Genomic DNA, 244,887 nt, shown 5'->3' on the forward strand with positions numbered 1-244,887 from the left:
TCTCAAATATTCCAATTTTAACTCTTACTGTCCATTTCCTTCTGCATGTGGAATTTTTTGCTTCTTTGTAAATACACCCGGTCTGCACCAGCTGGCAAAAAGCTTCCGAACAAATTTTGTGATTTAGATTTAAACTACATGAGCCTGCAAATAAATGTGGATGCACTTAACAGCAAATTTGCTTCCCTGCAGTATTTAAAGAGTCCTTTGAACTTCATCTTATTCCCTTTAAATTGCTGGCTCTGATGTCTTTGCTTTCTCCAAGACAGACCCTCATATGTAGAAAACAGCCAAGCCTCAGCAGCCCTCTTGAGCAGCTGTACATCCTGTTCCTTGTCTCAGGAGCCTGGGGAGCAGCTGGTAGAAGGGCTTACAAAAAGAAGATGCTGCTTGCTCTAAAAATATTGCTCATTTTAATTTCCTGAGGCTTCTAGCATCTCATCGAAATATTAGAGAATCCAAATAAATAGAGACCTAATGGAGTGCTCAGTTCAGCCAAGTAAAACATAACCCTGTTACACTGATCTCAGGAAGTCTTTTCTGGTTGGTAATACACAACTGAGCATCACCAAAACTTCTACTCTGTCTTTCCTCTGCTTCCCCTCTTTCTCCACTTCCCAACACTAGTTAGCATCTTGCCCAAAGCCCCCACTAGTGTTAGTGCCTCTTTTTGTCAGGTTGTTTGGAAATGAGAGCAGATTCCTTCCTAAGCAGACTAATGGCACACACAGCACAGAGCTTTTGGCACTGGGTTTTCACTTGGCACAACAATGCCCAGTCCCACATCCCAGCTTTGCTTTAGAAGGTATTAAGGAGCTGCTGGGAACACACTAACATTTAGAACTGTGGTTGGCTAGCAAATCAAACCAAATGGAGTCATTTATTCAATACTGCAGATATGCTGACCAAAAATAGGCTTAGTGGTCACTTGCATTGTCTTCCTCAAATGCCTTTTGTTACCACTCTGTGGTAATTGCTCACTAACGTGAGTAATAAACCACATCCATTGTTCTTCTTTGTATTTGGGAATAAAAATTTGTATCTTGTAAGGCATTATATGTAGATGATTAAAACTGCAGCCTGCAGGGAGAATTTCAGTCAGGACGAGTAACTAATTAACTCTCCAGTACTCAGAATCTTCAGGAATTTGCAGGATGTTTTTCCATGCTCAAATACACATTTCACATGTGGAAACCCTAGACAGATTGCTGGTTTGCTGATATGAAATATAGTTTCTCAAGTATAATTTTATCTGTATTTGGAAGCAATTTTACACCTCTAAAATGGCACCTCAGGAAGACAGTGAATGGGGAAGAGGACAGGGCTCTCCCATCACCAGCAAGCAGTCTACTCTGGAACAATCTGGACATGGGACACTGATAATCCCTGGTGCTGCATGACTGTGCTAGCCAGCTGTTACCACAAGACTGACCTCCTCTCCTTTTTTCTTCCATTATTTCCTATCAGCCATTCCTGTCATATTCTGACACATTTTTTCCCATCTTCTTTCAGACTCCTCAGAGGTACCACCTAATTACTGTTCTAGGAACACAAAAGGTGGTGGAGCTGTGGTAGATTAACAAAGAATGAAAGCTAATAAGGCAAAAACCTCTCCCTATTTCCTCTCTTGCCCAACAAATTTATGCCTCCTAAGTGTAAGACAGATGTGGCTCAAATGGGATATAGGCCAGTAGAAACTGCAAGACTTAAATAGGTTGTCATTTTTTTCTGTCTCCTCAGTTAACTCTAATTTAAGCAAACTTGTGTGTAGGCATTGTCTCTGGAAATAGCATCAGTTCTGGTGAGTTCCACTAGTGGAAAATAAGAAATGGAGTATATGGAAATTTGATGGTAGAAATGAGAAAGTAGAAGACAAGAATTAATGTTTTTAATAATCTCCCTTTTCCCAAGAACTTGTCAGTAAAGGAGATGTTTGAGAAAAAGCTTCATGCCTTGTTTGTTTTAACAAAGGTGTATTGTACAGTTCATGCCGCATTTACAGAGGAGAGAAACTGTGAAAATGGTCTTGCTCTTCAAACCTAAGTACTCTTTAGCACCTTTACTTATTAAAATTATCCAAGGGTAAGAGTCTATCAGAGTTAGGCTCCAGTGGCTCACAGATTCTGGGACCAACACCAATTTATTTGCAAGGGAAAAAAATAAGGATTAGTATCATTGAGGTAAACAGCTGTTTTGACTGAAAAGGAATATCACAACCAAATGCATTGTACAAACTTTCTAAAATTTAGCTAGGCTGTATAAAGGCAGGAATTTTGAGAAGGAGGTCTAGAAAACCTACTGCCTCAAAATATTTAATCTTAAAAGTACTTAGAGATCAGAAGTTAGTTAGATACCTAAGAACAGATACCATTCATGTTCAGAAGCAACCTAATCTGGGAGTACAGGTGCTGTTACCCAGCTCTTCATGCCTCTTTATCTATGATCCTTCACAGACCTTCTCACAAAAATATGCATCAAAGGATGTCCAATACACCACATGTTCAGTTTCTAAGGAGAGGGCTGACCTGCTGGGCCCTGACAGGAACTTGGGGAGAACTTGGAGCAAGAAAGGAGAAGCGCTGATTCTGCCCCCTTGTTCAAAGCACTCAAATGAAAAAGTGACATCTTTTTCTGCATACCAGAAAGGGTGCAATGAACAGTGCACTTTAGTAGGATGAGAGAGAACTGGCACTAGAGCCCATATCTGCCCACTTTAAGGGCCGAGCATGTCTATTATTATAGTCTCCAGAACAAGGCTGGAATTTTCTCACTCTTTTTCTGACTGTGGGACTCTTGCACTGTCAGATACTCGACACAAAATAAAGGCAAGACAGAGCTACTCAGGAATGTGAATGCTCTGAGCAGAGATACTTTGACTGCATGAGGTTCTAGGGAAAGTATGTGTGAGTGCATGTGAGTGTGTGTATGTGCGTGCCTGCGTGTGCGATATGGCTCCGGGATACAAGGAGCCAGACCACACACTGGAAGAGAGAGAAAAAGCAGCCTCAACAGTCTGAACAGAGCTGCTGTGTAGGTTTGTGGGAAGCCTGGAGAGGTGACTCTTGGATTAAGGTTCTGGCAGAAAGAGTCTTGAAGGGGTAAGTGAAGAAGCTGTCATAGCTTGTTTAATTTTTTTCCTGCGGTCAAAGTGGGATTTGGACATTCCTGTAAATCAAGTTGCATGGAAGATGTGTGATTGAATCCATTACGAATTTTTCTTCCCAGCTGGCAGATCTAGAGAGATCCTGATCTAACAGCTGCTTAGATAAAAACCTGCTGCTAGTAGCAGTAGCAAGTTCTCTTCTCATGGGGAATGGGAAGATATTTTTAAGAATGTTCATATTTTTATGTTTCAGTGCTACGTCTACTATCTCACTACTGCTGCCCCCTTTTCATCATATTTGAATACACTATTATTTCACAGAAGCAGACTTTAAATTTAGTCTACCATTTCAATCTTTTTGTCTTGAAATAATTCAGAAAACTCAGAGTTCTCCCATGAAGAAGATAGGCTGGCTTCCCATGTTAGCTGTACTCCTGCAAAGCTTTATCAGTTGATTCTAAGTGTGAAATGAATCCTGCAACTCAGATCATTTAGGTTGAGTTTATATAAGAAATGAGATCTGAATCTCAGCTGACAAGTACAGATCTTAGTGGTGGATATTATCTGTCTTTTCTCACAAATCAGTGCTTGGCACATCATCCACAGACAATAGAGAGGAAGAGCGAATGACAGGGAGATGCACAACTGACAGTTCAAAATAGTCAGAGAGGGGCGGGCTAAGGCTTGCTTTTGTTACAGGGAGAAAAGATGCTGGGGAAGTCAGTCAGCTTACTTTTGAAAGGAATTAGGAGGCTTCTTTCCACCCTCCAAGGAAACCCTCTGACTTTTGGAAGGAAAACCTACCTACAGATCCCAAGATGGCTCAAGCTTAAGAGAAGTGAATGAGCTGCAGGCTGGCTGCTCTGCTGAAAGCAAGTAGTGCTGGCTTCTGCAGAGACAAGGGAAGTAAGTAAATAAGTACCTTCCCTCTGATCTCAACAATCCAGTAGTGCTGACATCTTTTAAGAAGTAAATTTAATTTGTATATAAATTATGCATACATAAATCCTGCTAGAAGTGAGGCAGTGCTCATGATTCACATTTCCTACCGCATGAGCATCCAGGTGAAATTTCTCCCCACTCACTTTCAGCAGTGGCCTGGCTCTGGCTTGGGTTTGGGCTCAGGCTGAAGCTCAAATTCTACCACAGCTCTTGGGGCTCATCCCATTAGTTTCCAGCAATGTGAACTGTTCTGCAATGCAAAGCTGTAAAAAACCAACATGGAATTTAGCTGAATAAATAGTTTAGGAATGAATACTACAAAGTAACCTTTTACTTGGTCTTTAATAAAAAAAAAAAAAGCAAAAACCCAAACCAAACCAGGGGATAGATGTTTTGCTGGCAGTTTGTGTGTTTATTTTCCAGTTGCCATAGAAAATAATTGACCTATTTTCTTCCAAGAATAAATATCTTTATTCAAGCTCCCTAAAAAAACAGGCAGCCAAGACTTGCACTGAGGCCCCACCCATGCTGTCTGCTGCTACAGTCCACAGAGGACAGATTAAGCTTTACCATTTTTAACGAGGCTTTTGAACTGTTGGATGAAAATGTGTTTCTTACAGTACATTTATCCTGCTGACTCCTACTGTTTCAGACCAGAGATTTGGGTCTAATGAGAAGCCTGTGTGTAAAAGACAAGACATTCAGCAGTGTCATTGCCCTGGGCTCACTCTTGTTCTCTCTCCATTTGTTTAAATCTTCCAAACAGATAACTAAGCCACCTTTCAGAATGTTTCTCCTGGCCATTCCTTTTTCTTTACCTTGCTCTGGATATGTAAGGGTTTCAGCAAAAGGCCACTGAATTTATGGAAAGAGTTGATGGCTCAGGAGTTGAGAATTTCAGTGTTAAGTAGATTATCCTTTGTTTCTGGATCCTTTTCTTACTTTTGCTTGTGGATGTAAAATGGAGTCACTTCGGAAGTCCTCATGCAGCTCCCTGAGAGTCAGGCCATTTGCTCTGTTACCTTCTCTGTAACCCCATAAAACTCAGATACTTCTCCAGTTGCTTTTTCTCCTCATACTAGTACCTGAATATTCATCTTTTTTGCATATTGTTCAAGTTTGCATACTTCTGTTCACTTTAAATAATTCTAAAATTATTTCTGACAGATAATAGGCAGTGTTTCTATTTCTATATTGTAGATTTGTTTTTTCATTGCTGCTAAGCACTGCACTGTATCTCTGAGAATCTTATCTATGCCTTTGCCTGCAAAATTTCTGTTCAATGTTTGGTGGTGTACATGGCAAGTGAGGTAGCCTTGACATGACTGAGAGTGTCTGGAGCAGTCCTACTTTATTTGCTGAAAATGTAGAAGTGTGTAGTAAAGGCAGCGCAATGATACACAAAAGAACAGAATTCTGGTTTGATTTTATGGACTTGAATAAGTAGCTTTAGAACAGCAAGTTGTTGGGCTGCTTCTTCTGTTCTTTTTGTGCAGAAGAGTTAGTATCTTAAGACCCATCTACTGGGCAGTCAGAAACATGACCCAGGAGGACTAGCCAGAAAATCCCCCATAATCACAGGTGGATCCATATTATCCATTGGGCCATATTTGAACATATTTGTCTGAATGTGAGGCATGACTTGGCAATGGGATTAGGCACATACTGAGGGGGAGAGTCAGAGAATATCCTGCACCTGAGTGCCAGTTCAGGCCCCCATCCCCAGGGGCTCTTTGCTCTGCCTGGCAGGTATTGCTCTTCCATCCCTCAGCTGCTCTCCGACACTGCAGGAGTCCTCTGTCCTCCAAACTTCCACATGAAATGTACCACCAGGACAGTTGTATCTGCTTCTCAAGCCTATTCATCACATCTGCAGAGGGATATCATTGTAATCCATGATCCTGTTTCCCAGCTACCCTTGTACCCTACCATACCTGAACATCAGGTATGTTTTAAAATGCAGTTGTTTAAAACAATCCATATTATTTGTAAACTCCCTTTGAAAATATGCAAATAACTAAAAAAATGCTTCCTTAGTACACATCACAATATTTCATTTCAGATAATAAATTAAAATTGAGAATAGCTGGAGTTTCTGAGATAAATAAGACTGATGACAGCTGGGAAAAGGAAAGATAAATTATTATTATTTACTTGGTGTTGACTGTATCATTAAGTTAAAGAAGGGATGGCTTTGATCTTGTGTCTTTCCACTAGGATTTCATGTATGTAAGCTAAGTGATCCCAAAGATGCTCATAAGTATCACCATTCCAGCATGACAAATTGTTTCATGTTCTCCATGGTATGATAGCCAAATAAATAGAGGCAGTGTTTATTTTGCCACTCAGCAGATCTTTCAAATATTATCACTGTGACATATTTTCTTTGTTTTATTTTATTTCAAGTCAAATTCTATTTAAGACTTTAGGTCATTGCTTCATGCCCTTGGGCCGGGTACAGGTCTTTATTCAAGCCACTGTAAATAAACGGTAGTGATTTCCATGATTGCAGATCATGACAACACTGGCAGGAACATTTTCTTTAAATGCCATGTCACTTTCACCTACTGCCTTCAGGCCAGAGCATGATATGCAGTAAGTGTCAGGAGAAATGTCACATCTGGGAGGAAGAGCTTGTGTGAATGTTATACTGGAATGTGGAAAAATGGTGTCACATACCCTGTAATCTAATACTGTTCTCCCTTAAAAGGGATGTTTTCTCTATGGAGATATGTGTTTACCAAAAGGACTTCTGCTTGAAGTTCAACAGAAACTAAACTTATCTACTTATCCCAAGTTTTCTTGGGAAGCTCTTGCTACAGGGGTTGAATTCCAGGTCCTTGTATATTTTGCTGACATGATAAGAGTCTTTAGCAAATAAACTCAAAAAATAGAAAGGAGAGGAATGAAATTAATTTGTGTTATGGAATGAGAATAACCTTCTCCTAGGACATGAGAACAGCATCCTACCCCTCAGACTCCAAGTCTTATGAGTGCCTATTCTTACATTTGGAAGGATCCAAATATAATAGTAGGGAGGGTATCTAATGATGCTTCACTGATGCATACTCAGCTCAGGAATATTAAGGACTAAGGATGTATTATGTGCAGTGTCTCTTTTCTTTTGTTTTTAATCTCTCACCTGCTAGGTCTATTTGATATCCATAGTTCTTATAATAGAAAAGGCAATGGATAACTATTCCTATTCCTATTCCTATTCCTATTCCTATTCATTTTTCTTTGCTACTCTGCTTGCAGAAGTCTGTCACAGCATTTCTCCATTGCTTTCTGTGCTGTGTTCTGTTCTTCTCGTGGAAGACATTGCCTGACTTCAAGAATCCCTCTTGTCTATGTCTTTATATTTTCTGGTTTTACTATATGTTTTTTGAGATGATGTCATTAGAATGAGTTCGCTGTCCACTGTGGATTCATGCTGTACTCTTTTCCAAATAATTCACAGAATTTTAGCAGCTTAATAATTCATTAGTAAGGATACCTTTCAAAATCTCTCTCCTGAGCGACAAACTATTTCTGAATCTAACAGGTAGGTAGGATTGTTTCTCCCACAGGCATTACTTTACATTTGTGCATTCAGTTTCATTCATTGTTCAATTACTGCCAAAACATCATGGAAGTCAAAAAATCTTCACAGTCAGCTTTCATTTTGGCTACCTTGAACAATACAGTAACATCAGCAAATTTTGTAACTTCACTGTTAACTTCCTTTCCAGTTCAGTGATTACATTCTCTACCACTCTTTTAACCTGTTTAGGTAGTGTTTTCAATAATCTTGAATTCTTATTTCTGACAACTGTAAGGAATTCCTTTCAGCTGTCATTGGAGTGGTTATAAACAAAAAATTACATGTAACAGTTAAAAGTTTAGTTATTCCGAGCCTGAGATCCTTTACAACTCTGCTCTGAACTACATCTGGGTATAGTGATTTGTTACTATTAACTTTGTTGATAATTCCACTTCTACCAACAATTCAGTTTGTGACACAGCCTCAGATTCATCCTCTAGGAAGGAGGAGTCTAATAGAGAATTATACCCAGAGTCTCCAAAGAAAGCACAACTACAAACTTTTTTTACTGTTTCTGCTCTGTCCTTGTGTTCTCTGAATACTCCCTTTTATGCTTGGTTATCAATTGCCCTGCTAAATTTTAGTCTGGCTTTTTATTCTTCATCCATTTGAAAAATAACTTACATGACATTTCATGTCTTCTGCAAGTTGTTTCTCAAACTCTTTTCCAACCTGCCTTCATATGCATTTATATTTAACCTGCCGGGTTTTATATTATTTTCCATTTTCCTTTTCTCAGTGTAACCTCAGATATTTGAAAGCCTGTCTTCTTACTTTAAATACCTTCCATTAAACTGATATTAAATCATGTCAATTGATTGCTTTGGGCTCAGGGTGGAATGTGATATACCTGAAGTTTTTGTGGTAGAAGTCCTGCCATCCTTCTGAGCCTTTGAAATACTGCTTATAAATAGATTTCATGTTAACTGCAAACATTTACATTGTAGTTGCCCCTTTTAGGTAATTTTTTTCAAAGTTCTCATTTTTGTATTGCTCTTGCTATTTTTTTTTTTTGTTTAATGTTTTTTTTTCTTTTTTAAAATCAGGTACTACTGAAATTAATAGATTTTGAAGACTTGCTGCTCCCCAGAACTTTCATTGCCTTTATGACCTTGCTTCTGCCTTCTAATTTGTCTGTTACCTGGCTCTAAGGGATTGTCTTTATGTGCCCCTTTCAAAGATGATGAGAAATTTTGCCCATGTCCTGTTTTCAGCTAGGAGGTCATTCACCCTGTAATGCATTGCCTCATCCAAATGGGATCCTCTGCATTGCAACTGCCCTTTCTTCCAGTGAGATATTCCCTTCCTGGAACCATTTAACTGGATCAACGCTCAACTTGCCCTTTTATTTCTAGGCAGGGGGATAATTGTGTGGTGTCACCTCAGACTGTGGAATGAAACTGTCACTGGTGCAGTGGTGCCATCACACAAGATTTGCCAAATAGGTCACAGAACTGTTAGTGTGTTGGTGTGTTAGTGTGTTAGTGTGTGCCATCCTGTCAGCACCACTGCCTCTGCCCTCAGACTCAGCATCTTCTTCATGCACCCTCTTCATTTGACCTCAGAAGCAACTCTCCCAAACTCACATTTTTGATGGGTTGGTACAGAGCAAGGCATACTGACCTCACTGAATACTTTATTAGTGAAGAAGTAAATTATTGAAATGCATACAGATAGAAGGAGAGAAAATGGAAACTATGCTATAAATAGAGCAAACTTTCTGCTTGAGAGTTAAGCAGCCATTCATACTAATCTTCTACATTATTTAACTCACTGCTTTAACTCACTAGTTTCTTCCAAAATGAAAAATGGACACTTGTTTCTATGGCAATCCTCTGAATTTACTCTGAGCTGAAGATCTAAATAGCCTCTGATATTTTAAAGGGGTTTTTATCTGTTTAACCAAAACCTATAAACTCAAGTTTACCTTTGTTTTTTTAAAAGATCTCCTTGAGGTTAGCTCTGGGTCTACACACTGATGACAGCTATAGCACAGCAGAAAAATGAATAAGAGAATTAAATTGGTTTCATCAGGATGTTGCAGCCACAGCAACCTTGACATAAACCAGCTGCAAGCTTCTCATGCTATAACAGTCCTGAGATGGATCAGTTCTAATAATACTTCTGGCTTGTGGGCCATTTTAACTGTATCTAAAAGTCCTCCAGGTTTATTGAGTTCAAGAGATATTGTTATTATTCAATTTTATTTGTAGGAGTCACATGAAACTTAAGCAATAAGCTCCCCACATGCCATGTACTTTAAAGGGTCCTAAGTGACCTGTTAAGAAGTTTGTTGTAAATCCTTCTATCATAGAGCTTTGCAGACAGAACCAAGTGAACCACAAAGCTCAGAAAAAAATCTTGTGTCTATGTACAAAAGACCCGAGAAAGAGAAATCTCATTCTTAGCTGCTTTCTTCAGCTATGATTGAGGGGTGGGCCTGGAAGTGCCAGACTCACCAGCAGCTGCTTCATTAGTGTACCTTACAAATGGTGTAAGGTAACCCCATCTTCCCAGAGTTCACTGAAGTTCACTATTAAGTCGGTAAATGTCAGGATTTTCAAATTCCCCCACCCTAAGTCCCAAGTCTAGGTGCTTGCTTGTTGTTTATTTTTTGTCTCAAGTGATGAAAACTATGCATGTTTTAGCAAGTTTCCTTGGCACATAGTGGACTTCTACGGCTGTCACTCTGTTTAATGTTACTCAAAAGTGGACTGAAAATTTTGGGACTGCATCTGCATTATGACAGGTTTGCACTGGGTCTCACTGTGAACACAAATCCAAGCAATAACCAGGTGAAGTTTAATACTACCAAACTCCTGTTTAATACTTCCAGAATGCTTTGTCTCTCCCCTCAATCAGCTTCTTATTTCCTTAGCAAGGAGGTAAACCAGAAATAGCCTTGAGAAGGAAATCCCATTACATTTTGCTTCGTCTTGAACTAAGCACTTCTGAGACAAATTTGGATCATGATCTTTGAATACAATTTTATCAGTCACTTGAAATGTAAAGAATTAAAATATTATAGATGAATCTTGCTGATTCAACAATATTCCCCACAGACCTTTTCAAAACAGGGAGCACTTCAATATAATTCTGAAACAGCTTGGTGCAAACCAACATAATCTGAGAACCTCTGCATGCATGCTCTTGGTGGTGATCTTAGCACTAAGGACTGCAGCATTAAAGTCATAATATCTGTCTGGTACCATAATTCAAAATGGTTACACAAAAAAAAAGAAAAAGCATTACTTTATGAAATAAAGGATCTGGGGGTAAATCAATACATATGGTCTGTGTCACATGGTAAAGAGTTGCAGTGGTGGGATAGAAGAGAAACACAGCTGATAAAAGCATCTGTAATGTGGCAAACCAAGTAAGACCTCAGAGGTAAACCTGCACAATGGAATTCTAAATATTTGAAGAGAGGTGCTTCTGGTGAAGATCCCTCTTAGCTCCGTTGCAAGTGTCTCTAACTACAGGGTATTTGAGCATATGTCAGGTTAATCACAGCATGTGAGTTAAATGTCAGCAAATTTCTATTAGGTCTGTCATTTCCTACCTTACAGCCCCTATTTGCCTTCAACCAAGAGATATGCATCCACAGAAGTTGCTTCTATATTTGCAGAATGGACCAAGGCAGTGTGTAAACATCCTGATTTCTTGTTGTTTGGCTTAAAGTAGTCACTTTAACCATCCTTTCCAAAAATGTCATTAACACTTGGAGTTGTTTGCATTTGAATGGATGATCTCATTACAAGCATATGCCTTTGGTGTTCCTCCTTCTCAGCATCCTGTGATTTTCCCTTCAAGAAAAGGAAATTTGAAATGCAAACTGCACTTTAAAGAAGTGGTGAGACCCTTCACAAAGTAGAACTTCACAGCTGGAGAAAGGAACTTCAACAAAACCGGGGTTTCTGTCCAGCATGACTGGATGATGATCTCATTGCTGTCAATGAACCAGAACAAAGACCTGACTGGAGCGGTTCAGGAATTTGAGAAGAAAATGTAATGACAGTGGAAAATCCTGACCTGTCAAAACCAACATGTTCTTTGGAAATAGTTTGGTTTCAAAAAACTCCTTCCAAATCACTGTTGTATTTCCTTTCAAAACTTGCCTAGTTTTCTGAAAATTCATGGAGACAGGGCGGTTTAGGAGTTTGTATTTCAAAGGTCTAGAACTCTTGCCAGCTCTAGCAAAGCTTAAAATAAGTTGAGTTGGAAGGAGTTGAAGACCCAAAGTTTACAGTTTGTGAACAGAAGGGTGGTTTGCAGGAGAGAGCACTTGACAATATTCTGAAGAAACTCTTCTAATTGATGGCTGTCTTCAGAGCCCTGCATCTGGGCTACAGCAGCTGATGACAGCTTCTGCAGAGAGCAGGGTCCATTGCTCAGCCCTCCTGACAGAAGAAGACCAGGCAGAAATGATCCAGTGTCACAGGCTCCATCCTGGTAACAAAATGACTGCTCCTATCATTTTCACTTCTGCAAAACCCATATGGGAAAAGGGAAGGACCCAACAGCACCTGGCTCTGCCTGGTGTCGGGAAAGAAGATACCACTGCCCTTACAAACTTGGGAGGGACTGCCTCAGAGAGCAGTTCTTCATAAATCTTGATCCACAGTTACAGACCTGATTTGGGATTTGAGAGATCAAATTAAATTTTTGACAGGGCTTGGGCTAATCTCAGGCTGGTGGTGGCCCCCACATAGATTTACTCTGTGCTTATAGAACATGCAAGGCACAGGTGTGTCTGCTCTTCAGCCTAGCTGATGGTTAGATGTCCCCAAATTTCAAGTCCCCTGCCCGTAGAGCTGGCAGATTCCCTTCTTGCTGACCTCCCAGGCTGTAACACAGAGCCCAGGAGCTCTGGGAGCCTCAACCCCCGTGGGGTGTCACAGCTCCCACTGGGTGTCACAAGACCTCCCCCCTCCTCAGCAGAGGACTGAGTGCTACATGTAGACACTGGAGTTTTTTGCCTCCCTGAGCTGGGTCTGGGAGCTGGGAAGCCAGGATACAGAGGGGGCTCTTGAGTGTCCTGGGATCTCTGGCACACAGTAGAGAGCTGTGCCAGGCCGCAGGCCAACAGCAGCAAACCTGCTGGAGAGCTCCTAGGAGATAAGTCAGCTCTGTTGCTTTTTAAAAGCAAAAGACAAAAACAAAAGCAAAACAAGAAGACAGAAAAGATCTGGCGAGGGAGTGACAGCACCTGTAGTTTCCATTCCAGATCTGAGGGGAAATAGTCCATGTTCAGGAGTACAAAAGCCTGAGTTTTAGACAATTCCAGCTGCAACCACAAGGCCCCAGTCCTTGCAACTGCTTAGGCATCAGCAGACTCACAGAGGCAGAGGTAATTACATCACTGCTTCAGCTCCTCATCAGAGAATGTTTCTAATGCATATTCAGAATTTAGAAGACAACACATGTATGACTTACTCTAAGTCAGAAATTCTCTCTCCTATTTTCATCAGAACACTGACCTTTCTGCCTCTCTTGCTGAGACTGATCGATCAGAATAGTGTCATTGATATCTACAGTTGCCTGTCTATTGCATGAATACTTCAGATAGCTAAATATATATCACATGGATACTTCTTATAGCTAAATACATACCACATTAATTTGACCCTAAAGAAAAAAGAAAACATTTCACCAGCACTTTCTGTCCTTGCTCTGTGATAGCCATAGCTGCAAGACCAAAGAAATGTTGAATCTTAGATGCATTTATCTGCCAGTCTCAATACTTTCTACTTATACTGGTATTAAGTCCAGAGATGCCAAGAGAGTATCACCATGTATTTCTTCTGAGCTTTGCGTATGTGCCAGTCATGACAATTACTTGTGGCAGAATCTTATGGAAAAAGACTTTGAGAGGCCACTTATATGCCTGGACTTGAAAGTGAGAGCTTTAAAGTATCCTGACGAGTTGGATCCAGGTTCCTTCCTTTGACAGCAGCACCTCTTTCTGCCTCTGCTCTTCCCACTGGCAGTCCTGCAATGACCTGCCAGGCCTTGCTGGCAGGAGCTCAGCACAGCTCAGCTCCAGGCTGGGATGCTGCTGCTGGTGAGGTTCTCTTTGCTGTCCCTGCGAGCAGTGCATGGTAACCTTCACTGACAATGACACTCTGTCTGGGGAAACATAAATAGCTGGAGAAGCATTCAGGGGAGTAATGTGTACAATGAACTGTCCAAAGCCTGGAAGTCATCCTGGGCTTTGCTTTCTCTGTCAGACTGAAAGCTGTTGGTGAAACAGAGGGCTGGAAAACCAGAGCTTTGAGCTGTTGTGTGCCATAATCAATCTTTTTTAGAAAAATATTCACTGAAGAAAGAACTTCCTTCTGGAGAACAAGTTGTTTACAGGATGAATTCCATGCTGAGGTTAATATTTATAGCCACTATGAATCTTTTAAAGGAGAACAGCTTCTAAATGCAGTAAGGTATGAGGCTTTAATAACACAATAGCTGCAGAGCTTGGTCAAAAGATATGGTAGGCTTTTTTGTAACCAGTATGTTGCACAGGATGAAATATAAAATGAGCTCTGCCCATGCTGATGCCAGCAGCCACAGTTGCAGATTGTAAAAAGAGCAGAAAAAGCAGAAAAAGAGTATCTTTTTCCTACAGTAATCTCCCAATCGATTTCTAGTTTTCTTATCATTATCTGTTCATTACTTTGGGGTAAAGAGTTTCATATATTCAGGAGAATAAGCAACTTGACATAAAAAGTCACAATTATGGTAGGCATTATATGCAACTGATTTATTTTCTTAATATAGTATCAAGCCCATTTTAGCTGTATTTGTAGAGACACAGTGACACCCAGTGGTTGCTAATAAATATAATGGACTGATCTATAATTTATTTGGGGCACTGGATCTGATCATTATCTAAACTAGCTCATATACATTCAGAAAAGTGTATGCTGTTATTGAAAAAAAAAGGTGATTCAGTACCTGGTTTTGTTTTGTGTATTATATTGAATCTCCAAAAAGAAAACAAAAGAGAAATATACAAAGCTGATCATACAAGTAGTGTTTTCTGATAAAATATAACTGTGTTGGCTCAAACACAGTTCAAAGAATTAGATATTTTCATTTGTCACAAAACTTTTGCTAATCAAGTCTGTGGAGGAAATATTCTGTGTTGTCTTTAAGGCAGGAGACAGGATGGTTTACATTCAATTTATCCTTCCATCTTTATTTTAGCATTTTGGGTAGCAAATGTGCTCTTACCGTGGACAATATGTGAAGACCACTTTATATTTTAAAGAAAAAAAATCTGGTTTTCCTCTGTGCCCAAAGTGCAGATTACAATTTTATTGTGATTTTCTTTTTTTTTTTTTTCAGGAGCCAAATGAGAATTAAAAATGGAAACAGTACAAGGTTTAATGAAAAATTGCATTGACTTGACATAAATAAGAAGCTTCCTGCTTGAAATTAAGCTAATAGTGAGGAGTGATTGCTGATTTCTAATCTAGCAGCAATAGTCATTTATTTTTCACATTATGTAGAGCAGATGCTCAGTAATTCAATTCCCTTCACTTGAAATATTTATTGCATCTTTGCTGACGATTCACAGAGGTTATTCTGATGTTCTTGTGGTCAGCAGAAGGAGTTTAACAGTTTAAGGGTGGTTCTGTGCCAGGCACAGATGAGCATTAGTACACTGTGAAAGATGAGGCTGTGCATGTTTGAGAGGCGGGGGAGGCAAAGGAGCAGCAAAGCCCCGGCTCCACAGAGGATCCCAGAGAAACTCCCACTGACATCAGTGGAGCAGAACTGGCCCTGAGTGCTGGCCCAGGGGATTCCTGCTGTTGACAATGTGCCTCAGGTCTGGCGCAGATGTCTACTCCTGAATTGGCTATTGCCACCCTGACTGTTGGGAGATATTGCTATACTCACTCCTCTTCCAGGCTGTGGCTTTCATGAAATAGTGGTTTAGTCCTATAGCCTGAGGAAGAAATCTAGTCCCTCTTACTTCTTTTCATGTTGTACTGGAAAAGTTTTGCTTCCACCAGGCACCTGATCTCACTCTCATCTTCTAATATATAATTCAGAATAGGAGTTGTTTAGGCCTTTTTTAGGATTAAGTGTGAGCTGACATACCCTCTTACCTTCAGTGCACAAGCTTCTAGAATTTCCCAGTAAGGCACTATTGCTACTGGCTGCAGGGAGCCAGGTGTGCTCCCATTCCTACCTTCAAACTGTCAGCTGGGAGTGGTCTGGGGCAATTTTGAATAGAGAACCTAAGGGAAGGTGAGTAAAGCTCCTGAGACCTCTGTGTGACAGGAGTAGCTATGTAGCTAAGTTTCTGTGTCTCCAGATCACTGCAATTGCTCTCTGGATACTGGGATATTCACAGATTTGAAGAGGAGTAACACTTGGCTGTTTTTCCTATTATATTCTTATAATTTGGAGGGAAAAAAAAAAGAATTTTAATACTAACAAACCTATTACTGCTGTTATGTTTTTGCATTGTGGCAGGTGGTACCAGTTGACACAGATCTCAAGCTAATTTTTGAGGTCCCAGTCTTGAAAGAATTTGAGTGGTTGCAACTCCCACAAAAGTAATCTGACCATTCCAATATCACCATTAAAATCTAGTTAAATACATTTTGTTAAAAATCTCTTTGTTTCAAAGAGAAGGATGTGAGGGAAGATTCACAGGAAAAAAGGAGAGGGAGGAGAAAGGAGTAAAGTTAATGAAGAAAAGAAAAACAAATGCAGAGGAATAAATTTCAATGCCAGATGTGAAGGTTAGAAATAGTCCCCACTTTATTTCCTTCTTATTGAATCCCAGCATGTTTTCACACAGGAGAACTAACACAGTAAGGACTCTAATACACTTCTTGCGTGCTAGCTGGTTATTAGAGCCTCACAACAAGGAAGGTGATCAGAGAATACTTGTCACATGCCCAAACTACCCTAATTCAAGGAACCTGCCACCTCAGTGCATCATATGAGGCAGGTCAAGCCTAGGGTGAAGCAAGCTTTCCGTGTGGGAATTTTAATTAGCAATGAGCACAATAAAATACATAAGCTGCTGAAAGTTAACAAGTGCTACTGTTTGAGATTTTTGTTCAAATCCATGCTGTGCACTTCCCTTTCCTCACTGCTAATGGATTAGCAGTATACTGGATAGTAATCAACAAATATTACAGTCATCCTTCTAATCTCATTAACAAACTTGTAAGAAGCATTAAGGACACATTTATACCACTTGTGGGAAACAGTCCAAATACAACGAACCAAAAGCTGCTTATCTATAAGCAAAACCAGCATTATATGACTGAAGGGGCCAAGTTAATCAGAGCTATCAAGAGGCTAATTCAGGTCCAGAGGGCTGAGCAGGCAAGTGAAATGCTCGTTCATAAATCATTGAAAGCACACTCTATTGTACCACACTATACTGCATTGTAGCAACAAAAAATGTTCTTCTGTAGGGTGCAGTTTCCTGCTTTCTATATGTCTGTGTTTTGACATTTTAAGTATCTCATCAGCATCTTTTTATCTTTAAGTTGTGAATATGTTATAACTCAGCTTGTTAATCATCAGACCTTTAGGAAGGAAGGGGATAGGCTGTAAAAACAAACCTAAAATTGTTCGTGTTTGCAGGGAGCATTACTCTGCTCACTACAAGCATATACAAAATAGAAAAGAATGTAGTTCCAAGATACTGTGGAAGAAAACTGGGGAAAGCAACTGAGAAAATTTGAAAAATCAGCTGTATATGTTCCCAGCTCCTCTGCTTTATAGGATGGAGGAGAGGACACTGATGGTTAATTTTTCACTTCAAAATACTTTAGAGAAGTATTGAAATGTGCTGGTTTATATAATATAAGCTTATTCACTGATTCCACCATGGAAAAACTGGGATCTGGTCTAATTATGCCTTTCCTCTGATGGGATTGAGACTATCCACAGGCTACCATTCACTACCCTTTAGAACTGTATTCCAAAGGCTCACTTACCAATTTTTGAAAATGTTTAAAACACTGTTCCTCAGCTTGCATTTCCCCCCTCCCCCCTGCCCCCAGCAGTCCTAAGGAAGACTTTCCTACTACTTGCTGTAAGTAAAGGATTCCCTCCAAAGACTAGAGTTAATGGCACTCACTTCTGATCTCACAAGACATGGAACATACTCCAGTTCTCCATACAGCACAATATTCCACATTTCCAGTGCCTGATATTCTACTGCTATGCACTATAATATTTGTGTGCATCAGCACAAAGCAAGGGCAAAAGGCTCCATTCCAATGTGATCCCTCTAGAAAAATGACACTCTGGGATAAAAGACAGCAAAACATGTCAGAAAGAAGAGAATAGTCCTTTAATTACAATCATTAAGTCATGTGTGGTTTTGTCAATTTTTCCATAGAACACAGAAAGTGTTCAGACTGGGACAATATGGCTGAATAGCACAAGAAGCTAAAAACAAGTGAAGCCAACAGTTCTATTTGATAACACTGCCAAATCAAAATTGTATAAATTTGTCTTCAGCTACCTGAACAGCATAATTTGTTTAGTTTTGCAACTTCATGGGCATGTTTTTCAGTTCTCTCCTTTTCTCTACCAAAAAACTTTACATACCCATTTTTAGCTCTAGGAAGGAGATTGCCTCAGGACTTGCGCAGTCCTTTCACTTTCGGCATAGCATGAGACATAAGCCCTCATCTGGCTCTTATTTTCTTTCTCAGCCTCACCAAAATTTGACTGCTCCATAGCTCACATTTCCAGCTTGGTCCTATTATCTCTGAAATGCCGACTGGCAGCAAAACTGCACAGGCACCTGGAGCAAAAAGTAAATATTTCTTGTTCATTCTAATTTCTCATCACCATGTCAGAGCTCCTGGTTTGCTCCCTAAGATTCTCCCTAGGGTCTCAAAAAAAAAAAAAAAAAGAAAAAGGATCATCCATCTCCCTTCAAGCTCCAGGACTGAATTTTCACCATCTGTTCAGGATTTTGCTCTTACAAGGCTCCCTGCCTGGATTGCACACTTTCTTCTTCTGGTTCACCAACAGGCATTAACACTATTCTGTCAGCAGCTTTCTAGAGATGAGTTTTTGCAACTGCCTTTAAGTGGAAAATGAAGCCCTCTCATTTGATTGATTCAAACATCTGTCTACCTCCTTGTACATTAATTATGAGGCCTAATAGAGCTTTTTGGGTTTGTATCACTTGTCTCAGCTGTCATACATCTCAAGACTAAAACACTCAGTATGCTGCAACTCAATATCCACCAGAAAACAGAGTGTGGGCTTTTCTACTTTTATTTTCTTACAGAAAAAAAGCTGTGGAGCACAAGGGATTTGACTCAACCTGCAGGATCAGGTGACAGTCATAAAGAGTAAACAAAAGAAGACACATAATAAAAGTAATCTTTCTAAATTTTCGTTGTTTCTGCTGTAAACAACATTAACTGCAGTCTTTGGTGAGAAGTACACTCTCCTGAGGAAGTAGGAGGGAAAGAAACCAAATTCTGCTGTGGGAAGAGAGAGGGATAACCAAGAGCTTGGTTACTCTTCATATTTTGACCAATCTGAAAGAGAGTTTTGAAGCACAAAGTTGCTCTGCTAAGCAACTCAGAAATTGAAAATATTGGAATTCTTAAATTTTGATGAGAATATCTTTATCATATTATGCTGAGATCTCTGTTCTATGTCAAAAAAAAAAAAAAGCATTTACTACAAAAACCCATGTGTCTGTTTTCACAGATGCACCCTAGCAATTTTAAAGCAATTTTTCTATTTTATTCAGCTTTATTCCATTTTTGGTCATGTATCTGATACAGGATTTTTCTGCTTGAGGAAAAAAAAATATACTATGTCAGATTTCCTCAATACAGATAACTTACACATTCTTACTGAATTCAGCTCTTTGCTGAATTGGAATTATGCCTTTGAAAGAACTGAACTACAGGAAAATTGCTCCATTTCTTTTCATTGGCAGGGCAAAAGTAGCTGAATGAAACAGCTCTGAAGCACTGCCCAGCACAAAACAGAGCCCACAGGCACAAGTGCACATAAAGAAATAACAGAGAGTTAATGGGTTCATGATGTAGCAGCACCCACGGTTTAACAGTGCCTGGGCAAGTGAAACAGCAGCTCTCACAGGGGCTCCTGCCCCTTCATTCCTGGCACACTGGAAGCAAAGAGCGCTGTCCTTGGTCGGCCACCACTTTTTACAGAGGTGGCCAAGTGACTCATCTGTTTTCTTCGTCTGTGTTTGGAGCTGCCTTGCACGCATGGTGCTCTCCTGGGACATTTGTGGGCTCTGGGGGCCTGGAGACTTCATTCTGACTTGTCTACACCAGGACCTAAAATGTTTTCAGTCTTCCTGTAAAGTCAAAGTGCAACATGAACTTGAGAGCACACCTGCAACTTTGTTATTATATCCAGATGTCAACTCTTATCACATATTAAATGTGATATGGCTTACTGTGAAAGAAAGCAATACATGGTGACTTCTTTCTGCAAACCCAAATAGTGATATATTAAAGATGGTAAAGTCACTTAAAATAAGCTATCTGCTGTTTTGCTGTAGAGTAAGAATTCATTTGTGGCAAAAAACTACAGAATAGCTTCTGTTTATGTCTACTCTACTACTTCTTTTGTAGAACTGATGTCCTCTAATCACTCTGTTGTTATTTTGGAGGTCTAAGTTTTAATTGGCATATTCTGTTTTTGCAACAAATTTTCATGTAGTGAATTACAGAGAAGTAACTATACTAGAATTGTCCTGCTGGTAGAAAAAATTTCCTTTTTCTAGGTTCGGCAACTATACTATCTCACTGGAAAAAACCCACTGGTAAAACACCTACCTATTATCCATCAGGTTGCAGACTTTGTTACCTTTTTCTTAAGAGCTTTCCCTAATCTAGATAGTTAATGTCAGAGCTAACAAAAATGAGCTCATAAAAAAACCACACAGATAAAGTGAACACTCCTTGAAATCAATTAAAGACTGAGGGGTGTTACAGGCTGCTGGATCTGAGGGTAATGCAAGGTCACCTCTCCCTTAATTTCTTTTGACTTGTTTCTTCCAGAAGAGGATATGATACTAGTCTCACTCCAGTCTCACTTGCCAACAAGGAGATCCAGATAATCCTCAAGCTGCTGAGTCAATATGTCGTTATAGAGAAAAGTATTTCTCAAATATGAGAGATTGTATGTCCACTGGGAAAGCTCCTTTTCAGGCTTCTCTCTCAAGCAAAACAAAACGAAACTATTTCTCATAAGTCACATTTTATTAACCTCTAGCTGTTCTTGGTGCTCTCTCTCAACTTCTCTGTACCTTTCTTAATAATCCTACTGAGGCTGAACACAGACTTGTTTTTCAGGACTCACCAGCACATGTTTTCTGCAATAGCACAGTTTTTCTAGTGTTTCACAGAATAGCCTCAATTTTTATCTGTTGCACAGATAAACCTCCATTTATATTAATGAAAATGATGACTCATTCCCAGCTACAGCTTTTTATATCTGTCTGAATAGGGATAATGTCTGAATAATGAATTCCCTATTGCTGTTTTTGAATCACTTCTTAAGTACATCCAATTTAATTCGTGGTTTTGTATTCTAACAGGGTTTGTAAGCCTTTGAAACTCAGTATCATCAGAAATTTTGTAAGTGTATCCTCCATTCTGTTGTTTAAGCCATCTGTTAACATATTGGTTAGAACAACAAAGGACTTAGAACCATAGAATAATGTTTTTTCCTTCTGTTACAGAATTATGTATTGATTGTCAAAACACACAACACACATATTCCATTTGTAAACCTACTATTATTATTTTTACCTAGAATTTCCACAGCATCTCTGGAGATACAGCAGTTGCCTAGTGGGATTTCTTCAATGTTACTTAGTTCATCAGGGATTTATCTCACAATGTAGGTTATGGTACCTTCAGTAGCTACAATAAGCACAGCCCTCTCTTATTTCTGATACCTTCAACCATTAAGGGGATGGGGAAAAAATAACAGGTCATGTTCTTAGCTGAAGTGTTTTGTATGTTTCTAATGCCTTGGTCACAGCAAATTGCTAAATAGAATTAGATGTTTACTCTCTTAGACACTACAGCTGTCTGTATTTTGATGCCATCAATTATATGGCAAGTTTTGTTTGCATAAAAAGAAAAACACAGCCTACTGATCAGGTACTTTATCATGTAATCAATATGAAAGTAATTCATAGAAGATCAAATTGGATCTTCCTGTGGAACAAATCCAGGAGAAGCATTTTTTTACCAAGTCATCAAAGGCAGACATATGAACTACCATATCCATTTCAGTTACTAGATTGTGTGGCCCTAGCAAACACTCAAACTTTTCAACCTTGGTATCCAGTGACTGACCTCACAGAGAGGCAGCAGGAGGTCAGAGAGAAGAACTGTGTCACATTTACAACCTGAATGGCAGTTCATGCAGATTGGGCAGGTCTGGGGTCAGTCTGTCAGATCAGCTTGACTGTGGTATGCATAGCTAACTTGAAAGGAGCTCTCTGATACTTTGTGGCATTTAGGATACAGAACATATCACAACTTCAGTGCAAATGTAAAAGAAATCACTTTTCCAAATAAGTTGTAGGATTTTCAAGTTGTGTTAGCATACAAACTTCAGAGGTTATTAAAACATTCACATTCTCAGCACAATATACTTTATTGTGGTGTAAAATAACAGTAAGCAGCAAAGTGTTGTAGTGCTTGTGAAAAACTGTCTCCACAGTACCTGAGTGCACATTCTCTGCAAATTTCCTCCTTGTACAATTACTTTATATCTTGTTTGCTTACAGAGTAAGCTGTGCAATGCCTTTCTGTTGCCAGAAAAACTAGAGAATGGTTTCTTGATGTAAAGCAAGTTCCTGTTCATAAGTATTTGAAATTTTATGATACAGCTATCAAAAACTTGTTTTTCTGTCCAGAATTAATGGTCCAGTTGGCAAATATTTCTGCTACCAGCAGAAATTAGTGTATCTACAATGCATTTAATTAATTCATTTTTTAATGGTTTCATTAAAAGATGGTAACTTTAATTCATAAACGAGATGTTTATTGTGGGACTTTGATATCAAGACTAAACCCAACAGTCATATTGTTCCAAGAAGCCAGGCCTCACTAATTTGAGCAGCCCTGACTCAAGCAACTGGATACAGTGAGGCAGGTCCAAAGAGAAACTCTAACAACCCTAGATGCAAATTCAAAAGTCATTTCAAACTGGATGATTTATATTATAACAATTAACCTAACCTGATATTACTCTGAGAGATTAGGAATAAAAGTCCACAGCAGTCTGCCCACTTGCCTTATCATGGCAGTTGGCTCCAAATTTCCCACAGAAATCAGAAGATGACTCTTAACATCAGTGGTTCTGACTTCCTTTTCACACAGTAATTATTACAATATGTTTTGGAATTCACATAATGCATGATTCTTAAATGTCTAAAATTTAAATCAAAGAGGAGCCTCTTCTAATGGCTGACAGGTTGTATCTGTGTTGATGCAAAAAGGCATTTTTATGCAGCACAGCTTACTACAATCTGTTGAAATGCTTCCTTTCCCTTTCCACCATACAGTAAGCCAGAGGGAAAGCAAAGCCCCACTGGTGGTAGGAACGAAGCCAGCATTTGGCAATAGTTAAAATACACGGAAGGATGGCTGCGTGCAGAGAGCTGTAAGACACCCTGAACTTCAACAGACCCAACAGAACACTTTATGATTGCTCACATATTTATATGTGGTGTGGGCTTTAATAACTAAAGGCAGTTTATTCAGCTGGTTTCAAGCACTTCTGTCTCTCACACACACACACCCCCCCAGGAAAAAATCCCAGAATGGAACTCCGGACAAGGGCTGATCTGGAAAAAGCGGTGCTGGAGTGCCCTCCGCTGGCACAGCTCAGGCAGGGGATAGAGGGTTACTCCTCTGTAGTCTGAAGGGAGGGAGGCTGAAAGGAGGAGAGCAAAATCTGAATTTTTGAGCAAACGCTGAGAAAAATCCAGAGGGTTTGGATCAGGTGGATTTCTTGATCCTTCACCACTCATGTATGACAGAGCATCTGGAAGAGCAACTCTTAAAAACCTACTCACTGTTATTTTACATAGGCATAGGCAGAACATCTATCCTTTGTGTCCTTCAGTGTCTCTTTGATGTGAAATTCCATCTGGATCTCAGCTGGTCAGAAGATTCCTAGAAAAGGAAATAATTAAAGCAAGTTTTCTTGTCCTATCAAAATTATTTTTAAAAGTAGATAATGAATGATAATTAATGTCTTTATACATAGTCTATTGAAAGCAGAGAAATCAAATTACTTAAGTGCTTGCGCTCATACAAAGATCACAGTAAGAATCAGAGAATGAGAAAAGACAGAAAATATTTCCAAATAGTGAACAATATCTTGTCTTTTCTAGGTACCAGCAGTGTCACAAAATTGTCTCCTGCTTCACATCAACCTACGTGTATTTCACTTATACTTAGAAAATGATACAGCACATGCATAGCACAGGGTCCAGTGCATGAAACCATGAAACAAGGAGAGACAGAACTAGTCACCCAGCCTGTCATGCAGCCTCATTTGTCACTGCTCCTTTTCAGCACACTAATAAAACATGCATTTGTGACTCATCTTATTGCATAATATTCTGTCATTAACTACCATTGTCCAAGTTTCCTCCTCAAAGCTGATTCAGAGTGATATTTCATCTCTTTCTCCTTTGTCTCCTCCAACCCTCTTACAGTGCCCTGAGGACTACTCCTTTTGTTTATCAAGAGGTACACTACTTCTGAGCCCCTAATCACTAAGTTTTGTTCTAGTTTTGTATACTGTTGGTCTTGTTAGGAGGCAAGTACTAAACAGCTTAAAATTCTATTTCAATAAATAAGAATTGCAATGAGACAAGTGAAAGATTTGCCTTAAGTGCAAGCAATTCCTTGACATGGTATTCTTTGTTGCCATCCCTATATGTAGTTGAATAAAAAGAAAAAAATAAAACCCATCAAACAAAAAATAAGAACCACAAACTAAGAAAGGAGTTTAAGCTCCAGAGAGGGATCTGGACAGGCTGGATCAGTGGGCCAAGGCCAATGGGTTCTGCACTTGGGTCCCAAAAATTCCTTGCAGTATTGTATGCTTGAGGAAGAATGTTTGGAAAGATGCCTGGGGGAAAAGGATCTGGGGGTGCAGCTTGACAGTGATGTGCCCAGACAGGCAAGAAAGCCAAGGGCATGCTGGCCTGTGTCAGCAACAGTGTGGCCAGCAGGAGTGGGGATTGGTCCACTGTCCTGGGCACTGGTGAGACCACACCTCAAGTGCTGTGTCCAGCTCCGTGTCCCTCACTACAAGAAGGACACTGAGGTGCTGGAGCGTGTCCAGAGAAGGGCAACAGAGCAGGGGAAGGGTTTGGAGCACAAGTCCTGTGAGGAGAGGCTGAGGGAGCTGGGGGTGTTTAGCCTGGATTAGAGCAGGCTCAGGAGTGACCTTATCACTCCTACAGCTCCTGAAAGGAGGGTGCAGCCAGGTGGGGCAGCCTCTTCTACCAGGTAACCAGGGACAGGATGAGAGCAAATGGCCTCAAGCACCAGAGAAGGTTTAGATTGGCTAAAGGAAGAATTTCCTCCCTGAAAGAGTGGTCAGGCATTGGGACAGACTGTCCAGGGAAGCAGTGGAGTCACCATTCCTGGAAGCATTCAAAAAAGAGTAGTTGTGGCACGTGGGGACATGGTTAAGTGGTTGACTTAGTGGTGTTAAGGTAATGGTTAGACTTGATCTGATGTGTCTTTTCCAGCTTAAATGGTTCCATAATTCTATGATTTCATTATTTGAAATTTGTCCAATAATAGACCTGTCTGGCATCCTCTGGAGGGCAGATTCCAGAAGCATCCAAGACATCCCAACAACAACAGGAAACAGCACACTCATAGCACTGTAGTTAAATATAATAATAGACTCATGGAATGTCTCAAATTGAAGGGATCCATAAGGATGAACAGGTCCAATTCCACCTCCTTGCAGAAAACTATATGAGTAAAAGTATTATCCAAAAGCTCCTTGAATTCTGACAGGCTGGCTGTAACTGAAAAAAGAGAAAGAAGCCTATTGCAAAGATCTTGTACCACATAAGAAAAAGCTAAGAAAATGAGGTGTTCTTAACAGATGTATTGACTGCTCACCTTTTAAAAGGGAAAATCTGACAATACAAGTATCTGTAGGGGCATTTTGTACTCTTAAGACAATTTTTGATTTAAAAATAGGCTATGTGCAAATATAGGTGATTTTTCCTCTACTGCAAGGAAACTGATAATTGTTGTAAAATGTCTACAGAGAACCTGAACCCGAATCGTATTTGATATACATGCAAATTTGAGTGATCCTTGGATATGGCAAAGTAGGAACTTGGAGTCATGTTCTTTCCTTAAAAAAAAATTGGGTTTTACTTGTTAAAAAATTTTTGTGATGGACCTTGCAGATTTCCTTTAATGGGGTATACATGAAAAAGAAAGTTCCTTCTGTACATCAAACTACTGTTCTAATGCTATTTCTGGACCTGCAACTTTTCCAATTTATAATACATTTATGTTTATATCTCATGACACTTAATGAGATCTATGTATGAAATGGAATGAAATGTCTGTAGCATGAATGCCACATTTAAACCTGTTTCCTCGAGATGTCAGGCAAAAAGTGTGTCCTGTCGGAATAAATGTTGGTATTTAGTAGGGAACAAAGGGATGGATTTACCCTGTCATTGAACACAGGAAAAGTGAGATCCCACTTTCTGATTCTTCAAAGCAGAGACCACAAATGGAAGGAAGGAAGGAAGGAAGGAAGGAAGGAAGGAAGGAAGGGAGGAAGGGAGGAAGGGAGGAAGGGAGGAAGGAAGGGAGGAAGGGAGGTTGGTTCGGCCCCCGGGAGGAGCTTGGCGGCGGAGTGGAAGTGACCTCACTCCCGGGAAGCGCCGGGATCCACTCAGCGCTGGGGCACCGGCGGCCAGTGCGGCCGCGCCTTGCGAGCAGCCAATGGCAGCGGCGGCGCCGTTTGTTGTCGCCCCGTGAGGCGGCTGCGCTCTGGGCTCGGTGCCGCCGCCGCCGCCGCAGGAGGGACGCGGGAGGCCCCAGGCCCCGGTAGCCGCTCGCCTCTCGCCGGCCCCGCAGCCCCCGCGGAGGGCGGGGAGATGCAGCCCCCGGGCGCTCAGCAGCCGCCGCTCTACGCGCCCAGCAGCGGGGACTTCACCTTCGTCTCCTCGGCGGACGCCGAAGGTGAGCGCGGGGCCGCGGGCAGGGCCGCGCTCGCTGTCCCGAGGCAGGGGCTGGGCCGGGCCCCGGGGGAACGGGCCGCTCCCGGGCCGCGGAGACAGCAGGGCCCTTCCCTGCCCTCCGTGCCGCCGGCCCCGCGGTTGGTGTCGTGGCTGGGGGCGGAGCGGGGTGGCCGAGCTGGCCGCTGCCCTGGGGCCGCTGCCGTCCGCGTCACGGGAGCAGCAGCAGCAGCGTGGCAAAGGCGGCCGTGCCCTCCGCTTGCAGCTGCTCTGGAGCCGGGGCCGAGTGTGTCTCGGCTGGGTGACATAGCCGTGAGCGCTGTCACTGCCCGCTCCTCTGGCTCCCGAGCTGCCGGAGGCCCGCTCTGTTGTCCTACCGAAGCTTGTGTCGTTGCTCACGTTTGCTGTAATGTGCCGAAGTGTCTGCGCCGTGTCTCACTGCGGCACAGTCATGGAGCAGAAAAGGAGGCCGTGTGTGTCATTTCGGGAGTGAAGCATGGCCTGTGCCAAACTGCTGCACAAACAGCAGTGCTGTGCCAGCGTGCCGTGAGGATGTGCCTTCAGACTTCAAAAATGAAGATACAGGATCAACATCGTGCAAACTGACTTTGTTGGAGAATATTTTTTGGTCTCTACCCATTTAAATAACAAGGATTCTATTTCCGTGTGTGTATTTAGTTACTCTTAAAATTACGACTAAGGAATCATATAAATCCTCACTCATGTGTCCCACCCTGGAAAGGAATTGCTGAAATGGAGAAATTACTGTAGAATACCTGTTCTTTAGTGAACTTCACAGTCCTTCTGAAAAGAAACACAAGCCAACAGTACTGTTGTAGCTGTGGGTTTTTTTGTTGCTGAGGTGGTTTTTTTTTGCTGGTTAGTTTTCCTTTGTTATGGTTTTTCCTTCTTCTTCACCTTGGCCTGAAAAAGGATCCATGTGTCTCAGAGCAGAAGCTCTCTGCTTCTTCTCTGGAAGTATTTGTTGGGCAATGCTGAACCCAATCCAGTAAAACCACCTTTCTGGTAGGTTGTGTTGAATCACACTTGGCTCTGTGTTTTTTATGAACACAAGCAAGATGTGATCTCCTGTGTGTTCAAGTGTGGTCCTGTCCTCAAAGTGCTGGATAGGCCTACCCTAGCAAAGAAAAAACAAGCAAAATTAAGCATCTTGATATTTTAAAATTGAAATACTATGCATTGCACTCTAATTTTTGCATGTTTTCCAAATCCCAATCCATATGAAAAAAATAAAAATTAGCTGTACTGTTTCCCCACCTTATTTCTGTGGGAGCTGTATGGAAGAAAGCTGGAGAGATGTTCACAATTAGGTCACCAGACAGAGCAGAAAGAACCCTCTGTTTGGAGTTTGCCTCTTGTACTGCTTTTTCAAAATTGAGTGTCAAGACTGTTTTGAAAGCTGGTTTTCTACAATGCTTTGTTGAAATGAGGCATCTGAGAGACTTTGGGTTTGTTTCTGTTGTGTTCAGCCTGAGACAGTAGCAATGAAGACACCCAGACTCTCACTAGGAACCATCAATGTCATCAGTTCTTGGTGGATTTGCCAGTTGCCCTGCAGTTAAACATCTCACTCAAAACAACCTGCAGAAGAGGAGGTGACCAACCCTTTTCCCTTAGGTTTCTGCAGCTTTTGTCTTGCAAAACAGACTTAAGGTCATGTTAATAGATTTTATAATTCAAAAATGTGGTTGCAGGTATCCATGGACTGCTAAAAGGAATCTTGGTAAATACAACTTGTGTAGAAGTTTCCATGCCTCAGGATGGATTGTTAGTGGTCCCTGAGAAAGGAGAAATACATGGCTGGTGGGACTGTTGTGTTTACTTCTTTTGACTGCTGCATTTATGCACAGAGTAGCACTCTTTGCAAAAAGGTGTTATCTTGTAGCAGAAAGAAATAATAACATCATATATATATGTTTTTATATATATATATATATATATATATATATAATGTTATTAAGACAATATATATTATATATTGTCTTAATAACATTAGGGTTCCCCAATCAAGAGAAAACTTCTGAGGTTTCAGCTTGATTAAGGCATTAAGATTTTTCTTTTTTCCACCCTCTGTAAACAGCAGAGGAAGGCTTTGCTTGAGTCTGGTGAGAATGATGTGTGCGTGCTGGGACTGGGAAGAGCAAAGAGAAATTCCTGCTTTAAGTTACAGTGATCTTCACCAGGGTCCTGTGCAGATGGTGTTCCAAGAACAAAGGAGTGGATCAGCAACTCTCATGATTATGAAATAGTTGAAAAGCTTTTGTGGAGAAGCTGGGATCTGAGTGGCCCAGCAAGCTGGTCTGGGAAGGACAATTCTGGTGAATTAACTGCGATACTGAATGATCAATGTTGGCTGAAGACATTGAGATTCTGTTGCTGTACAAGTTGTTTCTATGACACTGTAATATTTCCAAAGTGGATGTTGCAAATGTAATCTACAAACGTGGTCAGACGTGCCTCTGTGAGTGTTTCAGAAGTACTTGCTGTAGTTAGGTGTTCTGGGAAATTTGTGCTGAGGAACTTTAATGTGTGAAAAGCACACGATGATGATAAGACAAAAGATATTTTCTTTACCTCTCGATATATTTATAGTAAGCTTGTGCAAAATATTTACACATTTCTGTTTGGATTTTTCTTTCTTAGCAGATAATGGAAATCCATTATTTCCTAAAGAAATAATTACTTCCTTCTTGTGTATCTTTTTCTTTCATCAAGTTGCTTAATTTGTTTTCCTATACTATTTTTTTATTTTCTGTCCATATATAACTGAATAAAATGAGCAAAAAAATTAATATTTATTGGCAATTTTGCCAAAACCAACCAGAACATAGATAAATTGCTCTTTGTTTTGCTTAGTACTGTGGTAGAGAAAGATCATAGTATATCAAAGAGAAGTTGTATAACTGTATAACTTCTAATTGTCTAGAGCCTAAGGATCTATGATAGCATTCCTTCTCTAACATTTTCAGCTGCCTTGAAGGCAGATTACAAATTAAAACATTTTCAAATGTTTTCCTTTTATGAAAAATTTGGTATACTAGCAGAGAGTGGTTTTGGCTGAAACAATGCCACTATTAAAAAATGGATGCCAAAAGAGGTAGAGTATGATCAGAAAAAAATTATAAATAATCCACAATGTATAGCATAGTGAGACTCTCACTAGTGTCCTCCTTTTGTGCCTTTAAACACTTAATGATGAAGCACAAATGGAAGCCTTTCTGTTATACCACAACACTGTGTCATAATACAAGAGTCCCATCTAAAAGCTAAAATCTGGTATTTGAGACCTAACCCAGCATTGTTACTATTGCAATAAAACCACCAGTACACTTTCAAATTATGTATCTGTGAAAGTATAACTGTATTTTGTAACTTTGACTGGTTTATGGTCATGACCAACACAAGTAGCTTCATATGTTTGTTGTTTATCATCCAGTACTTTTAAAATCAAATGGCTTTTGGCAAGACATAAAAAGGTCTATATTTTTCTCCCTTTTTCTTTAGATCTTAGTGGTTCCATAACAACTCCAGATGTTAAGCTGAATCTTGGAGGAGAATTCATCAAAGAATCTACTGCAACTACATTCCTAAGACAGAGAGGTTATGGCTGGCTTCTGGAAGTGGAAGATGATGACCCAGAAGATAACAAGCCACTCTTGTATGTTGTAATTATTTCTGGGTATCTATCTTTATTAGCTGTGTAGGGAAAAGAAACAACTTGTAGTCTCTGATTGTCCCACAGCCTTGTGCTGTGACTAGAATTCTGTTTGACAAATAACTTGACCAATGAGTGTTTTCTGGTGCAAGAATGAAAACATTGTTTCTATTATGGATTTTAATCTCCATAAGTATACAGCCTATATGGCTTTGCTGTTTTTAACTGTTGATCTTTTAATGATTTTTTAAAAAGAGACTGTATTCTTTGTATCTTTTGCATTCCTGTTTCTGGATATTGTGAAAGAATCAAAGACTAAGAGAACCCCGTGGGAAGACTCCTGCTAAGTAAATCTCAGTTCTGTCAGGTGTTCTGAAGCAAAAGCATTATGCATCATGGTTGTTACAGTAGGGATGTTAGAAGCAAGGTAGCACAAACTTTATGATCTTTATGCTGCCTTTTACTATAAAGCTAGATTAAAAGGGTGCTGGTGCTGAAGGACAATAACGTCCTTAGAACTGGAAGTCTCCCATCCATTGTTCTGTTCCTAGAAACCTGGCTGGCTGAAGAAAGTTTGTATCTTAAGGTTATTACACTGAGAGTCAGGCAGCCTGGTCCTTGTTCTGCAGCCAAACAACTTCATTCTCATTGTCTCAGTGTTTTCCTGTGAATTAAACATAATGATGCTTTAAAAAATTGGAGTGAGACAGAGAGTACTCTGTAGAGCTCAGATGAGAGTGTTGGGAGACAACAGATATCTGGAGAGCTTAATAATGGCAGTGCTACTTGAGAACTGGCTTAAATTAAAGTGTGCAGAAGTAGGTCCTTGTGTGAATGTCTGTTTTGTGAACCTCTAACTTTTAATTAAGAAGCAAACTTGTGTAGTGAGGTTACAATATAGGAATTCTGACTTTAGTGTAATTTTGTTGTTTTGATTATTCCCAGAAATGTGTCATAATGAATTCTTACAATCTGAATCCTGTTAAGGATTGAAACAACAGCAGGCTGCTAAGGGAAGTTCACCAACGGAGGGCTACACTGCAAATGTTTTGTTAAATAAAGTGAAATTATTTTTTTCTACTTTCTCATTGGGCAGCCTTACTCCAGACACTTATTTCCTGATACAGTTACCATCACTTTCTGGTGAGGTGGCTGTCAGCTTCATGCAAAAGACAATTTATTCACATGAGAAGCTGTCAGAAACTGTCAGAAGATGTAGACAATGAGAAATAATATTTTCCATGTAGCAAATATTTGTATTACAGTCTACAGAGTAAAGTATAGGTCTGCTACATCCTTTTTAGATAAATGGTAGCAAATAGATGCTTCTAGTCTGTTCTTTAATTCAGGGATGGTTAAAGAGCAATTTTTGTTACTTAGTCACCAGTTAGTAATACCACTTATAAAGTAGCTTTAGTAATAATAATCCAAAAATTGCCTTGAGGGATTGAATTAGCACTATTTATTTTTTTTTAAACAGAATTTGTGATGAATCACATCTTTGCATTTTTTTCTCACATCAGCTTTTCTGAAGAAAAAACCAAAAAAACAAAGCCTTGGACAAAACCTTCATAAATGGACTTAGTGAAGAAAAATGCAGAATTATATCCTATGTTCTTAAATGTAGAGCAGTTTATCTGTTGGAAGTGTCCTGCAGCTCTTCAGAGTTCCTCAGTCATGACTGAGGTTCTGCACCTAAAGAGGTGGAATTGCCCATTACGTGGCAAGTGTGATTCCTTCCCCCTGAGGCTAGAACAGTCAGGGCAGTGTCCCAGCTGAGAGTCCTGGGCAGAGGAGTCTTCTGGCCAATTTGTATCTGCTTGCAGAGAGTTTGTAACAGGAAGCAGAGAAGGCTATGAGAGAAGGGCAAGATCTGTTGATACATGTTGCAGCTAGTTCAAGTGACTTTTATTTATTTTACCCATAGTGGACACAAGCCAGAAATTGAACAATAGGCATAAACTGGTCTGTTCAAAACTACTGTTCCTGAAGGAACTAAACTCCATTTTCTTTTAAAAAATTAGTTTTACATGATGTATTTGGAATGGTTTAAGATTAGTGAATGTAATGTGTTCTTTCTTGCAGAATTTGAAATAAAATATTTTCATAGTAAGTGTGCTCATGGCAAACTGCTTGGCATAGGAACACACATTCTCTATGTGTGCATGTCTTTGACTTGTAATTCCAATGACACAAATGTGTCACATGTCCTAAAAATGTTAATGCAGACTCTCAGGGTATCACAGAATCAGAATGGTTTGGGTTGGAAGCGACCTTAAAGATCATCCAGTTCCACCCCCCTGTCTTGGGCAGGGACACCTTTCACCAGTTCCAGTAACTCAGAGCCCCAGCCAGCCTGGTTGGGGTATGCTATGTATGTTTGCTGTTGTCAGTCATGTAATTTGTTTTTGAGTAATTAAATAAATGTGTCCCACCAGTTACTGAATGCAGCATGATGTTATGGTGTTGCTTTACTGTGGATAAACTGTTCCTTTGCTAGTCATGGCTTCAGAAAGCCTTGTGGCTGACAGGAGACTTGCTCTATAAATCTACTGTTTGCCCCTGTACTTATTTTTTTAGTTTTATTTCATTACTGAGCTCTGTATAGTAATGCTCACTTGCTTTACAATTTCAGGGAAGAACTTGACATTGATCTGAAGGATATTTACTACAAAATTCGATGTGTGTTGATGCCTATGCCATCTCTTGGGTTCAATAGGCAGGTAGTGAGAGACAATCCAGACTTTTGGGGTCCTCTGGCAGTTGTCCTCTTCTTCTCAATGATTTCATTATATGGACAATTTAAGGTAGGTATAAATCTTCTGCCTAAAAAAAATCTGAACTAAATTTGGGGATGTGATTGCTAAGCAATTTGCATTCTTACGTAGGTAGAAAGTCTTTTTTTCACGTACTAATGTGGGGCATTTCAAGTGCTGTTTCTCAAGTTAATGTGTAGAAAGACAGCAGTTAGGAATGTATTAAATAGCCCACGGGTAAGTTAATCATGATGAAATGTCAGGTTTGTTTTTATACAGTAAAACAAAGGAACAATGCGGTTTCTAGAGGAACCAGATTGATACTAATGGGTTTATAGTCATATTAGTGAATCTTTCCATTTTAATTGTGACCTTTTGTTAACTTGCTTTTTATTACTAAAAAATGTTAGCAAAAAGCACTTCTTTGGATGGCATGAGTTCTAATTTCCTGACAAATAAAGCTGCTTATTTAATTCATGCTGTATGGCTGCTGTTATCTGGTGTATTTAATCTTCATTAGTGATGTTTGCTATTTTGCCCTCCCTGCTCAGTTACAATCAAATAACTTTCCTCTGGTCAATAGACTTTTCCATAATTCCTTTTGAACTCCAGGGTGAATAGCTACTCAGAGGCATTGTGCATATGTAATTGTCATAAACAGTTAGCTTTTTTCTTTATGTTCTGATTAAAATAAAGAAGTGTTATCATTTATAGTAACAATTTGTATATAAGCCTAGGTGCTCCTGCATTGGAAATCTTTATCACTAAATGTGTGGTTACAGTTGTTATAAATGTGACCAAGTATGGCAATAAGCTGTATGCAAACCAGCAGGATGTGCTTATGCAAGGATTCTTGTGAATGGTGGGATAAAATCATTCCCTTTGGGACCTCTGGCTTCCATATGGCATACCAAATGCTGACTAAGGATTCACTCTCAGTATCTTTATGAGGCTTGAAGTGAGTAGACTAAACCACTTTATTGTTCATGACTTCTGAGTGGACCACTCACCTGTCTCCTTGGCAAAGCAAGGACCATTCCTTGACCCTGGGACAGATGAACCACCTCCTGTACAGCAGCACTGCGTCTCATGTTTCTTAGGAGCAGAGGGTGTACCATATGGATGCAGGAGTGCTGAATATGTAAAAGGAGGGCAAGCTAGCAGCCAGCAACAGGATGACTGACAGCAGCTGGACCAGATGAGCCCAAAGGTGGGCTCTAAACTGGAGAGAGATGAGCACTTCTGCTCTAAGACTTTAAACTGGTCCTCTTCTTAGTCAGTGGAGGAAAATAGGAAGCAAAAAAAGGCTGTGTGCTATTTTCACAAATAGAATAAAGCTACTTATATTGTTTTTAGTGCTGCTGTGATTTTTATCTGGTTTTTCCTATTTCATTCTTCTGGAAATATGGAACTTCCAATTAAGCGAAGTATTGAACTGAGTACTGACTTAATTCTTTAAGTTCAGTCATTGTATGTTTGGAAATACAGAGACTGGACTTAGACTGTTGTTTCCTTCTAAAAAGTTGTTTCAGAAAGGAGAGCTTTCCTTCTGGTCCTCCCAGTGGCTCAACACCAAAACCAGCTAAGTTAATTTGAAGGATTTTTTTTAAGCCAGAGAATGATTTTAGGATTTCTTCTGTAGTTTAAGAGCAGTACTATGAAAGAAGCAAGAAAAAATAATGACAGACTTGGTCTCAGGAATCTGAGGCTCTTTATTAAGTTCTCATCATCATCATCATCAAGTTCCACTGAGAAGTAAAGTCCTATGTCTTCTGAGCATTCTCAGTTTGAGTAAAGGATAAAGTGGCATCTTTATAAGTGAAAGGAGAATTCCAACTGCTTCTATTGGTTGGGCTGACTTTTAAAAACTGTTTGAGCCCATATTTTGTAATAGGTGGGATATGAAGACATTTAGGGTAGTTTTAACTCAACTTCCTACTCCTGTTACAATACTCACAGACCACATTGCACATGCATTCTGTGTATACCAAATTTACCATTAATGTGATTCTATAAATGTAACTTCTGAACTTCATTTGTTAATTACACTGTGATACTAAACACTGTTCTTGCCACAATTCAGAATTCAGTTTTGCATAATAAAATCCTTGATTGCAGTGAAAGCAATTATGGAAATGGATTTTCCTTTTTCACCATGACAATTACTCATATAAATGAATTGTTCTTTATCTTTCAAGGTTGTTTCTTGGATCATAACTATTTGGATATTTGGATCCTTGACAATTTTTTTACTGGCCAGAGTTCTTGGAGGAGAAGTAAGTACCTGTATGTGAAAAGGATGTAGAGGGATGTAATGTAGTCTCTTGACAGTGTTTTTCAGCAGTAGCTGGCTTTTCATAGTGCTTGGGTTTGGATCTTGTAGCCAGCTAAGAATGGATGCAGTTGTTAAGTGTAAAGTCAGCGTTTCAGGTTTTCAGTCTCCCAAATGAAGTCTAAAATACAGACATCACCAACTCATCTCTTGGTGCAATGGATGGTGTGCTTGCTTCCAGATTAACAGTATAGAAATTTGTGCTGTGAACCCAGGAATTCTAGCAGCTTCCTGTGATCCAGAACTGAAGTCCATTCTTGAGGGAGAAATGCTTTCAAGTTTTTGGTCACTGGACTAAATGGAAACTTTTTTTTTTAAATGGGGTGCTAACAGCAGTCAGATGTCATTGTGTGTAAAGCACCTGCCAGTGTTTGTTTTCATCCCTGGCCTGATGCAGTTCAAAGGCATCAAAGTATGAAAGCCAGGGCATGTTTCTCAACTGCAAAGCCAGCTGGAGTTGTGGCCTGCATCCCTTCCTCCAGCTGCTTGCACCAGCAGGGTTGGAATAGCTGCTTGAACTGTTTACAAATTGACTTATTAAGCAATTCAGGTGTAAGCAACAAAAAATTACTTAGAGCAAGGTCCACCAACAGCTGCAGTGGAATTAACAGTCAGGAGACTAAAACTTCTTAAAATGGATCTGCAGCATAAAATGCATTGAACTGTGTAGTTGGGAAGAACTAAATATTCAGTGATGCTTTATTTTTATACTTTTACTATGGATATTGCATTAATGATGCACCAGTATTGCAGAGGTCCTATGTTATTTACTTTAATTTTTTAAAATTTTTCTTTAAATCGTAATTGTTAGAGTCTTCTTTTGTGAATGCTGTTGTGAAGTAAAAAGTTTTTTATAAATGTGATTGCATGGTATTTTTCTGCATTTTAAAACAATCCAGAGGCCCTTAAATCAATCTGGTTTAGGGCTCAAAATGGGAAATTATCAGATGTATAAACTGGAGAAAACATATAGGTTTGCAGATCTTATCATAAAGGATCATCATCCACAAGAAAATGCTTGCAAGATGCCACCACTTTTCCTGTTAAATCCAAGAAGCCTAGCTGGACAGGATCATTTCAGACCATAGTAGGGGAAAATCAGACATTTCCTTCTGAAGCTAAAAGTAGTTATGGAAGTACTTGGAACAACTCTGTTCTAGATAGTCACAGTAAATTGAAGCTGGAAATCAGAATTCTGTGCCTTACAGGGATCAAGTTTTAACTCTTCCGCTGACACAAAAAACATTAATGTGCTTTATGTATTTATTTATGTATAATGGATATGAGTATGTTAATGCAGAAAATTATGTATTTGCTGCTTTTGACAACCAGGAGTACAGCTGGTCCTTGAGAGATCTGTTGCAGTTCTATGCTCCTGGGTATCATATGTAAATGCTTCCTTTGAAAGTGATAGTTTACAGGTTTTTGGGAAAAAAAAAGATAACGTATTTCTAATTCTAGAGTTCAGCATACAAAACCAATTTTTATACTAGCAAGCCTCCTTTAGCTGAAATTTCATGACTATAACACATTATAATCATTATTGATAGTGTTATAACAAGAAAAAATTTTTTTGGTGACAGAGATTGAGTACTGCAAAGCTTATTTTTTATGTGCTTGAAAATTTCAGGTTGCTTATGGCCAAGTGTTGGGTGTAATAGGATATTCCCTGCTTCCCCTCATTGTCATAGCACCTGTACTTTTGGTGGTTGGATCATTTGAAGTTGTTTCTACACTAATAAAAGTAAGTTCTTATAATCTATTGAGAATTTAGTTATTTTTAAGTCACTTTCTTAACACTTCAAGTACTCTACTCAGGAAAGCATAATGATGTGTCAAAATTTTCAGAACTACAAAGTGAGCTCTGTGATCCTTTTGGTGGAAAGTGAATGGGGTTTTAAATGTTCCATTTGAGTGCTTGGGAATATACAGTGCTGTTGCTATAACAACACCTGTTGTTACTAGTGTAGCTTGTATTTAAGTATTTTGCTGTGCTCTAATGGTTGCATTACAAAAAAGATGGGATTCTCATGTTGAGAAGAGAATGCATAATTAAACCTCAGAATGAAGAATGTGAAAATAAGCTCTCCCTTCCCCCATGATCCAGATTATTTTTAGTCACTGCAGCATGAATATGATGTTAGTCATTGTTCTGAGACCTCCCCATAGTGGTAGCAGTACAAAGCTCTCCATACCCTTTGCAGAACAGGTAAGGATTGTTCTGATTTGGAGAGGGGGAATGTAAGGCACAAAGAGTAGCCTGCCTGATACCACCTGCTGCTGGACACCTTTTGTGGAACCAGAAACATTCCCTAAAAGATCCCAGAGCAACATAATGCTCTTGAACACTTTCAGTACCTCTTGAAACCCTTTAAGGTAGCCTGTGAAGTTACTGCTGAGCCTGGGAAGGTTAACTGATAAAATTCTGTTACGAGCTAAGCTCTACACTTTCTGGAGGTTTGTTTTGTTGATTTCATTGTTTCTGTCCCTATAGCTTGCTGGCAGACAGTAGAATTGAAGCACACCTAGAGTTATGAGAAGTAACAAAATTGCTGTATTGAGATTTGATAATCTGGGATAATTGAGAAGTGATAGAATGTAAATCATTAACTTGACAGTTAACTAATAAATAACTTCAAAATAAATATACCTTCCTAACAGCCTCATGTTATCTTCAGGTTGAATCTCTGCAAGGTTCTTATCTTTGCACCACTAGTATGAAAATGCATTACAAGCCCCATGGCCAGAATTTCTTGGGCTATGACAAGCACTACTTCTGTAGCTGGCTCTTTGTTGTACTGAGGGAAGTGATTTTTACTGTGGTATTTGGAGAGACTTTCTTGTGGTGTCAGCTAAGACTGTTCATCTTCTTTTTCAGTTGTTTGGAGTCTTCTGGGCTGCCTACAGTGCTGCATCATTACTAGTTGGAGAAGAATTCAAGACCAAGAAACCCCTTCTAATTTATCCAATCTTTTTATTATACATTTATTTTCTGTCCTTGTATACTGGGGTGTGATCTAGTGTAAGATGTGGCCAGAAACCATATTTCAGTCACTTGCAGACTGATAACGTGTGGGATTAAGAAGGCTGGAGATAATACAAGTGACTGTTTTGTATGCAGTTGTCGAGATGTTTTAAGATGGAAGAGCATATTTGTGTATATTATTTAATGAAGCAATTGTAGCTATATAGATTTGTATTAAAGTTCTAGGTTTGTTTAAGACTCTTCAGATTTTAATGAACAAAATAAAAGAACCTTGTGTTTTATAACAAAGCGTAGCAAAACTGCAACTCAATACCTGTGCCAAAAGCACTGGCATCAGATTACTATATTCAAGAATTAAAAATGAGAAGTTAACTGTTAACAATCTCAAAGTGCAATTTTTCCTTTAAGCTTAAACACAGCTGGCTTTTTTTGGCACAGCAAATTCTGTAGATAATATATATTTATGAAACAGTCCTGATTGTTCACAGAATAGTCTGTATAATCAAGACAAAAAGATACTACTTTTAATTTAGTGCCTCAATTACTGTGATTTGGCTGTTGAGTTTTTATAAATTCCAATTTGTTTTCAAAACATGTATATACTGTGTATTTTGTATCTATGGCTTGTGTGTACCATAAATACTCCTTGGTTAAGGATGTATATTGGGTTTTTAAAAATTGAAGATACAAGTATTTGAAGTTTTCATTTACTATCTCTGACCAAAGGAGCAAGATACTTACCGTGCGACATAATTAATTAAAGTGCATATTTAGAGAATCAAATTATTTTACTTAAAAGTATAAATTTACAGAGAAATGGGTGACCACCTTTCTCAACTCTAGTGCTGGCCTAATGTTGGAGAGAAAAAAGATGATCTATCAAATTTGTGTGATCTTTAAACAATGTTATTTTATGATGACAAAATAAAAATATTGCTTCCCTAACTATGTTTTACAACATCTTGCTCTGTTTTGCTTTTAATAGCATGGTATTTAACATGCATCTTTTTTTTTTTTTTTTGCCAATACTGTTAATCCCCTGTAAAGAGAAATAAGAGATTTGTAAGGCCAGATTCTCCCTCCACTAAACAAAGCAGAGTTACAGCCTTAGTAACAGTTAGAGTCTTGCTAATTTTGACTCTCCAAGGATTATGTAATAATGTGATGACATGTTAAATATTTCCTGTGTACTGTGTTGATTGCTTATGTAATGGTCCTTATGGTAATATTTCTTCACAAGGGAAGTCCACTGAAGTTCACTTTGTATGGTACTAACATAGGCATTTGCAATCTTCAGGATTTAGAATCAACAAATAGCTCTGAAGGTTTGGGTTTTTTTTCTGGCAACAGAAAAAAAGCATTTCCCATTCTCCCCCCTCCATCCTTTTTTTTAATGCTACAAATAAAAATCAGCCATGACAAGGTCATAGCAAGGGCTGTCTTGGATCCCTGATGGACATATTTCCATATCAGAACTGTAATTTTTAAGCTTTTTAGACTGTGTAACTAGCCAGGTTGGTAATTTATTTTTACCAGTCATTACTGATGCAAAATATGTAATTAAATTCCAGCTCTCCCACAAACCTTTAGCTTACTCAGTCTGCTTTCCTGGCTGATTCTTGTGTTGGTTTCAAACAGAACCACTTGAAGTTACTGCTGGACAGAAATTGTAGTGTAATACTTGGGCTTGTAATATATAAAAAGAGAAAAATTGGTAGAGTGATTGACTATTCACCTGATTTTTTATTTCTAAATAAGTTGTGGTTGAATTAATGCAAACTTGTACTAAATCAATTTATACCAGCAGCAGCTAAATTCTTACCTACAAGTGTTTTGAGACATTCTTTAAGAGACATACCACATTCTTAAAACAAAAAAAAGGAAGTTCCAGTGTATTTTAAAAAAAAGCATATTAGCTTTGGAATCTTGCATGATAATCTGGTTTTACCTCCTTTTTCATGACTTACATTTCTTTTTTTAACAGGAATATCCAACTGTTATTGTAAGAGTGCACCCAGCCCCTGTGAATGCATTTAACTTCTGTCCCCACAAAGGTGAAGGGCAAGAACACATTTAGGTCTCTAGGTTGTCAGACAGCTTTAAGCTTAGTTCCTCTTTGCATAGTGGTTCATGAGGTGTGCTGTGCAGCTGAACTGACTATGAATATTGAAAGGATGCAAGAATGTTCTATTGAATCTCCAAAAATTTCCTTTTCCAGTAATGCTCTGTGAAATTTATGGTTGGAATTTTAACTGTTCCCTTCCACAGGCTTGGCACATTTGTAATATGCAATGTAGATAATGCGCTTAACATAGTACATATTTTGTACCCAATTGCAGATTTGCACCTTTTAAACTTAGTATTTTTAGGGTCACTTTTTGCATATATTGTGCAAGAAACATACAAACAGCTCTCAAATTATTCTGATAGTTTGTAATAACTTTGCATTCAACAAACTCATATTTTTAGATGAGGTATGTGTGTAAATACAAGATGTATTTGATAAAAATTTTGAATTAAACTTGTTTACAGAATCTATGAAGCTCATTTATATTTACTGACTTAATACTGAATAATTCATATTGATGAATTAGGACACATCCATGTTCCTGTGCATGCCACCAATATATTGATGCTATATACCAATAGCTTTGAGGCTATAAATAAGTTTTTGTGATAATCAACATACTACTTCAGTCTGTCAAAACTGGAAATTTAGAGTACATCCGTTTAGCAAAAAATTGCCTTTCTAAGATGCAGCACCTCATTTTGTGGTGGTGGCATGGATATCACACCTTGGTGAGACATGCATTTTGAATGATGTCTGGAGAGCAGCTAGACATGTACATCTTGTTTCCTCTTCTACCCATCAGACATAGTCTGCTGTTTATCAGAAAAATTATATTTACTTTGAAAAGTTGATGGAATCAATTGTTGAGACAACATACAGATTGAGATCTGCTGTAATTTTATCATTACCCTTATTGGTGTTTAATGTTTTGCTCTCATACAGCTGCTCATTTTGTTCTCAGGACAATTTTGCTTAGCCTTGGTGGCACACATACCCATGTGCGTTTGGTTTGGTTTCCTTATTTGTTTTTCACACACTGTATTTCTTTAAAAAAATTCCTGCTAGAGCAGCCTGTACTAATTGGTGTGCTTTTAATAAAAACATTCTGTAGAAAACTTTGTATTTGAAAATTAGCTTTAAGACCATCGGTAGCCTAAAAGCTTTGTGTAACATGTCACTTAGATCAGATAAAGCCTGTGGCAGATAAAGTAACGTTGTACAGGTGGGCTGAGCTACACAAACGGAATTGGTGTTTAGTGGGTGAAAAGGGAAAACCTGCACAAAATACAAAATACTTTATTAAATTCAAGTCATTTTTGAAGCACTGCTCCAGAGCAGAATGCTCTCGTGGGTGCAATGGCTCCTGCTCCGGGCCCGGGGCCAGGGCCAGCCTTTCCAAGGGCAGCGTGCCTTCCGGCGGGCAGGGGCATTGTGGCTTTGTGCCTTTGTCCCTCCGTACCGGCGCTGAGGCCACGGACACCGGGGCTCTCTGGCACGCTCGGGATCAAAAACACAACCGGTGTGGGAGCCGGGCTATGAAACACAAACCCCCGCTCCGCTTTGCCTGAGGCGGGGGCGGCGAACGCGCTCGCCCATACACAACCCAAGTTTTGTCCGAAGCAGTAATGACACGGCAGCGGCGAGGGCGGGGATGGTCGCCTCGGGCCGGGATGGCCGCCGCGGGCCGGGATCACCGCCCCGAGGCGAGATGGCCGGCGAGAGCCGGGATGGCCGGCGGGGGGGGGGATGGCCGGCGAGAGCCGGGATGGCCGGCGACGGGGGGATGATCGCCTCAGGCCGGGATCGCCCCGGGCCGGGATTGCCTCGGGGCGGGAGCACCGCGGGAGCGGAGCCAGCGCGGGGTGGGCGGAGGTGGTGCGCATGCGCAGCCCCGCCCCTGCCCCGCCCCTCGCGCAGCGGCCCCTCGCCCCCGCCCCCCGGCGGGCCGCGGCCGCTCGGTTCCGCATCCGGCGCGGCTGTGTCACTTCCCGCTCACGCGGGCGCTCTCCCTTTCCCCCTCTCCCCGGACCCGGATGGTGACTGGCGGCGGCGGCTCCAGGGACTGTCAGTGAGCGGCTCTCCGCGGGCCTCTTGTCCTGAGGGCGGCGGCGGCGGCGGCCGCGAAGATGGCTGCGGCGGCCTCCTGCTCCTCGGCGGCGGCGGCGGCGGGGCCCGGTCCCGGTCCGGGCTCCTGCGAGTGGCTGCTGCTGCGGGACGGCTGCCTCCGCTGCGACGCCGACGGGCTCTGCAGCCTGTGCTACCACCCGGCGCTCAACGCCATCCTGGCCGTGACCGCGCGCGGCGCCATCAAAGTCATCGACGGCACCTCGGGGGCCACGCTGCAGGCGTCGGCGCTCGGCGGTGAGCGGGGAGCGGGAGCGGGGCCGCACGGCCGCCGAACAGGTGTCGGGGCAGCCTCGGGAACCAGCGGCCGGGCTCGGCTCGGGCCCTGCGTGCCGGAGGATCCCCCCGGCCTATTGTCACCCCTTTTTCTTTTTGTGGCCTCAAGGGCCTCCCTGCCCAGGGAGGTGGTGGAGCCGCCGTCCCTGGAGATGTTTAAGGAGAGCCTGGACGCGGCACTCAGTGCCGTGGCCTCGTTGATGTGATGATGTTTGGTCACAGGCTGGACCCGGTGAATCTCAGTGGTTTTTTTCCAACCAGAGCCTTTGGTTCTGTGTTCCTGCTCTTTGGGGCAGAGATGCTCATGTAAACAGTGCCGAGGCCTTTTATTTCTGTAAGACATATTGGCATGGTTACTGAAAGATTAAATAGGGATGGAAGGCTGCGATGTATAGGGTTGTATTTTTTAATTTTGCTTTTGCAGTTGGTGTTGTGGATCATTGTAACGTTGAACCTTCCAAAGATTAGAAGCAGCATGTTAGGCAGGACAGGCATAGTTCTAATTCTTATTGATACGTGGTACTGAAATAATTTATTTATTGAGCCTTATTCTGCTTTTTAAAGAAGGCTTACTTCTTAAAAGTGCCATTTGTCCTATTTAGGCTCAGAATCCTTCTTGAAGTTATTTGGTGATACGTTTTTGTATGTGTTTGAATAGTTCTTCAGGCTGTTGACTGTCTCTGGTGGTAGTAACCATATCCCTGCTATTATGTTCAGGAGGCATGACTGTGTACCGGCTTTGTAGAGGCTTAGCATCTCCGTAACTATGAAGCAACTTTATTTGTTGACCATTAGTGTTTCTGCACTGTTAATAAACTAGCTCTGTAGAAAAAGACCTAAATGCCATTACCAGCTTTTGTTCCTTGTTTATTAATGGCTTTTAAACTGTGGCACTTGTCAGAATATTGGCGGTGGGTGGTGGGTAGGGCTGTTTGTCTCCTTGTGAGTCCAGCCCTTGGAATAGAAAGATAGGCTTCTCACCAGTTGTGTGCCTCCGTGTTCAGGGCACTGAAGTGTAAGGTGCCTCCTTACAGCTGTGTGCTGCTAATAAGATGTTGCTTTGCTGCGTGGTGGTGGTGAAAGGTTGTTTGCTGCCAGAACGTGGTACAGTAATGCCAAGAACCACATGGGAATGCCATAGCCTAGGCAATATGTACACTTTCACCTTGAAAACCAGTAACTGTATTGCAAATGTCAGACTGAAGAGAACAGGACAAAAATTGCTGATTTCCTTTCGTAGCTCAAAGTTGGTACATTGTATGTAAAGGTTAAGCATTTGGGGCACTTGAAAAAAAAAAGTTTTGTGGAATTATTAAGAAGGTGCCAGCTGCTTTTGTTGTCAGTTGCTTGCATGGAGAATGAGGCTCTTGTGTGGTGTTTCCTGCATTGTTCAGATTTAGATCACTCTGCTTCTATAATTCCTTTCTACCATGCTGTCTCCTAAACTGCTTTTTTTATTAATAACTTTGCTTCTTTTCTTCAAGCTATTGCAGGAATTTTAAAATTGCTTTTAAGTTGTGGATGAAGAGGGCATAAATAGAGGACTTAATTTGTAATTGGCTGTCTGTGTAGGAGATGTTTAATTCTCGGATACAGAAAAGGAAGTGATCTGTAAATCAAAGTGATTCTACAATTTGCTGTGATAGAATCCTTGCAAAGGATTTGACTCAGTATTCAAAATGCTAATGGAAATTCTCCCCAGAATAGTAACTATTTGAAAATAACATATTGCTTTGCTTCTGTTACGTACGTTCAATCATGTATACTTCCTTTAGTGTCAGTCTTCTCTGTGACAGCATGGCTGTAAAAGATGGGTTCTACTCCTCCTCACATCAAACAACAGAATTGCTTGCAATCTACCCAAATTTTATCTATGCAATAGAGCTGATGATTTTATTACTGGGAAAAAAATTGATAACCTTTAGTTTGAAGAACTTTTAGATGAATTTTCTTATGGATTCAGACCGGCATGCTGGTCAGAAATCTGGTGCATCTCAGCAGTTGGTGTCTGTGGCGGCTATTAGCAATCCTGTTCACTCTTTTTCTCTCGCTCTTGCGTCTTTGGGAAGTGGAGGAGAAGGGAATTTAGCTGCTCTCTGATGTCTGCCTGCACTGTACAGTGTGAGCTCCTTTAATGTAGGATAGTAGTAGCTGGACACTCAGACCTGTAGACCAACTCTGTCCATGCTCCCTCCCCTGCCATAAATGACAGGTCAGAGGATATTGTTGCTTCAGGGACTTCTGGTACTATAACTAAAAATAGAGTCTCTAGGAATTAAAACTGCTTCTCCTGGGAGACTGCTTGTCCTCCTTGGTAATTGAGGCTGCAGGTCTTCTGCCTTGCCAAAAGATTTATGTTGGACAGAAATGCTGTTGCTTGTTACTCAAAGAAGAACAAAATGTAACAGGCCTCTTTCTAGAAAGCAGAGCAAGGAGAAGATTCTCCTGTCAAGGCAGGATAGGGGAGGAAAGGAAACACCACCAAGCCTCAGTGTGTTTTGTATTTGCAGTCACAGTTCACTGCGGAAATATATATTAAGCTTTGAGCTCATTCTCTGTGAAAAGATTGAACCTGTGGAATGCTGAATGTGGTAGAGCAGTGGACGCTGCCTTGGAACAGAAATGCAGATTGCTCTTTGGTGTGTAAAAGAGCAAGGCAAAAGATTCACAGCCAGAAGGCAGTCCAGTTCTAGATGGAGTCCAGACATTAGGATGTGGTCTGTGTGCTTCGGTTGCTCATGTGAACTTCATTGATCTAATGTATGTGGTGATCCAGGGACTGTTCTTCTGAGCCCAGTCTGTAGGAATTCAGTTTGGATTGTTAGACCATGCTGAATCTTCAGCAGCTCTGTCTCTTGAAAGTGTGTTATCATCTTTAATCTGTTTCCAGCATGAGCCCTGTAGGCCTGTTCAAAGGACCAGGTGATCATTTGCAACAGCCCAGAGCGTGGCAGTGCATAAAAGTAGGGGGAAAATCAGGCACCACTAACGTTAAGCTCTGTCTTACCTGGTCATAAGGTTGTCCTTTTTTTCTGTCAAGACTGTTGCATGCACACTGCATTTCAGAGAACCAGACTGGAAGTGCAAGGACAATTCTTGTGATTTCTGGATGTTCTGCGTTTCTGTTTATTCGCTTGTAGTGGTTAGTCAGGACTAGTTTTGAATCTGTCATGCAAGTCTATCAAGTGCTTTATTTTCCCTCTTAGACATTTAAATATTTCTGTGGTTTCAGTTTCAAGTTGAACACTGGTAGCCAAAAAAGCATAAATGAAGAAACTTCAAATACAGTGCTAGAGATGAGCCTTTTCCTTGGCCTCAGAAGAAGCAAACCAAAACAGCGAGACAAAAACCCCTGAAGAATCGAAACAAACTTGCAGATTAGTCTTGAGTGACTCTCTTAGTATTCATAGAGTTCAATTTATCAGTCCCTTCTATTTGCAAATAAACAAAGAAAACTGCCTGAACTGGAAGAGTGCTATAACTCCCAGAGAAGCTTTAGTTTCTTATTCTTTAAAATAAGAAACTAAAAGTACCATCAGATGGACAGTGACCATCCTGAATGTTCCAGTAGGTATTTCTAGATTAATTTGATGTAGCAGTACCTTGTTTGCTAAAATGCACAGTGTTTTGTAGCTAAGGCCTTCTAAATTACTCTAGAGACCCTAACAGGAATCAAAACACAGACTTCTGAATCTGTGCAGGGAAGGATCTGTTCATGGTACACATACACCAGTTTCTGTAGGGGAAACAGAGCTTCTGCCTTATCATCAGAGGCCCTCAAGGGCTGTTCCTGCATCAGAAGAATTTGGAAGTAAATAGATCTCAGCCCAGGAGGCTTACCTGTGCCAGCAAGTTCAACTCCATTGCCTGTCAGCGTTCCCTTTTAGGAAGTCTTGTTTTCTTCAGCTGTCTAAATTATGGTGCCTTGGAAATCTCTTAAGGGGTATCCAGATCTGTTTCTTTCTTTTCCATGTGATGCAGAAGGCAAAACAAGAGGAAAATACTCTCTTTTGCTACTTGGAAGTCATAGAGGGAATTTACACTTACAATAATATTTAGGGAGAAACTATTGGGATACTCTGTTATCCAATTCTACACTTGATCTATTTGAAGACAACGTCAACAGTTTCAGCTGTTTGAAGCTCACTGGTAGTACTGCTCAAGTTCTCCTTCGTTCCTCAAAATTTGGGCTAGTTTCTTTCATCTTTTTGTTTCTTGTATTCTTTTGTTCCATTATGAAACAAAGATAATGATAATAACAATAATGAAGCCCCTTGGTCTTAACAGAGAATTTCTCATCATATAGGGAATGTTGTCAAATCTAGTGATGTGCTACAGCCCACCTTGCATTTGAACATACTTGAGTGACTGCTGATCTGGGTGAAATGCTTTTTAAAGAGATAATTTCATTTATTTATGTGATCTTAAGATCATTCATGAGGTGCCTTAAGCATTTGAGAAAACAGGATAGGAGAACTGTTAGATTTGAGTTCAGTGTTTTATACTGGCAGAGGCTCTAGACTACTGTGAGTTTCATTTGTCTGCAAGCTTAATCAGTGTGTCAGATATCCCTTACCTAGATATTCTTACTTACCTAGCATCTTGCCAAATTGTCAAAATGCTGTTAATTGGTATTTCCAGGCTCTGTTGAAGCACATCTGGATTATCTTCTGCAGAAGCCAGAAGAGAGTAAAATTAGAGATCTTTTCTTTTCACATAGCTTTAAAGGGATGCTTGCATGTCCATGTTTCATGCAGGGATTCAGAAGTTCTAACAGGCAGCAGTGCAGGCATATGTTATGTTGCCAGGCATGATCACACAACATTTTTTCATTTTATTGACAGATCATTCATATCTGGACTGATGGATTCATGGCTGTCACTGCAACAGCAATGCAGTATTATTAGAGGTTGCAAAATGCTTTCATGTCAGATAATCAGAAAATTCCTAGATCTCTGCATATGGACTCTGAAAAAGGATTTCTGCAGGAAGACAAATCCTGAAATGCTTCTTAGTGATTTGAGGAGGAAACACTGTGCTGAGATTTGTGTCAGGGATTTGAACTTTGCCTGCCCTAATTGTCACGCAGGTGGTTAAGGCATTTCTCATTGATATGAAGGTTTCTCAGGGAAAAAACTGACTTTCACTTCAGTGCTGATTATTGTCCAGCTTTGGTCAAGACAGCTTTTAATATGCCCATATGATATGCTTCAGCTCAGCTCCCAGTGATGTTGTGTACTGTGTTGTGTAAGATGTAGAAGAAACTTGGCAAAAATATATCCTGACAGATAACTGATAGTTCAAATCCAGAGCATTATGGAAAAAAGCAGGTGTATCTCTGTTGAACTTTATGTAATGAAAACATGGAGAAGGCTTTTACTCATTGCCCAGCCTAGTCATCTTTCAAGGCCTGATCTTTCACTATTCTGAGCATGCTGGTGATCCGTGGTTTGGATCTAACACACTCTCTTGTCCTGTAGTTGGTCCTTCCTGGCAGCCCACCACAGTGCTAGCTGGCCCAGTAGAACCACTTTCTGAGGCTTTAGTTACATTGTTTATAACTATGTTTTTATGGTTGCTGTTGCACTGATATCCATAACTTAAGTGAAATAGAACATCTTAAATTTTATAAGATAGAGTGTAAGAAAAATCTGTCCTAGATGAAGATTCACCTTAGTTATTTTTAATAATGATTAGGTCTGATTTTTTGGTTCCAGGTTTTCTTTCCAAGTTACTTTCAAATCCCAAAACAAAGCTGTCCATCCTTGCTTTTACTAGCATTCTTTAATTTTCCCTGAACACTATGATGTATTTCAGAAATGCTTCTTAGGCTGCCTTGAAGATAGAGATGAGGCTTGCAATCATGTGGAGCCATGAGCACATTTGAGTGTATCAGACTGTCCCAGGTCATGTTGTGAGGTAGCTGTTTGCATGTTGTCTGTTCCAGTGGGATCGGTAACTTTTCACAATTTTTAAAAAATTTGTAAATAAAAGATTTACACATGGGATAGTTCATTTTCCTGATGGTTCTTAAGTGATGCCACAGTATTGCTTTCTGCTGTTAGAAAGCTGTCCTTTAAATAGTTAATGCTTTCTTAATTACACTGGCTGCTTGCAGTCACCAGATGAGTGCTTCTCACTGAGTAGAAGTTTCAAGAAAGAACAGCAATTGGCCTGAGTTGTTTTACTTGTGAAATACAGATGAATACTAACACTTGCAAGTGCTTTGCTGCCTTGTCTTTGGGAAGAGTATCAGGCTTTGTTAAGGACCCAGTGTACACTGCTAGTGAAAAGATAGACAGGAGCACTGCAGAACATTTATTTTGAAGATTCCTGTGCCTGTTGGGGAAAGAGCACTCCACAGATAAGGATGATAGTCAATAAACATTGTGCATAACAAAAATTTAGAAGTGTTAAACTATGAAAATAATAACTTGTCATATCAGTATAAACACTATTATAAACACATAAAATTTTCTTGAGCTATTTGCTAGGGCCATTCAGGGAGTATTGATAACTTTTTAATATATAGCTTAAGAGGGAATTTGCTTAAGTTGTCTTGAAAATTGGTAGTGTTAATGAAAACATATCCAATGACAAGTGCTGGTTAATGAAGGCTTGCATAGCATACAGTCTGTCAGCAGTTCTTCAGTCCCCTCTACGGTCTGGGGAGGGAAAGCAGTTTGATCCACTGTACTTCCCTTCATTTGGCTGAGCATGAAGCACTCAGGATCCCATTGTTGCATTTGACAACTGTAGGAGAACAGTTTGGCAAACTTGTTTGCTGGGCAATGGGATACAGAGATTCATGAAAAAGCCCATCTTGAAAGGAAGAGCTGGGAGGGTGAAAGGTGGCACTGAGAACTATGATGGAGTGCCTGAATGACAGTGGGGAAAGGGTTAGGGAAGTAGGAAGCTGTGAAGCTGGCACTGAAGACTGGAAATACAGTGTTTAATTGGAGGATAAGTAGGCAGTGTGGTTAATGTGGGGAAATAGTGGGGTAGGTTTAGCTGACCTGTCTTCTGCAGGATCCTAGATTTAAGTTGTGATGTAAATGATGATGTGTAACACCGTTTGTTAAATTTTTTTTGGTAGAGGATTTCTCCTGATCAGTTTTCTATAACTTTTGTGAGTTAGAAGTCACAAGACCAGCATTTTTCAACAAATAACCTCAGGTTCACTCCCCATGCCATAATGGGAAAGGAAAAGTCCTTATTCTGAGCCTGTGGAGGACCTGGCTTGCCAATGCCTACAGAAGGCACCTGGCAAGGCCAGACTCAGGGACTTTTCTGAATGTCCCTCTTCAGTGACAGAACTCAAGTTTAATTTATGGGTCACCACATTCAAATATTATGTTGCAAATAAATGTTTTAAATGTACAAGGCTTTTTAATTTTGCTGGCTTCTCTGAATAGCTTGAAAAAGCATCGTAAAGGATAGTTTCACTTTTAAATATAACTTATATGTGTATGAATCTAGTCTGTTCTACTTCAGCTTCCCTGTGTAGAAGTAGTTACTAGGAGAATGTGAGAATGCATTTAATAAACTTGAAATACTCATAAGAATTTAGTGGCACTGTGGCCTGGTGTACTGGGGTCTGAACTAATTCATAATGCCAGAAGGAGATCTTGTGCTAGGAGTATGAAATGCCAACTAAATGCTCAGTTGTTACTGTATAAGCAAATGCTAGAGAAGTTGTCAAGAACTCATCTGATTGTATATATGTATACAGCCTTTATCAATGGCTGTATGTGTGCTGTATTTCCATCTCAAAAAGAGTGTGACATAGAAAATTCAGATGTGGAATGGTTTATATACGTGAGACAAATGGTTTATATGTGTGAAACAGTGTTCAGTCTGAAAAAGATGATGGGGATTATTTGGAATGGGGAGTTGAGAGAGTGAGAGCATGAAAAATGAAAATTGGGAGTTGATTATTCAAGTACAGGAGATGAGGGCATCAAAAGAAGTAACTATAAGAAATAGTAAAATATGGAGCTCCTGGCTACAGGGCATTGTGGATGCTGATTGTTTGTGGAATTACAACAGTGTTGGACAAAGTGGTAGAGGAAAAGCCTGTGTAAGGTCATTGTAATAATCAAAATCCCTTTTGGGTCAGAAGGTCCCTAAGCACAAGCAGGCTCAGGCTGAGTGTGTTGCAGGAAAGAACCATTGTGTAGATTACGTTCTTAAATTTGTCACTAACTGCTTGGTTTGGACTGCTGTCTTGGGCAAAATATGGGGTTATGAGCATTTTCCTCTGATCCACTATGCCTGCTTCTCTGGTCAGTACAGTTTTTTGAAAGTAATGTCCAAAAGAGAAAGGTAGTAACTCAGCAGTCTTAAATAGCTTTTGAGCTACTGCTGCAGTAATGGAAGACTGCTGTTAAATTTTCTGCTGAAGAAACCTCTTTTTCTGCAAACTGAACAGTTATCTTAGTCTTTCCCCACGTGTTGTATTCTCCAGCCCTCTAACTTCTTAGTACCCCCTGCATGGGACTGTCACATGTGTGCTGATACCTCAGATGGAGGAGCAAAGATGGAACTGATATTCTGGATGTGGGCTTATTGCTGCTTAGAGGAGACTGATCTTTTCCTGTGCTCCTCTCTATGGTAACAGTTTGTTGCTGAGAGGATGCACTGCTGCCTCTTGTTCAGCCTGTCCATCAGGATCCCAAAGTTCTTTCTGTTGGGTTGCCATCCAGACAATTGGTCCCCAGCTTCTCTCGATGTATGGGGTTATATCCCATTCTGGGTGTAAGACCTTGCATTTGTCTTCACTCAACATCAGGAGATTTGTGTCAAACTTTTCCTCTGTCTGGCATCCTTGTAAAAGGCAGCCCTCCCATTTAATGCATCAGTTGCCCTCAGTCATCTCCCAGTGGTGTCATCCCCAGTCTAAATAAAGGTGCAGCATGTCCCACCATCCAAGCCATTGTTGAAGGCAGTGAACCATGTATCAGGCTTTGTTGAGTGCCACTCATAACTGGGTAGGTGTTGTATCCTTAACTACTGACTTTGCACATGACAGTGTAGCCAGGTTTTCACTTGCCTTGTAACCCACCCGTCTGCTTTTGAGAACTTGCTGCTTCTCCCAGCGTGATGTCTTGGAATCTTCTTACAGTATTGGAGCTTGGAAGGGTGAGAAGCTAAATCAGTTCCTGCCAAACAGTCTTGGGAGTTCAAAAAGTGCCATATGTGGAGATGTTTTCTCCTGTCACAGAGGCTGCAGGATACATCATGGGTGAACTCAGATGCCACTTTAGGGACCAAAAGAGGAATTGATAGTAAAATTTCATCTGGCAAAGGTTATTTGTTGTGAAATGCTGCGATGGGCCTAGCACTTGAAGAACGGGAACTTCCTGTTACTGAGCTGTGAAGTGTTCCTTGCCCATGTCTGGTTGTGGGTGGAAGCTGTGTAATCTGTCTGTCTGCACCCTTTGAAAGAAAACTTTCCGGAAATTTTTTCATCGTTTATGACTTTAAGAAAAATTTTGAAGAAGAATGTGCCCTCAGTGAGGTGTTTGCAGAAGACCTGCAGAGGATTACATTCTCACAGTTTACTGGGGCTTACAGGAAGGATTCTAGAATACCTTGTGAAATCATTCCTCATTTTTTCTTGGGATAACGGCGTAAGGCTGTGAGAGTAGTTTTGTTCTGTACATGCAAGTGATGCCAGTGGTATCAGATACATGGAGATGTGAAACCACACAAAGAGCATGGGCACAAGGAGCTCAGGAACATCCTCCTGCTGATTCACTCTCATTTTGAGTCTGTACAGTGGGAGAGGACTCTATGCCTGCAAAGCGGGTGAGATATGAGCTGTCTTGATCTCAGTGGGCTTTTGTTTATGTTCTGAAACCTTTTAAGTGTTAGTGTTAGCTTCTCTTAGTAGTTGCTTGAGCAGGCACATCTAGTTAATATTCATGTGGCAGTCTCCAGTGCTTTGGCCCAGATAACACATCTTCCTGTTAATAAGGATTATTAAAACCAGCTATCATACAATGAAACTGAGACTGAAGCAACTCTGTTGTGCGTGTTGCTAAAGGAAAAGATAAACTTTAGATCACACGTCTTGTTTGTTATTAATTAAATCCAGTTTTGCAAATAAGTGAGTTTGAAGGCACTTTGTGATGTGAATCTGGGTATTCGTCTCCTTCAGCATTCTTGCTGTTTAGAGAACATTTTAAATTTTCTTTCCTGCTCCAGCTCTAGTGTGTTTTTTCTTTATTAAATCATTTTGGACAGCTCTTCCAGCTGATGTGGCAGATGAAGGTATGTGCATATAGTGAAATCTAAAAGAAAATGTTGTTTGTATATACCTAGAACCTGAACTTGTGTTCCTCTAATAGCTTCCTTTCTATCCTTTCCTAAAGTTTGAGAATATTTCTGTTTTGGGGAAAGGAGAGGTTCATGGAGTGCCTTTGTGATGACAGCAGACATCTTTGGTGAGGTGATGTTCAGTGCAAACAAGGGGCTGGGCCTGAACCTGGCAGAGAAAACTACAGTGCCAAAGTATCCACAGGGGATGTACATGAGGAAGAGAAGAGGAGGAATGAGGGAGGATCTATAACTGATAAATTCAATAATTATGAGCAGTCATGGCCTGATTTGGCCAGCCATTAGACATCTTCTCATTATGGTGTTCCCAGCTGTTCATAACCACCATGTCTTTGTTTCATTTGGGAGCCACTGATGTGAAATAATTTGGAGGCAACTTTTATTTTTAGACGAGACTTAGAGGTTTGCTCTTTATGCTCTTTTGTTTGACCCCTTTGCAGCTCATCCAAAGTTGTGATTTTCTGTAGTATTAGTTCAAAATAGATTCCTGCAAATATGGCAAGTTAAGACAGCAAGTTGAACTTTAGGACAGGATTTTCCTTTTTTTTAAATTTTATTTCTATTGTCCTCAAATTGCAAATGTTCTGGTATGCTTGCCTTGGCAGATGTGTTGCTTAGCTAGTATGTAATTGGGTGTTATACTTGCTAACTTTTTGTCGATTTTATGATTACATGAAGTGGTAGCAGTAAGAAAGGCACTTGCTTTTTAACAAATAAGGGCAAGTGATACTTAAGGTTTTTTTAATCCCAGGTACCTGAAAAATGCGTGAGAAGTAGCTGAGTGAGGTTCTAGCAGGAAGTGTTTTTATCTCAGATGGAAAGAATAGTTTTGCTGTTCGCTAACCTGGCCTTTTCTTGAGTTTTGGATTCATTTTAAGTAGCTTGATGCTTGAATCTTATGGTACAAGATCAATGGAATAGATAGGGCTTTTGATCTCCTGAAACTTCATTTATTATTTTTTCCATGCTTGCAAGTATTTTGAAATGGGTACTGAGATATTGTTTGGATATTTTAACTTAAATGACAGATGCCATTAGTGACCAGATTGGCAATTATTAATGGCAGATGCAATTAAATGCCAGAAACTGGTATTGCTGTGCATAATGTATCTCTTCTACTGGGCTGATGGGATTTCTGTTTCTCCAAAAATGTTACTTCTTTATTTAAAGACCTAGTGACATTCATAGATCAAAGCTATGAACTCTGAACCTTTAGATACTTGATTGGACTTGGGTCTTAGCCTTATGGAATCAGTGCTATGATGCATGTGTTTACCACTCTCACTTTATAGCTGCAGGTAAGTGTTAGTTTCCTTCAATTTAGAAATTATTTTTAAGCTTTTTTTGCTCTGTATTGGGAGCTTCTTGTCAAGAGAATTGCTCACTTTGACATGTTTTAATACTATTCCTGGCTAGCAGTTTTCTAGCCAGAAATAGTATTAAAATAGTATTAATTTTCAGAATTAACTTTTTCCAATATTACAGAAGACAAAGGTGCTACTGCCAGCATTAATCTCTATCTCTTCATGATGGTGGCCAAGCATATGCGTGTGACAGCCACTTCTCTTAAGCTCTGTAGCTTTGAGGCTGAATCTGTCTTTAGCAGAGAGATGGAGACAAACTTTTTCATTGTTCTACTTCTTGAAATGCAAGGCTAATTCTCTAATTGGTTTGGTTCATCTTAATGCCCATAGGCAAGGGGGCATGCCAGATGCTGCTTAGACTGTTATGAGTTCTCCAGACCAGTTGGTTTTCTGTAATACTCCCATGGGTCAGATTGCGATCACAGGAAATTGCTGGTCTCTGTTCTCTGTTGTTTGAAACAAAGAAGGTGGAGGTGAAATGTTCGTGTTCTCAGGTTCTTAATTTCTGCAATCTGATGTTTGGTTTTATTTTAAGTTTAGGTTGCTAGTTCTAATGTTGTGATAGATGTCATATCACAGTGTAATATGCTATTGGATTTGCACTTCTGGCATGCTAGCAGCCTGCCAGGTTTCCTTGTAGGAACTGACAAAAGGTTTAATGACTTCTTTGTGAGTTGTTTTGTTTTTAATCCTAGGCAGATAGGCTGGAGATATTGGGAGAAGCTATGATTCACTTGTGCCAAGACTGAAAAGCAAAATCATTAGAAACTTAGAATGACTGCTTTTCTCCTAACACCCAAAATAAATTACAGCTAAAGCAATGGAGGCTTAAATGAGAGTAACAGTTGGGTTTTGATGATCTAGCTTAAATGATCTAGTGATTTTACATGAAACTTTTTAGCTGTGGTTTCTGAAGGTGCAGATCACTATTTATTGGCAGTAAACTGAGACTGGACAGGCAGGACATAATGTTAGAGGGGCACCAGTATGTTTTTCAATGGGTATTGGCAGAGTCCTTAAGCTCATTGTAAAATATTGATCCTGAGTTAAAAAGAACACTTCTGACAATGCTTTAGGATGATTTAACTTTTCTAGGCATAACTTGTAGGTTACTACTTCTGTAGCAGTGACTTCTACATTTGTTGGTTTCCTGGTTCTTAATCTGTTATTACAATAATATAGTCAGCCAAATGTAGACCATGTTACACTATGTGACTAGTTTTAGAATTATCTTGAAATGTGTTTTGTGAACTTTTAAAATTAAACTCCTATTTGCAAAAAAGCTTCTCAGCAACTCAGAGGCTATTTAGTGTAAACTAGTCAGTTACAGAATGTGTTTCTCTGAGTTTTGGAAAAATATTAAATATTGATTGAACAATGTCCTTGAAGTTCCATCGACTTAGGCTAAGGGAGCCTGTTTTGGTTTTATGTACTTCAATAAAATAAATACAATAAAATAAATAAAATAAAAACAGCAACTGTAAATAACTTTCTACAGATAATTTGGCCAATCTTTCTGTCAATACAACAAACCAGAATATTAGCCAGCACACAACAAAAGATCACAGCTGGAAGGCAATATATTTTTTGTTCTGTAGTTATAACTTATTTCGTTTTGTAGTGGAGCAGAAATACTATGTTATCTGCCTCATTAGTTATCTTCATTGGCTTCTAAAGAGTTGGACCATTTACTCAGAGGGTATTAGCTGTTTGCTGCTTTAGACATGAGATTTCATTAACATCACTACAGAATTGATAAAGTAAGAATGGTCTAGCCTAGAAAGCCACAATGTGTGGGGCTCCTACAGACTGCAGAACTCCTAGGCACAGGGCATGAGCACACTCCTGTGCTTGACAGGAAATAAGGAAAGTGCAAAAGAAAGTGTTCATGGTGTTGGCATGGCTCATCCAGAAAGGATGAACTGCTTTTCCCATTTTCTCTGGGAGGGGGAAGGAGGAGAGAAGTGATGTGTTAAAGAAAGTGTCCTGTAGTGATCCATCCCTTGGATCACTCTGGATAGTCTGCAAACATCATCAGAATCTACTGAGGTTTTGTAGTTTAGTGCGTCAGATACTGTTCAGTTTATTGCATGATAGTTTCCAGTACATTTTTGAAACTTTTAAAAATATTAAAACTTGTATTTGAATTTTTGACAAAGCTGATTTTCCTGTAGAACGTTTTACTTCCTTGCCTGCAGCTGTGTTGGTTGTAGAAAGTTTTGTGTGAGGAACTCCAGTGTATTGGCAAAAACACAGTGTGAAATTAGTTGATTTACCATTCAGAGAACTCTTTTTTGCTGAGCAAGGACCAAAGACTTCACAGCTATCAAGTGATTCCGAACTCTTCAGGTGTTTCTGACTGCTGTATCAATGGTTACAATTGCAGTATGCTTACTGCAGGCAAAGGCCTATCTCCTTTGTTTTGTGAGTGTGAGTCATTGTTTCCAAAATCTTGGTGAGAAGGGCAGCTGACAACTGTTCTTTACCTGCATTTTCAGAGAGAGGATACCACAAATGTCATGTGGTCAGATTCATGTGCCCTGGATTTCCAGAAGTTTTAATTTCCATTTAACTCTTATTAAGTGTGAAGATGACAGAGTCATGTAGCTGTCCTTATCTGGATGTTTTACTGTATGCTAGTAAGCAAAATGGTGATTTTTTTAATTATTTATAATAAAAACAGTATCCAGTGTCTGAGGAAAGAGGAGAACATGGACAGGACATGATTAATGCAAAATTTCATGAAACTCCTATTTCTGTGTGACAGGAAGACATCTCTGTTGACGATGCAGCATTTTCAGCTGCCATTGGAGAATATGTCCATGTATTTATAACATAGACACAGTCTGCTTCTGGAGTGGCAGCTTACTCTGTCTGTGATAGAAGGCAGTTTGCCTTCTATGCAGGTAGCATTTCACATGGATTACATTCAGTTCTGCAGTCTATCCAGCTTTAGGCACGTAATAGTGATGAGTAATATTAAACATTTTAGGGGTTAATATCCATTGCCACAGCCTTTCCTTATTTATCTGGTGGCAGTCTTCCTCTGCCTTCACCAAACTTCTCAGACCTGTTACTAACATCACATGTGCAACACTGAGCAGAAATGAGCTGTTGTAGTGTTTCAAGGAACACGCACCACATTGGTACATGTTACATGCTGTACTTAGTTTTGAGAAGTGTTGTTTTGCTTGATGAAGTGTTGTTAGTAAGGCTTAATGGTAATTTAACAATTTTGTCTCAGTGTTCATTCTGGTTTGTGCATTTTTGTTCTTATTATTGATTGTCAGCTAGTATCAAGTTAAAACACCAGGCATCTGCATTAAGATTGAAAACTCTAGCTGAGGCCTCCTGGTAGGAGGAGGATTTAAATTAATGGCTTCCACTGTAGGAATAAAATGGTTATTGATGGGATGTATAGATTTTGGTAGTTTGTTTTTTAATGTAGGAAATATAAAAGCTTAGTGAAAATTGTGGTTGCTAAAATGTTTTGATCATCTCAAGAAGTAAAGATTTTGCCAAAGTTTTACTTTTCTTTCCTAAACAGAAATTAGAGGTCTTTTCTATAAAAGCATTTTTCTAATTAGATCTTGCATTTTATCTTTCCTTTCTAGCTAAACCAGGTGGACGGGTGAAATGTCAGTATATTTCTGCTGTGGATAAAGTGATCTTTGTGGATGATTATGCAGTAGGATGTAGGAAAGATCTCAATGGCATCTTGCTGTTAGACACAGCTCTGCAAACGCCTGTTTCAAAACAAGATGACGTGGTTCAGCTTGAATTGCCAGTTACAGAGGTAAGATGGGGGGGGAGTGAAAAGAGGTATGTAAATAACTCTGTCAGAAATACTGAAACCAGACATTTGACTCTGAGTTTCTCGGGTGATATTTACACCATGTAATGGAAAAGTTTCTTAGTTATTAGCTGTCATAGGGCCACAGCCTTTCACAGTTTCCTGTATCTCAAACAAATAAGAGCATGCCCCAAGACCACATTATTTCAGAAGAAAGAACTTTTTTTAGTGACCAGAGATAAGGACTCATTTCCCCACCTTTGTCGTTGCTTGTGTATGGAATCTATATGCACTTCTAGGAGTCAGTCTGGCCTGTTAGGTATTCCTAATTTGTTGTTATAGTCTTTCAGAAAAAGAAAGATGAAATCAGGTAACACAGTGTTCTGTCATGTGAAGAATTAGAGCTGGAATCTTAAGTTTTCTAGCAAGGTCAGCTGGCCTAAAAAAGTACTTTTTTCTGTGCAAACCTGGCTTCCCTTTTATGTTTGGATCAGGTGTAGCACAGTACTTCGTGGTTTGGGCATTTAGACATACTAATGTAGACATTTCTGCTTAGAGTATAGTACTTAGGATTTTGTTGCATTCGTTTATCCTCAGCATTGATGTACATTATTTATGTGTTATGAATCAAGAATTTATGTTATATCTGAGGTTTTTAACTATGTGACTTGAGTAGGAGTACAGCAATAAAATGTTTCATAGAGGTCTCTGCAGAGAGCTTTCCAGGTTCCTGATGCCTGCTGCCCACTGGCATTGCTTTTGTACCCTTTGTGGGTTACTAAAGAATCTTGGTATGTGTGGCTGAGTGTGAAGAAAGTGTCAGAGGTCAGGATTTCCTTTCATAAGATCTGCTGTGACAGTTTTGCAGTCTCACATGGTTCAATACAGTCTATAAGTTTGTGTTAGTTTTTGCACAGAGATTCTTTGGTTCTAAAGAGTTTATAGACCCTTTTTTACAGCACTTCTCTGTTAAGATCCTTCCTGTAGAAAAAGAAATGTGGAGTTCAGTAGGAGTAGCTTTGGGAGTTTGATCACTAGATCAGTGAGGAAGGAGGCATAACAGTATCAGTCTCAAGTTCTTTTAATTTTAAAGAGGTGGTAACCCAGACCTTGGAAAAACTTAGTAAATACTAAGCAAATATCATACAAACACATCTGTCCACCTCTTTCATCATAGAAAGGTCAAGAACTTTCATCCAAGGAGGGGTATTTAGTGGGGGTTTTTTTTGTCTCTATAACTTTTCTGCACATTTTTGCTCTTAATTTAAGTAGTTTGATCTGCTGGTAGTGCTGTGCGCCTTTATGCATTTCTAATTGTCAGCATTAGCAAGTTATGAAGCAATCTCTGTGCTGTTTTGAATTGGCCGTAGAACACTGAAATTGAGGAGCTTCCACAGTCTGTTATTCTTCTGATAGAACCTTGGCTCAGGGGCTGGTTTGCCTTATTTCAGTCTTTCTTCCCCTGAACTTCCCAAGGACATAACTAAGGGCCTTTTGGTTTGTGCTGTTTCTAGGAGTTTGTGGTTGTTTAAAGGACTGGCTGACCATTGTCCTTGGGAAATATTTCCCTGTATTTGTAACTTGAAAGAATTCCTGTAATATTTTTCAGATGTTAACTCACCTAACAGCAGATTTAGAATACTCTGTGCCTTGCACAATAAGCATTCCTTTAAACTTTACCTGTCAACATGAAGTTAGCAGACAGAGGGATAAGCTGGAAACAGATGAGACTTGGAAGAAAATGTCTGTAAATGGACGATTATAGCATTCTTTTCTAGCTGCATTATTTCTGACTTTCAAGAACTAACTTCTAAACTGGCCTGGGTTTTTCTTTGCTTCATTTTTCAGCTTTGCTGTATTAGCATTGTAAGTAACTTAGCTCGAATTGTATTGCAGTGTGGTTGTTCTCATTATTATCTACCTTTTTGAAGGTACAAAGCTACTCAGAAAATGGCAAGACTTTTGTTCTTGCTGTCACTTTTTGTCATTAAAGCTAAATGGATCCTTTTGAAGAGAAAGCATTGGGCAATAGATGTTTCTTTGATAGATCTTGTTTTAACTTTTATGACTGGCTTTTTTTAACATTTGGTAATACTGCCCTTGAGAGAATTTGTAGTAATTACTGTTACCATTGCTGAAGTTTATCTGTGGGTTGGCCTGTGATGTAAAATTTGGAATGGGAATACTCAGGTCTGGAATGGGAATTATGCTGATATAATATATGATAAAGTGGGATCCAGCAAAAGACATTTCCAAGAGTAATGAAACAGGCATAATTCCTGTTGTAGTTACTCAGTGTGGATGCTAACTTTGCTTGCACATCTGCATTTTAGGCTCAGCAGCTGTTATCTGCTTGCATAGAAAAAGTAGATGTTTCTAGCACAGAGGGATATGATTTGTTCATCACACAACTGAAGGATGGCTTAAAAAATACCTCACATGAAACAGCAGCAAATCATAAAGTTGCAAAGGTAAGAATTTATACTGTCTACCATGGATTCCCAAGTCTAATTTGTGTGTCTACCATTGAAACATGCAAAATCTGTGACTCAGTGTGGTGGATTCTGTTTGAAGACAATGGAATATATTGTCTGTTCCTTAGTTTTATGTGTGAAGCTTCTCTTGGTAAGAGAACAAACAAGATTAGTTTCTTGCTGATAAAGTCAACTAATAAACCCAACTGAGCTTAAAATATGAGGTTACTTTCCTTGTGTTATGTTCGTGTTTCTTTTGTGTGTCTGTTGTATTTCTTGATACCACACGTGTTGGGTTTCGGTTTTGACACTCTTCTGATCTGTTTGTTGTTAAGATTTTCAAATTCTAAAACATAGACACTTCTTTTCTTATTTAGTGGGCAACGGTTACGTTCCACCTTCCTCATCATGTTTTGAAGTCTGTCGCCAGTGCCATTGTAAATGAACTCAAGAAGATAAATCAAAATATTGCTGCCTTACCTGTAGCATCCTCTGTGATGGATAGGTTATCTTACCTCTTACCCAGCGCACGACCAGAGCTCGGTGTGGGACCTGGCCGATCTGTGGACAGGTATATTAATGCAAAATAAGTGATGAATTTGACCCCTTAGTTGTATCAGGATAAGCTCTTAGATTACTTTTAACTTACTTAAAGAGTTAGTCCTATTCTGTACTTCGCTGCTCTTACACATGCAGCTAATCAACTGTTTCGTGTGTGCTGTGCCATACATATTACTGAATTTAGGAAAGCCTTTATGGACACCACAAGACTGTCTGGGTTTCAACTTTAATGCAAATCAAATTTACTCTGCTCTTAATCCCAACATACACTTTTAGAAAGGTAAGAATTGAAGCCTTAAATACATACTCCATTGTATCCTGAAGTCAACTGCTTTTCCTTCATACAAGAAAGAGTCATTATTATGTTTTATGGTTTAGAAGTTTAGGAAGTTACCTTTGCAGACCATATATATGCTACTTCTGAGCTCTCTAGTCAACTGCAACATGTGTAGAATAAGAGAACATTTTATCTCAGATTGCTGCTTCATCTATTTCTATCTAAGTGGTAGTTTATTTTAACCTTCATAAGCTGAGACTAGTTAGAATAGTGGTAAATCTTCTAAGTTTATAAATTATTCTTTCTTGAAAGTGTCTGTACAAATACTATTTTGCATTTGTATTATAATTTCTTACATCTCAAATAATTTAATGAATTTGATTTCATCTCTTAGCTTTCCTTCTCCAGGCCTTCAGGTCTACCTATACCTCACTACATTGTATTTTGATTAGACCTGTCCCAAGATCTGTCTCTTGAGCTGGTATAATGTCAAGTTAAGATAGCTCTTATGTGAGCGTTGCTAGAATAGATTACTTCTTTGGCAGGAAATGTTTAATATTTCTGTTCTCTTACAAGACAGCAAAAATCCCCTGAAACTGAGAAGCAGAAACAGGAAATAAGGCACATTTCCCTCTAACAGCCCCAGTTCTTGGGAGAACAAAACTCTGTCTAGGGAAAAGGAAAACTGATACTCATTTCTCATGTGCTGTTGCAAATGAGAGACATGCATTGAGTGAAGGTGGAAAAGAGAGGAGCTTCTTTGCTCTCTTACCTAAGTTGCAGAGGGGTTCATATTTTGGGACTTAGTAGTTTAAAATTTGTGAGTATTACAGTATGTAGTGAGTGATGACTGGGAAGGAGGGTTGTGTCATCTATTTAGTTAAGCCTAAAATATCACTTTAGAGAATTTTTAAATATGTAAATTTATAAGTGTTTAACTAAGAACCCCAAATTTTTACAGTAGTTGTCATGTTTAAGAAAATCCAGCTCTCTTGCACTTCTGTTGGGCTAGCTTCTCCACCTGCCTTCAATGCAGAATAGCTTTGGGTATCTGATGCTTTTCTCTGCAGGTAGATCACATAGGCTACCTGGAAGCTTATTTTCTTAATCCTGCTCTTAAGGTCCATAAGTTGTTGTGTGGCTTTTAGTTTTTTGCTGGGGATGTACTTTAAGCACCCAGGTGAGGGAGGTTTGTAATTTTCCTGTAATAGTTAATTATAATTTTATGTGTAAGTTATAGGTAACTATTTATGCTATTTTTAATGGTTAATAAAGGACTCAAAGTCTTATAAATAGTTTGGGTTTTTAATTTTAAGTGGCAATTTTGGGTCATGTAGAGTTTTTCACCTTTCTAGGTCTTTGATGTATAGTGAAGCTAACAGACGGGAGACATTCACTTCATGGCCTCATGTGGGTTATCGGTGGGCACAGCCAGATCCTATGGCTCAAGCTGGGTTCTATCACCAGGTAAGAGATTTAGTTGTTCCTAGTATTTGTTCCTCAGGTGGGAGGGCAGGGGAAAAATGGTGGTGATGTTTTCTAGTAGGGCTTTTTTTCTTTTTTTATATAACAAGTAAAACAAAAAAGCAATAAGCTTGACACTGGAGTTCTCTAAACATACTTTCCTGGTAGGACTTTGTTGTATCAAACAGAGGTCCTAGATCACATTAAATTGTTAGGCTCAGTGAATAAATACAACCTCAATGTTTTATTCCACTACTTTTGCTTATTTCCATTTTTCATTCCTTGAAATTATTCCTGATTTAAAAAATATTTATGATATGGATTTAGATAATAATTGCTGGGCAGTGCCTAGCATTTGACAGCAATATTGTCTGTTTCATTCTGTCAGCTGTAAAGCGTGATAGGTGGATGAAGTTTTTGGATGATTTCCTTAACTTGCACAGAAGGAAAAAGGCAGGGAATTCATATGTTGGAATTGCATCTGCATATTCCCAAGCATATCTTGAAATGAGATCATGAAAATGCTAAATTTTAAGAGAATGGAAATTTTGATTGTTTTTCCTCAGTTACTTCAGCTAGTAACAACTGTTCTTTGCAGAGGAGTGGTAGAGAATACTTTATGTCCTAAGAGATTGGTAGGAATATCTTTTAACCCGTGTTTATCCAAGCATGTTTTCTGCTGCAGTTCTAAATTTTTTGAACCTTGTGAACTTTTGCCAAAGAAAAAAAAGCAATTTCTGTTCTTTGTCTGTGGTTTGCATCCAATGACTTGCATGAATGTTAGTTCTTGATCTCTTCTACAGTAATGTGTATTCTCTTTTTAATGTGAAATGCTGCCACTTTGTAGTATATAATTTGTGGCCTTTTATATGTTTGGTGTGATGCTTTAGTATGTCACTAGAGGGAAAGAAGTTGATCACCTAGTTAAAAGTGTTTTGTAGTACATAGCTATATAAATTTCAAGTGCTTCTTCCTATTTTCATAGCCTGCTTCATCAGGAGATGACAGAGCCATGTGCTTTACCTGCAGTGTGTGCTTGGTGTGCTGGGAGCCTACAGATGAACCTTGGTAAGTTTAATGATGTGTGAAGTACACCTAATTTTGTGCTGAAGAGGTTAGAAATCTTCAAAGGAAAAAATCAAGTTTCTCAAAATGATTCCATGGAACAAGTCACAAAAAGATTTGATGTACAATATCAAATTTCTGTGTAATACTAAAAGAAAAAAAATGTAGTTGGTTTTATATCTTAATTCTGATTTGCTGTTTCATTTCAAATTGCTCCTTGAGAGTTGTCAGCCAGTACTTGTTTGTGGGGATCTAAACTGAGTCTTCTATTTGATTGAGACTAGAATACATCTCTTTTCAGGTTCAAAAACTGCTCTGACTGTTTAGTGCATATTTGCCTTTTATCTGAAATTGCAGTATCCATTGCTAGTTTCCTCAATCATCTAAAATTGTGGATGGTGACTGAAAGGGAGGACCTTACACTAATTAAAGAGTTCTTAATGTAATTTTATTCTTGATTAGTCGGTAATTTGTAATGTTTCCTTGAACACATCAGATTCCAGACTTGGTGGAAACTTTTCCTTGTAATATTATCTTCATAGTTTTTGTCTACTCCTTTCACTTACAATTTTCAAGACATTTTGTAGCCGTGTAATTGCTCCTGTCATGTCTCTGCCTTAGTTGTATATCAAGATGCATTTTTTTCCATGCTTCTTGGTTAATGTGACATTCAGGACTGTTCCCAGTTTTGATTTTTTCAGTTGTGGATATAGAACTAAAAACAGGACATTGCTTCTAAAGTTACTCATAACATTAGAGTTTTAATGTAATTTAATCTGGGTTTTTCTTTGTGGGGACATGATTGGCCACTGCCTATAGAACAATTTTTTTTAATGGACTAATTATATTTAGAGCATTGTGTAGATTGATCCATTTGACTATGAATGCACATTGAGTGATCAAAGTCTTTAATACAGTCTGCTATTGAGAATCAGCAGGGAAAGCTGTGTTAGTAGCTTCAGAATTCTCTTGTATGGTTGGCTGCAATAGAGTTCAAACCGTTCAGTTTCAGCTTCACTTCTAGGGCTTAACTTGCTTATACTGTGTGTAGTTTTCACAGTAAAAACTGTTTTCTGTGTTTGTTTTTAATTTGGAAAGGTCTGAACATGAGAGACATTCCCCAAACTGCCCATTTGTCAAGGGTGAGCACACTCAGAATGTACCTCTTTCAGTCACACTGGCAACAAGTCCAGCACAATTTCCCTGCACAGATGGCACTGACAGAATAACCTGCTTTGGATCTGGAAGTTGCCCTCATTTTCTAGCTGCTGCAACAAAACGAGGAAAGATCTGCATATGGGATGTTTCCAAACTTATGAAGGTATGCAGTATAAATAATTATTTTTCATCAGCTATTTACTGATCAGGCATATCCTGATTCAAAATCAAATACCTCTTCTGTTTTTTCTTGTTATTTCTCAGGTCCACTTAAAATTTGAAATCAATGCATATGATCCCGCTATTGTGCAGCAACTTATGTTATCAGGAGAACAGAGCTCAGGGGTTGACTCAAGGAGACCAACACTAGCATGGTTAGAAGATTCCTCTAGCTGCTCAGACATACCAAAATTAGAAGGAGACAGGTATGCCAATCTACCAAATGAGAAATATTAAATGCTTCTGTGTGAGTGGTAAATGTCATTTAGCAAAGTCATGCTTTGTGAAACATAAGGTTGGTAATTTTGTTTTCATGGAAATAATATTTTAGTCACTCTGTATTTTTGTACATAATTCAACACTTGAAACAGACTAATCTAAATTTCTATTTTTTAAGCCAGTTTCCTGCTGTTCCAGTTTTATACTCCACTAGCAAAGAGATTTCAGATCTCATTGCTGCTCTATGCTCATGTTTCAAAGGCAGTGTAAAAAGAGAAAGGAATATAAGCTTTGCATCAGCCTTTCATTTTAGTTATGGATTATACATTTCAGATCTTGAAAGTAAAGGCTCCTCTTGGACTTCTGGAACATGCTTTTTTTCTGATTGCTTCTCCACAATTTGTGGTTATGTCATTCTGAAAATAAACTGTTTAGCTGTGCTAGGAATTTGTGCTTCCTTGCATTCTTTTAGTACACATATACAGACTCTAAACAATTAGATAGTCCTGTTGCAAGGGTTTGGATAAGCTACAGGGTATGTCACTGCTTAGAAAGTGTGATGTGAGAAAAAAGTAGTATTTCATTTGTGCTTCATGCAGCCTAACCCAGTTACTGGGTGCTCTTGTCTGGTCTTGCCAAAGCGCAATAGAGTGAATAACTGTTGGAAAATGTAGACCAAAAGTTGACTGGGGAGTGTTGCTAGTTTTCTGAAGGTTGCTTCTTAAACTTCAGCATTAAGAAGAAGGTAACAATACTGTTATATGCACAGGGATGTAAATCTTGGTTTTAAGCTTAGTGTGATGTCTACAGTAGTGCAGAGCAAATAGAAAGGTTGCTCTTCTGCTGACATGAGCAGCATCAGCAGCCGCCTGGACTCTTACTGTAGCTTTAGGGCTGGCAACTCCTTAATAGTTAAAGAATTAAACCAATTTTAAGAGCTGGATAAAGGACAGTGCAATCATACTGCCTAGAACTAAGCATCTTCCATTTCATTTAACCTACGTGGAATTGATTCTCACTTCTCTGCTTAAGGGGAAGCTGGATCAGATTTAAAATATTGAATTGTGTCTGCCATGTTGTGAAGTGAATGTTTTCAGGTTTGACCCCACAAAGATGTATTTCTTGGATATGAGGAATAAGCATCTGGTTTGTTGAAGTTTGAGGATCTGACTTGGTACTGTGAGTAGTTTTACCTGAAGCTGCAAAGGGATTACTGTCCTTCCTATGTGTAATGAGCCTGTAATAGGAAATAATTTCTTTTATTGGAAAAGTCAGGTGCATTAACTATTTATGTATTCTTAGAACTACTCAGGGTCCTATTTCTCTTGAAAAGGTGTCTTGAACAGAATCTGGTTTTATGACAAAAAGATTTCTCTGGCAGTATTTTTAAAACCGACAACACTGTTCATCCCTTGTTTCAGTATTCGCTACAAAATCGCTTGTAGAACTGAAGAGCAATCTGTCAGCTCCACTTTCCAGAGATGATTTTGAGGAATTTGAAGATGTTGATATTCATTTTCAGATGTCCTGATTGTATGGTTTTATTTTTCTTGGAAAGATTCCTGAGAACTGGTTTTCATTTTAATTCAATTTAGACCTGAATTGTAGGAAATACATTAGTAGAATGAGGCAAAAAGAAATCTGGTCTACTGATTCAGTAATGGAGGATAAAGTCTTTGTTGTTGGTGTCTGTGATGAACTCATCAATGGATGAACAATGCTGGCTGAAAAGAATGGCCAGCTATAGTACACGTTGTGGTTTTTATGAATTTTTACTAATTTAATTAAAAATAAGCCTGCAGTTAGCATGTACATGGTGTCATTAGTGCATTGTTTTTTTTCCAGTGATGATCTACTGGAGGATTCAGACAGTGAAGAGCATTCCAGATCAGAATCTGTTACAGGTAGGTTATATCTGACCTGTTATATATGGAATAGTTTAGAGGTGAAAGGGGAAATTCTTCTTCCAGACTTTTTAAAAAACCCTGTCAAAACTGATATCATATTCACTGGATTAGAAAAAAGGAAAAGAATTTACCTTGGAAAAGAATTTTTCAATGGATTTACCATTGAAAGAAATGCCAGTATTTCAGTTTGTGTGATGGAGAGATGGCATGCAGGAGAAAAAAAACCCTGCACTTTGTTAGTTAATAAATGTCTTACTTGACAACAAGCATTGCTTATCTTGCTGTCAATAAAGCACACAAACCAAGATAAAAGAACTTTCTTAGAACAGGAACAAATTACAGCTGTATGAAACGCTTTAAATTCAGGGGATTGCCAAAAGAGTTTCCTGTGTCTTGATTATTTCCCTAAGGGTTTGCACTTTGATAAAGTATTTCTTCCTGAGTAAAGATTTTATATGGAAGCAGAACAGTGCTATGCATGGTATTCTTGTGTTGTTTTCTTAGAGGTTCAGTCAGAAATTTTGAGGGAGGGAGGACTACATGTTTGTTTTCTATAATGTGGTTTACATCTTTGAGTAAGGATCACCAAGTGGGGAAAAAAAGAGCATGAGATGTAGAAAAAGATGCTTTTTTCCCAACAAACTGTAATATATGCAGTATGATTCCCGTTTTGTTTTTTGAGCATGTGAATTATGTTAAACGTTTTTGTTTTAAAGGGCATACATCACAAAAAGAAACGATGGAAGTCAGCCTTGATATAACAGCTCTCAGTGTTCTTCAACAACCTGAAAAACTTCAGTGGGAAATTGTTGCAAATGTTCTGGAGGACACAGTTAAAGATCTGGAAGAACTTGGGGCAAATCCCTGTTTGGCTAACTGTAAGAGTGAAAAGATGAAGGAAAAACATCTAGAACAACACAACATTCCTTTTCCTTGTTTATTAGCTGGAGGTCTATTAACATACAAATCACCTGCTACCTCTCCCGTTAGCAGTAACTCTCAGAGATCACTGGATGGCTTAAGCAGGACTCGAGGTGAGAGTGTCTCCGAACAGGGATCAACTGACAATGAATCCTGCACGAATTCAGAACTGAATTCCCCTCTGGTAAGGAGGACTTTGCCTGTATTGCTGCTGTACAGCATCAAGGAGTCTGATGAAAAAGCAGGAAAACTCTTTTCCCAGATGAACAATATTATGAGTAAAAGTATCCACGATGATGGTTTCACAGTTCCACAGATCATTGAAATGGAGCTGGACAGTCAGGAACAGTTGCTGTTACAGGACCCCCCTGTGACTTACATTCAGCAGTTTGCAGATGCTGCAGCCAACCTGACATCTCCGGACTCGGACAAGTGGAGCTCTATGGTTCCCAAGCCTGGGACTTTGGTTCAGTGCCTGCGTCTGCCCAAGTTTGCAGAGGAGGAGAACCTGTGTGTGGATTCAATCACACCTTGTGCAGATGGAGTTCATCTGTTAGTAGGACTGCGGACTTGTCCCGTTGAGTCTCTGAGTGCAATAAATCAAGTAGAGGCCTTGAATAATTTAAATAAATTAAACTCGGCACTATGTAATAGAAGGAAGGGGGAACTAGAATCAAGTCTTGCCGTAGTGAATGGCACGAGTATTGATGTAATCCAGCAGGAGACACCAGCAGATGTACCAACTCCTTTAATAATTCAGCCTGAACAGAGAAGTGTTAGTGGTGGATACCTAGTGCTTTATAAAATGAATTATGCCACTAGAATAGTTACTCTAGAGGAGGAACCAGTAAAAATCCAGCATATCAAAGACCCCCAAGACACAATTACCTCAATGATTTTACTCCCACCAGATATATTGGATAATCGAGAAGACGACTGTGAGGAGCCTGTAGAGGAAATACAATTATCTTCTAAAAATGGCAGTGGGAGAGAGAGAAGATCTGAGATCTCTACTCTTGGGCACCTGGTAATAACTACTCAGGGAGGATATGTAAAAATACTAGATCTTTCAAACTTTGAAATTCTGGCCAAAGTGGAGCCACCTAAAAAAGAGGGCACTGAAGAACCAGATATGTTTGTCTCTGTGATATACTGTTCGGGCACAGACAGATTATGTGCGTGCACCAAAGGTAAGATTTTTCTTCCAATTTTTAAAAAAATTATTTATTTTACTGAATTTGGATTATGTTATATGAAATGTAAATTTCAAATTTCACTGAATGTACATAGTTTAATGGTCTAGGAAGCATGGACTCTAGTTAATTCCTCACCTTAAATGTCAGTTTTAATCTCTAGAATGGCAGTAGTTCTTGCATGTGTCTGAATTCTTGAAGATGCATAGGTTTTCTTAAGTCCAAAACAAATAAAAGTCGTTCTTGTATGTACTTACTTCTATGATGGAGAAATCCTACTTTGGAAAAATGTCTTTGCCTGTAATTGATGATATTCAAGAGAGCAGAGAAGATAATGCTTTTATACCTTATCCCAGTGTATTTTCATTCAGGTAGTGTACTTTGGTTCTGCTTCAGCTTTTTGCAGGTTGGATTCTACTTTCTTGAGTGTTAGAGCCAGACTATCCATGCAGGATTCTTTTTTTCCAAATGAACACAAGGCATTTTGGGGAAGTGGGCAGGTAGGAGGGGAGTGTAACTCAAGCCCAGGTAACAACTACCTTGTAAAAGTTCCTAAACCACCACACAGCTCCCTGTTTCCTTGTGCCATATTGGAGCACTGGAAACAGCTCTGGCTGTTATCCAGCTGAGTTCCTCCATGTCCCAGTGTTCTGGTTAGTTCATCCCCAGTTGATTGCAGCTGTGGAGGAAATGCTTAGGCTCTCAGAGGGGTTAAGCTGATAGGATGGTTCATAGATTTCAAATAAATTCCCACCAATATCACATTGAGCTTCCTCTTTACTAGAAGAATTGAAATTGATACCTTTTTTACTTTCATGACAGTGTTACACTAATTATAAAGTCCTCCTATGAGCAGTTGTTAAATCAGATTTACTTGTTATTTCCAACAGATAAAGTCAAGTGTATTGTAAACATCTCAGTTTTCTTAAAGGCTCCTTCAGTCACCTACAAAGATTTCTAGAAGTGGGCATTTCAGATTTGCTTTTTAAATACCAATGAAAAAACGTTGCAAGTTAGTAACTAGTATTTATGTTTGCAGATTCCCAAGGGTAACATTCATATTTACTAAATTGTTCTCTTTTGGTGACGGCTTTTGAAGAAATAGCTATTAAACTGTTTCAGCTGTATTTAATAATGCACGCTTTTTCCTAATTAAAATGGAGCTCTAAATGAAAGGTTAATTGCCTTTGAAAACTGTTCTGTTATATCCATGTGTCCTGGTTTAAGGCAAATTTGGGAGAAAACCTCCAGAGGGGTTCTTCTAGAAAGCAAATTCAAGTGGTCCCTCCCCCAACTGGCTCAGGAAAATATTTCCTTGGAGAAAAGTGGAAAAAACTGTTTGTTTAACAGGCAAAGCATTCACCAGCACAAAAAATGAACAATATTAAACAAGAAAACTTCTTGCTGATCTGAAGAGATGACAAACTCAGAAAATCCCCTTGGTGGGCTGTAGCTCAGCTCACTCAGTCTCTGATCAGTCCCTCCAGCGCTGGAAATGCTGCGGCCCAGGCTCAGGCTGGTGGGCCACAGGTGTGAGTTCCAGGTGCTCTCCTGGGTTTTCAGTCCAGAGCAGGTTTGAACAGTTCTAAGAAAAAGAAAAATCACAGTCCAGGGAACTTCTCTGGCCTCAGCTGGCTAAAAACTAAAGGCAAAGGAGAGCTCTCTCTTGCTGTCCATGCTGCAGACCACACAGCCAGGAGCAGGAATGTGGAGGAGAAAGTGCAGTTTCTGATAACAAACTCTGTGCTTCTTCTCTCCCCCCCTGGGCTCTCAGAACCAGTCTTAAAGGTGCAGAACTTATTTTTGGGCTAAACAGACAGAGATACAAGTATCATAAAGTCATTCCAGGACACCATGTCATAATGTTTTCACTTTATACTTAGCTGATCAAACTGCAATCTCATTGAAAAGACCTCCAAGCAGAATATTTTTTTCTACAGAATTTTATTACTATCATTTTCTTTCCTTTCATCAAAGGTATTTAGCCTTTCTTGTGTTTTAAGAGTCATGATAAAAGTTAGAGCTTATTGTGCATGGTACTTTTTCATCCAATTCTTGTGTGTATGGAAATCATACTCTAGTAGCTTTTGCTATTATCTAAACCTCTTTGGGGTGTGGAGTATTAAGATATACAGGTCTCTTGAGCTGGAACTCCTACTGTGTGTAGGAGTATTTTGTCTCTGTCTAGATAATTACCATTTCTGTTACTGACTGGAGAATACTTCCATCTTCCTTGTAATGGACAAGTACATCATTCTGCTTTTGCAGTAAATCTCTCTCAGTATTATAATACCCATCTAGTAATTCATCAATAGCTTTTTTGGATTTCTTTTGTTCATGCTGCCCTTAAGATGACTGAGATTTTGGGGTATTTTGTCTTATGTAGCCCAGTATGCTATAGGCATCAAATCAGTCTGCAAGGGTCCTCTTTTTGTTTACTTTAAAAAAAAATCCACTGATTATTCTTATCTTTCCTTTACATCCACTGTTCCTTGTAGAGGGATAGAATATAAGAAAATAAAGATAGTGTAGAGAGTAATCTTACCCCTAAGTTGGAGTTACAGCTGGGCCAATTAGCAAAGATTAGGAGCAAGCCTGACTTTACAGGCCACAACTGTAACCAATGAGAAGAAGAGTGCTCTTCTTCTCATAGTGCTCTTCTTCTCATATGAAAGAGTGGGTTGGCTGTAGAGCAGGGAATTGGAGTCAGTTGGCTGCTTTGTGAAGGAGAAAGAGTCAGTACTCTGAGAGCTGCCCACAAGAAACACCAAGAAGGTATGGAACCTTTGTGATAAGGAGACAACAGTATGGAACCCCTGTGATAAGATGACAACAATACCTCCATTTGGAACTTCCATTTTCTGCTCAACCGTGGACTTCAGCGTTCATTATTTTCATTGCTTAAAGGTCTTAAGAGGCTTTCAATTTCTATTCCTTTTTTAGTGAATCAGTCATTGTTATGTTTCTCTCACTTTGGAGAAATTAAGTCCAAAGCCATTATAAATACTTAGGGGTCAATGTCCTTAAGAGGTCTGAATTTCAGGATATGATGCTAGGTATGTCTGAAGCCTCAGAGTCAAAATGTTTATTCCAGAGTACGTCGCTTAGTAAAGAATGACTGAAATGAAAGTTTTAAATATAAGGTATAAAAGGTATAAAATTCAGGAACACTAGAAGAAAAAGCAAATCAAAAACCTAAACTATTAATCTAACTTTTTAAATCCTCTATCTTATTGTATGTTTGAATAGCTTAGTATATGAAATAAGCTTTGCATAATTTTCCTTGTCTTGAATAATAATCGTCCTTTAAACTTTCGCTTTAAATGGGTGGAATTTCCTGCTTAGCTAGGTGGCCGAAGATGGAGGATTTTGCTGTTAGGTTTTTTTTCTTGAGTGCTCTCTTCTTAGGCTTCTTTGCAGATCACTTAGAGGTGTTTGCTCCTCTAGGTTTACTGCCACAAGTGTGATGATGCCTGCAGTCTGATGGCATTAGAGAGATACACTGAAAGTAGAATAACTGTATTCACTGATGTGTGCAACATTATTCTACAGAGGAGCTTCTAGTGCAAAGACATAAATGAAAATTTTAAGTGAAAGTTTTGGAGCATACATGCATTGGAAGTGCTTGGATGATGTTGCAAAATACTCAGGCATGAGCAGTGTGTTCTTTCCTGTTTACTTGTTTGGGACGTCAGAGTAGGCAAAGAGGTACTTTAATGTCGGAAAGTTCTGAGTGCAGAATAGCATTTTCTTCTGTTTCTCCTGCTTGTGGATGTATTATTTTCATTGGTAGATTATATAAATTTTTTTCATAGCTGCCTCTAAAATATGACTGACAAAGGACCCACTGTGTGAATGGGTGCTTCAGATCTGGAGTGGTTTTATGGAAAGACGTTTTAGACCTGCATTTGACGTCATCCATCTTTGTGAGTCACACTTGAGAATGTTACCTCTTGGTGTCAGCTTCAGGTACTTACCTGTTTCTGCAAGGATTACCTGAGCTTGACCCCTGGGGGAAAGTGTGCAAGTATATTCTTGGTTCCAGTTCCATTAAGCAAACATAGTGAACTTTAATCTCTTTGAATTTTGCTTTCTCTTCCCCTTGGCCAAGGTAGACTATATTTAATATCAGACTATATTTAATATCCCTCTTAACAGTGTTTTGTCTGCTCTCATATGAGGATTCAGATGTTTTCTCTTGTGTCATTAATAAGAGGCTAAACTCTGCTTTTATGACGTTCAAAATACTAAGTAAGAAAATAAGTAATTTCTTTATTCTAAAACAAGGCAGCAGGTACTGGTTTTAAATAGAGATACTGCTGTAGGGTAGTATTTGGATATTCAAAGTTTATTATCTAATGTTTAAGAGGGCTAGATACAGTTTCTTACTGCTGGATGGTGCTCAGGTGAAATTTTGCATCTGTTACATTATAACATTTTAAAGATGCTACAATATAACAAGAGTTTTTAGTCCCTCTCTTTGGAAAAAGTATTTTTGGGGCTGGATTTTGGTGTGTCCAGAGTTGTCTATGCTGGTATTTCTTACCTGTAGAAAGAGGTAAGCCTGGCAGAACTGGATGGCACTTGGATACATTTGAGAATTGATTCCCCCAAGTCTCATGCCTTTCTTTTATAGCAGCTTTCTTGCTCTTGAGTTGTAAATATGTAGTAATCACACTTTGTAGTTTTTTTTCTAATTTAATTTGGATATCTTGTGTCTCCCTTTGCCTGCCCTGTGTACTGTGTATTAGAAGTTCAGGAATCAATTCAGTATTTTCAGTTTTTTACCTTTTTTTGGTAATGGAGTCTAATAAGATTTGAGAGAGGCCAAGTTTTTTTCCACTTCAGAATTAGTATTGGAAGTGATGCTGAGAGCTCATCTTCAAGTCAAGGTCAATTATACTTACCCATTCAGAAAGAGAATATTGATCACAATTCTCAAACATCTTCAAGACAGAGATTTAACAGTCTGCTCATGAAATTTCTCCTGCTCATGCTGTCCTTGATGATGATTTTTTTCACTAGTGTTTAGCCTCTATCATCATTGTCACTGGAGTCGTATCTGTTGTACCATTCATTATGAATATGGCAAAGAGATTTCTTCAAAAAAGGAGGGAAAGACAGAGTTTATTTAGGTGCTGTCCTTCTCCAACCATTTTTTTCTCAAGCTGGTTATCTCCAATCCTTTCAAACTTACAGAAGAAGAAAAAAACAAAGCAGCCTTTGCTTTCACGATCAAGTCAGTCCACAAGTTGCTTGATGAGATATGCAAAAAACCCAGACCAGTAATCCTACAGGTGAATTCCTCAAGCAGCTCTGGAGTTTGGAGTCTGGAGTACGTACCATATGTGTGTATGCATAGTGGAATGTTTGCACTTTTGAGCAGGAAATTGAATGAGGATTATTATCTGATTCACAAGAACCTCTCTTACAGAACTTTTTTTCATCCTGCAATGGAGCTTTTAATTACTTCTTTCTAGGCATGGTGACTTTTGCATATCCCTATTCAAATGCATTTTATTTTTTCAAAGTCAAGGCAGAATTTTATAGCTAAGATCTCCTAGACTAGTTTAAAATGAAGTGTCTCCAAGTGAGGTTTTGGGATAGCTTTCTTGATGATATTTTTCAAGTGTTCTGAACTTGCACATTTAACCAGTTACAAGAGAAGGGGGGGGGAGTATAAATTAATTAGTGCATAGTTGCCTGTGGTATGACTTTGTTTTCTAATTCCTTTTAATCAATTGTATATTGTTCAACTCTGTGTTGTGATTTGCTGATGGCAATGGTGTCACTCTTCTCAAACTCCTTCTAGAGTGCAGGAACATCTCACCTAATTGGCTTTGACTGCAGTGGCCTTAGTCTCTGACATGCTCTCTAGCTTGTTCCAGTGCTGCTTTCCTGGAGCCAGGAACTGTTTTGCCTGAAGGAAGCCTGTGATTTATTTGAATAAATCCATGATTTTTGTGTTCTGTTTGTATTGCTACCCGGTTCTTGAATCCATGCAAATTGCAGGTTTTAAATACAGTTCAGAATTAAATTAACAATGTTTTGATTGTGTTACCTAGATTTTGAAGGAAGTATAATGATGCTAGTTTCCAATTTGTCTCTTTTGTGATAACTGAGTAAGTCAGTGTCAGCTTTCATTTCTTCTTGGTAGTACAACAGAAATATTTATTGCCTCTGTCAAAGTGATGCAAGCAGGGGAGCCTTCAGATAAACTGCTACTTAAGATGTTTGCTCCCTGGCTAGAATTAGAAAGCACTGGACAAGTCACTCTTTGAGCCTAGTGCTGCAAACAATAGTAGTAACACAAAAAAAAAAGGAAAAAAAGAAAAGGACATTGACTTCTGTGCACATTTTTTCACTGGCACTTGACTGTTGGAACTACAGTATCATTGAAGCAAATAATGAAGCATGCATCATCAGAAAATCATCTTTGGATGTTCTGTGAGAGGAAATGCCTCCTTTGTGATACAGAGGCACAGCCAGCTACAGCATTTTGGAAGAGTGTGCATAAACAGAGGCTAATACTGTACAGCTTAAGTTCATGGTAAACTTCTTTACAGAACCTTTTAAAAATGAATAAGAGGAAGTGAGGTATCTTAGCACAGACTTTTTCTTGGAAAAGTGTTGGAATCTTTCAGGAATGCAGGGATTATGACTTTTCTTGTATGGAAAAAATGATAAGGACATTTTTACTGCTGAGCAGTAAACAAAGTGATATACAAACTAAGGTTTGACCTACTACCAAATGAAGCTGTCAATGTCTGTGTTTTCTAATGTGCCTCAAATTCTCTTTGAAGTTTGAAGAAAATTGCTTATTTATGAGCTGTTTAATTTCAAGGAAACTCACAAGTGTTATTTGCTAGAACTATTTTTTCCCCCTCCACTCCTGAGGTCTGCTTGGGATGTACTTACTGTTCTGCACCAAGGATCTGTGATTTGAGACTGAGAGAGGGGAGGTACAGGCTTCTTAGTGGATCTCAGTTAGAAAAGACCCACCAAGAAATGGCTTAATGGAATAGCTGTTTTGAGAAAATTGAATGAAAAGATAAATAAATATAATGAGAAAATCTCCCATCTCTTCAGATCCAGAAATGCTACTTTTGTACATTACCTAGACCTGGGGTACGTTTTCCCACAGCACAATGCACTGATCCTGTCCATAGAGTTGTTCTGACCATTTTGGTCATTTGAGTGATTTGTTTTTCTATCTTCATAAAAGACTGAGTTATAAAGCCATTTGTTGTCAGGCCTTTCTTAGTGAGATCTCAAAAAACCCCAAAACTGTGTGAGTTCCCTCTGTGCCTCACACTCTCCCTGTGCCTCTCTATCAATGTTTCACTCCCCTCACAGTACAGGACCTATACCTGCTTTTATCTTAGGGTTTTATTATGTTTTTATTCTCAGGTGTTTTTGTTTCAAATTACCTGGATATTTTGTATAACAGGGTTTGTCATAATGTTAGATGCTGAAAGTCAGATAATTTTTCAGAAAAAATCACATTAAGGCCTGTGCTTGGATTTGCCTCTTGATTTGAATCCTACTAATTTGACTTCTTGTAACTTCTGGAACTGCTAACAGCTCTTCTCACCCTCCCTCCCCCAGCATTATGTAAAGTTAAACATTCTTTCTCAGTGACTTAGAGCACAAGTTGAAGGAGGAGCAAGGAGCAGCTGAGGGAGCTGGCGTTGATTAGTCTGGAAAAAAGGAGGCTCAGGGATGACCTTGTGGTTCTGGACAAATACTCAAGAGAACATTGTAGTGAGGTGTGGGTTGGCCTCTTCTCCAAAATAACAAGTGACAGGATGAGAGGAAATGGCCTCAAGCTGCTCAAGGGGAGGTTTGATATTAGGAAAAGTGTTTTCATAGAAAGGGTTGCTAAACTTTGGAACAGGCTGCTCAGGGCAGTGGTGGAGTCTCTCTCCCTGGAGGTATTTAAAAGATGTGAAGATGGGGCTTTTAGAGACATGGTTTAGTGGTGGACTTGGCAGTTAATGGTTGGACCTGAGGATCTTAGCACTCTTTGGTTCTATGACTTCTCTGTAAATGACAGAATTGATCTATGTCCATCTGTAGTCGTGAATAGTGGGCAACCTCCTTGAATGATTTCAAACTTCCATCATTACGTTGTGTCCAGTGAAAATTTTGGACTTTGCTCTTTTGTTTGTTGACTTGATCAGTGTTTTAATTCTAGGTTTGATGAAATAATGTGGAGAGCTCCTTAGTTAGGAGAATTCAGAGAAATTAGTTTAATTTTCAGATGTTGAATTTTAAAAGGAAGTTCAGGCACTCTGTACAGATGAGGTAGTGTAGGCCTTCACTTGACATGGTAGAATATTTTCTGTTATAAGCATAATTTGGGTTGTGGAAAATGTCACAGTGTTAGGATTTTCGGTTTCTATTGAGGTATCCTTTGTTAATTGCCCTTTAAAACCCATCCTCCCATGTTGTTTTTACTTTTGATGCCATTTGCAACTGCAGTATTTCTGTAATTCTGGTTTGTATTTGCCCTGAAAAAAATTAGTAGTTCTAAAGCAAAATAAGTATTCCTCTACAATTTCACTGATTTCAGGTCCTGCATAAACACTGTCATAATTACATAGCAGTTTTAAGTGCAAACCTGTCTTGTGAGTTGAATTTAGCTGTATACCTGTCCAAACTTTCTTTCTTTTGTTGTCTGTGACGATTTTAGGTGGAGAACTTCATTTCCTTCAGATTGGAGGGACCTGTGATGACATCGATGAAGCTGATATACTTGTAGATGGATCCCTCGCCAAAAGTGTAGACCAGTCATCAGAAGGCACCAAGCCCTTATCCAACCCTTCTAGTCCAGGCATTACAGGTAAATTGCACATGTGTACCTGGATCAAAATACTTGTGTCATTTTTGAAAGCTGCATCTGAACATGACATGCAATTATTTAATAGCGTACTGCTAGATAATTTTTTTGCTGGCCAAATTTAGAGTTCTGTAGTTGCTGTATGTCACTATAGCAGTTCCTGATTTCAAAAAAAAAAAACAAAACACTGACTTTTTCCAGTCTCTAAGTGTGATTCTGTGTGGCAGACTGTATTTGTGTGACCCTGATTTTATTCCTCAAGAGTCAGTTGAAAGAAGGAAGAGGTGCTTTTTGTTTTAAGTTTATTTGTAAGCAGCATTGCAGCATTTGCTTTGGGGTCTGAATTTCACCTGTTCCTCCTCTTTTTCACCAAAGAGGCCATTCCTAAAGTTTGAAGATTGCTAGAAAATAAAGTGTTGTACAAATGTGAGAGGGGGGGAAGGTCTATGGCTTTCTTCTGCACCTGTCTTTTGCTAATGGCAAATAAAGCAAAAAAGAATACAGATGTCAAAGATGTTCTACAATGGATGCATTCCCTGTATAGTAGATAATCAGCAGGGATAAGTGAATTCCAAGCAAATGGTAACTCACTATCCTGATGACTCAAATAGATGATTATTACTATTTAAATGTATAAAATAATTTTTCCCTTTTTTTTTATCTTGTTCCCATCCAGTCTTCAGAATAGCCTTGATTTTGACTTATTGGAATAAGGAATTGATTTATTTATGTATAGACTTCAAAATACCTGTATCTTTAGGTTATCCACAAGCTGCAGGTCCTCCTTTAAGTAGTCATATAATTTAGACATTGTAGTATTGCTTGATTTTGTTCTGTAATGGTTTCTAAAGAGTTGTTAGGTATGCAGGAATGATCAGATAAACTGAGAACTATTTTGCTGTGGCGTCAAATGGAGTCGCTAAAAGCTCTGAGAGAAGCTTAATAGTTATAAGAAGCCAGTGCTGAAATGAGGACTCTGGGTGGGAGTTGTTGAAACCAAATGGCTGCAGAACTCTTGAGGATACTAAAGTCGATAATGCAATATATGGGAATGATTGATAGGGCTGTGTAAACCTCTTCAGTTCTCAGGTTGTCAGTACTTGTATGGATCATGATCAGCATTTGATTTATAATATCAGCGTTGCTTCTCTTTTGGTGTTATATACTAAAAAAATAGAAAAAGTGTTTTCTTCCACTTCTGTCTTAGCATGTTTTTCAGACAGAGACACAGCTCAAGAGAAAGGCTTCTGTTTGGGGAGATGAAGTCCTGCAACAAGCAGAAGCTTCTACTCATACATTGTTCCTTTATTTTGTGGTCTTTGTGCATTTATTTTTCTCTGTTGTTTATATTCTAGAATGTGTTTCTTGCATTTTATTTTCCAGCCTGAATTTGCAACTTAGATGCATATTAAATTTTAATGTTTTAAGAGAAAATAAGTTAATCTTATAGCAATCTTGGATTAGTGTTTCCTTTTAAGGAACAAAGGGTTTTTTTGTGGTCAAGTGATCTAAAATAATGCCTTTTTTCAAAGTGAGTTAAAAAAGAATATTAGTTTTCCTGACTAGTTTAAAGCCTTTTTGCAAGTTTGGTGTTAGAACTTGTTATAACACTTTGTTAGAATATAATAAAAGTCTTGTAATTTTTAAAAGAAGCCAAGTATACGTGACAGGAATGGAAAGTTAAGTCCTTTATTTTTCAGTTTTGGGCATTGATTTGCATCTATGCTGTGAATACTCTGAATTTGGATTTGTTTCTGTTGGAGGAGGAAGGAGAATGAAGCAGAAAAATCCAGTCTGCTCAAAGATAGGCTTGTTGCACAGTTTGAGCAATGATCTCACTTCTCATTGCAGTGTCATCCAGCTAATGAGGTTCACATTTGGCAGTTAAGAAAGTGAAGGTCTTTGCTGTATTATTGAAATTCAATATCTAAAGCATTTCTAATTTCTTTGGCATTTTCCTGCCCCTGAAATTGAAAAGTAGAAATTATTATAGTTGCAATGAGAGTGAATTTATTACCTGTCCAAGTGTCTCACCTCCAAGTCAACCTGGATTGTTTTTCAAGATACTCTCTAGGTTCAGGCTTTGCAGTGAGGATGGTGTTTGTGTATTATTATCTCCTCACCCTGAGTGGTGACAGCTGTAGTCAGGTGGCAAACTTTGTCCTTTTGAAAACCATGATTTCTTTACAAGTAAAAGATTTTCCTTCAAAACCCTTTTTTTAGGAGAAAATGCTCAAAATACTAGAAAATATACATTGTGCATGTCTTACTTTCCCCCAAGTTTGGTTGGTGGGAGTTTGTTGGTTGGTTGGGTTTTGTTTGGGGTTTTCTGGTTTTGGTTTGGGGTTTTTGTGTTGGTTGAGAGTTTTGTGTGCTGAGGAAATTGGATTATCTGATTATCAATTTTTGGTTTCTATTGTAGTTCCTTTAGGTGTTTGACTTCCTGGGATATTTTTGTTTTCAGTACTTCAATTAATACCCCTATTTCCTTGGTACATGGCCTAAATATTAAGACAAGATGACAAAATAATTATCAAGGCCCAGTGTCTTTTAAGTGCTTAACATAAATCATGTTTGTTTTTCACTTACCCCTCTTTTAAGGTGAATTGAGAGTACCTATTAAAACTACAATGCTCTAGGAGTCCACCATAAAACAAGTCAATATTGATAATCAGAGGCCAAAATAATGTTTTAAACAGTGATAAAAATGCACAGTAATTCTTTACATCTGTTTTAATGAAATAATTTGTTTTTTTATCTGAATCAGTAGGGATATTAAAAAAATGTTTAATCAGCTTTGCATCTTCAAAGTATAGCTGGCTAATTACTTATTCCTAATGCCTCTGGCTGAATTCCAGTGGGCATGCCCAGAGCTCTCAGTATTTAGAAAATTTATTCTAAGTGAACTGCCTTCAAAGGATACAGGCTTCACGGCTGGGATGTTTGATTGCTTGTGTTGGGATTTTTTGTAGTTGTTTTTTGTTGTTGTTTGTTTAGGGTGGTAGTTTGGGTGGGGGGGTGGGGAGTTTATTATTATTCTTTTTTAACTGAAAAGCCTTCATATGACTTGTAGTTCATTTTGCCTGTAGCAGTTCTGGTGTATTTCAAATTATTTTTAATAGGATGTTCTGAAAAAATATCTATGTAGTAATGAATGTATGTGCTGTAATTATTCAGGAGTTGATCTTTTGGTGGACCAGCCATTCTCCCTTGAGACACTGACATCCCTGGTGGAACTGACCCGTTTTGAGACCTTGACCCCACGGTTTTCAGCCACTGTCCCTCCCTGTTGGGTGGAAGTCCAGCAGGAGCAGCAGCAAAGGCGGCACCCTCAGCATCTGCACCAGCAGCACCACGGGGATGCAGCTCAGCACACTCGCACTTGGAAGCTGCAGACAGACAGGTACAGAGGGGAACAGTGCATGAGGAGTTGTGTGCATTGCTTAACCAGCTGGTGTAGCTGTACCTGCATTTGTAACCACAAATTCCACGCAATTTAATTGCTTTTAACTAGTGTGCGAGTTCAAGAACGTGTTTTTGCAAAGATAATCCCCATTTGACAGTTTGCATTATAGGTATTGGTGAGATTGCCAGAGGCATTTTAGTGGACCTTGAAACAAATTGAAAAGTCAGGTTTTGAATTGGTGGAGTTTTATTTGCCAAATGTGGTCATTACATTACATAAGTAGACAAGCACATTTGCCAGAATTAGAGATATTCTTGACAATTTCTGTAAAAGTCTGATTCACTTTCTTATGTGTACACACATTTTTAGTACATTATTTAATCAGAAAATGCAAAGTGTGGATGCCAATGTGACTAATTAGTTGTCTTAAATTGCATTGTAATTTACTTTAAAACATGAATGTAGAATCTATTTTTATGTCTATTCAAGTTAAATCTTTATATATGAAACATTTAAGCCACTCCAGAGGCCTAGTAGTGCTAAAGTTTAGGCATTACTTTAATTGAAATCAACTGCACCAACATGGTATGTGTAGCAGGACTTATTTTTTCACACGTGACATGAGAACGTTGAATTTCTCTGGGCTCCCTAAATATGACTAGAGTAGTGTTGCAGTCTCCTTGAAGGATTGCTTAAAACCTACCTGAAGTAGCTTTGCATATTTTTTTTGTGAAAAATGCTTGGAGAAACACAATATCAATAGAAATTGTTTTATTAAAGGCAAGCATAAGATACTACAGGATTTTTAGGTCAGACTGTTACACATCTGTTCCACTTATGTGTAACATTTGCATTGTCATGGAGACTTGAAATAGCCATAGAGTGAAAATAATGAAATGGCCAAAGGGTGCTAGGGAAGCTAGAGGTCATGTGTGGGGCAAAAAAGCATGTCATATAAACAGCTGAAAGGTAGCGTGTGATCATGAAGCATTCCAGGTGGGAAAACATGTAATAGATGGAGGTGTTGCTAGGGCTGACACAGAACAGGAGTTGGACTTGCTTTAAATAAATACTCATAAGCTACAGTTGAAAACTTGCAATGCATTATAGGCTTTAAAACCTTTATTTATCTTGTGGTTTTGCATTGTGTAAGTCAAATATTCTGTATGTAGCAAGTGGAAGGGAGATCGTTCCTTCCAAAATAACTTCCAGTTAAAACTATTGATTATCCAAATGTGTTCAGCAACAGTTGAAAAGTAAAAAGTTATCCATATGAAGTTACAAGGAAGCAAGCAGTGAAGGTAATAGCTGTTAATTGGAAAGGGATAAGTGGAAAATTAGCTTATGAATATTGTTTCATTAGAGGAAAAGAATTATGCTTGCTGCTAAATAAAACAGGGCTGTAAAGAGGAAAAGTTAGAAGTTTTGGTTTAGTACTCGAAATCTTTGACAGTTACTATATGACTCATGATGAAAATGATTAAATTACAGTCCCTTTGTTCTTTGGGTAGAGTCTTAAGATTGAAAGCCATGTTAGCTCTTAAGTAAAAGTTACCTGGGAAGAATAACTGATGGATTTCTGGATTATTTTTTTGGTCTTTAATATAAGGTTCCTTTTATCTCCTTTTTGAGTGCCTCATACTGATACCCATCACGATGTGGGGTTACAGTGTTAGATGGATGAGTAATGCAATTTGATATGGTAATTCTTTTGTTTCTCAAATAGATAGAAAGAGATAATCCTATAACTGTATTTTAGAAAATGGCATTATATTACAATCCTAATTTGTTATTTCAGAAAGACTGTGCACAAAGAAAAAAGAAAAGGAGAGTCTGATTTACCTTGAGAATTATCTGAATATCAGTGTTATCCCCTCATGTGTAATGTAACTGAAATATTAAATGAGGTTAAATTTTTTAAAATAGATGTACATGAATTCCTAATATGAATGGATAAAACAGTGACATCTGAGTTGCCTGGCTTTATCTCAAATTTATGTAGGATGTATTCATCTTACAGAGACTTATTTAAAAATATGTGAAAGAAGGAAGAGCTAGATAGTGATGTGCAGTTGTGGTGGAAGATCAGACAGTGAGATATTCTAGAAAAGGAATGAAAAATGTGTTGGAAAATATCTTGCAGTTGAGAAGGATGTATATTGGTGCTTAGAACACAGTATGGATTGTATGTTTTTCTTTAGAAAGATGCTATAGATTTAGAAGGGTTTCAAAGGTAGAAGAGTTCCTAAAAGACTTTGCATTGGGTTATCTATTTAGGATAGATATGCTAATATATGAGAAAATAACAAGGAAGTAAATTAATTTGTTTGCTACTTTGAAACTTTGCACATCAATAAAGGATATACTTAAAGCAACCTATGAGATATTAAAAGAAAACTTTAAAGGGGAGTTTTTTAACTAATGACAGAATTAGATTGTGACATTTATTGTCAGAGGTATAAGAAGATCTCTTAACTGCTGGATTAATGTGAGACCTTCAGGGAGATTATTTATTCCATATGTGCCTATTGAGCATCTGCTGCTCAATTCTGTCAAAAATATATTTCTGGGGTAGACAAATAACAGTTGTAATTCACTATGGCTGTGTGCATTGTATGCAACACATAGACTACAAAAGACTGCTGCAGACAAAGTGGTTTATTATTCATTTCTGGGCTTGTACCAGATCCTTAGCTAAAACTGGATGAGCAGAATATTACTTTGTGTTTCAGAAGTCTGGCTCCTTTGAATGTCTTTTGTAGTCCACGCTTTGCATGACATGAAAAAGCACCCCCAAATCTCTCTCTGTTTGGCAAAATTGGATTATGTGTTCTCCAAGCTAGAGGAGAGGCATGAGTGATTCTAAATATTTAGTGTTACAGTTGCTAACTGAGGTTTTAGGGTTTTTTCCCCCCAGAGCAGTGGGATAAATTTTCTTTATATTTTATTTACCTGTGTTCTTTGTACAGTTAGCTGAAAATTCTTCACTGTTCCTTCTTCAATTATAACCACAAATTCTCTTGCTTCTGTCCAACTTTCCTCCCAAAATGTCTGCTTTTCTATGCTGTTAGCTCTGGAAAGCTGCCATGCCATTTCATTACTCATACCTGAAATCTCTTTTAAGTTGTCTAACACGTGCCTGAAGGAGATCTGGCTGTCAGGGATATTACCATAAAGAAATAAATACATTTGCACCATTCCTTAATCTATTTTAAATGGTTTTCTGCACAATACTTTATGTGTAGCATGCTAGTGAAGTTAAGATACCTATTGGGAATTGGATGTTAGAAAGATGTCTCAAAAATATTTCTAGCAGCGTACTCAGTTTCTTAGTGTACTCAGTTATACAGCCAAATAAGTATATTAAAGTTAGATTAAAAAAAAATTTACTGTTAAATTAAGAAGATCGAGAAGTTCAGTTAGTTTTTAAAATTTACACAAACAGGACAATTGACACATAATTAGTTTTATTTTCATTGCTCTTCAGTTTGAACTATTTTTTGCAAACCCTAAAAGTGTATCAAACTATGGAATGGATCATCAAGGGGTACTTGGCTCAAGTTTACACTTTCAGTGTAAACCAAACTTGTCTTCAAAACAAAAATGTGACTTTATAAAAGAAAGTTGCACCCTTTTGCACAGCACAAGCTTCTGAGTGTGCACCTGGTAAGAAGCACGTTTCATCCTGTATGAATTATGATATGGGCTTTAAAAATACTTGGAAAATAGTGTTTGGAGTCTCCTGTATGTTGATTTTTTTACCACTGGAAAGTGACATTAAGCAATAAGCAATGGATAAGGGCAACTTGAAAGAGATTACAAGATAACTTCCTCTGATTATGCTTTCATACACTTCACTAATTGATAGATCTTATTTTAGTGCTTTTTTTGGTTTTTTATTCTTGTACTTTTCTTTCATGGAAGCAAATAACTGTTATTTACAATAATATGGAAACTGTACTGAGATAAAGATAATGGGGAATCTTTCCACTTCTGCTTTCATGTGAACATTGCTTCTCCCTGTCATATCAATTGTCATTTTAACATCATCTTCACAAAATTAATGTGGTTATCTTGAAAGCTTTTAAGTTTGAAAGGCTTCCTCAGAAACTCATATGGATGTTAACTAACACAAAATAAGTTTTACTTCTTGTTAAAGAGAGTGTGCATAGATGCAGAATGGACTCTGGGATGGGAATTTTCTCTGTACACTGTATCATTGTCTTCTTTTTTCCTGACAGCAACAGCTGGGATGAGCATGTCTTTGAACTAGTTCTGCCAAAAGCCTGTATGGTTGGACATGTGGACTTCAAATTTGTTTTGAATTCAAACATCACAAACATTCCCCAGATTCAAGTGACTTTACTGAAAAATAAAGCTCCAGGCTTAGGGAAAGTCAATGGTAAGAAAAAAACTAGGATATCTTTCAGAACATTATTTCTTTTCTCAAACTCAGTATTCTCTGTGATGTGTATCAGAAAAATTGCTTGTAATTGTCTAAGTATTTCACTTTTACTGATTTATTCTATTTCCTGGTATCATGGGCTCTTTTCAGTTATCATGCTTAAATGTAAATTGAGGTGACAAACTGGGTAAACAGGTTCAAAATCTTGGCATTTATGCAAATAAAAGTTACATAGCTCAAAAAGACTGAACTCAGTTATAATTCTGTACTGCATAAATCCTACAACCATTAAAAATAAGTTGTCAATTGTAAATCATCCTAGAGACTGACTAAGCAAGTGGTGCTCTTTTAAGGTCTCGATGTAGTAAAAAAAAATACTAAATTATTCCAAGTCACAGAAGGAGATTATTTGCCAGTGAGAAAATAGCAAGGCTTTTCTTGATGGAAGTAAAAAATCCCATGGCTTCCGTGGGAATTCTCTCATCATTTGGCTCATTGACTAAGCTGTGTGAAAGCTGCAGTAGGATTTCATGATTTCACCTTTTATTCTTGCAGCTTTGACAGAGTAGACCAAAGTTAGGAATGCTCTTGCCTTGGGAAGACTCGTAACTGGACTGTGCATCTTACTAGCTCTCAGGGAACCTGTGAGGGGGTAGCATAAATTGAAAAGTCAATTCTTTGATGTGGAAGTGCCTCCACTGGGATTTCCCTGTGGTGAGAGCATTTGTTTCATGTCCTGCTGCCTTGTCTGCTGGGCGTGGAAGGTATTACATGCTGCACCTCCTTTTATGGAGACATTAATTGCGTATCTTTTTCTGGCCCCCTCTTTTTCAAAAGCTTTAGGAGCTGGCTATTTCAGAGAAATCTTGCTGTCAGATATTATTAAATTGCTTGCTGGATATAAATTGTGTTGAGAAGAAGAGCAAGCATGATCATAAAAGCCCTTTTTCCCTCCTTTTCCTATTTTTTTTCAATTGCCAAGACCATCCCACTTAAAGGCAAGAGTAACAGTAAATTTCAAAAAGGACTATAGGCATTTCAAAGATCATTAACAGGCTTTCATAAAACCTCACTGTGTAGCATCCTCCAGTGTTTAGTAATAAAAAATGTGTGCTGGAGATGCTCCCTTAAATACTATAATCTGCTTGTAACCCAAGAACCAAATATTCTAGCTCAGTAATATTGTTTGAGAGGCTCCTATTCTTTTAGGGTTTGAGGTGCTTTAGATTTAACAGAAGTGCTAGCTGTGACTGCAGGACAGCAGCCAACAGGTGCTCTTTCAGTTTCTTCATTTTTGTTAATCCTTGCTGTAAAACCTGAATTTTAGCATTGCATAAAAATTTGTTCTATCAAAGAAAAAACTAGAACAGATTGTCAATGTTTGTCTCCTTAGTGGAACCTTTGTTTTCAGCATGATTTCAGTCCATTTGTAGAGCTGGATGTCAGAATTAATCTGAAAATCTTCACCTGTGGAACAAAACAGTAGAAGAAAAGCTAAACTCTTTTCCTTAATGCTTCAATTTTAAACACTTCTGAACAAACAGTTCCATGAGTTGGTAATTCCTTGGAGACATTTGATTTAGCTGTGAAATAAATTGCCAGAGCTCTCTGTGAATGCTTTTCAGCAGAGCATACTGATCAGAAGACATGACAGAGCTCTTCCAGAAAATGACATTTCACTTCCTTGCATGTAATATACTGGAATTTGCTTTATTATGTTACAAGGAGGAAAAGGCATCAAATCAGGGGGTCAGGAAGTCTGGAAAGGTCTGGGGAGTGTGAGAGCACCTGCAAGGCAGCTTTGGCAAAGTCTTTTTTTCTTTTTAATTCACAGGATTGGACATCCACAGCTAACCAACATCTTCTCCAAGTGTAACTGCATTGCAGTTGTTTCCTTCCCTTTTTCAATTTCTTGAGTTTTGGAAAAGGACTTAAGTGACATTTGTCTTTTTTCTTTGCACTATTGAATAAAATAATAGGGCACTGATGATTTCATTATAAGGGAAGACAAAGTTAGGTAATTTAAATCTGTGATAGATCTTAACCAAGGGAGAAGTAATATTCAACATTGTTTGGCTCTTACAAATGAATAAAAACCTCAGACTGAAATTCGATTAACTCCCCCTCCAACTTCTGTCCTTCCAGATGGGGAGAGAAAGGAACTAAAATTTTAAGATAATGAGACATAGGGAAGATGTGCAGGGCAAAATGTATTCAGTCATTTTTTTGTAGGACAGGAGCCCTGGAAATAGTTAAATATGTAGTGTGTAGTAATGGGAAGGCCAGAGGCATAATTCTTCTGGTTGGGAATTAATGGTTTTGGTCTGGCAGTTAATTCACTGTATATGCTTCTTGTTAATTTGCTTGCATGTCCTCTTGATTTATAATTCATGTGATCCATTTAATTGGAAAAAAGGCTGTGTTTAAGTATGACCAAAATAATGTTTGATGTTCAGCAGGAGCAATCCAGTTATTTTATGTTTAAATTATCAAACCTTCAGTACTGGAATCTAATTGCTGAGGAGTAATTATTTCCCTAATAATCATAATTGATTATTAGGGAAAAGAATTTTGGCAGTGTTAAAACAAAGCAGGTTCTTTACAGGCCATTCAGAAATACTATTTTTTAACTATTTGCTGCAACTTCAATCCGTATGAAAAACGTGTGTTTGTGTACTTGTGGATTTGTATTAAAAATATTGCTGTGGGCAGAAAGTTGATAATTCTGCTATGAAAACTACCACTTCTGTTTTTCCTGAGCCTTGAGCAGTGTTTGAAATCATGCTAATATTTTTATTTCCAGAAGCAGCAGTAGATAGACAGATCGCATTTCCTTTATCTCCAGCTCATAATATAGAAGTGGAGAGAAATGGAAAACCAGGACTGGCAGAATTCAGTGAAGAAATGCAGTATATGGATGTAGAGGAACCACAATGTAAGTTTTACTGATCTTGTTATACTTCGCTTAAAATAGGACCTTGCTTTTTTCTTGTTTAAATGATACATTTGAATTCCTCTGCAAAAATTTCTCAAACATTAAGATAGACTAATTTCTCAGCTGTCATCAAAAGTTATTTTTCTCTCTTATCTGTTTGCTGTATTGGTTGAAAGCTTAACACAAATGCACCAGAAATGTCCTAAACTACTGGAGAGATTTGGTGCTTATAAGCAGATTAATGTTTATTTGAGTTTAGAAATCAAGTAGATTGATATGGCACCTTTCTAATTTAAATTGCTAGCCTGTTTCACCAGTATTTCACTTTGTTTCTTTGGCCAGTTTTAGTATAATTTTTCTTTGCATACCTGGCTTTTGTAGACATTGCTGCAGTAAACCAATAAGGAACAGAACATAAAGAATTCATAACTAGGCCACATCACACTGTGCCTGTTTCTATAACTTTGTTGTTTACTAGCACTCTTCCACAAAATATCTTAGGCTGTGAAAGCATTGAGTGGGTCTGGGTGAGGAGAGGTGCAGACTAAAATTTATCAGTTGGAGTGACTCAGTTCTAGAGCGATGGTTCTTTTTCTTGGTCCTTTCAACAGTCTTACTTTACACCTGCTTTTCTCTTGTGGAATCAGCCTTGTCTAGAACATGGCTGTCAAGGTCCTTTCCAACCCAAACCATTCTATGATCCTATGACTCCAAGGAAGGATCAAGGGGTGATAAAAGTGCTGAAAGGATATGTTTGATGCTGAGAAAGGAGCAGCAGATGAGTGAAGATGATTTCAGTAATTTGTATATCCTATAGAAGAAACAAAGCCATCCTTGTTTTAAATTTATTATTTGTTTTGTTTTTAAACAGTGTTGTCCTGCTTCAGTAATGACCCAGTAAGGATTGTGGCTCTGTATATACTGGTTCTTTATTTCATCAGTTGTATATTTTTGTGGCTTTTATAAGCCAGTCAAGATAGGTATTAATCCATATAATGCAACTGAAAATGGTTTTAAAACTGTCATTTACCTTAACTGATTTCACTGGAAAATGTCTAAAAGTGAACTTCAAGTCTTTTTTTTTGTGTAAAGTTATATGTATTTAGTGATCAGAGTTTGACATGGTGCATTTTTAATCCATGCAAATGATCAGATTTTATGACTTAATTATGGCTAATTCAGATCCACATTGCTTATGTTTTCTAAGGTCTTAGATTATGTCCATTTCTGGAGGAACACAAGGAAGATATACTTTGTGGTCCAGTATGGCTGGCTACTGGACTTGATCTATCAGGACATGCTGGAATGTTGACACTAACAAGTCCAAAGCTTGTTAAAGGTAAAGCAGTTTATTATGCTGTTTGCATGAAGCCTGTGTGGCTGAAGTGCATCTCATACTTCTGTAGTCAGACATAGGTTTGTTATCTATTTTTGCATTGACAAATTCTGCTGTGTAACACCATAGTGAGTTGCTGTTTCAAATGGATGGTAAACTACTGTAATTAATATGGTTTATCTGTTCTGTTTACAACTTGCAATCTGTTTAAACTGTGCAAATTGTCCCTCGTCCTTTTTTTTTCTCTACTTTTAGGCATGGCTGGTGGCAAGTACCGTTCATTTTTAATTCATGTCAAAGCAGTGAATGACAGAGGAACAGAAGAAATCTGCAATGGTGGCATTAGACCAGTGGTTAGAATACCTCCTCTAAAACCTCAGACAAACAAGGGCCATTCACTTGCTTCATTATTGGCAAAAGTTGCAGCAGGCAAGGTAATGAATATCCAAGGAAGATACGTTTGGTAGTTGTAGACTTGGTATGATTCATGTCATCTGAAAATGAAGCAACTGTTAGCAGAATTAAGATCCATTAAAAACTACTTTCTAAAGAGGTGACACTGTGTTGACACCTTCAAGAATTAGAATTCAACATTTCTAAGTTGTTTCTTTGTGCAGATTGAGTTGCAAAGGTCTGTTCTGCCACTTTCACATTCTGAACACTTGTTTTTGAAACTTCTGTTCCCTTGAGTATTTTCAGTCGTTGATAGGTCTTATCCTTCTGTGAAGATGTGTGTGTGCATGTGTATTGTTCTATATTAAAGCAGTTAGTGAATAAAACCAGTTTATTTTGGTATAATGCTCAAACTGAGAGATTTTAGCAAACTGCTTGCATTTCACTGAACAAGGTATAAAAATGGATCAGAACCAATGTGATTTATGAGTGTTATTTTTACCAAAAATATTAGGAAAAGCCATCTAGCAAAATTGAAGCCACTACTTCTTCAAGAAAATCAGATAATCTGCGAGGCTGTGACTTACTTCAAGAAGTCTCTGTGACAATTCGAAGATTTAAAAAAACTTCAATTTCAAAGGAAAGGTTAGTTGGTGTTTTTTAATTCTGAAAAAATATTAGCTTTAATTATGCTTCTCATCAAAAGCTTAGTTCTTGAATTAGCTCAGGTCAAGATGCTGTTTAAAGTTATTTCATAAGCTTATTTTTGTATGGAAAATGCTGTAAATTGCAAGTAAGAGGGCACTATGCTGTGAAAGTTGTGGTAGAATAACACTATGCATGAAATTTTATGTTGAGTGAGGTTTTTTTGCTTGACTTCAAAAGGGAAATGTAAATAAGTTTTCTTGGTAAAACTAATTTTTTTCAAAGGAAGCATCTTCCCTTTCTGTTTCCACATTGCCTGGTTTTGTACAGCAGAAAGTATATTATTTGTCAAAAAGTTTAGAATCAAATTTAGCTAACAAAGAGGTGGTTGAAGTCTTTGGTTTGGTACTGCAGACCTAGATACAGGTAATACAGTATTTAAAGTGTATTGCCAGCTGCCACCCTGCAGTTGTGGCATTCACTGTAATGGGCTTAAAGAAGTTGATGAGGCTGCAAAGAGGTATGTGCAAACAGATGATAAGAGTTTTGTAGATGGTGAAATTTTGTTTAGGTTTAGAAATTGCTAGACAAGTTAATGGGGGAAAAACTTCATAGAAGTTTGCTGGATCTGTTGTAATGTAGGAAGTTCTGTGAGCAGAAAATAGGATGATTGGGAATGTGTGCACAGAAAGTATTGCATATGCTTGTGTACTGCTTTTACTTTCATGGAAGATTGTCTTTTTTTGCTACTCCTAAGATAGGATACAAAGCTGGAGAGTGGCCATATTGGTTAATTTTTGGTTTTCTTTCCTTCCCCTTCCCCAGAGTTCAGCGGTGTGCCATGTTACAGTTTTCAGAGTTCCATGAGAAGCTGCTCACCACTCTTTGCAAGAAGACAGAGGATGGTCTGACCACAGAACATGCTCAGAGTCTTGTACTCGACACGCTTTGTTGGTTGGCCGGAGTGTATTCAAATGGCCCTGGCAGGTAAGGGAGGAATTCTGTTCAAATTATCATGGCTGTTTCTCAGTATCAGTTTGGTTTAAAAAAAATAGGTTTATGTTATTTTCTAAAGTATGCAACTTGTTTTCACAGCTCAAAGGAAGGAAATGACAGTTTGCTTTCTAAAACACGTAAATGTGTCTCTGATATTATACGTGTTTGCTTCTTTGAAGCTGGGCGGAGCATAGCTCACAAATGTGCACGATTTCTTGCACTATGCATCAGGTGAGTGCTAATTATTTGCATCTATTTGTTTTTGTTTATTTCTGTTTTACACGTATTTTGGGGATTTGCATGCATTCTGAACGGAACATTTTGTTTGTTGCTGTTTGACGTTAAATTCATAAAGCAGCAAGACCTGGTAGATGCTCTTTTCAGGAAATATGTGTTTAGGGTGTGAGTGCAAAGAACACCAGTCTTTCAGCTTCATCTCCTGCAGGAGATTTCATCCCTCATTCTTACTTCCTTAAATGTTGAAGTGTTGTATTTTTTTTGTAGCAATGGCAGGTGTGACCCAAGTCAGCAAGGGTTTGGATCAGTTCTTCTGAAAGCTTTACTCGACAATATGCCTCTTCTGCCTGCTGCTGCCACAGGGGGTACGTATGCAGTGTTCTTGTCGTAAACATACGCCGTGCATTTGTTGTTTGTCGAGTTGTATTGGGCTCTCTTGTGAAATCAGAATGAGGTAATTGTTGAGTTAGTACTAAATGCTCCTTGGAGTGGTCTGGTGATGAAGTAGACATTTCAGGTGGTGGAATTTTAAGCAAATAAGCTTGTTTAAACCAGAGTGTGAAGGCTGACATTTTGGAAGAACTTAAGTAAGTTTTCTAAAAATTCTGAAAGGTGTTTAGCAACAACAGATTCTGTTGACATAAGTGACAGTCAGGGTGGTCTGTTATTTGTTAAAATTAGGAGATAACCAGGAAACTTGGCTGTCCAAATGAAGTTCTAATAGCAATCCACTTTTCATTCTTCTGCACTACAAGGAAATTTTAACTAAATTAAATTTCTTTCTTGCCTATACTGCAGTGTAAAGGTCTCTTAACACCTTGTTGAAGCATCGTGAGTGCCAGATGGACTGGGAAGGTGACTTCACCCTTGTATTGTGGGTGACAAGGCCTGCCTTTTCACACTAGGATATTGTTGAATTGTTTCTAGCTTGGCATCACCAATGAGCCTTAAAGAAAAATGAGTTTGTATTCCAAAAAGCTTGTTGTACTACCACCCAGGTCAAAACACAACACCTTGCTACAGAGGGTGTGGAATGCACAGGGAGGGAAGGAGAAGGAGGAAACTGAGATTTGTGTTTCTATATAGAACCTCAGTGTTATGCTCCCAGAAATAATTTCTATGGAAGCAGTGCCTCTAGCAAATACTGATTAAGGAGATGGCAACCAGAACCAGAGGATGAAAGGAGGAAAAGAGTTGGCTCTGGAGTATGGCTTGGCTCTGATGAGGTTGGAACCCCTAGCCAAGCACCTTAATATATCAAGAGTATTTTGATTCTTGTCAGCAGGAGGAGTGAAGGAAGTGTGCAAAGCTGTCTCTTGGGAACCATTTTTTCCTTCAATTATGTGTTAGTTGATAAGAGAATTGGAAGTACTTGTAGAAACTTATGATTGCAGAATGATTCTTAATTGAAGCCTCTCAAGAAAGGGGAAGGGGTAGAATATGTCCTAGTCTGTATTCATACCATTAGATCATTATCACTTCTGTTGATTATCTTTTAAAGTATGCTTTCTCAGTGAAAAATTTATATCCTCTTTCACGTGAAATGATTTTATTTTAATGCAGGATCTGTGTACTGGTATTTTGTGTTGCTGAACTATGTAAAAGATGAAGATTTGGCAGGATGCAGCACAGCCTGTGCATCATTGCTGACTGCGGTGTCCCGTCAGCTGCAGGATCGCCTAACACCAATGGAGGCATTGCTTCAAACAAGGTACTAACAAATGTGGTTGTTGTAAACTTTATCAAAACAAGCCTGAGAACCATCCAACGCCATCCTTTGGTGTTGTGGAAAAGGTTGTGTGTTATCCTTTGCTGTATTTGAGCAAGAATTAATTTGCTAAGGTTTAGGAAAACAGTTTTAACTTGTGTGAAAATAAAGTTGAATTTAATTGCTGTGTCACATTTTAAATTAGCAAATATGTATGTGGTGTTTGAAGTCTGTGCAATCCTTAAGTTAGTATTTATGACTTATTGTAAGGACTAACACAGCATGTCAAATTTTGACTCTTGGAAGGAATTAAGTATACTGAATAGTTTCAGTTTGGCACAGTGCTTCACAAAGCTATAGTCTTTCAGTAGGTTGACAGTACATTTAACATATTTCTTCCAAAGGCCACATTCTAGGTGTAGAGACCTGGATTAATTTACTGGGAATGCAGGTTCTTCTTTTAAATTACATATCAGTGTAATTTAGGACTTTGATGTTGTTTCCATACTGAACTGATTGGCCATTTAACTTTGGATTTACATGATACGAAAAGGAAATTTCTGATGGTTCAGTTGTGTAGCAGTTTCCAAAGCTGCATTTTGGTGAAGGAAAAATGCTGCTGTTTGATATCTCTTTTAGTTGTGGTTTGGGTGTAAGAGTTTTCTTCCAAGTCAAACAAGATCAAGGTAGAAAAAGTTTGATGGAGGTTAGTTCAGAATTTTCAGGTAAAATTGCAAATGTAATAGAAAATGTAGTAAGGGAAGGTGTAGAGGAGGAAGAATATGTTTTAATTTTTGCATTTGTTTGTAAAGAACTATAATTCCAAAATACTTCATAAAAATTTAGTCTTGGGTGTTACACTTGGATCCTTATCCTGCTGTCTACTGCATTCCTCTACTTAGTTGTTAATTTATTTCACCATCTGTAGTCCTTACAGTTGATTAGACTTATCCCAGCAATATAAATGGTATCTAGAAAAATTTAGAATTTTGGAAAAATAAGTGAGTTGAACCAAATGAAGGAGAAAAAAGTGAAAATTACACTTGACATGAGAATGGCACCTTTCTGTAGGAATCAAGTTGTTCCTTCATATAAATTGCTTCCAAATACTTTCTTTAAACAGTGTATCTTAAATAGAAGGTTTTCCTCCTTTTCAGTTGCCCACTTTTGAATTTGGTACATGACATTTCAGATCACCTTCTGGTGAGCACATGCTGTCTGCATGGCAAGGGAAGATTTCTGAAGTGAGCCTGTTCTTGGTGTCCTTATAGCTTAGATTTTCTGGATGTTTCTAGATGATGTTTTACTGAGTTCCTTCTTGAAACTTAATTTGCTTTCTCTTTTAACTCCATAACCCCATAGGTAGTTTTAAGAGTAGCAGCAAATCCCTTTTTTGGTTACAACAGCTCTCTAGCAAGGACTGAGTATTTCTTGATTTAGTTTATTAATTCAGGCAAAATTTGTGGGTCTTTCTTTCACATGTCCATGGATTGAGACAATACTGTCATTTTTGGGTTTCTGTGTTTGTTTTTTTTTTAAAGAGAAATTAGTAGGCAGCCATAGCTTTCCCCTTTTTCCCTTTCCTCAAATTGTGTTGTATCTTTTTTGTGTACTTTTGTGTTGCAGAATTTAACGTATTGTGGTTTTCCCCTTGGTCCCAGGTGCAATAGGCTAACATCTGGTAATCTGCTAAAAGCAGATGTCTAATTAACAGATCTACAAATTCATAGGAGAATAATACTCATTTTACTATCATGTTGCTGCAATAAATCAAGTAAAGCTTGAAAGGATAAGGCCAGTAGGGTGTGTTACATGATTTGCAGTTCATAAAACAAAAAAGGGATTTTAGATAGGATTTTTGACTTTGTTACAAAAAAACAGGTTGATTTTGTCTCTAGCAAATCTAAAACAATTTCTCCAGCCTATTCTTGAAAGAATGAGATTCATGTAGTCACGGAATTACATTATTCTAAGTATTGTAAGGTGTTACATGGTTTAATTGTTGTTACCATTCGCACTTGAACTGTCTCTGGCTCTTGTCTAATCTGAAAACTCTCCTGCTGCTCCATTTAGTGCTTGTAGGGGGATAGAATGTAAGAAAATAAAGATAGTGTAGAAAGTAGTCTTTCCCCTAAGGAGTTGCATTTGGGCCAATTATCAAAGATTAGGAGCAGGCCTGACTTTAACAGGCCACAATTTTAATTTCTCCAATGAGAACAAGAGTGCTATAAAAGAGTGGGTTGGCTGGTTGAGACAGGAACTGATGTCAGTTGGCTCCTTTGTGAAGAAGAAAGAGTCAGTGATCTGAGGAGCTGACCACGAGAAACAGCAAGGAAGGTATGGAACTTCTGTGATAAGGAGACAACAGTATGGAACCCCTGCAATAAGATGACAAGTGCTTGTGTCCTCCCCACACTGGCACTGGAGAGCAGATTCTTTCATTCTAAACAAATTCGGGATGTCTGGAGTGTATTTTTATCTTCACTGTATTCTCCAGATCTGTAGTCATTCTTAAAGAATTTCCTTTGGCTTCTTTGGTTCTTGTCCTCCTTGTATTGTGGTACACAAAAATTTACACATTATTCTAGTTGAGGGCTCTGATGTATGAAATAGAAGAGGTATATCACAGAGTTCATGTTCATTACTGCATGGATGAATAAGGTGATTGAGTTTTTACATTACATTCTTCGTTTAGTCTTTGTTTTTTTGTTGGTGTACCTTCTATATCCTTTTTTGAAAAGGATTGCTAATGAAGCTCAAAACTGTGAACCTGATCATTCCTGCTGAAGAACAGGTAAAAGGCACTATGCTTGTTGAAATAAATCTGGGCTGGACAGCATAAATTAAACCCTTTGCAGTATGTTCAAATTCTGATTCTACTCTACAATACTCTTGCAGAATTTTGACATTTTATCACCTGCTTATTTAATAAATCAAACTATTTAAAATATGTAAGTAATCAGCGCTAGTGTTGAGCTCACCTGATTTATTTGTTTAAATGTTTAAATCAGAATGTTTAAATTCTGGTGTCTAAAGCAGGATGTGAAGGTACCACACTGAATTTTGTCTGAGCATTTTTGTGTGTGTTTTAACAGCCACTTTACAGGAGCGTATTGTCTTGGCTGGTGTGCAAAAAAAGGTCAGGCAGCAAACACATCAGTCTTGTCAGATGTGTAGGATGCACTGGTCCTGTCTAATGCATGCTTGTAAAGAGCAACCAAGTCTATCCTGTGTTGTTCTATGATCTTACAAAAGGGCAGATCATCTGAAAATTACAGATCAAGCCCATTTAACATTACATTTCCCAACCAAATTACTTAGAAGGTAGCAAATTTAAAATAACTTTATACTCAGAACAAAAAAAGTTATTTTAAATTTGCTACCTTCTAAGTAATTTGGTTGGGAAATGTAATGTTAAATGGGCTTCATCTGTAATTTTCAGATGATCTGCCCTTTTGTAAGATCATTCATCATTTTCTGATAATTGCAGTCATAGCATTGTGTGGCCAAAAGCACTGACCCCAGCTAATGGGGAAACATTTTGACAACCAGATAAGTCTAGAATCTGTTTTTACCTTGTTGCTGGTGTTGTATTCATGTGGACATTTACACTTCTATGATTACTTCATCAAAAAAGACATTTAAACATTCCAGCCTTGTCAGCATGTTGGGGGCTTTTACCTCAGCTGGTAAAGAAAAGAGGAACTGCTTGGAGGCAGAGGGAAAAGGGGGTGGAAGAACTTACTGCCTTTGCTAGTGTGTTTGTGGAAATATTTCAGATTTCCTCTGTCTCTTGCCAAAGTGCAGAGTGTTATGTTTCTCACTTTTGTATCTACACAGATGCATTTCTTTCTACTCTGGCTTAGTAATTTGGCCTGATTTCCATTTTTTTCCTCTTTTCAGTTGCTGGTAATAGGTATTTGCAAAGACTGAAAAAAAAGCCAAAACAAAAAACCCCACTTTTAAACAAAAACAAAACCACAAACAAATAACCCCATTGATTTTCATACTACTTTGGAGTTTCCTTTTTCTTGGCTTATAAAACCGTAATTGATTTGGGACCACTTCGAGTGATGGTGCTATTTTTTGCCCTCCAATACTGCCAGAGTAAATGCTATGAGTTTTCTTCTGTTGAGGTATTTATCACAAGTGTTGATTGGTATGCCTAGCAGCATTTCCTTTTTTAATTCTTACTTCAGCTGGAAGAACAAGCTGAGGTGGAATTTCTTCTCCTGTTTTGAAATAGTACTGTGTTTTTATTGACTTCAGACTAATGTCTCATTTACTATGTGCAGGTGCGTGTCTTGCTCATTGTCTAAGGCTTGTGGTTCTATTTCCATGTCTAGTGTGATTGTGTGTCATGTTTTCAGGATAATATTACATCTTCAGAACTCTTTAGTAATGAAGAGTTTCTTACTTAGCCTTATAAGCTGTTTGAAAATGCCATCAAATAAATAATTTTAATAAACTATAAGCAAGTGATAATTTCTAAGATGTGTCAAATGAATGAACAGGATAGTTTGGAGTATAATGAATCTGGATGGTAAAATGCTTGATCTTTTACTGTAAATAATTTCATAGGAGTTCTTACTGTGTGAATGGTGCTGTTTGTTTTATTTGCAGATATGGATTATACAGTTCACCTTTTGATCCAGTTCTGTTTGATTTGGAAATATGTGGCTCTTCTTGTAAAAATGTATACAACAGCAGTATTGGAGTGCAGTCAGATGAAATTGATTTGTCTGATGTTCTATCAGGTATGTATGTTTAATTTAGCAGTGATTGATTGTGGTAGAATTAGTAAATCTCTATTACAGTGATTTCTTTTCCTGAAGATGTGATTTTATATTTTCTAACCAAGCTGAAGTGCAAGGTATTCTCTAGCTCATGGTATCTTTTACATTTCCTGTGGCCTTAGGACAAGAAGAAAAAGCCTCTTTCTGGAATCTGTTATTTTCCTATCCTGTGGAATATCTCAGGGTAGAGATTAGACAGAAAGGCTGCTCTCATTCCCTGGGTCAGTCATCTAGGAATCATCTGTCACCTCTTTCAAGTAACTTCCTTGAGCTGTGTTATTATTCATTTAGGCTAGCAACACTCACATGAGCAGAGAAACTTAAATGGATTTTTCTGAAGTTGGAAAGCTGCCATATGGCATTCTTCTACTTAAATATAAAGGTTTAATGAGGGGGTTTTTTCTGTTTTAGAGGAGTTAAAATACCTGTAAAGCATATTTGTGTCTGTCTTCTCAGGTTAATTCATAAGTGAACCTTTAAACCCTGCAATGTCCTAAAGAACTAGATAATTTTTACATGTCAGGAAATTCTTTTCATAGCAAGTGTGTTCATCAGTCTTAGTGACTCCTTTCCTTCTCTTGTATGCTATTGCCTTTCTCCTTCCTGTCCCTTCCTCCATACAACTTTGTGAATTTATTTGGATATTGATAGTTATTAATAGTCTGGATTTTACACTAAATTTGTCTATGATCTTGGTTGGTCTGACAGTTTCTTCTTCCTTTATTGAAATATTGATGTTTTAGGTAACATCAATATTTTTTGCAAGCTAATTTGCTTTCAGTGTAGAAAGACTAGAGCATCCATATATTATTTTTTTCTGGAATTTAGAAGGTTATGCTATGCTTCTCTCACAGTTGGCAATTTGACTTATTAATATGCTCTTTTCAGATTTGACAGCAAATCCCCATTTATATTGAGGATATGATAATGTTAAGATTATAATGATGTTTCTTCTACAACATGAACTAATAAAATATGTGCATTATATTTAGTTGTCCCTTTTGACACTTCATGAATTAAAATGTCACTATGAAGAAAACATTGGCTGACTGTGCAGATACATGTTTCTTTTTCAGGAAATGGGAAAATAAGTAGCTGTGCGGCTGCTGAAGGTAGTTTTACTTCTCTTACTGGACTTCTGGAAGTTGAACCTCTGCACTTTACCTGTGTTTCAACAAGTGATGGAACTAGAATAGAAAGGGACGATGCAAGTACGTTTACTGGTATATACAATTTTTCATTTTTTCTACTTAGCATAGTTTGTTCCATAGTACATTTTTAATTTAACATAATGGCACTGTTTGACCAACTGACTGCTTGTAGTTTTCAAATATTGAAATGTTTTGTCTGTGATTTGTTTTTTTCTTAAATAATTTCTGTATGTGAAGAAAGCCATATGTTGGGTCTCTGAACAGATATGTGGAGTTAAACTTCTTGGATCTTAGCAAACAAAGTGGATTTTAACAATATTGACTTGAATCCGTTTGTTTCTATTGGAGAGTATAATGTACAAGCTTGCATCTTTACCTTACAAGCTTTTGTGGTGGAAGAATTCCAGCGCAATAGGTGGCTTTTCTGTAATCCAAGTGTTGCATGTATGACCAAGTGCGTAGTCTATAAACCATATACTTTGTAACTCAAGATGATGTTACCTTGTAGCAAGAACTGGATTAAAAAGATGCGGGTTTTGCATCACTCTGAACAATTTATAAGGAATTAAAGTTGTGTTTTATAATTTCTACATAGGTGTTTTATTTTGTTTGTTTGTTTCATGCCAGTGAGTACCTTTGGGGTTACCCCAGCAGTTGGTGGCCTCTCTTCTGGAACAGTTGGGGAAGCCTCGACCGCACTGAGTTCAGCAGCCCAGGTAGCTTTGCAGTCTCTCTCTCATGCAATGGCCTCAGCCGAGCAACAGCTCCAGGTGCTGCAAGAGAAACAGCAGCAGCTTTTGAAGCTTCAGCAACAGGTTGGAGGCCATTTGGCTCTTTTTAGTGCTGTATCTAAACTTCAGAAGCTGAGAAAGTAGTTGCAGAGCTAGATGGCTTTTTTTTCCTCCATAGTGTATTTGAGGAAGGAACTGCTCAGCACTCTGGTTTGCTCTTCTTTAGCAAAGTGCTGGTGGTGTCTCCCATGCTGCATTAGTCGTCCAGACTTAGTTTTTGTGTATTTTAAGGGTGGGTTGGGAGTTTGTAATAAAACCTAAGTCTTCATAAGTAGGTATATCAGTTCTAAATTGAAAAAGCATACCGAAATGAAAAGCATAGTTGCTGACACAGGGAAGTGCCAGTCATAAAGCCATTGTTAACTGGCCAGTGCTTGGCTGTGTTGGCTTTACTTTGCTGTTCAGTGGAGGGTTTTTGCCTTTTTTTTTTATTATTCCATATAATTACTCATGTTCCTCAGCTTGTGAGTCAAATTAAATAGTTTAATAGTTTAATTTTTCAGCTTATAGGTAAGCTTTTTTCAGCTTACCTGTATTGAAGGTAGCTTAGGTTTATTAAATCCAGTTGTATAATCAAAGTTGAACTTGTGGCTCAATACTACTCCCATGTTCACAAGTAGTATTATCTGCTACGTACATTGCTTTCATCTTCTCCACAGAAAGCTAAGCTGGAAGCAAAACTGCATCAGACAACGGCAGCAGCGGCAGCAGCAGCATCAGCAGTTGGTCCTGTTCACAACTCTGTGCCTTCCAATACAGTAGCAGCTCCAGGGTTCTTCATTCATCCTTCAGATGTCATTCCACCCACACCAAAAACAACTCCTCTCTTCATGACTCCACCTTTGACTCCACCTAATGAAGCAGTTTCTGCTGTTATTAATGCAGAGCTTGCTCAGCTTTTTCCTGGTTCAGTCATTGACCCCCCAACAGTTAACCTTGCAGCACATAACAAAAATACCAGCAAGTCTAGAACGGTAATTATTTTCTTTTTCTTAAAGAAACAAGATGCTGTAAGCATTACCAGGGTCTTAATTTGTAATTGAGTGCTAGTAAATATATATATATTTTTGGGTGAGATTTGAAACTGTATTTCTAAATTTATACCATGAGAAAAGAACTTATGAGAGCAAGATAGTATTGTTACAATACCTCATCTGATTTCTCTTTATTGGAGCTAGCTGAACTGTGTAAGGAGTTAATAATCCTTTGAACTTAGTAGTTCATATATTTTGATGGTTCATGCTTTAATCTAAGTGTAGTGAAGTGTTGTCAAAATTATGCATTTTTAAGAGTTCACAATAAATGCATAGATCTTAATCACTCAATTTTACTGATGTTTTTCCATTCCTCAGAATCCACTTGGATCAGGCCTTGCTCTTGCAATATCTCATGCTTCACATTTTCTTCAACCTCCACCTCATCAGTCAATTATCATAGAGAGAATGCACTCAGGTAAAACCACAATTCCTAATAGTACTTTTGACACGTGTTCTAGTAAGAAGTGGAATATTTTCTGGGGCGTTAAATAAGTTGCTTAGCTACAGTCTCTCTTAGCTTTCCAGAGTAAAGATATTTCTTGGTTTGTGTTCTGTGACACCTGTGAGCTTAAGACCTAGCACTTGCTGATAGTTGAAAAATGCTGGAGTCTTGGGGAATATGTTGGGTCTCAACAGACAACCTGTTCAAAAATAATGCATAAAAAGCAAAACAGCTTCGTTTACATTTATGCCAAAATTTTCTTCTCAAAGTGTTCAAGCTGTAGTGGGGGTTTCTGGGATTGTGCAGGTATTTGTAGCCTCAAGTATGCAAATATAGCTTTTAAACAATGCATAAACCTTTATATATCTTTTAAGCAATACATAAACATGGCTTTATTGTTTGAGAAGTGACATGTCTTGCTGGTTAGCACACACTGATCTTTCAGGCAATCCTGTGTTTTTCTTACCTAGGAGCAAGAAGATTTGTGACCCTGGATTTTGGAAGACCTATATTACTGACAGATGTATTGATTCCCACTTGTGGAGATTTGGCTTCTTTGTCCATTGACATCTGGACTTTAGGAGAAGAAGTGGATGGAAGGCGACTGGTAGTGGCTACTGACATTAGCACGCACTCACTTATTTTACATGACTTGTTGCCACCCCCAGTTTGCAGGTTTATGAAGGTAAAAGGATATTTTTTTAAGTTCTTGATGTTTGTTAGTACATGAACTTCCACTTAAGGTGTCTTCAGACCAAACTCTTTTGGGCTATACATTTTTAATGTATTTTTGACTTGATCTTTATCTTTCCTGTTTTGATACAATTGTGTTACAATATAGTTGCGTTTTCTTTCAGATCACTGTTATTGGTCGATATGGTAGCACAAATGCCAGAGCAAAAATCCCATTAGGATTTTATTATGGCCATACCTATATCCTACCCTATGAAAATGAGCTGAAACTAATGCATGATCCCCTCAGAGGAGAAGGCGAATCAGCAAATCAGCCAGAAATTGATCAGCATTTGGCAATGATGGTTGCATTGCAAGAAGACATACAGTGCAGGTTAGAAGAAAAAAAGTCTATTTCCTAATTATTTTAATGTAAACCACTGGGATATCATAATGTAGATTTTTTTTTTCTTCCCATTATTTTCTTCAGACCAAAAAATACTCACAATTCTACAACAGCAGAGTATTTTTATAGGAATAATAAAAACTATGCTGTATTTTTTTTCTGTATCTGTTTTAACAGTGCATTCACAATGGACCAGAAGTTGACTTCTGGCAGGGTGGTTGTCAAATGTATTGCTGTTTGCTAATGTGTATTGAATTGTGTTTTTTGAATATTTCCCTTTAGGTACAATTTGGCCTGTCATCGGTTGGAAATCCTTCTGCAGAGTATTGACCTGCCACCACTCAACAGTGCTAACAATGCCCAGTACTTTTTGAGGAAGCCAGACAAGGCTGTAGAAGAAGACAGCAGAGTATTTTCTGCTTACCAGGACTGCATTCAGCTGCAGCTTCAGCTCAACTTGGCTCACCATGCTGTTCAGAGACTCAAAGTAGCTTTAGGTGCAAGCAGGAAAACACTGAAGGAACAATCTGATCCAAAAGAGTTGATTCAGATGTCATCCACAGAGCAGCTACGCACCATCATTAGATACTTATTGGATACTTTGCTCAGTTTGCTACATTCGTCCAATGGTCAGTATTTTTTGAGGTTTTGATTTTTTTGTCATGTTAGTAGAAACAATTTCCAAGTATTTTTATTTCTTGACCTGTACTTTTCTACTATAATGCCTCTATTATAGTAGGTTTAGATGTAGAATCATAGAAATGTAGAATGGTGTTGGAATTTGAAGGCATCTTAAAGATCATCCAGTTCCAACACCCTACCATGGAGAGTGACACCTTTCACTAGAGCAGGCTGCTCCAAGCCACATCTACTGTGATTTTAGTAGGTGATAGCATACTTTGTAAAGTTTTACCATTGGCACCAAGCTGGCCTAACCACTTCCTGAAAAGGATAGGAGAAGGTGTCAGGGTCCTTCTGACTTTTGTGTAGTCCCAGCTGCATATTCCTTTTTCAGATAGTCTTTCTTGGGATGATCCAGTTTGCTGAAGTAACAAAACACTGCCCAGGCAGAATACTCAGGTGGTTCAGGTGGTTTTCACAGGCAGAATCACCTTGTGAAAGGATCTGTGAGCAATTGAGGCCAGTGCAATGCTGGAGATGGATTGGGCAGTTAGAAGCGGGCCGAGGAAGCAGAAGTTGCCTCAAGAGTAGTGGTGGTAATGGACTCATAAAACCAATATTTGTAGTTAGTTCATGATTTTTTGATATCCAGAAAAAGTTTCTATTTCCTAAGCTTGCCATTGAATGAAGTCTGGGCAAATTGAAATTGAAAAATTTGAGTAGGAGTTGGTGGTGTTTAAAAAAAAAAAAAAAACAAAAAAAGGAAACGTTAAGTTTCCTTTTCCGTTGATAAGTTGTTGTGTGATTTTCTGTGCCAGTTTGTTCTAAAACATGATGGAGACTTGGTTTTTGCTTCATGTAGGTTCTGTGGAGTATTTGCACTGACATAGTATTGGTTTGGTTTTGACCAAATGGCCTGGTCTTTGAGTTACCTACAAATCCCCATCTCCCCACATGTTCCCACCCCCTTTGCTCCTGTGCCAGCTAGTCTAATTGTAGTAGTTTAAAAAACTTACTGTAAACTTCTTCCTATGTTTTCAAGTCATTGTCTCTTTAAACAGAGGTGTTCTCTTTTCTTAAAAGGGCACTCAGTTCCTGTGGTTCTGCAGAGTACTTTTCATGCTCAAGCTTGTGAGGAGTTATTTAAACACCTGTGCATCAGTGGAACCCCCAAGATCCGATTGCACACCGGCCTTCTGCTGGTTCAGCTGTGCGGAGGGGAAAGGTGGTGGGGTCAGTTTCTCTCAAATGTACTGCAGGAATTGTACAATTCAGAGCAACTTCTCATATTTCCACAAGACAGGTGAGGTATAAATCTATATTGATACATTACGTGTGGATCAGTGAAGTAATTTCATTGTTCATAATTTAGCATTGGAGTTGACAAAATGAGACGGAAGGATACTTATCCATGGTTTTCACTGACTTAAGAAATAGACCCAAAGAAGTACTGCAGATGATAAATGTCCAATTGCAGTTATTTATTGCACCTATTTGGTTCTTACACCACAAAAAATTTGCTATTTTTTCTTACTTGGAGATCTTTGCATCCCTAGCAGGATTGCTGTCCAGTGTCAAAAATGACCTTCTCTTTTATCAGGCTTAAACCCTCATCATAGAGCTGGTTTCTCCAGTATTTGAAAGTGGGATTGAGACTGGAAGGTACACTGTTAGCATTCACTGCAAAAAACTGCACTGAGATAAGAGTAAGAATGTGTAGAGTTGAGCACTGAATGTTAGATATATTGATAAGTTCAGATTATTAATTGAGGTCTTTAATATTCTAAATGTTAGCATTTTATTTAAATCAAATGTATTTGCTGCTTAGAGGCTTTCTGCCTTCTTTGAATAGCAACATCTATATTCATACCTTTTTAAAAGAATAATAATTAATTTTTTAAATTAATTAATTCAAGAATATAAGAATTCATAGATTTCATTCTCTTTCCCTGCTATCAGTAATACGTAATAGGAAATAAAATGGATGAGATCTTGTTTCAGATGTGGAAGACTCTGCTGACCTCTTGAGGGTGAAAGAGATGTTCACCCTAAAATGCTGCACTAACCTTAACAATGATAAGAATGTGAAATCCAGTCTACTAGCTGGGCCACAGTACTGCTTTTTGTAGCAACCTGTCTGTGGCTCAGATGAAAGCCGAGGACAATAATGTCATATAAGGGGTCTTGCAGGATATTACGGATTCTGAAAAAGAAATAAAATCTTAAATATGTAAATTTTATTTTTAGGGTCTTCATGTTGCTTTCTTGCATTGGCCAAAGATCGCTTAGCAACAGCGGTGTTTTAGAAAGTCTGCTTAATCTCCTGGATAACCTGCTGTCACCACTGCAACCACATTTACCTGTGCACAGAAGAACTGAAGGTAGCCTTCTAATTTGGGAGATTATTTTCATATTCATTATAAACTGGAAAATTGAGACTAACTCACAATTTTTGGTGTATTAAAAGAAGAAATTGCTTGTTTACTATATTTCTAAAATACAGTTGTCTTTTAAAATGTGATTAATCTTCTTGTTCTTTAGGTGCTAAAAGAGATTCCTACCCCCACCCCATTAAAACTGAGCAAAATCTGTTTGGTTATTTGTATTTCAGCTAGGAAGCTTGGGCAGAGTGGGGGGAACATTCAAAGTATAGGCAGCTCTAGTGAATGAGTTTGGAATTTATTGGTTTGGCGAGAAATGCACCTTTTTGCTCATGAGATCCTTTCTAACTTTCAAGTTTTTGAGGTGAAACAGATACGAAAACAAGTTTAAGTGTATCTGTGTGGTTTCTGCAGACTACACAGTTTGTTTTTGTGGGGCTTTTTGTAATTACAAGGAATTTTTTTTTTTTATTCTAAAAATTTACTGAAATTATATCCTGCAAACTTGATTTTCTTTGAGTGTTCTCTTAACTACCCCGACGTTGACGCAAATTTTTATTTTTGAAAACATCACACCCTAGGCTACTTCATTTGTTATGTACAGGTAGCAAAGCATTACAGAAGATCAGTTGTTTAAAATTCTTAGCTTTGTGAGGTCTGTAAAGTGCCAGCTGAGGCTCTGTCCTTACAGACCTACAGCTGGTGTCAGAAGCTGTCCTATTGCTTCCCACTGATCTACCATGTGCTTTCTCTATCGGGGCCATATCCTGCTATAGTCTCTAACTAGTTTGAGGCAAACCCAAGCTTACATCTCCTCTACCTCTGTTTGCACTCTCCCCACAGCTTCCAATTCCTTTCATAGCTCTTGCCTTACTAGTTGTCCTCATGGAGGACTTTAGGAAGCAGAAGTAACTGATACTTCAGAGCTTTATTTGCTGGTCTTCCAGCTTCCTTCCTCCTGGACAGTACAGGTGAGTACTAGGGCAATATTATGTGTGGTGGAAGCATCAGGTATGGCAGAAGAAATTCCTATTTGAGAACTGTCACACATAAATCAGGGTCAAAGGGGTGAATACTTACTGGGGAAAAAGTGAAAAAGCAAAGGAAAATCAGAGCAAGAGGTGAGTGTTAGGAGTGGAGAGAAGTTGTAAACTTTGAGACTGGAAGAGGAAAAAAGGAATAAGCAAAAGACATTTGGAGGGAGGGAGGGAGAGAAGCTGAGAATTATTTTTTTTTTTGTGAGATAAATGGAAAATAAATGGTCTTGTTCTAACAGAAGTATGAAAAGGTATGTACTTCACTCTGCAGCAGGATCCTTTCTTTTTATTCTGCCATCGAAAAAGGTGTGTCGCAGTCACCAATGCGCCTCATTTCTGTTCTTGCAGTTTAGTCTGTGGTTCCAGTCCAGGTCCTGTTATGGACCTGTTGGGGTTTTTCCTCTGCCTCCATGGGATGGGGATGGGCTGCCTTCTGTCAGAGTGTGCTCAGGAAACTGCAGTTAACATGTCAGGCTGCATCCTAATGCTTGGATGCCAGCAGCTACATGTGATTGTGGATGGATCATTGCTGTGCCTTAGTTTTCTTGTTTGATCTGCGTTTAATAATAGTTGGAATTAATTGCAGCTTTTTTGAGGTCAGTGCATGAAAAGCACAGTGTAGTTACATGTGGCTCAGCACAGTGCACTGGTATGAAAATGTGGGTGTAACCTCTTGTGCTGATGTCTTTGCTATATTGACATGGTAGAATTATGCCATTTGCATAATTACTGTAATTAAGTGGTCATTATTTGCATATTATTACATATTTTTTTCTGGTTTTGTTGAGCAGTCGTGAGTTCACTTTGGAACTGTTTATTAGGATTTCCATATGCACAAAGATTTTTCTTGCATGATATGCAAGATAGGTTTTTTTCCTTTCTGCCTATACAAAAACACAGCATTTAAAGTGTGAGGCTGAACTAGGCATTAGCCAGTCTTTAGTGCCACCAGTGTCATTCATCTAGTCTAAAGTCATTCTTGGCTTTCCTGCAACTTATTCAGATAGCTACATGAAATGCACTCATGGGGAAGTCAAGATGGAGGTATCAGTATGCATGGTTATAACTATCTTATTGGAGCCCTGCTTGATGGAGGAGTTACCTACTGTAGAATTTGAGATATCTACTTCATGTACTTTAATGCAAGCAGCTGTCATTGTGCATTTGGTATTGAGGAAATTTAGACATTAAATTTTTGACTCTTTTTATTAAAAAATGCTGCTTAATTTTTAGCTTGAACAGTTGAGGTGAATCTTTTGACGTCCGACTTAACCAGACTAAGGGAACTGTGACATTTTCGTTTGCACCTAAGTTTTATACTGACTTCTTTCCTCATTTTTGAGTGCTCAGACTCTCTCCTTTTAAAAAACAAAAAGAGGGGAGTGGAGTCTGTGGCCTAGTGATGTGAAATATGTGATGTTTATGTCTTCAGAAATTTATTAAAGCACTGAAATTTGTTTATTTTGAAGGAGTTTTAGATATTCCCATGATCAGTTGGGTTGTAATGCTGGTGTCCAGACTACTGGATTATGTAGCTACTGTTGAAGATGAAGCAGCCACAGCCAAGAAACCTCTGAATGGAAAAGAGAGGGAACGCTTTTTGACAGGTACATCATCTTTATTATCAAAAGTTCATTCTTTGAGTATTGTTCTGGGAGGTGTTCAAATAACCGAAATTCCTTTTCTATTCACTTGAAAAAAGAGATTTTAAGAATGCAGGTTGTGGGTTTTTTTCATTCTTGTCTACTTATTTACATCTACATCTCCTTCTAAATGTAATCTCTTTTATTTTTTCAAGTGAAAAATGCAGGATTGATTTTAATTTGTGAAATGTCTGTATATTACCCTATGACTGGGACTTTACAATTGAACATGCACCATGTTGAGACACTTGGTATAAATGTTTTGGTATTTATATCCACTATTTTTAAATTGGCTTTTGTCTGGGTTTAATTTATTTCATAATAATAGTAGTAGCAATAATAATATGTACTATATATTGTTGTTGTCATCATAATTATCATCATTGTTATTTTTATTACTTTGATTAGCTATGGTTTTCTTCTAATATCTTTTCTAAAATTTAAAATAAAGCTTTTACATTATGAAGATGTTTTACTGTACTTACTTAGGACGAGTTGCTTGCCTGCTTATATGTTCTAAGAATAATGAAAAAAAGATGGTACCACTGCATTTTAATATCACACAGAAATTACTACTATGATTGAGGACAGTTGAATAATGCCAAGAGTTCAGTTTAGCTTGTTTCTTTAGTACTTAATATATGGAGATGCTAACCATTGAAACATAAAGGCTTTTCTCTAAAGTTAAATGAGGTTTAATAAGATGGATTAATTTTTAAAATTTTATTTCCATTAGGAAACCAGTGGAGTTTTATAAACAATAGCCTTCACACTCAGAGTCTGAGCAGATCTACTAAAGGCAGCAGTAGCCTCGATAGACTGTACTCACGAAAGATCAGGAAACAGCTCGTGCATCATAAACAGGTGACTTCCTGCATGGTAGTGCCCATTTTCACAGAAGTGTCTCATTTATAGGGCATCTCATTTCTTGAAACAACAGCTTTGGCATTGGGACTCATTCAGCCTTGCTTTGGCATAGGTCTGATTCTGTAGCTAAAGGCTGCCTAACTTCTTTGGCATTCATCTAAAACCATGGGGCAAGGGATCTGCTAGAAAAACACATGTTGGGCTGTACTGTTGTACTCTGTTGGACAATAAATATAATGTACTTTCTACATAAATCTGAGTACAAGCACCTAAGCTGTGATTTAAAAGTATTTTAAAAGCTCAAGTTACAGTTTGAACTGAAGATTGCTATCATGTGAACATACTGATCCTTTTAACATCTTATTGCTTAAATTTTCATTTATTCCTATTAACATTTTCTTTTAGCAACTTAACTTATTAAAAGCAAAACAGAAGGCTTTGGTGGAACAGATGGAAAAAGAGAAAATACAAAGCAACAAAGGATCATCATACAAACTTTTAGTAGAACAGGCAAAACTAAAGCAGGCTACTTCAAAGGTATGATGCTCTGAAACTGTAACTGACTTCTTGTCCTTTATGTGAAAAGACCTGTTCCTGCAAAGTCATTTTCGTCTTACTTTGACCTTATTACAAAAAGTTGTTTCATCATGGCTGCTATCAAGTATATTCTAATACTGAAAAAAGCAGCTATCTGGGAATTTATTGCTCTGTGAAAAATAGTTTATTGTTCTACAGGATTCTTTTAGGTAGTCATGGCCAAAAATACTAATAAATTTGTATCTTCAGGGATGCCAGTCATGTCATTAAACTTTGGATAACATACAGCAATAGAGAGATAAAGTAGGACTTTATGTGGGTAGCTTTCGTGCATGATGCTCTTCTAGATGCTTTCCTGGTTGAGTAATTGAAAATAATCATGTCAATATCTGTCTCCCTGAACTAATAAATACAACTTTTGAGAATTATTTTTGAAGTTTTTCATAAGCTCTTTAGCTTCCTGAAGGTACCCACCACTTCAGTTGTGGCATCTTGCAATAGGCCCCAGATATTGAGAGTTGATGATGTAGTTAAAGAATTGTTTTGGCTATGAGAGGAGATGCTAAAATTTAGGGATTTCAGACAATGACAACGTGGACTTTGCAGGGAACACAAAAAATATGTAAATCTTTCCAGCTACCAAGCTTAGATGATATTTTTCTTGAAATATCAATATTTTGAGAGAAATATTTCTCTTTAAATATTTACTCCCTAGTTCAAGAAGTATTCATGTCTGTTAGGATGCCTGAAAATAGGTCTGTGGGAGGAGATTACATGATGTTGGACCTTACAGGCAATCTAAAGGAAATCTTAAAATTTCTAGTAATTATTGAAAGAAAAATCACTAGCATAAAAATAAAGCCCTAAATTTTCACTAACTGTGCTTGTCATGAGCTGTTCTTTCCTGCACTATCTTCTGCTTTATTCCAGCAGGTTATACCAAGGGTGCTACTCCACTGGTAGCCCCTTGAGACACCTTTAAATGAGTTACTGGCTGAACTGTTTTAAGTCCAGCTGTTTTAAGTCTCACTTTATAATAACCATGTTGCATAAAAAAAACGTGTTGAACAAAAGATCTTTCCTCTTGTAGTTTCTTGTAGATAAGGTGTTACTGCACCCTTGAAAAGTTGCATTTTGTGTGTGTTTTGCTATTTTGCCTACTAATCACTTTTAGTTATGACAAGCTGTGAGTGACGTGAGACATGTACTGCATTTAGGAGAAAGTGAAACCTTTGTCTTACTAAATAGCTCTTTCTTTGGTCTACTTCAGTAGCTACTGCTTAAGTGAGATTATAAGAGGAAATTGTATTATCTAATGACTGCTAGTGTAGCTGATACAATGAGCTGAGCTGCTAAATGAATGCTCTTAGTGGATGACAGAATTAATAAAAGCACCTTCTTTTCTCCATTGCATGTAGGCCCTCTGTCAGAAAGGTTTTAGTTCAGAGCCATGATCAAAAATCAAACTAGTTCAATTTATGGTATGAATGATACATACTTTTGAATCATGGCAGTATTAAGAAATTTAGAAATTCCTGATGATTTATCAAATGTGAAGAACTGAAAAGTCAGTGTTCTTGTAAAAGTAAATTTCCATGCTGTTTTTATATGCAGTTTGCTTTATGTTAACTGTAGCTTTATGTACATGTGTGGAAATATGAAAGAAACTTTTAAAGTATGTATTTTCAATATGGGTTATAGTATACATAAGGCTTAATTGGCACTTTTGCAGAACTGAATTTGATTATGCATTTGTCATTTGAGATAACATTCTGCCAAAACAAATTTTTGCCAATAAAGTCTTCATTCCATTCCAGATTCTCATATATTTTTAGACTTCCTTCTATTTTTTTAAGGAGTTCCACGGTCTCTGTTATTGCTGCCACACTGCTACATTGAGAATGGATTTAGAGGTCAGTTTTAAACTGTAACTGTTGTTTCAAATTTAATTTCTGCAGCACTTCAAGGACTTAATACGCCTGCGTCGAACTGCAGAGTGGCCTCGTTCTTCCTTAGATACAGAAGTATCAACAGCAAAGGAAACTCCAGAAATTGAACCACTTCCCTTTACACTGGCACACGAACGCTGCATTTCTGTAGTGCAAAAGCTGGCACTCTTTCTCTTGTCCATGGACTTTACTTGTCATGCAGATTTACTTCTTTTTGTTTGTAAGGTAAACATAATATGGAGCATCACTGTGTAGCTGCAGTAGCAACCACATTACATTAGTTTTCTATTGCTGCATTTTTGCTTGTTTGATGGTAAGAATTAACTGCAGCACTAAAATGACTGCTCATTTCTGGTGAACTAGTTTTTCTGATCTGTCACATTTTGTGTGACTTACAATATTGTGGCTTCAAAATTGCATGGAAAACTAACTTTAAAAAAATATCCATGTAATTACACTTGTAAAATTCTCAAGTATGAGCTGGTAAAAAATACCTGATTTATTTATAAGCAAAATCTAATAATCATAGAAAATAAAGTTATTATATACTTTCATAGGGTTAACTATGAATAGGCATATATTTCTCTTTCTTATTTTAATAGGTTCTTGCTAGAATTGCAAATGCTACAAGACCAACAATTCATTTATGTGAGATTGTAAATGAGACTCAGTTAGAAAGATTATTGCTGCTTCTTGTTGGAACTGACTTTAACAGAGGAGACATCTCCTGGGGAGGAGCATGGGCTCAGTATTCTCTGACTTGTATGCTGCAGGACATTCTAGCAGGTTTGTTTTTAGATCATTGTTTAGAAGGTATCTTGCACTTGAATCTTTCTTCCTTTAGTATTTTGGGGGGGAGTTTATCACTATGTTAATCTGCTGACACAGTCTAAATTATTAAAAAACCCCAAAAAATCATAACATTTAGGTTAGTGTGCAAAAATGTGATTTAAAATTGCAATTAGAGTGACTTGTACATTGAAAAGTTAATTTTATGTGACCTGATTTTTTGAAAATTATTCAGAACATTTCCCCATGAAGAAATAAGCCCCCAGAGGATTTAGAGTTACATGAAAAAAATGACATTGGCGTAGACACTGGGATGTTAATTTATAATGGGAATAAAGTTTGAAATTAAGTTGTCTGCTAATTTAATACCTAGGAGAGTTGTTGGCACCTATAGCAGCTGAAGCTATGGAAGAAAGTGCTTTGGGAGAAGATGCTGGAGCTTCAGCTGGAGATTCTGATGACTCTCTCCAGCAGGCCACAGTTCAGTTAGTGGAAACCATAGATGAGCCTTTGACACATGACATTACAGGTAAATTATTCCATAATTCTGTATATGCGTATTTATTGTAAAGAGTAAAAAAATAATTTTACTCATCTATCAAGATATCAGTAAAAGACTTTTTGGTGATAGTATAAATAGTTTTGGATAATATAGGCAGATTGAGTAATTAAGTTAGTTTTACATCTGGCAAGTAAAAAATGGTTATTTTTCATATTCTTTTTAAAAAGGCAACTTGATTGTATATTTTAACTTTTTCCACAAAGTTTAAATACTAAAAAGGTTAAAATTATCTGTTAAGCGTATTATGCATCCTCGTTGTATAATTTTAACTTGCTAATGTTAATATTCTTTTAATGATTCAAGGTGCTCCACCCTTGTCTTCATTGGAAAAAGATAAGGACATTGATCTTGAATTACTGCAAGACCTGATGGAAGTTGATATTGATCCTTTGGATATTGATTTGGAAAAAGATCCCCTTGCAGCCAAAGTCTTCAAGGTATGTCATACCTAAATTTTCAAGATAAACCTTACATGTGAGATAGAAAAATCCTTACTCCCTCACACTTCTTCAGTAGTGGTATTTGATATCTTAGACCTGCTGCTACTTTTTTGTGATGTTTAATCTGGAATGACAGGAAAGAATGCAAATATTCACTTGTCAGTTGGCCACAAAATATTTCACCTTTGCATGAAGATACTTGTGTAAACAAGAGGTTCTGAGTTTACTCACATATTAGCACATGTTGAAGACAACAAATGCATAATAAACAAGATCCAGTCTGGTTCTTTTTCTTAAGAACAGAGCACCATTTGTGTGACTGATCTTGAGATGAGTTTATGTTGTTAGTATTGTATTTATAAAAGGAGGCCAGTAGCTTGTGCTCAGATTGGCTTCAGACCATGAAGAGCAACAACTGACTTCAAAATTTACTTCACTGGGGAACAAGAAAATTACTAAGTACTTTTATACTTAAAATTAAGGCTAAATATACATATGTTGTACAATTACAATGTTCTCAATGTCTATGAAAAATCAAAAATATTTAGACTTTAAAGAAACACACTGTTCATAATGAAATCTTGAGTGTCTTTTCTGTGTTAAGAAGGATAACATTTGGAGTTTTTCCATGTCTCTCACTCGTGACTTAAACCTCTCATTTGAATTAACCTGAATTATCTGTCTCACCACTTGCTCAGAAAACACTGAATTTTTTTTTCTGTGTTCCCTCATATGTCCTTCCACCCATTACCTATCATGTAAACATTTTTTTCTTTAAATCACAGTCTACCACCAAAAATTACACTTACTGCTGAATTTCTGTGTTACTGATGTTTTCTGCCTTCTTTATTCTCCTATCATGTCATGTGGCAGTACTCTTTAGTCTGCTTCATCCAAGATATCTTTATTGTCTTATTACCTGCTTTGATGTCTACCAAAAAAATCCCCATAAAACTTCTTGATTCTTCATCCTTCTTAATATTTGCTTCCTTATCTCAAAAATAACAGTTGCCCTTGGATCTCACCATTAAAAAGACCAGCATATGCAAATTGCCTTTATACAGTGTTACATTACTTTTTTCCTTGTGCCCATATGCTTTGTTAGTGTCTTAAATTATGACACAAGTAGAGATTACTCAGCTGTTTCTTTTTCAGAGCCCAGTGCAAATAGCCCCTGAGCCTCACTGAGGCTTCAAGATACTTAATTAGTACAGTTAATAGTATAGTATAGTAGTCTGTCATGATAAATACCTCCTCAAAACATCTGTGTAATGCTCTACTTCCAAATTTACAGTATGGTACAAATGTGAGAAGAAAAACTGATGTTGCCATTTTCCAATTGTCTTCTTGAATCTTTGAGGCAGGAACTACACTGCTGGATTTTGATAATCACTAAAGATTCACTAGCTTATACCACAGTAAGGATTGAAACAATTTTCTAAAGCTATCAGAACCAATCTTCTGGTTTTAATTTTTTTTAACTTCCACATTTGTTGTCAGTTGTGAAAAGCTTTGGCAATCTAAAGACTTGCCATTTATAGTTTTTCCTTTGTTTTTTGTTTATTTTTTAAGCCTATAAGCAGCACCTGGTACGATTACTGGGGTGCTGAGTATGGCACCTACAATTACAATCCTTACATTGGTGGTGTTGGAATTCCAGTTGCAAAACCACCTGTAACTACAGAGAAAAATGGATCACAAACTGTCAGCATATCAGTCTCTCAAGGTAAGCAATGAATTGAAGTTCTGTTCATGGTCTCTTTTCTGTAATACTGTATTTGACACCTTAGGACAAGAAATTACTTCAGCAATATCTATGTATTTTAAGATGAAATAATTACATTTTATATATGCCTTTTTTTTTTTCCTGTAGTAACTGAGAGAATATAATGTAAAACTTACATTTTAAAAAGCCCAGCATAGCAGAAAATCTTATTTTCTAGCATTTTGGAATGTACTTATAGGCAGTTTTAAATAATTTCTATTTTCTCAGGAAATTTTGGAAGCTCTTTTGTATTTGGCTCTACCCCAAAGGAGTGAAGTGGCACAGTTGTTTAATTTGTAGGAGTACTACTGAAATGGGTGATAAATTTTTCTTTTGCCACATTGGGAAAAAACAGCTTTTTGGTTCTTGTTTGAGAGCTGTTGCCTTAGGAAGAAATGACTTGAACATATGCAGATTGTCATGTGTGATAGTAAAGTAAGTGTGGAAAGAAATTTGGGTCTGTTTCACAGAAATACAGTATTTTAATAATTACATATTTCAGGTTTGTAAGAATGTTATCGAAAGTTAGAGGAACAAAGGTGAGATGAGCTCAGTTGTTCAGAGCATGTTGCTGATAACAGCAAGGTTGTGGGTGCAATGCCCATATGAGCCATTCTCTTAGGAGTTGGATCCTTGTGGGTCCCTTCCAGTTCAGTATATTCTATGATTCTGTAATTATGTATGTCCTTGATATACTCAGTTTTACCTTTTTTGTTGCCTCCTGTAGCTTTAGATGCACGTCTGGAAGTTGGACTTGAGCAGCAGGCTGAGCTGATGCTGAAAATGATGTCCACACTGGAGGCTGATTCCATTCTACAAGCATTAACAAACACTTCTCCTACATGTAACTACATGTTGTCAAATCATTCTCTTCCCATAATGATCATGATGCTTTGAAGTTTGCAGTAATGTTTTCTGTAGTCACTTAGTAGCTGGGAAAAAGTTACATTTTGCTTGCATTTTCTTATTAGGCTGAATTTAAGAGATTGCTCTTTATTCAGATTTTTGATTAACTTACATGCCTTTATTTAAGACATTTTGTGAAACAGTCAATTATGCATGTGGATTATGCTACAAAGAAGGGAAAATTTTCAGTTTTAGGTCTAGGTGCAAGCAAACATTAACCTCCTGTGTGAAGCTTCCTTCTTGGTGTTTGAAAGCTCTTTGCATTTGACAGTTACACTTACTACGTGATGAAAGTGAAAATACTTCAATACAGTTTTGAACTCAGATGTTCAGTGAACTTTATGTTACAAAAACACTCAGAGTGTTTTACTTTTGAACCTTTTTTCATTGAGTTGTGCTGCCCATCTTGTTAAAATGTGTTTCTTTGTAGCCCTCTGGGTATTTCAATATACATGCAGTCATTGGCTGAGCATGTAGTGATGGAGTAGGTTTAGTGATATCTTGAGAGTTTATTCTCTGGAAGTTCATTATTGTCTGCAACAGTTGCACTGTAATGGATAAAAGAGATGTTCCAATTGTTTGTCTTACCAGGGCACTGCTGCAATACCTGTGAAAATGTATTTGTGTGGACTCAGTTCCAAACAGTTTTTGTGAAGATGGAAATGTTTGATATTCAAGTATGCTACTGCTATGGCAGTCAGTAGTCCAACTGAACACTATGTTGAAGATATTCTTCTAAATTATAAAAAGTGTCCTTCACTTAAGTACAAAATGCAGGAAATAGTTATGAAATGACTTCTGGCAACTTTTCAGAGTAATTCATGGGGGGATGGTGCCCTGTTTTGTTTTCCAGTGACGCAGTCTCCCAGTGGCACAGATGATTCCTTGCTGAGGGGATTACATGCTGCTAACCAAAATGCCCAGCTGATTGTGCAGTTGTCATCTATACCTATGCTGAGTGCATGCTTCAACAAACTCTTTTCCATGCTGCAAGTCCACCATGTTCAGGTAGAGAATTTTGAATTTTAAATGTTCTGATAGTATTTTTCTCTAAATTTGAGAGTTGTTTTCCACTACTACTTGCTACTTAGGATTCAAGTAATCTGTTAGGTTATGTGCTTCATTGCTTATGAATATGTCATGGACAACAGTACTGTAATAGACAAATTACAACAATGTACTAAACAAAGCTCTGAAAGCCTTTGCAAAAGCAGGCATTGCTTGTTACAGTGGAAAACTGGTATACATTTGCATATTTAAAAACAAGTTTGTATGTCCACTGAATGATAATTGTTTGCTTATTAATGAAAAATGTCATTAAGTGACACTTAATGACAAATGGAGATTTGTGGAGGTTTTCAAAACCCAGTTGAATAAACCCCCAAGTGACAAAGTCTGATATCTTCTTTGGCATTTCTTTGAGCAGATGAGATTGGATGTCTTGCAAAGGTTCCTTCCTATCTGAGTTATCCAGTGATCCTGTATGGTAATAGCAAATGTGAAAGTTTGCTTTTTGAGAAGTCACTGGTTTAGCAATGCTTTTCTTGAGTCATACAAAGGAATGCCATGCATGCTATATATATGATTAGATGCCTGCCTCCCTCTTGATATTTTGATAGAATGGCTGACTCCATCCCTCAATTATTCTTTACATGAGAAAGTGCTTTGGATGAGATGTTTAAACATCCTTGGTGCTTCCCCAGAATATCTAAAGTTATGTTCCTCAGGGTAATTATTCAGAGTAAGCATCAGCATCTCTGAGGTTTCTCATTAGATAAATGGGCCTTTTGAATCATTTTGGTTGACTGGGAAACTATCATTTTAATAACATTCCAAAAGCTTCCCTGCAAACCTGTAAGCCTACCTGTACATGTTACAGATATAGGGTTATGATAAAGATATTTCCAAATAGTGTGTGAAGCTGCATTTTCTTAACACAAGTTTGAAGAAATTTCTTCAGAGAAGTTATTTGGAAGAAATCAATTACAAAAACAATAGCAGAAGCATTTGCTAGTTAGGCTGAATTTGCCTTGAATATTATGTTTGGGCAGAATTTTCAAATCCAGTGAAAGAGAGAGTGTGTGTGTGTGTGCAGGGAAATAGTAGCAGCTGAGAATGTAGATCAGGCTTTTAAAATTAAAATTTTGATGCTCTGGGGTTCTGAGTTTGTTCTCATAGTGGGTTTTTTCCCTTTCTTTCAGCTTGAATCCCTATTGCAGCTATGGCTCACGTTAAGCCTGAATTCCAGCTCCTCTGGAAGTAAAGATAGTGGTGCTGATATTTTCCTTTATAATGCTAACCGAATACCTGTTGTTTCCCTAAACCAAGGTAAAATATATTAAATGTGGGAAATAAGTTTATGTTTGGGTTTTTTTTAAATACTCAATTTTTAATAATAAGCAAGAAGTATTACAGTAAGTATTTTTGATAAGATCTGTGTTGAGATAATTTCTATGTTCTTATTAAAGAACTCTTGGTCTCGTTTTCTTCTTAAAGTGGAAAACACATTGCTAGAGTGTAACAGAGAGTTGATTCATTCAATTTTTATAAAATGGTAAAATCTGTGGTTCTTAACTCAGAATTATTCCCAAGAGGACTCATTAAAATATGCTTCTTAGTCTGAGATGAACTCTGCAACTGTATGCATTTTTCTGACAAATTTAGTCTCCTTTATACCATCCTATGATGCCTCCCTTAACAAAGAGGTCAGCAGAGTGGGAAAGCTCCATTACTGTTGAGCATCAGACTACTAATCTAGTATGAAGGCATGCTGAATTTTATTTTTTTTTTGCAATATGTTATACTATTTAATCAAGAAAGTCTATGGTATCTTGTGATAATTAAAAATGTTAATGCCTGATATAATGAACCTGTTACACTGATTTCCATGAGTACATTTGAAACGAGTTTCTTTGTATCATTTTCTTTGAGATATCAGGGTCTGTACACTGTAAAAAGTTCTGTGGGCCAGTTCCTGTGAAGTGTTTTCCTAATTTCAGCAATGCAACAGTGGTTGCAGGAACAGTGACAACAATTGTCAAAACAAAATGGATGCAAGGAACAATAATATTGATAACAATAATCAGCATAGCACCTTGCAGTAAAAATTAGAAATTTATAGTGATACCTTGAAGATTAAAACTTGGAAAAAACTGTTTTTCTTGACAGCTTCAGTAACTAGCTTCCTGTCAGTTCTGGCATGGTATCCTAATACGTTACTCCGGACGTGGTGCCTTGTGCTTCACAGCCTAACACTCATGACAAATATGCAGCTTAATGGTAAGTTTGTTTGGTTGGTTTTCTTATGTTGACAGTTTTAGAGATGTACAAATGAATGTTGCTTCCATCGGAAGACTTCCAGAATATTCCTTCTGTCGTGTGCATGCTTTTGTTCTCCATTAACTTCGGGCTTTTCAAGAGTGAGCTCCTTGAATTGCTTATATCATGGGAAACAGAAACTCTTATGATAAAAGAAAATGTCATTATAAGTAAGTCATCAGTGTCTTCCAAAAAACATTTTAGGACTAGCTAATGATCTCTGGGAATTAGTTGTGTAGTATGAGAAGAAGTGGCAGAAAGGGGTGATTAAGTTGCTGTGAATGAGATTGAAGTTTTTCTGACAGAGTAGGAATATTTTTGTAAATATGCAGGCACCAGTCACTGCTTATATTAAGCTATCTGAAAATAAGCCCCCAGCAGCTGAATCTATTAAAATAGAAATCCAGCCATTTCATTTCCCTATGCATACCAGAAATATCTCATATTCTCTATATTGCTCTATAACACACTAGAAATAATCTCACTTTGTGAATGAGATTTTGCCACAACGCTGATAGAAATTAAAGGAAGTAGTTTTTAAATATTGCCTATGAATCTTTTTTTCATATTTGCCATTTCAAGTCATTGACTGTAAGATGCACTTTGTTTGCAAAATTTTTACTTTCTGTGATGTTATTTAGAATTCAGTCTCACAAAAATCTGCTGAAATTTTTGCCATTAGATGAAGAAGTAGAGCAAAAAACTAATGAAAGAGACTTATGCACAAACTGAGACTTCACTCTTATTCATAGTATTTGAGAATCATGGCCTGATTTCTGGAATAACAGCCTTTAGTTAACAAGCATATGTACTGTCAACTCTTGAGTCAGTCACACCTTATCAGAAGGGATGAGCACATTCAGACCTATGTGTGAATGTCCCTGCAACCTCCCCCAGGGTGCAGTTGTACACCTGAGCCAGTCGTGAAAGGGAGAACAATGGCATTTATCAAAAAGCATTGTCCCTCTTCCACAGGATCTGTTTCATATGTGCTTTTTTCAGGACTTTGAACTGATTCAGTGTACTACTATTGCAAGAGTAAGGCTTCACATTGAGTAAAGCTGATTTGTTTGATCACTGAAGGGTGTATTTTGATTCAAATTCCAGTCTTTAGAGTTCTTATCTGTTAAGCTCCCTGCAGTTTTATTCTGAGAAGTCTTTACATGTGCCAAGAACAAAAATACTATGATTGTTTACAGGATAACAGAACACTTGGTCTCTGTCTGACAAACTAAAAAATGCACTAGAGCCTTATTGAAGTGTTGGACTAACAAAAGAAGACAAATCAAAATGTCTGTATCTATTGCACCTGCAAAATCAGTCTTGATTTTCAGGAATGCTGCCTTAGCAAGCTTGGAACACTGATTCGATGGTTTTGGGACTTTGTATCTGTACTTAGTGGAAAACTCAAAATTGTGGTCCTGAGTAAGCAGTTTTTGGTTTAGCTGACAATATTTCCATGTCATGAAATAAATATAAGGGTTTTGCACTAAAAATACTTGATTTACATTTAATGTTTAAGATTACACACATAATTCATATGTCTTTATTTTTAAGCTGGTCCAAGCAGTGCCATTGGAGCTCAGGAAAGTACTGCCCAATTGTTGGTGTCAGATCCCAACCTTATTCATGTGTTAGTGAAATTTCTTTCTGGCACTAACCCTCATGGAACCAATCAACACAGTCCACAGGTAATGAGCAATTAAAATAAGAGAAACTTGTTGCAATAGGATTTCAAGACACTTGATAGAAATGTTTTCATTCACAATGTAATATATCCTTGTCTTGTTTCTTCTTCTAGTTATAGACTTAGTTGGTTCTAATGAGCAGCCATAGGAAAGTTCATGTTGTTGATACACTCTCAGTAGTGCTGGTATGTTTTCCCAGCTCTCTGGAGAATTGCCACAGGGAGAGGATGCCATATGTGAATGAAATGTTCCATTCAGTTACTTTCCCAAAGTCTTGTTGGGTTGGGATAAAAATGCCAATGAAGATTAAGTTTTAATAGCTAAGAATTCCTGAACTTAAAATTCTACTTAATTTTCTTCCTGTTTCTGAATTCATGTGGTATCTGCTGCCTCTCCTAATTTCAATTAATGTTTTCTTGTTTTTTACATCTTGGAAATATCTATGAATAGTATTTTAAAAAAAGCCCAAGTGAACTTAACTGTAGCTAGTATTTGCCAGGAGTCTCAGTTTGAGAGATAGAAAACACCTGGTAGTTCCACGGGGGTTTTTTCCAGCAAATTTTCAAGAAAATACATAGTCATTTCCAGAACTTGAACACTGTACTTACTTAAGTATATAGTTTGTGAAAAAACATTCAGATTAGCACAGAAGTGGATTCTGTATGGAGTACAGTTTGCATTACTGAAAAGAGAGTCTCAAGCTGAAAAACAAGTCTTAGACAAAGAACTGGATTTCTTACTTTTGACTCGTGATTAATAATAGAAAAACACATAATATAAATGGATATAGATTAGTTCTGTAAAGATGCTGTAGAAATTTTCAAAAAGCAAGTTAAGCTATGCAATACTTTCCTGTTCTTAGAAGAAATTAATGTTCTTGAAGACATTTTAGTTGTATATAATTCTTCCTAAAATGTCTTTTCTTCTAGGTTGGGCCAACAGCAACACAAGCTATGCAAGAATTTCTTACTCGATTACAGGTGCACCTCTCTTCAACTTGTCCTCAGATGTTCAGTGAATTTTTATTGAAATTAATACATATACTTTCAACAGAAAGGTAAATCTTACATGTTTGTTTTTCTTTCATACCCTTCTTTTCTTTAAAATCTGTGTGATTGTGAATCACAACTCAAATGTGTATGTGCCATGTCAATGGAAATCATCATTGTTGCTGCAGCAGGACCTGGGCTGCTCCTGGCACATGGAAGAGTGCATCTGGAATTCACACTCATCTGTGTGAGGGAGTGTCAATAGAGACACTAAAATGTTGGACTGGTTCTATTTAAAGCTTGGTGAAGTAATTTCCTGAAGTAAGGACACTGTTGATGAGCTTACCTATTAAAAAAAGTATTCTGAGAGGTCTGAATTAATGAAAGATTCCAGAAATTCATCGGTTGTGAAAATAGTACAGATGTCTTTTCTCACATGGTAGGATGAGCTGTGAGATTGCATAATTCTATTTATGCAATATGCATTTTTATTGCTTTATCTTTGGTGGGTTCTTTTTCTCTCCGCATGACAGTGGAAAACACCCTCTGTCCCACTCTTCTGGGGCCTATTTATGCTCACTAGTGTGCCTCTGGCCGGGGGAGAGAGAAGAGTTTTGGCTCATCTTTCACAGTTCTGCTTCCTCAAGGCAAAGCCGATGGGCACAAGAGTCTGTCTCAGTGGTACACTGGAAATAAGGCAATTGCTTCGACTGAAGTACACTAGAAAGCATTTCTTTCTGTTATTAATAATGTTCTGCTCATCTCCAGACAAAGGCTTCCCATAATTAGGGATGAGCTTCCTCAATTCTGGATTCCCAGTAGGTGGCACTGGTGTTATCTATTCTTTAATCTTACAGAAAATGATTTCTACCTTCTCCAAGAGATTTTACCTTTGTAACTTAAATTATAGGAGTGGTGTTTACCAAGTTATTTAGATGATCAGTGATTTCTGTGAGACATGTCATAATACAATAAAATCATTAAGTCACAGCGAATCTTGGAGTGTGTGTCTGCATGCCAGCATTTGTTTAAAATAAGCTAATGAGACCACTGAAAGGGTAGTTTTTGAAATGTGTTAGAATTTTTTTGTGAAATGCCATGAAATGGAAGCAAAGCACCAGGAGGGGATTTACATGATTATTTCTAAGAACACATATAATTATGGAACTGTACTGTGTCTGATCATAAGATTAATTGTAAAGAAAAGCAGTATTTTACTGTTAAAATTACTTAAATTCCAAATATTATTTTCAGGGCTGTTTCTATAAATTGTTTTGTTCTGTATTTAATTTTAAAAGTTCGAGTAAGATTAATCAATGGGAAGAAAAAAAAAAATCCATCATGGTTTCCTGTTAGCAACTAAGTAATCCTCATGATATTGAAGTATTATGTGACTGCTTTCCATGAGTTTTTCTTGCAAATATAGAAAACTTTTCACCAAGAACTGAACAGGACTGTTCAGCCTGTATATAGACTGTTTCAAGTGTTTACCTACAAAATTACAAAACAAAAGATGAGTCCTAGCCTTTTTTACAGTTAACCTCTTAATCCTTAGTGGTATCAGGGAGGTGGTGGCATGAGTAGGTTCTGCAGGCTGTTTAATGACCAGTATATTAAAAAATTACAGAAACTTGATGCAGGTGGAAGATTAGATTTTGTTTCAACATGCATTTCTGGAAATAGCTGGATTTTTTATTTATTGGAAGTCTGGTGTGCTTTTGAATCCTTAAAAAATCAAGGAAAAAGACCACACTCAAACAGCCAAACCTGTATTACTTGTAATATCTCTCTTTCTTCCTTTTTTTTTTTTTCTTTTATTTCTTTCAGGGGTGCTTTCCAGACAGGCCAGGGACCATTGGATGCTCAAGTGAAACTCTTGGAATTCACCCTGGAACAGAATTTTGAAGTTGTATCAGTCAGCACTATTTCTGCAGTGATTGAGTCCATAACCTTTCTTGTGCATCATTACATTACGTGTTCGGACAAAGTGATGTCTCGCAGTGGCTCAGACAGCTCTGTGGGTGCTCGAGCCTGTTTTGGAGGCCTTTTTGCCAACATTATCCGTCCAGGGGATGCCAAAGCAGTTTGTGGAGAAATGACAAGGGATCAGCTCATGTTTGATTTATTAAAGCTGATAAACATTTTAGTTCAACTGCCGCTTTCCAGTAACCGAGAATACAGCGCCCGTGTTCCAGTAGCAAGCAGCACTACAGACAGTGTGTCTGATGAGGAGAAGGTTTCAGGAGGCAAAGATGGCAATGGAAGCAACCCTAATACTCAAGGATCAACTGCATACGTGGCAGACTTGGTGTTGGCCAACCAGCAAATTATGAGCCAGATTTTGTCTGCTCTTGGCCAGTGTAACAGCAGTGCTATGGCCATGATTATTGGTAGGTATTTTCTGAGTAACATGGAAGGTCTCTTGGGTGCTGAAATGTTTAAAACTTCTGCAGTCTCATAAGCTGGGTGTAGATGTGAAAGAATGTGTTACAGAAATGACAGGAAAAAAGAGAGAAGAAGCTAAAGGGGAACAGATGCATGAACAAAGCCCCTAACAGGAGGTGGGATACCGTAATTGAAACCAAACAGGAATGTGTTTGACATTTGAATTTGCTGAATCTCAGAATGCTTAATGTTAAAGGACCTCTGGAGATTGTCTAGTCCAGCCTTCCTGCACAAACTCAGAGCCACCTCAATTGAGAGCAGGTTGCTCAGTACCTTGGTTCAGTTGGGTTTTTAATTCCTCAGGGATGGAAACTCCACAGCTGCTATGGGCACCCTGTTATAATGTTCAATCATTCTTAAAGTAGAAAAGCCTTTTTCTTATGTTTAAGTGGAATTTCCTGTATTTCCGTGTGTGGCCATCAAATGCCTCTATGCGTGAATTAGGATGAGTCTTCTTTGTACAAGACACCTTACCTCAGTTATTTTATTTGCTATGTGTTGGATGATTTTCCTTTTTTAAATCACTTTTGTAAAATAGAGATTACAATCATGTCCCTTTCATAGAGAACCTAAACTTTTCCTCTGTTTTATCAGAAATTGCATTGACATAATGTTCTAGGAGCTGCAGTCATATATTTGTGGGTGGGATCTTTCTGCTATGAACTAGTGAGGGACATGATGATACTTAGAAATCAAAGCTGCTGTTTGTCAGACATTTATCTAAGGTGCATTTTGTCAGAGAGACTGCCTGTCTTTGTGACTTACTTGTGATGGTAGCATAGGATTTATTTGCACAAGTTAAACCACTGGCTGAAATACCATGGATTTCTGCATGTGCAAAGCATTTTGCAGGAGGATAGACCAAGACCTGCATTCCATTTCAGGTGTAATAGTTGTAAGATTTTGTTCTCTTTATACTCATTTTCTTACTTTGAAGCAAGTTGCTCTGGCGTTTTCTGTGCTGCCTCTTTTAAGCAGATAGAAAATTTAACCAGTGCTACTATCAGGAAACAGTTACTTGTTCAGTGAGCCCTCATGATTAGACCAGTGGTTTATTATGAAAGCATGAAAGTAATTGAGGAGGAGATAGTTATCTCTAGTAGTCAAATTAAACAGGAGGCAGGGTTTGACAAGCCTGCATTGTGCTGTTGGAACTGTCCTGAAATTAATTCCAGAGCATCTCCTCTGTCACTTTGGGTAGTTGGTGTCATATTGCAAATACACTATGAACACTGGAAGTAGTTTGTTCTGGGAATAGTGGTTTGTTCTGAGTGTGTGTTTTTTTGGAGTGAAATTCAGATATTCTTCTCAACTTTGTCTTTCTAAATCACTGACTTTTGTCTGGCAGTTGTTCTGCATTTTTTAAGGACAGTTTGGAAGGATAGTTTTTTCAAAATGTGTTTCATTGAAATTAGTGTTCTGGGCCAGCTGATCCCTTTAATGGATTGTTTTTCCAAAGGATTTTTAATACAGGTTATTGAAAATAATCTGTCCATGTATTTTGGGAAGATGTAACACAGCTATTTGTGGGTTTAGTTCCTTCAAGAAAAACTATATTAAGCTCTCTCCGGACAATTTCTGTGAAAAAAACATTTTGCAGGACTGCAGCCAGGGTTACACAGGATCCAAAAATCAATTATCAGCATATAGTAATAAATATGTAATAACTAATGCAGTATGGAAAGATGCTACTAGGATAGGTAAACAAGATGTCTGCAAATGTTACTGATAGGTAGTGGCTCTGATGTCAAAATTTATGCTAATAGTGTTAATTTACTGCATCTGGCAAGCCAGCTTGTCAGGATCCAGGATGGCCCTGAGTAATTCATTTGTCACATGAATTTAAACATTTTCCATTCTTGTTTTCCTCTTATGACCATTGTGTCTGTTTCATTAGGGTTTTATGTTTTGTAAATGACAAACTGTGAAAATCATAGCAGTAGCAGTGTTCACCTCCTGTCCTGTCTTGTCCTTAGCTGAAGGTCCTCCCTCACAGCAAATCCAGCTCACTTGACTTCAGCTCTATCATTCATTCCATTTAACTTTTCTTGGCTGGACAGAGGCTGAGTCTTAGGACTGCTTTATTTGTTGTTCTGCATGCATTGCTTATAAATATTTGCTTTCTTGACAGTTTAAAAATGGCCAAACACCTGGCAATTCTCTTGCCAAAAGGTTTAAGACATCCTCCAAAGATCACTTGAGCACCTTGATTTTTATTATTATTTGTTCATACAGCTTCAATTTCTCTGAATGGGACAGAATTATTCTGTGGTTGTCTTACATTTAAATCTAAGACCACTTTTAACAGCTCTTCCAGATCACACTCATGATTGTAAGACAGTTGTATTTATGGAAGTAGTCTCTTCCATGGGAAGACTAGTCTGTAATCTCAGCAATGTGTAGTCAATATTGCTGATAATTGATATTCAGAAAATTGTCCTGAATAAATCCTGAGCTTTAATAGTGAGAAACAGAATGCCAGGAGTGGTATTTCTGATAGAAATATATGTGTTAAATATTTGGGGAGGTTTTGGGTAGCACAAGGACACTTTATTATCAGAAAAAGATCTTAAATGTTAGTTGCTTCTTGCTAGGAGTGATTCCAAACCTTGTAGTTACCCTGTTTCCTTCACCAATTACACTCATTTTTATGGTCTGATTTGATTTAAATTTCCTAACTTCCTGAGTCAAGTCTTCCTATCTGGGAGCACTAATTGTAAGTCATGTGATCCTGAAAGCTGGTCCATTTTTACTTGGTAAAATCCATGTGAACATTTGAATATTCTTGAGTTCTCTTAATGTGCTATTAATGGTTTGTTAGGTCTCAGTTTGTGTCCTTTGAACTGTCTGCTTTTGTTTAGGTGCAAGTGGCTTACATCTGACTAAACATGAGAACTTTCATGGTGGCTTAGATGCAATATCAGTTGGAGATGGGCTATTCACTATCCTGACAACACTTAGTAAGAAAGCAACAACAGTTCAAGTGATGCTTCAGCCTATTCTTACCTACATGGCCTGTGGGTACATGGGAAGGCAGGTAAGTTCCCTCACTGTGCTTCATGGTAGTTGATTCTGTAATCAGTAGTAAGGTCAGAAAACTAAAGTATTGCTATGCAAAACAAATGTTAACATTTTTACAGGCTCACTTCATTTGGGTGCTGGAGTTAGGAAGCCTCTCTCTGTTGCCTGTGGTAGAGGGAAAGAATTTTCTCTAAGAACATTTTGACATTCCTGTAAATGTTTGTGGTAAAGGCTTGAAGATGGAGCAGATAATTTATTATGTGCAAGTGAGAAGCACATTTATTGTGGCTATTTTAATGCTCACTACTCATATTTCTGTGAAGATGCTTACCCTCTGAGTTTGAGCTTTTCCATACCCCAAAGACTTTTCCTGTGTAAGGAATTGAACCATGTGGAACATGGCATTGTATATGGTGGCAGAGAGATTAGCTGTGCTGGCATTTCTTCCCTCGTAGTTTTGCCTACTAAAAGGGGAGGCTGAGAGCTGTTACTTAAATTTCTACTGTACTAACTTTGTATGGAACCATGTAATTCTTAATTTATTTTCTTCTAGGGTTCTCTTGCCACATGTCAGTTATCTGAGCCACTGCTCTGGTTCATTTTACGAGTGTTGGATACAAGTGAGGCCCTGAAGGCTTTCCATGATATGGGTAAGAATGTCCTCTCTTTAGCCACATCAAATAAAGAGTTTGATTTAGATTTTTTTTGGCACTTAAATAGTACATAAATGTGTTGACATGTGTTATTAAACAGGCCTTTGCTTGTGTGGAATCTGTTGTGGGCTCCTGAGCAGTATTTTTTTCTCTGTGCCCACATTATACACAGGTGGTGTTCAACTTATCTGTAACAACATGGTAACAAGTACAAGAGCTATTGTTAACACAGCAAGAAGCATGGTTTCAACTATAATGAAATTCCTGGATTCTGGTCCCACCAAAGCGACAGACAGCAGTTTGAAAGCCAGAGTGCTTGCTTCTGAGCCTGATAATGCAGAAGGAATTCACAATTTTGCACCTTTGGGTGAGTAGTGCTTCTTTCTCTTAGATTAATACCTACTAGTCATTTCAATGTGTATCAAGTTCTTAACAAAAAGTTATACAATAGTGTCAAATGTTCCAATACTACTAAATCCTCTTTTGGGAGGGGTTGCTGATGTTTCAGAGTAATGTTGAGGCATGAGGTTAGTCCCCTCCACCACAGGTAATAAGACCTCATGTGGACAGGTGAGAGAAGGAGAAGGAGTGAACCATGTCTAATTAATACATCAAGGTGAGCCCCTTTCTCCTTCCCTGGGTCAGGGGATGCCTGGTTCCAGCCCACCATCTGCCTTAGACATAAGGAGACTCAGTAACTTCTCTCAAGGCACATCAATTTTGGTGGAGTTTGTACAGAATCATGGCATGGTGGGATGATAGTGAATGAGCCTGAGCTCTGTGAAGCTGGAGCTGATATTGCTGATGATGCTCTCATATCTGCTTCTGACTGCTCTCATGTGACCTGCACAAGCATTTGTTAGAATTTCAGTGCTGTTTTGATGTCAATACAATGGCTGCCAGTTAACTAAAATGTGTGTGTTTTAAGAGGTAGTGGTACTGCAATATCTTACCAAGACTTTCCTTTTCAGTACTAGTGTCTTTGTTTTCTGTTGCTGCCCACTAGCCTCATGCAGCCCTTGAATGCATTCATACAGTTTGTCTCACTGACCAAAGGGGATTAATCTTAAAAGTTCTGGAGAGATTGTTAAATGAGAAAGCAGTCCATTCAGTCCTGTGATTCAGATTTAAGAATGTCAAAAATAATGGCATTGTGAAAGACAATAAAAAGAGGTTTATTTGGTAGAATAGGGACTACTGGAGATCTTCTACTTTGCTCCTCACAAATTTCTGAATGGTAAATCCTGCACATGTTCATTCTTTTTTACTTTAAACAATAAAAATCCTAAGTATGTGTGGTGGTAGGTTCTTGCCTACCTTATCTTTCAGCTTACAAAGTGCTGCAGTTCTTGATATTCTGCCATGAGGGCATCTCTCTTAATATTTAACTTTCAGTCAGGAGTGTGCTTTTAAAATTAAGCTTCTGGTTACTCTCACTTAGTACCTTCTAATTCCCATCATTTGGTAGTCTATGTAGCACATTCTGATTCTCATCATGTGGTTATTCTCTGAGATGGGCTCAATTCATTTTGGGATGAAAGTTTATCAATGTCCAGCTGCTGCTAGACATTTAGTTGTGGGGTCAGGCTGTAGCTACTTTGCAGTAAAACACCCCAAGTACCTGGAGTTTGGAACAGCTCAAATCTGGTCTTGTATGCCATATAACCTGCTAAGGAAGACAGCCTACATCTTCCTTCATCATTCTTAACTTATGCTAGGAGTAGAAAAAAAAGCAGCAACTGTGTTCAGGTTTTTTTTTTATTCTGACAATTTTTTTTTAGGAAAGGGTTTTCATGTGAAACCTTTTAAAAGAAAAAGGGTTGCAGAAGTTGGTTTTAAAGTAATTTATGTTATTTTAGTATTTAAAACGTGTTATCTGTGATTTAACTGAGTTCAATTTGTAAGCATGCTGTTTAACCTGCACCTTTCTATTTGGTTTGATTTTGTCATGTACTCTTGAGAGTAAGTTTAGAATTTTGGCAGCAGTTTTCCCCCAGCAAATCTCAAGGACATACATATGCATGTGGTATGTAAGCTGCCTATTTAAAACAGCTCAGAGTAAAAGAAAAGTAACTGGGCAGTGGGCATTAAATATGGGATATTACTGATAAAGCAGAAGAGATTAAACAGGAAAAATAAGATATTTTCCACAGTTCAGGTTGTAAATTAATCTGGGTTTTATTAATAAACATTAATAATCAATGTTAATGGTGCTGTTTTGAAGGTTCAATCACCTCAAGCAGCCCCACTGCCCAGCCTGCTGAAGTGCTGCTGCAGGCTACTCCTCCCCACAGACGGGCTCGCTCTGCTGCATGGTCATACATATTTTTACCTGAGGAAGCTTGGTGTGACCTCACAATTCACCTTCCTGCAGCTGTGCTGCTCAAGGAGATCCACATCCAGCCTCACCTGGCCTCTCTGGCAAGTAAGTAGATTCACTGATGTTGATGCCAGTTGAAAAATTTGAAGGTTGGGATACAATACAAAGAGTGTAATCAGAGGAACTAAAGCTGTGAAGTTGTTTGAGTAATGCCTGTAAAATAAGTTTGAAAAGCTTGCAAATTCTGCTTTCCTTGAGAACAGAAGTCCCTCCCCCTGCTTGTTTTCTGGTGTAGTAGATGTCATATGCCATTCTTGTTAAATATGTCAAAAAACTTTGTCATGCTCACCAAAACCCAGTGAGAAAGTGATATTGGTCGAGGCTCTTCAGGCAAAATGCTTGTGTATGGTAGTTGGGAAAAAGCATGAGATTTTCAGCTCTTGCTGTTGTAACCCTGATAGGGATACGGTGTTTTCAGTGACAGGACTATTCTTCCTCTGAAGTCTTTGAAATAAACTGTATATACCATATATCAAAATGCTTGTGCTTTTTGACATGTACCGTCTCCCAGGTGAAGTTCTCCAGCTGCAGTTCTGTAGTAGTGTCTGCCTGAGACCATTTCAGTCATTCTGTTCTCTGAATTTTAAGTGTTGACTATGTAGCCATGATGAAGACAAACTGGTACAGATTGTAAATAGTGTTAAACCTTCTTATCTCACTCTGTAGCTTGCCCTTCATCAGTGTCTGTTGAAATAAGTGCGGATGGTGTCAATATGTTACCTTTGTCTACTCCTGTTATCACGAGTGGTCTCACCTATATAAAAATCCAGCTGGTAAAAGCTGAAGTTGCCTCAGCTGTCTGCCTCCGTCTCCATCGTCCTCGGGATGCCAGCACCCTGGGGCTCTCTCAGATCAAACTGCTGGGCCTCACTGCCTTTGGAAACACCTCCTCTGCCACTGTCAACAACCCCTTCCTTCCCTCCGAGGACCAGGTCTCCAAAACGAGGTAAGGCTCCAGTGTCAGGGGACAGTTTGTGCCTGTTCATGGTTTAGTGTTCGGGTTTTTTGTGGTGTTTGCTTCTCTGAGTCAGATCTTTCAGTAGCAAGTTCTTCCTCCTTTTTTTTCCAGTATGAAGGGATGTTGATGCAGGGCAGCCCCAGCGTAGGGAATAAAGTGTTCTAACTCTATGATTTCAATAGGCTGAACAACTGCTTTATTAAGCTGTGTTATATTACTCTGATACTATACTGAAGAGATACTATGTTACAATGGTACTTAAGAAAAACCTGACCGTGTCTGAGACAGTCAGGACACAGCTGTGACCCAATTGGCCAGTCAGTCCAAACAACCATCACCAGAATCCAACTAACAAATCACCTTTGGTAAACAATCTCCATAACACATTCCCCGTGTGCCAAACAACAGGAGCAGCAAGTAGAGATAAGAGTTTTCTCTTCTCTGAGCTTCTCACTGCCTTCCCTAGGAAAAATCCTGGGAGAGAGAACCATGTCTCTCTCTGTTCAGAGAATGTGAATACCACATCAGGAAAAATAAGCAGTGCTTCTGCCTTCTTTAGTAGCATGCTTAGTCTGCAGATGTAAAAGGGAATGTTTTGTCCCTGAAGTGGCGAGAGAATATAAAGCACAGGAAAGCATTTTGAGTTGCATTTTTTGTTTTTAATGGGTAGGCAGTTGTCAAAAAAAATGGAGTGCCAAAATACTTCTTATCCTTACAGAAGTCAACGGAGTTACATAAGTATTGGAGCAGGAGTGGAAGTAGAACAATGCTATGTTTTGTGGAAGTCATATCTAATATTGCTGTTTGCAAACATTTCGGAAATAGGAGCTGAAGGTTCTTACAATTGTGGCATATCAGCAAGATTTCTTTTCAAAAGTGTTTATTTGGTTAGGTGGCATTTTGAGTTTCTTACTCATTTTAAAAATAAAAATAAATGAACACTTTAAGAATTTTTTTAAAGTGTCAGCATTTTCCAGCTTTGAATTTAGTTTACAGGACAGATTTTGACATTTCCTGGTTTTTAAATTTAGCTTACTAAGTTGTAACAAACTCAATAATTTTAAATATTTAATCTTTAAATCCTAATGTGTATATATTTGAAGAGAACGTGGGAAAGTTTTGAAAACCTTTCTTTTGCAGATGAAAATTTTGAGAGCATAAGTAAATTTAGAGAACATGAATACTTGAGGTGTACATTTATAAAAGCTGTATAACTGATATTGGTCTTTGCTCTTAAATAGAAGTGAAGAAAATTACTATAGCCAAATTATACTGTATTTTTACTTAAGAAATGGTTGTTATAAAGTCACACAAGAATAACCGGTATCTAAAGAAAGGTCAATGTATGTTCCTCATTTATTGAAATATTTTATTGTAGCTTTCAGCTTAATGTTGTATGTCAGTAAAACAGTGATAGTAATGTGAAACACATATTGAATAAAATGGGCATAAATTTTATTTTAGACAGAGCAGAGAACTTGTTCTTTTTTATTAATGAATCCAATTGATTTAGGAGTAAGTGATTTCTGAAATTAAATTGTAAGCCTAATTTAGGATCTGTAATTAAGTTTGCATTTTTTAAAACTGTGGTAAAGGTTAGTTGTCAAAACAACCTGCTAGTTTAGAACTTGTCAGTGAAAGATGCCATTTATTTCACATACAGCTTAGATTGCCATCTTGTTCACGATTCTAATTTAAATAGTATTGTGGTGTAAAGTCTAATAGATGTGTTGCCAAATTGATTTGATTACAATAGGTTTATTTCTCAGGATTTATTATTAAAAGAACTTCTGAACAATTTTGTCAAAGAATGAGAGACATGAAGGAAATGTGGTAGCTAGTGCATCTTTAATTTCTGTGCTTTTTCTAGATGTATTTTAAATCAGGTTCCCTAAGGTTCACTGTAGTTTATTGTAAATATGTATGATCCTAAAAGTTTGTAATCTCAGGGGAGTTGTGCAGGTGTATAGTTTTAATGCCAACTGCTGTTGCACTTTCACTCATTTGATGTAAATAAAAACAGTACACGAGCAAACAAAACAATACACAAGCAAACAAAACCCAACAAAGAAGAAAAAAAACCAACAGTCAATAAAACCCAAACCTGCCCCACACCCATCCCCATGTATAAACACCTTCCCTTTCATCCTTCCCTCAACAGGGAAGAATTTCTTCCCTCAACGGGGAAGAAAAATGTATGTGAATCGAAAAATCTTGAAAAACCTTAGTAATAAAACTTGCAGGCTCTTAACTCTTTCTGTCCACAGACCCTTGCTTTCTTATATTCTTAGTCCAATGATTGCAACAGCATTACTAATGTGTATTTCATTGTGGTCTTGAATTCAGTCATTTGCTTTGCTCAGATGATGTTTGATCATGTCGCAGAAGTTTTCTGCACTACTTGTCCTGTAATCTAATGCAGGTAAGAAGTAATGCAATAAAATAATACATTAGCTCATTTTTCTGTTTTCCTTTTCAGTATTGGATGGTTAAGATTATTACACCACTGCCTCACTCACATAAGTGATTTGGAAGGAATGATGGCCAGTGCTGCAGCACCCACTGCTAATCTGTTGCAGACATGTGCTGCTTTACTAATGTCCCCTTACTGTGGGATGCATTCTCCCAACATTGAGGCTGTGCTTGTGAAAATTGGGCTTCAGTCCACCAGAATTGGCCTAAAATTGATTGACATTCTTCTAAGAAACTGCTCGGCATCAGGGAGTGATCCTGCAGGTGAGTGCAGTGTATTTCTTTTCAGTTGCTGCTTGAAAACATTGCTTGTATAACAGTACAAATACAGTGTATTTACATGTTGCTTTCTGATTCTGAGCCTGGGTTGCTCATTGTGCTTTGTTGGGCTTCTAAGTATCACAGTCTTCGTATGTGGGTAGTCCTGCCAGGATAAAGCAGTGCTCCCAGGGTTGTCTGGTTTTTCATAATTAGATGGGTGTTTTGAAGACAGCGTAGGATGCACAGTGTATCCTAAATGCCTCTTACTTTAGACACTGTGTGCAGATGTTTTAAAATAAAGAGTACTGCCACAAATGCTGCCAAGGAGAACGCAGCAGAATTTGGGCAGCAGTAGTCTGTAAAACAGTGTGAATTTTGAACACCTGAATATTCTGAGTATTTTCAACATTGAAAATATTTATGTGTAGAGGTACATAATGAAGATATAATTACGTTCTATGTCCCACAGTGAAGTATTGCAGAAGCTGTTCTGTTAGTGAACTGGGGCTTTATAGTTATGGTTTCATACCACTTTGCTGTTTTGTAGTTCCTAAATGAAAGAAATTCAATTTTTCCTGTTTTGAGGTTGCTACCAGAAAACACTCCTTGTAAAATGGCTTCCATTACTTCTTTTGCTATGAGTTAGTGCTTCAGCATAGACTTCTCTCTTTTGCTGGAATGTTGTTAGATAGGAAAGTACTTTGTGGCAGAGCAGAGGATAAACACAGTGAGGAGAAGCTGAATAGGAAATAATCTGTGGAAATCTTCAACTGTAATCCCATTGATGGAAATTGGAGTTAAATAAGCTTTCATTTTGAAAAAAGTGTTTGCTTCTGTAAAGCAAGAGGTTTGACAGCTCTATTGGAATTAGTCATGTCTTTTTGGAATATGTTGAAGAAAACCCTACTATAAGTTCTGTATCTGATAGGTGTTGTAATGGCTTTTCATTTCATAGTAAAGATGAACATTGGACATACAAAATGTGCAGTTTTGAAACAGTGATATGTATAGGAATTTCATCCTTATGTTAATGGGGAAATTTAATTCAATGTTACTATTGCAATTCTGTAATAATGTCATTAGTACACTTAAAAAATATGTATGTAAGTACTTCTGTTATTTCCCCTCCCCTTTTTTTTTTGAATGCGGCAAGATCTGAATAGCCCTTTACTGTTTGGAAGATTAAATGGTCTCTCTTCTGACTCCACAATAGACATTCTTTATCAGCTTGGAACAACTCAAGACCCTGGAACAAAAGATAGGTAATGCTATTTGGGTTGTCATATGGAAGCATATTCAAAAAATAACCTGCTAAACAGTGGCTTGATATTAGTTCACAAAACCAAACATTTTTGGAATCTCATTGTTAGGAGGTAGCATGGAAGTGCAGAAATCTGAGTAAGCTCTCCCAGTTTTCTGTTCTAGTTCTTTTCATCCTTTTCAGGGAATGCTCTCTTTGTCCCTCTATTTCTGCTCTTATAAATGTGATAAAACTTTGAGAGAAAAGTCAGTTGAAAAACAAATAGTCAGAACTTAAATACCTGCTATATTTTCTTTTTCTGTCAAAGGTTCACATTTGGCTGTCCAAGATAAGTTTTTTTTTATTAAATTTTGCCCTGATCTGAGTCTTGAGAAAAAAGAGCTTGAGCTCACTCTCAAGCTTTACATCAAAGAAAGATATAAACATGTAAATTGGATTACAAAAAACCCAGCAAGCTTATTTGACTCTGTTTCTTTGCTCGTTTATAATATGCAGCATCATCTTGTCTTCCAGAATTCAAGCATTGCTGAAATGGGTCAGTGATTCTGCAAGAGTTGCAGCTATGAAAAAAAGTGGCCGGGTCAGCTACATCTGTCCCAATAGCTCAACCAGAGAGTATGGGCTGCTGATGCCATCCCCTTCCCACCTGCATTGTGTGGCAGCAATTCTGTGGCATAGTTACGAATTGCTTGTTGAATACGATTTGCCAGCATTGCTGGACAGGGAGCTCTTTGAGTAAGTAAAGCCAAGTTTAGCACCACATTATTTTTGTAATTAAATTGTTTTGTTCATGGATGTAATACAACTTGAAGGGCACTTATTGTGAAATAGTAGTGGAAAGTGAAGCTAATTGATAGAATGGATAGCTAAACAAACAAATGGATACCTATCCAAACAGATCGTTTTGTAGTTCTAAACTCAAAGCTGCACTTGACATATTCCAGGTATAATTGTGTTTAAAGACCCAAAAATCTGAAATGAGACAGGAAATCCATGTATATACTTGCATATATGTGAAAGGTAAGCTGGTTCATGGTTTCGCTCATGAGGTTTTTTAATGGACTGTTCTTGCTGAAATTGTTTGCAGTAATTTTCACAGTAGATGTAAGTGATCTTCATTAGGATGCTGTTACAGAAGCATTATTTTATTTGTCTCAGTATCCAGTATCTATAACTGAGAGGTGGGAAGGTGGAGATGTTTTCTTGGAGTTGTCACTTCTGTTCTGGTTAGCCGGACTTGAAAGAAATGAATGCACAAAATCTGGAGTGAATCTTCAACTATGAACTTGCTTCATTTTGATGCATTCTAAAGGGAAGTTCACCCTAAACACCAAATGTATACTCTTAGTGACTCGCAAAATGAAAATATAGGATATAGTATATGCAATTTATGTTGTTTAAATGGAAGAGATAGTTAAACAAAACAGAAAAGCCACATAACACTTTTTTCACGTTTTATAGAAAAATGGCTTTTAGGTAAGGTATCTAGCATTAGTCAGGCATCTTTGATTTGTACTGTTGAATGCAGTTGCAGTTAATAAAGGGATCTTTGCACATGGTTTTTTGTTGGTTTTAGGAAACCTTCATATTTTTCCACAACCAGTCTCCTTTAAGCATAGTCAAACATTAAAGCACTGTCAAGTGTGTAAGTTATGGTTACAGGTACAAGCATGTGGAACTCTTACATGACTTGAAACAAGACAATTTCCAAAGACTCTTCAGCGATACAGTGATGTAGATAATTTTAATTAAAAATTAGCTTGTTCATCATGAGAATCTGTTTAAGGATTTTAAATTGCAGGTCAATTAGTCCTTTTAGCAATACACTTTAACAGAAACACATTTTAACATTTGAAAAGGAAAAGCTCTAATAAAAATGGACTTTCCAAAATGGACAGCCCAATTAGATTTATCTAAAATCCATATATAAAAGTTGGTTTCACAGCTGAGTTCCTGTCTTTTGGAGGAAAGTGTCTTGTTTTCATTACAGGGAGAAATGATAGTTTATACCTAGTTTGAATATGCAAGTTCTAATATGACCCTGTTCCCCTACCTCCTGCCAGATATAAAACTATCACTCATGTAGGCCACCATCTGGAGCAAATTATAAAATATATTCTTTAATAAATATAAAAGCTTTTTTTATCAGAGTTATATGGGCAAATATTTTTTCTGATAAAAGTAACTTTTCTTGTGTATTCTTCATTTTCTTTGGTATTGTAACTTTTGAAATATTGTAATGGATTCTAGCTATAGCTCCAAGTTTCTCCTTCATGTGATAAATCACTTTGTTCTTGGAAATATTTTCCCATCATCCCCTTTTTCCATTTCAGTATTTTTGCTTTGGCCAATGGATGCTAATCCCATAGTTATTTTTAAATATGTATTTAGAAAAAAAACTTATTTTTCATAGAGCATGAACTCATGCTGAAGATTTTAGCATTTGGATTGTGTTAATATATATTTGGAGAAGAGTTAAGTGTAGCTTTAGTACATGTGGACTTTTGGAAATTGTGGCTGTCTTCCCAGAGTTACAGATCATTTAGCCACTGAGATGAGTTTTCTGTTGGGGAGGGGTTTTATCAATCTTTGACTGTGATAAATCCAACTTTTGGTTAGATCCAGAGAGTTCCTTGAGTTCCTAGAATGCCCTTAGACTAAACACAGAATAACATTTCCATCCAGAAGAAGGGAAAACAATCCTTGCCTTCAAATGGGGAATGCAAGATACAATAATACATCCAAATTTAATTTAAAAACCTAGCATTGAATGGCATGAAGTGCATGTTCACTTCTGTGTGTAAATGTTAAGATAATGTAACATCTGTGGTGTCAAGGTACTGTGAATGCAGTTTGGAAAAGTGGTTTTGTTTTAAAGTACTTCACATACTCTGGACAAGTCTGTGTGAAGAAATTATCATTTTACTTTACAATTCCCCTTTTTGAAATTTAAGCTGGATAACAGGAGCTAAATTAGCTTCTGCACTCAAATGGCTTGGATTAGCATTCAAGCAGATAGTACTTGGATGTAATGCCAAAGGTAGGTAGGACTTTAGAGTAGCTGAGGAATAATTCTGTTGTTAATTTGTGTCCTAAATTTGGGTCAAGTAAGGATAACAAGGGTGTGTTGTCCAACCAACAAGGTTGTTGCTGCTTTCATTTCTTTTGCAGCATCTTTAAGAAAATCCCTAATAAGAGAAATTTTCAAAAATTTTGGAACATGTTAAACTACTTTCAGTTCTTACAAGGAATTGAGACCTTCATGTAAATGACCTTTGTACACACACATAGTGTCATGTGTGTGACCCTAACAGCTGCAGCTTGGAGAATTGACAGCACAAAGAGGTTGCAGTTGGTTAAAAGTGGATGAGATGTATGACAACTGTTGAAAGACTGAAATCTGGTTTTTGTATGCAGCTGGATTGTATCTATTGTATCTATACAGTATGGTGAAAAAAATTTAAGCATGCAGTTGAGAAATGCTTTTTGTGGGTAATCAGCATCCTGCTGATATTGTGATCTAAAAGAAGCTTCCAAGTTCAGCATGGAGTGTTTCACATTAGCTTCGGTAATAGTAAATCATAAAAGTGCAAAAATGGTGTATGAACTAATGATAGAAAAGGGAAAATAACTGGCAGACTATGTATTGATACAATTTTCTGTCTTCTCCAGGTCACTGTTTAACTGGTCCATGTCTCTTCCTTGCAACATGGTTTTGAAGAAAGCTGTTGATAGCTTGCTTTGTTCCATGTGCCACATCCACCCAAATTATTTTTCCTTACTGATGGGATGGATGGGTATCACTCCTCCTCCAATGCAGTGTCAGCACAGACTGTCTATGACTGATGACAGCAAAAAGCAGGACCTTAGCTCATCTTTGACAGATGACTCTAAAAATGCACAAGCCCCTCTTGCACTAACAGAGTCTCACCTGGCTACTCTTGCTGCCTCATCTCAGTCTCCTGAAGCTATCAAGCAGTTACTGGACTCAGGTTTGCCTTCACTGCTTGTAAGAAGTCTTGCTAGTTTTTGCTTTAACCATACTTCCAGCTCTGACTGCACTGCACAATCAATGGATGTCAGCCAGGACAGGCTCAGGAGGCACCATGTTCCACAGCACTTTAATAAAATGCCCATCACGGCAGACCTGGTTGCTCCTGTTCTCAGGTTTCTGACAGAAGTTGGCAACAGCCACATGATGAAGGATTGGTTGGGTGGCTCTGAAGTCAATCCATTGTGGACAGCACTTTTATTCCTGTTGTGCCATTCTGGTGCTACCTCTGGAGGACACAATATGACGGCACAGCAGAGCAGTGCAAGGTCCAGCTCTCTTTCTTCAACTGTGACCACAGGATTGACCACTCAGCAGCGGACAGCAATTGAAAATGCAACAGTTGCTTTTTTCCTCCAGTGCATCTCTTGCCATCCTAATAACCAGAGACTTATGGCACAGGTGAGAGAGAAAAATAATGTTTTAATGCTTTGAAAACTTTCTGTATTTTTACCTTTCTTTATAATAACTTGGGATTTTGTAAACTGTCATTGACTGGCAAAATTTACATTAAAATTGTTAGCTTGTTGATTTGAGTCTGAAACATATAAAAATGTTTTGGCATGGTTGTCCAGTCCTTTGTATAAATTTCTCTTCCTCTTGGTTTAGAGAAATAAACTTTTCACTGAACTCCAAAAGACTGTTTAATTGGATAGGGCTAAACTTCTGTGAAATGGAATTTGAACAGCAAACTTCACACATATTTTATATTAGTAACCTAAGGGGATTTCCTGGGAAGTTTGCTTGTGCAACCTGTGTCCAAGGAAATACAGGATATTGCGGAATATGGCTTTGCATTTGGCATTCTAGAGCAGATTCAGCAATCTTTGTCACATTCATTAACCTTGCAGACCTAGCTGAATGCAAGTATAATGAAAAAATGCTTTTTCAGCATTAAAAATAATGATACTCTAGGAAGAAGTAGACTTCAGTAAAAAATTGAGTCAGTTCTTTGTTAATGGCTGGGAGTAATAATGCATTATGCCATGGGAAATGTTCACTTTAGGGATTCAAAAGCTGGTTTTATGACTACTTTATTTTCATTTCTTTTATCTTTTTGAGAAATCTATATGTTTACAATTACTTTGCTGGAGTCAGCATTTTTAACTTTTATATTAAGGGCCTTATTTGCTGCTGGTGTTTTCTTCAGTTGTGCTCATTTCTGAGCTGGTGTGGTAACTGGAAGTGGATCTCAGGCACTGCCTACTTTGGCTGTGTAGAGCTTTATTTTAAAGACCTAAATATAGAAATATTTTAAACCTGATATCATTTTGCCTTCTCAGGTTCTCTGTGAATTGTTCCAGTCCTCTCCTCAGCGTGGGAACCTCCCAACCTCTGGAAATATTTCAGGATTTATTAGGAGGCTTTTTTTGCAGCTGATGCTAGAGGATGAGAAAGTGACTTTGTTTCTTCAGTCCCCTTGTCCAGTAAGAATTTTTGATACCATATGGTAAACGTGGGATAAATTTAGCCTGTGAATCTTAAGTCTGAGTATATTCAACTTTGTTTGACATGTTAGCAGCTTTTTTCTGCTGTACACATGATGAAATTTTGGAAAGGAAAGTGCTGTTGAATTTTAACTCATCATTTTAGAAGGAAATTCAAGGCACTGTGCTACAATAACACAAAATATTTGTTGGAAATGTACTTCTTCTGAAGGATCTGACAACTGAAATTGATCTTACAGAAGGCTTTTTAATAGTACCCTTACACACTAGCAATAAATATAGATACAATATCTGTTCAGTAGTCCTTAGCAGTATCATTAAGGATCAGTCATAGTCAAAGTTGGCAGACATGCTACAGCAGTTAGCCAAAGTGCCATGAATAGATTGACAAATATGTGAATTAATTTATAAAGCAGATGTATGCTTTATGGTTCCACATGCTTCACTAGAACAGAATTACAATTGATGTCTGAAGTACTCTCCATTGAAGGCTGTGACTAAAAGCATAGGGCAAAACCAGAAGTTTCTTTAAAAGATCTGATACTCCCAGATAAAGATACTCCAGAAAAAAGTATTTGCTGCTTTGGTTTCTGCATCTCAGAAGTAAAACACTGCAGGAGATAACATGAGAGGGAAACTGGATCAGATAGTATAAAATGGAAAAGGAGGCACAAATACAGTTTTAGCACAAAGATTTAAATGTTTTAAATTGGCTGAATAATTGTTAACAAGTCGATTGATCATGTGAAGGTAATGTCAGTTACCAGATTTGTTATTTTACATACAACAGATTTTTACAGAAGCTGTTATTAGATATGTAAAAGCAGAAAACATGTCTTGAAGTTGTCATAGTTCAGTTTCTTTTATTAAAAACACTGGGAAATTGTGTTCTTAGTGAGATTATTGTTCCTATAAGATGCAAAGAGAAACCTTAAAAATAAAGTGGATGTACAGGATATACTTCTAGAATATCCAACAACATAACCTTTCAAAGATTGATTCCTTATTTTTATCTTAAAAGTTCTTACCAAAACTGTTTTTCAGAAGCTCAGTTCTGGTTGTCAGAAAATAAATTTTTTACAATTGCATTGCACAACAATTAATTGGTCCTTTGAGTTCATATGCAGAAACAGGTCTTCAGGGCTGTCTAAAATACATTATGGTAAAATATTTGCAATGTTTTGACTAATAGTGACTTAGTTACCTGTCATAATAACAAAAAGTAGATATTAAGTCTTGAATAAACTTTCTCCTCAAGTGAGAGCAACAGAAAAGCATCATCTTTCTCTACTCTAAGTATGTTGTTAATTTTTAATATTTAGTTTCAAAGTTAAGTTTTTGTTTCCTAAATAATGGCAAGTCTTAGGTATGTGGTTTTTCTCTCATATTGCAGCTATGTAAAATGATTGGGTTTTTTAAAGCAAAGATGATATCATACTGTTTCTGGTCCTAAAAATATTGTAGGCTTTCAAAACAAATTATATGGAGTTAAAAAGCTAAACATGTCCTAATTTGATGTATTTTTACTGTTTACCTCTGAACAGGTTTTCTTTTTAGCATACTAAGGATTTAGCTTTATCTAGTTGATGTGGCTTTATAAGAACATAGTGATTTAACTTATTTCTCAGTGTTGATGTCATAATTCATGTTGACTGTTTTTTCCTTTCAGCTGTACAAAGGTAGAATTAATGCTACTAGTCATGTAATTCAACATCCAATGTACGGAGCTGGACACAAATTTCGTACTCTTCACTTGCCTGTCTCAACAACTCTAGCAGAGGTTCTTGATCGTGTGTCAGGCAAGTTTGCAATAGTTCATGGTTTTGTTTTGCTTCTTTTTTAAATGCAGTTTAAAAAAAACTTACATTGTTTGTTTGACCATACAAATCATATTGCAAATATCAGTATTTAAAACACACTGTCTTTTATCCTTTTGTTAAATTTCCCCAAATTTTGTCAGTTAATAGCCTGGAACTTAGTGGTACATCTCAAGGTGGAGATGTATGTCCTGTCAAAAGGACCTTGATAAGGGCTCCATCTAATTTCTGTGGTTATACATTTGTCTGCTCTATAAATATTTGCATTTGCTTACTAAATTAAAAATTAAAAGTATCATTTACTTTTAGGTATTAATTTTAAAATTATGCTCAGTGAGAGGATAATGCTATGGCATTAATTTTTTTACTTGTTTTTTAAATTTCAGTACTTTCAGTTATACTATTTGAATATACACTGAGAGATGAAGGTCTCACAGACCATAATATGGATTTTGACACCTAAATGGTAGACATCTTAATCTTAAAATGAATCCCACCTTTAATTTTAGTGGTTATTTAATACTTCAGGAAACAGAACTATATGTTAAAGATTATGGGGAATAATTTTTTAAAATTTAGTTAACAAGTAGAATTCATACTGAAGATGTCATCTCCATGCCAGAGCTCTCTAGGTAAAACCAGGCAAAATGCAAGTTGATTCTCCTCTAGTAATAAATAGAATAAAAGTTGTTTGGACATGTTAAATGAAAAATCAGTTTTATACATGTCTAGTTTTAAAAAAAATAAACAAATCCAGGACTTCCTCTTTACTCTTAAAATGTGGTTCTCAATAATACCAAAGAAAAGTCAAAGATTGTTAGAGCAATTATGTTTTTGTCAAATAGGACATGATGTGCACTGAAGGGTGTGCTCTTGGTTGCCTGTTCATCTGACTAGACATGTATGCTCCTAGATGTAGGTTTACTTGATGGTGTACTTTGGAACTCAGGGTAGATAAACTTTTTATTTATGAGACAGGTTTTCATGGAGTTAAAAGCAACTATTGCTTTTTTATATTTATGGAAAATTTTTACACTTAAAAATTTGTTGGGGCAATTAACGTTACCTAACAAGCTGATAGGAGTACTAAAATATTATTTGGCAGAATACTAGAAAGGACAAGATGTGTTTTAGGATTTTAATAGAAAAATATCCATTCCTAGTTAAATGCTTGAATCTTATTTATCAAGGAATAGTTCACTATTTCTGATAGAATTCTGTATTTATTTACTGTCCAGAGAGCCATGTGTGAAATGTGACTCAGGTTTTTCTGACCACAAACTGCACAAGGATCTCATTACTGTAAAGGGTGGGATGGTCACTTCGTACGAGGTAGGGATCAGTTGCTGAGCAGTGACATAAACTGTCCTGAGTAGCTGCCTTAGTGGTGCATTGTTGTCAGCTTGATAGCCAGTGCTGATAAGGTCTGGAGAGGAGAATGTGATGATGTGGTAGACTGTCATGTCTGAAATTGAAAATGGTGCTGACTTTGTAGGGCACCATAATTTAGGGTTTGCTGCTGCATTGTTGTGCCTTGGCTTTGTGGTTCTTGTATGGCATTCTAGGAGGTCCATGGTCAGGACAGAGTAAAGAAGGCTTGACTATAAGAGGAGCAAGCTGTGTGTTTAGGGTGAGAGAGAGAGAAGAGGTGGACTGGGGTAGAAAATAAAGAAAAGGCTGTCACCACTATAGCAGTAGAAGTCATGAAGATCCTGTTCAGAATCTGTCTGTTGGGTTAACTTCTTTTTTCTTAAATTAATTAATTTTCTCAAATTAACCGTTTCATACTTTCTGCAAGAATAAGTCATAAGACCCATATCATTTTGTAGTTTTTTTCCCAGCTTAAAAAAAAGAGAGGGGGAGAAAGGGGTCATGAAATCATTGATAGATCTGCTGCTTGCATCCCTTCACCATAGGAAGAAAATGTGCAGTACACAGCAGATAGGATTGCCTGGATGAGTCCCAGTTGTTTTGTAGTTCATGCACCTTAGACTTGAGTTACTGCTGGAGTCAGAAAAACTGAACAAATCTGGATTTCACCTGAGTAGTTAAAATACCATTGCTTAACCTTCTTTAATAATTTTATTAATGACCTTTAAATTCCTCAGCAGTAAGTGGACATTGAGTCCATGGGACAAAACTAGAGCAACTCAGAAATTCAATAATAATAATAGTAGTAGCAATAATAATAATGAAAGTTTTTTAAAAGCCAAAACCATACACAGTCTCAAAGATACTTTTGTATGTGTTTATATATGTATACACACATGTTTGTATGTATACACACAAATCTATGCATAGAGAGAGTGTATGTGTGTGAATGTTGACTCCTAAGTGGCAGTAGTTTCACGCTCTGTATCTCTTTTTAGTCTCTGGTGCTGTCTAATACAGACATAACTAATGTTTTCAGGCACAAATCATAATATATTTCCAGGCAGCCAAATCACATCCCTTTCAGCCCCTCACCCACTGGTGACACACAGTTAAGGTAGCTGCATGTTACTTCTAGGTCTTGAGTCTGGTTGTACCTTAAAGCTGCTGTGGCTATGTGGAAACAACTCAGAAGCAATTAGAGAATTACTTAGCCATTTTGGTGCCAGTGTTGTACTCCACAGGGTATGAAATTGTCCATTGTCACCAATCATCAGTGATTTAATAAGTTAGATTAGATTTAATAATGTACTGATAGTTGTGATCTGTGCTAGCGATTGAACCAAAATGGTCGAACTGCAGTAATCCAATATTCTCTTAAACAGCTCAAGATTTGTAATATACTTCAGGCATCTTCCAGTTTTCTCTTCCAAAGGAAGAGAATGTGCCAGTTCTGAAATTGGATCAGTTTGTAACAAGAAATATCCAGACCCAAATACAAGATCATATTTAAATAAGTCTGCAGCCATCCTTGGAAAAAAAAAAGTTTTGATATTTCTTTTTTTGTTGGTTTTCTTTTTCCTTTGTTTTGTTGTCAAGATTTTTTGTGGGTTTTTTGGTTCATTGGGTTTGGGTTTGGCTAGAGATTTTTTTGCTTAATCTCATTTTTGGTTGATTGCAGTGGTTTAGTGTTTTTTAATGTGAAAACACTTAACTCATCAAGTAATGGCTTTAAACTTACAGATTTAAATTGTCAGAGAACAGAGTTTTGGGGGAAGAAGGGGACAGAATTGCTATAATACCTTAATAGGTAAAAACGTATTATTGCTGCCTGTGTTGGAACTCTGAAATGCTACAGTAGTTGAGAATAGCCTTGTTAACAGCTTAGAAACTAATAAAATCAACTTAGTATCTTGAAATGCTTTTCTTTCCTCTCTTTTTGTCCTTATCCCCTCCATTCCCATATAGATACACCTAGTATTACAGCTAAGCTAATTAATGAACAGAAGGAAGATAAAGAAAAGAAGAATTATGAGGAGAAAGAAAAAGTTAAAGCAGAAAATGGATTTCAGGACAATTACAGCGTTGTTGTTGCTTCTGGTATGTCTTTTTCTTCTATCTTTTATAAAATGGATCTTTCTGGTGTTAAAAGTGTGTTGGGGGAAGAAAATATCTACCAATAATTAACTTTATATCTAGTGATGATTAGAAATATCATAGCAGCTGGTACTACAGTTGTAATGTAACTGACTGTTAGGCAAGAGAGATTGATTTCTGGTGAAACAGCTGCCTCTAGTAGATTATACTGTGACAAATTTGTCAATTCTATGTACACCTAAATATATGTGTCAGTGATATCTTCGTGGATGCTGTTGCTAGGGTATTTTGCAGCATTTTTTAAAGACACCCCTGGAGCTTGGAGGGAATTATTGCTCCTGCTTTTTGCGGTTTAGCTGGTACAACAGGGTTTAGTCACCTCTCTTCTGAAAATATGCTTTGGAAATAAAAGGTATGCACATATTTTGCGTAACAGCTAATGGTACTCTAATAAAAACTGTCAAATGGAGATTTTGGCATAAACCCACGTTATTCCACTTGGAAACAACTAATACTGGAGTTTGTTTCAAAGCATTCAGTTTATAAAAACTACTGAGTTAAACATTCAGAAGCCCCTTTTTCTTACAAAAGTGCAAACCTTTTGTTGGAGCATATAGATTGAACATAGTAATTTTGCAGTGGTACATACACAAATGTTCCATTTCAGATGATGGCTGTGGAAGTCATTAGTCTTTCAGTTTGAAGTTGATTAATGAACTTCAAACTACTCCTTTCCTATCTAGCTTTCTGCCAGTATTGAGCTACTTCGAGTTCATTCACACTTCATGAAGCATAAAGCAGTGATGCTGATTTCCTCTGACTTTTGGCACCAATATTTCTTAAGCTTTTTATTTCAGGTTTTTAGATGTACATATAACTTAACACAAAGGCTCAACTGGGCAGCAGTTTCACTGAACTTGGTGTGCATTTAAAACAACATAGCTATATTAATTACAGCATCTTTATCTGACAAAATAGTTACAGTAGGTGCCACTTAAGTTAAACATGTTTTAGTAGTATCTAAAATATTAATAGGTCCAAGGAAAGGGTTAAAACACAAAAAAATCTAGAAAGAAACAAAAATACTAAGCCAAGTTGAAGATAGGGCATAGTGCAGTGAGCCATGTCATTCCAGTTACATCGCTCATCCTACTGCCTGATATAGCTCATTCTCTATTAAAAAGAAGCACATTTCAGGTTTTTTCTGGTATTTCCAATTTTCTCCAATTTAGTAAGAGTTTAAATGTAAACTTATTTAATTTGGATTTGTTTTACTGCCTGTTTGTCAAATATTTTCTTCTTTTGTAATAATTTTTCATATATTCTGAGCATTTTGTAGTGTCCTCAGAATCTCAAGAAGTTGAAAGTATTTACATTTTTACCTATGGGTAAAATTAATAGAGGGAGAAGATGGTATTTGCAGCCTGATCTTCCTGAAGCAAGCTAGTCTAGTGTACTGAGATTATTGCACAATGTGTTGTACATTAGAGCTGCTTCTAATGATCGGCTGAAACCAGAGTGTATTACAGCATTTGAAGTGTGGATCTTGTTAGTTTTGTGGCAGCTCTTGGTCAATGATGAGTTAGTAATTGTCTGTCTTTGTCTGTTGACCTGATGGCTTTTTACCTCTGTCACCTGCACAGAAGAGTACTTGATTGCAGTATGATTTTGCTGTACCTTAAGTCACCTTAAGCTGTCCTAAGATAAGGCAGTCTTGCTGTGTAGTAACAGTAAGCTCTTCTGTAGCTAGTCTACCTCCTGATTTTCATGTAGTGCTTACTTCAAATGTTTTGAGGTCAGGGAACTTGGAAAGCGCATATAAAGACGCCTTTCATCACATGTGGTACTGTCAGTACTGCAGCTAAAGTCACCTTTGTAGGCCAGACAAGGAGTTATTAGCTATAATCTGTGCTGAAATGTCTGTCAGTTTGGAAAAATATGCCTTTCTTGCCTTCAGGTGAAAAGACAGCCTAAAAACATTTTGCTCTAGGGCCTATTGTGAGACACTCTTCAATGACAGCAGAATCAGAATAGCTTTTGCTCTTTTTTTGCATGATATCATCTAGTTATGGTTTGGTTTATGTTTGGGGCTTAAGAGAATGCACAGTCTTTTCACTAAAAATACTGGGATTATATCTAAATATATTTTATACAAAAATATTGTTCTGGTGTTTTTTTAGCCAGTGAGGTAAAGTTTGTATATTTTTCTATCATTGAAGGTTTTAAGTATGTTGTACCTTGGCAAACTGAAGGTATTAAATAATAGAACAACTTGAAATTTTTTACTTCTGTACTAGGTTTGAAATCTCAGTCAAAAAGAGCTGTTTCATCCACCCCTCCACGCCCACCATCGAGGCGAGGAAGAGTGATGGCAGATAAAGTTGGTACTTCTTCCTCAGGAGGAGAATCTTCCAGCAAGACCATTAGTGTTCCAGTCTTTCATCTGTACCATAAACTACTACCAGGTAACTTTAATAATACATTTTACATATCAAAATTATGGTCTTTTCAGTGGCTGATACATCATCAGGAAGTTGTTACAATGGTAATGGGCATTAGCATCTTGGAAGTGTGGAGCTGGTAAACAGCTTTCAACTGGAAATCATTGCAACATCAGCAACTGCAGCATTGTAGCATCATAGCAGCTTAAAAAAAAAAAAAAGTGGCAATTATACTGATCTCCCTTGAAGTTTAGTATCTTATTCCTAAGAAAACTCTCAAAACACTTTCACTCACAAATGAAAGCAGGGTGGGTTTGAAAGGTGACATCATAGGTTTTCTTCCACATACAAGGCAGAACTGAATTGGTACCAATGCCCTATTACTCCCGGTTCTAAGTGGGCAACCATCTTGCATTGCTCTCTGCAGAGTTGATTTGCCAGTTCAGGAATATTCTTGAATTCCATAACATTTGTGTTTTAAAAACACAGCATGTCCTAAGCAGTTGGTCATGTTCCACGTATATCAGATGTGGTATAGCAAGATTGGCAATCTCTCTTTTTCAAGAAGAAATTGTACTGACTTAGATCAGGAATAAAAGACAGAACCATGAGTGAAATGCTTCATTATTATGCAGAACAGCTTCTTGTCTGGATCCAGCTAATGGAATTAAGGGGTTAACTTCTGATCAAAGTCATTTTCACTCAAAAATCCCCAAATTTGAGACTTACTATCCAATTACCAGCTTTGAGGCTATCCTCTGGCAATTATTAGCAGGATAATATACTTGAATTAAAATATCTAAAATTGATGAGTGTCCTCGTTCAGGGCAAATTTGGGAGAGAACCCCCAAAGGGGCTCCTCTAGAAAAGCAGATTCAATTGGCCCCTCCCCCAACTGGTTCTGGAAGAAATACCTCCTTGGAGAAAAGTGGAAAAAACCTGTTTATTAAACAATAAAACCTAAACAATATTAAACAATAAAAACCCTTGCTGCTCTAAAAGAGATGACAAACTGAGAAAGTCCCCTCCCCGAGTTGCAGCTCGGCTCACTCAGTCTCTGATCAGTCCCTCCAGCACTGGAAATGCCATGGCCCAGGCCCGGCCTGGTGGGCCACAGGTGTGGGCTGCTGGTGCTCTTCTGGTGTTCAGGCCAGAGCAGCTTTAAACAGGTCCAAAGAAAAGGAAAAAAAAACCACAGTCCAGGGAACTTCTTTGCCTCAGCTGGCTAAAACTAACTCAAACAATGGAGAGCTCTGTCCTGCTGTCTGTCCATCTGCAGACAACACAGCCAGTAGCAGGAATGTGGAGGAGTGAGTGCAGTGTCTGAAAACAAACTGTGCGCTTCTTCTCTCCCCCCTTCACTCTCAGAACAAGTCTTAAAGGTGCAGAACTTATTCTCCAGCATAAACAGAACAGACAACTGGGGATAAAAGCATCATATAGTCAAGCGAGGACAATGAGCAGAACCTGGTGGGATGAGCCCAGTGCATGGTGTGCCATGACGGATGGTTACAGGCTCTTCTGGAGAGTGGGCAGATCAGGCACAGCATTGCCAGGCAAGGGAGGGGGGTGTCCAACTCTGCTTGGGGCCGGCCTCCCCTCAGATACTGGAGGCAGTTTAGGGTGACACAATATAAGAAGGACTAAAAGCTTTTAAAGATAGTTCAGAAGAGGGCAATGAAGAGAGTTAAAGGCCTTGAGGGGAAGCCGTATGAGGGATACCTGACGTCACTTGTTCAGCCTGGAGAAGAGGAGACTGAGGGGAGACCTTGTTGCAGTCAACTTTCTCATGAGGGAAGGAGGGCAGGGGCAGACACTGATCTCTTTTCTAGTGACTGGTAACCAGTGACAGGACCCAAGAGAATGGCCTGAAGTTGTGTCAGGGGAGATTTAGGTTGGATATTAGGAAAAGGATCTTCCCTCAGAGGAAGGTTGGGCACTGGATCAGCTCCCCAGGGAAGTGGTCACAGCCCCAAGCCTGATGGTTCAAGAAGCACTTGGAAAGTGCTCTCAGGCACATGTTGTAACTCTTGGGGCTGTCCTGTGTAGGGCCAAGAGTTGGGCTTTGATCCTTGTGAGTCTCTTCCAACTCAGGATAATCTGTCATACTGCTGTTTTGGAGATGAGATCAAAACCCAGTGCCTATTTTCAGTATGTAGCTGGTAAATGTTGACTGTCTTGCAATGGTCATGTAAACCTTTCTTTATTTGTGATCTGGTCGTGTCTTGCACAGCAGACTGTTATTACCTTGTACAATGGCAAGGCATTTTGAGTTTTTGCTTTTCTTAAGCATAATCTTCAATTGAAGAAACAGATTGTTACTAAGGAACTCTTAGATGTTGTTTTACTTGATTAAGTGCAATCACGATGAAATGGACATGCTATTATATGATCCAGCTCTAAAATATTTAATGTGTAAATCTACTTGTTTTCAGACAAAATTTTTCAGCCTTCTGATTAGCTTGTAATTTCAGGCAAGAACATATTTACAATCAACAAAGTGGCCAAAACTTGAGTTAGGGTAATGAGTTTGGACTGTGTTGCATGTGCATTTCAAGTCTGCATTGCTGTGGAGAAAAGTGATCCTGGCAGTGCCCTTCTTTTTCTTTTTTTTTTTCCTGCTGTCTTGACACAGGAGTAGTGAGCTAGGCTTGGGATTAGTAGGCCTGATAAAGAATTGCCAGTTTCTTTGTTTTCCACTTTTTTCAATACCACCTGTTTTACCTTCTGGTCGCAGACACCTCTCTGCTCCCACAGTTCAGTGGTGCTGCATAGGTGGTGTTTAATAGTGGGGGGCAGCCAGTACCCACTTAAAATGCACATCAAATTACCTTAGCCTTTGCCATTTGTTAAATGTGCCAAGTGCTTGTGCTCTCAGCACAGGGCTGTCTTAGGGAATGCTGGCATAGATCTTTTTGATGATTGGTTCCAAACTGATGGGGCCCCTTTTCCCAAGAGAACAAATGGTAAAATTTAGGCCTTAGTTTGGAGCCAGATGATATTTAGTCTACTTGGCTTTTGTGGTGCAAGTAATGAACAGCACCTGGATATGTATGTAAAAGTAACCCAGTCAGAATTTTCCTCTCTGACTTGATGCCTTTGTTGTCTAGGTCAGCCATTACCAGCTGAAATGACACTTGCCCAGCTTCTGACTCTGCTGTATGATCGCAAACTCCCTCAAGGATACCGATCCATAGACTTGACAGTTAAACTTGGTTCCAAAGTAATCTCAGATCCAAGCTTATCAAAAACGGACTCATTTAAACGTCTTCATACAGAAAAAGGTGAGTGTTCTTTCTTTTTTGATATACTCCTTTTAAAAATGTTTTTATTTTGGACAAAAATTGCTTTGATTTTCTTGATAAGAAACAGCAGTTTTTTGTATTTTCTTGGATGATTTTCCTGAGCTATTCTTTTCCAGATAAGAGCTAAACTTTGTGATAAAGTACTAATTCATTCCCTAAATTGTATCTATAAGATGCTCCAGTATAGTTGCTCTGGTTTCACTTTTCTTTTTTCATTTTAATATTGTATGTGATACAACTGTGATTGTATAGATACAGTATATTTTATTTCTTGACATGTATATCAGTTCTCTCTAGTAAGTAAGTCTAAGTGTTTGTATTGGTAACCAGGGCAGCTGGAGAAATGTCCTGGGTCCCGACAGTACCTTAAAAAAAGTGTCATAACTCCAGTAATACAGGAGCTGTTTGAAACTGGATGAGTTAGAGAAGCCTGTGAATTTTTTTTATTGAGCTATCTTATGTACCAAATGCTGCTTTGAAGAAGGAGGTTTCTCTCAAGCCATCTAAGCAGATCGTATAACTCCAAATTTTAAAAGCATTTAACATTTTCTAATATGATGTATTTATTGATAATACGTCTGCCAATTGTTTGCTATCTACTTGCTGAGGAAGGGGAAAGGAGAAGATCTATCCCAGGAGTCTGTTCTGAAATATTTTTATATCACTCCTTTAGGCAAGACTTAGAGAAATGGGACTTTGAAATTAAGCTAATTGTAATCTGCTGATTATCAGCCTGCTGACACTCATGGAATTCCAAAATTAATCATTCAGTTCTTTTCAGACAGGGGCTTGTTTTAAAACCTGTTCACTTGATAGTCTTTTTCTAGAAGAGATAAGAAACAGAAGTGTTGAAAAACAATTATAATTTTCTTGATATCTGGTCTGAAATAAGCATTTCATGACTCTATGCAGTGCTTGGATATACATATCTCTCACACTATTAAGAGATAGATCTTTTTTAAATAATACTTTGGTTTACTTATGCTCTTTATTTAAATTCTAAACAGTAAACAATACAGTAAATATTTTACTATTTGAATAAAACTGAAATCATTAGAGAAGGTTCAATTTAGTAGTAAAGTTATGTGAAGACATAAAGGTCCACTGAACTTAATTTATTAAGTTATTGGGCACTTTTTTGTTTAAATTTGAGCTTGTCATTACAAATCCATTGATCTGCGGTGATATACAGCAAAATATTAGTTATATTCACAATGACCACTCAGCAATAATGAAGGTCAGAGCTACTGCTTTTTCTTGCCTAGTGTGTAATATCTAGAGAAATCATTCTTACATTTCAGTGCTCCTTTACTTGCTACTTAAAGTAGACCGCAGGTTTTTTGACACCTGGATAGATTTTTGACCTACTGGATAGATTTTATAGGTTCACATGGTGTCTCTAGTCCTACATTTCCTATTACTTGAGGAAGAGTGTCATTTATTAACATTTTTTTCTGCCTGCTTCAATGCCTTTTTTGAGATCAGCAGTTTTCCACAGTGAAGTGCATGACTTCACTGAAAACTTGGAAAATGCTCCTGGAGGTGAAATGGTTTCAGTTGGATTATAAGAAAATTAACTAAAGCAAGGACTTGAAAAGCGTACTTAAGTGTGACTCCTTGAGTGAATATTGAAGATATTACTGTGTTTGCACTCACAATGAAAGGATCTTCCTGTAGCTTTACTCACTGAGAACTTAACTTTTAAAGTGTCTTTTCCAGAGAAGCAGTTTTCCGTGCTTTATCAATATCTCTGTGTTTATATTTTCTTGTTGTCTTCCTTTGGGAAGGCTTACAGCTTTTTACACTGCAAAACAGAGGGATGAGGTTTTTGGTCAAAATCTTTGTTTTAAAACCATCATTATGAAGGATATCTAGCATTTCCTGCAGTCTGATCAATTCATGCCACTGCAAGCAATTGAATTGCAAATCCTGTTCAGCCTAGTGAGGTGGAATCCTCCACATGTCTGGTGGAAGGCGGTTCCTTGCTGATACCAGCAAGTTTGTGACACCCTCACCCACTGTCTGTGGGGAAAGGGAGCATTTCCACAGAGGTGTCTGCCTGTGTCCTTTAGAAGAGTGGACATCAAAGCTGTATGTACTGAAAGTGTTATGATTGGACATTTTCTTTCAGGGATTATCCTGCTTTGAAGGTGTCTGCAACCTTTTCTTAGTCTGTCTGTGAAAGACTTCTTCAGACAGACAGACTTTTCATAGTCTTTGTTTTTGAAGTAGAATGAATTGATGTACATATTCCTACATGTCCCTGATTTAAGCTTATTAAGTCTTACACTTTGATCATATTATTCCAAAGCAGAGTGATCCTCCCACAGTATCTCAGTGCTGTCCTTGTAACACAGTGCTTCTTGCATGTTTTAAAGTTGAGAATCAGGATGGGGAAAGACCTGCTGTTTCCTATTCCCTTTCAAATTAGGAAGAAACAGTTTTAAAAGGTGAAGTATCTGTTAAAAGATACAGTGTCTGCTGTTTAAAAGTTTTTTCCTAAGAAATTTATTTTGGTAGCTGCACAAGTTATTCATTAATGTGCTCCTGTGTTTTTACAAATATATAATAAATAATAGCATGTGTGCTATATATTTGGAGTATAACTGAGGATTATGATGAGTGTCAGAATGTTCACAGTGAAGAGATCCTGAGACCACTTGCTCTCCCCTGCCTTTTGATGTGGCTGTACTGTGAAGACGTGGAGGACCCCTGCATTACATTGCTTAAAAATATAATATGCAAAATAGATTTTTGGATTAAATATACAGAATATTCACTGAAATTTGCCTGTGGCAATTAGCAAAGAGGGCTGATGTTTAGCAGTAAGGAATTGTGGTAGGGTTTTGTATATTCTGTATATACTTGTGTGTGTGAGTGCATAGAATGTTCATTTTTTGTCTGTTGTACAAGATATTAGGGTGCTTAGTCATAAACTGGGAGGATGGAGGTTAGTAGAAAGTTAGAAATCCAGATCATGATCTTTTTTCATGAGGAAGAATAGAATTAAATCTCATGGCTTTTGCAGAGGGTCATTTTGACGCCTCACAGAGAGAAGATGTGAAAAGCAAAACAGGTTAAGATTTAAGGTTATCTTTTCTTTCTTCAGCTATAAACTCTTTATTGAAAAATAACAAACCTACGCTTAACTTCTAGATGAAAGAGTGTTAAAAAGTGTCATAACTCCAAAATTAGCAAAGTCTTGAAGGCATAGATCAAATTCTAATAAAATATGAAATTCTAATTATTAACATGTAGCCATGTGTAAATAATGCTGAGTTTGACATGGATCTGCTGTCATTGGCAAAAGGCACTGTCAGGACATTCCTGTGGCTGCCCTGGGTGATTCGAGACCCTGCCAAGGCTCAGAGACCTTGGCACGGAGTCAAAAACACCTGTGCCTTTGATTTTAGTCCATGGAAAAAATTACCAACTTTGTGTGAAGTTTAAAAGCCACAAGAGTTTGAGTAGAATGATAGTTAATTTGTCACAGGGTGAAAAAGCAGAATTTTGGGGTTTTAGAATGGGGGTTCAAAAAGCAAAATGGAGGAATCCGGGTGTGTCCTGTCCTCCTTCTCCTTCTTCTTGTCCTCCATCTTCTGCTGTGATGGTGACACTTCTGGATTGGTTTAGAGTAGAGACAGACTGTCTAACATAGGTGATAGGTATTGGAAAATTATTGTAAATAAAGTACACGTAGTTCTTAGTATAAAAAGATAACACCGCCCTGAGGGCGGTCAGTGTGCCACAAACCGAGCTGCCAGGCAGATCTCAGCAGGTCAGAGAAAGAATGTAATAGATAAGGAAAAATAAACAACCTTGAAAAGCAGAACTGATGAATCTCTACGACTTCTTCGGTCGCGGGGCTGGGAAAAAAGACTTTGTGATACCCTGGGGGGTCATCTCAACCACAGAAACTCGAGAAGGTACCACTAACACGTTTATTTTCTTTTGTTATTCTTGTATTCATTTCAGGTTCTTGGCTCAGTCTTTGCTTGAGAAGGAATCAGTACTTTTGAAAACCACTTTTAAATGAGGACAAAGAAATAAAGACAGTGTTGATGATATATATTAATTTCTTTTATGTTTGTTTTTGTAGAGCATGCAGATTTACTGGGACCTTGCCCTGAAGATGAAGCCATCAGTCCTGGGGATGAGTGTATGGATGCAGTTCTAGATGAATCACTTCTTGAAACCTGTCCCATTCAGTCTCCACTGCAAGTTTTTGCTGGCATGGGTGGATTGGCTCTTATTGCAGAGAGACTCCCTATGCTTTATCCTGACGTAATTCAGCAAGTGAGTAGAAAAAAATAAGTGCCGGAAAACATGCTGAGAGTATTTTGTTTGTTTGTCTGAGGACAGTATTTTCCTTGTCTTTCCCTATAGTTCAGTTTAACTTCTCAGTTATTTAGGGAAGATACTTTAAAAGAGGCAAGTGGATAACTCCACAGCCCTGTCCAGCTGTACATGTGCTTCCCTGTCCATGTCACAGACTGCCTGAGTAGCTGTGGCCTTGCTGGGACCAAGGCAAGCTTCTTCTGTTAGTTTAAAATATCTTGGAGGGTGCAGTAAAATAAAGTTACTGATGTACTATAAAGACATACTTGCTTAGCACTTAGTTGTTCGTGCAAGTGTACCCTCATAGATGTTTTTATGGTTAAGTGAAATTCAGTTCTCAAAGATGATGTAATTTTATTATTATAAATAACAGTATCATCTTAATTATATTAAGAAATAATAGTTATTATTTGTATACTTATATATAGTTCCTCTGGATGCACTGATAGACATTTTGAAAATGTCAGTAGTGGCATTAATGTGGAATTACTCCTTTGGCTGCTGTTTTAAGTACACACTGCTGAAAAGGCAAGAAATAACCTGTGAATTATTCAGATTCTATTTGACAATATTTTTGAAGCTTTTGGCTGATATTCCTAACAGGAAATAGTATTTATTCCCTTTGAAACAGAATTAATCATTAATTAAGGGTATCATTCTAAGGATATGAATTAAGAGTACATTATTCAGTGTCTTGGCTGTAAAATTATGGCAACCATAGGAACCCTGTAGTGGGACTGGATAATTAATATGCATCCTTTGTAAATAGTTCTACAAAGGCCTTAGAGGTCTAGTACCAATGCATTTCAAAAATTACAAGTTGAAGAAGTATTTACATAAACAGTTACTGTGTTATGAATTCCAAGAGGGATAAGTGTGTACTCTGTATTGAAGGAAACTGATATGTGGAATTCTGCAAGACATGAAAAGTTATGACCATGGGAAATTTCATTCCTTTTTTCCTTCTTTTTCTATAGTCATAGGAACTTACTGTCTTTTCACAATTTCTTAGCTTGAGATATCTGTTTAGATTCAAATACTGAATAAAAATTCTGCAAACCATTAAAAAAATTAAATACAGTAATACCGAACAGACTGTTCAGAGTGAAAACTGATGATTTCTCCAGACCCTTAATTCTTTAATTTTACTTTTATATTTCTGCAAGTCACTGGAGAAATGTGAACATAATTGGAATAAATGCAGTAAAACATGGCTTTGACTTTAAATTAGGAATTTGGTATTCTGGATAATTTCTGTAAAGGCTTTTCATATTCATCTTTTCCAGTTTATATCAGTCTGGTAATAAGTACTAAAATTCTAAATATGATCAAATCAGTTTATCTGAATAGCATGAAAGCTTGAAACCTCTGTGACATTTAATTATGAGAGGGACCTCAGTGTCATAATTTCATTTAACTTGTTTGATTGTGTCTTGGGGCACTGTACAGGTACTACCCCCTTAAACTCTGACTCCCATCATAATGCTTGACTGCACTGTCCTCTGGTCATAAAATAGACTGTTCTGTTAGAGTATAAACATAATGAAGCCTACCAAATCAATCAGAAGTTCAAAAGGCTCATTGCTATGAAAGGCTCATTGCTACAAGTTGCTACAAAGCTGCTAAGATACCTGAAGTTATTATTTTTTTAAAGAATATTTTTCTTAGGTATTAATTTTTCTTCTTTTTGCAATATGTTACTAAAAATTAAATACTCATGGTCACAGCGTTTAATGTTAAAAATCAAGGGCCATTTCTTATTTAGCAGTATAGTACATAAATGAATCTTTGTATTTGCATCAGAGTAATTTGTGTGTCTTACACCTCTGTGTCTAAGCAGCACACTTAAACTGAGGATTTTAGGTTGCCAAAATACGTTTGCTTGCTTGTGTAGGCACAACTTTGTAGCACTGTATTGAAAATGCAATAAGTATGCCCATTTAAGCCATTTGGCATGGTCCCTCTATCTGCAAATGGTGGAGTAATTCAGGTGACTTCTTTTTTGTGTCCTACATTAAGATTGCATGTCTTTTAGATCCTTTGTAAAATAGAATTTTTGTTTAAGGTGTTAAAGTGAATGACTGCTAAATTTTTGTTGTTTCTGTTGGTTAAGGTGAGCACTCCAGTGGTTACGTCAGCCACACAAGAAAAACAGAAGGACAGTGATCAGTTTGAATGGGTTACCATTGAACAATCAGGGGAATTGGTGTATGAAGCACCAGAAACAATTGCTGCAGAGCCTCCACCAATCAAGTCCACAGTCCAGACTATGTCTCCCATACCTGCACATTCTCTGGCTGCCTTTGGTTTATTTCTCCGTCTCCCGGGCTATGCTGAGGTGCTGCTAAAAGAACGGAAACATGCTCAGTGTCTGTTGAGATTGGTGTTGGGAGTTACAGATGATGGTGAAGGAAGTATGTGCTGTAATTATTACCTTTCTTTGTAGACCACAGATAGATCATTTTACTTTAATTTATTTGCACTGTATTTTTTTTATCAGGAAGTTAGCATTGGTTTGTGAAGAAGCATGTTGCAGGCATCTTTGATTAACTGTTGTCTCTAATAAATTCTCTCTGGCAAAATTTTATCACAATCATCAGTATTCAAGAGTTCTCATCTCATGTCAGAGTAATTGCAAAATAAGCACTGATAAAACCTACAATGACATTGTCAAGATAACTGCATTCAGACAGAATGTTCTAAGTAGCTGGAAATGCTCAACTAATTGTGCAAACATCCTATAATTCTGCAACCAAATGTAGAATAATGTGGATAAGAGCAAAGCTACAACAAATGTAGAGTAAACCATTGAATAATGTTTTAGAAAAGGAGAGTAAGATCTAAAGATTTTGGTGATTAAACTGCCTAAACAGAAGCTCTGCCTTGATGGTGTGAGTTCAGAGGGAGAAATGGGATGTTCTTCAAAGACAGACAAGCCAGGAGAAAAATTTCTTGTCAGTGTCTTTGCAAATGAGCCTCGAATTCTGCATGTAGTTACAATATTTGTGTTTCTTACTGTTTTGAAAAACTGCAAGTGTGTCTGAAATATGTTTTCATACATTGAACGCATTTGCTTTCACTGGGTGTTGTGTAGTGGTGCACTTGAGCAGTGTCAGGTTTACAGCTGAACTCGATGATCTCAGGATCTTTTCCAACCTGCATAATTCTGTGATTATGACTTTGAAGAGTGCTGGTTTTTCTAGGCTGCAACCATCAGAAGTAAGTCTCTATTTAGCACTCTAAATAGCGTGGTAGAGTAGTGCAACATGGACCTTGTAAGACCAGCTGGAAAACCAAGCATCTCATTTGCTCTCCCTTCTGCTTGTCTTTTTATTTCACTAGTATTTAGGTGCAGGACAGTAGACAAGAATAAACTGGGCAATAAAAATTCAATCTAGCTGTTTACACTCACCTAATCTGAGTGGTAAATAACTGAAGAATTGTATGCAGTTTCTAGAGCAGTGTCAGTCCCTTGCTACTGCAGGCAATTTTGGCATCTTTTCTTTTTTTTTAATAAAGAGACATTTAGAATTTGGGTTGCTTTCTTTTTTTGTAGTAGTATAGATGTGTGTGCAGCCACTACTGCTATTGGAATACCATTCCAGAACATAATTTTCTTCATGGATAGGGGTTGCTTTAATGTTCTGCCTATGTTTATTCGAATGCAGTTAGTGGCCAGCAGCTCTTCTTTCTCCAGTGCATTTTTTGACAGGAATTACATTCCCTTGTACCCTTAGTTTTAGCTGGACTAAACAGCCAATTTCTCTTTTCCCTTAGCCAAACATCTGAATTCAACTCCACAAAATGTGGATTCAGTTGTACACGGTAATCCACATTAGCTTTCTGTATCAACTATTAATAAACTTCCTTTTTTGTTTGAAATGCAGCTTTTCACACATGTAGAATCTCATTACTCTCTTGCATAATATGAAGAGCTGCAATCTATGGCTTATAGATTGCAGTTGTCTGCAAAGATAAACAATGTGCAAATGTTTCGATTTTCTCTTTTTTCATTTGGCTGTGCCTGCAGTTAAGGAATTCTATCAGATAGGCTTATTTTCCAGAAGTTTTTGATTCTATTTATGATGATCCTGGTCAGACGACTTTTGATTCCTTCTTGTTACTGTCTTTGCAAAGAGTATTAGACAGATGTGAATTTACACGTGTATGTGTGTAGATACATGTACACACAAATATGGACATGTGTTTAAATCTCTGGATGATGATACAGCTGATAAACTCTTAAGAGGGGGGAAAATAAAATATTTAAAATAGGAAGCAAACTTCTGGACAGAGTTGGCTATTTTAAAGTATTTTCACTGTTCGAAGCATCTCCAGTTGTCAGTTGTCTCTATATAAGCACTGGGGAAGGAATGTGAAATGTATTGTTAAATACAAGAAAAAAATTGAGACAGTTTCCCATATCTCAGTGTGTTGCATTAATAGGTCGTTTCATTATTTGAAATATGGCTTTTAAAAGAAAACTTTTGCTCATAATGCAAAGGGGTTAAAAATTTTAAGGAATTGTAGTACAAAATTCATACATGCAACTCATCTAATTAGAATTATGTTAGTATTTCACCACGCGTTCAACTTCAGTAGCAACTTGGTTTGTGTCAGTGCATTAATTCATAGTTTGGACACATGAATACAGAAGAGAATCCTACATATAATAAACTACTGCTGCTTGTCAGCTGAGCTGCTATTAGCTGATCACATGCATTCTTTATCTTGCTGTATTTGCTAGGATTAAAAATATATATGTATTTTAAAAAATTAGTCCAAACCAGTTGTCTCCCTGGAAATGGCAAATCAAATTTTTAAAATTTGATGCTTTTCCAAGTCTATGAGTAAAATAAAGAAACATTCTTTCTTCTACACTCTCGAATACTTTCGAATACTCAATCTTCTGGTGGTTTTGAATACTCAATCTTCTGGTTCTGAATTTTTTCTTGGAAGAGAAACATAGTAATGGATAGCTTTACTGTATGTGAATGCTTGAGTCCTTAGTAGATTTCTGTATGTTCATAAATTATTGCAGAGATTAATAGGCTTTATTGAACTATTGAAAGAAAATGTGGGTTTGATGTTTTCCTTCTCCAACCTAGGTCATATCCTGCAGTCTCCTTCAGCAAACGTGCTCCCGACGCTGCCGTTCCACGTGTTGCGCAGTCTGTTCAGCAGCACCCCACTGACCACCGATGACGGAGTGCTGCTCCGGAGGATGGCGCTGGAGATCGGCGCCATCCATCTCATCCTGGCTTGTCTCTCTGCCCTGAGCCACCACGCACCTCGAGTGCCCAACTCCAGTCCCAACCAGGCAGAGGTAAGCTTACCAGCACAGCAGGTACCTGCCACAAGTACTAAGAGTTTTAATTAAAAAAAGAAAATCATCTCATCGCTTTCATTGTAGCCTCATTTTTGTGGACTTTAAAAATAGTTGTGAAGTACTTGATTAGGTAATTGTCCCTGCATGTTGCAAACAAACATAGTAATCATAAAAGTAGAGAATGAAGGCTTGTCTTGAGGCATTAAGGTGTAATCAGTTTCTTTCACAAGACCTTATTTTTCAGGGCAGGCAAGGCATAATGGTCAATGGATGGTGGTTCCTTAATGCCTTTAGATAGCATGACCTCATTACCTTGTTTAGCATTCATCATCTTGTCACAGACACATTTTATGAAAAATCCTTTTGCTAGAATTTTTTCTCCTGAGAAGCTGAGAGGCCTCAGGAACAAAATGTAAACAATAATTGTCTGCTGCTGTGGAATGCAACAGGTGCATCTTTGATTGGTCTCCTGTGGTTGTTTTTAATTAATGGCTAGTCACATTCCATCTGTCTCGGACTGTCTGGTCAGTCACAAGATTTTATTTCCTTTCCTTTCAGGCTTTCTGATGAAATCCTTTCTTCTATTCTTTTAGTATAGTTTTAATATAATATATACTTCATAAAATAATAAATCAGCCTTCTGAAACATGGAGTCAAGATTCTTGTCCCTTCCCTCGTCCTGGGACCCCTGTGAACACCACCACAATCATCTAAATTCCTGGTTACAAATTATTACCTTCCAAATGCTTCACAAATATAAATGAGTTGTGAAAATTAATGAAATAATGCAGTGATTTTTGTTACAATCTTCGTACTGACATTTAAATGAGATCTAAAGACAAAAATTTTCCATCATATTCAAGATCACAAATTAATCTCCAAAATTTGACTTTTTTCAAGGCAATTCTCATGTTATACCACCCTCTATTCAGAATGTGTATATTCTGATTTTCTTTTTAGGACTGTAAGTTACCATTTCTGCATAATGTACCAACTGTCTGTAAAAGTATTAAAAAAAACCCACATTAATGGCTTGCCCTCTTTAGCATTGTTTTGGTAGAGGCTTGCATGAAACAGTTCCTGGTGGCTGAATATGGATTAGTACTTGCAAAATATAGGGCTGTCCATATTGTAGCAGCTCTGATACTGATGAAGGGTTGAGCAAGCAAGAGATGAAGCTGTGCCTGAGAATAACTCACCTTAATGGCTAATCAAATTGAAGGGGAAGCTGAGAGATTCTACTTCTAATGGGGTATCAGGCTGCTGACACATTAACACCTTAGCATTTTTGCATGTTTGAGGGAAAGGGCAACCATTAATTCTTACTTCTGCTTCAGTGCTACCATGACCCTTTAAATAGCTTGCTTTCTCATAATTCATATCTATCAAGTGATAGATGGTTACTTGAAACTAGGGATCCATCAGGCCTGCACTGAGGCTTGTATTTCTGGGGCCAGGCTCTCCCTTAAGTGCTTTAATTCAGTGCTCATGACAGTCCTCTTGAGTGTTAAAGGCACAACATGTTCATGAGTAATGTCTATGTGAAAATAGCCACACAGCTGTTTCATCACCAAGACACATTGCATTCCCAGTGTAAAAGATTATCCAAGACTACTGTCAGTATGATACTTCACAGGTGATAATTTCTTTTACCATTGCAGTCTGTTCATATATAATTTCTTTTCTTTCATACACAATCTTTAATAAAGTCACTGAAGAAGAAGTGAACAAAAAATGAAACTTTTTGGAGCCATAAAACAAGTGCTGCATGATGTGGTTTCCAGCTAATTGTGACCAAGTAATGAAAGTAGCAAGTCACTTGTTTAGGATGCTAAATATGCAAATAGGAAAACATCAGTTAAAAATTGCTTATCAGAGTTTTTTCTGCATCCTTTTCACCAATGACCTGCTAAAATTAAAAAACTATTGTAAATACTTCCACGCTACTTCATGAGGGTAAGCATTGTAATATTGGAGTTAAAATCACTGAGGCAGACCATTGGTCAAAGCTGTTTTAGCTGTTACCAAGCACTGTTGGAAAAATGTGGTCTTAGAAAATTTTAAGGAATACTGACTTCCTTGCTCTTACTTAGGGAGGAGGTAATTTGTATTTTAGTGACACGGAGATCATGTGTCAGAGCTATATGTGTAACTTACTCCTCTTGTTTTGGAGCATTTATTCAAAATCAGTAAATACTTGAGCATCTTAACATTTCAGTTCTGCTCTCTTGATAACATTTCCACTCCCATCCCCTTCATCTCATTGTGTTATTAGGCTTGATTAAGTTCTAAACAGCAATAATTACAGAGCTGTGATGTTTAGAATGATATTGATTAAGTAGCATTCTAATACTTCTCATCATTTAAGCAGTGGTAGTATCTTAAAAGAGAATAATAAAGGGCTTACAGTACTGGTCAAATGGAAGAACTACTTTCAACAGTCTACTGCTGACCTTTACCAGAGCTCCATATGTGTGGCAGTCTTTCCTATGGAAAGCTTTGATTTTCACTGGATCCTGATGATATCTTTAGAAAGTTAATAAACTGGGATTACATTCTTTTGCATAACAAAGGCTTTTTAAAGATAGCATGACTAAGATTAAATCATGAAATAATTGTGATTTTTTTTTCTTCTTTTACTTTAGCCACAGGTGTCAAGTACACACAATACTGCATCAACAGAAGAGCAGCAGTTGTACTGGGCTAAGGGTACAGGATTTGGAACAGGCTCTACAGCTTCAGGATGGGATGTTGAACAAGCTTTAACTAAGCAAAGATTAGAAGAAGAGCATGTGACCTGCCTTCTACAGGTGTGTCATTATAAATTATGATTAATGAGAGGCACTTAAAGCATGGATAATAAAACTGGAGTTTTTTCAGTCACAGATTAGAGTAATTACAATATTTTGGGCAAAAATTATTTGCAAACAACTGTCTTATTGGAAAATTATATATATCATATTTTGAGCAAGGCTATTTTCAGATGTCACCAGGCTGCTGCATAGAAGACTTGGGTATGAGTTCTGAAGAGAAAGTGGATGAGGAGATGTTCTAGTGCTTTCATCTTGAGCTGTCACACACCTCTGTCAAGAGCACTGCACACAGTCAAAACTAAAGACTGTCCATTGAAGGAGAAGGATATGGCAGTAGGCATTTTGTTTTGTGTGCCAGACAGTGTTACCTATATAATTTCTTGCATACTTTTCACTCTACTTTAAGGAAGTGCCCATAGTTGATATTGGTGTCCATGAATGTGTTATGCCAATATAACAAAATCTCACTCATACATATTAGGAAGTCTTGAGTATGTCAATTACATGACAAAAGTAGTTATTCAATAAACATCTAGATCTTAGTAAAATTCCAATGTCTTCTAATACCTAAGGAGAAGAAGATCGTGCATAATCAGGCTTTTCAGTCCATTATGAAATCCAACCAATCCCTGTTGTCTTGGATATGTAGGGAATATGAGATTGTATCTAGTCATTAGAAGTTTAATTCAGTTGAAAAACATTAGCTAACCTGCTGGGCTTAGAGCACGAAGGAGTTGAAACTTTGAAAATGCCCACACCCTGATGGAGATACCATTTTGAAAAGTACAAGTAAAATCTGAAAACATTTTTCTATGCAAGAAAGAGGAAAATTGCCTAAATTGCTGTCAGCATAGCTTCCACGCAGTACTCTGTATTCTGCTAGGGAGAGGTTTCACTATCAATGTGATAAGTCATGAAGCAAGGAGGCATTTGCTGAGGGCACCCAGCAGGTGAAGGAAGTAGCATTTTTGCTGAACATGTCAGTCAGTTGTACAGCAGACTTTCCTCAGTCCCTGCTCTAGAAAGGTTTAGAGAAATTCTGTTGTACACAGTGATAATGAGATGCTGCAGCAAAATACCATGGGTAAGGGGGTTAAAACAAAGAGGGTGAATGAAAGAAAAGAGGCTGAAAAGGTGAATAGAGTCCCTGGGAATTCAAGCTATACAGCCTGTCAAGCCTCATAGTTACTTAGTTTGAGAGTACAGCTGCACAAATCAGAGCTATGGAAACACTTAAATCTACAACATCCAGTAAGGGCCTGTGAACTCAGCCACAGCTACCCTTGGGGCAGGCAGGTGTGCAGTCAAGAGGTGCCTTCCCACCATTGCCAAGGGGAAGGCTGCTCTTTGTTTACTCAGGTAAGAGCTGTGCTCATGAGTAGTTGTTCCTCCAGGTAACTATTGTGCTCACCATAACTTACTGTTCCATCTGTAAACCCCAAAGTCCCGTCCCAAAGGAAGTTACAACAATACCTGAAGCATTTGCCGTTGAAAAAAAGAAAAGTCCTACTGCTAGTTGGTGTACTTGGTGTTCTAAAGTGAAAGGGACTGGTCAGCTGCAGGTCTCAGTGGTCTGAGCTGGCAAACTCTTGCTTTGAGGAACTTCAGCAGGTTTGTCAAAATTCATATTAGTTGATCTCCTAAAATAATTCTGAATTATAACAGTTACTTAATTTTATCATTAGCCAAAGTTTGAATAATCTAATAACTGTATAGAAATTCTTCTCTTTGGGCCTGCTGAAATAAATACCAGAACTGAATTTGCAAAACATTTAATGAAGTGTTAGGGCATGTATCTTAAGCAAAGTCCAAGTTCTTTTGACTGAAATAAATCAGTTTTGCATAAATACTCTGGTGTATTTCAGGTTCTTGCCAGTTACATAAATCCTGCAGGGAGTACATCAAACGAAGAGACACAAACGAGCCATGAGGGGAGAGGCCAAAACAGCAGCGCTCTTCCCTCCATCCTCCTGGAGCTGCTCAGTCAGTCCTGCCTCATCCCAGCCATGTCCTCGTACCTCCGCAACGACTCAGGTACCCTGTCCCTGCCTCCTTCCGAACCAAAGCTGCCTTACTTCTGCCTAATCAGCTTTTGCAGAAACAACAGGGGGTTCTTGTTTCAGTACGCTTGCCAGTTTAGAGTTTTACTAATGGAACATTCACTTGAGCCTTAGAAAACAAAATAAAACAGAATCATCAGACAGAATCTTGTTGAAATGCTCACATTTGTTGCGATATCCCTTTAAATTTGAAGTTCAGTTCTTCAGCTGTTAAAACTATCAGGAAAATTGTGTTTTCTTCTGAAAAGTTTGCATGTTAGTTCTTCTACAGAAGATACACAGTGGAAAGGAGTACTTCATACAACACCATGAAACATAGTGTGGAGAAAAATGTCAATTTTAAAGAAAATTGAGGAAATGCATACCTGAATTTGGTCAATGTTGCACATAGGGCAATTCTACGTCAATCAAAGCTTTTTTCCTTTATTTAGGAAGTACAAAAATAAGCCTCTTATCAGAACTGTAGAATATTTCAAATATATGAGAACAATTAAATTGTTGAGCTTTTTAAAGCAAAAGCAAATGAGTTCTATGAGTTCATCAAATTTCTGCTTATAATTTTAAAACCAAGATGCTCTGAGAGTTTTCATCTGGTATGTTGTACCTGGCTGGGGAAACCATTTAAATTTTACAAGGTAGTGTGAAGCAGTATGAATTAAGCAAGTGCCTGTGTGGAACTAATGACAAAATCAGCAGACTGGGCTTGTGATTTATGTGCAGTCTCACTAGATGACAGGCTTTAGTATGGAGATGAGTCTTAGGTTGGATTTTTATTAAGTTACTTTTTTTATAAAGATGGATTTAATCCTTAAGTATCTGGAGGAGTTGTTGCAAATGTGAGTAATTTGGTTTTGGAGCTTATTTTGCCTGCTCTATTTTTGGAGCAACTGATTAATGTCTTTGTCACATTACTGCAGTTCTTTGGGATGCCAGTTAGAGGGTGTGGTGATGTGAATTCATGGAACAATGTTATAGCTCCTTGAATTACAGCATACATTTTATGTTAGAAGTTAAAGGCATCTTAATCCCTATCTTAAGTATTTGCAAAGCTACTTAGAACTAAAACAAGAATGTGGCTCTTTAAATTTGTACTAACTAGGGCATTGCATAATCTTGTGTGATGGAATGGAACTAGTTCAAAAAGTCTGCTGGGGTCTTACAGTGAAAATGAAAATATGAAGATCTGTCACTTGCTAGTCTGCAGATTGACACCTCACCCTAATTTTGCAATGAATTTGTTGGTTCTGTTTGGCACGTACTGCAGTGAGGAAAATGAGCTAATGATAGACCAAGCTTGTTATTGCAGTTGAAAATACAATGTAAAACGATCAAGGAAATTATAAAGTAAAAGAATAAAGTATTCTTTCTAACAGATACTCATAAATTCTTCTTTGTTGAGGAAAATGAAGAGTCATTGAAAGGCCTGGCAAAAATGCCATGTTATCTAAAGGATGAAGCAGCTGATCCTGAGTTACAGATGAATCACAGCTGCTGAAATTGCTATTTCCTGTTTTCAGTAGAAGAATGTATCTGTCTGTGTAAGTCACCTTTAACTGGGAGAGAACAGTCAGATACTGATAGAATAGATGAGATATGTGGCTGGTGGCGAGAAGTTCAGACTAGTTTGGCTTTCATGAACCATTTGTTTTCTCATCCTACAGAGAAGAGGCAAAGTTTTGGTGAAACACTTATTTTAGGTATGTCTTCCATTGCTGAGGTACTGTTGTTTGTGGTTGGCAGGTGGTGTTGAAATGCCTGTGCATTAACAATTGGGAAAGAGTGAGCAATATAGCGGTTAAACTGTATTAAAGCAAAGCAAAACTTCGCCTTTCAGAGAAAAAAATGAAAGCTACCCTTCCATTTACAAGTTCACGAAGAATGGGGTTCTTTCTGTTGAAGTTTAGAATTGTGAAATCTAAAGGGTTGTTGTCCTTTGATTGATCAAAGCAATATGAATGTTTCCTGCTGTATTTGTTCAAAAGTCTGTAAAACACTATAATTAACAATGCTCTCCTGGATTTAAAAGTGATAACTTTGCAGGCTTGCAACAATCAGGCTCGTCTTTGGAAGCACAGTAGCGTAGCAGTATGAAAGGGAAATGTGCAAAAAGGATGACTTCTGGAAAGAATGTCTTCTTTTTGTCAGTTTGTGAGCCAGATGCATTTAGTTGGGAAGGAATCCCTGAAAACAGTTTGTCTTAGTGATAACAAGGCATAATTCCAGTGCAGTAATTACTGTTGAGTTGAAAGGCAGACAGATAATTTTCACATTAATGAGTGCAAGTTGCATGTGATGCTGTGGCTTTCAGTGTCACTGACACTGAGTGTCAGCAGACATAGCTAACACAAGAGATGCAGGTTGAGAAGCTCTGAAGCTGTGACAGGTTCTGGAACAATGCTTAATGCATTTATTATTCAAACATTTCAAATAAGGAGATGACTTTTTTATTATTACTACTATTTTTATTTTCTTTTTTAGAATCTTGAAGACCAATGCAATTTAGTAGAACAGATTTGAGTTTTTCTTGATAGAGCTTTATCTAATTTCAAACTTATCTTGAATACCTGTGTCTTCTCTAGCAAGGGTGAACAGGAGTCTAGAGAGAATAGGAAAGGGAACAGCATCGGTAGTAATGTGCATGTATATGGCATTCTGATTTTCAGACTGGTGCAACTTTTGTTGTCAAAATATACTTCTGTGTGGAATAAGCAGGTAACTGCATTCTTCCTGTAGCATGCTGGTCTGAGGAATTAGGGCATTGCATATAGAATGCTAACAGAATGTTCCTGGCTTCTGGCACCTGAGCAGGAACAACCTGTGCCCAGCACAGTGGTGACAGAAATTAGTGATTTTCAGCAACCCTGTAACTTTCTCAGATTTGAGTGGGTACTGGTGGGACCACATGAAGGTTACCCTTATGCTGAAGGTATTCTGCCAGATTTTAGGTTTTGTTGTAATTATTGGAATAATAGTGATCTTCACATATCTATATGTATCTACCATCCACATAAAATTAAGGGGGGGGGAAATTTTTGATATGAAAATATGTGCAATGAAGCTGCAGGCATTCTTTTTTCTTTCATTGCGCAGTAGGCTGGTAACTCTGTGGTAATATAAGACAATAAGTATTTTGGTATTGATGTGAATTTTGTATTTTTTTACGCATGTTCAGTTAGCTACAGGTCTGGCACATCCATCTTGCAAAGCTCTTTTGGCAGATTGGCCTGTGTCACAGTTGTAAATCTATCTAGGATTTTTGTTGCTAAGTTTATTTTGGCGTCCTGCCTAATTTGCCCAAGACATACATGGACTAGATTGTTATCTATATAGTTCTTGATAAAAGGAATATTGATCAGGCAAGTGGTGCTCACATAACATTTAATCTTTTAGAAACCTCACCTTGAACCAGATTAGTGCAAACCAGATTGCTCAGATATGTTCTGCAGCTTCATCTGCATCAAAGTGAGGTGATTGTGAAGTCCTTGTAAATTATGACCATTTTAATTGATTTCTATAATTGCTTGTTTCTTGTAGAGAAGGAAGGTTTATCTGTCCTTGAAGAACTTGCCTTAGTATGCAAGATAGCTCTCATCACAAGGGGCAATAGCTGCTGTAATCCTCACCATTTCTTGATAATTTTTTGGTGTTTGTTTTGTGTTTTGTTATGACATTACTGTGGTTTTTATTATCTTTCATTCCGTGAATGAGGTTTATTTCTGCAACATGTGAGATTTTTTTATTATACCTATGTTAATTCCTAAGACTTAACTCATATTTATATTTGTGAAATTGGTGTAGTTTTTAACTTGTGTATCATGAAACATCCAGCATGTATTCATTACCATGCTTATTTCACACTAAAAACTATCCTGTAAAACTTTTTCGCTATTGTCTTGTATACAGCATGTTTAATTTGAAAGATTTTAGGGACTCTTTCAAATATGTGAGCGCTTCTCTTCTTGAACAAAATGCACAGCAATAAAATTTGCACTGTACAACAAGAGGTTCCCAGAAAACGTGTGACCATACGTGACTGTCTTGGAGGTCTAGATTTTGCTAATATAAGTAAGAGTTATTTGACTGATAGGTTTATGGAAACTAATACAAGATAGTATTTGCAAGTGGGAGAGAAGAAAGCAGTATTTACAACAGTCTTTGTAGCTAACAAGATTTACAGAGACAAGACAGTGCAAAGTAATTATGAAACAGAAGGAAAATCAAGTGACTTTTAGAACAGGGCAAGGACTGTCTATTTTTTAATAGGCTTGAACAGTAAGAAGGTGAGTGAAGTTGGGATTTGTCTATACCACAATATTAGGTAGTCTCTTAATGGTAATGTCCTTAGACTAGCAAAGCCTGAGATGACTTAGGCTTGTTTAAAGCCAAATATCAGCAGAGCTTTGTTATCACCTTTGCCTTGGAAAACAGACCTCATAGCGAGTTGCAGAATTCTGCATGAACACTCCTTGTTTGAATTTCCAGGCTTACAGGAAACAGATAACACTGTAGTTATAGCTGGGGTTTGCTTACATACTCCTTTCTTAGGCACCTTTCCTTCTTTGGTGGACAAAATGCCGTGTGATGTGGTCAGCATAGCTTGTAGTATTATATGAGCTTATTCTTTCCTGGGTTTGACTGCTGAGAAGAGATGATGCATTTCTGTTAGAGGGCTTTGCTAAAATGATTGTCTTTACTGACCAAAGTGTCCCACTTGATGAGAGTCCAGTATTTGCTTTTTATGCACTTTTCATAGTTTACCAAATACTACCACATCATGGACTTGTGGATTCATTAATGTTGTGCTGCTTTATCCTGCTGCCAAACACCTCAATGTGAACTTTGTCTAATCAGTACTGTGGACAAATCTGTTGAATGTGAATGTGCTGCATTCTTTTTTCTGCCTCTTTTGATGTACCTTTCTTAGTTGAATCGTTGAAGTCATACTGTTCAGGCCTCAGACGATGAACAATGCTAACTGGTCTGCTGAAGATAGAGTATTTCTTTTCTAGCAATCACGCTTATTCTCAAGGCATTGCATGGTGCTATTTTACTTTCTGTCAAGTTATCCAGTCCCACTGAACTGAGTGTGTTGGGTACTCTGAGGCAGGTACACTGAGCTCTTTATTCATCCATCACTGAAGGTGTGACGGTACTGCTGCAGTGCAAATGTTGAATCATCGTGCAACTCTGCTTTTCCCTAGATTGTTGTTATTAAGATATTTTTTTGTTGGTGAAATTCTTAAGCATATATTGGATTAAATGTATAAGTACCAAAGCTGTTTATTAGAGCTCATTTAACTAAAGTTGGACTTAGGTCCACATTAGTATAGCCTGCAGGTATTAGCTGTTAAGAAAGGACATCATATTGCTGTTTTAAAACAAAATGTAACTTGTATGCCAGGGCAATCTAATGATAATGTTACCCTGTGACATCCCTCTAAGGACCAAAGCCTTTGCTACAAATGAAATCAGAAGTACAGTGGCAGTTTAGATAGACAGCATGTAATTACTGAAATTAAAAATTCTCCTAGCCTTCATTATTGTTAATGAGCTCATTCACTGGTAAAAGAAAGCATACTGACCCTTTGCCACATTTGGTTATAATTTTGGATTGGTTTTTGTCTGTTTTGCTGTTGAAGAGCTTACAAAAAAAAGATGCAGCATTTCACTGTAATGCTGTTGTACTAGTTGAATCACGATTTCGAGAAGAGAGCTAAGCACTGAGATGATACGAAATAAAACTGTTTATTTATTTCACAGAATTGACAAGTTTTAAATAACTTCAGGATCAAAATAAACAGCAGTAATTTCTACCTGAATTTCACTGTTCAGATTCTTGTAATATTTCATTTCAGAGATCCATCTCAAATATCCTGGTATTATGAGATTAAATGCAATAATATCCTTAAGTATGTAGATATAAGAAGTACATTGAAAAAATAATAATGGTAATATTTGTTCTGTAGTCTTAAATAAACATTAGTAACCTGCATAATTCCTCTAGAATGTAGCTTAGTTTTACAGAATGCTTTGGTGTTTCATATACTGAAAATAAGTATACATTTAATAGAGACTTGCTGAAGACTGTGGCTGGTGAATAAATTTTCTTGTCTGCATGTGCTTCCTTCCAGTGCAGCCTCAGCCCTGTTTATCATTTCTTCTAGCTGAGCAAGTATTGACTCAGAGTTGCAAAACCGGAATATACCATCTTCCACCTCATTTGGCCATAAGTCAGTGTTACAGTGTGCAACTGACTGAAATATTGTTGCCAAATTCATTCTCTTCTAGGTCCCTGACCTTATTCTGTGCATGTACTGGTCTCAAAGTTCCTTCCAAAGGCTCAGTTAGTTTAGCAGTTACCAAATTCTATACACTAACAAGCTATCACCTATATAAGGGATGTATTTCTTCACATGTCATTTTATGGAGGGACTGGATGTAGTTTTGTAGCCTAGAAAAAATTGAGCTGATATTCAGAAATGCAGCAGCTCTGTTGTTCCTCTGTGGCACAGGTAAGAGTAAGAAAAGTATTTATTAAAATCAGTTTCTTTTTACTTTTTTCATATTCTTTGTTTAATGAATTTTTAATCCTAAGCTCTCAAAAGTAATTTTCATTATAAGGTACATGTGAGATACATTCATGTATACAAAATCTTCTATGGTCTGAGACTATCTGCAGCTCTGGATCTAGTTTAAAGGCATATGTAGCTTTAACTGAATATGTGGAATTAGTTTCTAATTCCACATTCTACTAATTTCAGTAGCCAAATGGTATGTTCTGTGAAGTATGCTTAAGAGTTGCAATTCTGGGCCTCAATCATAGACAATGCAAAAAAGGAAAATTTCTTCAGAACTTGGTCCAGAAAGAGAGAGTAGTCCTCTGGACAGAGGTTAATTAAACCTGTTTTCCATGTCACACTGTGAATCCTCGCATGATATGTTTTACTTGAAAATAAGCATCAGGGTGAAAACATGAGAATTGTACTTGACTTCTTTTAAACACCTTCTGAAAATGATGCTATAGAAAATGTAATTTAAGATTTTTTTCATTTGGAGAATATGTATTAGTGTGTCATTGGAATTATTAATATGTCTTAAAAGAAGTACTAAAATTATTATTTTTTTCACACCACTTTAAAGTATTTTTAATTAGAAAAGCACATTATCAGTATAGCATGATAATTTCAAATACAGATTTAGTAAAGGCAAGAAAAATCTAACCTTTTTCAGCTTTCCACAAGACTGACAAAAATGCTGCAGAATACAGTCAATAGTTAAAATTTTATTTATAATATTACAACTTCTAGTATAACAGCGTTCCTGTTTCCACACTTACTATACATTAGTGTGAGTTATAAGCCTAAATGATGGTGGCCTAAAAATAAAAAACCCTTTTGCCTGTTTTCTGGTCTCAGCTATGAAGAGACATACTGCACAAAACCATAGAAAGCATGGGACTTGCTTATAGTTGCTCATGGACTTAGTTTATCTCTTTCTATGTTCTGGTTATTTTCAGTGTTTGGCTACATTTCTGTCTTGCATGTTTGCTGGCAATAAAACAGTGCCATCTCTGATCCTGCTGTTCAGATTTCATCTGTTACCAACGAAGTGTTGTATTTGGTCTGCCTCCATTTACGTAATTTAGCACCCTAGCTGGGCTCATAGGTACACTTTGCAGTCATTGATGCAGCACCCTTAGCCAGACACTTCACTCTGGAATGTTTTTGATGCTCTTTTCAGAGAGTGGTGGGTTTTTTTGCTTTAAATTTAGAAATCATCCTTACCATTGCAGGTCTTTGCACTTTGTGCTGTGCAGTTGATTTTCAAAAATGTCATCAAAGTGTAGTGTAGATGTACACAAAAACAATAACAAATAAATTGAGCACAGTTCCAATAATCCCAAGCAGTGCTAAAATAGATTCTTCTTTTTCCTCTTTCTCCTCTTGCCTTTTTACATCTTCTAGTGTTGTGATGGCAGAGGTCCCCATTTTTCCTGCAAATACCTTCACCAGTATTCTGGCAGCTAGCTAGAAAAAAGAAAGCAAATGGTAAATCTGGTCTGACAAACATGCAAGATTTGGTCTTTTTAAAAACAATTCTGTAGTTGTTCACACAGCATTTCTTAATGCTGTGTTTGAGTTGTATTTGTCTTTTGTTTTCTTTCTGTATGAACATGCCTGTGTTAAAAATAAATGTTCTGTAGGTATAGATTTGATAGGAATGAAAAATAGCTTGGTGCTTCAAGCCAGTTAGTATGCCTTAATATAAAAGACATTTGAAATTTAATCTTAAGCCAGTTCATTTGTTTATAAAAGATGGTACTGGTGAAAGCAGGTATGTGAGCATTGTCAAATACTCCAAAATGCCTGGGGAGGTTATATGCAGCTTTAGCTTTTCTTAAATATTTAACTGCCATGTAAAAAAACCAGTTGAAAATATTCATGCCTGCTATTTTCAAACATGGAAAATATGCCTCCTTAATACAGTATCGCAGTTGTTTTTCACCAGTGAGCCCCAAGCAAGCAATTGCAAGTGAGATCTCATCCTTTTTCATGTTTAACCGATTAGCTTTTGGACATCCATGCAACAGTAAACATTTATTAGAAAATGTCTGTCTCTTCAAATATAAAGGTGGTTGTTATGTATGCTGATCATTGCAGTATGCCACAGCATGGTAGGACTTTTATAGTAGCAACATTCTGTGCAGTGTAAGAATTTGAGTAGACATTTACAGATGCATGTATGATTTGTTATATTTTTTGGTTGCAGAAATGAGGTTGACAAGTCATTTCTATTACTTAGCTGCTCTTGTACTCTTAATTTGCAGTCAAATATCTTCTAGAAACATATTCCCTGTAAAATTATGTTCATTGGTGGCTGGGATGTTCATCTTGTATGTAATATGCTATGCTGTTTTAGCTGTATTGATCAGAAATTTGATGGGGATTTCTACTAGTTCAGATCACTTCAATTTACTGAAGATATACAATCATTTTATAGTGCAATAGCATCTTTCTCTCCTGGCAAACGGCTTTAATCATTGGAGATTAAGGTATTTCTGCTGTGAGTCTAATTAATGTCATCAGCTCAGAACATATCTTACAGAAAGGTTAAAAAAAAAGGTATTTCTTACCCTACATTGCATCAGGAATAAAATGTCATCAGACATGCTTCTTACTTGTCGATTCAGTGGCAAGCCAGGCTTTTATCTTCATGAAGGGGCTGCTCTCCTCTCTCAGACAGACCAGATAGGAGCACGTACAGTTTCTTGATGAAGAAGTTTATCAGTGAAGATAATAATGTTGCAGAATCTTCCAAATGTCTGGTGTTTTTTCTCAGTAATCCACTAAAGCAAGTGTAGTCGAAAAAACGGTAAAGCTCTTTCTCATAATGATCCTCACTGTTGACTAATTCTCATTAAAATTGAGGCTTTTTTTTCCTCAGCTGATGCAGAGCAACAAAATGCATGCTGTTCTGTTTTGTCTTAAAAAAAATACAAACAGCTCCTGGTTTTATTCAGTTATACTTAGTTATTTATTAAGACTTCAGAAACACCCAGCCCTTGATTTACTCTTTGTGGCAGCCGTCTGAAGAGGCTTTCTCACGTTGACATGCTGTAATTCCAAATGCAGCGGACTACGTGCAGTCACACTATGTGATTTTAGTCCAGCCTGAAAAAGGATGAAAAGAGGTCTGCTTTGCTGGCAGGAGTTGGAACGCTGTCACCCACCTGCATTCAGAGCCTCTGGAAAGAATTCCAAGGTATTCTTCGGAGCATTGCATAACTCAGCCAGGCAAATCTGAAGAGAGGAATGACAGTGGCTTTAGTTGCACACTGTGGTGAGCTGTGACATTGATTAAACATGCACTTGGCACTTGCTGAATAAAGAAGGAGCTACGAGCCACCCTTGCAGACAGTGAGTTGCATAACAATGTGCGATGGCTCTGCTGTTTCATCGGCAGGCCAGGCACATTTTAATCCTGTACCCACGGAGAAAGTGCAAGTGCACGGTGTAATGAGGAGCAGAGTTAACTGCTTGGGGTTTTCTGAGGAAGTGCTGCATGACAAATGGTGACATTAAGGCATTCAAGCTGAAACAGTGTTTCTACCTTTTGTCTTTTTATGCTTTGTTTGACAGGCAATTGTTTCTATGGGAAATAAATGCTTTTCCTCTTTTATTCACCACCCAAAGAATGCAGGTTACCATGTAATTAATGAAAACATTTAAAAATAATCCTGCCCCGATTTCTTAGGAAGCATCAACATAATTTTTTTCCTGCTTCAATCAGAGAGGCAATTTTTTCCTGCCCAATTGGAAAGGGGGGAGAACTCTGTAAAGTCTTCTCCTCCCAGTCTCTCCAGACAAAAAAAAAAAAAAAAAGAAAAAACAACCCATGCAATTTTAATAGCCTCTGGAAGGAGCTGTATTTCAAATAATTTTATTCAGTCACTTTGATCTATGAAAGCTACCAATGCAATGTGCTTTCATTTGTGTAGCATAGATTCTTGCTGTGAATGAAGCTGTATTTTAAATATATCAGAAAACTTGTTTTGTAAAAAATACTTGCAATGCCAAGTAAATCAGAATTCAAATGCACAAAAATGTACTTTTGTGTATGTTTTTGAAAAATCAAAATGCAATTAATTAGATTGAGTTTGAACAATAGGAGTGTAACTGGAAAACCTTAATCATTTTCCAGAACAGCATATTTTAGGAGTTACAAGGCATTGTTTGAAATTCACTGTTGAAAAATCTTCTGTAGAGAAAGCAGAAGACAGTAAAATCATTGTTTTGAACTCTTCCATTTTCAATTTAATTTAAATTACATTTTTTCTCATTATTTTTCCAGAATGTCGAAGTACATTTGTTAGTTTCTTAGTAACAAACAAAACTGCATATTTTGCATGTGCATTATTTTAATGCACATTTGAAGAAGTACGGTGAATTGTACGGTACTTCTATGTGGTTTGTCCCAAAAATTATGTTGCCTCAGTAAAATTGTTTGATTCTAGAAGAATTAACTAAGTAGGTTAAATCTCTCCACTATAGATTCCTTAAATATATATTTTCTAATATTTATATATTGTCTTTCCTTTCAAGCTCTTCCCTTTGTCTGAAAATGCTGCTTCATCTTCAGTTGTTCTTGAAATTGTTTTGTCTCTGTATCTTGAATGTATTTCTGTATTCATTTGGATCCATGGAGAGATACAAAGCTGGGGAATTTTCAGGCCGCTGTACTGTATTAACGCTCATATGCTCAAAATCAAACCCTCTCCCTTGTGAAAGACAGAAATTGTGCAATGTGAATATTTTATTTAAAGATTAATGATACATTTGCAACTCCACTGCAAATAACCAGCTAATAACAATGTACCTACAGGGAGCAACAAAAAAATCTTGCAACATTTCTTGGCCTGGTTATTACCATGGTTGAGATCTCATCGTGGTCTGCTGGTTTTATATTTGTGCTGCAACTGGCGCTTCAGTGTCTGCAGTGAAGGCTGGAAACAAACCTGTCTGGGCTGCCTTTGCACACAGGTGAGGGGCAGAGCTGCCTCCTGCACAGCGTGATCCAGACACAGCGTTTGCCATGCTCTGACAGTGCTTCTCCCTCCCATCCTGCCATTGCATTGGCATGCAGTGTCTGTGTGGGCATGACGTGAATGGGCTTGGGAAACAGAAATAAATCTCCAGCACAACACAGTAGGGATGGGGAAGTAGCTGCTTAAGCTGTCAGTGGTGGCAAAGAGTTGCTGTTTGAGAAGAAGCAAATGAAGGTTGTCAGACTTAACATTTGTCAGTTATAGGAAATTCAAGGAATTCATCCATTTTGGGTGGAAGCTGGCATTTACAAATAAATTCCTTTTAGCATCTCCAGTGTGGAGAGAAAATTTCATGCAAGATTTCTCACATGAGTGAAGTGAGTAATGTAGGTTGATTAGAAAAGACCTTGATCTATCCATAATACTCAATATTTAGAAAGATTTTGCATTTTGTGTAGAATAACATTAAGTTGTCGTTTTATAGACATCAGTAATAAACCCACCTCTTTTGGGGTGAACATTACATGGTTATGCAGTATGTGGAGTTTGGACACTGGTATCCAAAAACATCCTAAATTTAGGATGTTACTTCCATCTAGGAAGAGCTTTCAAGCACTTAGTAAGACTTTGGCAACTCCTCAGGAACTGATTTATGTGGTATTCTGAGAGCAGGGCAAATTTGGTTGATTAGAGGTCACTCTGTTCATTACCGCTGAAGTCACTTCTATTGCATGGGAATAGACCTTAGGCAGTACAAATGTATGTCATATTTTAAAGATATTCATACTTCAGGGGAAGTTGCCAAGCTATCTTGTAAAAACCTCGTGGTATAAATTCAGCAATTTACAGTCCCAATCCTTCAATGATCATTATCCTGCTATATGCTACAGCTACCAGTAATGTGGTATACTTAGAGCATCACAGTTGCAAAAGAAGCCAGCTCTCTTAAGTGTTTGTTGTGTTTTTCCTCATGTATTTTTATGTATTTGTAGAATTTCGATTTTTGTGTATGCTCAAATCATTCTATATGCTGCATTTTTTCATTCACATAGTGTGTTTTTACTTAGATCATGTCTAGACTTTAAAATCTATTTAGCTTAAAGTGCTCTAATGAAATCCAAAAGATCAGTTGTCCATGAAGACTTTTTTTCCCTTGTAGTTGTTCTGAATTTTCCCTAAGATGCAGGAAAGTATTTGAAATGAGGTAGTATTTGAAATGAGGTATTCTGTAGGGTGATGTATTCTAGTTTTCTCCTCCAACAACCTCCACAAACTTCCCTTTATGAGGTCTGGTGACTTTTCAGTTAAACTGTAGAACAATAGAGCAAAGCTGTGTCTCTTGGGAGATGCAATAGTATGCATAAATTAAGACGAACTGGTTGGCTTGGCATAAAAAAGAAGTGGATAGCCACATTCCTTTTTTCTTCTTTAGTTGTTTTTTTTCTCTCTCCTGATAACACAGATACTGGGTTGTTTTTTTTTTTTGTGGGAGCTGTTAGCCTATTTTTTATGATGCAGATTGATGTGTGATGCCCTTGAGTCAGTAGTGATAAGCATGGCAAGGTTTCAAAGTATTTTTTTACTCTTCTGCTGAAAAAAAGAGGAAGAACTCAGGTCCTCTATGTGAAGCAGCACAAGTTATTTTTATTTAGCTTTCTTACTATTCTCTTTCATGGCTCTTTCATGTATTTCAGCTCAGCATTGACTTGATGATTTTGGCACTTCAGCTATACACTTCATCTTGTTTTTCTTCTGATTGAGGAACTTCATTGTTCTTTTAGCTCTTGTCTGGGGGTTTTCCTGATTTTCTAACTTAGATGCTGACCCAAAATACCCTTGGAAAAAATCAGAATTCTCTCATAACTAACGACAGAAGTTTCTCCAGTCAGTTCCCACCTGTCAGTTTTCACTTAGCAAAAATGTTCTTGTTCCAATTTCTCCCCCTTGCTCAGAAAATAGATCTGCATTAAGAAGTCAGTTAAATGAACGTGCAGTAGTACCACTTCTTCTGCCACAACTCTTGCAACACCAACTTCTCTTGGTACTCGTCAAGCTCAATTCCTGTGACCATGGTCAGAATGGACACTGCTGTTTTGTCAAGAAAAGTACTGAGTTTGACAATTGAACAAAAGTTTAGAACAAACAGCCTTTGGCAGGTGTCACATGACATGTCATGTATTTGTTAGGAGAGAAGTATTTAAATCACTGTCTTCAAGTGCTGAAGCAATTCAGAAGTTGGTGACTGATGATTAGTGTTCCCGCGATAAAGGTGAGGATTTCAGCCCCAGCTGAGTGTGGTGACCGTCTGACACTGGGCAGTCTTCATTTTTCTCTTCTTTACTTATATCAAAGAGAATCTCTTGTATGGGTATACTAACCACCTTTCTGAAGTGGTTAGTAACTTCTGGAGTGCTTCAGTTCTGATTCAGTGCTGTTCTCTGCAGCTCAAGAGAGGTTTTTTAATCAAGGACAGCAGATTTTTGAGACTATTCCTTCACAATGTTTGACTGTGGGCTTTATGCTTCTGTGGGAATATTTCAAGTATCAGTTTTTTGAGTTCTAATCTTCATAAATTTTGGTGTGTTAGAGGAGTCCAGTAAGTGAATATTGAGACCTGACGGGGCAAGCAGAGTGATGAGAACTGATCGTAGTCCAGGAGGATGGCTCTCAGGGAACTGCAGTACCACACCAACTTCCTCTTTCTCCTAAGTCCTTAAAGCATCTTAACCATCTGAGAAAGAACACATCTTGTCTGATTTTTCAGATGACTGATCTTGAAAAACAAAACAAAGCTAGAGATTACTGCACCTCCAGCATCTTTTATATGTTTCTTCTGTTTTGTTATCTTTACTTGGAAATAGTTTTGAAATAAGAGGATGAAAATATTAGCCCACAAAGCCTCTTATTTCCTATTGCAAAAGAATATGAATATATGCTTGTATTTTCAAAGCACTTAAGTAGCAAACTCTTTTCTAGTAGATACTGCTTTTGGATTAGAACTATAACAGAATTTTTTTCAATGTCAAAACTGATTATCCATTTGACTGGTTGATAATATAAAAGATTTATGAAAGAACAAATAATAAATTTGTAGTTTCAACTCTACTGAAACAGAAATTGCAGAAATTTGTTTTAATTTATAAGGAGTAATTATGTATTGAAACATCGTGGCAATGGAATCTTTGAAAATTAGAAACCTAGTTGTAGGAATGAAGTAGCTTAAATTTGATTTGTAATTGGGTACTGGATTGCATGACAGATAAAGCACTTGCTCTTTTCAAGACTGAGGCTTGCTACAAAGAGCTAATTGGAGGTATTTCTTTTCAGCAAATTGGTATTTAGCAAAGTTCACTGCGACACTGGAACTTTGCTTCAATCTTTATCTGTTCCTGTACTGCACATTGTTTTATACGGCTTATAAACATAAATTCATGAACTGGCAGATCTTCATTGATTTTTTCAGCTGGTGGTGTATTTTGCAGCTGCAAGTACAGAGCATTCCTCAGACTAGCTTGTGACCTCTGGCCCCCCTCACTTGATCATAGTGAATTAAAGTGCCCATTAAATTTTCCAGAAGGAAAGGATTTTCATGGTTAAGATACTCAAGAATTATCAGGTGAGAAATAGGAGGGGTAAAGACAAGATTTCAGTGGGGCTTCTCACATCCCACGTTGTTCTTCCTTCTGCTTCTCATCCACGTATTTTTTGGTCCTGCTGCCTAAATGCTAGAGTATTTTGCAGTGGAATCAAGAGTGGGGTGGGGTTTTTGTCTGTCACTTTTTTTTTGTGAGCCTTAAATAACAGAAGTTTTTCCAGTTGATGGCTAAGCTTCTGAAGGTACTGTACAGGACAGTCCTGAAAAGCAAAGTAAACAAGATTTGTTCCTCATCTGAGACCACTATGGATTTGTGGACCTTTGTGGTTGTTGCATAATATCACTGTCTTGAAAGCAACAGACTGCTGTATCTATATCTGCCTGTCAAGGACCTGTAATTTTTTACTATTCTCCTTTGGATCCACATAGACATAACTTCTGGTACTAAGCAATATAGGTTTTTTCACAAACCTTTATACCTTGCACTCCACTGTATAATATGTCTTATGTAAAAGGAAACTAAACTATGGTGTTTGCCTTCCTGCCTCCTGCAGATGAGTTTTCTTTCAGGAAATACTGTTAGATGCTGATCCTTGATACAAGGATGTATAGAAGCTAACAAATCATACATGAGATGCAGCTGGTGTATGTTTCATTCTTAAGATTGGTTTTAATTGTTCTCTTGAGAAATAAAAGGCCTGGGTCGTAGCCTTCAAAAGTGTCTGGGTTTGGTGGTGAGGGTTGAGTAAAATTCCTTCTGCCAATAGACTGTCACCATCTTGTTGTGATGGCTCTTTACTTTTGGGAAAACAGTGCAGGCCATTGCCCTGCCTGTTTGAAGGCACAAGGCAGTGAAGTTTAGTCTGGAGGGAGCCTATCCTTAGGTTTTCTTGGGCCATTCATCTCATTGCTAAGGCTCAGGAGTGCTTCACCCAGGAGTTTGTTTTTTCCCTTCATCGACTGGAAGCCAACACTGATAACTGTATTCCTGCTCATATGGGAAGCCTGGGAGTCTATAAGTAATGGATTGGTTTCCCCTCTGAGGGTAACTGGTGAAGGTGTTCAGCCAGCCCTTTAAAATTTGAGATACCACACTGCATCTTTCAAAATTTCCAGAAGAAATATTCCCAGTCCTACCATTTTTTTCTTATTTTACTTTAGTTAGACAGTGCATCTCAAGTGGTTTCATATGGACTTGGTAGTTATGGTTGGGAATATGAGTGGATGTGTGAAACAGATTGCTCTGCAGTGCCACATGCAACAAACATTCACAGATTTTGCTAGAGGCATTAAGAATTAATTGTAAAAATTATGCCTCATTACTAACAGGCTCAGTCTTTTTTGAAAAGAGAATATGACTTCAAAGAAGAATGTGACACCACACTACATGTCCTACAGTTCCTATATAGCAGAAATGTCCACTGTGCATTCTTCCTTTTTGTTAACTCTTGTGCCTTCCTGGTGAGATACAGTAAACACTGACAGGACACAAATGTTTTAAGGTACGCAAGAGACCTCTGAAAGAACTGTAAGTAACACATTTTCAGTTTTTTGTGTTTCTCCATAGTAGTGATTTTCTCAAGTAGTGGCAGCACAGTTAGATAGGCTGCTAAAAATTTCCTGACTACAGAAATCCCTTTCTGACTAAAGAAATGCCTAACAATCCCTTTCTGTTCATGTGCAGAGCAGATTGCCAGGGGTTGTCCTAGACATCTTTGCTTTGCTTTTCCTAAGAGCAAGCTCACTGTACTTTCAGGGAAGAGTTTTATCGTCTGGGATGTGTGGCTTGATGTGCATTTGAAGAACATACTGAGGTGAGGGCTGACTTTCATTTTCAGCAGTTGAAAGTCTTATTTATTTAGTCAAGTGATAGGTTTTCATTTTCTGGACAGTAACAACCTTATTTGTCATTTATTTCTTTTGTGTTCTTTTTTCCTCTCATGTTGTTGAAAATAAAACATTGTAAATGTATCTGGCACTTCCCATATTGTTATGCAGACACTTCCAACTCAGAGTATTTCCTTTCTTACTATCCTCTGAGGATATTCTTAGTCCTGAGTACAAATCCAAGGAAATGGATCCCTGTGGTTGAAGGAAGTAATCTATGGCAAATTATTCCAACACAAAGTATAGTTTTTTATTATGGGATTTGTATCCTCTTGTCCTCTCTAAAGGACATCAAGATAATGCAGCTTATTAACAAAAGAATGTTGTATTTCATTTTGACTTATTTTTGTTGCTCTATTCCAGAAGTCTTCAAGATGTTTCTTTCTACTATATATTAAATTGTTTGATATATTTACCACATAAGACCTATCTAAGGCACTTTCAATATGCAGTAAATACAAAGGGTTACCTTTCATTTAACTTGCACTCAAGGAAGCTGTAACTTTTCAGCATGCTCTTTGTGTGTTTACTAAAAGCCTGTCTTGGTATTTAAAGAACCGACTATTCTCTGAAAAATACACAGAAGTGATAAAAGTTCTGTTTTGCATATGCACAGTGACTCTGCTATCTTGGCCAAGCAAAAGAATTAAATATTGAATGCAGAATGAGATGCTTAAATAGTCTCCTTTCTATCCCCTGAGGACATGATCTTGTAGGTGTGCTCACACATACAGGAAAAATAAAGCACAGCAATCACACATCCTTTCATTCCAGTAACAGTCTTGGTATCCTCTGCTGACAGAGCAGAAGACCCAAATTTTGGCCTTTTTCCATCTGCTGAAGTAATAGTTTAAAAACACTCTACAACTCCATTATCTAATTTTGAATTTCTGCATCTATTTCTGCAGCATATGCAATGAAGTGGCAGGTTTCCATCTTATTTCCGATTCCTATCTTATTCTAAAATACTAGTGACTGTTTTATGGCCTGGAAGAGGTAATGCTCACACTGAGGACCATTTCAAGGTGGCTGCTTGCCTACTCCTTTGCCAAAAATAGTGCAATCACTATTCCCTTCTCCATTGCAGGGATGATGAAAGCCAGTGTAACTTTTATTAAAAAAATCCTGATCCACATTCTAAGGGTAGTGATACCTTTCCTTTCATCTCTGTATAGGGCTGCACACTTAGAACACTTAAGATGACATGATAAGCAAGCCTCCGCCTCCTTACTTATTTTGAACTTATTTTTACTTTTTTTCAAGAAAGGGTTTGTCTGCAGAATATTTAAATCTTGCATTTTTATTTGCAGAAAATATTTCTCCTCTTTTTCTAAGTAGAGGATGAATTTGACACTTCTAGCTTACCTTTATTATTAGATTTATTTTAGTACATTGACCTCAGATAGAAATCATTGGTCCTCTCTATCTTACTAAATGCCATATTGGGTTGTATTAGCAATAAGTTTTTTGTCATCCCTTAACCAGACAAACAACTTATTCTCATGCAGTCTCTGAAAGCCTGTCTTTATGTGTGTATTTCTTCACATTTTTCTTATATTTTTAAAATTATTTTTTCTTTTATTTATGCCTTTCTCCATATTGTCCTTTATTTGTTTGTTAATATAGAACATTCCTGGAGCATTGATGCTTCCACAAACAACACCAATTGTTTTCTAGATTTCAATGCAAACTTGATTTGGTTAGAGCTTTATGCTTTACTGGAGCTCCTCCATATTTTGTTGTTTTTAAGAACTGGTAATGGGTAAATCCAGCTTTCTTTCAAAGGAGAGGTTATTAAAAGTTGTGATGGGGTTGGATCCCATGGCAGTTTGTGCTTACTCTTCAGTACTTTGCTCACAGCCTTTCTACACTGATGTCTGCTGGGCCATTCTTAAAATCAAACAACTAATGAATACACAATTTTGCATTTTTAGATTTCATTAATTAATTTTGCTTGAGGATGTATTCCCAAGCCTCATATAAGATTCCTCTGTAGACTGCAAGAAGAATCTCTCCGTTACCTGACCACCCTTTCAGGTTTGTTTGGCATTCTGTTTAATGGCACAGAGTGATCCCTGGTGGATTCCATTATGAGGGACTAGAGTGCAGCATTAAATGGTAATATCTCCAAAACTGGGGATCATGCATGGCTTTAGTTGTCCCTTATGCTTTAAAAGCTCACTTTGGTTTTCATGACTTTTGTACTGTTTCAGTTTCTTTTTCCCATCCTTTCACATGCAGGAAATTGCATCTTGTTTATTGAACTGTACATACTGCCCTAATGAAATAATGCCTCGCACTTCTTCTGGCAAAGGGTTTTTTCTGGATTCATGGATACATGTGTTAAAAGTGTTGTTTGACTTGACTTTTAAACAGAACTTTCCTCAAAATACTCAGTTCCACCAAAATCAGATGTTCTTTAAAAAATAAGCCAGCCAGTAATGGCTAAGAGCTCTAGTTTTGAGTGCTCATTACTACACTACGGATGACTGACCAACTTCCCTGAGCAGTGCCTTTTGCCTGTCTAATTGAGCACATTTCCTTTCCTCTTGCAGTTACTCTTTTTTTTCCCCAAGTTTCCTAGAACACACAGTAATAGCAATGCCAAGACTGACCAAGGTTGTTAGGCTGCCACTTTATCACCAATAGTGGACAGTAAGAGGGAGAATATAGAGATGGGGCTGCCATGCAGATGTTGCTTTGGTATTGCTAGTATGTTGCCAAGGGTGGTGTCCCCTCATTTATTAGCCCTTGATGGCCTGTTCTTACATCAATTTACCCAATTACTTTTGAACTTGTGACAATATTTACTACCCTGACATTTAGTGCTAAGCTTTTCCAGACCTTAAAAGTGATGTATTGTGTAGTGTATGTTCTTATACAAATGGCATTATTTCTTCTAATGGTGTGCCCATTCCTTTGAACATATTGATCAGTCCAATTCTATGCACTTTTTTTAGCACTCATAATTTAAAAGCAATGTCTTTATGATACCCTTCATTAGTCACTGAGGCTGCAATATCTTTATTTCATTTTAGATAGTGCAGCAGCTCATTCTGTACCTTGTGCTATTTAGTCACCCTTCTCTCTCTTTTCCAGGTCTGTCCCATCTCTTTGATAAAAGGGGGAAATGCACATGGTGTTGAAGTGATACTAATGATTGAATGCAGCCTCAGTAATTAATTTATAATAATTTGGAGCATGACACTGTACCCATCTTAAATTCAGAGGCCCACCCTTCTTGTATTGTTTTTCTGCTCTGACGTTGGCTTTGTGACTCATGGCCTATAAGCTGCTTAACCCCTTTCTCCTGCTTCACCATTCAAGGGACAAATCTCTCCTGATGTCATCTTTCTTAGTACTGAAAACAGTACTGTGAAAATTCTGGTGTTATTCCTATTTTAAAATAAGTGAAGAAAAGTCAAGCTAATTAAATTACTTATATTTGGAAAGCTTTTGTTTTATTTTTACTCAAAGGGTAATGTTTTCTTAGAGATCTGATTTTGAGCTGCTCTGTGGGCAATCTCTTTCTCTATCAAAGCAGAGCAGAGCACAGCGTGTTAATTAGGCCTATTATAAAAGAGGCTTGCCCTGGGTTGATTGTGAAACAGAAAATCAAGAGGCAGCAGAGCATGACGTATTTGGAACTGACACTATTGCCTGCAGCAGGGACTGCATTCATACATCATATGTTTGCAAAGATGCAGCAAATGGGGGCTGAAGAATGGCTCCAGTTATAAAATATTTAGCAAAAGGGTATGTGGCCCTGTTGCAAAACCAGAGTGCCTCACTCGTGTTTGGCAGTATATGTGGCCACAAGACTCTGTCTTCTGAAGGTTTTAATTAAAAATACAAAATAGTACTTCCTTTGTGTGTTGTTTTTGGTTTTGGGGGGTTTTTGTGAACAGTGGTGTTCATAGCAGCTGAGAGTCTTTAATATGATAATGAGATCCTGAAGTCTTTAATGTGATCATGGCTATGGGTGAATAACATACTGAGGCATCAAAAAAAAAAGTCCTCACTAATTACTAAGCATGTTTTAGAAATTGTGTAAAATTGACAACTTTTGGATCTTACTTTTAATTTATTTGGAGGTTTAAAAGCATGAAATAAAAAAGAAAAATGTAATGCCAAGTGAATGTTGTACTGTAGTCGTGGTCCTAACATTGGTCTTAAACTTTAGTAAGTAGCAGGGTAATAAGAATGTCTCATTTTACTTTGAGCTTCTTAAGCTGATGATCCCATGTCTTTTAAACTTTATTACTATGGAAGAAAAAATAGGTTACTCAGAATACATAGGTATTTTCTTGGGTTTTTTGCAGGGGAGACTTGGATACACTGTAGTAAATTTTGAGCATTTGTGCATTATATGAATAGAACAGTTTTATAATGTAGTTACTCCACATAACTGGTATTTATCTTTCACATTGCTTAAAACTGAGGCAGGGTTAGATGGCTACTTCAGGATGAGTATTTAACAAAACACATTCATCTTCTCAGTCAGATGAAACATCTTACCAAAACAGATCCAAAACAAAATAAGAAATGAGATTTGGAGGCATCTCTTGAGTCACTGGAAACTTTATGCCATGCAAGAAGGAGGCCTCCCTTATATTTCTGGGGTTTCCGTATGGCTTCTCTCCTGAGCACATTTTTCTTTTCAGCTACTTCCTTTTAATTGATCATTCATTATCATCTGTCTCATATTTGCGGTGGTAGATTTCTTTGACAAAAGAAACAAAAGGACTGTAATTTTGGAAGAGTTTCCAGTTGTTTCTGTGGCTGCCAGCACAACCTTCTTTCCATCAACAAAGGCAGAGCATTGGTCATGTGTCTTGGTCCAAAGTAAAACAAGCTTGTACAGAAGAAAAATACTTCTGTGGGCCTCTAAAATGACTGAATTTCACTAAGTCCTTAAATAATAAGTGCAGAAAATGAGACGTTACATACAGGAGAGTATAGATTGAGAGTATATATAGACAGCTTTTGTCAGAGCCCAGAAGAAAGGAGGGTCTGCATCTGGCACAGTCATAGCTGTAAAACTGGCAAAGGTGTTGATTTTTTATTTTTCTTCAAGGGACTGTTTGGGGGGTTTTTTACACCAAGTTTATAGGCTCCTTTGGGGTAGGAATTACTAATACAGTGACAGTGAGAATTACAGTGGGGAAGACCTTGACACTAGATGCAAGTAAATAAGAACTTTTCATCATTTTCTTACAAATTATTCTTCTGTATGTGTCTCTCTAATTTGCTGTAAAGTGTGAAGATTTTTTTTATATAATGGATACACTATATGAATAGTTTGCCTCATTTTAGAATAAATGTGCATGTTCTTTGTGATGTTTTAAATATACTTTGCAATGGAAATAATCTTTTTCATAGCCAGTTAAGTTGAACTGAGGATGTTAAATCCATTGCAAAAAAATTTATTGCTGTTCAGTACTGCCTATTTAATGGGCCATTAGGCCTGGCTATTCTTCGTTTGAATATTGTATAATATTAAAAGAAAGCAAAGGAGTATTAGACTCAGTTGGGTCATTATCTTGCTACAGATATATATGAAGTTTAAGGTGATACCTTGATCCTGTGGAACTACCTGCCCTCAGATCCTTTTATTTAATTATATTAAGGTTGTAACTGGAGATGGCTAGTCTTAGATAGTTGTAAGAAATAGATCTGTATTAGTGATGAACAAATAGATTTGTGGAAAGCAATTTAAATGTTCTGAAATCACACATGATCATTAAATGTTAATCAGTTGCTTCCCAGGAATAAACTGGCTTAGGTTAAAAATTCTCAAAAATGCCTTAACATCCCATGATATTTAGGCATGTGAAAGACTGCAGTTTTCAAAAGACAGGATGCTCAGCGGTTTGTGGAACTCAAAAACTCTTAACAAAACTTCAATCATATTCCTTTTCCTTCCACCCAAATCAAACTTATTGTTATTAGCATAGAAGGGAGATTCAGTTTAATGAAATCTCTATTTTTTACTTATTTAGCCTGCATTCAGCATCTTTCTAAGTTGCAAATATTGTGGCAAGAGACTAGCTGAATTCCCCTAAACCATGAAATGTTTTCCAGATGTTTGTCATCCCTACCTATCTTAGCAAATGGCAGTGACCTTACTGAGGTTTCTGCTTTTCAAAGTACAACAGAATAAATTTAGACCTGAGGTACTTTTCTAATGTGAATTGTGAGTAAATATGTATGCTGCCTGTTGCCCCTGAATTTCCTTGCTAATTATGAGTGACAGTAAGAACACTGATCCATTTTTTTGATATGTCCATTCATAATTGCTTAATTAATAAAACAAGTTTAATAGAATAAAAATGCTACTGTTAACAGTTATGTGTGGTACCACTGGTATTCCAGCCTTTAAGGGCACTGCTGTCATCATCTGGCCACCGGCCCATGGTGCTGTTGCCTGCTGTTCTGTGTCACCTCCTGCCCTGCTTTGTCACCCTGGGCTGTCACAGCTGCCTCCAGGCCCCAGCAAGGGGCTGTGATGGTGTCCTGCAGCCGCCTGCTCCTGCTCCAGGTTCAACTGCAGGTTTTAGCCTGTGCTCTGCTGGCTGAGCTGCTTAACTGCTGGTGTGGCCAGCAGGTGAGACCTTGATGTGCATTCACTCAGTGCAGTTTGAGAATCCCATGGCATGTGGGGAAGCAGCTTGGGCCAGGTGGTGCAGAAGCCAGTTCCCAGGTCCCATCTCTGGTTTTGGAGCCTTCTCTGGAACACCACCTTGTCACCAGGCAGACCTATCCTGACAGCCGTGATGACAAGGTGGACAAGGAAGCAGGATAAAACCTGAGTGCAAATCCCTGCCTTGAGTATAGAAATTAAATAATTTAATCTTTTCTTTTTAGTGTAAGTATGTGTCACGGAGTAATCATTTGAAGAAGTGCTCAGGAAACCCAGCAGGAGTTCAGGTGGGCTCTCTGGGGCAGCAGTTCTGTTTGAGAGTCAACAAGGGGGAGCTTCTGTGGTGCTGGGAGCTGAACATTCCTCAGCCCTTCACTGACCCACAGAATCAGGGAGCTCCAACAGCACAAAAATGGACAGATGTGACAGCACAGCTGGTGGGAGCCTGACAGCCAGGACACTCTGAGTGTACTCAGTGTGGGAGACTGAGAGCCCCAAATGGAGCTCTGGGTAAAAGGTATCTCTCATTATCTAGTAACTGTTTTGTCCTTGGGATAACAGACACTCATGGATAAATATCCATCTGTCAATTTTATAAAGCCAAGAATGTTAATCTCCCATTTTCATTCTTAGGAATGCTGTGTATTTGCAGTTTGGTGTGCTTACATGCATGTCCATATAAATCAAACACTGTTAGAGCCTTCTTACACAACTGAAGTACCCATATAAAAAGATTTGGACCTATTAAATATGTCCTAATAGTATTCAAATTATAGGTCTGGTATAAGCAGAAGTATCTGTTTCTATTTCATGGTGTGTTGGATTTTTTTTTCCTATAAGGAAAGCTATCATATTTAATTCAGGTAAAGTGTTATGATACACCTTCATTGCTCAATTGAGTCAGACAAAAAAGCTGGATGTGTTCCCAAGGGAGGGCATACTTTGAAGAATACAGTGGTTTACTTTTAACACATGTTCTTCACTGAAGTATATATTTGCTTGAAATCCAGATTGTTGGCATCTTAATTGGCCAGATACCTGTATGGGAGGACAGTAGTCCAAAAGTTCCTTTGCTTTTATTTGATGGAGATAGACATTTTAACTTGCAGGTTTGTATTCATGTTTTAATTCATGTTTGTAGTATTTCAATTCAGTTTCCTTAAAGGACCTTGTTACAGGATCAAAACTTTTTTTTAATTTAAAACTGTGTAATTTATATTTCTGAAATACATAATGATATCTGAAGGAAAAATCTTAATTCGGAAATCCTGACTAAATGTGCTGCAAACACTAAAAGCAGCAAGGACGGTGATGGAGTTTAAGTGGCACAGCCTGAACTGAAGTTCTACTTGGATGTGTTAAACCTCTCTCAGTCCAGAAAATTGCTGTTGGGACATCTGTAGCTGCAGCTGTCACACCAGAAAGAGGTGGACAGGTTAGCTAAGAGTAGATCTGGGCCAGGGGTGTAATGTACAAAAGAGTATCCTGTTGTCCTAGTGGCTTAAACATAGTGTCTTAAAAATTACCTAGAGCTCAACAAACTGCTCAAGTCTTCTTCACCTCTTTCAGAAAGCAGAGCTGTATCTGCTCTGAGCATACACTGTAATCAGTTTGTCATTCTTTCAACTGACAGCAGGCACAAGGAGTAGGTGAACTGCCAGATAAAGATAACAAACAGTAATTTGACAATTCTGAGTTCTTTCCAGCAAGTTTTTTTGATACTTATCTAGGTATCCAGTCTTGATGAACATTTTGGGGCTTTAGATTGGGGATGGAAGGGAGTTGAGGCATTTTGGGCAGAAAAATACACTTACATGAGTCACAATTCTTAGTAAATATAATAAAGGAGAAGAATAGGATAAAACACATAATGGTACCAAAAATTGAGTTTCACAGAGTCTGGCATTAAGGTAAAAGAAATTAGTAGTTGTTCCCTAAAAGGTTGTTTAAATTGAAGCCAAGTGAATGCATTTCATTTGTTTCACATGGGAATTATGGCAAAGCAGTGCAAGTGAGTTGGATCTGCTAAAACCAGGAATCTCTCCCATCTCTTTGGAAAACATTCCCACTTGAAAGTTATGTCGGTTCAGTTCCCTTCATGATGGTAATTTTGAACTTAACTATCCATTTAGCAAAGGAAAGGGCAAGCCAGCATTGAAGGATTTGGAATTATGTATTCTGGTCTCATGAAAATTTCATGGTTAAGATAAATAAATAAAAGGTTTCCAGAGTGAAATGCTGTGGTTATCTAAGAGGTCACATCTCTCCCTCACTCACCATCCTCATAATAAACAGCTATTGATTAAATTGAGTAGCCACTTGGTCTTTAGCACTACAGGTGGGAGGTGGTTTCTGGCCAGGGCTATGGTAGGATGTATTTTATGCTTGCCCTTTTTTCACTACCCTCCTTTTCTTTTTTTCTTTGTTTTTTTTTATGTGTGTGTGTGGTTTTGGGTTTTTTTTTTTTAAATCCACACATCATCAGATCCATATGTGTTTATTTTTACATATTGTGGGGTTTTTTTGTGGGCAATAATTCTTCACTAGTAACTGAGCATAAAAAATGGAGGCATATATATATATAAATATATATGTAAAGGTAAGAATTAGCAGGTAATTAAAACTGGTTTTCTTAACGTCAGTGTTTAAATTCAGTTTGCTTTAGATATATGGATTATTTTGACATGGGTTATTTTTAGAGCCATGACACCAGGCCTGGCAGATTAATATTTTGTTTTGGTAAATTTTCTGCCTATTCAATAGCACTTCACCCAGTTAAGAGTTTGTACCATTGTAATAGATTCAAAAGACAAATAGCAAGCTATTGATCAAAGAAGTCCTGGCAGAGATAAATCCAGCCTTAAACCTGCATAAACTGGCTTGTTGAATTTAGCTTGGCTATTTATACTGTCCCATCCTGCTGTATTTAGAGCTAAGGGTTTGGTGACAGGAGTTGAAAGTCTGTGATCTGCTTTAGCTTGGAGGATGAGATGTGCTAAATGAAACATTAAAGAGTTCTTCTGTGCTTTGTTCTGTTCTAATGCAAGTTGTCAGGGGCTTTTTGTTGTCTGGCGTTTTTTGCTGGAAAAAGAATAAATTTATTTTATCATAAACTCAGTCATTTGTGAATACTTTAAACTGGAGCAAATATTTTCTGCAGTTAGGTTAAAAATAGCATGTCCTAGGGGCAGAGGAAGCAGCTGTGTTAAAGTATCTGCCTATTGCTACATTTTCAGGATTTCTATTAATGATACAAAGTCAGTTGAAATGACATCCATTGCATATTTGTGCAAACAAGTGGAGAAGAAAAATAAACAATGTGGTGCTAGGGAATCCATTAGAATTGTGTATCTCTGCCTGTCTTCCCTAATCAGAGGAGCTGATATCTATATTCTACCCACAGTTTCTTCTGTAACACTTATATATCACACTGAAAAGCACTAAGACAGTGAGGTTTGCTTGCCTAATATATGTTCTTACTCATCTTTGCTGTTTTGTGGTTTACATATATGCAGATAAAATTTGCATTCTCTGCAAGATACATAATGGTTTCTAAAACAATCCTTTCTTCATGAAAAGAAGCAAAACTGGACTTCTACTTAGTAGATAACTTCATTCATTCAAGAACCATAAATATTTTTGCAATAATGCAGAGAAATTTTCCCAAAGGAGAAGATGACTGTAAATAAAGTGATGTGAAAGTCTTTATACATGCTTATGCTCTTAGATTCAGCAGATGTTATTCTGCTATGCCATAGGTTGCAATTTTTCCTCCAGAGATTTTTGTTTACTGTTACTGTTAGCATACAATTTGAGCCAGGACTGTATGTTAAGGTACTAGAAATTAGTAAAATTAATATGGCATGTGGTAATCCTGTTCCTTACCTTGTTAGCACTTTTGTCCTCTTGTGTCTTTTGTTAACCTTTGTTTTCCAGGTATCTTGTAATTTTCTTTCAGGTCCATTACAACACAAATTAAAAATGACGATTACAAAATACTGGATTTTATCATTACATTTCATTAATATTTTAATAATTACTAAAATGTAGCTTTTCTGTTTGAAACATCCACACTAGGAGTGAGAGGGTCTGCAGTGTTAGTAATTTTGGTAAACTGCTTGTCTCTTGCAGTTTTGGATATGGCTCGCCACGTTCCCCTGTACCGAGCTCTGCTGGAGCTGCTCCGTGCCATTGCCTCTTGCACATCCATGGTGCCGTTGCTGCTTCCTCTGTCAGGAGAAAGCAGCGAAGAGGAGGAAGAGCAGTTGGAGTCCCAGGCTTCTGTTGGGACCTTGTTGGCTAAAATGAAGACCTGTGTGGATACCTACACCAACAGACTGAGGTAAGCACTTGTGTCAGCCCTGCCCTTCATTTAAACTGTACTGTGTGGTTGTGCTTTAGGAGTGGTACTCCCCAGTTTAGTGCTCCCACTGAGACACTCCAAACCGTGCTGCCTCTTGCTGGCTCCTGCCTTCCCCTCCCCCTGTGGTGGACTGGAGGGGAGAATTGGAGGCAAAAGGTAAAAATTGGAGGTAAAGGTAAAAATATGGTTGAGATAAGAACTATTTACTGGAAGCAGCAACGAGATAAGAGAACAAACAGCAACAATATTATTAACAAAAGTGTACCAAAAAAAGAGTGATTGACACGCAGAAATGCTCATCATGGAGCTCAACCCAACTTCAGCTACACCACCCTGACCTCTCCCTCCAGCTGGGAGCAGGCATTATCCAGCTGCTCCCTCCAGTGTGGCACTGGCACCACCCAACTGCTCCCTCCACCATTCTTTCTTGACCAGAAGGAACCCCTTCCCAGAAGAGAATCCCTTTCCCCTGCCCCAGCAATGGTCTGAGGTGGGGGCACATTACCTCTGGGTCCTGGCTGTGCCCTCTCCTGGATACTGCAAAAAATCAACCCTGTTCTGGCTGGAACAGGACAAGCTTTTACTTATTATTGATATAGAAGCGAAAGGAGATTAAATTCTGTATATTTCTCTGAATGGATGTTGCCATCCAGAGTGAGAATATACCATCTGTTTGATCTAGATTTGTATTTGTATGCATCTGTCTGGTTTACTGTACTATTTACAGGGAATGGTTTTGGTATGACAGACATAACCTGGTAGATTTGCATACTCTTGTCATTTCATTAGTAATTATCAATGTTGCAATATAAATTTTCATTTATTTATTTTAATAATTTTCTGTTTCCAGTTGGTTTCTTGATTCTGTTTACTTGCTTCCAATTTAAAAACAGCTTCTTAATAAATAATAACTTGTATTTCTCTGCAAAATTTAGTGCTGCCCCTAAGCAAATGCTGAAACTTCATAGGAAGAAGGTAAATAAAATGGAGGAAAGGTAAATAAAAGAAGGTAAATAAAATGTCAGGAAAAGGCGTGTGGAGAATGTTCTTTCTCCCACTATTAACTCAGAATATTTACCCAACCATTACCCAAGAGACTTTTCAGGAAGGAATCTCATTATTGGGAACTCTTTCTAGTAGCTCCTGATGAACTGGACTTTACCCATCAATTTCTCCAATCCTTCTTGACTGATATTGCAAGTCTTGCTTATCAAGCATGTAAGGTACCTGTAGTGGGATATTTTTTTTTGCTAGTGTAATGCAAAAGAAACAGAACTGGGAAGGACAAAAGCCAGTTCTTTATGTTGGATACCCACCTAAAAAAGTCAGCTTGTGCCTGCTGGCAATATTATCTATGTATCTCATAGTGTATGTAATCTTCTTAAAATAGGAAAGAAACTTGGCTTTTGTGTAATCCATTTCTGATACCTGTGTATGTGATTCTCCATCAGAATTGCTGACTGTTTTTTCTTTGTTCATCTGGTCATCCATTAGCCTGGCATATAATGGCCATGGAAACCTGTTTCTTCTCATCTCACTTCCCCAGGGTGAAGCCTAAAAAGTCTCTCTGTGAGAGTGGTGTGCACCTACTGTTCATAAGCACTTTTCTATGTCCTGAAGTAAACACAGTAGGAGTAGTTCTTCAGTGCCAGCGTAGGATCTGGAAGCAAAGAAGCATTCTAGAGTCAAAATATTAGATGGATTTGATAGGAGTTCTGTGGTTCATTCTTTGTGGGTTATCTGTACAATTTTCTTGCATTACTGTGTTATCCCAGCACAAAAGGAAAACCTGTATTTTACTGGGTGGTTTAAGCATAGTGCAGTTTGTGTTTGAAGCAGTGCATAGACAAGGATGAAAACATCAACAGCCTGAACAGCCTGGAGCCACTGGGGTGGAAGTCTTGAATTCTCAGCGTTTTAGTTGAAGGTGTGCCAGAAATATAAGCAAGTATTGGCATGAATTTCTTAAATAGGACAATCTGCTGTTCCTTTCAGATCAAATTGGCAGAATAACAACCCAAAATCATGAGTTCTAGTTTCAAAGGCAGAACATCACATCCTCTGAGCAGCAGACTTGCATGTCTGCCAAATGTCATCTCTGTGTTGGGCTGGGAGCGTCCACTTTGTTCCAGAATTGAAGGGGACTTGGTTTTGGACTTCAGTTAGCATTGAATTTCCTTTACTTTCAAAGGCCACAGTATTCTGTTAGAAAACTGGGAAATTTCTGAACAATGGAGAAGACATTTAGGCATGAGATGATTTCTCATGGCTGTTTGGGTGCTAGGAAGTCAAAGCCATCAGTGATTGGAGAGCAGTCAGGCTGATGTAATGAGTTACCATGAGAGATGGGTTTGAGACAGGAGCTTGCTGTGCTGGCTGAGCCCTTTGCTGCAGGGAGCTGCTGATGTGTGGCAAAGCAGGTTCATTGGAGCCAACATCTGCTGGCTGAGCTTCGTGGCAAATGGTTGTTCTGGCAAAATGAGATGGTGGCTCATTCGTGTGATGTGCTGTCTAGCAAGCTTACCCCTAAAATTCCTAACTATGCTTCATGGGGATGCTGGAATACAACCAGGTGGGCTTGAGGTATTATCTCTGCCATGGCTTTTCATTGTCTTCACTGCTATTTTGGAGAACTTTTATGTGAAAAGAGTGCATTTTTCAAACAAAAAAAAAAAATCTTTAGAACTGGGCCCCAAGAATCAAGGCCTAATTTGTTTTAAATTATCTTTCTTTAAAAAACAATTATCAGTTCCTTCTGCTGCATGTTGAAACTCACATTTTGAGTTGATGGTTGTCTGCAGGGAGCAGTCCTGCAGCCTCTGATTTGGAATACTTTGGAATGTAAATAGTGCTTCAAGCCCCAAGGTGGGGTAGGTGGAGCCGTCTGGGAGGAGGTTACCAGCTTTCACCAGTGGTCATTTGCCAAATCACAGCCCCTTGCCTGTTTTGCCTGATTTCAGGAGATTTGTTTGAGCAAGTGTGAATTACTGGAAGGAGTAAATGTGGAGTCCATGAGGGCTGTGGTTGCAAACCCAGGGTGGTTTTATCCCAAGACAATGAGTCCCAGCCAAAGACTAAGCAGCCCTGTGCTGTAAGCACTGTCCCTGTGGGGCACAGGGGCTGAGTGCATCATTGGCTGTACTCTGGGAATGCTTTGATAAGGGTATCATTCTGTATCACCACATTCACCTGCAAGTACCAGGCACAGGTGAGTAAGTATTAGTATTGACTTTGAAAATTAAAGTTGCCTTGGGAGTGTATAATTCATTATACATTTAACACAGCATAAAGAGAAGGCTGTCATCTCTAGCACAAGCTAAATTAATGGCTTAAATTACTAGCATGTACACTGCTGTCTTTTCTAGCAAATATATTAGTGACTGTCATCCCTTTAAATATGGGTTGACATTTTCTCTGCTTTTCCTTCAGTGGCTGAAAAACTGTATGGGAAAGTTTCTGTGTCTGAATTTTATATTTGGCTCCTCCTCCACTCTGGAAGTCATAACATTTAGATAAAGGTTTTTCCTGCATTAAAGCTCAGGAGTTTGTTAAACTGCTAGTTATCTGCATGCAGAAATCTCTATGCAGGCTGATAGAATACAAGGAAAGAACTGAAGCATCTTACTGGCTTTATGATTTCACTTTTGGTATTTTGTCTCCTCCTTCACAGAGCATTGAGAGAGCTGTAAAGTTCCCAGCAACTGCTTCTCTCAAGCTGGGGCCCTACTGGTGACTCTGGATCACTCATGTATCAGCCAGCTTGGAGAGAGAAGGAATCCAGGCAGGACTGCAGCACTGGAGATGGCAGCAAGAAGGGGGATTGGAATTTTCTCAGTTAATAGTGGGCTTTGCCCACATTATACCTGCTCACAAATGGCAGAGTAGTCGTCAGGTTGCTTTTCTCATGTGTGCACAAAGCAATACCGTGTGTTTCAGGTCACACTGAGATATACTTTATGGATTATCATCTTCAATAGAGCTGTAATTCTGGCACTGGAGGAATCCAAGATTGAATCTGACCAAGGAGTTATTTTGTGGGGTCCATAGAGCAGCCACAAGGCTGCAGCAGGCTCATGGAGGCCTCTGACCTTCCTGAGGGACTGGGACCCTCACAGTGACTCTGACAGTGACCCTCACTTTGTGTGCTCTAAGATTGCCCAGTGCATTGGTGATATGTGAAAACCCTTTGAACTTTTTCCTGGGCTTTGAATAACATTTTTGTCTCAGCCCTTTTATAAGAATACAGTTTAGGGAACAAAATAGGCTTTTAGATGTTTCAGACCAGGATGTTTTGTTATATGAGGGAGATGGGTACAGAGACCATATTCACACCTCCATCTGCTCCACAGCTGTTTTGTACAAGATTTTTGTCTTATAGTCCACCTGTTCTTTTTAAATTGCATGATTTAATAGCCAAAGGCATAAACATGTTTTAAGGATATGTTTTCAGAAAGGGCTGCTGTGGTCTTCTAATGTCAAAGAAATAGAAAATTAAGTATAATAGTTCATGTCTGTGGGGATGTTCATTTCTATCTCAGATCACAAAACTCTGTGAGCTTTAAAAATTATCATCAGTGTGAGAGTACATATGGCTGGGGAACCATGGACAGATTTTCCCATCTAGAGTCTAGGGAATTACTTGATTTTCCATATGTTGATTGTAAATAAACTGAGAAACTGTAAAATGCTGTTAAATTTCTCCAACATTTGTCAATAATGCTAAAGTAGACAATAAAATAATGAAGCAGATGTTTACAGGAGAGCTGGAGAAGGACTTTTTACAAAGACATGGGGAATGGCTTCAAATGAAAGAGTAGGTTTAGATTAGATATTAGGAAAAAATTCTTTGCTCTCAGGGTTGTGTGGCACTGGAACAGGTTACCCAGAGAAGCTGTGGATGCCCCATCCCTGGAGGTGTTCAAGGCCAGGCTGAATGGGGCTCTGAGCAATGTGGTCCAGTTTAAGGTATCGCTCCTGTGGCCGGGGGTTGGAATGAGATGATCTTTAAGGTCTCTTCCTTCCCACACCATTGTGTGATTCTGTGATCTCACAAACTGTACAGGATGGATCATACTAAGTTAGTGTTCTTTTGAATCAAATAAAGGTAGGAAGACAAAATGGGGGAAGAAAAAACTGGATTTCATCATTCATAGAAGTCTTGTATGCTATGGCAATATCAGTTGGTTTGTTCCCCAAAAGTGGGGAAAAAGCCTTACTTTTATCCTAACTAACCATTAGAATATACAAGGAACACTTGTGTGAGGAAGCTAGATGTTGATAAGGCAGTATGTCTAATTTTGGAAATTTGTGTACCAGCTATCTTACCCTCCCTAGGAATCTGGCTGAAATCCATGATTAGGCCGAGTCAAGGTCAAAAAATGAGACTTGGATGGGGCAGAGGTATAGCTGAGTCAGATTTATTCCTTCATTTTGCTTGCTAAACTGCTCTTCCACAGGTGTGGCCTGACTCAGAAGTTAGGCAGCTGGACAATGTAGCTGTCAGAGTAGAGTTGTTCTGCAAACATAGGATTTTAAAAGTCTCTTGTGAGGAGAGGCAGGGCAGGGGTTTTCTGTTGTGCTCATGATTGCAGTGGACAGAATCTCCTTTCCCTTTCTTTGTGGTGGCACATGAGATGTTGGGAGAATACAGTTCAAAAGGGCTGAAGTGTAACTGTTTTGCACAGCAGGGAGAACAAGAGGAAATAATATAATTGGTACTTTGCATTTGAGTAAATGTCTCCTTTCCCTGCTGCTTCAATTAATATATATTTCTTGTCTGCTGAGGTAGTTGCTGTCAGTAACTCACTATGTTTGTAGGAGTTTTTAAGCATGTGGTGAAGCATTTTGCTTAATGAGGCCAACACCTTGATTTTTTTGATTCTAAGACCAAATAGAAGGAGGAAAACCAAACAAGTGTTCCAAATTGTAAAAGCAAGTGGACAACAGAAGAGCCACAAGAGCACTGTTTTGAAAATGGATTTATAAGAATTAATTATACTTTTAGTACCTTCACTAAGCACATGTTTATTGCTTTTCACACATCTTTCTCTTGCATAATGCCCACTGACATTTTACTTCAGCCAGAATTTCTCCAAGGGTTTTGTAGCAAATAGCTTAAGGCTTCTGCATCAATAGCAGGCAGATCTAAATCTGTATACCTTTCTAGGGACTGGTAGCTGCTAGCATGTGCATGATGTTAAAACAGGTTATCACTGAGGTTTAGTAGGTTTGAATATGTATTGCTGAAGGTGCTTAGTATGTTATTTTAAAAATATTGGCCCAGTTTTCCACAAGGAAAAATGCAATAATAAGGATTGGAAAGTATGAATGAGAGATGCAGCTGCTGCTTTTTTGTCATACAATGTTCTTCAAATGCAACCTGGGGCTGGCTGTGATGCCTCCAATTCCTCCTAACTTTGAGTATCTGAAAGCTCAGAATAGCTTGAAGTCTGCCATGGGCTAACATCCTTTTGGATTAAATCTGGAACAGGGAAAATGGACCGTGCTACAGTAATGTGTTTTGTTATTAATGCTCTCTAGGGATATTCTCATTTGATTAGGTACAGTTCAGAGACCATATTCACTACTACTGTAATCACCTCTGCTGAATAGTTTAGAGAGTCATTCATTATGCACAATTTCAGTCTAGATTAAAACACAGAAAGGTTTTAGTTGGTAAAATATATTTGCTATATCAAAACATTAAATTGCTGGCTTTACTCATGTGGATAGTTTCTTGGTTTGCTAGTGAGGAAGAGCAAACCACTTCATCTTGGCTGTTGAACTTGTTTGGGTATCAAAACGAACAAGTGCTGTTGAAACAAAAATGAATAGAAATTGTTGTAAAATAATTTGGGAGCTGTTCGCATTGAAATCTTCCAAGTTTTGCAGGATGACAGTTTAAATTTATGTTAGCTCTCAAAACACAGAAGCTTTTAAATACTCACATTTAGGTTACATTAGTATCAAATACCCTTGTCCTCATTTCAGCAGTTGACTATCTGTGCTGGTAAGGACTGCATTGTCACAATCTAAAGATTTAAATGTATGATTACTGTGCAGCTAGCTTCTATCAAACAACAGTGTTGTGCACATTTATTTGAAAATGCGGTGCATGTTTAAATTGACGTTTTGATTTGCAGATCATAAACATCCAATGTAACCTAGATGCTTTTTATATTTTAAGGCTCTTAAAATTATGTTACATTAAACTCCTTACTGAAATAAAAGCTCTACATTTCTGTAGCCCAGAAGAGAACTGCAGAGACAAAATTTGTATTTGACCCACAGTCCTGTGGTGCCTGGGTTGATGTTCATCTACATGCTGTGAATTTTTACTGGAGATTTCCTAGAGTTTTATCATTAGTGTATTTTCAGTAATTGCTAGTGTATTGTGTAACAGGAAGGAGCATTTTGTCACCTATTTAGGACTTAGTTTTGCACAAGGATCTGCAAGGATGAAATGCATATTCATGACATGATCTTTGTTAGATTGATTTTGTAAGGTTTTCTAATCCTGCGTGAAGGTGTGCAGACATCAGGTCAGCCTGAAGGGTAGGCCTGAAATGTTGAAGCAGAAACTGCTGTACTGCAATTGCTGGCTTTGTGTTCCTATTTTCACTGCTCATACCAGCTGTACCTCTGTTTGTCAAATCAAGGCAGCATGTTCAGTGTTGGAACTGCTGGTTGCTTCATTCAGTGACGAACCTGAAGGTACAGAGACACATTCCATTTCAGAAGGCTTGGTTTAGTCTCAATCCATTACCTTTGGTATTTTTCCCTGTTGACAGATGCACTGGATACTGTCTGTCTGGTTGAAAGATACTCTCTCATGTTATTTCCTATTTCTTTGCCCCATGCAGGTCTAAAAAAGACAAGGCTAAAGCAGGAGTAAAACCAGACAGCTCTGATCAGGAGCCAGAGGGACTGACCCTGCTGGTGCCAGACATCCAAAAGACCGCAGAGATCGTTTATGCTGCCACCACCAGCCTGCGCCAAGCAAACCAAGGTGAGCACACACACGCCTATAAGTGCTGCTGCTGTTTGTCTGTTGTGCAGCCATTTACTTATATGGCTTTACTTATACTTACATAACTTATAACTCAGCTTAAAGGCAAGGCAAAACACTTCCCTCCTGTCCCCAGCTGCTGACTGCATTTTCAAAAGTGGTTGGAACCTTGTTGAAGTTATAAGTGTTTTGATGAAGGAAACAGAATAATTCAAGTAAGTTAGAGGACACCTAACAGCTTTCAGCACAATTATGTAGCACCTTTTTTTATTATTATTTTTCTTGGAAGAAAACAACATACAGGACCTTTAGTAATAAAACTTTTCTGTTGAAACTAAATCTTCTTAATTGGATTAACTATGAAGTAGATGAATGCAGAACTAAAATCTGAAACATGGGTTGAACCTCAAAAGACCATCTGGTTGTCTAGTAATATAAACTAAAGATTAAGTAGCTGAATCAGGGGAGTGCATTTTATAAAGGTATGTATAATCAGCTCCTGATTTTGGAGAGTCCATTAATGCATGTGGGAATAGCCATCCACACAAGCATATGTCATACTTCCTATTTGAAATTAAAAAAAAATAAATTAAAAGAAACAACAAAAGAATATTCAAAGAAGCAGCAGCAGTCATGACTTATTTCTAAGCTGAGATTATGATCTTTATTTACTCCAAGCTGCTCAGATAATGGTATATACAGTAGTGAGAAAGAGATTTGTATACCCTAAGTGATGCCCAGTTTTGAGATGTCTCTATGAAAGAGTGTAACCATAAAATGGCAACACTTGCTGTGCTTTTCTTGGAATTACATAGCTAATTACAAATAATCACATTTTATTTTACACAACAGAAAAGAAGATGGCTGAATACTCCAAAAAGGCTGCTGTGAAGCCCAAGCCTTTGTCTGTTTTACGATCCCTTGAAGAGAAGTATGTGGCTGTCATGAAGAAACTCCAGTTTGGTAGGTTGAGAAGTGTGAACGCGTGTGTTTTAGAAAGCAGACACTGAAGAACTGTGTGTTCTGTTGAACAGAATCCTTTATTATTTTAAAAATTACCAACTGTCTTGCATATGTGACCACTGATAATTTTCTCATGAGGAAAATTGTACATCTGTGTTTCCAGCTTACCAACTCATGCAGTCTTTGAACTAATAAGAAATGTTTTAAGCATGTATTAAGGTAATTCAAGGGACCAGATGAATTCAGTGATGTGATGGTGTTCATATTTTCATTACAGTAATGATCTCAAATTACATTGAAATGCTTGATTTTTTTAAAGCTCATCTATGAGCTTTATATATTTATTTATATATCTATATATAAAGCTCATATATGTTATTTTTAAAATAGAAAATAATTCAAATCAAAATGTGTTTTTAGATGAAAATGCAATAAAGGTAATTGTGTCTTTTCAAGCAGTGCAATGTATTGCATTTGGAAAATGTGATGGGAATTGGTCCTTACTTTAGTCATAAAAGGAACGTGTTACCAAAAAAAATTCATAAAGAACTAATAGTATCTTATCCAAAAAGGAGCTATAAAACTATTGCAAAAACATTCTCACTGAGTATTTTTTGAGTTGTGGTGACAGCATTTGCAGTCACATTTCTTTGCTGTTGTATTTGCAAGAGGTTTTCCTCACAAATGTTTGTGGAGCGTATGCCAAGAATAGGAGCTATGAAGGTTTGTAGGAAGTGAGAGCTTTTCCCTCTGGCAGCTGTGCTGCAGATTTTGTGTAGCAAGTGATTAAAGAAAACCAGCTCTAGTGCAGTTTTTCATGGTTCCTCAATAACATTGCCACCAGCACATGAGTAAATACCACTGGCACTTAGCTTCACAAGGGTTCCATTATTAGCATTGTTATGTATTTGTCAGTATCATCATATTCCTGGTTGGGAATAGCTGGTAGCTTTCCAGATTGGGAGTGGTGTATATTTGACAAGTTGCATATGAGAGTTTGTACATTAGCTGCAGAAATTCTTTCAGCCCAGCACTGTCAATGCTTTGGTTTCTGTGATCACTGTTAATGGGGGAAAAAAAAAAAAAGTGTTTTCTGAGTTACTGTGATGCAAATTAAATTTTCCTTTTTTTAATTTTAATGCTCATAATCTTTATCCAAGACTAATCCCCTACAAACTTCCCTCCTTTCCTGACACATGAAAATTTTCTTCTCTTCCAGATACATTTGAAATGGTTTCCGAAGACGACGATGGCAAACTGGTATTTAAAGTAAACTACCACTACATGTCTCAGGTGAAGAACGCGAGCGACGCCAACAGCGCGGCCAGGGCCCGGCGTCTGGCACAGGAGGCCGTGACTCTGTCGACCTCCCTGCCACTCTCCTCCTCGTCCAGCGTCTTCGTGCGCTGTGACGAGGAGAGGCTCGACATAATGAAGGTAAGGAAGCAAAGCTGGGTTTAGTTCTCTCTTCAGCTTGGCAGAGAAGTCTTCAGGAAGGTGCCTGAAATCTTAGGGAAAACCAGAAATATTTCACATCCACTTAAATTGCTGTCCAGACATGAATGTGAGTGGTAGTATTTGAGTCTGAGTCTGATTTCTCAGCAGCTTGGCAGGGACAGAGAGAGCCCATCTGCCCCAGGAGTGCTCTGTTGGCCAAGGAGTCTTCACAGAACAGGATTCATTCTTTTTTCAGCTATTCCAAAGGGAAAAGTTTAGTGCTGTTGCTCCATTATGGTCCAAACATATCTTCGCATGTAACCATTGAAGTTGCAGGCAGTAGGTATGGAGAAGTACACAGAGTGCCTCTGGACCTGTATTTTGGAAAAAACATTCTGTTAATAGCATCCAATAGGAAAGAGTTTTCAGCACCTTCTGTCTTGCTTTCCATTTGGGATCTGGAGAAATGAGTGTTCACAGAGGGCTTTGCTTACCCACAGTATCAGAATGAGGAGACCAACTGTCTGTGTGTGATTATGAGGTCTGATAATAATTCCTTCTACACAGCAGGTGGAAATAAAATGCTTCATATAACTTAAAAAATCTCAACTGTGTGATAGATACAAGGGTGAGTATTTTAAATTTTTTTTTTCTTTCTCTCTTTTTAACACTGGTAGGTTCTCATTACTGGTCCTGCAGACACCCCGTACGCAAATGGTTGCTTTGAATTTGATGTGTATTTCCCACAAGACTATCCAAATTCCCCTCCACTTGTCAATCTGGAAACAACTGGAGGCCACAGTGTGAGATTTAATCCAAACCTCTACAATGATGGCAAGGTAAGTCAGCTGGGATCCTGTGTTAGATGTAAAAAGGAAGTGAAACTGATGAAAGTTGTTTCCTTTTGTGATCAAATTATGGATCAGCCACTCCCAATGTACAGGAGGAAGCTCTTTGGTTAATACTGGTCTTCAGAACGGTACGAAGAGGGATTTGCCAATTTCAAGTGGGAATTACCTCCTTTCTAAATAGTCTTGCAGATTTTTGGAGATCCAGCCTTTATGAGTTGGATTGGACCAAAAAAGCAAGTACTTTTGACTGAGAAAAATGTTCTTTTCCAACATTTTCTGCTAAATGAACCAGTCAGAAATCTGTTTTGGCTAGCTGAAATACCCTTTCCATGGGAATGGAGTATGCTTCATATCAGCTGCAGCTGAAGGTTTGCTGAGTGCCTTGTCTCTTCTTCTCCATTTGTTTTCTATTAATGTAGACACAGAATATAATTCCTAGTGGAGACTTTTTCTCCATTTTTCTTTGTCTAGTTTTAAATCTTGGAAAATACTTGCCTCTCAGTTTCTTCTGTTCATTTTTTCTCTTTGTTTTACCTGTCCTGGATTTTTCCATTTCACAATAAGATTCAAGAACACCATAAACTTCCCTGACATTCAGATCAGTCACAAAAGTTAAGGAATAATTCAAATTTCTTTATAGAATGTGAGACAGAAACCACCTTTTACATGCTTAAGCAGAATGATTGTCTTCAAAACACACAATTACAGGTTTTATAACAGTATTTAAAGCAGAAGGTAGAGAATTGAAAAATATTCACAATTTTTTTTTTTGAGCCACTAGAATCCATAGGTTTCCTGTGAGGAAAAGCAATCTGCCTTGTCTTGTTATTTATTAGCATGCTGTTCTTGTTATCCACATTATTTTTATGTTTTCCTTTCAAAATAGTCTCATGGTCTTAAGCTGTACTAGGAGAGTCTTAGGTTGGACATTAGGAGGAATTTGCCCACAGAAAGGATGTTTAGACATGGGAATTGGGCTGCTCAGGAAAGGTGGTGGAGTCACTGACCAACCCTGGAGGTGTTTAAAGCAAAGAGTGGCCCTGGCACTCAGTGCCCTGGTCTGGTTGACGTGGTATTGTTCCATCACATATTGGACTCAATGATCCCTGAGGTCTTGTCCAACCTCATTGATTCTGTGATAGGAAACAAATTTGTTTTTTAAAATGCTGTTGTAAAAAAGTTTGTAAAAAAAATTAATGTAATACCAACATTCTGTCCATGCAGAACAATTTTGTCATCATATTTGTCTGTGGTATTAATAATGTCACTTTTTCAGGTGTGCTTAAGCATACTTAACACATGGCATGGGAGGCCAGAAGAGAAATGGAATCCCCAAACATCAAGTTTTTTGCAGGTGAGCAATTTCTTCTTTCTCTTCTAAATGTCATTTAGGAGTAGTAAGTTGTCTCTTGGTCCTAAGGATTCCTTTTCTAAACCATTTAAACCAGACTTGTCTTCTTCAAGTAAGCATAAATAAGACAAAAGTCCAGAAAATGTCCTTGGAACTCTTGGAAAGGAACACTGCTGAGGTGACAGGTTCTTCAAAATGCTCTTTCTAATGAGTATTTCTGTTGGTCTGGTCTTGAAGAGCAGCTGTTCATGTGTGCAGCTTATTCCTGCACCAGCTCTGCCCAGATGATTTCAAATAGTTTATTTTATTTTCAAAAATTAAAAAAAAATTACTGGGAGATGATATCATCTCATGGATTTATCACAAACTTTTTATGGTGAAGACAAAAGAGGCTCCAGACTGAGAGATGAGAAAGTGAAGTACACAGTGCAGACTGTAGCCTTCCTCCTCCTAAGTGTGCAGGTGAGCTGAGTAGAGGAAAAAAGATGAAGGGAATGCAAGTGCAGCTATGCTGTGTTCAATAACAATTAGTGTTACATTAGAACAGAATTTATTAGGGCATGCAATCCTTACAATTTTCAGCTTTATTTCCCAGACATGCACTGAGTCACAAGCAAAGACATTAAGTAAAAGTAAAGCTTGCAATGGCTTCTTTCCTATGGCAGTTACTGAATTTATTCCGAGTTTGGAGTAATTGTTATGTAGCACAAGGTACAATTTCTGTTCCAAATCCTAGAAGACTGCACAGCTTCAGCATAATAGAATTACTGCCTTCAGCAGAACAGATTTCAGCTTGTTCAGGATTTGGCTTTGGAGAGCAGATTTATCAGTCTCCTGCTTTATCAGTTCAAGAATGGTCTGTTCCAGTGTGTGGAAGTCAGGCGAGCGAGGCAGAGGGCCAGCATGGGTAAACAAGAGCTCTTGCCTAAGCTCAGCTGCAAAGAAAAGCAAGAAAAGGTGGAAGGAGGGGGTGGCTGCTTATGCAAAATAAAAGGATATTGACTAAACATTCAGGAGAGGAATGAGGGAAACTAAAGCTCAGATGGCACTGAAAATGTTGAGGGTTAAGAAGACAAACATGAAGAGCTTTTCATAAGTATGGTAGCAGCAAAAGAACACATTTTCCTTAGGCTCTCCAGCTCAGAGGGGAAGGAAACCTATTGGCAAGGGCATGGAAAAGGCAGAGGTCACCTCTGCCTCACTCTTAGGGGTAAGACTTGCTTTGCCTTGTCCCTGAGCCCTCACTAGGGAGGTTGATGAGAATGAGGAATTACCCACACTAGAGGAGCAGTATTGAAGCTGCTTGGACACACATGTCCATGGAACCAATCCCCGTGAGTCCAGGGGAGCTGAGGGAGCCAGCTGGTACCACTGCAAAGCCATTAGCTCCCATCTTTGACAAGCAGAACCGTCAAGGGAACTTCTGGGCAAATCTCCCACTCAGCTTCAAGATCAGCTAGAGAGAGGATCATGTTGGGATAGGTATCCTTAATGAGTGCAAGTCTCCCAAGATCCAAATTCTTAATCAAGAGATGAACTGCAATTTCGGACTTGAAGTGTGAAATCAGTGTAGAAAGGTACAAGTATTAGGAAGTCTTATTTTCACCAAAGTCCTTTTTCTTACATTAAAATGTTAGATTTGATAGTTAGAAATCACATACAGCATAGAAGTTTATAATTTAAAACTTTCTTTCAGTGTTTCATTTTGAGAATAGTAAGAAAACTGTTGGAAAAAGTCCCATCCCTACCATATTGGAAGAAAAACACTTTACAACTATTAAATAGAAAACAGCTGTAGGACTAAATAAATTGCTTGGAAAGAATTAAGCACTACATGTTTTTTCTGGCTCAGAGATTGAACTATCGTCAGACCACCCAAAATACTTCAGAAATTAATTTTTATTATCCAGCAAAACTGGAAGATTGGTGTATAGTTTCTCATTCATTACAGTTATAATTGAAAGTATTGACTGCTTATTCAGGCCCAGGAAGTAAAATGCTGCCATGTGACATTTCTCTACCATAGCTACTTTAAAAAGATATAAATATCCAAAATAGAACATTTTTGAAAAGCAAAAGCCTGTTCTTCCAGAGACATGTAAAGGCCACAGAGATCACCTTTCATACCCAAAGCCTTGGCCCTGAAGTCACTCTGCCATGACTTAGCACATGTACATTAATATTCCGCCTTTTTGGTAGCTATGTGGCCATTTGCTTGATGTGTGAGGTGCATTCTGTACATCTTAATACATTTACCTATGTCTTAAGGTTTAACACTAAATAACTGTAGCTGCTTCTAGTTGAGTGCAGGGCAGGGTACAGGAGACTGTGATGATGGTGCACATGGTACCAGCAGCTACCTGGAGCACCTGCCTGAGAAACAGAAAAACCTGGTTAATTTTCCCTCTCAGCCCAACAAGGGAGGCTGGTTCATATCTCCCACTGCACAGCTGCCTGTCCAGTCCAGGATAAAGACTTGGCTGCCCTGGACTGCCAGTCTGTGCTGTAATGAAAGCACAGCCACCACACAAGGGCAAAGTGCCATGGCATCTAAAGGAGTGAGGCTGTGTTCCTGTGAGGTGCTGGTGGGAGTGAGGGTAGCCTGTGTCATTCAGCTGGCTCTTGGACTGCTGCTTTGATAGGAGTTACTGATCTGGCATTGTGTCTGTGGAGTGAGGAACCATCAGAGAGAAGATGGGAAGCTGGGACACTCCTGTGCCCCCTTTGCTACAGGAGAAACTCCAGAAGAATGCCACGCCTGAGCGCAGAGCACAGCTGTGGATGTCAGGGCACTGCCTGCAAAAGAGTCAGAGCTTGGATTGCTGCTGACATGGCATCTGTCTGATGTGAGCTGTACATTCTCATCCACCAAGAAAAAGGAGAGGTCTTGTCTTCCACATCCAAATTCACAAATTAGGGGATGTTTTAAAGCTCTAAGTTGTACCTAGACTGGGAGGGGAGTCAGTTCCAGAAACAGCTGCCCTGACATCTGGGTATCTGCACCTAAGTATGCCTAGTGCTGGAAATGCCATTCCTAGGTCTGTAACATATCATCAGCTTTTCACTAAATGAGAAAATATAAGTGTTCCAATAATCTTGGTTGAATTCTTTACAGTTCTGGAAGTTTGTATCACAGAACTGAAATCCCTAAAGTTATTGCTGGTGGACTTGGTCCTAAGTACATAAGAAAACCTTGCCCTTCATTTAGTAAAAAAAGCAAATTGACAGGGATAAACTTTAATACTGGAAAAACTAGCAAGCCTTCAAATCATGAATATGCAGTACATCTACATTTGGATACCTAAGAGCCTTATGTATCTGTTTAATTCTTTGGGGTTTATTAGGAATGGCTGAGTAAATAGTTAATTGCCTTGAATATATGTAAACATCTATTCACACATGTGCTGGATAGTAAAATAGAAAGCAGGAAAATTGTTATTTCTGAATTACTGAATAGTTGGTGTTTTGTTCATGTAGTATTGAAAACATTTTTTCCCTTATCTTAAAAATATACTGAGGTTTTGTTTTATTGATATATGACACAGTATTGTTTGTAAAATCTGAAACTAAAGGGCTACGAACATTCATTTAAAAGAAAAAATGGGAGATGATGTAGATGAGGATTTCAGTGGTTCATGTGGCATTTTACCTCCTTTGGTTTTTTTCCCATCTAGTTCAGAATTACAGGAATTAGCAAGCTCAGCCATAGGGGAAAAAATCAAAATTGTTGATTGAGAAGCTGACAAATACACTTTCTTTTGCAAAGGGGCACAATCAGACATCTCTTCCTTTAAATACTTTCTTTTATTTATATCTGTATGTTTGCTTTGTAGGGTTTTAAGTTACATTTGTCATTTTCTCAGTGTTTGAGCTAAATGCACAGCCACAGGACTCGGTGGTTTTTGTGTGTAGTGACAGTTTAGGTTTGAAAGCGTGGATGTTCCTGCTTGTGCCTAGCCTGTGTCACAAATGGAAGTACTTTGCCGTAGAAATGGTTTTGCTTGTAAAGTGAGAGGAGCTTTGTATATTTGTAAGAATACTTTGGCAGCACAATTTGAATATTTGGTTTCTTCTCTTACCAGGTGTTGGTGTCTGTGCAGTCCCTAATACTGGTGGCAGAACCATACTTCAACGAACCAGGTTACGAGCGATCGCGAGGCACTCCCAGTGGTACCCAGAGCTCCAGGGAATACGATGGAAATATCCGACAGGCCACAGTCAAGTGGGCAATGCTTGAACAAATGAGAAATCCATCACCGTGTTTTAAGGAGGTAGGTTTTGTGAAAAGCAGTATTTCTCTTTTTTGAGCATTAAGAATAATGCAAATATTTGGTAAGATAATGCATGAGATGTCTGTTTTAACCTTCAGTCAAGAGACTGAAATGAACAAGGATGCACCAAACTTCACAGATTCTTTTCTGGGAAAGAGGAATGCAGGCAAAGTGGGACTGACCTGAACGGGATCTTGGTACACAGTTGGATAAAACATGTTTCAATCAGCTCACTCTTACTACTGAGCAGGACCTCTTACATGGCCTGTAACACCTGTTGGTCAGCCCTACAAAGGGCATTCCATGCTCCACACTCTGCATAAGTAACAGGCATTATTTTCCCAAGGATCATAAATTTCAAGCAAATACTAAGAAACACTTTGGATACACCAAGATAATGCAAATTAGAAAAATACCTTAAAAGAAATTCCACAAATCATCTGCACTAGAAACCTGTGCCTTTGAAAAAACAACTGTCTTGATGCTGCTAAAAGCAATGCTAACCTTCATGCATTCAAGCTGTCTTAAAAAAAATTATTCTTATCAGTCAAATTGCCTAATTTGCTTACATTCCTGAAGATAGACTAAAGCTCACATGTAGCATCTTAGAAGAATTTCATTATTAGGGACTTCTCAGTGTCTATAGTCCAATTCCTTTCCCAAAAGCAGGAGAGTTAGATATCAGGGGTTGAACATATACAACAAGAGTTCAAGGGAAAAGGAGCTGAAGAAGCACTAAGAGAATCTGTATGGATATTAATACAAAATGTTTGGTCAAACATGAGTCATCTCACAGTATTACCAGCGAATATTTCCAGAAAAACTCATTTTGCTCTGAATTACTACAGCTGTTGCCAGTGTTGAAGCATGGAGCCACATGGCAGTATCACCCATGCCTTCAATTGTCTGCATAATAAAATGTTGAAAAAGCCTAAACGTTTTAGGATTATGCACATTGCTGGGTGTGGCATCTGAGATGTTGATCTCCCATCCCTTCCTTGATATTGTAAAAAACATCTTTTGGAATGCAAAACCTTATTTCATTAAAATTACTGTGTCTTGTGGAATAAGAAGCTATATTTTTATCCACATGCAGGAAAAAAAGGATGTGCAGTGTATGTAGGGATGTTGAATTAATGAAGTAAAACCTGGTAGTGGTTCAGAATTACCTTTTAAATGTTCTACTCAATAAGTAGAAGACCATGCATGATAAAGATATCTGGATGCATAATCCAATAACTTCTGCCAATAGTTCTTTTTCTTCTAGCTAATGTAATGGTTTCACTTTGGCAAAAGGCATTCTCAAATCACAGTAAGATTAAATTAATTGATTATATAAGAATGTATAAGAAAGCAGTGGACAATAATGCTCCACATTCCTTCTCACATGTACAGAAGTGAAGGATATGTAGTCTTACACCATTTGGTAACTGAATCCCAGCTATTATTGCTGCACTTTTCTTTAAGAGTCTCAGTAATTGTGTGCTTATTCTGCAGTGCAGCTCTCACACTGCTGGTATGAAAAGGCAGCTTTGGAACAGTGCTAGAGTCCATCCTCAGCCCCATCCAAATGGAAATGCATCTCTCAGATTATCTGAGCACTTCTTTGGGAGATTCCCTTTTTGTTCAGACCTCTGGGGTTTTTGTACAGTTATCTTAGAAACCTTAACAGTGATGATCAATTCAGTAACACAAATGCAAACTCAGGCTGAAGACTGAGGTCTAAGAACATACATCCTGAGATCTGTTGTCTTCAAAAATCAGAGTCTTCAGTATCTTAAATGATGAGTAGACTCAGGAGATCTAAACTGCCAGTCTTTGGGAGTTTTTCCAAGCTCCATTATGGATTTAAGGAATGTATCCAGAATTGAAGCCAATTACGCTTTCAATATGCAATTTCTATTTAGACAGATAGCTATTTTCTTTAACCTCCAGAGGGAAAAATTATTTTTCCTGTTATGTTGCAATAAGGCCAAGAACTCTCAGTGCTCAATAAAATTTCTTTGGTTTTATTGTTGCCTTCAGTGTTCAGAGTTTCAGAAAACTGTTTAAGACAAAGCCAACACCAAGTAGCGTTTCACAACTTTGTATGAGTGTTGATTGGTTGGATTTTTTAAACTCAAATATGTACTTCAATACCAAAATTACTCTTCATTCAAATACTGACTCCCATCCAAACTGGGCAGCTCAACTGCCACGGCCTGAGAATTCCAGTGTCCCCAAATGTGCTGCCTCTGCCTAGAGCCAAGTGGCTGCATCCCCTCGGAAGCAGCTGCTGTGATCCTGCTCTCAGCAGAAGCTCGCGATGTTCCTGTGCTCGTACCCCAGCAGTGCTTCTGCTCTGTGGTGGTGTTCACAGGGCAAGGGAGGAGACCAGACTCTTGACTCCATGTTTCAGAAGGCTGATTTATTATTTTATTAAATATATTATATTATATTATATTAAAACTATACTAAAAAAGTAGAAGAAGGGATTTAATCAGAAGTCTTGAAAGGAAAGGAAAAGAATGGAATGATAACAAAAGCTCATGACTCTCAGAGAATCCGAGCCAGCTGACTGTGATTGGCCATTAATTAGAAACAACCAACATGGACCAATCAAAGATGCACCTGTTGCATTCCACAGCAGCAGATAGTTACTGTTTTTGTTTTCATCTGAGGCTTCTAAATTTCTCTGGAGAAAAAATCCTAATGAAAGGATTCTTCATAAAATGTGTCTGTGACACTGCTCATCTGTTTTCTGTTTGAGCAGCCCGTGGTCAGTGAGGGGAGGATGTGGTGCTCCTGCTTGCTCTGTGCTTCTCTAGCAAAACAGGGCAGGGAAGGAAACAATGAAAGCCTGAGCACTGTGTCTGTAGCTCTGCTCCTGTGCAAACTTCGTGCCTGCGTAGTACATCCAGCTTTGAACTGCAGAACGTGAGCAGTGCTCTGCTCTGCCTTTTGCTTCTGCTGGTGTATTTCTGGCACTGGTTTACCCTGCACCCAGCTAACACAAGAGACTGCTGAAATGGCAGGCTGCACACAAACAGTGGATTCCTACAGACTGAAAGAGATATCCAGACCAACAGACTCCCCAAAACAGCATCAGCTGAATTCAGAACAGGTTCCTGTGGGCTTTTTCCAGTTGGATTTTGGAAATCTCTGAGACAGAAATTCCAGTTTTATCTCCAGTCTGGTTCAATTCTGAATTACCTTCATAATGATTTTTTTTCCCTTATATTCAGTTAGACCCACAGAGGTCTTGCAAATTTGGTATTGTTTAAATGTATGGTTCTTCCATCCATGTTACATTGGGAATGTTTTCTTGCAGGTCATCCACAAACACTTCTACTTGAAAAGAGTGGAGATCATGGCTCAGTGTGAGGAGTGGATAGCAGACATACAGCAGTACAGCAGTGACAAACGGGTAGGCAGGACCATGTCCCATCATGCAGCAGCTCTCAAGGTGAGATGTTTATAACAAATCCAAGTTTCCTGGTTGTCAAGAGAGGCAATGTGTGTGCATTCCACTTCTCCAGTATTTTTACTACAACAAATATTTTTGTAGTAAATATTGGATTTTCCTCTAGCACCTGTCCTGCCTATTTTTTCTATGACTCTTTGTATAGGATGCAGTGACCCCGAGATGGTTGGAGCATGGTGCTGATGTAACGCCAGAGTTGTGGGTTTGGCCCCCTGTGGGCCATTCACTTTAGAGTTGGACTGGATCCTTGTGGGTCCCTTACAGCTCAGAATATTCTGTGATAATAGCTTTTTCTGTTCACTCTGAGGGTGGGTGGGGGTTAATGATAAAGTTGTATTACAACCAATTCCTTGCCAGAAAACAAGCTCGTAGAGTAGACAAGCAGTTAATAAACTGTGGTCAGCTACAATCAGTTTTATCCTGTGTTAACTTGAATCATTCTAACCATTATAAATATTTTATGCCTTCCTAGCCAAGTATTACCATTTGTGTATTTTGTGACCACATAGATAACAGGGCTATATTGTTTTTAATATCTGAGGTTTTATTTCCCTTGAAGTGCAACCCCCAAATTTAGAAAGACTTCTTTTTTCTGTTGCCAGACTTCCATTCTTTCAGTGTCACCAGTCTTCAAAATGAAATTACTGTGATCAGTATACAAATCTCTGCATATCTGTCTCTGTGACAGATCTCATCATGAATTCTTTATAAATTTGGTTTGACTGTATGACCTACCAAGTCCAAGCCAGTTTCTGCTGTTACCCCTGAATACAGATATGACTCAGCTGCAGGACCAACAATGTAGCATTTATAGTGAGACACTTGTTGGCTGCAGTTCTGTTGACTGCCTTTAATTTGTCCCCAGCAGCTCTTGATAATTATTCTGTCACTAAAATGAAAATACCAGTCCTTAAATATAGGGGAGAAGCTGATCCAGACATTGAAATAGTACATTTAAGCCTTTTCTACCTACTCCTCTTTTTGCCTTAGAGTGTCTAACCTTGTGGAAAGTTTTGTTTTAACTGTGGCCTTCCACACTGACTTGTTCTTGTGTATCCAGCGTCACACAGCCCAGCTGCGGGAAGAACTTCTAAAACTTCCCTGTCCTGAAGGATTGGATCCAGACACTGATGACTCCCCAGAAAAATGCAGTGCCACAACAAGCTCAGAAGAGACCATGTTGCACGACCAGGTTAAACCCAGCAGCAGTAAAGATGTCCCCACTGATTTCAAGTCATGAATTGCATTGACATGGACTTTGTAGACACAACGGCTTTGAAGCACAAGCCAAATATGTCAATATTTGTATGTAAGAAGTTAATTATGTAATAGGTAATGAAATTGAAACTATACTATGCCCTTAAGGATATACAGTTTAATTAAAAATGATCTTTTATTTACCTGTACAAGAGTGTAAACTTTTTTGTGCTTTTATTTTTCAATTGTGAGAACCACTGATTGGTATGTTTAAAAAGTTATGTATACAAAAAATGGATAAATCACTGATATATAAGGGAAACTACCTTAGGAAAGAATGTTTACTGAATGTTTATTATTTTTTTTTTACTTGTAGAGTGAGGGCGGTTGTAACAAAGAATATATATTGGTCATTCTTACAACTACTATTTAAAGTCAGAAAATTTTCACTGAATTTGATAGATTTTCCGTTTGGCCATATATTCATGCTCATATTTGATTCTAAAGAAAACCTCCTGTATACTTCAATAAACGTTAAATGGACATGATCCCTCTTTTATGATTTACTGGTACATTTTTTAAATAAACTGCCATAAAATACATTCTAGCTGAAGACTTGCACTTGTATGACTGAATTCATTACAGTCAACATACTTAATTTTATGCTTACTAAATCTAAAATGCAGGTGAAATAAATGCACATGGTTTTACCTCATGCCAAATTTGGACTTCTGAATTAGTTGGGGTTTTTTGGCTATTTTATGCAAACTAACAGTATTCTAAATTTCTTAAGGGCTATTCTGGAACAAAGTCTTTACTGTATTGAAATGTCTGATTTTTACATACGCAGCTTCCTCTTACTGACACACCACACAGGACTCTGATGTTCTGTAGTTCCTACTGTGTAGAATTATTTCCAGTTTTATACTTGCAACCACAGATCCTGACTAAAAGGGTAAGGAGTTTGCTTGATTTAATAATCAAGTCTCACTTTTAACATAACATGCATTGCTATCATTGTTATTAATTTTTGAGCAGTCCTTGAAGGACTAAAAAGTTAATACTGGTATTACCTCAGACTAATGATCTGTTGTATGATACATACTATAAATCAGGCAAAACCGAAAGTTTTTTATTTTCTATTTGTTCTTTGTTTATAAGTATCACGCTGGAATTTTTTCACTTTTTGTTTTACAATGTATTATTTCAAATCATTAAAAATGGCACCAACTGAGGTTGTGTTCTTATGCTGATGGTTAACAGTTAGTTCTGATAGTCCTTTTAGCAGTTTTTGTGTTCTGCTGATGTGTTGTGTTAATCCAAGGCCTGTTCTGATTGTACATACCTCTCAAAATACCAGCTTGGCCACATCTGTGGAACTTCAGGGGTCCTTAGTCACAGAGCAGAACAAGCAGCCCTGTGCCAGAACTGCTGGTAAATACATGAAACAAAGAGCTTATGCCACATAGTCCAAGTGTTAGAACTTCATCAGTGTTAAAACAGCCCTGCATTTTTCCAGATGGGTATTTACTTACATTCTATTACTGTTCAAAAGGACTGTGATACTCCTGTAAAGGCTCCAAAAGCAAAATAACCCACTGACTTCCAGTTATATTTGTTAGGAGTTTCCATTAGAGCTCTTCATTTACTGCTTAAGCTGCCTGTCTACAGGAGCACAGTCTTTTTATAAAATCCTCGTACTTGTACCAAAACCAAATGTATTGAACCCGAAGATCCTCTTTAAAAGTGAAGACTTTTTTCTTTACTATTAAAACACAAGACTGAAGCAAGAAGTACCCATCTTGCATTGATTTGACGTGAGGAAGGTGGTTAACATGATTGTACCTTTATCTCTGGTGTGCATTCACGGTTTCATAGCAATGCTAATGTGAAGTCACTGCTGCTTAATTAAGCAGATGCAAACAGCTGCATGGGATATTAAACTCTAATTTGCATCTACATACCAATTATCCTTTTTTTGCTCTAACATGAGCTAGAATGGTATTGTACCAAATTAATGCAGGGATTCAATCCTTAATAAATTGCAACTGTGTTACAGCCTAAGTAAATTGTGAACTTGGCAACAAATACAAAATACCCATTCTTAGGTTTTTTAATATACAAGGTAGCTATGCTACATGGCAGTAACATCACAGTAAAGCCTATGAGGTGAGAGACTCATCTCTTACCATTTCATCAAAGTGAATAGAAACCTGTATAAATATAGATCACAGTTTCTAACCATCCATTCAGGTCCTGTGTTTTTAACTGTTAAGCTGATTTTGTAGAAAATGTTTTAAAATTCAACAGAAATTATTTTCAAAAGTGCAAAAGTCAGCAAGCTGCTAGTTAGAGCATTATGGGATTTTTCTCCATGTTTTTTGGTGCTGCCTTTGGCCCACGTTTGATTGTTGGCACTACGGTTCTGTAGTGTAGCGTGGGATGTTACCAGCCTTTGGAATTGCTGTGGTCACTCTGCCAGAAGAAGAGTAAGGCACCACAGAGTCAGGCAGGAGTGTTCCATGGTGCTTCACAGCCAGCAATGCCAAGCTTTTCTGCCTGGTGCAAGCACAGTGTCTGTGGAAGAGGAGACGGCTGGGCAGTCCCTGAGCCCTTGTGCTCCATGAGAGCAAAGCCCTCTGCACTGGCTGCTGCACACTGTTCTGCTCTGCAGCTGCAGCCACAGCACTCTCCATGTACAGGCAGTAATGATGGTGCCTCCTCGGGATTTGATGGTTTCCTCTGGAATTTCCTCTGGGTAAAAGATGTGCATAAATGTATGGATTCATGCTCCTCTGTAATTCTGCCACTCCTAGGCAGGAAGAAACAAATATGACCATCTAGAAAAAAAGATAAAATAACCAAACAAAATTTGAAACATAAAAGCTGTAAACAACTTCCAAGTTTCACTCCAGTAATTACATGTTAAATGTTTAGGTAAAAGCAGAATAAAATATGTGTGACTATAGATGGACTGGATCTGCAGTGACCTGTGTGGCATTGTTGGTTGGGCTTTGTATATGTTTTTCTTGTGTAAATCTTTTCCATAAGCTCAAGGTAGATACTGTGCACCTCTGCCAGCCAGGTGAGGAGACTCTTCTGCAGCCACAGGTGAAATCCTGCTGCCACAGGTAAGGCACTGGGCTGCTGATCACTTCCATGGAGCTTCAGTCTGAGTGTGCCAGTGCTGTGCTTGGATGTTCTGTTTAGCAGCAGTGGAGCATCTATTCTTTGCTTTAAAAAAATTTTAAAAAAGGGAAAGCTGCCATACAGTACAGGCAATGTACTGTACTGCTTTTGATGGCTCTCAAATAGAGCATTCATTTTCTGGCAGGATCACATTGTTAAGAAAACATTACTTCAAAATAGTATTTTTTCCCAGCTATGTCATCTATTACTTTTCTTCCCCAAAATGTTTCTGGTGGCACTTTAGGAAATGTTCTGTTTTATGTCCCGAGGAAAACAGCCAGGACTATACTATGTTGTTCTGATCCCTGTGAAGGAGAATTATTTAGGCTTAGATTTTTAGTTGGAGTTCCTCAGGCAGGCCTTCTTCATTTCATAACTCCATGCTGCCTTTGTACTAGTGTGATTTATAGGTGTTTCCTTTTTTGTTCCTTCAGAAGCCAGTCACCACCAAGTGGACTCACCTTCTTAGCCTGACAGCTATCTCTATAGAAAACAGAAATTAAAAGCATTTTGCAAAAGAAAGGAGACAGATTTTGATTTCTTCATGTCATAAGGAACAAGTACAAGGTGCAGAAGGTATTTCAGATCTATTTCTCAATGTTTTTTACCAACACACACACATATCTATCCAAATATAAATGCATCTGGTCTGTCAGTCTTGAAAATGTTTCCTGAGCTGTAATTTTTTTTTCTCCTTCTACATAGACAGTGACAGCTTTAGTAGGAGCAATAGGGCATTTATGTCACAACAATGAGCATTCTGAAATGCACTGAGCTGAGTGCGGGTAAAAGTAAGCTCCACAATTACTGAAATGAATCACAGGTAAAAACATTTTGATTCTCCAGAGATTTGGGTGTTGCCATTGTTTTATTCTCCTAAACCATGAATGCAGAAAATACATTATCCACCCATTGAATTACTACAGCAGAGCTCCCAAATAATCTCACCACTGCCTCTGTTTTATAAAGGCTCGGAAAGCAAATCCCAAACCATAATTCTCTGTCTTGATTGAGAGAGTTCTGCATATTGGGACCTGTCATCTCTGTAGGCTGCAGTCTCCTTTGGTCTTGCCTCAGAGACCAAGTTTTGGCTCTCAAAAGATAACCTGGTCCACTTAGTTCTCCAGGTGTATTAATTCTACTTACCCTTTGCATTAAGAGTGCCAGTGTGGAAAATGAAAGCAAAATATGAAAATCTCATTATAAAAAAATTCAGTTTTCCATCTGTAAAGATTCTGTGTCGCTTCATTAAGGATTTTCTTACGTACTGGGAGAGCAATGGGAACAGCAAAACTCGGGGGGGGGGGGTTCCATCTTCTCTGTTTTCATTAAAATATTTCAACAAGCATGTGATGCAGAAACAGAATACCAACAGAAAATGTCTTATAGTCTGCTCCTTAGCAGTGCCTTGGATGTCTCCAGAAGTCTGGTTCTTTCACCTTGAAATTCTAAGTTTTCAGCCACAGAAAACTTCACCCATACCTAAATTAGGAATAAGCTTATTAATGCAAACTTCCAGAACTTTTTCAATCAAAATTTCTCCAATCATTGCAGAGTTTTCAGTATAAACTTGTTTCTACAAGTATTTTAAGCAGCGTGTGGGAAGGTGGCCTTAGCTGGATTCTGGTGCAGCACATTTCTAAGCCTGGACTATGACAGCAGCTCTTTAACACTGCAGGAGGGGCACCAGTGTGGTTCATTCAGGCTGGGACAAGGCCACCATCATCACATATGTACAACTAGCCCAGCCAAGCACCAGCATTCCTGCATTAGGGAATCCAGGGTGCCAGATCCCTGTGCACAGGGGCTGGGAATGGTCTGCAGGACCCTGTCTTCATCCTGGCTGTAGCTACAGTTCAGGCTGCCCTGAAAACCTTGCAGCTGCTTGCTGGCAACACAGCGAGGCAGTGATTCAACAGGGAATGGAGGTGATGTGGCACATCAAAACCTAGCAGCCAGCAGCAGGATTGCTGGAAAGCAAATGCTGTGCTTGCCCACAGGACCCATCTTCTCAGCTACCAAATAGTCACACTGCACATCTCAGCTGTATTTTGAGACAGTTTCAAGCAGAGAAATTTGATGATAGATAAAATTCACAGGGGCTGGCCTCCAGCAAAGCAGCAGTCACAAGAGAAATCATGCAACCATCTGGCTGGCTGAATTTTGACATAGCATGTGGGATTCTGGAAGAGTCCCAGAGCATTAGAGGAACTTCAGACTAGTGGAAAAAAATCATTCAATTCTACACATCTCCAGTTGCCTCATGGTCACTAAGGAAGGCAAGAGTGTGCAGGCTTGTCACACAGACACTGAAACACTGCTCCAGTACAGGCCCCTGGGAGACTTCAGGGTCAGCAACATGAAGAATCTAACAGACACCACCTGATTCATCTGACAGAACAGGGAAAACAAAGTGTAAATTACATCCAACTATTGATTCAGCTCCATACAAATTTCACTCTACTTAAAGAAACCAAAACAGACAACACTACAAATGTACACTATGTACACTCAGACTCAAACAATTGCTGTTGATGAGAGCAGATGATAACTGAAGCAATGGTAAGCCAAAGAACAAAATATGCTTTTGTATCTGCACTGCCTACTAATGTGTTAAACCTTCTTTCACTTGTTTCTAGCTCTCCCTCCAAGGAAATTCATGTTAGAAAACAAATAGCCAGATGAACAATAAGTTGTATCAGAGGAAAAGCCAAGGCATTTGAACAAAGAATGGGAGAACAGCAGTACATGGCTCCTGATAAACAACTGTGTAAGTCAGGAAAGACAGGTCAGTCTTGAAGAGCTCTCAAGAGCCTGTACTGGTAGCAGAAGTCAATGAGGGACAGTGCTGAAATTTCTAGATTGCATATAGAGAACTGCAGTAGAATGCTAAATTCAATGCATGCCTAATGGAAGACTTGGATTAATCATCTGAACAAAAATAACACAGTTAAAATGCTTGTTGTGATACTGCTGTCTTCCTGAAAATGTTAGTAAGACTTGTGTATTTTAATCAGTACCTTAAATACATTTTTGCTTTACTTGCAAATGCCTTTTCATGCACAGAATCGAACAGCAAGTTATTTTCCATTGCCAAGGGTGCCCTCAAAGACAGTTGTCCAATCAATGTCACTAAGGACAAGCCATGACTGTAAATTCATCCAGTTTTCATTTTCCCCCAATACTTCATTTTACACTTTTCCACACACTGAAAGGCACCAAGGCTCCAGTGAGGCAGCAGAGCAGTGCTCAGTGCCCAGCATCCATCACAGCCTAGGATTAAATGTCCAGAAGCAATATGTAGTTGATCTGTCATACAAAAATTATTCATTCTCAAATATTACATCTTGTGAATGATACAAAGTCTCCATGCAGATTAAATTGCCAGTGTTCACCTCCACCTTTGCCTTCTTTTTAGCAAAGTGATTCTGTTCCATAAGGCCCCTGGGAAAAAAATGCCACTGTTTACATTTTTCCTGAATTTAAGTTTTTGCATAGTTGAATAGCTTTTGCCTTCATGGCCTTTGGGGTTTAGTTCAGTTAACATATGTAAAGAAAATATTTCAGAGTTCTTAATCAGCATCTTCTCATCTTAGTTTAGGCCTTGGTGTATCACTTGTTATTTATATGATATCTAAGGAAAAATATAGCTCTATATGAAGCTAAAGGAAGTGTTTCAAATGTCATTTTAAGGCATGGATCAGAAAATATTATTTGCTCCATGCTTTCCTGTTAAAATACTATTTCACCATTCATATGACCATTCTGTATTCTAAGTTCTTAGCCCAAAGTCAACTGTGTTACAGAATCATAGGAATGGTGAGCAGGAGGGACAGCTGGAGACAATCAGCCTTCAGCCCACTCTTCCCCAAATGAAACCTGTGCCTTTCTTGAGGACTTGGACTCCTCATGGAATATTTGATCCAAGTCCCCTGCCATCACAATAGTTTAGACTCTGTGCTTCAAGCTGATTTCTCTCTCCATTTTGTCTCCATTTCTGCAATGATGTTACCATGGCACCCCAGCATTTATAGCTTACTTCAGTTACAAGACATAATTTTTATATTTTAATTTACTCACAACCAAAACCATTTTACAATAACTGAAGAAAATAAAAAGGAGGAAAATTTGAGCATAGGTCATGTTTCATTTTAGAAAGGCTGGCCATTTCCAGGTTCTGTCATACTTGCAGTAAAACCATTAATCATCATAAACTTATTTTGTCTAAAAGCAGAGGTAATACATTTTTCCATGTAAATCACTTCATTGCCATGACAGAATGATGTCAGAGAATTGAAATAGGCGATATGATAAATTTTCCTTTTGGAACATTGTTTAGCACTAAAGGTTATGGGGGGCAGGGGGAGGGGAGAGAGGGGACAAGATTGATATCAGCTGCTAAAGAGTAAAATTTTATTTTAATCTTCATTAAATAGACATAAATACTGTATTGACACAGACTCACTTTTACAGACTAAAAAAATATACACAGCTTAAAAATGTAAGAACTCAAAACCTTTCTAGAATAAAAATCAAGCTCCAGCTAATAGTTTGTAAAAGATCATCAAAATAATAATGAATATTGCAGGTTTTAATTTCTTCCCTTTTTTTAGCACGGTTCTTGAAATTCAGAGCTTCATGTTCACCATTTTTACAGGCATATATAGTTGAACACATATAAACAGGAATTAGCTTAGCATCTAATTTGGCTCTGTGCATAAGAATCCTCAAACAAGGAAGCAGTAGAACAGAAGAGAAATAGAATTTTATTTCTCCCCCTCCAAAACCAAGCAACTTTGTCTGAATTACAGCCTATACCTTAACCAAAATGCAACTATTTTCTGAAAAGCCGCAGCAGCCTGGTACAACAAATTTATACGTATGGCATCATGGAAAAGGGAAGGGCTGGGACCAAACCTATAAGTCAAAGCTATTACTCCCCATTTCTCTCTGTAAGATTTCAAGTCAAGATTTGGAAGAAATAACTGATTTTGGTTTGATTCAAATTGGTTTTGTTTTTCTATTCATTCCTTTTTATTCCTTTGGAGAAAACATGAAAACAAACTGGGGAAACAGCTGAAAATCTGTTTCCCACAGCTTTAATCCCCCCCCTTGCTGTAGCCATGGTATGTACAACCACAGCCCTGCTGGGTGAGGCAGAGCAGTTCGCTTTTCACACAGCTGATCTAATCCGAGGTGTGCAACAGCCCACACAAAACAGCTGCAATGAAAAAGCAAGTCCCTTTTAAAAACATCCATTTCCCACACAGATAAAATGGAAGGCTGGATAGCCCCTCAGCATTTCTCCAGCTCTTAAAATGGGTCCCACAGGGCTGAGGCTCTTTCAGGTTCACAGTCAGCAACTTCAAAGCCAGGTTTTTGTACATGAGACTTTTATATTTTAACTTAGCAATCAGACACCCTGAAGAAACAAATGCCATCATGCTGAATATCTACTTTGGGCAAAAGAGAATTAATACTCAGAAGTGTGCATTTGTTCCTATTGATGTTCAAATTACAACACCTGACTCCAAAGGAGAAGCAATTTTGTGGGGGCAGTTTATTTCTGTAAAATGTAAAATTTCAGTACAATGTTATGCACAATGGTTAACACAAATGTTTTAATTATCCATTTCATCCTGAAGCACAACACACAGTCCTGTGGCATGGCCTGGCTTGGCCTAGGAGGTCACTGCTGCATGAATGGGGGCGGCTGCAGCACTCCAGAGCTGAGCTGCTCATCCAACACTGCCATCACTGTGACAGTGTCATTCTCAACATGACAAGAAGCTGCCTGAACAGAGAGACACCTGCCAGGAGCTGCAGCCTCCAGGGAATGCACAGGGCAGCGTGGATGGAAGCAAGGCAGGAGGGCAGGGTATTGGGACCTCTCATTTTGAGAGGCAGTGACTTGTTCGGCCAGCTCAGCTGCTCATGCAAGCAAAGCCTCATCTCAGCCTTACCTCATAACTTTCAGTTTCCTTCTCTGCTGTCAAAGAAAAAAAAAAGAATTAAAAATGTATGTATATATTTTAATAGCTCCTTTAACTAATCTGATTTATTACAAAAAGGACAGTTTCTTGGTGAATTCAACTTAATTCTTTTATCAGTCATGTTTATTAATTTTTATTTGGCTTGATTAGCTCACCAATTTAAATGTCTCTAGATGGGCTCTGAAATACATTTTTGGGGTGGGGCATATAACTAGTATGGCCTTGCACCAGGAAAATCGCAGTACACAGTATAGGGGAAAAAAACCCAAAACCGGAAACAAAACAAAGCAAAAACCAAAACAAATTAAAAAAAACCACCAAACCAAACAAATATCACCAGTAAAGCCTCCTGAATACACAAGGAAGATTTTAAAAATCTTTATTTTTCCATACTTCTGCATACTGTCCAGGAATCCTACTGCCTCCCATATCACACGTCAAAACTAAAACCAACCACCTGGGGGACAAAAAAATCTTATTTTTCCCTCTGTTCTTACCCTCATAAAGGGAGACTGTATTTCCATCATTGTACTTGCATGCCAGCCCACTGATCACGACAGGAAAGCAAAATCAAATGAAATAACCCTGCCCTGTTCTGGCAGGTAAGACACAGCCTCTGTCCTTCTGAGGAGCTTCATTAATTTCTCAATACTGACACAGGGGAAGGAAATAGATTACAGTGCAGCATCAAGGGGTTAATCTAGAGCTGCATGCTGGTTTCCTGGCATCTTGGAGGACACCACCTTAAATGAGACCAACCCTTGGCAGCAATCAGTCAGGATCCGGCTGGTATAATCTATACTGCTGACTCAAGAAACTCAAAATAGAATCAGAGCCAAAAAAATTGACTCAATTATGAATTCCTCTCACTAAAACATTTAAACTCAAGCACTGTATTCTCAAGTGCTGTTTCCCTGCATGACTACCTTTATCAGCTCATAGATTTTTCCTATTCATTTATCTTTCTCTCACTGCAAAAACTGCTATTAACTTTTCCAATGTTTGCATTGTTCTTTCCCTTGTATATTCTCCCTGCTCATGCAATGCTTGACTTCTGTCTTTCAAAAAGTGTTTTCTTCTTGTACTTAGAGGCCCATCACTCCAGGCTATTATATTAGGATTCCCAATTCTCTTAATGCATACGGTATTTTCTAGATTAACAGTAAAATCTTCATAGTTTTTTTTTCCTAAAATGGCACCCTAAATGTGTTCTATTTTATTATTTTTCAGGCTCTTCACCTTTCTGCCCCTTTTAAGAAAAAAATATAAAATGCAATTCAGTAATTGAAACGATTCATTTCAGTGATATGTTAATGTCACATTTAAAAGGTAATGACAGCAGTAACATAAAAGAAGAGAATTTCATGCAGACATTCTCCCTGTTGTATTCAGTGCAGGAACAAGACTGTAGCTGTCAACTTTGTGTTTACTTCAAAAAACTGAGTAGTCAAACTTCTGTTCTCATTGATGTTGATAAAGATAGCACGGGCTTTATAGTAATACTGAGGCCTCTTATCCTCCAAAGCCATGTTAAAAGCTGACAAATTAAACCTGCCAGCTATGGATATATTAAATTCCCTCTAATTCGTTCCACCTACTACATGCAGAAATCAATTACTTTTTTTTCTTTAAATCCTTGTATATGTGTCTCTCTCTAATAATTTCTGCCCATTGCACTGTGGTAAGCCAAAGAATAATGTTAAGCAATTTGCAAAACTGTTCTATGCAGCATTTGCTGAAGCAAAATTTCTTTTTTCTCTGTTTTTGACATCCCAGTGACTGCACTGCATAATTGCTCTAACCACTTCCCTTACAGGTGTCAACATGCTGATATCTTATTTAAATTCTGCAAGGGCACCACCTGCCCTATTTTTGAGCTATGAGGCTGAAATGCTCTTTATTCCAAGACAAACAGGAGGTATTTTAGAGAAAAGAATGTAAATTTTGTGGGGGTGGAAGGAACATGGACTAGCTTTCATTTGCTTGAAAAATTCTCTTGCACTCCAAAGAAATAAAGCAGACTTCAAAGGAGCCTTGGTCAAGGACTGAACCTCTTGTCCAGTTGCTTAACCTCTACCAGCAAAGCTACCACAATTTACATGGAGGTTCTTCCCAAACGTGACTCTTGGCACAAGATGCTACCTTTAATAACTATTTTCCTTGTCAGTAACAGTAATGTATCAGACCTTTTATATATCCACTCTCTCACCTTATTCATCACCTCCTGAACAAGGCACGGAGTTTTTAATACACATGTATGGAAACTGGTACAGCAACGTTCATTTCCATTGCCTGTTTACCCTTTCCTCCACAAACACAATCATCCATCTTTCACACTGCATTATGGACAAACTAAAACAAAACCCTTCCAGGCCTGTCTGCAATGCCACTTCTCAGCACTCCTCTTTTCATCCTTTTCCAGGATCTACCATGACAGCTCCTGCAATGTCCTGATTGTAAATACATGGAGGGTTTGCAGCAATTTCCATTATTTGTGTAGCACTCAGATCTTTTCATTAAAAAGATAAAATCTGACAAGATGCAGCTGTTTACACAGCTGCCTTATAAAAATGTTGTTTTCTCTGCCTTTTACTACATTAGCACTCCACAGCATCTCCAAGTGTATCTTGCGTGAAAAATGTGTATTTTATGATTGGCTTTTCGCAAATATTAAAATGAATATTATATGTGTTGTGTTTGAAAGTTATGCTGTATTAATTCTCTTAAACAGTGTGTTAAATATAGTTTTAGGTTATAACAAAATGTTAAAATAGAAACTATGCTATTTAGGATACTTATTTTTTCTAAACAAAGGACTCGCAGCGAGACAGCAGCCACAGAACACTGAAATCTTTCAGAGAAAGAGAATTTATTGCTCCATTATCAAAAGAAACAAACTTCTTCCCACCTCACTCATCCCTGAAGATAACATCAAGATTAAGAAGAAGAAGTTGACATTGAACAGACAGAATCCTGTGTTTGAATCGAATTTATACATCATGTATGAGGTGTATGAATATGCAACAGGCCATTGCTTTTAAGGGTTAATCCTCTGTTGATGTGTGTCGTTTTTGGGCTTATGCTGTCCAGAAAGAGGTACCTGGACGTCCATAACTCTTTGTCTCTATTGTTCCATATTGTCCTAATCCAAATTGTCCAAATTATTATTACTCTAATTGTATTACTATTTTTATAACCATTTTATTACAATTAAACATTTAAAATTTAAAAACAACTGATTGACATTTTTCACATCTTGTTAACAACTCTTCCCATTTTAAACACTGGAAGGGTTCTTGTCAGAGCCCCCAATGACAGGCCTTGGTCTTAACAAGCCTGACCAGCCCCACCTGCAGCTTCCACACACAGCTGTTCCTGTGGGCTCAGCAGAGTTATTTAAACCCAGCCCAGGGCTAGTGCCCTGTGCCTGGGCTGAGCTGCTGTTGGGTTCTGCCTCTGCCATAGCCATGGATTCTCTTGAACTGGACCCCTGGGCTGGCTTGACCCTGGACCTGGTGAGTTTTGTAATGCTCTTGACTGGGTTTTGTGGCTTGTGGGGCTGCCTTGCCAGGTGCTGTGGGCAGTGGGGACCCTGCCCTGCCCTCCCAGCCCAGTCCTCACCAGCCCTGAGGAGCAGCCAGAGCTTGCTGCTGCCTGTTAGCCCTGTAGCAAGGACTGCCACCCAAATCTTCAGTTGTGATGAAGAAGTCCGGTCCCTGTTTTAATATGGGCTATTAAAAATTACTTCCCAGGCAGCGAGTTAGCAAAGAAGTTTGATTGCAGGGTTGAAATCAGGCTTTCCCTGGAACTGTCAAGCTTCTTATGGTGTGTTTGTGCACTGAGTGGAACAGCAGGATCTAGCAGAGGCATAACTCTAGATGAACAAACAGCAACACAGCTTTGGAAATGCAAAAAGAAAGGACCTCATTCAAGTGAGCTTAAAAACTGTTATTGAAACATTTTCTATTAAAAAATAAATCTACAAATGGGAGAAACTGCAAGTGCTCTGTTATGTGAGCACTATGTTTGTAAGCAAAGCTCAAGCTGGTGGCACTGAACTGCATTGTCACCATCAGAGAAAAATTGTCACTGTCTTCTTACATGGACTGAATGCAGATGAATCACATTTAAGATAAGTCATATTTGGTTTTATTTTGTCCTGTGGCTTCATCCAAGACATTCATAGATTGAAAATTATCCTGTGCTGAACTTGCCTAATTTCTCACATTTGACTCTACTGGCTGCCAGAGTTATATGTAAAACCAGTGTCCGGCACCACAAGGCAACATTTCACACAGACATGTCTTTTGCCTCTAACTACTAATTCCAATAATAAGGATGAGGATCACTTGCAAAAACCGTAAGCGAATTCAAAGGCAGATATTCTACCTGAGAAAGCTGTAACATTTTCTAAGGGCAAATATCTGACTGCAACAGTGCTGGAGCATGTGCTGAAAAAAAAACCCTGCAGACTGCTGCTGCATTGGCTTTGTTTAAATTTCAATTTTATTTAATCAGTGTTTGTGAAAAAGTCACAAATCACTTTGTGACAAAACACCAAGAAGATGTGAGTTCACTCATGTCTAGGGAAACTATGAAGACTGTGGAAGTACTGGGAGGTCGTAATTTCCAAGAGCTGATCCTTTATGTCTCAAACTATCCTTCTATCTTGAATTAGATTCCTTGCTCACTTACATATTTGAATGTTTTGCTTTTACTTCTGGTATATAGGTAAACACATTAGGATGACAAAATGATCAAAAGAGGGATATCTGGCTTTGGGGTCTTTTTAGAAAAGGAAAACCAAGTCACCTAACTCACATTTTAGTCATACTCTGCAAACAATTTTTCTGAGTCCTCAAGAGACTAGAGTTTTCCACAGTCTGTCTTTTTCCATGGTTATTTTTGGCCATGGTTGCTGGGGTTTTTTTCTATAGAGAGGACAAGGAGAAGAAAAGCCTGGCTGGCCCCAAGTTCTTGGTGGGCTCCTTCAGAAGTTCTCAATGTCACCTAGAATAATTCTTACCATGAATCCTCCTGGGCTAAAATGTGAAGCCAGCTACAAACTGACTTAGGAGTTGTGCAAGTTTTGCAGTTGAAGAATGGTAACATCTTATGCTTTCTAATTTGCTTTAGGGGTTTTTTTTACAGAAAAGCAACAACACAAAGTATTTTATACTTGACTTACACTATCGCTATAGTTCTGATGTCGGAAAGAAAGTGATGTAAATAAATGTTCAAAGGAAAATCCTTTAAACGTTGTTATTTCTGATTGGCTTTAATCTGCTACAATTGCTCCAAAAAATAAAATTCTAACTTCAGTCATGCAAACATTGAAGCTTTACTCTCTCCATTAGCATTTTAAAAATTGCAACTTGTTATGTAGTGAGGAACAGGAATGCCTGTTTTAAAGAAGCTCTGTTCCAGGATTTCACAGCTGTGTCTGGGTCCAAAGGAAGTGTTACATGTGAGAGGGAGGCAGCCAGTGCTGCTGCAGCTGAGAACTGCCATGAAGGTAGCACTAAATTTTGATTTCGTTGAAATATACAGAATTTAATGTGAACATCCAGCTGTCTTTTGCAAAGGCAGGTGTGGTGAGGGTGCTTTATGGGACTATTTCATTTTTTCCCCTTTTTTTTTTGATGATGCTATATACCTTACTCATACACCCCTATTAAGTCCTGTTGTTAATCAATGATATTTCAGTAAGAATATATTTTCCATCCCAAGTGAAATTAAAAAGATGCCAAAAGAAAATCATTGTCAACTTTGCAGTCCAAGGATTTTGGCAAATGTGACTCAACAGAGAAAATGTCAAGTCTTTCTCTTTCATCTCTCCCTCTCACATCTTCACTTTAGCTAGTATTCTTTTAGATTTTTTCTTTTCTTTCAGAACTGTCCTAGCAACCTGTAGCAGAGCATTCCTCATGTTAGAAAGTTTGGGGCATATTGACAGTGATTAAAACCACAATCACTAAGACAGAAGAAATTTACAAGGAAAATCTCTGTATACCAGAATCATCTTCCTCTTCTTCCCTAGAAAACACCAGCATGAGTTATAGACACAAATCCTGATTTAGAACTGGAATTTTGGAGATTTTGAGCTGCACACTTTTATTGAAATGTAAGCTGGTTGTAAAATGAAGTCATACCACTCACTGGAATACAAGACAAAAGTGAATTATGACAGCAGCTTGCATTGCCACAGGCAGCAGAGTTTTGCAGAGAATGGAACATGGGTGCTATGACACAGGAAAAAAGCAATAGGTCTGAGGAAAAAATCCTTGTGTTATGCAAAGAGAATTTAAGAGAGAAAAATTTACTGGGAGAGGTAAACAAGCTTAAAAGCATCTGTAGTAGGTACTCTATTGTCTGATAGCTTTCCAAATGTGTGCTGCTGTAAGCAGTAATGTCAAGGATCATGGTGCCATAACTAAATCAGGAGTTTTGTGTCCAGAAGGGTTCATGAGTGTGGCCTCCAATTGATTTGTGCCTCAGCTGACTGCAGGCACAGCTGAAGCTTTTTTTGCTCTCAGGGCCTTTAATGTTCCCCTCTCCCACACCCCTTGCCCTCCTAAGGTTGAGTTCTCTTTTACATAATAATACAAAAGTTTTCACCCAGTGTCCAAACTGTGACTGTTATCTTTCTCTTATCTATCCAGCTTTTTCACAAATCTAGAAAACTTAACAATCTTAGAGGCAAGTTTTGTCTCTGTTAAGTTCAGCTAAATGATGTAAATGATGCCAGTGCCTTCTGAGTGTCTTAACTGAGGGCAGTCACAGAGGTCAGACTGTATAGACTGGTTTTCCCTAGGAAATCAGGTAATAAGGACAGTACCAAAGGGGCTGGAGAACTTTTTGCCCCCTTATGTGAAGTGTTCTCTTTATTTTCTGTCACATGGAGGACTAAGATGTTGGCATTATCTCATTATTAGGGTTGGTTAATATGTTTTTATGTGTCACCATCATCCAATAGAGTCTGAAGTCTAGTGCCCATTTATTTAGGCAGTGAGTGTGAACATTCTTAGTCCAAGCTGCTGGCAGGCCTTTTTCCTGGAGGCTAAATGGCATCTTTCCAAATTGGATGCTGGCAGAGGTTTTGGCTGTGCTTAGACTTTTTCTATTTCTAAGTCATTAAGCAACAATAAAATCTTTATGGTATCTAGGTATTGAATTTTATAACCACTGATCTAGTAGTATGATGATAAGATTAGTTCATAATGTCTTTTAAAGTTTGCTATCACATTCTGTAATTTATTTCAACTTGGGTGTCAACAAACACTAGGCTTGACAGAGTGACAACAGGTACTCTGTACATTCCAGGTGTGGGACCTTCCTACAGCAGGACAGGGTGTGTAGTTTGAGCCCAGTCTCTACCGTAAATGCTAAGAGACAATAGAGTACCTACTAGAGATGTTTTTAAGCTGCTTTTAGAATGGTTGGAAAAATGCAATAATATCTAAGACCAACTGAAATATCTCTGTACATGCCAAGGTAAACAAAGTTTTGATTTACAGCAACTGCATATCAAATTCAAGAAATAAAGCTAGGGAACACAGGCAACGAAGGATTACACTGTCAATTCCAGAGTTCAAAAGTCAGCTACTGAAATGAGCTTCTCATCTGCCTCTCCCTAGGGCCACTTGTGCAATTCTGAAGCAGTTAAAATATTCTGCATTTGGAATGTGTCTGAAGTTACTTGAAAATGTTTTAAAAATAACTATTTGAATTAACTATTTTACATATCTAAATCAGATATGTACTACATAATAAACATGAAGCTTTCCTGTAGTTAGGCCTATGCAGAGACAGAAGACAGAATTTGGAATCTCTGAATGCTCAGCCATTAAAGTAAACAGGGGACACATTCAAACTTGGTTCATTTGTCAACCTGACAGCAGATGGAAGATTTCTGCATGCAAAATATAGGAGCAGCTGGCTATCAAGGATATTTAAGGCCTTACCTATTGATCTCTTTCATCTGCTTAAATTAATTCAAGATGTTAAGATGCCAACAAATGGTGATTGAAGATCTCATGTGTATAAACCTCAAATCCCAGTAAGCAGTAAGAAGAAGATAATACAAATACTACAAAACTAAACTAGCAGCAAAGCTCCGAAATAAGTGATTATAAACCTGGAAACAGCAGAAACCTGACTGCCAGAAATGGATGACAGTATGGCTTATTAACTGAGAGAGACACACATGCACCCAGAAAATGCATTTTGTTTTTTTGTCAAGAAGGACTTTAGGGGAAAAAAATCATTGCAAGGAAACGTAAGGAACTAGAAGAAGGGGAAAACCACAAGTAAAACCAAAGGAGAGGCAATATTGCCTACAAATATATGCTGGTGTAACCTCTCTAACAAGGACCAATAGGCTTTGCAAAACTCAGGTTTCACATACTAAATACCTGAAGCAGATTCCTTTAAGTTCAGAACTTTAGCAAGTAATTCATTTAAATAAGAAATGTTCAAGACCAGATTGGATGGGGCCCTGAGCAACCTGGTCTAGTGGAAGGTGACCCTGCCTGTGGTCATGGTGTTGCAACTCAATGATCTTCCAACCCAGAGCATGCTTAGTTAGAAACTGGAGGGCTGCACAACGTAACAAACATGTACTGCTATGCTAATTAGGTGACTTAGGGATAAAAGCTGTGTCTTCCCTTTATTAATTTTTAGGAGAGTGGGACTAAAGTCCACAACATCACTTCCATTCTTCCAGAAACAAGTGAACTATAGCAAGGGCTTTTATCCTGTGCCTTTTTTGTCTTTTTGGCACTGGCAGGAATTTTGTGACTTGAAAATGAGATGTAAATAGAACTAGCTATTATTCTATGTCAGGAGCAGAAAGATGACATTACAGGAGAATCCATCCACACCAGAAGCCAGACTAAATTAAGTCCTGACCTGTAACATGCTGTGATGCTATCAGAATCTGTCTCCATGCCAGCCAGTCTCAATGTCAGCTCTGCAAACTAAATTCAACTATTAAAAAGTATGCTTAGTTACAGAAAAGAAGGAAAGCAACAGACAGTGGCTGCGTACATTGCTAAATTTATAGAAAAGCAATAAAGCATTATTTCAGTAGATGGAACACCATTAAGACTGAATATAGATAACTGTAAAAAAGAAAAAAAAAAAAAACCACCAAGAAAGAGCTGCAGCCATTTCCCATCAAAGCTGTAATTCTGCCTCCTCTTTTTAAGGTCATTTAGGTGTCATTCCCACAATGAGACTTATTACTCATTTTAGGGCTCTGCCTGGGTGCAGAGTAGGGACTGAGGTAAAAAGCCAAAACAGCAGAGGAAGAAGAGGAGGAAAGATTTGCTTTAGTTGGGGTTTTTTGAGAGGCCTTGACTACATGTTTTGAATCATTTTTCTAAAATCATTAAAAACTCTTACAGTATGGTTGAGCAGCACTGTAAATGGGACACATCATTTTAAATCTATTAATCAGGTCACAACCATCCATGAAAGATCTTGTCCCCCTTTTCCTGACTGCAACTTAAATGGAGCAGACCAGGAAAGGTCTGTACTGATGAAAGTTAAGCCAGAATATTCTGTGCAATGTGTCATCAAATGTGAATGCAGCCACCTCATATCGTGGGGATTCATGGCTCAGAGAAAAACTTGAGAGGAGACAAAATCACAAGGAAAAACCTTCATCCAGAGATCATTGAGACAAAGCGTGCAGCATCAGAAGACCACAAAAGTCCAAGTGTGTGCTGAACAGTGTGTCTTTTTTACAGCAACTTTTTACAAATGGGAAGGCTATCATAAACTCCCCTGAAACTTTGCCTTTTTTGACTCTTTTTACAGACTAGTTCATAAAGAAAGTATCAAAATTTGACAAGGAAATCAGAGAGAAACTGAGAATTACCAATGAACAGGGAAAAAAAAAAGGAATTTAAAAGAACCTTCTGGTTCTCTGATGCTTTAGTGATTGTCAGAAAAATACCAGAAGAAATAGACCTGCTCCTAAGGGTCAAGAAATCCAAATTTATTTGTTTCTGGGCACAGATCCTGTGATGACACATTAGCTTAAAATTTCCTAAATGAATTTATCATTGATTTCAGCAGGTAAAAAAAAAAATCGTTAAAATGTAATGCATAAGTGAAAAATACATTTCATCATTTCAACAAATCTCTTGGTGGAAGAAAGAATATATAACTAGGTTCTAAAAAGAACCTACTTTGTGACAATATAGGAAAAGTTAAACAGTTTTACAAAGTTTATCTGCATTGAAGGTTAAAATGGCATGTGAGCGTCCAGCATAGGAATGATGAATGTGTAGCTCAGTCTTAGAATTACTGCCAACTCCAAAGGAAAATTTGAATAAAAAACCTAAGCTTCCATTTCCTGGGCAAGAAAAGCCAAAACATGGCTTCACATAGTTAAAAAAGAAAAATAGGTCTGGACAAGAAGATCTAAGAGCACTATCAAGACACAGGTAGCAGCAGAGACCCAAAATATATTCCTTGGAAGTTCAAAGAAAGGATGTTTTTATTCAGGAGGGCATTTGATTATGCCTCTTCAGCCTGATCTCTCCTCAACTTGTGAGGGCTTATCAATTTTCAGAAGCAAATCCTGTAGGACTTTTGCCAGACATTAAGTCATATGCTCTTAGCCCAAGTGTGCTGACAAGAATTTGGCAGCAATATTAACGTTCACCTGAAAAGTCCTTGTGAAAAATGCAGTGAGCAACAAAATTCTGGTGACTTTGTGCAAGGACAGATCACCTGCTATGTCACTGAGGTTACAGAGGATGATAAGTGTGGGGTGGGGGGGGAAATGATCACAATTTCTGGAAGAAGGATGTGTTGTGTTCCCTTCTCCCTGCCCTCAGCATAAATTGGAGATCTGCCCTGAAAACACAATGCCTCATCTATATCCAGAGAGGTTAGAAGAACATAGAGCCAGGGAAGGATCTCCTCTATGTGTGCCACTCCTCGTTCATTTCATCTAGGACTGATGTATGGTGGCAAAGCCCATGGAATAAGTACCATTTCATCCCAGGCTGGATAGTTCTGAGCTGAGTGGAACTGAATACAAAGAATTTGTAGCACTGGCTGATCATCTTATTTTAGAAAGGCTTTCTTTTGGTGGCTGCACACAAGATTGTTTTAAAAGGATTAGCATCTTCATTCTAAAGGGTTTAGATGTTACATCTATAAAGGAAAGGCACTTAAAAACAGCACAAATCAGCATTATGCTTGTGTTATCCTCTTATGTGTTGGCATTGGAAGGAATTCAGTTATAGCAAAATCCCTAGAAACTGGAGGTAGGATTTTATATTGCCTTTCCATTTGGAGAAGTGAATACCTGCTTCTAATAGAGCCATAAATGACTTACTGCACCTGCAAAACTGCCTCTCTTCTTCTCCACTGTGGATGTCTGTTGGGACAGAAACTTCATTGGGAGGAGAAAACAAAAATGTGCCAACTGAAATTGCTACAAGGGAGAGAGAGCAGCTCTTCCCCAGCAGGGATGTCAGTATGCAACAAGAATGAGTCATTGTGATGCAGTTCTGTGATTCAGACAATTCAAAGCCACTCTGGGATGTCAGACCACCAACATATTTTTGCTGTGTGTGAATCCATAGAAAGATAAAAAGTATTCTCTGGCTCTTGATAGACTCCTATGTCTCTAACAACTTTCTTGTAAGATTTTTTAATTTTCTTTTCTAAATTTGTTACTGCAAATCTGGATTTAGATAACTTTTGTTTCTTAGTAAAAATATCTGCATTCATTAAAGATCATTCTTTATCATGAAACCTAAAGGTACTATACAGTGAAAAAGAGCCTTAGGCAATTCAAACAAATGTCCTAAAGTTAGGAGTAGATAAGGACCAAAACCCAGAACTGTTTCATTGGTAATATTTTCTTTTTTTTTGCTCATAAAGCCAAACAAGAAGAGCTCTTCCTCTGAAATACAATGCAACTCCAAAGCAACTGCTTTTCTTTCAGGTGAGCAGGTTGAGAATTAATGAACAGTGTGAATGTTTCTCTTACCCTCCTGTTCAAGGTATGATCACAATGTCCCACAGCTGATTTTGTGGCAGAACAAAATTAGCACGTAGACATGGGCTAATCCCTTACTATTTCCTCATCTATTTTCACTAATAATCGCTCTAGTCAGTCTTTGCACAGAACAGATGTATAAATAGATCAGCAGAGCTCAGGCAAACAGTAGCTATAAAAAGTGCTTTCTCATCATAAGCAGTTCTAGTCATAACCCTACCAGAATGTTCCTAAACCTACAAGATCAGAAAGAGGAAAGAATTTCCCACAGCCACAAAAGTAAGGCATAATTTTGCTGCTGAGAACAGCTGGAAAACCTATAGGAAGTTATTTTCATCCTACTAGCCACAGGAAACCTGGAAGAGGACTGGAATATGATACCACTCACTGTACCATAGGATCTAAAAGATTATACAGAAGTGAAAGTCAAAGCCTGATTTTATTTGTACCAAGAAATTTGCTTGTGGAAAGTAAGAGATTGTGAATGACACAGATTTCCTCCACATGTTTGTGAAGTCTAATGATTAACAACTGCAAGAGGAATGAAAAATCACTTGAGTGCTGGTTTTACACAGAAAATTTGTTAGAAGAATCTTTTGGACATCTTCAAGGACTGTAAAAGAATGGATTTCTTCCAACTCTCTGGAAGCCTGCTCAGAAGACGTCAGAGTTTCTCCTTTGGGCAGTCAGGAGGAGTAAAGAGCTAAGCTGAAGCAGTCATGGAGGACAGGGAAATGAGTCATCCTAATCCACTGTAATGATCTCATCAATCCTTCACCGTGTCAAGTTATAAATATATAGTAAATATTGACAAGCGTGTTGAGGCAGGTTTTGAAAGAGAACATTTATCTTGCTGTTGTTCTTGCCAGGACAGATAATCCTCAAAGAAGCTAGAAGTTTCAAAGGTTTAGGGAGAAACTCATTAGAGAGAATATGAGAAATCATTTCAGTGCAGATTTTTGGTTGCTGAAGGACATTGAGATCTACTGGTGTTTTAAGTGTGAATAGTCTCTCTCCATCTACTTCCCTCCACTATAATCTAGTTATTTATTTTACTAGAACTTTTTCTTTGCAACTTCTAACATATGCAGTCAGTTTTGCCTGCACCAAACTTTGGAGAACCAAGAGAATCCACAGTGATGTCCCATATTGTCCAAAATAACATTTGAAATGACCATAAAACATCAACTTCTCATAAATATTGCACAAGTGATTATCCAAATTAAATTCACTAGAACAACTGGATTTCTGTCTTTTCCAGACACTTCCAGAATTTGAGGCCTCCTGCCTTAACATTTGGTTAACAATTAATTTGGTTCTCATAGGTTCTATTCCTCTATGGTTATAATTCTCTCCAACTGCAAAGGTATGCTGAATTTTTACTTACACAAATTCAAACTGAGTTGGCAAAAAGTACTTCTCTGACATACAGGGCACCATACTCCCAATCACTAAATACCTCCTCATCCAAAATACACATTTCAAAGAGTAGAAAATACAAGAACAAACATTTTTGTACCTGTGTTTAAAAATAGAGAGAAGTTGCACCTAGTTTGCTTAGAAGTCCTAGCTAAGGGACATTTTCCAAATAGAAAACATCAAACTTGATAATTGTGCTGTTTGGCAAAGCTGTGAGCAATGGGAAGTTTTAGGGTAATACACTTTTCATCAAGTAGAATCCTCCTTGTTGTGTTCCTGCCATTACAAATCAAAACAGAGCATTTAAGCCAATGCCACTGTTAAATCCTTCATGCTAGTTGGTTAGAAGAATTGTACTGGAAGGTACATTGTAACAACTCGGTTTGGTGACTATTCTGTAGATCTAAAACAATTCTGGAATCCAACTTGCATCAAATGCATTAGTGACGAATGTAACGTTTCAGCTCATGTTTTTAAGAATATGAGAAAGATGAATAGAACTGCTTTTTATATTTTTGTAAAAATAGTCACAGACATGTATCTGGTATTTTCTGCTGATTCACATGGAATATTCTACATTAATGTGACATGCCATATTTCATCCACAGAACTCACCAAATCTTACATATAAACCAGGAATGACCAATGGTTCTTATTCCCTAAGTCATGCACCAAATTTTACTGAAGTCAAGAGTCACAGAGATGCCCCAAATTTTGGAGGCCCAACATAAAAAGCATCACTGTGAGTGATTTCAGGCACAATTGGTGCTGACGAAATCCAAGAGCTTCACTCTTCCCAGGTGACAGACAGTGTGTTAAGGATCCAGCTGGGAGCTCCAGATCAGGAACTCATCATCCCCCTGTTGTTTGCTGCCTGTCCCAGTCCATGTTTCTGATGAACCCACCAGTCTCGTGCCAACACAGCCCCACAGGGATGACCTGGCAGGAGCACTGCAGCCACCATGACCTGGCTGTGACACAACCGTATCCCAGAGCCAGAACTAGCCACTCTTTTTATTCAATGTGTGGTAATCTCAAAAACATGTTTCTGCTTACAGGTAACCATGCACATTCTATGTTCCAAAATATAATCATGTTTGTGGGTGCACTAAAGAGATCAAAATTGTTGTGTAGTTTTAATAAAATGTTCTGTTTCAACTAAAATTTATGCGTAATGTAGTGTGACTGGAACCAGTTTTGTTTGCTTTCTTTCTTCAGACTACTAAAGAGAATCGAATTAATGAGAGCCATTTAATATATTTTAAATCTCACTTTCAATTCTTCTCTCCTTTCAAAGCTAGCAAAGACAGAAAATGTTGCTGTATAAAAAAAATAGACATCATAAAATAATGCTTCTGTATGAGCTCATATAAGAAGGCATTAAATACTTTGCAAATGTCTACTTGGGCAGATATGACATGCTTATTTAATGAAAGAGTAATTTCTGAATTCTTTTGTTGAACAGTAAATTGAATTATTGCCACATAAGCTTTGGTTTCTCCATCTGAAAACTCACAGATGTAGTTGAGGCAGAGAAAATTTCTGCTAATAAGGTCATGAATACTTTTTAAAAGTTCAGATGAGATATGTTCTGATGTGACAAAAAAGGAGGAAAAAGAAGGAACAGAGCAACATTTGCAAAATGGTCAGCAAATACTTATTTATGTACATCAGGAATGGCAATAGATTTTCTACTAAATGGCTAAATTTTGGAAAAACTAACCTATTACGAGTGGGAAGACTGTACCTCAAATATTATAGCTGTATTTTATGCACAGAGTAAGTATTTACTGGAGACCTGCTTTCTCTTTTTCTACTCATTTATTCATCCTGGATACTGTACAAAGAATGATCAGTAATATTAATATATAGTATTTTCCAAATGATTAATGAAGATTACTGTCAGCTTCTAGAAGAGCTGCCACAATACCAGAGAAGAGCTGTCCAGGGTTATTTGCCATCGGCCATGCTCTTCATTTTACATTCCCAAAGAGTGGTTTGAATCACTCTTTCTTTTCCTGTGGTGCAGTGGCCTACACTAACTGTTACTGCTTTATAAAGTTGTGAGGAAGAGAAGAATTCCCTAGCCTCTATTATCTTAGCACCTTTGAAATGTACCTTTTTTTACCTCCACTTCACTGACTGCCCAGTGATTTTGTTCTTTGGGGTTTGGTGAAACAAGAGCATAAGTTGGCCAAGTGGTCAGGGAGACCTGAGGGATGCAGTGAAGCACCCACTGTGCACACCAAGCATCGTGTCGGTGCCTGTGCCCAGATACCTGCTAGGAGCTATGTAATCACTGCTGTTCTTTTGCCCTTCTCACCTGCAGACTGCAAGTCTGTTTTTAAATTGTAAACTGGAAAAGCTGTAAATATGCTGGGAGCCTTCTGAGGGACCCCCCTCCTGACAGTGAGGGCCTGTGCTTTAACTCAGCAAAATCCAAGAACAGAGTTTGAACATTCAGCTGGCATCTACCAGGGCCCCCCAAGCTTCCAAGGAGCTTGAAGTTTCTGGCACTGTAACTAAGGCGATGTAACCCTGAATATGATGGATCACACAGACCAACTGGTTAGCGGGACATAACTTGGCTCAACTGACAGAGCCAAAGCAAGAAAAACTGATAGAATTCCTCAATATGAGCCTTGCATCTCCCCTCCTCTAACCAGGTGCATCAAATGTGCTCCTTAGAATTGCAGAAGTTTGGTCGCACAGTCCTGCAAATTTTCATCCTGGTATGCCAATGAGTCGGTTTTTCCTTGACAATTCCTCCCCTTTCCCCACTCCTCAAACAGCAAATCCGCTCCTGCTCAAAAATGGCACACAACACAATCGCTTCTCTCCCCAGCAGTACCAGAGACCTGGCACACAGAATTCAAGATCAGTTTGAAAATCACGTAACAGCAGCTTTTACAAACAGCAGCTCACTGTTAAAAATATCATTATAATAAATCTGTGCTAATATTAATTGCTTGGAGCTTACAAAATCTTTTTTTTTACAGTAAGCAGGTTTTTTTGGTAGTCCACAAGATTATCTGTTTCAAAAGGCTTTAGGGAAAAAAATCCTGCAGCAGAAGATGAGTACTGCATCAATACAGCAGCACAGGTATTTGTAAGGTGATATTAAATGTGCTGGTTCAGATACCACAGTAGCACATTTCACATGGATAATTTTCTCACACTCTCAGAAAAAAGTTAAAGGTTATTCTCTGAAAACTCTTGTGTCAGAAATTTTGATTATCTACTTCCTGCTTAGAAACAATAAGCAGCACTAAAATCTTGAATCTGCACTACACAGCCCTGCAAAGACTTTCTTCCCCTTGAGCCATCTGGCAGAAGCTATCCTTAGATGCAAAGAAAGCGTATTGATTGTTCTTTGAAAAAAACACATGTATTCTTCAAATAATTCAGGGAAGCAAACTTGAGCACTAAATTTCAGTAAGTCTGTGGAAACTGATCTTTCACATGAGCAGTAGCAATCAGCCCAGTGCCAGGGAGGAGTGCCCTAATTCCTGCCAGGGGTACTCCTGCCCACATGCCTGCTGCAGCTTCCAGATGTTTCCAGATGCTCCCAGAACTGAACTGCAAGATGAAACCCCACACGTGGGGGAACTGGCAGTGGTGAGGAAGACAGCAAAATATTCCTTCTTTTTACTAAGGAATTATACTTAGCAACTATTTATTCACAGAAAATGTTACTTTAGTGGTTTCCCCTGAAAGTAAGCACAAAATCTCACAATAGGAATTTTAATTTTAATATTATCAAACTTGTGTTTGGACAGGTGCTGAAATTAACACGGGCATAGACCAAAGCACGATCCTGACCTGCTTGCCCTGAGCACCTCAGCCTGCACCTGCCCGGTGTTATGAACAAAAATTCAGTTGATTTTTTTCTGTGAGAAAAAAAGTTACCACTACTGCTGGGCTGCTGCCTGTGTTATGGTAATTACGGGTCGTTGTCGTTAATGGTTGTTTTTGTATTAGTAAAAGCCTTGGCTGGGGCGAATTAATGGCCCTTTGACACAGTGAAGGGTGGGAACCTTCCCGAACAGTTAGGAGAAGAGACCTAGAGGGGAGGGGTTATGCAAAGTGACTCCAAGGACCAGAATGCTTTGTGGGACCCCCGACTCCAAACCCACGAAGAAACCCCAAAAACAACGAGCCAAATAAGAGTTGAGAGTGGAGTGATGTCTGGACGTGAGGAGCCGAGTGCTGAGCCTGCAGAGATGCGGAACACCTTCGGACCCTCTCGCCCTGACCAAGAGAGACGACCCCAGTGGTGAGACCAGGCCGACTGAGTGGGAGAGGCACAATCTGACGGGGATTAGCAGGCCCTAAAGGCTTTCACAAGGATCTGATTCCCAGCTGTGCCTCTTGTGGACAGAGCTGCGCATATTGTCTTCCTCTGAGTCGCTTTGGGAGAGGCGGTGG

At 38.1% G+C, this 244,887-nt stretch overlaps 2 protein-coding genes and 1 long non-coding RNA gene across 4 annotated transcripts; 2 read left to right on the forward strand and 1 right to left on the reverse strand.

Annotated features, from left to right (window-relative positions):
- Positions 1-26,678: 26,678 nt before the first annotated feature.
- Positions 26,679-39,566, forward strand: YIPF4 (Yip1 domain family member 4). Its single transcript, XM_054280410.1, has 6 exons — positions 26,679-26,875; positions 30,397-30,550; positions 33,183-33,354; positions 35,502-35,579; positions 37,266-37,379; positions 38,514-39,566. The coding sequence occupies exons 1-6, from the start codon at positions 26,791-26,793 to the stop codon at positions 38,649-38,651; spliced, it is 741 nt and encodes a 246-aa protein (XP_054136385.1). The 5' UTR covers positions 26,679-26,790; the 3' UTR covers positions 38,652-39,566.
- Positions 39,567-42,803: 3,237 nt separating this feature from the next.
- BIRC6 (baculoviral IAP repeat containing 6) lies at positions 42,804-220,568 on the forward strand. 2 transcript variants are annotated; one of them, XM_054280068.1, is made up of 74 exons: positions 42,804-43,053; positions 58,412-58,593; positions 60,924-61,061; positions 61,442-61,635; positions 63,258-63,369; positions 64,352-64,434; positions 65,530-65,752; positions 65,854-66,014; positions 67,873-67,931; positions 68,651-70,045; positions 78,744-78,893; positions 82,068-82,293; positions 86,538-86,698; positions 89,505-89,636; positions 90,844-90,975; positions 91,228-91,406; positions 91,880-92,010; positions 92,836-92,997; positions 93,106-93,237; positions 93,511-93,608; positions 94,807-94,954; positions 99,575-99,708; positions 100,824-100,970; positions 101,526-101,713; positions 102,349-102,663; positions 103,042-103,141; positions 103,639-103,853; positions 104,026-104,234; positions 104,529-104,875; positions 105,951-106,170; positions 107,115-107,248; positions 109,755-109,892; positions 110,665-110,792; positions 111,201-111,332; positions 113,291-113,506; positions 113,884-114,067; positions 114,444-114,599; positions 114,936-115,069; positions 116,645-116,798; positions 117,565-117,681; positions 118,597-118,751; positions 119,945-120,071; positions 120,912-121,022; positions 122,619-122,752; positions 123,679-123,806; positions 125,566-126,128; positions 129,045-129,220; positions 129,758-129,854; positions 130,030-130,224; positions 132,082-132,282; positions 132,904-133,183; positions 135,675-135,931; positions 137,082-137,190; positions 137,703-137,924; positions 140,862-141,642; positions 142,524-142,667; positions 144,358-144,487; positions 147,845-147,976; positions 150,271-150,438; positions 153,525-153,698; positions 157,819-158,015; positions 160,171-160,471; positions 163,166-163,383; positions 166,032-166,196; positions 168,065-168,233; positions 196,061-196,271; positions 204,155-204,300; positions 205,153-205,263; positions 206,483-206,700; positions 207,378-207,539; positions 208,828-208,905; positions 212,985-213,173; positions 216,484-216,618; positions 217,697-220,568. In XM_054280068.1, the coding sequence occupies exons 1-74, from the start codon at positions 42,819-42,821 to the stop codon at positions 217,874-217,876; spliced, it is 14,565 nt and encodes a 4,854-aa protein (XP_054136043.1). In that variant the 5' UTR covers positions 42,804-42,818; the 3' UTR covers positions 217,877-220,568. The 2 variants fall into 2 exon arrangements, with proteins under 2 accessions (XP_054136043.1, XP_054136044.1); XM_054280069.1 differs by having other exon boundaries at positions 100,824-100,958.
- LOC128939221 (uncharacterized) lies at positions 173,974-178,390 on the reverse strand. The gene is made up of 2 exons (XR_008483207.1): positions 177,393-178,390; positions 173,974-176,286 (listed from the first exon to the last, which is right to left on the reverse strand). It is a non-coding gene; the product is annotated as an uncharacterized LOC128939221 (long non-coding RNA).
- Positions 220,569-244,887: the final 24,319 nt, after the last annotated feature.

The sequence above is a fragment of the Melozone crissalis genome, unplaced genomic scaffold (genome assembly GCF_028551555.1).
Source record: "Melozone crissalis strain CALT ecotype California unplaced genomic scaffold, PUWL_Pcris_2 ptg000027l_1, whole genome shotgun sequence".
Lineage (NCBI taxonomy): Eukaryota > Metazoa > Chordata > Aves > Passeriformes > Passerellidae > Melozone > Melozone crissalis.

Bases quoted from the DNA above. Each gene is read 5' to 3' on its own strand.
- BIRC6 (XM_054280068.1), top strand. From the start codon at position 42,819: ATGGCTGCGGCGGCCTCCTGCTCCTCGGCGGCGGCGGCGGCGGGGCCC. The intron at 129,855-130,029 runs GTAAGAATGTCC...CATTATACACAG, and splicing joins GAAGGCTTTCCATGATATGG to GTGGTGTTCAACTTATCTGT. The intron at 141,643-142,523 runs GTGAGAGAGAAA...TTGCCTTCTCAG, and splicing joins ACCAGAGACTTATGGCACAG to GTTCTCTGTGAATTGTTCCA.
- YIPF4 (XM_054280410.1), top strand. From the start codon at position 26,791: ATGCAGCCCCCGGGCGCTCAGCAGCCGCCGCTCTACGCGCCCAGCAGC. The intron at 35,580-37,265 runs GTAAGTACCTGT...TGAAAATTTCAG, and splicing joins CCAGAGTTCTTGGAGGAGAA to GTTGCTTATGGCCAAGTGTT. The intron at 37,380-38,513 runs GTAAGTTCTTAT...CTTCTTTTTCAG, and splicing joins TTGTTTCTACACTAATAAAA to TTGTTTGGAGTCTTCTGGGC.